Here is a 268,268-nt window from a genome sequence, read left to right on the forward strand (position 1 = left end):
CATATAAGTTAAAAGACAAATAGTGATTCAATTTTTAAGAACCTAGGTAACACCTAGTGACATCTAAAGCATGGAGGTGTGCACTGACTGGAATAAAAGGATGGAAGATGACTTACCAGGCAAAAATACTAACCAGAAGAGATCCGGGGCAGCTATACTAACATCAGGTGGAAAAAACTAAGATACGAAGCATCTATAGGATGGAAAATGGAAAGAGTCACTCTGTAATGAAGGGCTTGATCACAAACAGAGGTGACAGTCCTTAACATGCGTTGCTCTAGATGTATTAAGCAAAAATTGAGACTACAGGAAGAAATCATTAAACCTACTTCAGGGATCCACTGTTGGTGAGCGTCAACAGGTACAGCCACTTTAGAAAACATTTCCCAGCATTGCCTAAGGTTGTGACAGGAATTCCACGCCTAGAAACTGTCCCAAGAGAAACTCCCACATGTACAAAAACACATACAAGAATGTTTACAGCAACAAAAATGTGGGAAGGACCCGAAGATCCATTGGCGGAGGAGGGAATGGATAAAATGTGATACAGACCCACATTGAAATATTGACAGTCAAAAGAACTGCAGCGCCCGGCCGGGTGTGGCTCAGCGGTTGAGCGTTGACCTAGGATCCAGGGGGTCGGGGTTAAATTCCCAGTCAGGGCACATGCCCGGGTTGGGGCTCCATCCCCAGTCGGGGGCGTGCAGGAGGCAGCCGATCAATGACTCTCTCATCATTGATGCTTCTCTCTCTCTCCCCCTCTCCTTTCCTCTCTGAAATCAATAAAGACATATTAAAACAAAACAAAACACTGCAGCAACATACAATAGGGAGGCTCACAAAAATGTATGATTAAATATAACCCTCAGCATGTTAACCTTTTCATAAGGTTAAAAATAACATTAAGAAACTCTTAAAAAATGTGTAGATACAAGAAAAGTATATTAAAAGAAAACAAGGGCATATAAAATTCAAGAAGATGGTTACCTTGGGTAGGAGAACAGAGAATGGAATGGGTGGGGGAAGGGGGAGGCATACGGTTGACTGGGTTAGTGTCAAAGCCCTAGCTTTTGTGGCGGTGGGTCTGAAGGTGTTCACACTACCAAAAACAATCCGCTAAATACTTAAATACAAATGGAAATTTAAAAAAAACACCCCAGACTAAACTATAATTAAAATACTAGTTACTTCACACCAATCGGGATGGATACTATTAAAAGAAAAAATGAACAAAAAATTAACGTGTTGGAGAGGATGTGGAGAGATTGAAAGCCTTGTGCACTGCTGCTGGGAAAGTAAAATGGTGCAGCCGCTATGGCAACAGCATAGCAGTAGCTCCTTTAAAAATTAAACAGAGCCCTGGCCCGTTTGGCTCAGTGGTTAGAGCGTCGGCCTGCGGACTGAAGGGTCCTGGGTTCGATTCCGGCCAAGGGCATGTACCTCAGTTGCAGGCTCGATGCCCGGCCCAGGTCGGGGCGAGTGTGGGAGGCAACCCATCAATGTGTCTTTCTCACATCGATGTTTCTCTCTCTCTCCCTTCCGCTCTCTCTGAAAAGCAATGGAAAAAATACCCTCAGGTGAGCGTTAAAAAAAAAAAAATTAAACACAGAATGACCATATGGTGCAGCAAATCTACGTCCCAGCTTACACCCAGCGAGGTCGCCAGGGGGCAGCCGTTCCCCGTGTTCAGAGCAGCGCTGCTCACAACAGTTAAAGACAGAAGGAACCCAAGAGTCACTGACGAGTGAGTGGAGGAACCAAATGTGGCAAATTAATACACACAGTGGAATATCATGCAGCCTTCAAAAGGGAAGGAAATTCTGACACGTTACAATACGGACGAAACTTGAGGACTTTATGCTACGTGAAATAAGCCAGAAGCACTGTGTGTGTTGTGTCTACAAAAGGACAAACACTGTATGACTCCTTACCTGAGGCTACCGAGTCAAACTCACAAACAGAAAGAACGGTGGCTGTGAGGGCCCGGGGAGGGGCCCCCAGGAGTTAATGGGCATAAAAACATTCTGGAGGCTGGCTGCGCTCTAATGTGGACGAACTTAACACCGCCGAACTGCGCATCTAAAAATAATTAAGGTGGTAAATTTTGTGCATTTTACTACAATTTAAAAAAATGAGATACAAATACATACAGAGCTGCATCAAGGGAAATTTTAGCCTATTCACAGATTACCTGCTCACAAAGGGAAAACAGTACCTTCAGAGGGAAATGATCCAGAAACCATCCCTTTAACCCAGTGACCAAAATCAGTGTGACATCTGTACCACATGCCTGGTGAGCTGCAGTCAGCACACATCAGTTCTAGACTGTTTGCTAAAGTTGTTCGACCGGAACCCGAGCGCGCAAGAACAATTACACGAACCCAAATCCAGGCCGTTTTCATAACATAACTGGCCTGCACTTGCCAAGAGTCCATTTCATAAAGAACAAGAAACCAGTAAGGTGTCTTCTGTTCTCAATTAAAAGAGGCTAAAGAGATGTGACCATCAAATGTGTGTTGTGTCTACAAAGAAATAGAATGTGGCAAATGTTACAGTTTTGGTGACCCTGATGAAGGGCAAAGCAGGTACTTACTTTAGAATTCTTTCAGCTTTTCTTTACGTTTGAAAATTCAAGCCTCAAAGCTTGGGGTGGTGGAGGAGGTAAAGCTGAGAACTAATGAGCTAAGCACCCAACCCAAAGGGTTAGAAAACCACGGAATAAACCCAAAGGGAGTATAAGTTCAGGGGAAACAGGGCAAGAGCAGGAATTAAAGAAACACAAGGAGCTAACAAGGAAGAGGAGTGACATCACAAAGCTGGCATGTGGAAGAGACTGACAAACTTCTGCCAGGACTGACAGGATAAAAAGGAGAGGAAGCACAAACGAGTATCAGGTATAAATAAAGGGACACACTTTGGATACAGTCCAGACTATAAACGTAAGGCAATTCTACACACAATTTTGTGCCAATACATTTGAAACCATAAGTAAAATGAGAAAATGTGAAAATATTTTTTCTTGAAAATTCAAGAATGGAAACATGAGCAATCTATTATTAATAAACATCTAGAGTTAAAATCTACCCACCATGCCCAAAATGCCAGGCACAGTTGGTTTTAAGTGTTTTACCAAATGTTTTAGAAATGCAACATTCCAGTCTTATACAAAAGCAGACAAAGGCAGCAGAGGAAGCAAAAGCTCAAGCCACCCGTTAGGAACCTGGATGCCCAAATCCCCCCAAATATCAGAAGACCAAATCCAGCAACATACTGAAAAATATATATTCCAGGAATGCAAGGATGTTTTAATGTAAGAAACTGTCAAGATATCTCACCACACAGACACGCACACAGGTCACATTTACAGTCAGAGAAAACCACGTGGCTGGCTCGGATTGCCAAGAGGGCTCCTTGGCACATATAGAGAGAGAGTGGGGCGAGAGAAGGTTTCCAATTGTTTGTATGGAAAATAATACAATTAATAAATAGTAATAATGCAAGAATTAACTCGTGCACTCACAACTGTAAACCTGCGTTTGCCAGTGTTACATATGAGTGGCTGGATCACAAGGCAAGAAAGTGAGCCGGGCTGCAGGAGAAAAGCCCTGGTGGAAATGACCTGGCTGGAGAGGTTGGTCCTAAAGGGATAGAGGTGCAGAGTCTGAAGGGCCACAAATCTCAAGCCTGACTTCAGGAGAGGTCAGGACTACCAGGTGACCAATCCTGTCCACAGCATTTGGCAGGGGAAGGGGGCTCTAAGAACACTCAGTTCATTCTTGGAGATCTATTCACAGGTTCGGATTCCACGACTGAGGTGGGACTTAGAGGTGGGATTCAGCTTCAGAGAATGACAAAAGGGAGAAGCATAAGGACTCTACCTCCATCAGGATTCTGAGCTACAATTCCAGGAGCTAAACAGCTAAAAAGAGATGGAGAAGTAGAGATGAAATGGTTTCAGGGGGAAAAAAAGGCTATTAGGTAAGTCACAGAATAGCTGAGAGCTGGAAGAAAACTTAAGGCCAAGCTTACAGACACAATGGCAAAAAATCACACAGTGGGCCACAGTCAAAGGAGTACTTAGAGGAAAATGTATAGTCCTAAATATATTAAAAAACAAGATTGAAATGAAATAAATTACATTAGCAAAACATACAACTCAGAAGCTAGAAATGAGAAAATAAACCCAAAGAAACTGGAAAAGGCCAATAAAGCAGACAGACATTTTGCAAAGCTGGTCAAAGAAAATATACAGAAACCAGGACAGGCGCTTGGTGGTTTGACTTACTCACTCCTTGTTCCTTTTTCTGGTGTAAGAACCTCTCTATTCCACAGGAAACACGTCATATGGATCAGGGGTGGCTCATCTTGCCTCCCTGCAACCCCTAACCCCCTACTCAGCCCTGGCCACGGCGACTGCTCAGGAGAGGGCAAGTGACCAAGCAATTGGTCTCCCCTAAAAAACATGAATCCTGATGAACTCTGTCTGTAAGGACTGAGTGGAAGCGGAGCTTCCTGCAGAAAACACTTGTAGGGAGCAGAGACAACCTGAGAAACAAATGAGGAGCAAGCCCTGACGGAATCATGCCAGTCCTGGGTCAGCTCTGTCTAAAGCTCTGCTCACAGAGCTCAGGCCAATGAGTTTGCTTCTGGTAATTCAAATGAAATTTTTGTCATAAGAAAGTCCCAAATGCAAATTACCACACATGACTTTTAACCCCAAAACCTTAAATATACATGAAATAATATACATGAAATTATTCTTAAAAAAAAAGTTACCAAAATTCACTCAAGGACAAAAAACTTAAGTAGATAAAATGCCACAAAAAACACTAAAAGGCAAAGATCCACCCCTAAAAAAAGGCACCAAGCACAGATGTTTTTATAAGTAAATTTTACCAAATAAATTTCTACAAATTCAAACCTGAAAAAGACTAAATGTTTCCAAATCCATTCCACATGCTAGCATAATTCTGCTATCAAAATGGGATAGGAAGATCAGATCATTACAACAAAAAATGAGCCCTGGCTGGTGTGGCTCAGTTGGTTGGGGATCATACTGTGCACTGAAAGGTCACCGGTTAGATTCCTTGTCAGGGCACATACCCAGGTTGCAGGCTTGATCCCTGGTAGGGGGAGTACAGAAGGCAGACAATCAATTGATGTTTCCCTCAATCCCCCACCTTCCTTCCTCTCTCTAAAAATCAATTAAAGAAAAAAGTGAAATTTGCCCAGAGAAAGATATAAAAATCCCAACTAAACAAACAAATACTATAAAACTAAGCAGGGTTTACATCAGAATGAGAGAATGGTTCCACCTTAGGAAACCTATTAGTGAAAATCAGTACAATAAAACAAAATCTTTTATCTCAATAGATGTAGAAATTTTATCATGATGTTCTGAGTAAAGGAAAAACCCCTCAGTAAGCTAGAACAGGATTCCTTCAGCCTAATGAAGGTTACCTACCAGACACCTAAAGCAAGAATCGTATTTCTTGATAAAACATGAGAACCACTCCCGCACTGAGAGGAACAAATAAGGGTGTCATTCAGCAGGATAGTGGAGGTCCTGGCCTCTCTAATTCAAGAAAAGAACTGAGCATAAAGGACCAGATGAATCTGCCTCTAGCAGATTTGACTCTTTAGTGAAGAGAATCATCTGAAGAGCTAATTAGAATTAGAGAAGCCAATGAGATCAATTAGGTGAGCCTACAGAGATGGACAGTTTTCCTAGACACCAGTGACAGTTAGAAACGTAATTTCAGCCCTGGCTGGTCTGGCTCAGTGGTTAGAGTATCAACTCCACGGACTGAGAGTCCTGGGTTTGATTCGGGCCAAGAGACACAGCCAATCGATGTGTCTCTCACATGGTTGTTTCTCTCTCTTCCGCTCTCTCTGAAAAGCAATAGAAAAAATATCCTCAGGTAAGGATTAAAAAGAAATGTAATTTCAAAAGACCCACTCATAACAATTCTTAAGATTCCTGAGACTAAACTGAACTGGAAACATCAGAGACCCTACGGAAACAATACTTTACAAAAGGACAAACATAACCTCATTTTTGGATACGGAGACTCAAAAGCGTTGATAGCAATTTCTCTCCCAAACTCTGAGAATTAAATCCACACCAAAGAAAATCTCAGAACTTTTAAACAAAAATTGACAAGTCCATTCTAAAGTTCTTACGTAAGAAAAAGATCTGAAATTTCCAAGCAACAGTGGGACAGGGGTAAGGGAGCTGTAACAATCATGCTATAAAATGTGGTATGTGCACACAGATAAATAGGATTAGAAATTCCAAAGAGATCCATGTATATGCAGGAATGTAGTTTATTACTTAAAAAAATTTTTTTTAATTGGTTTTTAGAGAGAGAAAGGGAGAGGGGGAGAGAGAGAAACATTGATTGGGTTGCCTCCCAAACACACCCTAACCAGGAATCAAACTGCAGCCTGGACAGGTGCCCTGACTGGGAATCGAACCAGTGAGCTTTCAGTACACAGGGCGATGCCCAACTGAGCCACATTGGCCACGGTGAATATAGTTTATTTTAAAAGATATTTTAAATCAATAAAGAAAGAATGACCCATTTAAAACATGTGGCCACACCTTTAGGAATAAAGTTAGCTATCTCCCATAAAAAATAAACTTCAAACAGGTTAAAAATAGATACACACACATATATCTCTACCTCATCTGAAGTTTACTTTTTGTATGTATATATACATTTTTAAATGTGTATATACACATACATGCAAGTATACACATATATGTATACATTTAACACTCTACTAAGCAACATAATAGAAAGTGAGTGAGGGGAGCAGATAAATGAGGAAAGGTTGAATTTCCATTGGATTACAACGGGAAGTAAAAAGACAGGAAGATCTATGAGGACGTTTGTAGGGTTGGTAACGGGAGGTGCGAGTTCTCACCAATAGCCTACCACTTTTTGATGAAGTACAGCTGCAGTGACTAGCAGGGGAGAGGGGAATGGGTACACAAGAAATTTTGAAATACGCCCCAGAGTAGATCTGCTAGGCAGTGCTGAGGGTCGTTCTGAGGACTGTAGTTATAAATTCAAGATTAAAAAAGTGAGCCAGTTGGAGGTTCTAATAGTTACAGGCACAGAGGTGAATGGTTGGGCTGGCTGGGGTTAGGTTTTCATGGCTGAATGCAATGGAAGCAGACGAGAGTGGAGGGTGTGGGCCGTGGAATCCGCGTTGCAGGAGGAAAGTGAAGGCAGGAGAACCATGGTGAGAAGGCGCTGGGGCCGGAGGACAGAGGTAATGAGTTTCTGCAGAGGAGCTGGCTGAGCAGTAAGCGAGAAAACCAGAGGCAGGGGCTGCACAGGTATCTGAATTCAAAAGGTGCTGCAATTTCTATTGATATCAGGGGTCCAGGGAGTAGACATGTAGGCAGCAGGCCTGGAACAGAAGACAAGAGCATTAGTGATGGGGATACCAAGGAACTGAAGGGCCACAGTGCTGAACAGTCCCATCCATGGGATATAGAAAACAATGACGAAGCAGAGGTAAAAGACTCTAAGCCAGAAGATAAACTCTTCAATGTCTGAGCAGAGACCAGAAGGTCAATGCCAGCAATGAGGAGGGAGAGTATATAGCCAGAGGTAAAAAAAGATAAATGTGATGATGTGGTTTACAAGAGGGCTGAGGAGTGATAGTGTAAGTTGCCACAAGGGTCCAGCAACCAGGGGAGGTACACAGCAGCAGGGAGATGGGCACTCCTGCAGTCATGGGTGACCAGAAAGGCAGGGAAAACAGCTTATGAGGCACTATGAAATTCATCCTGAATGTTTCTTAGAGGCAACTGGGTACTAGGTCCTATGGCTGTGATCCTGAATGCCTGAATCAGTATGGATTGCAAGCAGGCAATAAAATGGGACTGTTTCCAGTTATAAAATACATGCAAGGAGGGACAGCACAGGGCCTGCCACTTACTAAGTGCCCAATGAGAGAGAGAGAACCTAGGAAAGACTCTAGTCATTCCATATTTTCTGCCCATTCAGCCTACCTGCCCATGAGGCCTCTACTAGGAAGCAATTTTTAATTTCACCACAGGTCCCTCCTCCCTCCAGAGAGCCACTCAGACACCAGCACAAGTCATCACCCACCAGGGGTTTAATTCTCCTAGGTCAGTTCAGAGAGGAGTCCTGCCTTGTCCCGATCCAGGGATGGGGTGGTGGGGTGGGGGGAATGGGAGATCTGCAGAGCACCCTTGGAATGTCCAAGGTCAGAGGAACGAAGGACTAGTCTCTGTGCAAGAGGAGAAGCGGGTCCTCGGGCCTCAGGCTGCCTCCTCCTCTTCGCTCTCCTCCTCGCTCTCGTGATACTGTCTACGGTTGGTGTTAACAAAGAGGTCAGAATCATCTTCAGAGCTGTACTCTTCTCCTGATGACTGTGGCTCAGCTGGGAGTTCTGGCTGAGTCTGTCTTCATGGGGGAAAAGGACAGTTAGCCCACTGCCTTCTGGGAAAGCCAGATCTGCAATCAAGGAGCCCCACAAAGAGGAGGACCCTATGACTAGGCAGTCAGGGCTCAGCAAGTCAGACAGGGGCAGAGTCAGAGCAAACAGCAGTAAAACTTGGCCAAGGAAAACAGGCTAAAGACAAACCCCCAATGCTACCCTCAAAAGTTCACCAGAGTGACTGGTTTTAATAATAATGATTCTACTACCAACAAGCAATGGATCCACATTGCATACCAGATACTAAACTAAGCAATTTTATAAGCAGTAGCTCCTTTAATCCTCACAGGCTCTCATTTTATAGGTGAGGAAATTTAGGCTTAAGAGATTAAGTAACCTGCTTAAAGCACCTCATTTATAAGGGGAAAAGCCAGGATTTTAACCCATACCATTTAGCTTCCAATCCATATGCACAACCACATACTTTGGAGCTCTCACCAGGGAGAAGGGAAGGCTCTATTTCCCCATCAAGGCACAAAAGCCTGAACCCCTTTTTTCTGTCTTCCCTACCCTAAGGCTTGAACCTTACCTGTTCCTGTTATGTTTCTCAGCCACTTCAGAGAAGGCCTCAGGCCTATATCAAGGGAAAAAACAGGGTCAGAAAAAACATAAAAATCTCTCAGCATAAAAGCTGTTTTCAGCTGTTCCAGCTTGGGATACCATGATCTTTCCTCCCCCAATTTCACAGCTAGGAAGTCAATCCCCCCAGAAATCAGGCAGCCAGTGGCCAAGGGGACCACCTACCACTGTCCATCCTTCTGCAGAGAGCGCACATGGTCTTTGCAGAGCACAAAGGAGATCTCAGCCTTCACCTTTTCTCCCTCTTCAATAGGGTCGACAATGAGAAAGTCCCCTGTACGTGGATAGGAGAAAAGACACAGTCAGTTCAGCTTTCCATCACAGGAAATGGTTCTATCTCCTAGACAGCTGCCTCTCTCACCTCTCTTGATCCAGATGTTCTTGCGGTATTTGGAGGGCATGCTCACCAGGAAGCGCTGCCCCTGGGCTGTCTCCACTTCATGCAGATTGTTCCCTGGGGTCCTGAGTACCTGGTCCAGGAGACCAAGAACCAGTTGGCCTCATCAGCCAGCTCAAAGATCCACTGAGCTGCGCTGTACTATCCTCCCACACCAGGAGCACAAAAGGAGTGCAGGGGTTGGGGGAAGAGCAGCTTGTGCCTAATGCTACTTACCCTCACGATCTGCTGCTGGTCAGAAGGTACCATATGTTCCCCCAGCACCTCCTTCACCACATGCTTCCTCTTGGTGGCCTGAGACATGCTGGGTCCTTTCCCAGGGTGGCGAGGGACGCAGAAGCTGCCAGCCTCTCCTCCTGAGTTTCTTGGATGGCAGGCTCAGAATCCAGGACTGTTTTGAAGATGGGGAGGGACCTTTTACTGAGGAGTGACACAGTATCCTGGTTAAGAACGTGGGCTCTCAAATCTAATTGCCTGGACTGAAATCCTAACTTGACTATTTCTTGTGAATGAAAAAAGAGGTTCTATGGAAAATGACCTCACAGGGTAATCTGATCATAAATTCCTAAATGGGTAGGTCATGCTGAGTGGTCATGCCCCAAGCCTATAACTTTTTTTTTTTTAAACAAACAAACTTTTATTTATGGATTGATTTTAGAGAGAAAGGAAGGGAGAAAGAGAAAAAAAAAAAGTATATTTGATGTTCCACTTAATTGTGCGTTCATTAGTTGCCTCTTGTATGTGCCTGACTGGAGATAAAACCGGCAACCTTGGTGTAGCAGGACGATGCTATAACCAACGGAGCTACCGGGCCAGAGCCCAGGTCTAGAACTTCTTTAGTGAAAGGTTTTTATGGCATGACCAACCTCAAGAGAGCATATCATCTCATAACTATCCTGTAACCCACTCCCTGCCTTGCTTTCTCCCACCCTCATGTAATCTTCCTTAGCTCCCTTCTCAATTTCAAATTCATAAAAGGAGCTGCAAAACTGTTAATCTCTGGAATGTTTAAGATCTTGCTCCTTGGTATATGTTGTAAGTTTGGATCAAATAAGCTCATAAAACTTTTCCACAGGTTTGGACATTCCTGCATTGACAACCCTTACTGTTCAATTCTCTAGGCCTCTGAGAAAATAATAGCTAACCAAGAACATCGTTATTAGGATGAGATGATGTAAGCAAAGCACTTAGCACAGTGTATGTCACATAAAAATAACTCACGTTACCATAAATACTGGCATAATCATAAAAACTAAATAAGTCATTCCAGCAATCATGCAGAAAGAAGAGATAAACTAAACTGTTCTCTTCCTCAATATGCTTGTACATCCCAGTGTAGCACAGCAGCACAACACAGATGCTCAATCTCTCAACACACTACAAGCAGAGACCAGTTAGGAGAGCACCGCAATAGTCCGAACCGGGAACAAGTTCATTATGAAGGGCGACGTAAGCCGGGTTGGTCTGGATTGTGACTTGGGTTCTGAGATGACAAGGACTGGCACCACCAAGACTGGTGGTTTCCAAAGGAAAACAATGAAGTGCTACCTCTAGTTGTCGTTCCCTGCCGTCCTCCCCTATTCCGGAGGACAGGCGCTCAGAGAGAGAGAGATCCACACCTACCTTCTGGCCCTGTTCTCCCACGGGTGCTGCCAGAGGGACCCTGTTCTCCAGGCTGGACGCTGGGAGCGGCTCGTACACGGCTCACTTCGCAGCTGAGCCAATGAAAACACAGAAAAATGAACCTGCCGGCGGTCACGACGGTGGTTTGCTTGGCCTCAGCACTTAAGCACCCCCGGCTCCTGCCCTGCTCCTGAAAGCCCGACTCAGGTCGGCCAGAGTCGGACCCTTCCGAAAGTCGTACTTCCGGCACTCTGCCGTAAGCCTCCTGCCACCCTCCTGCCACCCTCCTCCCTCCTTGTCCGTCCCTCTAACTCTTCCTACTGGCAAGTGGGCCAAGGCTAGGTTCTTGAGTTCCGGATGCCGTGCAGCGGGAAAATGAAGTTTCTCCACCGAGGCCCCTGCTCCCTGAGACCGGAAATGCTGACCGAGAAGCGAGACCGTACCAGGCAGGCCGGCTTCCCGCGAATCGACCGAAAAGTAGCGCCTACTAAGGTTGCTGTCGAGGTCCAGAGCGCCTCATCTCTATGGCTCTAAGCGGCTAGAAGTGCCAAAGTTAATTTTGTTAGGCGGCTCTCGAGGCGACCCGGAAGCGGAAGTGGAAGAAAGTTCTAGCGGGTTGAGGTATCGGCGGGAGCAGCCGGGCGGCGGGAGGAGCCGTTACGGGAGCTGGAGCTGCCGGTGAGCGCCAGCCGCGGAGCAGGGCCCGGTCTTGAAAACAGAGGAGGTGCACGGAGGAGGGGAGGAGAGGGGTCGCAAGCGCTGCGGCCTGCCAGAGGATGCGCTCTCGGAGAGGGCTTGGCGGCAGGACGCGGCGCGTGGGTGCGGCGGCGCGTGGATGGGGCGGGGCGCGGCGGCGCGCGTTGGGGGCGGGGCTGGCGGGCGCGGCCGGAGCCCAGGCGTGGATCCGGCAGGGCTGGGAGCAGGTGTGCGCGCTCCGGCCTGCGCCTGGGAGCAGCCTGTAGGCCGGGTGGGGCAGGGGGACCCTTTGTTTGCTTTTCATGCCAGGTAGCCTTTCCAGGCAGAGTCAGTGCCTTCATTTCCCAGCCAAGGTCACAGAGGGTGTGACACCTTCAGGGCGAGTCCTGGCTGCTGACTGGGAATTTTCCCACTGCCCCGCGTGAGCCACCTGATATGGCAGGATAGTCTTTCCTCTAGGGCAGAACCAAAAGCCATTTCTCGCAGGGAGTGGAAGCGATTTCTCTCTCCCTAATAGTGGGGAAGATTCGTTTTGAACCTCAGTTTTCTTATCCGTAAAATGAGGGGAATCAAGTATAATGGCTGGTTTCGCTTTCTCTCAATATGAGATTTGGGCCAGTGGGCCTTTGGGAGTTTCCGGGTTTTCAGTCCTAACCTACCTTTTCTTGGGATTCCCAGATTAATTCTGATCAAGATGACAACCTCTCAAAAACACCGAGACTTCGTGGCAGAGCCCATGGGGGAAAAGCCAGTGGGGAGCCTGGCCGGGATTGGTGAAGTCCTGGGCAAGAAGCTGGAAGAAAGGGGCTTTGACAAGGTGTGGGGAGGCTGCATGCAGCTGGGGAGAGCTGGGGGTGAAAGGCTACGGCATTGCCTGGCAGTTTGGGAGTGAGGAAAGTGAGTTTACCTCCTGGGGGTGGACAGTGGTGTATAACCTGAGGAGAGAACCAGAGCCTGCCCTTCCTCCTAGGCTCATGTGCTTTGAATGTCATGTAGGTGGCCTTACTGTTTTTAGCTTCATAGGTCACTGAGCAGCTTGCCCTTTATTTGCCTGTTTTCCAGGCCTACGTGGTCCTTGGTCAGTTTCTGGTGCTAAAGAAAGATGAAGACCTCTTCCGGGAATGGCTAAAGGACACATGTGGCGCCAATGCCAAGCAGTCCCGGGACTGCTTCGGATGCCTTCGAGAATGGTGCGATGCCTTCTTGTGATGCTCTCTGAGGGGCCCCCAATCCCTAACACCAGCCTTGAGTCCCCAGAGTTTGCAGCTGAATGGGGGCTACTCTCTTGTCCTCTACAAAGGAAACGATTGCTGTCTACTCACCTTGATGTCCTCCAGGGTCTTTGGGGGAGTCCTCTCCCCTCACCATTTCAACTTTTTTGAAATTTTCACTCTTGCATGCATCTCCCTTCTCCTTCCCTTGCCAGTTTTAGGTCAATAATTATTAGCTTTTCTGAATGGATTTCTGGCCCCTTCCCTCACCCCCACTCTCACCTCTGGTCTGTGTTATGCCATTTGGCTTCTCTTTTGGCAGAACAGTCACTGTCCATATAAAACTTTTTAAATCAATAAAGTCAGTGGCCTTCAGGACTGGGCTTTGTGTTTTGAAAAGCAGATGCCCTGGGAGTCACCTCTTTCCCAGGGGCTGATCAGGTCTGCCACATTCCTTATCAGTGCAGATCGAAACTGGCAGCTTCCTCCTCACTCTGGAGGACGGCCACCTTAGTCACCCAAGCCTCAGACAGGTGCCTTGGAGTGTCTCAGTCCCTTGTAATGTGGGGGAGAGTGTGGGTTGATCCCTTCCTGGGATCCAGATGGGCTGTGGTGTTCCAGATGTCTGTTGAGTCAGTAGCTGGGCTAGACAGCACCTGGTGGAAAAGTCAGTGGGAGTCAGAGGTACCAGGAAGAGGGAGACCCAATGTGGGTAAAAGTTCACGCGCTAATCATCATGTCTTCTAGCCTTTGGGAGGAATGGGCTCTTGCCATCTGTCCTGCTGTCTTACGGATGCAGAAAGAGCATGAGTGTCACAGCAGGGAGGGTGTGAGTGAGTTGCACTTTTATCTAGTACACTTTCATCCAGTTCTTGGTTGAACACTTAGTGAGCCAGGCCCACAGCTAAGATGTTTGCAAACACTCTTCTTCCACAATAATAAGTAATTGCTTTCTCTTTTATAGGTGAGGTAGCCAAGGGACCAGAGAGACTAAGTAATATGCTCATGGACTTCCTGATAGGAAGTACCTGGACTATCCCTCGACACCTTGGAAGTCCACGTACCTGAGAGCCCTGTGTTCCTTGGTAGTGTTACGCAGGCTCTCTGAGCCTCAGTTTCCTCACTTGGAAAATGAGGTTGTTGTAATAATCATACAAAACACTAGCTGTGTAGCACCCAGCCCTGGTTTTTAGTAGAGCAAGAGGAACTACTTGCCTACAGAATTTTTCTCAGAGTGTTACTGTCAGGTTCTTGAGTCTCAATGTCATAGAAATGAGCACTGAACTCAGTACAAGATAGAGTTTATTGAAAGGAGCTTGTGCACAAGGGAGTTGATCAGAAAAGAGCAGTGGAGCGCCCCCAGGAGTTCTTGTGGACGACTAATATAGGGGCCTTGGGGTAGGGTTAGGGCTTGGGAATGAGGATGAGGCCAGTTGTCCCAAGATTGTCACCTGGCAGCAGCTGATTCCAAGGTAGTCAAAAGATGTTTTCTGTGGTCAGTGGGCCACTCAAAGGGCCTGTCAGATAATGCTTATGCAGACATTCTAGTTACCATTTAATTGACAAAACTATTTTGCAGAATACGATGCTAAGAAATGATGTCGCAAGATGCTACTAACCGCGCTGTGTCCCAGCCTGTGTTGAAGGCTTGTGATGTGTGGTGATAGCTGGGTCGAAGAAGTGCAATATTCAAACAAAAGCTATGAGTCTTTAAGCCCAGTGTATAAAGACATACTCTGAGTTATAGCTTAGTGGCACAACTGGAAAAAGAAAGGAAGGATGTTATCATACATTCTTTCCTTTAAGGATGTGGTTAGGTTAATTTCAACTACGGAATTTTACTGAAAACAAGGGGTAATAGGCCTTTAAGATGAGTTCTTTCGGTCACAATGGAGTCCAGGTGTTACCCCTGTGTTGTCAAGAGGGCTTACAGTCTGGTCAGGAGAGACTGACTGATAATAAATACAAAGATGGGGTAATATGAGAAGATTTTCGTGATCTCGGGATAGGGAAAAATTAAAAAGTTGATAAATTCAAGTTCATTAATAGAGGCTCTGTTCATCTAAAGATACCATAAACAGTGATGGGCAAGACTAACACAGAGTGGGAAAGGACATTTGCAACACTAACGACAAAGGGCTGTGTCCAGAGCACATACCAAACTGCAGTGAGGAAAACAGGTGACGCAGAAAGCTGGGTAAGAGACGCAAGGGGGCCCTGAACGATACCCAGGTGGATAAACCAGGGAAAAGGTGCTTAGAAGTCAGACGTTACCAGGTGCCGAAGAGGAAATGGAACAGCAGGAACTGACATCCGGAGAGGAATATAAAGTGGTATGCACACGGGGAAACCAGTGGGTGTTTTTAGTAAAACCGAAGACCCACCCTGTCACCCAGCAATTCCACTCCCCCAGCTATGACTGAGGACTCGCAGGCCTGCTCCTGCACCTACATGAGCCTCGACAGCAGGTTGGTTTGTAACAGCCCCCAGCTGGAACAGCTAGTGGCTGTCAGTACCAGTGAACATGAACTTGCTGGTACAAGGGGAGAATCTCAATACTAAGCAAACGAAACATCAAGTAGTATGATTCTATTCTTATTAATTCTTGCTTGAGGATCTCTACAGAGGCAGTAAAACTAGAAAAAGGCTTATCACAAAAGTCAACAGTGATTGCCTTTCGGGTGGGAAGTAGGTGTGATGAGTGGGACAGCGTGGGGGTGGGAGTGGCAGTTTCCATATCTTGACCTGTGGTGATACAGGCAGTGACTAATTATTTGTTCAAGTGAACAGATATGTTCTGTGTACTTCTCTGAATGTTAGCTCCACTTCAGAACAGTAGAAAAGGGAATCAAGACCAGGAATAGAGCACCTATGCGAGTAGTTGGAAACTAAGGTCGGTAGGGGTGAAGGTTCAGTGCAGGGCTGGCTCTGGGGAGTGTGAGTGTCCTTTGAAAGGACACCGGGTGTTTGTGTTACAGGCCACTTCTTGGGAGGGTGCAGTCTGAAAGCCAGACTGAGGTGGTAATGTGGGCTGTCCCAGGAGTTTCAGCCATACTATGTTTCTGATTTTTTCCTGGATGGGGCCAGAGTCACTTGACCCTTGTGCGGTGATGCTGTCACACAGGCCTGGTGTGCTTTGCAGGGAGGTGCCTGGCAGGGCCACAGCCTCCCCCACCTCAGCCCTGACTGCCAGAATCCAGTGGGCATGATGAGGTGGTGGAGACTGGTTCTCCCTCCATGACGCCCTTCCCAGAGGTCCTGGCCATGCTGGTTGCCAGTTTTGCTGCCTGTGGCTCTGGCACTAGGGCCCCAGCAGAACTCTGGGGTGTGCTGCTTGCTCTGCTCCTGTTTCCTCTTCCCTGCCTCGCCCACAGGCTTTGTCTCTGAAGGGGTTGGACCTGCTTTCTCACCTCTCCCTTGGGACTCGGGCAGTACCTGTGACAGGTTGGAAAGGCCCAAACACTTTTTCTGGGCCCCTTATTGCATCTGACACAGCTGCTTGGATTGATCCTGAAGCAGCAGGAGACAAAGTGCATCTAGAATGTATGTTGTGACAATGTGGCCTTTCAGAGATCCAGCTCCAACTCATCCAGCTTGACAAAGGGCCCCAGGCCTGGGGTGTTGGAGAAAACAGACCTAGATAGGGATGAATAGAGATCAGGTTATCTAAATGTCAGCCCACATTGCCCAACAGGACATGCTTTGTTGGCGGCCATGGGTGGGCCTGGAAATCAGCAAATACTGATTCAGTGTCATTGTCCCCGTCACCCCTGCTGCCACTGCACCCAGCCAGGGCTTGGGGTGAACCCAAACCATGCACTCCGGGGTCCTGAAAGAGTCCTGCTGCCCCTAGAAAGGAAGTAGGGAGAGGCTACAGGATGAACCCAAGCCCAAGACATCTGCCCTCGTGGCAGCCCAGATAGTATGAAAGGCTCACAGTATGTGCTCGTGACTGTCAACTCACCTTCCACATTGCCCGCTCCCTGCAGGGACCCAGGGCTCTCTCTACTGTTACTCCTGACCTTGACTGGTGGTAGCCTGGAAGAGCCAGCTGGGCCCAGTTCTGATCTCAGTTCCTCTTTTATCTGCTGTGTGACCTGAAACAAGGTGCCTTGCTGCTCTGAGCCTTTCACCTCAGCTGAGCAGGATGGTGAAGTTTCAACCAGCTAATGAATGTAAAGCCCCTGCTCTTAGGAGAGCTCCTTCTCAGAGGGGAGCTAATCACTGTTGGCTACAACTTTCCTTGCCAGAAAGTCTCCAGAATGTGGTCCGACAGGGAAAGGGGAGCAGAGCCCTGGGGGAGAGAATAAAGATTAAGGGTTCAATGAAGAGGGTTGGGGAGACAACATGAAGGCCTGATCCCAGGGTGACGGGAATGGCAAGGGCCCACCCTGGTCAGTGAGACCCATTGGCCAGGAGCAAGAGAGTGGTGCCATGGGCAACCCAGGTTGGGATGTCTAGGCCACAGCAAAACTGGAGGCTCTGCCCTATGGCCAGTTGGGGTTGGCCAACACCAAACTCACACCTGGCTTAGGCCTCCTGGAAGCCAGAGTGGTCCAGACTGGGTGGAGTCCAGGCTAAAGCCTGGGTTCCAGGTGAGACCCAGCCCTGGGAAATTCTCCCAGGTACCTCACCTCCAGGGATACTGCCCTGCACAGCAGACCTCATATTCTGGTGGAGCAGTCCAGGACTCACATACTAGGATGCTGGCACATGGCACCACCCCAGGCCCTACCACTGACCCTTCCCTTTTGACACCCCCCCCCCCCCCCATTTCTTCCTTGCAAAAAGAGGACATATTTACTGCCTCTGCAGGGCTGTTATGATGAGAACATATGTTGAGTCCCTGGCACAAGACCTGGCACACAGCAAGAACCCAGTAGTTGTTAATTTCCCTTCTGTTAGGGGGATTTACCAATGGAGAAATGTACGAGGCTTGTTGAGGATTAGAAACAGATTTATTGAAAACCACCTGGGTGAGGCTCCGTGAGCAGTCACCACCCCCGAGGGGGTAGAAACTGGTTTTTGTTAGGGCTTAGGTGGATGGGAGAGGGAGGGGGGAGCTGGGTAAGGGATCAATCTTGTTCTTTCTGTTGTTCCTACAGTCAGGTACAGGTGTTCTCACTGGTCATTTGTGGTTTGGCAAGGACTTGTGGTCACTTTGTGGTTTGTAAGTTGCCAAGTTCCCGCTTCTATGACTGCTCGTACCAAGACGGGAATTTTGGACTTGGGTTGCAAGGGACATACCTTCCCCCATCCCTCTTTTCACCAAGACACTGCTTCTAGCTATATGACCTTAGACAAGTGTCCTCACCTCTCTGATTAACTTTCTTCATCTGCAAAGTAAGGATGGTGCTTACTACTTTGCAGTGCTCTTGAGAATCCATCATTGGGTGAAAGGCCTGGTAATTGTTAGGTTGGGGTGGAAAAGACTCATCAGCATCAGCATCTAGGAGTGACGGGTAAGGTAGGGGCACGTGAGCTGGGGACCAGGCCTTGACTAGTTTCCCGGGGAGTTGTTGGAGGTACGTGTCACATGGCTGAACTCCAAGTGACGAGAGCAGACCTGGGAGAGCCCGAGGAGGCTCCTGGCCCCTTGGGGCTGCCTCTCCTCCCTCTCCCTGTGTTGCTCTCTTGGGCCTTTAACTCTCCCCCTTCCTGGCTTCCCTCAGGTCAGGTTCCTGCCTGGCTTTGGCCTCCTCATCAAGCCGGCCTGGAGCCAGCCAGCTCTCCCACAAACTGGGCTCTGTCCCTTTAAAACAGATGCCTGAGCCCACAACAAACTTGTGACAGTTCCTTGGAATCCCAGGATTGTTTTCACACCTGGGCTGAGAGGGTGGGGCAGCAGCTGGACTGGGCAGTGACCGCACTCCAGCCCCGGGACATGCTGGGTGCTTCCTCGTTCATCACAGTACAGTTGACCCTCGAACAGTGCGGCATTAGGACCACCTCCAGTTGAAAATCCACCTATAACTATAACTGAGTCTCCCAAACTAATAGCTCACTATTGACAGGAACCCAACAACATAAACAGTCCATTAACATATTTTGTATGTTATGTGTATTATGTACAGTATTCTTACTCTAAAGTAAGCTTGAGAAAAGATGTTAAGAAAATCATAAGAGAAAATACATTTACAGTATTTATTGAAAAATATCCACGCATAAGGGGACGCATGCAGTTCAAACCCATGTAATTCAAGGGTCAACTGTAATAACTACCATTTACTAAGCATCAGCTGTTTGTCACATACTATAAACCACTCCTTCTTCCAAGCCCCAATTGAGACCCTTGACCCTAAGCACTGACCGGATGTTAGTGTCCTAAGGGCAAAAATCCTGCTTCACTCCAGTGACATGATTAAAAGTACAGACTGTACTGCCCAGCTCAGCGGTTGCGCATCGACCTAGGATCCAGGAGATCACAGTTCGAACCCCGATCAGGGCACATGCCGGGGTTGCGGGCTTGATCCCCAGTAGGGGGCATGCAAGAGGCGGCCGATCAATGACTCTCATCATTGATGTTTCTCTCTCTCTCTCTCTTCCTTCCTCTCTCTGAAATCAATAAAGATGTATTAAAAAAACACAAAAACAAAAACTAACCAGCATTGAAATAAACATGGGAGAAGTCTGGATTTTGGTGGGATCCTTCCTCTCTGTTATATCAATCAGTAGTCTGTACTTTTTAAAAAAAATATGTCTTTATTGATTTCAGAGAGAGGAAGGGAGAGGGGGAGAGAAAGAAACATCAACGATCCTAGGTCAATGCTCAACTACTGAGCCACAGCCAGCCGGGCAATGCTGGTTGTTTTTTTAATTGTTTTTATTTATTTTAATCCTTACCCAAGGATATTTTTTCCATTGCTTTTCAGAGAGAGAGAGAGAGAGAGAGAGAGATGTCAACGTGAGAGAGACACATTGATCGGTTGCCTCTCCCCTGCAACTGAGGTATGTGCCCTTGGTGGGAATAGAACCCAGGACCTCTCAGTTGGTGGGCCGACGCTCTAACCACTGAGAACACTGGCCGGGCTTCAATGCTGTTTTTTATCTATTATCAGATTATTCCCCCCAAAAGTTATAGCGTCCTGTTTTGCTAGTACCTCCAGGACCCCCCCTGCTTCCCTGTGGGTGACCCAGTCTTGGGACATTAATAGAATAATCTTAGGAGATAATAGTTGTCCTCTTTCTTCAGATGAGGATACTGGGGCTCTCAGAGCTTGAGGGACTTGTCAGAAGTCACCCAGGAAGTGGCAGACCTGGTACGACACACACCCCTCCTGGCCAATTCTCATCCTTTGGTCTCAGTCTGGTTCAAAAGGAAAGATCTGACTTAGACCGCTTGGGCTCAAAAGCCAGCATTACCATTTACTATTTACCAGCTGCAGTCCTTGGGCAAAGCAGTTGTCCCCTGTGTCCTGCTTCCTCCGTTAAGTGGAAATGTAGAATCCCACTTCATCCTGGTTGTGAGGGTTAAACAGTGCCCAGCTTACCTGCTACGCATTAACAGTGCCAGGCCTCTTCTAAGCACTTTACCTACAGAATCCTCACAGCACCCCATTTTACAGAGGAGGAAACTGAGGCAGTGAGTGGTTAAGTAACTTCTCCAAGGTTACAGGTAGTAAGTGGTGGTGATAGCAAGAACTTGCTCATAGCAACTGTTGGTATTTCATACTGGATGGCCCTCCGTGAACTGCCCCGATGGTGGCACTTGTTGCTGGGGTCTGCCACTGCCCTTTACCTCACAGGACAGGTGTGTCCTGGAGGGCAAGGCAAGCATCGGGCACACAGACGTGCTGAAGCCTGCCTGCTGCGCCCCTCGGTGCTGGGAAGCGGGGGCCCGGCCAGACTGCCCAGCCCCCGCGACCCCTCCCCCTCCCCAGCAGGCCACAGGGCGCGCGGCAGGGCGGGCGGGGGCGGCGGGGCGCGGCCTGGGAGCCGGAGCCCGTAAAAGCAGCGCGGCCGCCGTGGCCAGGCACTGATGACTATGGCGCACCCCAACTTCCCGCTGGCGCTGGGCCTGGCCCTGCTCGCGTTCTGTCTCCTGGCGCTGCCCCGCGACGCCGGGGCCCGGCCACCGGAGACCCTGGTGGGAGGACGGCGGGAGCTGCACCCCAGCGACCCCCAGGTGCAGAAGGCGGCGCAGGCGGCCGTGGCCAGCTACAACATGGGCAGCAACAGCCTCTACTACTTCCGAGACACGCGCATCCTCAGGGCGCAGAGCCAGGTGCGGCGGCGCGGGGCGCGGGGCGCGGGGGGCGGGCCGCCAGGAGTGATCGGGGTGTTTTAACAAATCGAACTAATGCCCGAAATTCACAATGAACAAAATATCTAAATTTCAAATAGGATCTAACCCTCACCTTGCACAGCTGCCTCACTAGCCTCACACTAGTCGCTGCCCTGCCCGGTTAATTGGGGAGGGAGGTGGGGAGATGAGGCAGTGGGCTTCAGGCGCCCTGGGCTCAGCCTCCTGCCTGGCCCAGGCCTCTGCCCCTCCCCCTCGGCGATTCTCCCCAGAATGGGCCTGTCCCAGGTCTGAATCCCAAGTCCAGTGTGGTGCCCAGGGGAAGGGGATGGGAGATGGGAGGCTGTGAGGAGAGGTGAGGGGTCTGGGTCAGGGGTAGTGTCCCAGCTCCCCTGACCTGCCCCTGCTCTCTGTCCCAGATGGTGGCTGGCATTAAGTACTACCTGACCGTGGAGATGGGGAGCACAGCCTGCAGGAAGAATGCAGTAACTGGAGACCGCATGGACCTCACCACCTGCCCCCTGGCCGCAGGAGCACAGGAGGAGGTAATAGCCCTGCACCTACACACACCCCATCCTGTCCCCCACACCCGAGGGCCTTGGGTTGTCCACCTTGAACTGGTCTGGCTGGCCAGACTGATGTCAGGCTGAACACAGCCCTACCTTCTGGGTGACTCAGTGCCAGGTCAGGGTGGGGTGCAGAGAAGAGACTGGGGCTTCCCCCTGGAGTGACAGTGTTGGCTAGAAAGATCTGGGATCTAGTCTTCTTGTCTGTTGGGCCAGTGACTACCCCTTGTTGTGGGCCAGCGCTGACTGTTGGGAGGAGGCAGGCCTGGGCCCAGGCTCACCCCTCCTTCCCACTCTGTCTGCAGAAGCTGCGCTGCGACTTTGAGATCCTAGTGGTTCCCTGGGAGAACTCCTCCAGCCTTCTGAAGCACCACTGCGTGCCTGTGTAGTAGACCCCTGCAGCAGACCCCTGCGGCCCCGGAGTGGGAGGGTGTGGGCTGATTGGTAGAGGGTGCTTCGGGTCCATGGACCATATCCATTGCAATAAATTGCTAACACTGCTTCTTGCATCCGTCTCTTCTAAGTGTTTCACTCCTTCCTCTCTCCTGTCCTCCACTCCCACTCCTGGCAGCTCCCCCCCCCCCCCCAGCTGAGCTGCTGTCCCAGCCCAGACAGCTCTGAGGTGTACAGGGTTAGCCCCAAATCTGGAGTCCTCCAAATACCCCAGCATCACAAATGTAAAAGAACAAAACTTTAGATTCTCAATATTCTCAGAGTTAAGGGATGGGAGACAAAGTCACAGGAGAGGGATGGTGCCCCAGAGAGGAAAGGATAGGAGTCAGTGAATACTCTGAGGAGCACCTGAGCACTCCTCCTTCCCCCTGGATGATTCAGGGTGGCATGCTCAGGGTGACATGTGGAAGTGGGAGGCCAGCCAGCAGGGCCCCAGGACTCTGAGCTCCCAGCCTATGGGATTTCTCTACCCACATATGGCCCAGAGATGGCAGAGCCCCTGCAGGTCAAGAGACCAGGAAGGCTGGGACAGTGACTCTCAAGTACACAGTGTGGGCCACACACCAGAGGGACCTCCCAGTGCTTTGCCCCTGGCAGGATCCTGGGAAGGGGCTGGACAAGGAGCTTTAAGGGGCTGAGGTCAAATATGCTGCCTCCAGGAGGGATGAGGGGCAGATACGGTTTAAATTAAACAGAGTTGTGACGCTTTATGAACACCTGAATTTGTAGATACAATTCATACTCACCACACACACACATCCAGAACTCCTTCACACACCAGACACACACAGAGAAACCCTAAGCACACAGTCTGATGTTCCCAGACACCACACATATCCAGAAAACCACAACCTAGCATCCCAGATGCACAGACACAAACATGCAGAAGCACCCCCACCCAGAAACAACCTGGAGATGTATACATGGATCCCCAAACACGCAACCCAAGACCCACATGCTCTACCCAGAGCTGTCCAACACCCATACCTGGGACAGGATGGGCAGTTACTGCATCCCTTGGAAGCACTGGGTATGGGTACCATCAGGCCCAGGCAGGCAGAATGCAGTGGCTACGGAGAGTGCCCCTCCAGGCAAGGGCTCATACCCTGCTGGGCCTGCCTGGTCCCCTGCTGCCCAATGCTGGGATCTAATGAGGACCAGTCCCAGCTCCCAGGCCTTGCCCTCTGCCTTAGAGGTAGGGACTGGGAGATGTAAAGTCTGTGTGAATTCCACCTGGAAGGCTGAGGAGCTGAGGGGCTGGGTTTAAGAGGAGTTAAGGATGCTGGAAAAACTTCCAGTCCTGCTTCCAAGTCTGTCACTTGAGGCAGCTCAGATAGCCCGGGGGCATGTGACGGGCCTGCTGCTTAGAAGGGCTCCCCTATGTCACTAAGCAGGAGCTTCCAGCCTGGGGCCAGCACATGTAGGTGGCAGGAAATGCTTGTTGAATGAATGTGTGAGGTGGTGGAGTAAGGCCTGGAGATGTCTGCCAGGTGGCATCTCCAAATCCCAGATGGCATGTTCTTTGCACAGCCTCTTCCTGGGCCCTGGGTCAGCCAGGCTGGGGAGGGGAGGTGCTGTTTCTGTCCTGGGGCCTTGAGGCTTCACCACTATCATATCCAGCTTAGAGGCACAGGGTTGGTTGACAAAATTGTGCTCAACTCAGTGCTAGGTTTCTAACACCCAGTGCAGGCCCAGGCACTTGGGGACCTCTGGGTTCATGAGATCCTCACAATGGATGCTGAAGGTGCTGGTAGGCCTGGATTCCTGAGCTCTGAGCCCTTGTTTCTGGAGCCTACTGGTCCCCCATGCCCTGACAACAGAGGGCTACTCCAGCTTGCTCTCTCTCTATCCTGAGTCCCGGGTCAGGAAGGCCTTCCTCCTCGAAACAGAATGCCTGCCCACTCTCCCTTCAGCCCTGAGCCTGGCCCACTTTCCAGGGCACCCCTCTGGCTGCTGCTAATGCACTCCTGGGCCGAGCTACCATGCTGGGCCCTGGTGGGGCTGGAGGGGACCACGAACAGCACCTTTCACGTGCAACACACACACACACACACACACTAGGGTGTGCACACACATGCATACACACAAGTTCTCCTGCCCTGTGCCTCGGCCCAGCCAATGAGGACACAGAGCCTGCTGGAGTTTTAAAACTCTGTTTGGGCCCAGCTCTGTAGGCCTCCACAATCATTCCAGCAGGTCTGGGGACTTGTCCCGACCCACCCCGGTGAGCAGCTGGCCAGAGGCTGAAGTCCGCATCGGCGGTCCCTGTCCAGGGATCACTTCCTGTAGTCTTCTTCTCCAGCCTGCAGTGTATGACAGGGGGGTGGCTGGGCTGTCAGCCTCTGCCTCTCCAATGCTGATGGGACTGTTACTTGGGGCCACTGCTGGGCGTAGACCCCCTGCCACGCCTTCCAGCATCCCCCCATCCCACCCCCTCCCTTCTGGTCCTGCCTGTTCACCTCAAACGCCGCGTCCACAATCTCATCAGTGACCGATGCCTGGGAGCGGAACTTCTGTTGATAATGCTCCACCCCGGCAGCGAGCTGCAGGAAATGGAACAGGAGCTTCTGCTGACTGGGGGGGGGGGGGAACAGAGGTGAATACAGGCTGGCTGGGCCTTCTGGGCCCCCAGAGCCCCACAGATGGCTATTCTTTTTCTTTTTTTTTTTTATGTTTTCTTCATTGATTTCAGAGAGAGGAAGGGAGAGGGAGAGACAGAAACATCAATGATGAGAGAGTCATTGATCGGCTGCCTCCTGCGCGCCCCCTACTGGGGATGGAGCCTGCAACCCGGGCCTGTGCCCTGACTGGGAATCGAACTGTGACCTCCTGGTTCATGGGTCAACACTTAACCACTGAGCAACACCAGCTGGGCCCAGATGGCTATTCTTGCTTGCCTCCCCCCACCCCCACCCTCACATCACCCTAGACCTCTATTTCCAGCCACAGCCACAACTTTTCTGAGTGTGGCCTTGCCCCCACCCAAGTCCACCTGTACCACAGAGGGTATTAATTGTGTACCCTCCCAACCCTCCCAACCCTCCATCCCTCCATCCCTCCACCATCTGCCTGCCCCTCGCGCGACCCCGCACCTCTCCATGCACCCACTCACCACCTACCCATTCATCTTCCCTTCCACCTAGCCACCCACTCGCCACCCGGTCACCCACCTGTTCACTCACTCACCTATCCTGTCCACCCACTCTTCCCTGGACCCCCACCCCGCCCCTTCACCATACTGTGTAGTCAGTCGTCCACCTAAACCCCCACCACGCACACACCCGCCTACCCATTCATTAACGCCTTCACCGCCCGCCTGCCTTACCATCACATCAAATAACACTGAAGTCAACTACACTGCAAGGTGCTCAGGGAACATGGAAACGAACAAGAAACAGCCCCTGCCCTCAAGAAGCACAGCCTGTGGCAGAGCCAGGAAAGCAAACCAAGTGTGTTTACACTGTGGCACGTGTAAACACGGCACCGAGGGCTCCAGTAGGGGGATCGGGAAGGGCTTCTGAGGAAGTAGCCCTCAGCTGAGTTTGAAAGATACCAGCGTTTGCCCGGCTCAGGTAGCCCCCCCCCCCCGTTCCCTGTTGGGGAACAGCAAGGTGTAAGCTGAGGGCTGGGGAGGGCCCTGGGGAAGGACGCTTTAGGGAATGGAGAGATTGGAGGTGGACACACCCGGGAAAGGTCAAAGAAAGTCACTCAGGCCTTATCCTCAGGGAGGCGGGAGCCCTTGAAGGGTTTCAAAATCAGAGGAGGCTCCTGGCTGGTTTTGCTCAGTGGTTAGAGCATTGGCCCAAGGACTGAAGGGTCCCAGGTTTGATTCCAGCCAAGGAAAGTATGGCAGAGGCACCAAGGGCCCAGCCTAGGCTGATGGCCAAGGGGTTGGAGCGTGGGGGTGGGCGGGAGGGCCAGGTGGCGAAGTAGCAAGACTGGAACTCAGCCCTCCCAGCTCTTGGCCACTTCAGCCTGGCACTGGCAGCCAGAGAGCATTCCAAGGAGAGAGGACAGTGTAGGCAAAGGCCCAGAGGTGAAGTATGTTCTCTGCTTGGGAAACTGTGGGTGAAGCAAGGATGTGAGGGGGTGGTACCGGCTGCAATGACTCGAGCGAGGTTGGCAAAGGCTTGATCACGGAAGGCTTTTGGGACTTGGGCTCTGTTGCGAGGTGAGGAGAGCCTGGAAGGTGCCAGTAGTCAGGTGGCCTTGTCTGCTGCTTTGGAGTGAGTCTGGATGAGGTGGGCTAAGGCCCAGTTTTCAGAGAGGGGGCTCTCTGGGAGCCAGGCCGGAGAGCCAGGCAGCAGGAGTCTGTGCCCAGGTTCCCCTGCCTGGAGCACATCCCTGAGTCCCTAGCTGTCCTGCCCACCTGACTTCAAGTCAGCAGAAACGGGGTACTGACCATCAGCTCGACCCAAGCTGCTCCCTGATCCACCCTCCTCACCCTCCACTTGGCTGAAGCCCGCCCACTCTCCATGGCCCTGCACAACTAGGTGGGGCCCTCACGCCCAGGCGCTAGTCTGTGTCCCCTTCTCTGTGTCCCTGGAGACCTCACAGGGCCTGGCCCGGAGCCAGGGTCAGAGATGCTTCCTCAGTAAGAAGATGAACGGAATCGTTGCTCCTTCAGGACCTCTCTGCTGTCTCTGCCCTTAGCCCTTGGTCTCAGAGGGGCTCTCGTGGCCCTTCAGGTGCTGCTGGTGGGATTCTCCTGGTGGCACAAGCTAACTCTTTTTTTTAAAATATTTTTTAAAAATTGATTTTTAGAGAGAGAGAGGGAAAGAGCGATAGAAACATCGATGAGAGAAGAACATCAATCAGCTGCCTTCTACATGGCCCCCACTAGGGATAAAGCTCGCAACCCGGGCATGTGCCCTGACCGGTAATCAAACCAGCAACATCTCAGTGAATGGGTCAATGTGCAACCACTGAGCAACACTGGCTGGGCAGCACAAGCTAACTCTTGCTGAGCAGAAGCCACTCCTGTTTTCCACATCTGACCCACAGGCTCTACATAGGCCTTGGTGCTCCAACCCCCTTCTGCAGAGGTGGGCAGTGTACTTTCCCTGCCAGCCCAGCAGTCAGGCCCCCAGAACTCTCCCCTTAGACCCAAGGCCTCCCCTCCCTTTGGGTCTCCTTACTTCTCAGTCATGGTCCCAAATTTTTTCTCAATGAAGAGCTTCTGCTTAGTGTGTTCACTTATCACCTCTTCAGGCTCTGGTGTAGAGAAAGAAGGGGGAAGTCAAGGGGATCCCTGGACTGAAGGGAGCAGAGAAAACCCCACATGTCATGGAGATTTTCAAACAGGGACTAACAAGATTTGCCCAGGATACCCTCAAAGAGATTGCTTCTCCAGGCCTGGAGTGTGTAGCAATTTTGTTTGACTCAGGCCTGTCCAATCGGAACAGCCTATCCTTTTGGCTGCAGTAATTGGTTTGGAAATAGGCAGGTGATCAATTGAAGCAAAAGAGACTAATTTCTGGACTTCGTTGGAACTCCTGGGAGAAGAGGACCTCTCTACTGGGATGCTAGAGATGGCTAAACTATGAGCATCTAAGATTGGACTTGCGGGTGGCCATTTTCCCACCACAAGGGAGGAGCCTCCCTAAGCATAAAACCACGCAGCGGCCTACAGAGCAGAGATGGAAGGAGACCAAATCCTGACGGTCATTCAAGTCCTGGACCCAGCCATTCCTGAAAGCCCCTGAACTCTCAGTTTGCTAAGTCATTGAGCCGATTAATTGTTCTTTTTGCTTAAGCTCTTTTGCATTAAGTGTCTGTCCCTGATGGAGAGGGCAGGTGAAGGGCCAGGTGACCCCCAAGGGCCCTTATTCCTCTCATGTCAATGGTCCTAAGACTGGGATTCTGGAGCTCAGACTCTAAAGTTCTGAAGACCTTTCAGCAGAAAGTAAAGGAACTGGCTCAAATCCATTACCCAAAAAGTCAGGTGTGTAAATATGAATGTGTACAGGAAACTTCATTTTTGTAGTCTCTCAATCCACTTTGAGCGACGCTGTTCAAGTGTGTATCTTTGACAAAACCCTCAGCGGAAACCATCAGACAGCATGTAAAACCATTGCTATGAAGTTATTAACAGAAACGAGTGTTTGGTGAACCATAATTTGGCTAATTAGTATTTCGCCAACGAATCTTTCAAGAATTGACTCTCAGTTTAACTGACTTTTGGAGGATTGTCTTAGCGCTCTTTGGACCAAAGTTCTAAGCTTTGAAAGTTCTCAGATCCTAAACCTCTAAGCCGAGCCTGGGACTCCCGTGCACCGTGGAGGGGGGGAAGGCCCGCACCTTCTTTGGAGAGCTCGGTCAGCGACTCGGCCAGCATCGTCTCCTGCACCTCGGCGGCCCTCTGCGGAGAGGCGCCCGGCTGATCCCGCTGCTCTGGAGCAGCCCCCTTCCCTCCAGCCTCCCCTGCCTCCAGCCTCCTCCCCTTCCCGGCCTCCGGCTCCGCCCGCCTGCCCCACCCCCTCGGTACCTCCTCCATCACTTTCTCCTGGCTTCTGAGCAGTGCCATCTCGAAGTTGTCCACCAGGACGGCAATCACCAGGCTGAAGGTGGGGAAGCAGTGGGGTGCTGAGGGGGTGGCTGTGGGAGGGGCCAGCACCCTCCTCTGGGTTCAACAGGCTGCCCAGTGGAAAAGGCTGGGAGGGGGAGGGGTGTGAGGGGGAGGGGGGAGGGGAGTGGGGGAGGGGAGTGAGGGGGAGGGAGTGGGGGAGGGGGAGGGGTGTGAGGGGGAGGGGGGGGAGGCGCGGGGCTCCCCTCACTTGAGGAAGATGAAGTACTGGATCACGATGTAAACCATGAGGATGGGGATGATGTACCAGGCGCCTGGGGGGAGCCGCGAACACCGCCGCCAGCATCAGCAGCCCCGCCTTGGAGATGGGGTACCCGGCCCGCGGGGTCTGCCCGCCCCGCCCCGCCCCGCCCCGCCCGGGGCCTGCCCCACCCTGGGCCAGGCTGTCCATGTAGATTAGGGACCAGTCGTCCAGCGTGAGCAGGGTGAAGAGCGTGAAGATCGTGCTGTAGATGCTCTGGAAGCGCTTGGGGTCCGAGTGGCGGAAGAGCGCCCGCAGCACCACGGAGAAGAGGACTGGCTGTTCAGGCCAACAAGCTCCCGCGCCGCGCCCCGCCCCGCCGCCCCGCGCCCCGCCGCCCCGCCGCCCCGCCGCCCCGCGCCCCGGGCCCCGGCCCAGGATACAGAGGCAGGTGAACATGAGGATCAGGATGGCGGTGATGGACGGCATGGACCGCACCAGGGTCCCGGTCACTTCCTGGAGGCTGGTCAGGAAGCTGTGGGCACAGTTGACAGGGTGGTTGGGGGGGGGGTCTGTGCCCAGGAGCCAGGGCTGACACAGCGGGGGAGGCCCCTGACTTGCTAGCGACTTGGAAGCATCCCAGCCCCTCTCTGGAAAATGAAGAGAATGATCCAGCAGGAGGCTGCCTGGCGTCTGCAGCCTCCCTCCCCATCCCCGCAACAGGTCACAACACATTCCTTGGGAATCCAGGCCTGTGTCCCCTTGGAGCCCCCACGCCAGGGTGGGCAGCTGCAGCCCAGCTGACCTGAGCCTCCGCAGGATCCGAATGGCCCTCAGGGCCCGCAGGCTCTTGAAGACCTTGAAGATCCGGAAGACTCTTTGGCTGTAGACGGTGTGCTTGAAGGAGCGGGAGTTGAGCTGCACCAGCACGAACTCCAGCACGGCCGTGGCCATGATGAAGAAGTCTGCGGGCGCAGGGCACCGGAGTGTCACAGCTCCTGCCCAGGACCCTGGCCCACACCCGCAGCTCTCCCAATGCCAATGTCCCCTGCCCCCGTCCCCCTTTTGTCCGCAGCTTTCCCTAGGTAGTGCAGTGACTCCCATCCCCACACACCCAGATTGTTCCAGGAGTCACAAAAATAGTTGAGGCCCATAGTAAAGATCTTGAGCATAGCTTCCACCACGTAGATGCAGAGGAAAACGGAGTCGAAGGCCACGAAGAACCACTCTGCAAGGACACCAGGGGCTTGCTAAGGTCCATCTCCAGGCACTCTGGCCCTTCTGGCCTCCTCCTTCTGGCACCTTACACACAGCTATTTAGGGAGAGCCTGGCTCTGCCCAAATAGCTGTGTCTGTTAACTGCTCTGTGCCTCAGTTTTCTTGTCTGTAAAATGGCGATAGCCTGCCCGATGGTTTTTATGCACATGAAAGGCATTTAACAGTAAGATGCTTAAGGTGGAGCCTGAACCAGTGAGCACAAATAAAACATCAGCCATTCCTGTTCTTTCCTCAGCTTATGTTTTTTCCTTCACCCTGCTACCCAGGGCTTTAGGGGCCACCTTCTCAGGTTTTCCACTCTCACCCCTCCAGGGTCTCCTCAATCTCCTGGCCCTTCTGGCCTGTCTGGATTCCCGCGGGGTCCCAGCAAAGCAGCGTATTCGGAGCAGACCCGCCTCCTAGTGGCTGTAGCCACAAACAGCACACCCTGTACTTCAGCGGGCCGTCTCCGGCGGCCTGGCCGACCCCGGCGCTGGCTCTGAGCCTCATCTCTAACACTGGGCCATGTCGTCCACTTCCCAGGGCTGAGGGTCAAATAAGCTAAGTTGTATAAATCACTTGGCACTGGGTCAGGCCGACAGGAGCCCTGAAGCAACATCAATTGCCTTCTCAACATGAACGGGGCTCCCCGGCTCTTACCACCCCGGACCTCGACTTCAGCGAAGGTCTGGACCACAAGCATGATGATGTTGAGGCAGACGACGAGGAAGATGAAGGCGTCAAAGATCAGGGACTCAGTCAGGATCCTGAGCATTTCCCGGAGGCCATCAAAGAGGTGGCATAATTTTCCCCACAACATACTGCAGACGTTCATGCTGTGGACCTTCTTGTGGGCCCGCGGGGGTCTGTTGGCTACAAGAGGGCCAGAAGGTCAAGTCTGTGTGGGACGGGGCTTGGGGATCCCAGGCCTCCTGTCAGGCTGGGGTGGAGTTCATCCTCATGCCTGCCTGCCATTCATTCACTAAGGCGCCTCTGTATTAGTCCTGTGTTGGTATTGGGGCCACAGGCCCGGCTCCTCCCATGAAAGATGCCAGCCTGTTTGGGATTTGGGGTCTACTGGAGCATACCTTGAGGGTTCATGCTCCTACATCTCCTTCCTTTCTTTGCTAGCATGGCAACTTACATGTGGAAATCCTGATCCTCCACACCGTCCTATCCTCTGGTAAACTCTCCCTCTCCTTTTAAGATTCTGCAGAAACATCTCTTGGCTGCTTTCTCTACCCCCATCCATTAGACATTCCCCACTCTCTGCTTGTTCATGGGGCTGTTGCCATGTTTGTGAGCTACTAGGGGCCAAGTTTGGGGGGCTGTGCATTAGCAGCCAAGGTCCCTCCCTGCCCTCAAACAGCCCTCATTCAGGCACTGCTCAAGAAGCTCACAGCTTAGTGTGGAAAATATGGACAAATAGAATCCACAGCCTGGCTGGTGTGGCCCAGTGGCTGAGCATCACCCCATGAACCAAGAGGTCATGGGTTTAATTCCCGATCAGGGCACATGCCTGGGTTGCGGGCTTGATCCCCAGTAGGGGACATGCAAGAGACAGCCAATCGACGATTCTCTCTCGTCGATGTTTTTATCTCTCTATCCCTCTCCCTTCCTCTCTTACTAAAAATCAATCAAAACATATTTTTAAAAAATAAAATAAAAATATTCAAAATTTAGAAAAGAATCCACAAATGTTCTGACATGGAGGATAGGCCTCCATCACTGCACTGTCTGGGATTGGTCGCTTGTGACCACCCCCAGCGTTGGAGCCCCTTGAGGGCTGGTCTTCCCTGTGCTGCCAGGGCCCAAGTTGTCCAGGTTCCCATATTAGATAAGGGGAAATGTTCGAAAAGTGAACGTGCGAATGAATAAAGCAGTGACTGAGTGAACAACTGACAGCCTAAAGAGGGGCCCAGTTCTAGAAAGGAAAGATTGGGTGGTGAACAGGTGAGTGAACAGCCACTGAGAAGTACCTGTGGGTGAGGGTCAAGCCTCATGATCTGTGCAAGGTTGGTGCAGGCCTGAGTTAGAGCTGCAATCTGGGCTGGGCAGCAGGAGCTGGAGGGGGGCGTGGGGTGGGCAAAGACTCACTTTTGTATCTCTCAAACTGCTCATCGTCAGCCCAGCTTTCGGAGGTTTTAGAGTAGTTGTCCTGAGGGTGGACGTCGCTGGAGCTCTCGGCCAAAGGGTGAACTGTAGCGCGCGACCGAGTCAAGATGGAGTCCCTGCTCCGTCTGTGTGCCATGCTAGGCTGCATGGCTGCTGCATGAGAAAGGGCACAGCTGGCTCTGACCACACCGTGGGGCCTGCGTGGGCCAGAGACTCGGGAGAGACCTGAGGTGGGTGATCGTGACGCCGTGCACCGCGGTGGTGCTCTCTGTGGCGGCCATGGTGGCCGCGCGGTGCTCACTGGGGTAGCGAGGTGTGCCATGGTGGGAGGACCCCCCGTGGAAGTGGTGGGAAGAGCTCTCTCCATGATGAAGAGGCCTTCTGGGTTGGTGGGCTTGATGATGATGGTGCCTGCTGTGGTCTTAAGCATCAGAGTGATGGGGCCCCCCACGCTCACGGGCCCCACTGTCAGGGTAGGACTCTGTGGCAGTAAGGCTTACCTTTGTGCTGGAGCCCACCATGGTATGGTGGTGAGACTCATCATGGTGGTGGGACCCCCCAAGGGGTAGGACTCACCACAGGGGTAGGACTCACCACAGGGGTAGGACTCACCATGGTGGGGCCCCTGATGGTGCCGAAGCCTATAGTGATGTCTCCTGCTACCACGGTGGTGCTCGTCATAAACAAAATCCTCATCATTGGAGTGGTGGGAGAGGGCAGTGTCACGGGAAGCAGCCAGGCCAAGGGACCTGGAGTGGTGGGCCCCACCATGATGGGAGGAGTGGCGATGGTGGGAGGAATGGTGGGAGACGGTACTCTCAGGGAAGTCTTGGAGCTCACCAGGGTGGTGAGATCCACCATGATGATGGGACACACCATGGTGATGGAACTTGTGATGGTGATGGACTCCACTGTGACCTGATCTGGAGTGTGGGGTTGATAAGCTGGGGGGAGAGGATACAGCCAAGTCACTGGTATCTGCCTCATTTTGAGCCTTTTCTGCCATCGCACGTTGATCCATGACTATGCTGGGAACCCTGGGACAAGAAGAGCTCAAGACATAGGCCCAGCAGGCCCCTGCCTGATTGCCCTTCTCACCTAAGCTGTGGCCGGGCCTCCAGGAAAGCCTGGCTCTTTCCTCGGAATTCTCCCTTCTATGATGTCACGAGCAGGCTGCCTCTCAGACCTCATTCTCAAATGCCTCCTATTGGGCTATAGTTCAGAATCAAAGATCATCGTGTGCGACCCCTTCACTGTAAAATTAGGGAACCAAGGTCAAGAGGAGGGAAGAGAATGGCCCAAAGCGACCCATCAGGTCAACACAAAGCTGGACAAGAGCACAGAAATCTTCTATGACAGAGATAACTCTAGTGGCTTTGCCCTTCCCATGGGTCCACTGCTTGGGGAAGAGGCTGACCAAATCTACAGGACGGGCCATCTTATCTAGCCAGGACTCCTCCACTGACTGCCTCCTGACAGGCATTTACATGGCACGTGAATATCTTCTTGTTCTGTGAGCATTTTTAAGAAGCCATCCTCATGCCCTAGCCAGTTTGGCTCAGTGGTTCGAGTGTCGGCCTGTGGACTGAAGGGTTCCAGGTTTGATTCTGGCCAAGGGCACGTACCAATCAATGTGTTTCTCTCACATTGATGTTTCTTTCTCTCTCTCTCTCTCTCTCTCTCTCTCTCTCTCTCTCTCTCTCCCCCCTCTCTCCCTCTCTCTCCCCATTCTGCTCTCTTCGTAAAGTGATGGAAAAAATATCCTAAGGTGAAGATTAAAAAAACGAAAACAAAAAAAAGAACCAATCATCCACAGACCTCTCTCCTAGACCATCATGTCATCAAGCTCCCAGTTGTGTTCTTTCCAAGTCTCTGCAAATGGACGCCCCATCAGATATTGCTCACGAATTCATATCAATCTGCACCACAGGCCTTTTTTCCTTCTGCACCAAGTGGACAGCACATGTACTGCCCAATGTTCTGCCCCCTGGGAGGATTCTCCTTTCCTTCACCAGTCTTTCAGGGCCCCCTGGAATGGGGCTGTCCACTCTGGCTGGCGCTGGCTTGGTGCGCAAAGCCTTCCATAAATCAGACCTTTCTTATTCCCTCTTCCCCTTGAAGCTGCTGAGTATAAGCTAAGGGAGAGGAGGTGAAGCCATAGAAACAAATACCATGGAACTCCTAGCACCTGCTTGTGCGGTTCGTTTGTGCCTTCTGGATCTGCTTGGGCCCAGCATCGCATACACCACTCCGGTTTCTGGTGAGAGGCAACTGTGCAAATCCAATTTCATGATTCTGTGGCTCAGACAACACTTGGTTCATGAAGAACATCTGGGTCTGACAATGGCTTGGCATTCCGTAAATCGGGTATTCGTCTTTACCAAGGTCCAGTAACAAGCCAGAAGCTGCTTTTTAGAACATAGAATTGTTGGCAGACGCTAGCAAGGAAAATACTCCAAGGGTCATAGCTATGATACGCCTATTGGGACTTGCCAGAGGCACCACATGGCATCTTTGGCTGACACCTAAGTCAGGCACGTGGATCTACCAGGCATAATGCCCAAGTGGTAGGGCAGCTTGTATCATAGCCTGGACTTCTGAAGAGCCTTTTCTTAGGTCCAGACCTAACACTGTCAGATTTATAGGTTACTCAGTAAATGAATCAAAAAGCCTTTGATGCTAATTGGGTACCCTGTCCAAAGGTGATATATGTTGGCTCCAAAATCCAAGACACTGCTCCTTTTTCTTTATGGTGTATGGTGTAGGGGACAGCATCTTGTCTCTCACATTGGAAGATACGTGACATTTCCCAGAGGTCTGGTCCCCTAGAAACTTTCCTGATGTGGCAGGCCCTTGAACTTCCACAGGGTTCACCTCAGACTCTGACATATGTATGCCCGAGGCACCTAAGATGCCTGCTGTTTCCTGTTCATGGAGTCCAGTTAGCATAATGGCATCTATTGAATGTATCAGCATAGTGTTCTCTGTGTTGTCAAGACTATCACAGTCTCTCTAGACCTTGCAGTTTGCAGGACAATGGCAGAACCCAGGGGCAAGACAGTAAAGGTGTGCTGTTATCCCTGCCATATAAATGCAAACTGAGTGTAATTTACTATACTCTGGGGAATATAAGAGAAAGCATGAGTTCAACAGCCACACACCAGTTGCTGGGGTTTATATTGATTTTCTCCGATAAAGGTATGAAACCTAGAATTGTGGCTGTAAGGAAAGAGGGGAAGGTAATGTGACAGAGTGAATATATACATAGCCCCAGCCCTCCCCCCACCTTTTATCCACAATGCCCCATTGAAACATGACTTTGCAGAATCTATGTCCCCACTTTTCAAATCTGGACTGGCTTGTGACTTGCTTTGGCCAATCAAAGTGGCAGAAGTGATGGGGTGTCTCTTGAAAGACTGGAGAGAACCTGCCCGTTTTCCCTCGCTCTCTTGGGACACACACTTGGCCAATGAGAACAAGCCCAGGCTTATCTGCTAAAAATAAGAGACCATATTGAGCACAGCCAAGTCATCTTGCTGAGGCTGTCTTAGACTAGCCAGCCCCCAACCACCCTGCCAGCTGATCAAGTACCATGAGTGAGCTCAGCAGAGAGAGATCAATCAAGCTCAGTCCAGATCAGTGGAACCACCAAGATGAACTATAATCTAGTGAGAAACAGTAAGTTTTTTAAAGCCATTATGTTTTGGGGCAGTTTGTTACACAGCCCATAGCTAACTGGTACAGGCAGCATGGGAAAAGGGACATTTGAATTGGGTTTTGAGGGATGGGTAGGAACTCTCCAGGTGGCGCAGAAGAATAAAAGCATTGTGGGCAAAGAATGGAGGTGTGAATGGGCCCGGCACCTTCAGGCAGTGATATGCTGGTGTTTAGCACCCATCTCTCCATGTGTAGTTCTGATGTGTTGGTTGATTTTTTACACACACACACACACACACACACACACACACACACACACATATTTTTTAAAATATGTTTTTGTTGATTTCAGAGAGAGGAAGGAAGAGAGAGAAACATCAATGATGAGAGTCATCGATCGGCGGCTTCTACATGTCCCCTACTAGGGATCAAGCCCAAAACCCAGGTATGTGGCCTGACGGGGGATCAAACCATGGTCTCCTGCATTATAGGTCGATGCCCAACCACTGAGCCACACCAGCCGGGGAATATTTTTGGTTTTGTTAATGAGTAACAAACTTTTCTCATGAAGGGCCAAATGTTTTAGTACTAAATGTTTTCGGCTCTGGGGGCCATACAGTCTCCACAGCAACTGCTCAACTCTGCTATTGTTGTGTAAAATGCCTCAGAACAATAAGCATATGAATGAGTGTGGCTGTGTTCCAATAAATCTTTATTTGCAAAAACAAGTGGAGGGTCAGATTTGGCTTGCAGTTTGTAAATCCCTCGTCTACATGAACAACAAAACAATAAACCAATCTCTGATTTATAGTGTTTGTTGATTTGTACTATAACTACTCCCACCGTGGCTGATTTCATGCTACCAATGGAAGGTCACTGAACAGTGGATGAAATGTGCCTAAGTAGCACACAATTCTATAGGATTTCTACCAGACACATACAATAGTTACAGATACCCTTAAGAGCATAAGTAATTGTAAAATCACTCAGCCTGTGTGGCTCAGTGGTTGAGCATCAACCTATGGTCCAGGAGACTGTGGTTCAATTCTGGGTAAGGGCACATGCCGGGGGTGCAGGCTCCATCCCCAGCAGGGGGCGTGCAGAAGGCAGCCGATCAATGACTCATCACTGATGTTTCTCTCTTTCCCTCTCCCTTCTTCTGTGAAATCAATAAAAATGTTAAAAAAAAAACAATAGTAAAATCTAGTGAACTAATTAGAAAGTTAATGAATTGTACTTACTACCTTTGCTATTAATATAATTAATTTAATGGCAAGTATATAAGTTAATTTAATAATGTAACTTTTAATTTTTCATATAATTTGTGTTCAACAATGAGCTGGTAAAATTCAGCTTTCAAGAGAATGGTGCATAGTACAGTGTGGCTGGAACCGATGGGGGCTGGGGGACAATGGAAGGTATAGCTGAAAGGTTTCTGGGGGGTCAGGCTAGACTGGGCCCTGTGGGCCTGGTAAGGGAGAGTGGTGTTTCAAACAGAGGAGTGATAGGCTCAGATGGCTTCAAGGTCACTTTGTACATGGAGAGGAGATTGCATTTGCTGCAGGAGCCTGAGTCAGGTAGGTCAGTTAGGGGGCTGTTGATGTAACCAGTAGAGAAACTCTGATGATTTGACTAAGGCAAATGTTGTGGGGAGAGGTAGTAGATGCCAGTTATTCAGGAGTCAGAATGTACAGGATATGGCGACAGGTAGGTGGTGCCAGGGAAAGGGTGAAGGAGACATTGAAGAGACACCAAGAATTGTGGCTTGAGTATCTGTTTGAATGGGGGTGCCAGTCCCTGAAACTGAGAGCCCTTGACCAGCTGGTTTGGGCAGAAGATGAGATGTTTGGTTTTGAACTTAGTACATTTGATGAGTCTGGGGAACACCAGGGAGGGAGCTCTGGGCTGGAGACACAGTTGGGATAGAGGACTCAGGATCTTGCCTCTGTGGCTCCAGTTCATGGGAGTGTCCTCACTCCTGTCTCTGGCCTACTCTAGGCCACCTCTGGAAGCCACATCTCCTCTCTGGGACTCAGTCTTCCCACTTGTAATGGGGTATTAGGCTCTGACTCCTGTGTCCTGACAGTCTTGTGAAAACCTCATGAGATTGGGGTGGGGGTGGAGGAGGCTGTTCCTGTCCTGTCCTTTGCCTACTGGAGCATGCCAGGGAACTCTTGGGGAAGAGATGGCTGGCTGCCTGGGGTCCTCGGTTTCCCGCAATCCTACTGGTTTACAGGAGCTAATCTCAAGTCTGATTGAGAGAGGGGCTGCCACGCTCACCTCCCCCCCATCGCATCCCTTTTCCCCTCCATCCCCATGTCTGGACAGCCAGCCCCTTCTCCTCCAGTGCTCCCGCCCCCTAGTCCCCTTTCCACTCCACTAGTACCTCCTGGGAAGCTGCCCAATTGTGTTGGCAGATCACCAGCTTGCTCTCTCCATGCCCTGCCTTCCTTACCTCTGCCCTTCCTCCCGCTCTCAGGGGGCTTATCTAAGAAGGCTTTTTAATAATGAGGCCACAGGGGTTGCTGGGTGTGTGAGTCGGTGCAACAATGTATTCCAGTGCTGGAAACCGGGGCTTGGGAGCCCAAGCACTCTGGTTTCTGTCCTAGCTCAGCTTCTCCCAGCTGGGTGAGCCTGGGCATGTCACCTTTTTTGTATTTCAGTTTCCCTTTCTGTGGAAGAGGCACAAGAATAACACCCATCTCACCAGGTTGCTGTAAAAATCAAGTAAATTATAATACATAAAGCACAGAGAAAAGCGCACAGCACGTAGCAAGCACTCAATGAATATTAACTAGTTTCATCGCTCTCATTAATGTGCCTTCTCCCAGCAGCATTTACTTTATTAAAGGCCTTTCTCCTGTGGACTCGGCCCTGGGCATGTCATACAACCTGTTGGCCAACCACTGCAATCTCCATTGCCCAACAGGTCAGTGACTGTCTCTGTGAAAAATAAAGAGGAGCTGCTAGCAGTATCTTGGTTTCTTCGCTTGACATTCGTTTGGGGGAAGGCCCTGGGTATCCATCCGCCTAGCCCTGGACATGTGAATCTTATTCAGATGGCCCTGTGGTAGCACTTAGGAGCACAGGCTCTGAAGTTACACTCTCGGATCAAATTCTAGTGGCTACCTTCTAGCTGCGTGACCCTGAGTGTCACATAGCTTCTCTAAGTCTCAGTTCCCTCACCCAGAAAATGGTACCTATCTCTTAATACATATAAATCCCTTAACCAGTGGCTGGCACATAGCAGCCCACGTTAGCTATGTGCACTAGTCCAGATATGTCAATGTAGCTGTACAATGTAAAGAAAAAAAGGAAGTAACAGAAAAAAATTCCTGATTCTCTGCTAGTTTTAAGAAAGGTTTCATTTGAAGGTGCTGGATGCCTTGCTGTGCTAAAGGACATTAGTGGCAGGGAATGATCCTCATTGTGGGAAGGAAGGACAGTGAGTCAAAAAAGGGAGGTAAAATTCTGAGTTCAGCACCTCCTTACCTGGAATGACCCTCCTGACCTCAGCTCTGCCGGAGGAGCTGCTGCTCTGTTCCAACCCCCTGCAGTCCTTCCTTTCTGTTTTCCTCTGCTCCAGTTTCAATGTCTCCCATGAGCTCCATGAGGAGAAAGGCTCTAGCTGCCATGTTCACCTGTGTCCCCGTTACAGAGATGATGCTCAATAAATGTTGCTGAAATGAATAAAAATGATTTAGATTTTCTCAAAGGAAATGAGTGGGGCTGAGGTGGCTCAGTCAGTCAAGAGCGAGCAGCTGGAAAGAGCAGTGGAGGAACTTGATTGAGGCTGGGTCCTGATCCTCCCGGTGACCACAGCTATTCTTGGGCATCTCCCTCATCAAAGGTGGGGAATCTGGCTTTCAATGACTGACATATAATCTGCACATTTTAAAGATATTTTATTAAAAAAAGAAAAACCAAACAAATTAAAAGCCCAACCCAAGAACTCTTGGTTCTGGGAGTCTGGGAGCAGCTTAGGTCTGTGGTGAGGGTGGAACCTGGAAGACAGATGGTGTGGGGACCTCTGACCCCCGTGAGGAAGAGCAAGAGCTCTGGGAGGCTGGCAGGCAGAACTCTCTGCGGCCTGGCCTCATCCGCTTGGAAAAGACGGGTGGAGGGTTCAAACCCCAGAAAAAGGCAGGAGAGTCCTGGATAGGCCTCAAACCTCCAGTAAAAGTCACAACCCAGTTACGAAGGGGGAGGGGATGGCCCGGGGCTCGATCGGGCCTATCAGCACCCTCCTGGAAGGCGGGGCTCAACCCAACCAAGGTAGGCGGGCTCAGATAGGGTGATGCACCCCCAAGTACGGCGTGGGGCTTAAGTCCCTTGGAAGTAGGGGTCTTGATGAGGCAGGGCCTGGAGGTAGCCCCAAGGGCTGACGCCCAGGCCAGACTCCCGGAGCTCAGTAGCCCTGGGGTCCACGGGGCAGTGCCCGGATGGGCCGAGGCGGCGGGGGGTTGTCCAGGACCGGTTCGGGCCGGGCCCGCACACCGATCCGGCGCTTCTGCTTGCGCAGCAGGTAGTTGGAGTACTGTACCTCGGGCATGGCCAGCTTGAGGCAGGCCTCAGTGGCCGGGCCGGCGTCCCCGCTGGGCAGGTCGTAGCCCATGATGTCCACCTTGCGGCTGGGCTGCCACGGCTGCAGCTGCTTGGTGCGGATCTGCGCCGCGGGCCGCAGCACTGGCTCGTCGCCGAAGCAGCGGCGCAGCAGGCGCTCGCGGGCCTCGCGCAGCTCCCGCGCCTCGCGCTCCACGCACGCGCGGCCGGCCCGCGCCACGCGGCGCCAGAAGGTGGCGTTGAAGTGGTCGTAGAGGCCGGCGTCGAGCGCGTTCCAGGCGCGCGCGGCCCGCGCCAGCGCCGCGGGGATGGTGGCCAGGCGCGAGCTGGCGGCGCGCGCGTTCAGCTTGGCGTAGAGCACGTCGTCCAGGTCCCAGGCCAGCAGGCGCCGCAGCAGCACGAGCGACTCGTCGAAGTACTCGGCGATCATGACGAGCGAGAAGACCTCCTCCACCTGGCGGATGAGGCCCGCCAGGTAGGCGCCGTCGCGGCGCGGGCTGCGCTCGTTGTCGCCGCCCAGGTCGTAGGTGAGCGTGTTGTGCGCGAACATGGCGAAGTGCTCGCCCGCGCGGTAGTAGGCCTCGGGAGCGCGCAGGAAGGCCTCGAGCGACGCGTTGGGCACGCGCCGGAAGGCCGGGCAGTACTGGTTGTAGTAGCTGAAGAGGGACTCGAACATGGCCGCGGGCTCGCGCAGGATGGTGACGTAGACGGTGCCCGGCGGCATGAGGCGCTCCAGCTCCGCGCGGTCGAAGCGCAGGTGGCTGGCCAGCACGTGCGGCGGCCGCGTGGCCGGGTGCACGAAGTGCGCCGAGAAGTTGCGCGGGTAGCAGAACTGGTGCTCGCAGCTCGGGTGCGGCAGGGCCACCGTCAGGTTGTGGCGCTCGGCGAAGCGGAACAGGATGTTCTGCACCGTCGTGCTCGCGGTCTTATGCGTCTTCAGGAAGGCCACGGTCATGTGCTTGGGGCGCGGCGGCGAGTCCTGCAGCGGCGGGCAGCTCAGAGGGAACAGCTTGGGGTACCTGCAGGGTCCAGGGAGGGGTGCAGGGAGGAGGGTGTGAGAGGGTGTGACCCCAGCCCCTTCCCAAGGATGGTGGGTGGGCTACAGAGAGGCCCATTTTGGGCTTTACCCACGGAGCAGTAGAAGGGTGTGGCAGGTGGCCTCTAAGATGACCCGCGTGATCCCTGCTGGCCTCCTGGTATTCATGCTCTTGTGTATTTCTTTCCCCTTGAGAATGGGCGGGACTTATTGATGCCTCAGTCTAAGGCACAGAATAGGGCAGAAATGATGTCACTTGTGACATTATATTATGTAAAGGCTATGGCTTCTATCTCGGTGTCTTTCTCTAGGACAACTCATGCAGGGGGAAGAAGCTGCCATCCTGTGAGCCACCCTGTGGGGAGGCACTACATGGCAACAGTTCCCAAGGAAATGGGCCTTCAGTCCATCGCCCGGCTTGAGGAACTGAAGTCTGCGGACAACCACATGAGTGAGCTTGGAAAGGGAGCCCTTCCAATCAGACCTTCGGACAAGACTGCAACCCCATTCGAGACCTCGAGCCAGAGGTACCCAGCTAAGCCCCACCTGTATTGCAGACCCACAGAAGTGAGATGATAAATGTTTGATGTGCCCAGCTGCTAAGCTTTGAGGTAATTTGGTTTCACAGAAACATAACTAATAGAGGGGCAATGGCCTTTGGACATCACTGAGAAGTTCCTCTCTACAGATGTAGAAACTGAGCACCAGGAGAAAAATAATTTACATGAGTCTGGCAACCCAGATAAAGTCATCAAACCCTCTTCCTTTCATTTTCATTTTTTACCTTTTCACTGGCTCCTCACCTTGTGGGTAAGTGGCATGGGCTTTGAGGCAGCCCACTTGTCATGATTCTGCTAAGACCTCTGGAGCTTCATTCATTCAGCCAATTTTTTTAAAAGATCAGTTTATTGATTTTTAGAGAGAGTGGAAGGGAGAAGAGAAACATTGATGTGAGAGCACAACATAGATTGGCTGCCTCCTGCGCGCCCCCTACTGGGAATGGAGCCTCAAACCTGGTCATTTGCCCTGACTGGGAATTGAACCAACACCTTCTCCGTGTATGGGATGGCACCCAACAGGGCCACACTGGCCAGGGCTCAGCCAATATTTTTTGAGCATCTCTTATGTGCCAGGCACTGTTCTAGGCTCAAGAAATATGATAGTATAAAAAACAGGTAACAATCCTAGTCTTCATGAAGCTTTGATTTCTATGTCCTTGCTTCTGAATCAGGGTGTTTGGGAGTACAGATGACCTGTAAGATCTTTTTAGACTTTGAGTCACTCTCCTGTTTCTTTTCCACCATCCTAATCATAATGTAACAAGGGCAACTCTAAGCAGCTCTGAGAACACCATTGAGACTTCCTATCTGTGGATGATTTGGATTCAGGACAATGTCTACGAAGATGCCCTTTTAAAGACCAGCAAATCACCTCGCAATGGGGATTGGGCCCACTCACACCATTCTCCTGGGCAGACCATGTAGGAAATGGGGAAGTTGAGGCCCTGAGGGGTTCAGGGATTTGTTGGGTTCACACGTGAGCCAGGAGTTAGGGTCAGGGCTCCTATTAGTCGTCACATGGTATCCTGTGTCAGGGTGACTAGCTGGGTCACACATACCATCATTTCTATTTTACAGATGAGGAAACGGGCTCAGAGGAGTGAGAGGACTTGCCCAGCACAACAGAAGTGGTGAATTGTTTGCAGTCCTCTGATGACATTTGAAGGCTTGGGCTGGATTAGAGTCCCAGCTTAGTCACTGACTAACTCTATGGCTTTGAGCAAATCACTCCAATTTCAATGAAGATCAGTCCCTGCCCCGGGAAGTTGTGTGGATCTGAAGAGATGTATGGAAAACACTTTCAGGATAGAGGGAAGGAACAAAGTCCAGCAGAAGACAGACTCTTCTGGCAGGTCCAAGGAATGGGAAGCAGCACTCCCAGTCCTGGTGCCAACCAGGTGGTTGGCAGCCTGAGACGGCAACTCCCCTGGGCCCCGCCCCTCACCCAGGCCCCCCCCCCCCAGGCCCCAGCCCCTTACCAGCTGAGCTGTGCACCCTGGTGGATGAGGAGGCTGAGGGTACTGCATCCTAGCACCAACAGCAGGATTTTCCTGCGGCTCATCATCTTGGTGGCCTGCTGTAGGCGCTGGAGAATGGGTGGCATGATGGGGTCCCTGCCCCTGGACTGGCCAGGGTCTCACTATCCAGGACACCCGCTGCTGGCACTCATGGGGGCTCCTGGGGCTCTGGTAGCAGGGCCAGTGTTCCTGAGAGGCCTGGCAGGAGAAGGAGGCAAACAGGTTTGTAGCGGGCAGAGGAGATGGGCTCTGAGCCCCAGCAGACTGCTGCAAGGGAGAGCTCCCAAGAGTGGGGTGAGCAGAGAGGCCAGGGAAGATCAGATTCCTACCTCCCGTCACCCAGACCCTATCTCCACACTGCTCCAGATAACTAAGTCTTGGGTGGAATTACAGGCTCTGGGGTGTGGCCAGCCCTTCAGGCTATAGCCACTCCCTTCCTTAAGCCCCGTATCTGCTTCTCTACCTGCCCCTAATTCGTCTTTGTCCCACAGCTGTTTGTATCTGTCTCCCCAGTAGACTTGCCTTAGCACCAAGGGTTGGCTCAGAGCACAGAAGTCTCAACTCCAGGTTTCCCCTCCTCTAGGACTCCTTACCTGATGGCTTCAGCCAAGGGTTGGTTTTGATGCCCCAGAAACTGAGCCCCTCAGAAACGCTGACCAAGCCTTCACCTTCTCAAGTGTCTGACATAGGGAGAGGGTCAATACTGGAGGCTTACTATTTGTACTATACTATTGTATATTTAATCCTGTTTAATCACCTCAACCCTAACAGGTATTAGTCCCACTTTACAGACAAGGAAACAGGCTCTAAAATATGATGCCCCTTGTCTGGGTCACACAGCTGGTCTTAGCAGAATCTGGGGTCAGTAGCTCTTTCTGGCTCCGGAGCCTATCCCCTTAGACAGGCATGCTGCTTCCGCAGAGAACTGATTTTCCCAGCCTGCCCTGGACTCTGGCACTTCTGCACGCTTCTGAGCCCTGAGCCCTCCTACCTGGGCTCCTGCTCTGTGGGCCCAAGACCAATAAATCTATGAGGGAGAGAAAGGAAGGACTTGAAATCCTGGAACTCTATCTGGATTCCATCACCAGACACCTGAAACCCTGGCCACCCCATCAGCTTACTCTACAGGGAGAGACAGGTGCCTGGCCAAGGCTGGGATGGCAGCCTGGGAGTGGGGCAGGGGTGTGGGGAATGCAGAGGGGTTCCTGCTTGTTGCCCTGTTGAGAGTCTCCTGGAGAAGGTGGGCCTGCATCCTAGGTGAATGACAGCTGTAAGAAGCAGAAGGCCTGGTGTCCAGTCAGTCACCTGTCCCCACACATGAAGTTCTTGGCTCAAGGGCAGAGCAGCCCTTGGCAACTCCAGTGGAAAGTCAGCTTCAGTAGCAATGCCTGCCCTCTTGCTACTGTGGGGTCTCTACCCCAGGGGCCTCAGTCTCCAGGTTCTGGTTCAGCTTCTGCTTCATATACCCCCCTCTCCAAAAGGGAGGGGGAACCTGGAACCTTGTGGGCATGTGCACATGTGGGATACCTGGGTCCCAGGCAGGGTGAAGTAATATGAAAACTCTTGACCATCACCTTCCCTGGGGACCCTGGGCTTGGCTTCCAATTCTTCCTCTTCCCCCCACCCCAATGAATCCTGGATTACACTTAAACCTGTTTGGGTGGAAAGATGTTCTGGTTATGCCTTTCCTTCCTCTCCAGGCCCCTCCACCAGCTTACAGACAGACTTAATCTGCCTGGAGTGAAGGGTCCAACCACAGAGGACAACCAAGGACAGCAGAGAAAGTCCAATACCTCCCCTCCCCCCACCCCAGGCAGAGGAGGGCTGGCTCTGCCTGTGTGGCCAGTCTTCAGGAGGAAGTCAGCTAGTGGCTCTCTTGGGATGCAGGCCTTTTTCCCTTTGTCATTTATCCTACCTAAAGGACTTGGTGGCCAGACAGGAGTTTCCCAAAAGGGCAAAGTGGGGGGCCAACCTATCCCATCTTTGTTAAACTAGCTGGAACCACCTTATTTTTCAGAGGACTCTGGATGGACCAAAGATGCCAAGCCTGGAGGGAGCTACAGTGGAATTTTCCCTGGGAGATGCTTCAACCGGGCTACACAGAGAAGGACAATGGGCTGCTTGGTGGCCCCCTCCATCCCATTCCCCTTAGCCCCAGGGAGCCAGCCAGCCAGACCCCAGTGTGAGGCTCACTTGGGACAGGGCATCTTTAGCACAAGAATTCCCCAGGCACCAGTTTCTGCTTGGTCCCCATCAATAACAGGATACTCTTCGCCTTCAGATACAGCCTGGTCCATTTCTGAGCAGCCTTGGCTGTTCAAAAGTTCTTCCTGGGATAGCTAGGATCCTCAGCTTGGCCCCTTCCGCCCTGCATGGTAACTAGCACTGCCCTCCTGTACCACACAGACCATTTTTCTCCATGACAGACCTTTAGGTGTTTGAAATCAGTAACCCTGTCTCCTGTGGGTGGGCACTCGGCCAGGATAAATGCTCCAGGTCCCAAAAGAGTGTTGCTCGGACATCGGAGGCAGCCTCCTTTTCCTTGGCAAGTTCACTTCTTGGTGACTCTTTTGGAGATGGAGCCAGGGTACTGGCCCCCAGGAGGGGCTGAGTTTGTCTCTGGTGTCCAGGCTGGTGTGGGTGGATTTGCTGGGGCCAGGCCCCTCATATGCTTCAAACTATTTCCCAGCTTCCCCTGTGTGTTCTCCATGGAGAGTTTCCCTCAGCTATCCCAGACAGGTCAGTGTGCCCAGCCTCATCAGAATAGTGCTAATTATAGTCAGGACAATCTACCTCAGGCTGCTGCCCAGTTTAGCAAATTGCTTTCCCTTCTCCAGGGAACCAAAGAAGAAATGGAATAGCTAGCCAGAGCTCTGCAAACTGGCCTGGACGCCCACCCACTCGCAAATGAGCCCGCTTCTCTCCCCTCCAAGCTCTAGGGCTAACACTGGTGCATTTAGAAGGGGAGGGTGCCCGGGCCTGGACACCCGACCTGACGACCTGACCCCTGGCTGACCGGGAGGCTCCATCCTTCCTTGAGGGTGGCACAGTCCAGTGAACAGGGGAACTGCCCAGGGCCCTAGAGGGGAAGAGGCCAGAGGCTGAGGAGGCTGCAAATTAGTGTCCCAGGAGATCAAGTATCGTCCACCTCCCTCCGGCAGTCCCTTTTCCGCAGCCTGCACCGGGTCCCTTCAGCCCCCCTTCCCTACCACCCACCCCAACGCCATCCCTGCCTCTGAATTCCCCTCCCCGCCTCTCTCCATCGTTCCCGGCTCCCCCCTCCTCCCCCAGGGGTCTGTCACCGGGATCTGCTTGCCACAGGGGACAGGCCAGATTCGCCCCCTCACCCGGTGCTCTCCCGCTCCCCAGGAGGCAGGGCGCCCCCTCTGCGCTCTCCGGGCCCCGGGCCCCCCGGACGTCCTCCCTCCCAGCCTTCGCCCGGTGCTGGACTGGTCCCCCCGCCTCCCATCCCCAGGTTGGCTGCTGCAGTACTCACGCGCGAGCCCTGCCGCGGGCCCGGGGGCGGGTGGTCGCCGCTCCCTCCCGACCCTTCTCCTGGAGTCCTCCCCGGGTCCGAGGGCGCCGGGGCCCTGCGCACCCCGTGCCCGCCGCTCGCCTCGGCGCCTTGATGGGATCAGGTGGCGGCGGCCGCTGGGTTTCTCCGCTCTCGGCTCTGCCCGCTGCCCGCCCCCCATCACATACTGGAGGCGGGGCGGGGGCGGGGGCCCAGCGGCGGCGCAGGGGAGGGGGAGAGGGAGGGGAGGGGGAGAGGGAGGGGAGGGGAGGGGAGGGGGCAGCCCTGCCTCCGAGGCTGCCAGATGAACATTCTCTGGGTGGCATCCTCGGATGCGGGCCCCCCCCGGGCAGCCTTGCCGAGTCCGGACACCAGTGTGGCCAGCTCCTTGCCCGCAAGGTATCTGGATACTGTGGCTTTGCTGGATATTCCTGGGCCCCACTGGTCGTCCTTGGGCTGGTGGGTCCTGGGGGAGTTAGAGACAGGTACATTTACAAGCACCCACATGCTCCCTCCCTCCTCTCAGTCTCTTCTTTCCACCGCCAGTGAGAGCACAGCTCCAGCCCTGGGTCTGGCCCCATCTGCCCTCACACTCCTGGGCAATCCTTCCCCTTCAGCCCCTGAAGCAGCCCCTTGCTGCTAACCCATTCCCTCTGTCCACCAGGACCCCAGACCCACTCACTCCTGACCAGAGCCTTTGTGGGCCTGGGGCCCCTGCCCAGGCATTTTGCGTGGGCCTAGTTGCTTCCAGCTGTCTGATGGGGAGCTGTTCTGAGACTGCGGAGATGATATATGTAAAGGCTCTGTGTGAGCTCCTATGTGTGGGAGGTCTTGAGTTTTCTACTGTCGCCTTAGTTCTTAGTTCCTGCCACCTGGGAGCTGAGTAGCAGCACCTCCCAAAGTCACACCAGACACCGAAAGCCCCACATTTAGCTCTATGGCTCTCATGGAGCCCTGCTTTCTCCTGCCCTCTTGGCCTGGTGTGGCAGGGATCCTGGAGCTGAGGCAGCCACCCAAAGCCAGGACTGGAAGGGACTAGACTCTATTCTACACCCACAGAGGTAGGTATTGTGTGAGGGTCCTTGTTCAGGAGGAGAAGGGAATGGGGACACTCAGAGTCAGGAGAACTGCTTTCCCAGATTGGCTCCTCAGCCTTTCCCTCTGAACAATGGGGGTCCTACCCTGCTTGGGTCCCAGGGCTGTTAGGATAAAATGGGGCCCCACTTGGGCTGTCACCACCTTGGACCCATAGGCCCTTAGTTTATCCTGCCTCAGAGACCCCCATTCTCTTCCCCAGCACACACACGTGCCTTGGAGCCTCTGGCCTCAGATGACCTGCCATTGGCTCTCCAGTTACTGGGAGCAGCAAGACACTTCCTTTGTGTCAGGAATGGTTCTGCTTGAGTGGGCTGACAAGCTGGAGGGGAGAGCAGCACTGTTCTGTCCTTTCTGGGTTTGGCTTTTCCTCTGGGAGTGTCAGAAGACTGGGATGGTGGCAGTGATAGAAGTGGGAAGGGCCAAGGTTTGGGCAGGAGTGAAGAGAATTTCCTAGCCAGTCCTTTTTCCTGGCCCAGTCCTCTTCTCTGTCTCTCATAAACCTCACACCTTCCCTTCCCTGGACCTGGCACCCCATTCTTTTTTCACTGCTCCCAGCTATTTGTTGGAGGCAGCTGGTGAAATGGAGCATGCTAGAGATCTGACGGGTGTGGGAGAGTGGGGGAAATGGGACCCCTTCACTTGAGTTTCCTGGCTGTCCCAGCCCGCCGGGGCATGGGCAAATACACACACACACAGCGAGCCTGTCAGTGCAGAGCTAGACTAGCAGAGGGACCTCAGAGCTGGTGGCAGAGGTGGGGAGAGACACTGAATTGACTGGCCAGGACGGGGAGAGGTGGAAGCCGGGCAGGTAAGGGGTACCTGCCCATTTCTCCCTCAGGCGCACAGGCCGCTGGTGCGGGTAGGGGGCCAGGAGGCAGGGTTGGCCCCCGAGGAGCCTGGTGGGGATGAAGGAAGAAAAGGAGCTGAGTTTATTTTGGAGACTAAAAAAGATGCAAATCTTGTCGTTGGAAAGACCGCTCCATTTGCCCGCCCCCAGCAATCATTTATGGAGCGTCTCTTGAACGCCAGGCCCCTGCTCAGGTTTTGGGGGATTAGAGGTGGGAAGAAGGGACAAGAAAGACTTCAGAACAAATGGTGGACGTTTTAACGTGTTATATCGAAGGAAAGGAAAATGGGAGACATCTTAGCGGAGACGACATTCGAGCCGGCCTGGAGGGTGGAAAAAGGGGCTTTAAGCGTGGCTCTTCCCCAGGTCGGCAGCTGGAGCTCAGCCCGGGCCGGGCGGCTCCTCTCCCGGCTCCGATCCCCTTTCAGCGCATTCATCCACACCTGGGCCGGGGGCGGGCGGGCGGGCGGGCGGGCAGACGCGGCTTATCACAGGCATCGGCTGCAACTTTCTGCCTTTGGCGCCCGCGACGCGCGGCCGCTGGGGAATGAGTCCTTCGGGACTCCCTGGGAACGTAAGCGTCCGGGCCTCTCACGCTCGGTCAGGGAGTCGGAAGCCTGGCGTGCCGCGCGCGGGCCCGTCAGACGCTGAAAGCACGCCCTCCGGAGGGACCCACTTGCCCCGCAGCCCGGTCCCCAGCGCTCTCGGTGCAGTGGCCGGTCACCGTACTACAACTCCCAGAAGGCTGCGCGACGTGGCCTCCCAGGGACCATTGGAGAGCGACAGGGGGTGGGTCTCTACCGAAAAACCTTCCAACCCTGGAGGGGACGTGGCTGACCGCGCTGCCGGAAGTTCCGGGAAGTGGGCCCCGGCTCTGGCGCGAGCTTCCGGATTGGTCGCGCGCCTCGCTGCTGCTAAGATGGCGGCCGAGCATCCCGAGGCTGCCAAAGGAGAGTTGCAGCTGCCGCCGCCGCCACCTCTTGGGCACTATGGCGCCTGGGCTACCCAGGAGCTTCAGGCAAAACTGGCAGAGATTGGAGCTCCGATCCAAGGTGAGGAGCACTGGAGGTCAAGAGCCAGCAGCGCAGGTTTGCGGGCAAGCGGAGCCCGGTTACCCGGGAGACCCTGGGGCGGTGGCGGGCCGCTGGGGCCTGACCTGGGCCTACGGGCGCGACCTGGACCCGCTGGCTTGGTCTGCCGTACTCATTGGTCCTGTGCTTTGTTCAGCAGGGAGTCGTGAGGAGCTGGTGGAACGGCTGCAGAGCTACACCCGCCAGGTAAGAGTTGGCGGCGGGATGTCGGGATAGGCCGAGCATCTGGAGGAAGCCTTCATGACCTCTCAACTCGGTCTTCATTCTTTGTGTTCCTCCACACAGCTAGCGGGGGCTTTCCCTTTTTGCGTGTTATTGACTTTATCTACTTAGTTGCAACCGTTTCTATACACATATTGGCACTCCCCAGTGCCCAGCCTGAGCTCCGCAGACAGGCACTGGGTAAATTTTGTTGCATGAGTGGGAGCGAACGTCGTTTAGTGGAACTGCTGCTCTTGGACTGACCTAGAGTCCTTTCTGTTTTGCAGACTGGTATCGTACTGAATCGGCCGGTTCTGAGGGGTGACGATGGCGACAAAGCAGCTCCTCCTCCCATGTCAGCACAGGTAAAGAGGCTGTTCCACTTTATAAGTTCCTTTTTGCTTAGGGTATCCCCTTCTAAGATGTAGCAGACACGGGATGCAACTAGCAGATTGGGCAGGGAGGTACTGCAATGACAGAATTAGGAGCTCTTCAATTCTCCCCTGGTCCTGATCCTTGCCCCCTTCCTGTGTTCATGATGTTTTTCTGGGGAGAAAATCGATAGCTTTCCTTAGTTGGTGTCCCAAAGTTAACATCTTCTCTTAGTATTGCTAGAGTATTGTTTTACTATAAGAACTATGTGTCATTTGACTTTGAATCCCAGCACCTGCCAGATAGTAGATCCCCAGCAAATGTCTCCAGTAGATAAATGCTTCCTAGATGATGATCATATATTTTTCCACAGCTCTCTGGGATTCCCATGCCACCGCCACCCATGGGCCTCCCCCCTCTACAGCCTCCCCCACCCCCACCCCCACCTCCACCAGGCCTTGGCCTTGGCTTTCCTATGGCAGTTGGACCCCGCCCACCAAACTTGGGGCCCCCTCCTCCTCTCCGAGTGGGCGAGCCTGTGGCGTTGTCAGAGGAGGAGCGGCTGAAGCTGGCACAGCAGCAGGCGGCGTTGTTGATGCAGCAAGAGGAGCGCGCCAAGCAGGTAGGGCAGCTGGCAGCCTGGGCCTTGAAGGGGGAGTAGAGCTTCAGAGAGAGCTGGATTCTGGGGCCAAGCCTTCTGGGAAGGTCTGGACCAAAGACTAGAACTTAGGCCCTAGGCTGGAAGAGGACCCCAGGAAGCAGAGTAATGGCAGACTAGCCTGTGGGGTATTGGTGCTGGTATGAGCTTCTTTTCTTTTTTTAGCAGGGAGATCATTCACTGAAGGAACATGAGCTCTTGGAGCAACAGAAGCGGGTAATGCCCCTCATTTTAACCTTTGACCCCATGGTACACTTCCTTGGCGGTCACTTCTAGTTATTAGTGTCTAAAACAAGATGTGCCATTCAGGATTACCTCATCCTCAACTAAGTTTCAGTGTCCCCCAAATAATTTCATCTTTCTTGTAGCTGAAGAGTTGGTAAACTGTGGGCTGCAGCCTGCTTTTTTGGTATGGTTTGCAAGCTAAAAACGTTTTTTATCTTTTAAAAGTATTGTTAAAAAATAAAAAACGAAAATCCAAGAGTATACAAAAGAGCCCATACAATGGCCCATAAAGCCTAAAATATTTACTGTCTGGCCCATTAAGGAAAACATTTGCTGACCCCTTCTAGTCTTACATGATGTCATTTTAGGTACCTTGAAGAGGACTCTAGGCTAATTTAGTCATTTATATGGATTTGGACTGAATGTGATGGCTGTAAGTTAGGGAATGATACGTAAGACATTTGGCCCCACAGGTGCATTATGTCAGTTACCTAATGATTCACTCAGCAGTATTAGAAAATAGGTATTAACAGCACCAGATACGGAAATATTTATGAAATACTGTCTTTGCCCAGATTGTGCTAGATCTTGAAGGGTAGATATAAGGGAAGAATTCACTGTTTCTTAGAAAAGACTCTTTTGGGAAGAAAATTCTTGTTAAAAGTAGAAGTCAGTGTTTAAGCTAAATAGTAACCCATCCCTTTGCTAGGAACCCAGGCTTTTTCTTGGTATTATTTCCAGGGGGTTTCTTTCATGGTGAAAGGGGCTCCTCCATTTGGATCAGTATCCTGGAAGTGTGGGGGCTGTGGGGATGTCAGAACTCCAGTGGAACCAGCTTGTTCTCCTTGGGCCTATTACCTGGCTGAAAGAATGCATTTGCCAGGGGCTGCCTGCCCAGTGGATTTCCAAGCTGTGTCTCCACTTCCACTGCCCTCTTGTAGGCCGCTGTGTTACTGGAGCAAGAACGGCAGCAGGAGATCGCCAAGATGGGCACTCCAGTCCCTCGGCCCCCACAAGACATGGGCCAAATTGTTCGCACTCCTCTGGGTCCTCGAGGTAAGACCTTGGAAATGGCAGGGAAGGTGATGAGAATTTTATTTACTTAAGTACATATCATATTTAAAAAGTATAGGTATCAAAAGTCTGCAGTTCAGTGACTTTTCATAAACTGAACACACCCATATAGCCAGCACCTGGACCAAGAACCAAAACATTACCAGTACCCCAAAAGCCCTCCTGGCTCCCTTCCAGCTACCTCCTCCCCCTAAGGGTAACCATTACCCTGACTTTTAGCAAGGAAGGTAATTTTTAAAATGTTTTGTCTCTCTCTCTCTTTCTCTCTCTCTCTGTTTTGGTTTGGTTTGGTTGTTGTTTCTTTTGACATTGCATTTTTGGGTCTCTTTCTTAGTTGCTGCTCCGGTGGGCCCCACTCCCACTGTTTTGCCCATGGGGGCCCCTGTTCCCCGGCCTCGTGGTCCCCCACCACCCCCTGGAGATGAGAACAGAGAGGTGAGATTGGTGATATTTTCCTAGGGAAAGGAGAGTGGTTTAGAACGGAACTGTGTATGGATTTTTAGAGAAGGATTTTGAGAGAAGATGGGAGGACTTCTAGGGGTGGGTGTGAAGGGGCATAGGTAGTTCAGACATACTTAGGCAGGGCAGGAAGAGATTTCTGGAGCAGGGTTCTGTGTTTCAGTCTGAGAGATGCTGAGGCACGGTTGAATCCAGTTGGTGTTATCCACTCTTGCTGTTTACATCATGTGGCCAGCAGCCTTTCCAGTATAAGAGGTAGAAATTGTTGGTGAAGGGGCACTGAGATTACCCCCTCTGCCTGGGTTGTCTCTGGCAGATGGATGACCCCTCGGTGGGCCCCAAGATCCCCCAGGCTTTGGAAAAGATCCTGCAGCTGAAGGAGAGCCGCCAGGAAGAGATGAACTCTCAGCAGGGTGAGTGCACTGGCATGTCCTGAGCGCTGCAAGGGCAGAACCTGCAGAGGCTGAGACTGAGGCCAAGTCTGTGTTCCTCCCTCCCTTTCCCGAGGAGGGTTTGAGAGAGAAACTGGCTATTGGTAAAGAGGGGTTACAGTGAGCAAGTTGCAGGGCAGTGGCCCTGAGAGGATACTGATGGCCACCTTCCTCCCTTACAGAGGAAGAGGAAATGGAAACAGACACACGCTCATCCCTGGGCCAGTCAGCATCAGAGACTGAGGAGGACGCAGTGTCCATATCCAAAAAAGAGGTATGGGTGGAGCTGGGTCTGGAAGGAATGGCAGGAGCCGGGTTTGGGGTGCTAAAACAACTCCCAGTCTAAGTGTTCAGTAAGCAGTAGGTATTGTTTGTGCCAGTTTCCGTCCCCAGCATCGTGTAAACACTTTTTATTTGATTTCCATAAATCCTTTGACTTCTGAGGACAATGCATGTCTATATTTTAAAGCTAAAAAAACTGAGTTTCTGAGAAGTATAGTAATTTACCTAGAGACACACAACTTGAGAGGAGCAGAACTTTGGAGCCTGACTTCAAAGCCTCTGTTCTCAGCCTCCTGGGGAAATTGGGGGAGATTAGAGGTTGGGGGCAGGCATGGTGCTTGGATTCTCTGACCCAGTTGGTTTTACTTGTTTTGGCAGAAAAACCGGAAGCGTCGGAACCGAAAGAAGAAGAAAAAGCCCCAGCGGGTTCGGGGGGTGTCATCTGAGAGTGCTGGGGAAAAAGAGAAAGAGCCCGCCCGGTCCCGGGGCTCTGAGTCCCCAGCCGCTGATGTTGAAATTGAATATGTGACTGAAGAACCTGAAATTTACGAGCCCAACTTCATCTTCTTCAAGAGGATTTTTGAGGCTTTCAAGGTACAAGGAGCAGCCCTCTCAAGGGGCAGAGTTGAGCAGGGAAGAATGGCACAGATGGGAAGGGTGGGGTAAGGAGGACATCTCCCAGGGCCAGGCTCAGGCACTGGGGAGGGTCTGGGGCTGGGGCTCCCACATCGTCTGCCTCCTCAGCTCACCGATGATGTGAAGAAGGAGAAGGAGAAGGAGCCTGAGAAACTGGACAAGCTGGAGAACTCCACAGCCCCCAAGAAGAAGGGCTTTGAGGAGGAGCACAAGGACAGTGACGACGACAGCAGCGACGATGAGCTGGTGAGGCCTGCACCCTCCTGGTAGGGGGACGGACTCCAATGAGGGGCTGTGGTGAACTCGCAGAGGGAAACCCCTTTGGTGGCTGAAGGTCTGGGGTAAGCTGGGCAGTCTCGCTGGCACCGGAGTACTGCTCAAAAGAGAGTTGTTCTGTTCTAGGAAAAGAAGCCAGAAGCCCCCAAGCTGTCCAAGAAGAAGCTGCGCCGAATGAATCGCTTCACTGTGGCTGAACTTAAGCAGGTAAGACCGAGCTGACTCAGCAGGCCCTGGAGCCTCTACATCCCCACGGGGGCTTTTGCTTGGGGGAGGAGAGCTTTGAAGGAGGCCTGGGTGACTTGGGTATGGGTCCTTCGAGAAAGAAAGAAAAAGCTGTAGACCTGAGACGTTGGGGCTTTCTTTTTCTTTCTTTTTTAAAAATATCTTTATTGATTTCAGAGAGAGGAAGGGAGAGAGATAGAAACATTAGTGATGAAAGAGTCATCATTGATTGGCTGCCTCCTGCAGTCCCCCTCCTGGGGATGGAGCCTGCAACCTGGGCATGTGCCCTGACCGGGAGTCAAACCTTGATCTCTTGGATCGTAGGTTGATTCTCAACCACCGAACCATGAGGGCCATTGGAGCTTTCTTGAGGTGTGTTGTTGTTTTTCAGCTCGTGGCTCGGCCTGACGTTGTGGAGATGCATGATGTGACAGCACAGGACCCCAAGCTCTTGGTTCACCTCAAGGCCACTCGGAATTCCGTGCCTGTGCCACGCCACTGGTGTTTTAAGCGCAAGTATCTGCAGGGCAAACGAGGCATTGAGAAGCCCCCCTTTGAGCTGCCGGACTTTATCAAACGCACAGGCATCCAGGAGATGCGTGAGGCCCTGCAGGAGAAGGTAAGGGCCTGGCTATGGGGCTCAGATCTGTCCTGCGGGAGCCACGTCCTTAATAGCAGCTTGCTTCAGCACTGGGATGTGGTTCCCAAAACCCACCTTCTTGTTAATTTTCTGATTATCCGTTCTCCAGTTTAGAAGTCAGCACTGTATTACATAGACCCATAGCAGGAAGGGCAGTCCCCCATCTCCGTGGTCAGAGCTAGTTCTCCTGCCCTACCCTGAGACTTCTGGTTCTGAGTGGCTCCATTTCCCCCCTTGTCCCCTCGTCCCCTCTGCCTGCACTTGGCCAGCTATCTTTGATCTGCACACAATGCCTCCTTTCTCTGCAGGTTGCTTTTTGATTTTGTCTAGTTCTCTGTCTTCAGTGTGAGCCTGATACACTTTGTGGTTAAAAATTTGTGGTGGTTGTGTGACTTCTTAAATTTAAAGTTTTTAATTAAATACATTGAATAGGCAATAGCTTTATGTCCTGTAAAAATTCAGGAGGTAAAAAAGTACCAGGTGAAAATTCCACCTCCCAGTTAGACTCTAGTCCGCCAGTTTTCTCCAGAGGCAACTCATGAGATCAGTCTTTGGATGAGATGGCTTTAAAAAATGCTTATTGACAGGATAACTTCATATAATACATATACATTGTTCAACATAGATTTTGTAATTTGTGGGTTTTGAGCAGGAAGGATTTTGGTGCTTTTCTCAGAGAGATAAATGAGGCATCATGTTATCTTTTGGGAGTGTAGAGCCAGATGTATTGAGTTGAACTAAGTCCCTTTTACGGCATCTTGCCACTCTCCACAGGAGGAACAGAAGACTATGAAGTCGAAGATGCGAGAGAAGGTTCGGCCCAAGATGGGGAAGATCGACATCGACTACCAGAAACTGCATGACGCCTTCTTCAAGTGGCAGACCAAGCCAAAGCTGACCATCCACGGGGACCTGTACTATGAGGTTCAGGAGGTTTGGGAGAGGGGACCGGGGAGGCAAGGGCTAGGCCTTTGGTCATGGCTCTGTAACTCTTGTTCAGAAGGGCTTCTGAAGCCCCTCCCCTCAGCCTCAGAGTTGTCTGTTGACCCTCCTTGAACTGGATGGAGTTTGAAATCTTCAAACGAGGTGGCTTTTGGAGAGGGGCACCATATCTTTGAAGTGACATTTGTTTATGGTGGTGGTTTAGGGACAGGGGCAGATGCTTTTAGGAAACATTTAATGCTGGGGGTGGGAGAAAACTTTTTTTCCTGATCCTTAAAATATTAATGACTCTGATATCCTGGAATTTTTGAGATGGATCTTGGCAGTCATCTGGTGGAATGCCCTCATTTTAAAGATGAGAAAGCAGTTCCGGAATTTGCCCATGTTCTCACAGTGGGTTAAAGACAGGACTGTGGGAGTCTTGCTTTGCCCCCTCCTTCCTGGCCTTTATTCTTTAACCAGTCTAGCTGGGAAAGAAGCGATGAGAATCAGAGTGGGAACTGGGCAGCCCTCACTTGGGTTGTGTATCTGATGTGGATTAGGACTTCTCATCTTTGTTTTCACGTCCTCTAGCCATTGAGCTCCCGGTGTGTGTCTGGAGTTCACAATACAGCATGCTCTGTTTTTTCCTCAGGGGAAGGAGTTTGAGACACGACTGAAGGAGAAGAAGCCAGGAGATCTGTCTGATGAGCTAAGGATTTCCTTGGGGATGCCAGTAGGACCAGTGAGTGCCAGTTACCTGACGGGAAGCAGAGAAGAGGGTGGGAATTGGAGTGGAAGGGAGATTAAAGGATAGGGCTGGGCAGGTGGCATTTTGTTCTCTTTTTCCTACAGAATGCCCACAAAGTCCCTCCCCCGTGGCTGATTGCCATGCAGCGATATGGACCACCCCCATCGTACCCGAACTTGAAAATCCCTGGCCTGAATTCACCCATCCCTGAGGTGAGTGCTATCCTTTCTTTCATTCTTAGCTGCTTCTTGCTGTTAACTAGAGGAGGATTTTTTTCTCTCATTCTACCATGTGTATTTCTTTTTTTTTTTAAGAAAAAAAGTAATGGGTTTTGTTTTTTAAAAAACCTGATATGCTTATACTAAATAATCAGAATTGAGAAGTACAAAGATGAAAACAAATCACCCCCAATTTCACCACTCAGAAATACCTGGACTTAACATTCGGTGAATGTGTTTCCAGATATCTCTCTGGTTTACATAGGGATGGACACGTAGAAATAATTTTATGTCAGGAGTGGCATTAAATTTATTCTTATTTTTAAATAAAAAGCATTAAATTAAAAAATTAGCAGACAACAAAGTCATTGAAGTGAAAAAGAAATAATTGTTAAGCTTCAGAATTTCTTAAGAAATAGATTCTAAAAGCTTTCCAAAAGTTAGGGAAAAATCAGTAAGAGGTAGAAGTCATGTTTTTAAAGGACATGTTTCAGTTTCAGACAGTATGGATTCTGAGTGCTGAGGTTATTCACACTTTGACTCTCATCTCCCCATTCTATTGCCTCCAGAGTTTTGTTGCTGCTTACTTTTGCTTTTATAACATTTAATTCTTCTCTGAAATCATAATTTCCAGAGTTCCCAAGTGTTAGTTCTATACTTTGGAGTGTGACTTTTCCTAGGGCTTCAGTGTTTCTGTAGGAGCTTAGGTGTGGAATTGACTTGCGTTTCCTCTCTTGCAGAGCTGTTCCTTTGGGTACCATGCTGGTGGCTGGGGCAAACCCCCAGTAGATGAGACTGGGAAGCCACTCTATGGGGACGTGTTTGGAACCAATGCGGCTGAATTTCAGGTATGGCCGTGGCTGTCAACATTGGTCTTAATTAAGGTCGTGAAGTTTCGAGATGGCTGGCTTATAGCTTCACTATCATTGAGCTGGGTGTTGTGAGTTTGCAGTCTGAAGAAGGGCACTTGTGTTTTTCCGAGCGGCGATGCAGATACAAGCCCCCACTAGAATGTGAGCTCTCTGGGCGGAGGTTATGTTCATTCTGCCAGTGTCAGTTTCCCTCTCCAACAGCGTCATACATAATAGGTAGTAACCAGCCGTTGAATGAATGACTGATCTCTTTTAGACCAAGACTGAGGAAGAAGAGATTGATCGCACCCCTTGGGGGGAGCTGGAGCCGTCTGACGAAGAGTCTTCGGAAGAGGAGGAGGAGGAAGAAAGCGATGAAGACAAGCCAGACGAAACAGGCTTCATCACCCCCGCAGATAGGTGGGGAGGCAGGGCCTGCCTCTGAGCTGGGCTGTGTGTCTTCCGGGACTGTCTCTTTACTCCACGGCGTGTTCCTCTCTTCACAGCGGCCTCATCACTCCTGGAGGATTCTCGTCGGTGCCGGCTGGAATGGAGACCCCCGAACTCATTGAGCTGAGGAAGAAGAAGATTGAGGAGGCGATGGATGGGTGAGGGAACCAGGCAGGGCTGAGAGGGGAAGACCTTCTCTCCCCTTTAGCTTTTAGGTTGACTGCCTGACATTTGTCATCAACACCCCCGCGCCCCCCCCATACACACACACACAGAGTTATTGAACACCAGCTCTGTGCCAGGCACCGCTCTAGGCATGGGGACTCAGCAGTGAAAAGGTCATGCAAGATAAAGTCCAGAGAACAAGGTAATTTCCGATAGGACAGCGGATAGACGGTGAAGGAGAGGACTGGGTAACGGGATGTGGAGGGGTTGGGTGGTGCAAGGCCTTTGGGAAGGCCTTAGGAGGAGGGGGAGGAGGTGTGAGCTGAGAGCCGAGTGTTAGCAAAGAGCCAGCACGGGATTATCGGGGGCAGAAGGACCTGAGTGCAAACAGCGTGAAGGCCCTGGGCCGGCACAGGTTGCATAGTCGTGCATTTTGAAGCTCTGTTATTAGGCATATAAATGTGTGGGATTGTTAGGCCTTCTTGAAGAATTGACCCCTTTTTCATGAAATGGTCTCTTTTTTCTGTTCCTTGTTCCTTTTTTCCTACTTTTGGGATTAATTGAACATTTTTTATGATTCCATTTCATCTCCTTGTTTGACTTGGTAACTGTAAGTCTTTGTTTTATTATTTTAGTGGTTGCTTTAGGGTTTAGAATATCTGTTTTTGTCACGGTCTACCTTCAAGTGATGTTATACCACTTCCAGATGGTATTCGGAACCTTACAGAAGTGCGCTTGCATTTCCCCCGCCCCCGACTTTTGCACTGTCGTACATTTTACTTTTACATGTTAGAAACCTACGCTATGTGGTTATTAGTTTTGTTTCAATGGTCAGTTATCTTTTAGAGCGATTTGAATGATGAGGATCACATATTACCCTAGGTCATTACTATTTTCAGTGCTCTTTCCTTTCTTTGTGTGTGTCTAGGTTAATGTCTGCTGTCCCTTCCCTTCTGCTTGCAAGTCTTCCTTCGGCATTTCTTGCAGGTCTGCTGGTCATGAATTCTTTTTAGCTCTTGCAGTCTAAAAGTGTTTTTGTTTGGCCTTCCTTTTTGAAAGGTTTTAGTCAGGTACAGGATTCTAGAATGACTGTTTTTTCTTTCAAGTACTTTAAAGATGCGTCTTTTATTGTTTATGATGAGAAATCATCTTTTGTTCCTCTGCATGTGTTTCTATGACTGCTTTGAAGATTTTCTTGCTGTTTTGAACAACCTGATTATGCTGTGCAGTGTAGGGCAGTGTATTGTGTGGTTTACTTGTTGTTTCTTTGCTTGGAGTTTGTTAAGCATCTTGAATATGGATTTATCATTTTTATTAATTTTGGAAAAATTTTGGTCATTATTTCTCCAAATATTTTTTTTGTTCTCTCCCTTGGAAACTCCAAAATGTATCTTTTAAGGTTGTCCCACTGCTTATTGATGCTCTGTTCATTATTATTATTATTTAGTATTTTTTACTGATTTCAGGTAGAGGAAGGGAGAGGGAGAGAGATAGAAACATCAGTGAGAGTCATTGATTGGCTGCCTCTTGCACACCCCCTACTGGGGATCAGGCCCACAACCCAGGCATGTGCCGCAACCGGGAATCAAACTGGAGACCTCTCGGTGCATGGGCTGACGCTCAACCACTGAGCCACTCTGGCCGGGCGTGCTGTTCATTTTTAAAAATATCTCTTTTCTCTTTGTACTTCATTTTAGAAAATTTCTGTTCCTATGTTTTCTAATACTTTTTCTGCAGTTTCTAATCTGATTGTAATCACATCCAGTGTAGATTTTATCTCTAGCTGTGTGATTTGGATCTTTTTATATCTCCTGTGTCTCTTATTTACCTTTTGAACATGTGGAATGCAGTTATTATACTTTAATGTGCTTGCTTTCTAATGCCAACATCTGTGCCAGTTTTAGGTTGATTTAAATTGATTATTTTCCTCATTAAGGGTTGTATTTACCTGCTTCTTTGCATGCCTGTTAGTTTTTGATTGGATGCTATACTTTGTGGAATGTACCTTGTTAGGTATGGGATACATTTGTATTCCTGTAAATCTTCTTTAGCTTTGTTCAGGGATACAGTTAAGGTACTTTGAAACAGTTTGATTCTTTCAGGTCTTGCTTGTCAGATTTATTAGGCAGGACTGAAGCATTGCACAGTTCTCTCCACTACTGAGGCACAAGATGCTCTGGATACTTTACCCAGTGCCTCTTTAATCAGGAGGTTTTCCAGTCTGCCTAGTGGGACTAGGCACTATTTCCAGTCCTCAGTAAGTGGCAGGTACTGTTACCACTGATTCTTTCAGGTGGTTCTCTCCCTGGCCTGGGTGGTTTCCTCACATGCAGTACTCACCTGAGTACTTGAGGGGGACCCTCTGCAGGTCTCTTGAGTTCTCTAGTCTCTGGGCTGCTTTCTCTTCTCCAGTATGATGTACTATGATCTTTAGCTGCCTTGGTCTCCTTGTACTTTCAGCTTCATCCCTTCAACTCATGGAGTCCTGGCTTCTACATGGGTTACTCCTTGTTTTGTGGTCTGCAGACTCTGCATGCAGTAGGCTAGGCAATTGAAGGACTCACCTCATTTGTTACCTGTCTCTCTGGAATCAATGTCTTTTCATTGTCCCATGTCCAGTGAGTTTAAAACCACTATTATACTGCTTTCGGATAGTATTAAGTACCCTAAACTTGGTTCAGGAGATCCCTTAACTCAGTCGCTGTACTTTTTCCAGACTTCCGTGTTTCCTGGAATTAGCACCAACTTAGTTCTATCCTTTCATGGTTTCCATGACCTAGAGAGGCAGCTTGGGCATCATCTTCCCCCTGGGTGTCTTGGAATCTCTCCAGGGTGCTGGGTGGAGGTGCTGTCGGTGTTCCTTCAGGAGACCCGTTCATCTCTTCCATTTGGGGCTTGACCTGTTTGTTCTTTGCAGAAGTGAGACACCTCAGCTGTTCACTGTGTTGCCAGAGAAGAGAACAGCCACTGTTGGGGGAGCCATAATGGGATCGACCCACATCTATGACATGTCCACAGTGAGTACTTGGGGGACACTACTTTTGGGGGCTGGACAAGAGGTAGAAGTTAGGGCTTCTGAGCCTCTCTAGAGATGACAAGGCTCTGATCCGTTTTCTAGGTTATGAGCAGGAAGGGCCCGGCCCCTGAGCTGCAAGGTGTGGAAGTGGCCCTGGCACCTGAAGAGTTGGAGCTGGACCCCATGGCCATGACCCAGAAGTATGAGGAGCATGTACGGGAGCAGCAGGCACAAGTGGAGAAGGAAGACTTTAGTGACATGGTGGCTGAGCATGCTGCCAAACAGAAGGTAGGAGTTCATCCCAGAACCAGGGGCTGGGGCATGGGACTCCTTTTTCAGCGGAGTGGTGTCCTCTGGTGGTGAGAGTGAGGGAGGACTCAGTGCCTGCTGCCCCGAGCTTCCTGGGTGCTGGAAACCTTCAAAATGGTGGGCTGCCCTCCAGGATGATGAAACAGGCAGAGGGAGGGGAAGGAACGCGTCCAACGCTGAGAATCCAGTTTCAGTGCTGTTCCACAGGCGTATGTGTCTGTGTCAGGCTGTCCACCTTTGTTTGGGGGATCAGCAGGTTGTTGAACTTGTTGTAACCTGTTTCTCTTTCTTTCCTTTAGCAAAAGAAACGGAAAGCTCAGCCCCAGGACAGCCGTGGGGGCAGCAAGAAATACAAGGAGTTCAAATTTTAGGTCCCCTTCACACACCCAGCCTTCCTTTAGGCCCTCCGCTTGGATGCCTGGGCTTCACACATGGGTCCCCAAGAGCCAGCTCTCCCACATTCCCAAGGGCTTGTCATTTCATGTTCTTATTTTAGACCTGTTTTGTAAATAAAGCTGTTTCCCAAGGAAAGAGATGAATATGTAACGCTCCTGAGCTTCTTTTATCTCCTTTTAGTCCCCTCCTGCAAAAGGACTAAAGCAGCCTTTTTCTACACCTTCAGGGCTGCCCCAGTGACCAGGGGCATGCACCTGGATCCCGCGTTGCAGTTGAGACTGGTGGTGAAGCCCGAGGCAGAAATTGTGTTGCCACTGCCTGCCTTTGAAGGAAGGCTCTGGGGGAAATACCTGAAGGTCTGGTTTGACCTTACTACTTTGTCCTTAGGGGCTAAAAATAGCCAGCTTAGCACCCTGGCTGGGCTGAGGAAGTTCAGTGGGGTTGGGAAGTAGGCCAGGTCAGGCCTTTCTAACAGACCTTATGGTCAGAAGAGTCAGTCCTTAGGCCGCAGTGAATACAGCTCAATCTAGATGGTCCTGAGTCTGTGATCCCATGGGCGGTTTCAATCAACCAGTTTCCAGGTTTTGGTTGGGGTGTGTGTGGGGGGGTACTTTCTCCAAGTTCTAGTTCCCTATCCCCAGAAGTCTTCCTGACAGGCTACACCAGGTTGTACAGCTGGGTTAAAAGGTATTTATTTGCCCGGCGCTGGGGAGATGTCTCCTGCTGCTGCACCACCGTGCGGTGTAAGTGCACCAACCGAGGTGCCAGCGGCAGGCGGCTTCAAGATGGTTTCTGGAGTGGGAAGTGTGGGAGATCTCACGGAGGACGTGCCAGTTGAGCTGGGCTTTGGGAGGAATAGGATTTTAGATATTGCCTAAGTGATGAAGTAGAAAAAACATTCCAAGAGGAAGAAATTGAGGGCAGGGATGGCGGGGGAGGGGAGGCGGCTTGGGCCTCGGTAATGGTTCTTTGGGGGGAAGGGGCTGTAGGGACAGAAAAGAAGGGTGGGTTCCAGGTGGGCCGGGGCTTGGCTTTATAATTCACCCACGCCAAGGGCCTTTTGGACTCTAGGTCCCTGAGCTCTTCCTTCCTGCACTGGCGAGAAGTAGGGGCGGAAACTTGGCGGACCTTGGGCCCCCGGCCGCTGGGTCTCCAGGGCTCCCTTCGCTGGGCTTGGTGACGAAACCCCGGGCCAGGTCCGCGGGGAAAGCCGCTGGGACGCGCGGCGGGTTCTTCCCGGGCTGCGCAGACCCGAGGGGCCTGAGGCGCGCTCCCGAGGCTGGCTCCTCGGGCCGGGGCCGCGCCCCGGAAAAGCGGGGTTTCCGCTGGCCAGGCCGCTGCGCCCGAAAGGACGACGGGGGAGGGGAGGCCCAGGCCGGCAGGCTGGCCAGCACGCGCTCCGAATTTGAGGGGAGCGGCTGGCCGTGCGCGGGCGGGCCGCGGACCCCTCTCCCAGGCGGCGAGGGGCGCGCGCGCAGACCCCGGGTCCGGGAGCGCGAGCCCGACCCCGCCCCTCGCGCTGGGTGGGGCCGGCGCGAGCCAGGGCTCCCCGCCCCCGCCCCGGACACGCCCACTCTGTCTCGGCGGCGCGAGCCGCAACAGGCAGCGGCGGGCGAGCGCGAGGGCTGCGCGCCGGGAGGCCCCGCGCCTGCGTGCAGCCTCTCGCTCGCTCGCGCGCCCGGGCAGGCGGGCTGAGGAGACAAGTCCCCGCCGCTGCCGTCGCCGGGGGGAGAGCCTGGGCGTCCGCTTGGCGTCGCCTCGATTACCGTAACCCCCGCGCCCCTCAGCCCCGGCCGGGCCATGGCGGAACGCGGAGGGGCGGGCGGTGGTCCCGGAGGCGCCGGGGGCGGCAGCGGCCAGCGAGGATCTGGGGTCGCCCAGTCTCCGCAGCAGCAGCCGACGCCGCAGCAGCCGACGCCGCAGCAGCCGACGCCCCCCAAGCTGGCCCAGGCCACCTCGTCCACGGCCACCGCGGCAGCGGCTGCCTCCTCCTCGTCCTCGTCCACCTCCACCTCCATGGCCGTCGCGGTGGCCTCGGGCTCCGCGCCTCCCGGCGGCCCGGGGCCAGGCCGCCCCGCCGCCCCCGTGCAGATGAACCTGTACGCCACCTGGGAGGTGGACCGGAGCTCGTCCAGCTGCGTGCCCAGGTGAGAGGCGGGCGGGGGTCCGGGGCCGCCGGGCCAGGGCTGTGCGAGCCCCCCGCCGCCTTCCATTCCTGTGTCCCGTCGCCCAAGGGGGTGCCCCCTCCCTAGAACCCCCCCCCGCCCTCGGCTGTCCCGCTGCCGGGCCTGGCGGGTGCCTGGCCTCCCTAGACTCCTCCCGCGGGGACCCCGCCCTCTCCTGGCAGCCCCACCTTCCGTCTGGGGCCGGGACCACCCTCCTCCCCTCCCCAAGCGGGCCTGGATTTTCAGCCCTGGGCCTTCCTCTCGCGGATCCGACCGAATCTGGCCTTCCTGATGGCCGGTTTCCCCGCGTAGCTCAGACTCTTTTTCCATGCCTTGCCGGTGCCCGTGGGCTGTACATATATTACATAGATGTGGCATAGATCTCTTTTGATACTATTATTTCCCAATATACTCAGCATCTGCCAAGCTCGGCTGTCACCTGCTGTCAGGTAAAGGCCATATAAAGTAACCCTAGGGGCCTTTAGTCTTCAGCACACATGTTCACTTGAACTTCACATTGCACACATTCTGCCCCTGCTTCTGTGGTCTTGTAAAAGTCTTAGTGTGTCTTCAAGTGTTTTTTTCATCTCCTCCTTCCCCCTCCATTAACTGGTCACAAATTCTCCTAGCCCTGCAAGGCTACATAAAATTACTGCCTTGTTCCTAAATTCTACTCATTCCTGTTTGTTGGAACCCTGGGGACTTTCCTTCCCTTGGTAAAAGCTTGCTGGAGTTTGGGATGTTTTCTCTTTCTGTATTGGCAAGGCAGTCTTTCTATAGCTCTTTGGGGACAGTGTCCAGTGTCTTACAGTTTACCCCTTGAATAGACTCCGTGGTGCTGGTTTTGCCCATTAAGCCCAGAGAAGTGCCTGGAGGCTATCTTTTTGTCACCTCTGAGTTGCTTCTGCTGCTTTGGAGTCTTGGGCTCACTTTCTGCTGTGTTAGCCCAGCCTTGGGCAGATGGATGTGTAAGTGGGGGATAGGGAACATTGTCTGGTTCCACTCTCTATTTTTCTTTTTCCCCCTTTTATTTTGAATTATTTCCTGCATACAAAATTACATGTATGTATGTATATGTATATATGTATCCTAGATGCTATTAAAAAATGATAAGTACATCTTTATATTTGACTCAGCGTAAGAAATAGAGCATTACCAATTATGTTGAAGCCTTCAGGGTCCCCCCTCCTGACATCCTCTTCTTCCCCCACAAAGGTAAACATTATTCGGAATTGTGTGTTTATCATTTTCCTTGTCTTTTAAACTAGTTTCATCATATATATCTCTAAATAATATTTTAAAGTTTTTAATGTTTTTGAAGTTTATGTAAATGCTATCATGCTGTATGTGTTCTGTGACCTATTTTAGTGAGTTTTTTTTAAAACTTAACATTAGGTTTGTGAGACTCACCGTTTTATGGTAAATGTAGTTTAAATACTTTCACTAATGGATAGAATTTCATTACATGAATATGTCGTAATTCTTCTTTTGATGAACATTCAGGTTGTTTTCTGTTTGTTAACATAAACAGTCATGCTTAAATATTTTGTTCAGGACTCTTGGTGTTCCCCGCAGAAGTTTCTTTGTGTTGTCCTTATATGTAGGGGTTTTTGCAGGGCACATAGCTCTGGAACTTTTAAAGATAATGCTACTTTGTTTTCCATTTGCCTCACTCTACTCTTCAGGTCCTTTGTGTTTCAACATTCATTTTACTGACTTACACTTTCTCTGTCCTTCCTTTAGGGTAATCAGGAGCCACATTAGTTTAGTTTGCTTTGGCCAGCACTGTAGCACACTACCAAACTCAAGTGTTCCTCTCTTGGCCCTAAGCAGGTCTCTCTCTTTTTTTATAGGCCCATCTCTAGCTGAAGTATTTTAATCTGTGTCTTTCAAACATAAAAGCACTGCGCCCTTCCCACATGGACCTGGTGTGTTAGTACACGCTTGCCTGTTCTTCCTTCACATCTGTTGCTGTGTTTGGTGACATTTGGACGCTGCCTTTGCTACCTTGTTAGATTGGGAAGGAATGAGCTGACTGGAAAAAAGTTGCTGTGCAATGGGAGGTAGGGGTGTAAATAAAATCACTGATTGCTTTTGATTTTTGGTCTGCTCCATTTAGTCACTGAAAAGTCCATGTTTTAAGTTACTAGCCCAAGAAACAGCCAGGCATCCTGATGAAATCAGTAATTATTATGCTAACTTGGTGTGAGAGGCTTAGCCTGGCTTGTTTTCACCTACGGGGAGTGTGCAGTATGTCATTTCTACTGACCAGTCCTTGAGATTGTCAGCTGTGCTGCTCTGACTTTGTTTTTCAGCCGTCACCCTTGTGCCTCTTCTCTCCTTGTGGAACACTTGTGCTCTTTGGAGCATGCTGTTTTGTCTGCAGGATGGAAAATAACACCCTGTGGGGAGAGAATGGCTTGCTATTGGCCCTTCAAATCATTAGAGTCATCTGGTTAATTTGAAGTCTTCTTGGTGTACTTTTTCATGTTGTTTAGACTATATTGCCATTGTGCACTCTGTATATAGTCTAGGGTTAACATTCTGGTCTCGTGTAACTCAGTGAGACACAAACATGAAATATATACACTTAAGACGTGCAAACATGATTGTGGATCTGAGGTTAGCTATATATAAGAATTTAAAAAGATTAAAAAAAAATCTTTATTGATTTCAGAGAGAGGGAGAGAGAGAGAAACATCAATGATGAAAGTGTCATTGATCGGCTGCCTCCTGCACACCCCTGACTGGGGATTAAGCCTGCAATCCGGGCATGTGCCCTCACTGGGAATTGAACCATGATCTCCTGGATCCTAGGTCAACGCTCAACTGCTGAGCCACACCTGGCTGGGCTATATAAGAATTTTGTGGGATTCAGTCATGTGAAGTGTGATTCTCTACGTAGTACGGAGAAGAGAGTTGGAAATTTGAGTGTAAAGGTGGTCATGCTCCTTTTCTTGATCCCTATAGAAATATAATTTGCTTTTGAAAAAAAATCCCTTTCCTATATTAGATATTTAAATAAAAACGAGTATTGTAGTTGTTTTTCAGGTATGTATTCTGCTCTTATTTAACATCTACTAAACTCCCTCAGAACCTAAGTAATTTTAAAAACTTTTTATGAGGAACATACATGAAGTTAGCTTTAAAATAATTAAATTATTCTACGCATTGCAATTTTTACCAGCATTTTTTAAATAAAAAGATTAATATATGTTCATGATTAGAAACTTTAGCAGTCTAGGAAAATGGGAGATGTAAAGGAAAAGCCCTAGTCTTATATCTGTTCTTATTCCCTAGAGGTAATCACTGGGAAACACAGCTGGCTTGTATGATTCTGTTATGAGCAGGTAGGTCTATTATAGTTCTTTCATGAAATTCACAGCTTTTGAAGTTGGCATTGTTTTTCCTCCACAGTAAGAAGTACCTGTTGACTGTGGTCCATGGTATGTATACTGGTGTGGCACCATTGTAGGCACCATGTGGCATGTTGCTTGATGTTAAAGAAAGGGTTCTAAGAGTCTCTCATCAATCCCTTCTCTTCGGTCTTTGCATGATGTTTTCCCTGATGTTCTTTTCTGTTTTTGAATTGCTTAAGTAGGAGAGGCAGAAAAATTATTAAACTTCACAAGTCTATAACATTTCCTCAGTGGCATAAAACTGATTATTAGGAGACAAAAAGTGCTCTGTTGTATCACTCACAGACTGTATCACATTTGTCTTTGTACAAAGCATATTTGCATATCCTTATCTTAGGGAAGGAGTTCAGTAGTTATTAGTCACATTTCTCCTACCATTTTTTTTTTTAAGTGGATACTGAAGTTAAGCCTTATTGTACAAAAGTGTTAGAGCCAAAGGAGGTGGCATGACTTAGGTATGACTGGCCTGCAGAAGTGTTTCATGAAGGTACTTGGGGGCAGTTGTCCCTCTAACCACAAAAGCACTAGGCAAGCCAGGATATATTGCTGTGTGTTCTTATTGTATACTAGGGCAAACTCTTCCACACCTTAGATTTTTTCATGCATTAATTGGGAATACTTTTATTTACCATCCATTCTAAGATGTGGGTGGAAATAAATGTAATAGGACTTATATATCCACAGGAGAAAGTACTTAAATGATAGATATAAAGTAAATATAATTGACCAAATAAGAGAGACCTGGTGAAATTTCTGTTATTTCCCTAGCATTAAAAGTCTTTAAAGCATATTTGCACCTTAGAAGATTGGAATTTCACATTGTGAGTGTTGTAATAGGATATCCTCTCTGTCAGGGTAATATTATCCATTGTAACTGTGGAAGCTCAGATTCCTTAAAGCAGAAAGAGAATGACTTTCACAGAATCCGTTTTACATGTATTGATTTACAGGTCTTTTGGACACATTAGTGGTTATGTGATTTCTTTTTAAATTAGTTCTCCAATTTCTTAGCTGAGCCAGTAGGCCACTGCTGTTAACTTAGTGCTTGCCCCAGTGTGCATGAGGGAGGTGCAAATCAGAAAATGTGTGGGCTTTGTCTTTTCACTATTTCACCCCAGGAGGCCTTGTTCTGTTTTGGCCTGGACCTGAAGGCTCAGTGCGTCCTTTGAAATTTGGAGTCAGCTTGGCTTGCATCTGCGGCATCACATTCTGGGAGTACTTTGGGAACCCAGGGTAGATGTGGGAATGATTGCAAGAGCTAGTTGTTTTCCAGCCTGGGTTTGGGGTGGTATTAAAGGCTCTTGAGAAAAGACAGGGGTCCAAGTTGGTTTTAGATCATCCTTCAGAGGCTCATTGGGCTGGAATTGAGCAAGGTTGTTGGGTTCTAGATTGGTAGGAGAATACCCAGCAGAGCTCCTGAGGTTTTAGAAAGCCAAAATGTGTCAAGTGTTCCCCTCTTACTGCCACTCGCAGGCCAGTTGTCTGGTTAGAAGCCTGCTGAACCTGCATTCCCTTTTATCTTATTACAAACCAAAGAATAGGTGTAGTCACAGCTCAGGGAGCCACTTAGGCAGACCTGTAACTGGCTTCTGACTTGGGTGACAGTAAAGAAGGCTAGTAAATGATGATACATTGTTAGTTAGCTTATATATCTTCTAGAAAACCCTTCCTTCCTTAAAACATTCCATTTGATATTCGGTTATGCCTTAAGGTCATAAGCTGTCTTATCTTTAAAGCTGTGCTAATACCTTAGCCACTAGCTGCATGTGGCTATTAAATTCAAATTAATTAAAATGCAATACAATTTAAAATTCTCTTCCTTACTTGCATTAGCCACATTTTATGTTGCACTCTTCACATTTGGCTAATGGCTTCCATATTGGACAGGGCAGATCTAGAACATTTCCAGGACCAGAGAAAGTTTTAGGGAGAAAATTATCTCTAAGTATGGCACTTCTAGTATTAATATTTGTGGTTCCTTCTTATTTAACTAAATGGGATATTTCTGTCCTTTTCCAAATTATTTTATTTTATTTATTTATTTAAAACATACCTTTATTGATTTCAGAGAGAGGAAAGGAGGGGGGGAGAGACTTTCCCTGATGAGTGAGTCATTGATCAGCTGCAGCCCACAACCCGGGCCTGTGCCCTGACCGGCAACCGAACCCCGATCTCCTGGATCCTAGGTCAACGCTCAGCTGCTGAGCCACGCCCAGCCAGGCTTCAAATTATTTTAAAGTGCCTCTCTTCTTGCTATTTCAAGGACTCATTAGTTTTGTTAGTTTTTGCCCTTTCTTCTAGTCTGTCACTTCTGCCTGGAGGGAATTTGCATCCTGGTGCTTCCCTGCCATTTGTTTTCCATATTTTTAGGCCTTAATATCTGGTGAGAAAACCGCCCGGAAGCATTAACTCCAAAATGGTGTTTAGATGGTACGATTATGTGTGATGCTAATTTTTGTCCTTATATGTTATTTGGTGATTTCTAAACTTTCTACAATAAACATGTATTACAGAAAATACCAGTAAATGTTGGTTTAAAAATACTTATTTAAAAATACATGTTGACATTACTTGATTGTACACCTCAAAGGAGTGAACATTACGAATTTTGTATCATAATAAAGCTGTAAAAAAAGTACATATTGAATGGGTGAAGATATGGAGTACTAAAATTTCATTTCGCTCATTACCTTCCTTTCTTGGTTCTTGAGTTGCTTGTTCATTTTTATTGATAGCAAAAATGGTGACTGGAGAATGTTCCAGAACGTTGCTTCCTGGTGGTGGGTGGGTGATGAGGCCCCGGTGATAAGGTAGTATTGATAATGGCACATTTATGTATTTAATGTTTGTGTAGATTCTTTTTTAAGGTACACTAAAGACCAGAATATCTGAGTCTAGTTCTAGCTTCACCCGTTTTTCTGAGCCTAAATACTTTTCTTCTTTTCTCGGTGGGAGTCATGATCCTGTGAACTCCCAGAATATATGTCTCATTCGTCCTTTCAGCACTTGTAGTACTTTTATTCTGTAAACATAGACACTAGGTTATAGTCTATAGATTATTTTGGCAAAAAATTTTTAGAACCGTGATGTGCATTTTAGAAATCACACCGAGGAATTTACTCTGAACTACTTTTTTTTTTAGTGACCTGATACAGATAAAGGTAGATAAGAAAGGATAGATGTTTTAAAACTTGATTCTTACTACAATACCTATTCCTCTCTTTGGAGACTGCAAAACTTCTCTAAGTGACAGTCTGCATCTCAAAACCTTATTGTGAACAAGCTTCCCCCAGGTAACGTTTTGGATGTAACTGGCATATTAATTGTCCCTGAGGAAATTTAGACTGGTTATTGTGCTTCGATATAGGCAGGTGTTTTTTCTTTCCAAAGCATTTTGTGTGTTTGTGTCTGTCTGTCTGTCTTTGAATTTCTTTTTGTTCTTTTCATAGGCGAGATATTCTTTGTAGAAGGTTTTTTTTAATAGTTTAGAAAACACAGAAGGCTTAAGATGTCACTTGTCATTCATTTGATCCTTCGTGACTTAGGTTTTCCTGTCTGTTTGAAAACACGAAATGGCTTCACGATTTAGAGAGTAGCTTTTCCCTCCTGTTTCTCTGCTTTATGGTACCTTTTAAACACGTTGCACGGTACTGTTTTAATTCTACCCATCCTCTGCCATCCTGGCCTCCTCCCGGAAGGTAACCACTGGTAGCAGTTCAGAGTGATAGTTAAAAATGAAAATCAGATCATGTCACTCTCCTCTTCGTAATCTTCCCAGTTCATTCATTTAGCAATGTTTATAGACCAACTGGTATGTGTCACAAATCAAATCCTTGATTTCATAAAGTATACATTCTAGTGGGTGAAGATAAAAGACACTGTAAAATAACTTTTCATCATACTTTGAATAAAACCCCTTTCTATGACTTAGGAGATGCTTCCTGGTGTGACCCCTTTCTCTGTCTCTGCCCTCGTCTTTTACCTCTCTCCCCTGTGCTCAGTTAGCTCTGGGCAGGCTGGGCCTAGGCACTGTCACCTCTGCCTTCAGGCTTTTGCACTTGCTGTTCTCTCTACTTGGATACTCTGTCCCTAGGTCATTGTCTGGCTCGCTCCTGGGTATCATTAAAGTCATCATTCAATTGACCTGCTACCTTGAAAGCTGCCCTCATCTGCCCAGTCCATTCTGGGAGTTTATAAATCTTCACAACTAGTTATCATCATTTGTGGTGGTGTTTTTTTAATCCCCACCCGAGGATATTTTTTCCATTGCTTTCAGAGAGAGAGACACACACACATTGATTGGTTGCCTCCCGCACGCACTGGAGCTGAGTATGTGCCCTTGGCTGGAAATAAACTCGGGACCCTTCAGTTGGCAGGCTGACACTCTGACCACTGAGCCAAACCAACTACAGCAGTTATCATCATTTGAAATAATCCTGTTCATTTATGTAGTACTTTGTAGGTGCTTAATAAATACATTTGTTGAAAAACAGTTCCTGTTTATTTATAATGTTTGTTGAGTGAAAGTCTGTTATACACCATTTATTTAACAAATATTTATCGAGTATTTCTATGTGCCAAGCACTGCTCTAGGTGCTGGGGAAATGGCAGCAAACAGGTTCACAAAGTTTATTCTCTGCTAGTGCACATGCTAGTGGAGGGAGACAGGTAAATAACTAGATCTTTAATAAATAGGTAGTGAGTAGTGCCATGAAAAATAAGGCAGAGTAGGGAATTGAGAGTGTTGGAGGAAAGGCTGTTTTAGATAGGGTGGCCAGAGAAGGCCTCTGGTGAGGCAACATTTGGGCTGATGCCTGAATGACGTGAACCTGACTAATTGAGCACTTACTGTATTCTACAGTAACCTTCAGAGGCGGGTATTGAGATCCCTCTCCCAGAAAGGGAAATCAAGGTCCAGTGAAGTGAGGGCATTTTTGCAAGGCTACATTGCTCAGAGGTAGGTGGAGCAGGGATTTGTCTTCATGACTCATGATTGTCTGACACCAGAGCTATTTCTCTTTTTAAACTTGATGTCCCCCAAACCCTGTCTGGTTCTCATAGTTGACATAAAATATTTAATGCTTTATATGTTACCACGTTGGAATTACAGAATGCTGCTTTATCACCAAATTACAGACAGTGAGATGATTTATAGCATAGTGACTGTGGGTGTCAGTTCTGGAGCCAGTAGCCAGGATTTTAATCCTCACTCTGTTGTTTACCATTTGAGTGACGGGCAAATTATTTCACCTCTCTAATGCTTCAATGTTCTCATCTTTAAAATGGGCATAATGGCCTTAGCTGGCTTTTCTCAGTGGTCAGAGCATCAGCCTACAGACTGAAGGGTCCCAGGTTCAATTCTGGCCAAGGGCACATACCTTGGTTGCAGGCTCGATCCCCAGCCCTGGTCCGGGTGCAGGCAGGAGGCAACCAATCGATGTGTCTCTCTCACATGGATGTTTCTCTCTCTCTCTCTCTCTCCTTTCCACTCCCTCTGAAAAGCAGTGGAAAAAATATCCTCTGGTAAGGATTAAAAAAAAAAGGCATAATAATCGTCCCTGTCCCTCATTTATTATGCGGGTTAAATGAGATTAATACAGTTCGGTGCTTGTATGGCATATAGAAAATACTTAAAAATATTAGCTATTACTGTTATTACTGCTATCTTAATGCCGACGAGTCGAGCTTCTCTGTCTCCTGCACACCCTCCAAAATCTGCTTTCTTTCTAGAATTAGGGCAACTCTGTTGATACTCTGATTTCCTTAGCAGGACCATTACAAGGTCTTGAGTTCACTTTAGACACAGATCCTGCCAAACGCTAAGCTTAATAAACTAGAAAGCCAAAGCAAAATATTTTGGTTCTCTGAAGCAGTGGCTGAGTCGGAATCCTGTTTCTACATCCTGCTAGCGTATATGAACGGAAGACATGGTGCAGGCCCCGCCTGCAAACCACAACTTTGTTTTGAGCCTACTTGACTTGACAGCTTCCCTATTCTACCTGCTGACTTCTTTAGCTCTGCTTTGGCAGCCAGAAGAGTAACTAAACCGGTTTACAGCTAGTCATTTATCACCAATAAAAGCTGAGCCACTCCAAGGAAAATTAAGGGTTTAAATGGAGTTGATATTTTTCTCTTGTCTCCTTAAGCTTTCCTTTTTATGTCTCAAACTATAGAGAAACTGTACTCTTCTTTCACAGGAGAAACCTGATAATACATTTAAGGCTTATCGTAAAACATTTGGATCTTTGTATATATGTTAATTTTCTCCATTAATAAGCATCAAGACTTTATTTTCTCATTTTGGTTGGAAATCTGCAAACATATTTACATGTTTCTGGCTCTTCCTTAAGAACACATAAAGCAGATTAACCTCTTCTGAAGTGTGGTTCATCATGATGAGGGGGATCCTTCTGGTGAACATCAGCGCTTGAAATGAAGAGTGTAGACTGGTACCTGGTGTGTAACTGTTTTTAAACTCATGTTGGTTGTTTAGTTTGTTTTTGTCTTTGTTTCTCTGCATGGCTGTCAATATGCCTTCTTCCTGCTTTGTTGCTTTTAATAATACACCCTGGGCTGAAGAACTGGGTAATCAAATACGTGAAGAATGAATCGGCTCCGAAATCAAGGGACAGTAAACTGCAGCATAGGGAATACAGTCAGTAATATTGTAGTAAGTGTGTATGGCGCCAGCTGGGTACTTGAGCTATCAGGGGATCACTTTGTAAAGCATCCATTGTCTAAGCACTATGCAAGAACCACTGGGCTCTAAATAGAAAGCTAAGAGTAATGGGCAGTCTGGTCCAAGAACATGAGACTCACAGCTGGGGTGTTTCAGGAGTGAAGAAGAAACATTTTGCTTACTTCTTGGTTTAGGTTGCCCTCCAGAGAGGGAGGATTGCTAGTGAGTTTAGGGTCGGGGTTTAATCTTCTAAAGTCTTTAGGGAGTCAGAAGCCCTGTTGAAGATACGGTTAGAGATACAAGTCAAATTTTATGTTTGAGTTGGAGTATTATGGATTAGTAAATAAAGCCCTATAACCTTATAGCTAATTTTTTTGATTACCTCTGGGCAAGTCACTTTTCCTAATTTTAAAAGCGAGGATACCTTTTTTTTGGCCTTTTTGATTTGTTACGAAGAGAAACAAAACATTTGCAAGATGTTTGACCATCTGTACTCATCGAGTTCATTACCTTGACATCTTTGGGTAATGCCAGTGAGGCTGGGATCATGATGGTGTATTTGTAGACCTGTGGTGGGCCTGATTCATGTTAGTCATCTTTTACATTGTCTTCCCAGCTAGGTTTTCCTTTGGTATTTTCAGCTCCTACCCAATAGAATGTGGCAGTGTTATCTACCTTAAGTCTGTTGTTTAATAAAATTGCCTCATCAAAATGAAAAGATGTGGGAAGTGGCCTGCAGCATTCTGTCGTCCCGCCATGCACCGTGCTTGCTGCAGATGCAAGTGAATAAGCCACTCTGGAAACCGAGGTCCTCTGGGAGCGTAAAAGCTCCTGTGGCTATTAATGGTTTAATTGTATTTCCTCCCTGCCACCAAAGTGTGCAATAAATTGTTTATGCCCGTGTCTTTAATGGGGAGAATTGTTCATTAACTGTATGTAATATCATTTTCGCTTTGTTTTTATTACTTGTAGATAATCCCCTCTCTCTTTCCTTAAAAAACACACACACTTATAATAGGAATAATTATAACATCATTAAAAATTTATTTTTAAATCATCACTTGAGGACATGCTTAGAGAAAGAGAAACATCAGTGTGAGAAACATTGGTTGGTTGCCTTCCATATGGATCAAACCTGAAACCCAGGTATATGCCCTGACCAGGAATCGAACTGGCAACCTTTCAGTGAGTGCACAGGACTGTGCTCAGGCAACTGAACCACTCTGGCCGAGCCAGAATAGCTATAATATTATTAAACATTGCCCATTAATATTTATTTTTATTTTGTTTTGAGAGTACGTTTATTAAATCTGGGGACAGTGAAACAAGAAAGGGTTTAGGATTGAAGAAGCAGCAGGAGAGCCCAGGTGGGGCTGCTGTGACTCACTGAGAAGTCAGAGAAAAGGGGGCCTTGGAGACAGGTTCAGGGGGTTAGCCCAGGATGAGCTGCCACTGCCCACTGCTCTGTGGTTGCAAGTCTTGCGGGGACCCTTAGAGTTTAGGAGGTGCAGCCTGTGGGGGAAGAAGAGGGGAGGGGAAAGGCTGGGCGTACTTCTATGAGGGAGAGTGCGCTGCCCTTTAATCTTTCCCGTTGATTTTTCTTTCCATGGAGAAAAGGAAATCTCATTGGAGAAATAGAAGCTTGGGCTGGAAATGGGAAATGGTCTTCTAAACTAAGATTTAGCATAAGATTAGCTTGGTATGCTTTGGACTTATGCCAGGTGATATCTTTGTTTAGTTCTCAGGCAGCCTCACTGATAAATGGCATGTCTCAGTGTGGTGATGCGTCATCTGATTTGAATTGGTTTAAGAGAAAATTTTATAGAGAAATGACTGGGGTGATGCTCTATTTGAGTTTTGTTGTGTTTTGTTTGATGCCCATTCAAGTATTTCCCCCTATTCTTATATCTGGAGGAAAAATATCAGCAAGCTACTCTAATCTCTTTAAAACCATGAGCCCTAAATGCTTTGGCTCTAGAATTTGGTCTTTTATTTGGCTTCACCTCACCATGAGGGTTTGCATAAGTCTCTATAACTCTACCTAGTAGTAACTTCATTTGGTCAGCAGATACTTATTGAGCATACATCATATACCAGTGACCATTTTAGACACCGAGGAGAGAGCAGTCAACAAAACAGACAAAAATTCAGCTCTCCTGAGGGTTACCGTCCAGGGGCAGGTTGGGTAGCAAATGAATGAGCCAATGATAAGGTATGTCGGACAGGGAAAATTAAAGAGGGAAAAGGGAGTAAGCAGAGCAGGAAGTGTTACAGTTTAAATAAGGTGATCTAGAAGATCTCAGAAGGTGAGCAGCCCTTGTGGAGCATACATTTATGCAAGTCAGTAGAGGAAACAGCAAGTACTGGTAGATTCCGGGAATATCCAGGAGGCCAGGGACTGGAGCCAAATGAGCAAGACAGAGAGTAATGGGAGAGGAAATCAGAGAGGTAAATGGGACCAAATCTTGTAGGCCGTTGGAGCACTCTGGCTTTGACCTTGAGTGAGATGGGAAGCTATTGGGGGTTTCAGCCAGAGAAGAGGCATGATAATGACTTCTATATTAGAATACCCACTGGCTGCTGTGTGCAGACTAGCCTGTAGAGAAGGGCAGGAGTGGAAGCAGGGAGTCCAGTTAGGAGTATTATGATGATGTAGTGGGAGCTGATGTTGGCTTGGACCAGGGTAGCAGCGGTGGAGGAGACTTCAGATTCTGAGTATATTTTCAAGACTAAAGAATTTGCTTATGAATTAGATTTGGGGTATGATAGAAGTAAAGGATTCAAGGATGACTTCAAAGTTCCATTTAACTTCCTTTTGTCATTTTTGTGGGTTTCTTTTACCAAAATATTTATTATTGTCATCTCTTTATCTTAAGTGACCTTATGCGAGAAAGAGCTGTGTCACAAAACTCTTCAAAGCTCTTGAGGAATTTTGTTTCTCTTTTTGCTATTTGTAATTAGTTGGAAATAGATTTCCTTGGGAACTTACTGGATAATGATAATTTGTAGGCTGGCAACCGATTGTGTTAAAATCTAGATGAATTCTTTTTTATGCTGTGGGCCATGTTGAAACTATTGGAGTAGCTGAGTCTGAACATCCCTTGTTATTCTGCTGTCATCATTACTTGGTCTGGTATCTCCTCTGTGATCCTTATTTAATCGTTTTGGATGAGAGAGATCTATTGCAGAAGCCATTAACAACATAGCACATATCCTTTGTCACTAAGCCAGTGAAACTGAAAAGTAAAACACATCTGTTTTTTTGTTTTTCGTTTTAAATGACTGGTTTGCTACAGTAGACGGCCTGTCTGTGCTTCCTAGGAGCTGCTCTGTAAGGAGGAATCTTGCTGCAGAATGATCTAATTTGTGTAATCTTGAAGGTGGAGCTATTTTTGAAAGAGAACTGAAAAATAATGGAGCCCTTTGCTTGAGAGTGCCAGATTGGCTCCAACTGGAAAAGTGCTCGGTTAGGTTTCAGAGTTTAATTCATTTTCCCCTTGTTCTGCTCGCAGCGTCTAAATCAAGTTTATGATGGGCATAGAGGTGACTGCCCTTGAAAGGGACAGCTGGGGTTTTCTTTTCTTTTTTTCTTTCTTTTCTCTCTCTCTCTCTTTCATTCTTTCCCTCCTCCTCCTACATTTTAGATAAGTATATTACTTGTGATTCAGATAATGTGAGTAGCATAAAAGAACAGCTACTGAGTTCAGGAATTAGAATCTCTTGCAGTTCTTTTGTTGATAGGCTGATGGTTTGTAACTGCTTCTCGAGCACTCTCAGACTTTATGGCCCCCTTTCTATCCTGAAAAGAAATTCCCAGACAGTAAAACTTACCAACATGCCTACAACATCTGAATTGTAATATAAAGGAAAAATGAAGGGAGGGCTAATACTTATTTCTAAATGTAAATTCCCAGGAGACGTTTGGAAATGTTCACAGCACATTAGAAACTATAGCCCTCAGGTGCTTGCAGGTACACATAGCTTATCTCCTCGAACATGACACCCATAAATAGAGACTGACACAGGTGTATTGCGTGGGTGACTCAGGTGATATGTGGCAATACCGCCCCTGTATGATTTTCTAGAATGGTGAATAAATCTTCATCAAGTTCTACACAAAACAAAATACAGCCTTTCCTCTATTTTCCAGTAGTTACATTCTTAGGAAATTCATTGTATATTAAATGGTGGAAAATGGAGTTTCAGTGTAAAGCTCTATTTCGTTCTAGGCTTAGATCATTATACCCTGGTTTTATTTACATAAATATGTGTCCAGCAGGACCAAAAGCAAATCCCCCCCCAAAGCCAGATTTATTATAAAGCTAATGAAGCTTAAGCTTCAAGGCCCTTCATGTATACAGGCTACTTTCATGGTCCTACACTTTTTTTTTTAAAGAATAGTTTTATTGATTTTTAGAGAGAAAGGAAGGCAAAGGAAGAGAGAGAGAGAGAAACATCAATGTGAGAGCAAAACACTGATCAACTGCACACCCCATACTGGGGTTGAGCCCACAACCCGGGCATGTGCCCTGACTGGGAATAGAACCAGCGACCATTTGGTACGCAGGACGCCCAACCAACTGAGCCACACCAGCTAGGGCCCTACACCTGATTTTTAAAGAAGACTTTTTATTGAAGTTTAATGCATGCTTAGAAAAGTACACATAGAATAAGTCAGTTGACGAATTTTTACAAACAACATATATACATAACTAGCACTCATATTAGGAAACAGAACATTACCAATAATACCCCAAAACATTGCCTTACCCTCTTCTAATCACTACTTCTCCCCTCAACAAAAAGTCACTAGTATCCTAATTCCTAATAGTGTTGGTTTTGCCTGCTTTTGTACTTCATGCAATGTACACTCTTGCATTTGACTTAATTTTTTAAAAAAATTTTTAAAATTGAGAGAGGAAGGGAGAGAAGGGTGGGGGAGAGAGATCGATTTGTTATTCTACCTATTTATGCATTTATTGGTTGATTTTTGTATGTGCTCTGACCGGGAATCAAACCTGTAACCTGGAGTATCCGACTGATGTTCTAACCAGCTGAGCTATCCAGCCGGGGAGCATCTAACTTCTTATGCTCAACCTGATGTTTGTGTGATTCATTCAACTGTTGCATGTAGTTGCAGTTCATACATTCTTGTATAGCATTCCATGTGTGACTGTATCACAATTTATTTAATCATTCTTCTGGTCATCTAGTTTGGGGCTATTATGAATAGTGCTATATGAACATTCTTGTGCATGTCTGTTGGTGGATGTAAGCACTCTCATGTATTTCATTTCATTTCTCTTGAGTTTATAAGCAGGAGTGGAATGGCAGGATCGGGGGTATAGGTATGTTCAGCTAAGCAATGGGTGAGAGTTCAGGTTGTGCCACATCTTCACCAACAGTTGGTATTCTTTGCCTTTTTCATTTTAGTCATTCTGGTTGGAGGTAAAATGGTTTCTCCAGTGGTTTTAATTTGCATTCCCTTATGATGTTGAGTACCTTTACATAAACTTATCAGCCACTTAGAATACCCTCTTTTATGAATTGTCTGTTCAGGTCATTGCCCATTTTTCTATTGAGTTTTCTGTGTTTCTTATTGGTTTGTAGGTTTTTTTCTTACAAATATCTTCTCTTACTCTGTGGGTTGCCTTTATACCCTTTTAATGGTGTCTTATGATGAACAGAAACTCTTAATCTTAATTTAGCCCAATTTTCTCCTTTATATTTAGTGCTTCTTATGTCCTGTTTAACAAATCTTAATCTATTTCAAGGTCATGAAGATGTTCTCTTATATTTTCTTCTAAAAGCTGTGTGGTTTTACTTTTCACATTTAGATCTGTATACAGGCTATCTGGAATTGATGTTTATATGTGCTGTGAGGGGTTAAGATAGATTTCCCCCATGTGGATATTCAATTAACCCTATACCATTTATTTAAAAGATCATTTTTTCCCCTTGCTCTGCATGCCATCTTGACAGTTTATCTTTTAGACTTTCTGTTCTGTACCATTGGTCAGCTTGTCAGTGTTTGCACTAATGTCCCCCGTCTCTGTTATCATATCTTTGTAACAGGCCTGTTCCCTGGTGGTCTAAGTCTTCAATCTTGTGCTGCTTTGTGATTGCCTTGACTAGACTTTGCTTTTTGTATTTAAAAAAAATTAGAATCAACTTTTCAACCTTCTTAAAATTTTTTTGAGAATTTTATTAGGATTGCATTGACTCTGGATTAATTTGGGGAGAATGAAAAATTTTTAAATAGTCTTTGATTTCATGGACACGATGTGTTTTTCCGTTTATTTAGATTTTTTTGAATTGATTTTGCACTTTTTAGTATAGAACTATTGTACATCTTTCTTTAGATGTATTCCTAAATATTTTATATTTTAAAGTCCTATACCTAATTTTGTAATTGTAATTTTGTATGCTTTTTCATATGGAGGACTCTTCAGCTTGTATGAGCTTTAGGCTCCACAAAACCTGGTTCTGCCCTGGGCGGAATGTTTTCACTTACAAGAATGTTGGAAATTACGTAGGAAGCTAGTCATTTCTTAATTGTGCAGGACTTAAAGGAATTGTATGTTGTAGAATGTCTGGCATTCTTGTATCTTTCCCCACTGAATGTCAGTGAAGTTCCTGATCATTGTGACAATCCAGAAAGCACCCTAGAGGCATTACTACCATTACTCTGTTGAGACTCACTGTTAAAGACATTTTGCCTTTATTACAGTTATTATAATCCATAAATGTAAGACTGTTCAAATGTCCTCAAGTGTGTTTGACTTTTGTTTTAGGAAGAGACCTAAAAAAGTAAGACAACAGTTTCACATGTTGCCATCTATAATCTAGACTTTAAAAATTAGCAAATCGTTAATCTTCACGGACTTCTGGTTGCACAGATATACTGGTAGAGTGGACTGAACACTGGACTTGGAGCCAGAAGAATTAAACCCTTCCTTTAACAAAAACTGTGATTTGGAGTTACCTTTGAGCTCTAATTTTCTCATCAGAATGGAACGAAATGAAAATTACTATCTAGCTGACTACTCAGGGTAGTTGGGAAGAACAGATGAGTCAATTTATAAATGCTTTATAAGTCTTAGAGTACTATAGAAATGCCATTGGTGTCAGTTCATGAATTTACTAACTGTTCTTTTGCCAGGACCGTAGGCAGAATTACCAAGATGAAGCCTCCTAAACAGTCTGGCTCTTCCCAGTTTGGGGTTCTTTGAGGTATAGAGATAACTTATTCATGGAAGGTGGCATCTGTTTTCTAAAAGCTTGTGTGTTTAAAGGAAGCCAACAAGAGTACTACTCTGTTGGGATTCCTGTCTTAATTCTGGTTTTCAAATGAAAGTAGACAAACTACTCACTTTCTGTTTCTTTCATCATTTTACGGCTTAGCATTGCTTTGAGGATTACCATAAAATCTAAGTTTATGTTCCTCATTGAAAGTTGCCGATCAGTGATTCTCATCATTGATGTTTCTCTCTCTCCCCCTCCTTGCCTCTCTCTGAAATTCAAAAAAAAAAAAAAAAAAAATTTTTAAAGGAGAAAGTTTCCATGTGCATATAGGTGATACATTATTATAATTAAATTCTCATTCATATTAATTCACTATAACCCTGGCCTCCCAGTCAATGGATTGAGAAATACCTGGTCTGTTACTGGATAAAAAGGTGATAGGATTTTGGAGTGTAAGTTGTGAGGGAAGAAGGACATACTATCTGTGCAGTATTAATAAAGAGTATGCTCGGTGCTCATAAGAAATTGAATTTCAGCCCGAGCCTCCATAGTGTTACCTCTAGAATGCAGATGCTTGCTCTTTTAAATTGCTTTTTGGTTTTATTTGAAGTTTCAGTGTTTGATTCTTTTATTTTTTAAGTAGTCCACTTTGCCCTAATAGTCCTGGTTGTTTTAATGGAGGATGCTATTTAGGAACTAAGATTTGCGAGTTTGTTGTACTCATTGCTGCAGGATGTCAGTGCTTCTAGGTGCTTTCAGCAGACTAAGCCAGGAAAAGTAAGTATGTATATACAGCACATACTACATACACTTTCATCTCTTTCTGCATCTGTTTCTGTAGATAAATCATATGGTTTTTAAACCATAAAAAAATCCATGCGTTCAAACTGATATTTTCAATTCCAGTATAATACCTCAGAGTTCTCTCCGGTCTTACCCCTTTCCATGTTTGTGAGTACCTTTTCTAAGAGTGAGAAACCTGGCTTTCCTTATCCTCAATATATTATTTGCTCAATTAATTTACTTATTTGCTTATTGTAAATGATTTCCCAACCACGTTGGCCTTCTCCTCTGTCTGCATATTGGCATCCCAGCCCAGCACCTAGCATAGTAGGTAGAAGCAGGAAAGCAGACAAATGGTAAGCTGCTTTACAGTGACCCCTAAGACAAGAGAGGTGAAAAGGGAAAAGCAGCCCAATTTATTCTGTAAAATATTAAATAGTACTTGTTCCAGTTACTTACTTTTGTGTAAAAAGCCACTCTAAAACTTAGTCACTTAAAATCTGGATAATGTTGTTCTGCACACAAACCTGCAATTTAGGCAGAGCTCCACAAGGATCCTCACTGCTCTGCTTAATGTTGGTTGGGTGGCTCAAAGGCTGGGGGCTGGAACTATCTGTAGGCTCTTTCACTCATATGTCTGGCAGCCAGGGCTGTGGCTGCCTGTAGGTGGCTTTTCCATGTGGCTCTTGGGCTTCCTCACATCATGGTGGCTGGATTCCAAGGGCAAGCACCATGAGAGCCAGGTGGAAACTACATCACCTTTTCTCACTTAGGCTGTAAAAGTCACACTGTCATTTCCACTGCATTCTATTCATTAGAAATCACTAAGCTCAGCCCATATTCAAGGGAAGGGGAATTTTTTCCTGCCTTTTCATGAGAAGACTGTCAAAGAAATTGTAGACATGTTTTAAAACTGGCATAGTACATATTTTAAATATTTTATTTTCTGAATGAATGGAAGATTTTTCCATTTGTACATTTGAATTTGTTTAGTACTTTTAATTCATGTTGTTTAAAAGTTTTAAAGTATATTTATGTATACTTTTATAGAGATACATAAAAAGGATTATACCATGTATATATGTATTGTTTAGTGAATTCTATTGTTACTCTGTTTTGCTTGCCTTATTTCCACTTTCCTCTCCACTTTCTCTTTTTGCACCACCCCCTACCAGGTGTATCTTTCTATATTTTTCTCCATTCTCAGATAATATGGAAATGTGTATTCATATACATACAGTGGATTGGGGATATTGTTTAAAAAATGGAATCATATTGAAACTGATGTTTACATCTTGCTTTTCTCACTGAACACCTTGTAGAAATCACAGTGAGTCAATAGATTTTGTTTTGTTTGGTTCATGTGTTTTTTAACCCTCACCCAAGGATATTTTTTTCATTGCTTTTCAGAGAGAGTGGATGGGGGGGGGGGAGCATCTGTGTGAGAGAGACACATGGATTGGTTGCTTCCTGCACACACCCTGACCGGACCAGGGATGAGCCTGCAACCAAAGTACATATGTGCCCTTGGCCAGAATTGAACCTAGGCCGACGCTCTAACCACTGAGCAAGACCGGCCAGGGCGTACTTTCTTCCTAATGGCTGCACGTAATCTGTTTTCTGATTTGGGTGTTTGATCATGAAGGGATAGGAGACTGGATGCAGGGAGTAGGTATGGAGAGGGAGAGGCTTTAAAGAAAAGGTAGGTGGATTGAGACAGAGAAAGGAGCACTTAGTAGACCAGATGTCATCTGAGGAGACGGAAGTTAGAAAAATGCGTGGGGAGGTGCATTGGTTGGTTTTGTCTGGGAAATGAACGTTTTTGCATACAGTGAAATTGCTTACCATGCAATTGAAGACACAGGACAGGTGCACAAGCCCAAGGTAGGACTGGTGTTGGAGCTGATAGACAAAGATATGAAATAGATGATCACTTGAGAGAGCTGTGTCTTGCCATGTGTGCTGTTTGTTAGTGTAGACCCAGAAAGTGACTGAGATTTCTTCCTTCCAGTCCAGGACCCTGTGTATTTACACTTGGTACAATTAAGTTCTGTTCTTGAAAAGCTGTCCATTTTTTTCAGAAGCTGAGTTTTTATTTTCATTTTATGTAATACAGGCTGAGAGAACTTTTTGCTAAATGTAGCAGTGTGAGTTTGCTAGTCATTTGGAGACACTTAAGACATTTAAAATTTGAACCAGAGCTACCTGATTGGAACTTCCTTGATCTGTCAAGTGAAACCAACATAGGCTACATCATGTGTAATTAGCATCATTGAATTCTCTTATGTTAGAGAGAGGACTTGTAGTACCCCTGAGTAATGGATGCACAATGAGTAGGACAGACTCATGATTCTACTGAGACTCTTAAGCCTGGATAACCACACTGATTCCATCAGGGTCATGAGGATGTTTGAAATGCTGATGGGCTCAAAGTCAGTAGTGGAAAATAGTAATGCCATCTCCTTTTTAGGAGCAAAACCCTAGCCCTCCCTTCTCCCCCCTCCCAGGAAAATTAAGGGAAATGCTTGTTATTTTCTGTTTTTAGATGAATTACTGAGACTCAAAGCTAGAGATAGCCCATGAGCTCTTTGTAAATGGTCCAGTTGAAATGATAAAAGGCCTTTTTTTAATTTTGATTGGGGAGGGGGAGTGAAAGGTGCTTCTATTATTGTTTTTCTAGTCTCTTTGGTTTTGGTTTTTTGTTTTTTTTTTTCAGATAACTTTGATAGACAATATCAAATGTCAATTATATGTAAAGTATGCTGGGAAAGCTACAAAGATTAATATGGTACAGGCCTGTCCTTAAAGAGCTCACTATCTTGTTGTAAACAGCTAACAGCAATACAAAGTTGACTGAAATCAGTAAGAAATAGAGGTACATGTTGAGGGTGGTATAGGAGAAAAGGGCATTAATTCCTTTGTAGAATCTGGCACTGGAACTGGAATTTTTTGTCTTCAACTTTTTGTTGTGGAAAATTTTTAAATATACAGAAATAGAGAAAAGGGGTGTTGAATCCCTATGAATTCATCACCAAGCTTCATTATCAGCTCAAGGTTGTGTCATCTGTTTCCCCACCCCCTCTCCCACTTTCACCCCCAGATTATTTCAGAGCAAATCCCAGACATCATAGGATTTCTTCTATAACAATTTCAATATGTATCTCCAAGAGATAGGGACACTTAAAAATATATATAACAACAATACCATTATCCCTCCTAGAATAATTAACAGTAAGTGCTTAATTTCTAATTTACAGTCAGTTGAGCTGGACTTCACAGAGAAGATTGTAATCGGTGGTGAAAAAGAGGAATGGAATTCAGGTTGAGGAACAGCATGTGCAAAGCAGAGAAATGTGCAAAAGTGAAAGATAATAAAAGTCTGATTCAGGGCTGTGTCAGTGAAAGTGGAAAGGAAATGGCAAGTATGAGTCATTGCAGGGGATACTCAATGGGATTTTCCAGTTGATACAGATGGCATGTGTATATTCCCTGGATTTCTGGTTAACAGTATTTGAGTAGTCATTTTGAGCCATTTAGAACAGGGTCACCAAACCAAGTCAGCATTTGTAACTAAAGCTTTATTGACACACAGCCACATCCATGGGTTCACATGTTGTCTATGGCTGCTTTCGCCCTACAGTGACAGAGTTGAGTACTTGCAACCAGAGACCCTGTGGCCTGCAAAGCCCCAAATATTTACTCGCTGGCCCTTTATAGAAAAGTTTGTTTCTCTACTAATTTCTCTTCCTGTTTGATTGCTGTTTGGTTGTTATTTTGTTTATTGTCTTTCTCACACTACCAGAGGTAAGGTCAGGTATCTTTGTGTCTTCTGTTCACTGCTCTGTCTCTAGTGCCTGGATCAGTGCCAGACACTTGTTAGGCACTCAGTAAAAAATTGTTGAATGAGTGAGTGCATTAGTCTTTTTGTTCCTTTTCTGCGTTAGACACTGGAGCTTCTTGGGGGGGTACAAGGATGGTGTATTTTTAGGTGACAGTGATGCTATTATGTAAATCTGTTATAATTTTCTAAACAAAGTTTAGAAAATTGTTTCATCAATACAGTGGAGTTTTAAGCAGCAATTAAAACTAGTAATTATAATAAGCAAACAAAAAACCAACAAACAAAGCACCAGTAATTATGAAGGCCACAGAAATGTGGGCACGTTTATGATGCGTCAAAATCTTATGCACACTGCCTCTCAAACATGAATGTGGACGAAGACAGAGGATACTGCAAAAACGAAGCCATTGTGTTAAGGCAGTGGGTTTTCCTCTCCAAAATTTTTTTAATAATACAGCCACACATCGGTGATAGTGTGTGTTTGGTTCCAGACCACTGCAGTAAAGTGAATATTGCAATAAAGCAAGTCACAGGGATGTTTTGTTTTCCCAGTCCATATAAAAGTTATGCTCGCACTTGCCCTGGCTGGTGTGCTCAGCGGTGAGAGCATTGGCCCACACACCGAAGGGTCACGGGTTCAATTCCTGGTCAAGGGCACCTACCTGGGTTGCAGGTTCAATTCCTAGCCTTGGTGGGGGCGCATATGGGAGACAACCAATTGATGTGTCTCTCACATCAGTGTTACTCTCACTTTCTCCCCCTCCCTCTCCCCCCCTTTCTCCCTCTCTCTAAAATCATTGGAAAAATATCCTCAGGTGAGGATTAACAACAGAAAAATACTTTATTACTAAAAAATGCTGACCATCATCTGAGCCTTCAGCAAGTTGTAATCTTTTTGCCAGTGGAGGGTCTTACCTTCAATTTGTAAAAAGCACAATATCTGCAAAGGGCTGTCAAGCAAAGCACAATAAAACGAGGTATGCCTCCATTGTTTTCTCATATTTTCAATAATAATTTCTCAAATACGTAATTTTTCCATGCTTTCCGCCCTCCCCATCTCCCATCTCTGCACCATGTCCAGAAATCTAACCTTCAGTGTGGATCTCTAGTAATGCAGTAATCAGAAACTAGAGCTTATATGGATTCTTGGCATTGGAAAGATTGGTGGGCATTATGGATCGATGTTTCACTTTGTCCCACGGTAAGCTGCTACAATATGCCTTCCAGCAGCAAATGAGCTTGTAAGCATCCTTAGTTAGAGCCTGATTTGGGCTTGTAAGTTTTCATTTGGACAAAAGCCCTTTTAGTTGAAGTGGAGCATGAACAGGCATGGTGGAAAGGACTGGTTTAGATGAGAGTGTCTCATATTTGCATTTTCTCAAAGCATTGTTCCTCCCTTCTTATTGGGAGATACATGTTCTGGTTAGCTTTTTCCATGGTGCCATAGAAAGGCAGCATTTCCTTATGGATTCAGGCATTTGGAGTAGTCCTTTGGTTTTCTTCCCATTTCACTTTCAGGCTGCCTTTAAAAACATGGATAAGTCTTTTCTTTGTACCTGTTTCTCCATGTGCAAAACTGTTGTTCTCTCATCTCCCAAAGATGTGGTGAGTTTGCAGTCCTTTTTATCTAAGTAGACTTGTGTTAGTTCTAGCAAAATACATTTCTAGGTTAATTATAGTTGGGTTTCCAGCCATTGCCTCTAGGCTTCATCTGAGTATCTTGTCGGGGGCAGCACCAAACAAAATACAGAAAGATCCCACAGTTTCAGAAGCTTACTCTTTAAGGGAATGTTACCTCCCAGGTGCAGCAGATGGGAAGATGATGAAGTACCTTCTCATTTAATTTAAAGTAAAACCCAGAGTCCTTCCAGTAGTCACAAGAGTCTATGTGATATGACTGCCTGCCCCCGCTTGCTAATCTGACCACCTCTCAATTCCTTGTAGGTCGCCCCATTCTAGCCATATGCACCTCTTGCTCTTTGTCCCAAATATTTTACTGTGTTCTCTTAACAACCAATGGCTTTTCTCTTTATACTCTATTGAAAGTTATTGCCCCCCTTTTTTTTTTTTAAAGTAATCTCTTTTCCTTAAGTTGAGTTGAACCTAACATTCTCCAGAGACAATTCCTGGTGTTAAGTGTGAAAACCGCCCTGTCAGAGCCTACTGTTTGCCATTAATAAATGATAAAGGATGTTGTCAGCCAGCATTAATACTCTGCTTATGAAATTGCAATTACTGAGGCTGCATTTTGTGAAGTTCTTACTATGTAAATGGCACAAGTAATTTGATAAGTTAGGACTCCAGAGAATTCCTTACATAGTAAGCCAACATTTCTTTTTCCTTCTCAGAGGGATACATATAACATTAAATTCCGTTTGTCTTGGTTGCCATACAATTTAAACTGAGCTGGTTTTCCTTCCTGTGCTGAGACACATTTATGAGAGTATAATTGATTTCTCTAATAGTGTGGAGATAGATAGAGGGGGTAGCCTTTTCTGCCTTAGCCTTGAAATAATCAAAAAGCTCTTATCACATGCCTTACTGCTTCATGATCCTTTGATAAACTACCAGAACTCTTACCAAATGCCTTTGGATTTTAATGGCATGTGTTTACTTCATAGCATATTCCACCAAATACTGAAAGTCTGATGCATATTTTCTGTGGTCCTTTTCTGTTGATTCTGTTCTCAAGTCTCTCTGTTAATCATGTTGCTTGTCTTTGGTTATAAACTTCCCCAGACAGGTGATCTGCTGATAGGTAAGTTGAACTCAGTTTCAGTAGCTTTTATAACCATATAGTAGAGGCTTTTAAAAAAGTTTTGAAATGTTTTTCTTTCCTACTATCCTTCCTTTTCTCTTTCTACTCCCAAATTTGCTCATCCATCTGTCCGTTCATCCGTCCGTCCATCAGTTTTTCTGTGTTTTCACCTGACACTTAGTGAACATTTTACTACGTGTTAGTTGTGGCACTTCCTTGGTCCTCTGCACTGTAGCCCTGGACTAGCATGTTTCTTTTCGTCTTCTTACTCTGTTTCCTTTCCATCCTCATATGGAACATTTTCTAATACTGATAACTGTCAGTTCTGATTAGTGAAGTTCATGATTCAGTAGATGATTCTCTTTTTTATTAACTTTAGAATTTCACTTGCCTTGTTTGTAAATGGGTCTGTTACAAAGGCTGTAAACAAACAGGACATAAATACAATTTTCTCTCTTTTCTTCCTTTCTCATTATTACTGTAATTGACTCATGGTAACTTCAGAAATGGAGAAACTGTCACTGTCACATAGATACAGTGTAACCCCTAGCCAGTGTTCTCAGTGGTTAGAGCATCAGCCTGCAGACTGAAGAGTACTGGGTTCAGTTCCAGCCAAGGACACGTACTTCAGTTGCAGGCTTGTGCCCTGGTCCAGCACATGCGGGAGGCAACCAATTGATGTCTCTCTCATATCGATGTTTCCCTCCCTCCCTCCCTCCGTCCCTCCCTCCCTCCGTCCCTCTCTCTCTCTCTCTTTCCCCCTTCCACTCTCTCTGAAAAGCAATGGAAAAAATATCCTCCGGTGAGTATTAAAAAAAAAAGAAAGAAAGAAAAGAAATACAATGTAAAAAACAACTTTGTTGAAATGTGATTTGCATACCATATACTCATATAAATTCAATCATCTAAAGTTTACAATCCATTGGGGTTTTTTTTGTTTTTTTAAAAAATATATCTTTATTGATTTCAGAGAGAGGAAAGGACAGGGAGAGAGAGAGAGAGAGATAGAAACATCAATGATGAGAGAGTCATTGATCGAGCCCGCAACCTGGGCATGTGCCCTGACCGGGAATCGAACCCCGATCGCCTGGATCCTGAGCCATGCCCGGCTGGGCTCCATTGGTTTTTAACATATTAACAGACGTATATACTTTTAAATTTTCTAATAACTACATTAAAAAAAGTAGAAACAGATGAAATTAATTTTAAATATATATTTTATTTACCTACTTTATCTAAAGTAAATGTAATCGATGTAAAAAATTTTTCCACTGCTGCAGGGTTTTTTTTTGTTTTTTTAAAAAAATATATCTTTATTGATTTCAGAGAGAGGAAAGGAGAGGAAGAGATAGAAACATCAGTGATGAGAGAGTCACTGATCAGCTGCAGCCCACAACCTGGGCATGTACCCTGACCGGGAATCGAACCCCGATCGCCTGGATCCTAGGTCGACGCTCAACCGCTGAGCCACGCCCAGCAGGGCCACTGCTGCAGTTTTTAAGTTTAAATTCATTAAAGTTAAATAAAAAATTGTAAGTATAGTCTCTCAGTTGCACCAGCCACATTTTAAGTGCTTAGTAACTACATGTGGTCAGTCGTTACCTGATTGGACCATGGAGCCCTAAAAGAACAGTCTTGTTGCAAGATACCACTGCCCCAGGCAATTGTGATATTTACTGACAGTGAAACTTTTCTGACTGTTTGGTGATGAAGCTGTTTTGGACTACAGATCACAATTATTTGGCTGATGTAGTTAAGAGCTCATGTGGGTGTGTGTTTTTTTACAATGGATCATGAGAGAGGACAGAAGATACAGAAAGAGCCTTTTCCAAAGTAACTTCGAAAGAATGGAAAAGTTGACAAAAAATTTCACTTGGTCTTGTAACTTTCCCATTTATATACATCCAATCTCAATATATGGACGCACTTAGTTGATATTTAGCACCTCTTTTTCTCTTAAATAACTGTAATTTTAGCTTTTGTATCTAGTTTGTCCCATGAAACTTTTTGGTGTTTTCAAGGAGCAAATAAAGGTATAGTGTTCTCTTTTTCTGGCCTTTTAATCTCTCTATTTTATTCATGCTCACCTTTTCCTACAGACTCTTGACTATGGACTTATGAGAAGTCAGAGTAATTTCAGGTGCCCAAAGATGTTAGTCGGAAATTAGTTACCATCATTTGAATATTTGGAGCTAATTGTATTGACTCTTACAGTCTGGCAGTCGTCAAAAAATTACACAGAGTTTAAACATTGCTCTTTATGTATAAAGAGAAATGAAAATGTGTCTACATAAAAACTTGTACATGATTGTTCACAGTAGCATTACTTATAATAGCTAAAAATTAGAGACAACAGGAGTGTCCATAAGTGATGGAAGGGTAAATAAAATGTGGTATATCCAAAAAGTAGAATACTATTTGGCAATAAAATAGAATGAACTACTGATTCATGCTACAACATAGATGAATTTTGAAAACATTATGCTAAGTGTAAGAAGCCAGACACATATTTTATGATTCTATTTAAGTGAGATATCCAGCCTCTGGCGTGGCTCAGTGGTTGAGCATCAACCTAAGATCTAGGAGATCATGGTTAGATTCCTGGTCACGGCATATGCACGGGTTTCAGGCTCGATCCCCAGCAGGGGGTGTGCAGGAGGCAGCTGATCAATGACTCTCTCTCATCATTGATGTTTCTACCCCTCTCTCTTCCTCTCTCTGAAATCAATAAAAATATATTTTAAAAATAAATGTCCAGAATAGGCAAACCCATAGAGGTGGAAGGCAGGTTAGTGGTTGCCTGGGACTTGTGGGATTGAGGGGAAATAGGGACTGACTGCTAGCCAGTGGATATGGGGTTTCTTTGGGAGATGATGAAAATGTTTAGAATGGATTGTGGTGGTGGTTGCACAGCTCTCAGTGTAGCAACAACAATTGAATTGTACACTAAAGTGGACGAATTGTATAGTGTGGGAATTACATCCTCAAGAAGTTGAGTGGCAGTAATTCTGACAGTTCTCAGTAAATGACGGCTTGCGTCCTCTCCACATGGGTTTTACTTTTTCTTTCTTTAGCTATTGCCCTTCCGATAAAAATAAAAATAAATAAATCTAAGAAAGCCTTCCTTTTCTCTGTAGCAATCTTCTTCAGTCCAAATTCCAATGCTTTCTTGACCAGTCCTACCAACCATGTTCAGCATCTTCATATGTCACTCATAGTATTATCCTTTTATAAGTTTATGGCTTATGAATCTCATTAGACAGTGAGACCCTGGAGAGAGAAAATATTCGGGGTTAATGGTTAATCAGAGGCAGTGCTTAAGTGCATTATACATACTGGTAGGGTTCCTGCCTCCACAGCTGGTAAGCAGCAAGGAAAGGATTTGAATGTAGGTCTGCTTGACTCGACGTCCGTGTCCTTAACAACACTACTGGTTTGTCATTTCGTAATCTCCACAGCCGAAGGCACAATGGTCCAGTCTGTAGGTTACACATTTGCCAATGAATTGTTGTGTATTCTGATGCCTAAGTTTTTTCCTGAAACACTTCAAGTGACAGAGGGAAATGTATCATTAGAGGTCTTGTATAACCCAAAGACAGCCTGCTACAAACACAAAATTTCTTTGAAATCCTATATTTAATTTTGAAAAAAATTAAATTCAGCATTTTACTCTTTATGTGTGTGTTCAAATATAAAATTTATTCCTCCCTACTCCCCTGACCCTGATTTCAAGTAAAACTGTTTTTGGGGTCCTGTTTATCTGGTGTGATACTGGTGCACTGAGATACATGTATACTACCTCCAGAAGCAAAGTTGTATAATCTACTTCCTAGTTTTAGATGCTATTCTATACACTACATATCCAGCACCTACTTTTCCTTTTAGCTCCAAACCATATATCCAAGTGCCTATTTGACATCTGCATTTTTTAACTTTATTTTTATTGTTGACACTGTTACAGATGTCCCCATTTCCACGCCCCCCTTCACCCACCTCCACCCAGGCCCCCCTCCACTGCCGACATCTGCATTAGGATGTTCAATGAGCATCACAAATTTAACATGACTAGAATAGAACTCTTGACTCTCCCCACAACTCCAGACCAATTTTTTCCTCCAGTTTCCCCTATCTCAGTAAATGGTACTGTCACCCACCTAGTTGCCTAAGCCAAACACCTAGAAATTATCCTAGATTCTTTTTTATACCTGCACATCTAATTCATTAGCAAGAGCTGTTGATTCTACTTTGAAGCTATCTTGAAACCGTTCCCATTTCTTATGTTATGTTTCTTTGCTTTCTTTATAGTCCAGGCTGTCAGCATCTGCATCATGCAGTAGCCACCCAGCTGGTCTGCTCCCACTCTCTCCCTTTACAGTTCTCTACCCAGCAACAGTGATCTTTGTGAAATGCAAATCTGGTTAATTTTACTCCCCTGCTTAATACCCTCCGGTAAAACCCAAACTTCTTATCGTGGCCCACAAAATTTTGTTGGGCTTGATTTCTGTCTGCCTCTCCAGCCTCATCTCTTACCTCCCTCACCTAGCTCACTGCATTTCTATCACACTGGCCTTTTTTCTGCTCCATGAGCAGGAGTTGTTCATTCTCACTTTAGGGCCTTTGCACTTGCAGTTCTCTGCCAGCAGTGCTTTGATTTCAGGTAGTTACTTGACTGTCCCCTGTATCATTCAGATCTCAGCTCAGGTAGGCCTTCCCAGGCTGCCGCATCTGACTTATTAGACATATGTGCCTTTAGTTATTTTCTTAATGTATTACTTTTAACTTTCTCTATTACATATCTTATCTAAAATTATCTTGTTTATTTTTGTCTGTCTCCCTTTCGGCACCTCCCCCCTCCAAAAGCCTGTGAGTCTTATAGAAGAGGGATTATACTTTCTTATTCCTTACTGTATCCTTGGTGCCCAAATGTTCCTGGCATACAGTAGTTCTTAATATGTTTGTTAAATAAGCATTTGCTTTACCCATGTGCATCAGGCCAATGTAAGGGTTGGAGTTGTGGTGAACTGAGAGTGTATGGACAGTTCTGAGTTAGAAAATGGAAGCAATCAGAAGCCGCTGGTGCCCTGCATGTTCATAGCAGATTTACTCATAATAACCCCAAACTGGAAACAACCCAAATATCCATCAACAGGTGAATGGATAAACAAAGGAACAGTATTTAGCCTTAAAAAGGAATGACATATTGATACATGATACATGGACGAACTTTGAAAACATGCTGAGTAAAAGGAAAACTTACCAGAGGAGCACATCCTTACTCCATGTATATGAAATTCTACAAAAGACAGATCTAATCTATAGAGAAAAAAGTGTTTAACTGGGGCCAGGCATGGGAGCGGATTGACTGGATGGGACACAAGAAAATCAGGTTTTAGGGTTATGAGAACTTTAGGGTGGTGTTTACATAGGTGTATAAACTTGTTAAAACTCACCAAAATGTACAATTAAGATGAGTCCACTTTATTACGTATAAACTATATCTCAGTAAAGTTGATGAAAAGTTTCTGGTGTCTTCCAGCAAGAGCACTTGTTTCTTCTGCCTTACTCACCTCCCGCTTCTTGGGCAGAAGACGTTAAATTTCAAGGTCCCCTCGCCACCTGCTGACTCATCCTAGACATGCTGGCATTCTTGTTCTGAATAAGTATCAACATCCTTTGGGTCTCCTATCCTTTCTCCCTAGTTGGCAAAGCATCTTTTTAATTGCAGTGCTATTGGTTATTTTCAGATGTGCTACTGGAACTTGGCTGGTTGGGCTTCAATATCAAAGAACAAGTACTTCACTAAAAGTATGGCTGCTCTACAATACAACAAAAAAAGAAAATGCAGTTCATGTAGCTTGATAGGAAGACATAAAAAGTGTACATTTTAAACTCTCAATTTTAGATATGATGATCTGTGTATTTTTATTATAATGTAGATATACCACTTCAGAAATCTAATGATCAACCTCTGCTCTGACGTTAATAGGCTTTAGTATCTATCAAGCAAGTTTTCATCTTTTGTTTTTTTTCTTCCTTTATAGAATTATCTAATTATTTCTTCCTTTATTAAGACTTTTTTATTCATAAGCAATCTATGAATACAATCTTATAAAACCTTTAAACCATATAGAGTATAATGTGAAAATTCCCCCAAAGCTCCTCTCACTTCTCTCGTCCTCCCCAGACTAAATCACTATTAAGAATTTGGCGTATGTTCTTCTGGATCTTGCCCTTAAAAGCAATATATGTACAGATCCACATAAATATTTCTACATAAGAAGAATCACTAAGAATTGTTCAACTTGCTCATTTCCCATAACAAGGTATCTTGGAGATTTTTCCACTTCTGTACTTTAAGGTCTCTCTCGTTCTTTTTAATGGCTGTATAGTATTCCATAGAATGGACAAAACACAGTTTATTTAATTCCACTAAATGAATTAGTTTATGTCTAATTTTCACTCTGTCAGTCAGAAAGTGAACTCAGAATAACGTAAGTAATTAGTGAGAGTTTTAAATTTTTTATTCAATTATGTAATTATTAATACTACATTTTAAAAAAGCTTATTGATGTGAGAGTACCTCTCTGATTCTGTAGTGTTGAAATGGCACTGAAAACCTTTGCAAAAGAAGGTTGAATATAAGTTCTCTGATTGTGGCCTTTGTTTATCATCGTATCTTCAGGGCTTTCTCTCCGGTATGATTACAAAGCCATAGCACTATAAGTAGTTAGAAAATTATCTTAGAGTTTTTACCTGGTTAGTTCAAAAGCATACATCTCTCAGGATTAGAACTAGAGCCATATAAGAAGCCAGCAGTTGGCTATAATGTTTGCTCTAGGTTAATATTTTCCCATTGAGCTGGCGTTAAGTGTATGTGAAAAATGTTTTCTCTCCCCCCTTATTTTTTTTTCTTTAAAAAAAAATATTATCTTTATTGATTTCAGAGAGAGGAAGGGAGAGGGGGAGAGAGAGAGGAAGGGAGAGGGGGAGAGAGAGAGGAAGGAAGAGGGGGAGGGAGAGAAACATCAATGATGAGAACGTCATTGATCGGCTGCCTCCTGCTCGCCCCCAACTGGGGATCAAGTCCATAACCCGGGCCTGTGCCCTGACGGCGAATCGAATCACAATCTCCTGGATCCTAGGTCGATGCTCAACCACTGAGCCACACCAGCCAGGTTCCCCCCTTATTTTTCAGTGTGAAATCCTGTCAATATACCTCATCGCTGTGAAACTTTGTCTTATCCTCCTCTCTTGATGACCAGCTGTTGCTAGTTTATTAGCACTCAGAATATCAATACACGGCCTATTTCTTCACATTTCCTTGTTCTGTGGATAGGAAGATCCACAAATGTGGAAAATTCTGATGTTTAAGCAGAATTAGAAAGTTACATTTTAAGCAGAGGGGTTTGAGTATCTCAGAAACTCTCATGACATAAGCGCATTTCCTCAGCTCTGCTTTTTGGCAAATAGTGGGGGTGGAGAGCAGGCTGACATTTGCTTTAGCCACCCAAGAAGGGCCAAACTGCCTTCTGGTTAGGTTTTGACTGAGTGCTTAGTTATGAAACAGCCTGAGGACACTGTTTTCTCTCACATTAAGTGACCTCATCGATAACCTCATCTTGCCTCCCTCCTTTCTTTTTTGGTTTCTGGTTTGCCTTTCTAGTGTATCACACACTATAGAGTGAAGGTGTTGCAGAGTTAGTAGAAATTACTGCATTTCTCTAGTGGTTTGTGTTGTCTTGGTTTTAAGCTTCCTTCCTCTTGGGACTATGTGAGACAATCTTTTGTGTCTGAGGATTTAAATTCTTGTTAACCTGTTAATTTATTGTGATTAAGATGAATTTTAAAAGAAAACCATTTCATCTATTCAAGAATTGCCTTGGCAAGAAGTTGAAAATACTAGAACCTTATTGCAAAGACATGTGTAGCTATTTGTTATGAATGAGTGTGCTCAGGTCCTGAAAGCATCTCTTACTGTTAGTGTACAGCAAGGTATCTTCAGTGGGAAAGAGACTGTACTTGAAGGCAATGCAGCAAAAGCTTCAGAGGGCAAAGGGTAAAGTGAAGGGGCAGAGTTAATAAGCCAGAGACCTGACTCACTGATTTTGTTCACTGACTAACCTTAAGGCAATTGACTTCTCTACCTCACATTGTTTCTTTGCCCTCAGTAGTTAGACATTAAGCTTATTGTGGATGCATGAGATTATGTTTATAAAAGGCTTCCAGTGTCTACCAAGAGGTTGTTTGTATATATGAAGTATTGTATATTATCTTTTTTAAGGGTGACAGCTGCCTTTCATTCATCTTACAGTATAGCTCATGGGACACAGGGCGTTTATTTTATAATGCAACAGATATTTGCTGAGCATCTGTTATGTACCAGGCGTTTTGTAGGTTTTGGGACTAGAGTGGTGGATGAGATAAAGTTCCCTGCCCTCATGGAAATTAGGGTTCAGTTGGGGAAACGTCTAAATGAGAGAACACAGAATACTGTGTCTAGTATGTTAGATAGTGATAAATGCTAAACAGAAAAAAAATACAGCAGAGAAAGAAGACAGGAAGTGACAGGGGAGGTAGTGTGGCTTAGTTATTGTAGTGGGTTCCTTATTATTTATTTATTCATTTACCACTCAGCCCCAGACCAGGGGCTGCAGCAGGCGCTGCTCTGTCACTGGGGGCAGTCCCACCTGTGTGTCACGTGCATCACGGTGCCCCATGGGTTTCGTTTTCAAAACTGCATAATATTTTATGCATTCAAAAACATTGTCCTGAGAAGGGTTCCCCTGGCTTCTCCAGACTGCCAAGAGACCCATGGCATAGAAAAGGTTCAGGGCCCTGCAGTGGAGGGTCATCCATCCAAGCATGTGAGATTGAAATATGTTTATTTCTCTTTTATGCTTGATGTGATAATAAGGTAGACTTCTCCATGTTGATTTTCATATTATACCTGGTAATTGTGGCTTTTCAGGTTTTCTTTAAGCAATTTGAAGCCATCATTCATTTTTGAGGCTAGTGTTGTAGGACAGTAGCTTTTCCATGTGTATTCTGCAGAGCCCTAGGGTACCCTGAAGCCTTCCTGGAGACCCAATGATCATTTTAAATTAGTGTCTAGATCTTTGTCATCCAGATTAGTCTAAACAAGTTAGTCAGATGCCTGGCCTTGAGGGAGGCAAAAGTAAAGAGAATAGATTGAGGGGTTGGTGCATATTATGGGACATAAACAGTGTAGATTGTTAACAGATGCAAAAGTGGGGAACCACTGACTTAACTCCTTAGGGATATGTCACTGAATCACTATATAGACCTTGTTCTGACATCTATTGCCTGTGTAAAAGTAACACTTTTTGAGCTTATTCATAACTCTTTCTTCCTCACCCTTCCCCAGTTTCTGTTTGTTTTCTTGAGCATCATGGCAGCTAGGAATATAGACTAAAAATAAACAAGAACATCCTTGCTCTTGATTTGGGGAGATACAGTTGAATATTCAACTATATATTAGGGTAGAGATAGGCCCAAGTTTTAGTGAGAACACAAAGTGGGACACCTTCCCCAAGCGGGAGTGGGGGGATGGTCCAAGAAGGCCTCCAGAGTCAGTGGCACCAGAAAAAGGCCATAGCCTTGCTTTGTTGCTCACTGCTGTTCCTTTGATCCCTTCTGACTGACAGTACTTTGGTTTAATGCAGGGCCAGGAGATGCTCTCTGGCCCACAACCTGCTTTTCTATAGTCTGCAAGCTGTACCTTTTCAAGTAGCTGAAAAAAATTAGAATATGATGTTTTGTGACTTTTGAAAATTATTTGAAGTACAGATTTCTGTGTCCATAAATTAAACTTTATTGGGACACAGTCACATTCATTCATGTATTGTCCATAGCTGTTTATTTTCTCCCTAAAATAGTACAGTTTAGTATTTGCAACAGAGATCATATGGCCCACACAGCCTCAGATACTTAGGCACTTTACAGAACAACTTTGTTGACTCTTGCTTTAGTACTTTTAATACCCTAGTGAAATGCAAGAGGCTGAAAAAAATGTTGGTAGTCAAAAGCAATGCATGAAATCCTGTTATCTTTTGTTGGCTGGTTGCAGGTCGTGCACAGGAAATGCTTGAGACTTCTCTTTTCCTACGTCCCACTAAAGCATAATGCACACACGCCTCAGTGCACAGTACCAGGCATTTACTTCACTCTTGATTTGTCTGTTTTGAATTTAGTTATGGGGATTTTATTTTTATTTTTTTAGAGAGATGGAGGAAGGGGGAGAGGGAGGGAGGGGAGGCAGAGGGGGGAGAGAGAGAGAGAGGGAGGGAAAGGAAAAGAAAGGGAGGGGGGGGAGGAAGGAAGGAAGGAGCCCCCCTCCCAAGTGGGCCTCAACCTCAACCATGGATTGAACCCACAGCCTCTTGGTGTACCAGACCACGCTCCAACCGAGACCCAGCCAGGGTGGGGATATTTTTAATATTTTTCAAAAACACATTGTCTATTTTGAATTTAGTTATGGGAACATTTTTAGTATTTCTCAAAAAGAGAATATCTGGTATGAGTCAAAATGGTTACGGATTGTGCTTGCCTAAAGGGTAGGAAATATGGGGTCCACTCCCAGCTGTGCTGTAAACTAGCCAAAGGACATCAGGAAAGTCCTTTCATTTCCCTGCAAGTCTCTCTGAAATAGATGAAAGGGTTGATGGTGAGTGAACGAGATAGTCTCTAGGAGCATTTCCGCTCAGTGAGGACGTTGCTGCATGGTGGAGGCAGCTTGCACTTTGGCATCAGACAGACCTGTGTGTGAATCCTGGTTCTGTCACTTCTACCCAGGAGACCTCGAGCAACTTATCTAAACTCTTTGTGCCTTAGTTAGCTCATCTGAAAGTGTAGCTATGGGAATAATCTTAAAAGAACAAAATGAGATCTTGTTCATAAAACTCCTGGCATTATGGGGGGACAAAACGTGACAGAAGGAGACTTGACTCAGGGCGGTGAACACACAATACAATGTACAGATGATGGATTATAGCATGACACACCTGAAGCCCTTATAATTTTATTAACCAATTTCACCCCAATAAACTCAATAAAAAAGTAAAACAAAAACAAAAACCCTCCTGGCGCTAATGTGTATTTAATCTAGTGTAACTATGATAAATATTATCAGTCTGTGAACTCTTGCTGTATATTATGAGACATTTTAAAAAGCAAAGAAGATCTCCCTGTAGTTTGTTTTAATGATTTATTAATAGCCCATCAGCTGTGACTTAGTACATTTGCATTTTTGCTGATAACTGGTTTCCTTAAAACACTGAGTTCTTTTAACCAAGAGTTTCCCTAACTGGTAAATCTTCTAGCTCATGTTTTAACTTGAATTGGCACATACATTGTATGCCTTGTAAACACATTCAATCATATTATCATTTTACCATGCTTAAAGCAAATGATACTATTTTTCCTCTTTATTAACTACTTTCTTTCCTTTTCATCTATTTTCAATAGTTGAGTTGTTTAAGGAATATTTTAATTATTCTTAGGAAGGTTAGTTTTGATGAGGAAACTTAAACCAAGGGGTTCTAATGTTTAGCATAATTTTGATTGTTTAAAGGTAACATAGTTCTAATATATTGAATACTAGTTATATGCTTTGTTTCAAGCAAACTCTATGAAATATTTGTGTTTATGATTTGCTTAATGAAAAAGAGATGGGCTTCCTTTGAATAGCCAGCTTTCCCAATAGAATCAACATAATTAATGTTTGAATTACTTACAACTATATGCGATTATATCAATGCATAGTAAGCTAGCCAAGTATTAGACTGTGTGGTTGGAGCCCGGGCTTTGGAGTCAGGTAATAGCTTTGCCCGTTCTTCAGCTCGTGTGGCCTTGCTTCCTCACGGGATAGTAATGCGCAGGTGGTCGCGAAGACGAATGGCATCACATGGCATACAGCAGGTGCTTTCATTGCATGCACTGTCACTGGGTGATTTTAGAGCTGTGTGCAAGATACTGCTGTGTTTGTTATGGACTGTACCTTCTCTCTCTCAAGCTTCATTCTTTGCTTCCTAATACAGACTTGGAGCATTACTGAGCTAGCGGTAGTCCCCGGAGTTCCGTGGCCTCTCTTCTCTGTACACACACCTGTGCTCTGTCTGCCTGGAGCCCCTTCTCACTCCTTCTCCGAGTTACTTACCCTTCAGGGCTCAGTTTGAGGCACATCTCCACGAAGCCTCCCCACCCCCTGCCCTGCGCTTCCAGACTCCTCCGCGTCCTCTCTGCCTCCACACTGCGTTGTAAGGAGCCGTTTACTTGCCGTCTGTCAGACCTGGGAGCCTCTTCAGGGCAAGGCGTTGGTGCTCAGATTTGGAAATACCGTATGGTGGTGGGCAGGACAGAATGTTCTCAGGGCCTGTACATCCCGGTGGGAAGGACAGATATTTCAATAGCCGCGAGTGTACACAGTGCTGCAACGGAGCAAAGACTGCAGTGGGTATAATAGGAGCTTTGGACCTTGTTTGGACACATCAAAGACGCCTTTCTCTACAGAAGTGATGTGTATTTAATTTGAAATCGGAATCATGTGTAGCAGTTATTTAGTGAAAATGAGAGAGTTCCAGGAGGGAAAAAGTGCTTGGGTGAAGAGACTTTGGGCAAGTTACTCAGCTTCTCTGGGCTTCGGTTCTCGTTGGTAAAGTGAGGATAGTGTAACTACCTCATAGTGTTGTTGTGAACATAAAGACTGTCTTCTGATTAATATTTCTGAAATGAAGCACCATAAGTTAGTTCATCCAGGCTAGTTTCCGGGTCCAAGTTTATTTATTGAATTGCTAAATGTGTGGATCCACTGACTGTACTTTTCCTTGTAACCTTGTCCTTTACCTTTCCTGAAGCCTTTCTCATGTTTTAACAAGAACAGTGTGTTGTGTTTTGTTTTGTTTGTTTGTTTTAATTATAGACATCCAACTCTGCCTTCCATTGCTGCATAAGCCTTATGATGCGCCAGACTTTTTAGGTCAACAAGTGTTAGCAGAATGTTTCTACCTTCAAGAAACAGAAAAGCCAACTTAATGACTTAAACACACACACACAGTATTTCCGATAACAAGAAGTCTGGAGATTGGGTGGTTCCAGTGCTGGTTAATTTAGTAGCTCAGGGGCCAAGTTCATTTTCTCTTCCAGCCCTTTCATCCTCAGTACATTGGCTTGTCCTGGCTGGTTCCCCATGTTCTCAGGTAGTCTGTTGTAATTTCAGGTGTCACAGATAGATACCAGAATATCCAACTGAAGAAGAGGGGCTGTTTTTCCCCCATGTCTCTCTATCGTGGCCATTTGGGCTGGAGGAAAAGAAATCAAAACCTAGGTAGGTTGATTTGCCAGCTTCCCACAGCTGGTTAGAGACAGCGGCAGTGGCCTGCTGGGGAAGGCACCAGCCCAGGAGTGAGAGTTGCTTGTTTGGGGCTTTACTTCCCTGACTCCTGGTATTCGGGGTGTTTCCTTGTTCTGAAACACATTTGTTAGTCATGACAGGTTTTCCAGCAGAGCACTGACTGGAAACAGATTCACAACTAGCAGATCAGGTAATCCCTGAACAAGTAAATCTCAGTGGAACCAGAAAACTGGGTCTTGCTGTCCTTAATTGGAGCCTGACTTAGAGTCAGATATTGAACTGAGAAAATAGTATTAGCCATTAGAAAAGAATCTAAATTACTGTCTGTCCATATTTAGAATTTCTTGCAATCATTCCCACTGTATGTAACACTGAAATCCTTTGTGGTTGTCTGCTTCTTTGCCCTGGCAACTTTAAATGCTTTTGACACCACTGGGAATTTTGAGAATTCTTAATTTAATCTGTGCTTGTCCAGGGTTGGGGACAGAGTTGAGGGAGAGCTCTGTCCTTTTGTATTGAAGATTGTGCTGTTTGTAGGAAGAGGCCTGTGCTTCTGGAACTCATGTTACCAAGTAGTGATTATTGGCATAATAAGTATTGTAGTCTAACTTTTATTTCTGGAGGCAGTAAAAAACCAGCCAAGCACAGAGATGAGGGGGAGGTGGCTGCAGAGGAGGGCCCAGTAGAGCAGCACTGTGCTGCAGGTGGCAGAGGGTTTTATCAAAGTGGGAATAAAGAGAAGCCCCAGTGTTCTGCTAATGACTCTAACTTCCTCTGTGTAGCTCTGTACCTGCCTCTCCCTGGACTTCCGGGAGGTTAGAACTAAACTGCTTTTCTCTTCTTCCCCATCCCAAACTTCATGGGTTATCTCTTTAATTGAACCGATTTTTACTCTCTTTACAACTTAGCTCTTGTCAGGCAGGGACTTGTCCTACCAAAGAGAGCAGGAAGGTCACTTCCCGGGCTTCCCCCCCCCCCCCCCGCTCCCTGTCTAGGCAATGTCTACAGCCCTTCCTCCCAGACACTCAGGTTGTTTAGACTCACAGGTCTCCCTGAAGGGAAGGAGGAGCGTTACACTCAACTTAGCAGGTTTTTCTGAACAACCGGTAAGTTTTGTAACCTTCCACTCAGTCACTGTTCATATTTCTTCCATGTACCTCCGTTTTCTGATTGGTAAAATGTGGATATAGCTGACTCTGGAGGAAGGTTGTGAAGGACTAATCAAAGAGGCTGGACTGCACCTAGGCTGGAGGAGGGCCGTCCTCCACAGACAGGCACGGCTGTCCCCACTCGTGCGTGCTGGCTGTGCAGAGCCGTCTGGGGTAGGAATTGAGTGGAGAAGTGAGACTGCATTTCTTCTCTCATGAGCTAAAGAATACTTGAGGTGATATGACATCCACAAAAAGATGAACATGGCAGTGTATGTTCAGTGTATAACTTCAGATAAATGACATGCAGATGTGATGGATAGAACCATCTAAGTATTTCAGACAGTGACTCAAGAAATACTTTTTCCATGGGACAGGGTGGACTGGGTCATTGGGGAGAAAAAGGAACATTTGTAATATTTTAAACAAAAATTTTAAAAAATTTAAAAAGCACTTTTTCCTTTGCAGGGACATCATAGTCCAGACTCAATCTGGTAAATGTGGATTGATGTCCTACACCTTTTACACTTTTACACTTCAATGGGTCTGTTACACTATAATAAATGTTTTTATTAGTTGAGGAAAATACTGTATATTTCAAAAAGTGAGACAAAAAGGGAATGTGTGACATTATGTATGTATATCTCCTGACACATGTGCACAATACCACCTGTAAGGTAGCCTTGACAACTAAAATAGAACCTGAATTTGTTAAAACCTCTAGATCTTACTACAGATTTATAGGGAATTCAAGGTATAGTGAAGTGGTATATATTTTGGGGGATATAGTCAGCAAATTCCAAACTGCAGATGCTTTATAGAAAAACAAATCAGTTTCTTCAGCAAATAAATGATAAGGGAAAAGGAGAGAGGGGAACCTGTAGGTAGACTTAAGAGGTGAATGAACCAGTAGTGATGTATGGATCTGATCAGAGGAAATGAAGAAAAAAATGCCAATCAATCTGGCAAATGTGGATACTAGTCCTTTGATGGTATTGAAACACTTACTGTTAAGTATTTTAAGTGTGAAAATGGTATTATGGGTATGTTTTAAAACAATATTATTTAGAGATATACATTGAACTGTTTACATATGAAGAGAAATGGTGTCTGATTTGCTTCAGAATAATCCAGGCAGGGGAGTGGGCAGGAGTATGGATGACAGGACTGGTTGTGCATTAAAAATTGTTGAAGCTGTGCCCTGGCTGGTGTGACTCTGGTTGGAGCATTGTCCCGTACACAAAAAGGTCGTGGGTTCAATTCCCAGTCATGGTACATATCCAGGTTTTGGGTTCGATCCTGTTTGGGATGCATATGGGAGGTAACCAATCGATGTTTCTCTCTTTCTCTCTCCCCCTCCCCCTTCCTTTCTCTAAAATCAATAAAAAGCCTGTCCTCTGGTGAGGATTAAAAACATTTTTTTGTTGTTGAAGCTGAGTGTTAGATAAACAAGTTTATTGTACTGTTCTACTATGTGTGTATTTGAAATTTTCCAAATATTAAGTTAAACTTTTTTATATTTAAAAAACACATAAAGATCAATGTCTCAACAGATGGGAATCAGTGGTTGCCTGGAGCCGGGGTAAAAGGTGGACAACTGCATGGGACATGTGGAACCTTTGGGTGTTGGAAATGTTCTGTATCTTGGTGGTGGTGGTGGTTACATGGGTGCTACATTGAACTCATCAAACTGTTCATTTAAAATGGGTGCATTTTATTCTATATAAATTACACTGTACTCAAGTTGATTTAAAAATTGATTTAAAAATATTAAGGGTTTTCACATGTTGTACACATGCTGTCAAATGGTAATTTCAGAGACTTGATCTACCTTGCACTGCCAGGCAGCAGGATTATCTGATTTGTGCTGCATCTCTGCTTTTTCTCCCACTTAAAATGAACTTTTATCATTCGCACTTTTTTTCCCCTCTGTATCATCATCATCTTCCTTGAAACCATAGAGTCAACTTGAGAGTTCATGTGTCTGTATCCAAATGGACATAAGCATTTTGGTGCTGGAAAAAAAATGATGCTGGGAGGGGCATTTAGCCGTGTCCAGTGATAACCCATTGAACAGTCATTTGCCTGCATTATAATAGTCAAGAACTAACTGTAAACCTGAGCTGAAAACAGTTCAATTAGTTCAATAATTCATAATTCAAACAATTCAGTAATTCAATTTTGAATCATTTTTTCATCCAGTCTACCAACCAACAAACCAGACAGGCAGTCAGCATTTATTAAGTACATTCTTTGACTAGCCACTGTGCTGAGTTCTGGGCTTATGAGGATGAATATGAGACAGTCCTACCCTTAAGGATATAACTGTCAAGGTGGAAGATAACCGTGTTTACCTATAATTTCAGCAGTATGAGCAATGAGCATGTTAAAGGTGGGTGCAAGGTACAGTGATGGCCACATTATACTCTGACACAGAGTCCTCCTTCCTTCCTGCTCGTCTGTTAAGTCAGATAAGTCAACTGACAAAATCTCAGGCAGTCTGGGAAAGGTCAGTTGGAAAAGAAGGAACATCCATACATTTTTTTATTTTTTCTTTAGATCTCAAGTGCAGAGTTGAATTTAATCATACTATTTAGTTCATTGCACATTATATTGACATTATGAGACCCCTCTCTTGTTTTTTTATTTCCCATTATTGTCATTTTCCATCTCTTCTACCATTCCCATCCCCCATTTCCATTAGCATTTTCTTTAACATGTTTAATAATTTATCCTTGGATAGGTTTATATCTTTATGTTTTTTGTAAGTTTATATGAATAATATTGCATTATAATTTTCAATCTGATCCTTTTTTATTTAAAGCTATATTTTTTATTTTTTTTGTTAATCCTCACCTGAGGATATTTTTCCCATTGATTTTAAGAGAGAGAGAGGAAGGGGGTGAGGGGGAGAGAGAGAGAGAGAAACATTGATATGAGAGAGAGACATCAGTTGGTTGCCTTCCACATGTGCCCTGACCAGGGCATGGATTGAACCTGCAACCCAGGTACATGCCCTTGACAGGGAAACAGACGTGAAACCCGTCAGTGCATGGGCCAGTGCTCTAACCACTGAGACACACCAGCCAGGACAACCACATTCTATTTATCTGTTTTCCTAGTGATGTACACCTCAATTGTTCTCCAGTTTCCTGCACCACAAACTGCTCTAATGAAGGTCCTCACACATATCTTCTTAGGGACGTGTCCAAGAGTTTCTCTAGCTAAATCCCAACAAGTGTTAGGTCAGAGTACATTCATACTTAATTTCACTAAGTATTGCATGATTGCTCCCTTTATATTCCCACCACAAAGTGCAGCACTTGGTACCTGACTCTCCAGCATTTGTCAATTTAGCAGATGTGTGTTATCTTGTTTTTTTTTGTTTGTTTTTCATTTTTCTTGCTGCACAAACCATTATTGTTTCCATTTGGTCCAATGCATGGGAGAGGGCTCCAGGGTGGTTAAAAGGATGCCTAGTAGTTTCAGGGAGAGGCTCAGGCCAAAGCCAGACACAAGGGGCATGCAGAGGGGCCCCTCAAAGGCCTCTGGGCTCCAAAGGCTCCTTCCTAGTGGTGCTTAAGGGTGAGCCTGTCGAAGAGATACTCGCCCAGCCCAGCCTGGGGGCCGGCCAGCCCGCAGAGGTGAGTCAGGTGTAGCCCATCTTCAGTTTTACCTGCTCATCCAGGGAGTCCCAGCGCTGAGGGTCTATGTGGGCAGAACACAGGGCACGCAGATCCAAAAGGCCTGGGTCACATTCTTCTCCATGACTATGGAGGCTTCCATGGTGTCCCGAGCGTCACCCCATTCATCCTGGGAAGGCTTCAGCACATCCTGGAAGAGAACATGGCCACCGCTCTGGTTTTGCATCTTTAAGAGATGCTGGGGGCCCTCAAGCATCTCCTCCAATTCATGAGAGAAGTGGCCCACCCCCTCCAGAACCACATCATTGAGGTGGAAATAGAAGCCCAGGGAGAGGTAGGCGTGGGAGGCCCACAGAGGCTGGTTGGTCAGGCCGTTGACTGCAGCCTCCACCTGAGTGGAATAATTCTGACGAATCTGGGAGCTCGTGGTTGTTTGGCAATAAGGAATTAAGATAAAAAAACAGTGTTGGCTGATCTACGAGGCTGAGGGTCGCTGAGGTGGTTCCGAAGGTGGCGACTGGAAAAGAGGTTGGAGGGTGATCAGAGGCTGGAAGAAGGGAAGTCCCTGGGTTGGTTCCATCCGAACACTGTTGAAGCCAGAGACAGATCCGGGACACCGCTGAGGGCACTGCCTATCTGGTTTTAATCCATATTTCTCTGATTACTAGTGAGGAGGAGGGTCTCTGTAGCCTGGTGAGTCTTTGGATTTTCCTTGTGTGAGTGACCTAGTTATATCCCTCCCCTGTTTTTCCCTGTGACGTTCCTACATGGTTCAGATATTAATCCTAAATCAGTCATAAGTGTTGCAGATGTCACCTTCTGGCATTCACCCATCTGTTAACTTTATTCATAGTGTCCTTTATTCAGCAGAAGTCCTTCGTTTCGATATCGTCATTTCTTCCACTTTTTTCAAGTAAAAGATGCGTACTTTTTGATACGTTGTTTAATAAGAAATATTTTCCCATTCGTAGGTCACTAAGAAATAATATATTTTCTTTTAGTTAGAAGAAACATTAGTTTTATGAGTGTCTCTTAAGCTTGTATCTCCAGCTTGATTTTTCCATTGATCTCTAAATTTGTATACCTGCTGCCTGCCAGATAGCTCCATCCGAATATCTAACAGGCTTCTCAGATTTAACCTTGCTAAAACAGATCTCTCTCTTTTATCCCTTACTCATCTAAGTAAATAGGCACCACCATCTACCCTGTTGCTTAAGCCAACAACCTTGGGGTCACCTTTGCTTCTTTCCTTTACCATGTTCTCCATATCCAACTTAGCAGCACGTCCTGTACATTCTAACTCCAGAATCTGTCTCAAACCTGTGCCTATCTTTTTATCTTCACCTGCCACTACCCTAAGCCAAGTCTCCATCATCTGTCTTCTGGACCCTGGCAGTGGCCTTCCCACTGGCCCCCCTTCTTTCACTCTAGCCTTCTTGGAATTGTTAGTAGCCAGAATAACCTTTTCCAAACACTATCCAGAGTGTGTTACTTCCCTGCTTAATAAAAACCTCTGAGCATTTCCAATCACAGTTTTAGCAGCCTCTACCTTTGCCTCAACCCAGCGGGACCTGTCCATGTGTACCTGTCTAACCTCTCTCTTATCCCCTCCCTTTTTCTGCTCCAGCCAATAGGTCTGTTTTTTGTTTCACAACGAACCTGTTTCTGCCTCAAGGCATTTGCTCCCTTACCTAGAAAGTTCCGCCCCTGGCTGTTTGCATAGCTGGTTCTTATCTTTCGGTTGTCAGCATTGTGTTACCACCTCAGTGTAGCCTTTCCTAACCACGAAGTGGGAATTAGTATCCTTGCCCAGTCCCCTTCTGTTATCTTATTTGTTGGTAGTCATTGTTACTCCTTGATGTCTTGTTGTTTGTTGTATTTGTTCATTGTGTCACTTACCTTGTCCCAGTTTTACAGCCAGCTTTATGGACTAGGGCACCGGGTCTGTCCCTTTCACGGTCCTGGTGTTTGCAGCCGTGCTGTAGTACACGGTGGCAGCTAGTAGACATATTTTGAATGAATGAGTGGGCTTCAGAGGCATTGGTCCCTTGGGGTCGGGAGAGTCAGTGCCCATATGCTGGCAGGTAGAGGAGAGGAAGGCAGCTGTCCTTTCAGAACGTGAGATTTGAATCTGGCTCTGCCACTTACTGGTTTTGGGACCTTGAGCAAGTCACTTATCTTTCCTAGGTGTGTTTTGTCACTTATAGAGTGGAGATAACAACACACACATTATTGTTTTTTTGTAAGGAATAAATGAGATAACTTACAAAAACACCTAGCAGACAGTGTGTGTCCTGCCTCTGGCTCAAAACTCTCTATCTGAAAGCTGCCTCCCTAATTCTGAAAGTTCATTACCTCCTCTGGCTCAGCTCGCGAACACCAAGCGTCTGATGTAAAAAACAGTATTTCTAACAGGTTTGGTTATGTTATGTAAATTTTAAGGTAATATTCAATTGCACAGATGAATAACCATTTTTACCCACTGCGGGAACGGGTGTAAACAACTAGCAGCCAGGGATGTCACTTAATGACAGTGCCAGTGGCACTCTGTGGTCTAAAGTGTTGTGCAGTGTTTGCCCTTCCTACTCATGTTGTGTGCTTCCATTTTTATCCCCTGCTCTTCGCTCCTCTCTGCATCCCTCGCCCTTCTTGCCTCTCCACTCCCTCCCTGACTTCACTAATAGCCACTGAAGGCCTCATTGTTGACTGATACGTGGGGCTAAGGATGTTACTAACCCCAGTACAGGTCCTCAGAACAGCTAGTAATGCTCATGGTTTATAATATAATATAGGTCAAGAGATGTCTTAGAAAGATTTCGCCTGCCAGCAGATTTGAGGCCTGGGAGCCACACAAAGTAGCCACTGAAGAAACAGATTTGCTTATATGTATTGTCCAGGCTCAGATATTTGGCAGACCTTTTTGTTAAATGCACCTTACAACAGTGCTTTCTTCCCTTTTTTCCATCATGAATTTAATGATTTACAAAAATGTCTACTGGAAAAAAACTGAATCAGTAAGAGTTATACCAGTGTTACTTGTCCTGGTTAAGTGTGATACTAGCAAGACATTTAATTTCCATCTTTTTCAGATGTCTACGATACATACTTCAGGTTTATTGTAATTTCTCAGCAGTAAGAAAAGCTAGCTTTTAACATATCCATAAAACATGCTTATTCCAGAAGTATATATAAATTGTTCCAGATCTGTCACCTCTGTCCTGGCCTGAAATCCCTACTCACTTAATTCCCCACACAGCCCCAGGCTCCTCTGTGATGCTCATCTGGATGTGGGGGGCTTAACTACTTATTTTAGGTACATACAGTGTTCTGCACCACAGCCTGCGCTGAAGGGCCTCTGCACACCGCTAGCTGCCCATCCTGACTTTGCTGAGTTCAGAGCAGCAAGGACTCCATGAAGGAGTTTCTTCAGCTTTGCCTGGCCTCCCTGTCTTCTGGATACCAAATGACATTATCGTGGCCCTTTCTGATTTGGATAAGCAAACATAGAAACAGATGGCAGATAACTGGTTCTGTCTGTCTGTGTCTAGTGCTCTTTTCTCCGCTAACCTGGCTGGGAAAGCCTTTCTAATTGTTTATAGTTAGGTATAGTGTTCCCACCTTGGGCACAGCCTGTGGATAGGGCAGTCCAGCTAGACTTCTCCCTGTACCCCCCCAACAGCCAGGCTGTCCTGGACTGATGGCGTCCCCTGCTGGCCCAGTAGAAACTGTCCCTGCATCCTCTCCCCCACCCCCAGGGGAATTCTCTCCTTGCCCTGTCTGGCTGCCCCCACAGCCCCAGGGCTCCTCTGTGATGCTCCTCTGGATGGGGGAGCCTGACTATTTATTTTAAGTACATACAGTGTTCTCTGGGGGGTGGCACAGGGTGGTTGGAATGATCTGCTGAATCATGAGTCCTGTACTCAGGAGATTTTGAGTGTTTTGGTGGTGGTGGGAGGAGGTAATCCTGCTTCACTCTCCCTCCCCCTCCCCCTCCCCAGGCTTCTCTGTTACTGAAAGCAAAAGCAGAGTTTTGAGAGTGAATTAGGGTTGGAGGGTTAAGTTTGAGGTCTCAGTGGTATGATTCTTTGTGTGTAAAACCCAGTTTCACTACAGTTTGATTATGAGGTAAAAAGCACAAATATTACAAGGTACAATTTACAAATGATCTGTATTCCAGAATCTAGTGTTCAAATCAGTCGTGTAGAATTTGAAACAGCACTAAAAATGAGGAGATCGAGAGAGAAGGAAGCCAGCCTGTCAGTGCATACTGACCCCGCAGTATATCTGAGTTGCTGGAATACTAGTAACTTATAAAGTAAAATTAAGGACAGTTTTACTGACCTTGATTCTAATGCTTAAGGCAAGCAGATTTAGTTGGGGAAGGCTGAGAAGATTAACAAAATCTGAAGATTCTGAAGGGAACTCCTTAGGTGTCTCTAAAGCTTTTGAAGCTGGCAACAATGAGTCTGTTCTCTTGTCTAATTGCACTTCCAAGTCTAGTGCTTGCTTTTATCTTAATAAGGATCATCCCTAAGCACTTTTAGCCATGACTAGGGGAAGTTTTTAGTTCAAAAGTATATAATGAAAAGAATGAGTGAGGAGAAGAAATAAGACACTTTTGAGGTAAGAGAGCAATAAATAAGAAATATGCCCAAAGAGGAGATAACAGTTATCTCGAGCATAAATACCTAAAATGCAAAACACAATAAATGTGTAAGTGAGCATCACAGAGGAGCCCTGGGGCTGTGGGGGCAGACTAGACATGGGTGGGATGACTGTGCCTGGCCTGGCAGGAAGGTTTGCTCAAGCGGTGGCTTATTGCTGCCCCCAGTAGGGGGACCTGCACACTGCCTCCTCCCTTACCCCTAACCCCTAGCCCCTGCCATAACTGACCTGTCAGCCTGTAAAACCACCATTGTCTTGATCTGAGGGGGTGGAAAGATTGACTCAGCATACCAGGGCTCCTGGCTCCCTTCTTCCACTTGGGCTTCCCTTTGCCAGGGTCAGGGGTCCTTTGGGGAAGCAGGTAGGGAGATTGGGGGGCAGGAAAGCTCAGTCGGCCATTTTGACGTGGGATACCTTTCTTCACCTCGGGGGGCCAGGCAGGGTGTGAGGGGCATCCTGAAGAGCCCCCATCTGCTACTGTGGCCATCTCAAAGCAGCTGTCCCTCTTCCTTCCAGAAACCTCTACTGCCTAGGCCCATACCTCTCCAGCTCCCCAGGGGCCCAGACTGGAAGGCTGGAGACTCAGGGTATGGCACTTGCTTGACTTAGTCCAAACTTAGGGGGTGGCCCAAGGTTAGGAGGGTAGATACAGGCTGCTGGGTTGTCTCGTGCCTTTGGGAGCTGTGTTGCTGGGGTCTTGACTTCTGCAACCCCAGAGACCCCACTTCCATCCTGGAAAAGCCAGTGGGCTGAAGAATCACCCTGCTCTCCTCGCCCCTAACTTGGCTTGGAGTAGCAGTGCTGGGGAAGAGAGCATTGTTAGGCTGGCAGCTCCAGCATATACAGCCCTTCTATGGAGGGTAGGGGGTAGAGTAGGCTAAAGTGGCAGCAGCCAGGTCTAGAGCTGGCCAAAGGCTCCTTTCCCTGGTGGAGGCCCAGGAAATGGGCTGGGGCTTGTTAAAGAGACAGCCCGTTCCCCTGCACAAATGGGGCAGGGGCAGGAGTGGTGGAATTGGTAAACATGAGGTGCCAGCTGAGGCAGTTGCTTCGAGGGCTGTCCTGAGTCTGAAGGTAGGATTCTGGCAAGAAGATTGTGTGAGGCGCATTTGCTTAGTGGAGAGGGTGGTCTGGACAGGAGGCATTCCTGCGATCAGTGGACTCCCCTGAGAAGCCCCTGGTGGCCCGGGCATCCTGCTCTGGTCTTGGAGACTCCTGAGCACTAGTGGAAGGGCAGAGAAGCATTTTGCACTATGGAGGAGCCAGAGGAAGGGGTGGCCCAGATGGCTGGGAGGGCTGAGAAGCACCGAGGAGAAATCCTTCTGCAGGCAAAGGCAGAGCCCCTAGCTCCATGGTTGAGGTCAGGCGCTGAGTCTGTCACCACCTGGGGCACTTGAGAGGTGAAACAAAAGGTAGGCAGGGGTAAAAGCACTGAGGACCACTCCTGTTGGTTCTAGGCTTGTGAAGCCCTTCCCAGTGCCTTATGTACAATTTTGTGTACAAATAGGCAACATTTGGCCAGAGGAGACCCCTTCAAACCCAGCCTGACCCAGTCACTGTCTTCCTAGAGGGGACCCAGTCGGTTCTGCCTCTTACTTCAGAGCATGCCTCTCTCTCTCTCTCTCTTTTTTAACCCTCACCAGAGGATATTTTTTCCATTGCTTTTCAGAGAGAGTGAAAGAGAAAGAGAGAAACATCAAGGTAAGAGAGACACGTCAATTGGTTGCCTCCTGCACATACTTAGGTTACAGGGCCCAGGGATCAAGCCTGCAACTGAGGTATGTGCTCTTGACTGGAATCAAACCCTGAAACCTTCAGTCTGAGAGCCGGCGCTCTAACCACTGAGCCAAGCTGGCTAGGGCCAGAGCATGTCTCTTGGTAGGGGGAAGATATATGTGGGGACATATTTCGGGTCTCTGGAGCATCCCTCACTTCTGAGGGCTCCCAGCCCCAGTCTCTCCCTTTGGGAATCTCTGGGGGATGGGGTTTGGGGCACGTCAGGTACCCCACCACCTCACCCCTCCCAGGAAGGGCCCCCGCCCTGCCCCCCCTCCACTCCCTTATCTGGCACTGCGAGCACAATCCCATTGATTGGTAACGATTTCTGCCTCTTTCTGCCTTTCTATTTCTCTGACTTTCTCTTCCCCTCCAGTTGTTTGTTTGCTGAGCTATCAATGAAAGACCCATGTAAATTTATTTGAGAGCTTTACAATAAAAGTGTGAAAACCGGAAGAAAAAAATTGTGATAAGCACCATGGTTTTCATTCTTCTGGTGTTGTGAGAGCCTATCATTATTTGATTTCATGCTCTTAACTTTTCCAGAGCTGATGCACTCTTTGGGAGAGAGTTGTATAATTTTAGAGTTTGACGGAACCTCGGTGATTATGTGGCTTAGTTTCCCAACTAATGTGATCGTCCCGAAAACTTCTTTAGAAGTTGTCTGTGTGGCCTTGGCCTGAATCCATTTATGGACTCTCCGAATTCTTAGGAAGTTCTTCTGTATGTTCAGCTGACATTTAACTCATGGGAATTTCCACCATCAATCCTGATTCAACCATTTTTAGCAACAAATGGCTCAATTTTTTCACTCTAACACAAAAAAATGCCCTTCAGGTTGGACCGCTCTCAGCCTCCTTGGTCTCTCCAGACAAGCTTTCTCTTAGCTTGTTGGTCTGTTTTTCTTAATGATTTGGGGAGTTTTTGTACAATAAAGAAAATAGCCCTATGTCTTTGATATAAATTGTAAAATTCCCCCCCCCCTTCTGTTATTTATCTTCAGGCTTTGTTTATAGTGGTGTTTGACCATGCAGATTGTTTTCTTGAAAACAGATATAGGTATAGATATATAGATATATGTTTTCCTATAATCCAGGTAGAATGTGTTCATCTCTTTAAGAATCAGCATCCTTTAAAAAAAAAGAAGGAAATAATTTCTGTCACATATAAACCTGATCTATCTATAATTCAGAGCTGTTAGTTTAAACAAAATCAAATAGAACTCCTGAAAAAAAGAGGGACAGGTTCAAGCAAGCTGCGGTCTAGCCCTGCTTACCCCGGCAGAGCAGCCCTGAGACGCGTGTTGATGTTGGTGGCGTCTGGGATTTTCACATGCTGCCCCCTTGCATGTTAGCCACCTTCACTGAACACCCCAGAGCCATGAGTGGTATTTGTATCTGGCATGCCATCACTGAGAAAAAATGAATCACAGACCCAAGTTTAGCCTGCACTGACTCCAGCTGTATGGCTCGACTAGAAATTGTATTATTTGCAGGTGGATCAGGTCCATCTGTTTAGTAAAGAGGCTATTTTTCTGATGCAGCATTTTAAACTGCAGTCAGGTAGTTCTGTTCATGAAAATGTCAAACAAAAAGAGAGATTTCCCTCCCAAGCAGTATTAGATTATGGTGTCGTCAAGAGTCTTGCAATTGAATTACCTTCATGTAATCAATCCCGCCTTATCAGTTAAGGTACTTGTAATGGACTGCTGGCTTCCAGACCTTGTGTGGATTATTTAAAACTCCTGCTGTCTGAAAGAGACATTACCTGTGGCTTGTCCACCTTGCTCAGGTGGTGCGTTCCTGAGTGGAACCCTCAAGAGGCTGGCTGGTGCTGGGAGAACATCCTGGAGCAGCTGTTGGGCACAAATAGCAGCACCCTGTAATGGTCGCCTTATAGTGGACCCTTCACTGTGTCCACCCAGTTAGACTGGGTTTGGTGGCCTCGGGTTCCTCGTTAGTGCAGTTTTGCTCTTCTTCGTGTGTGCCTGTCAGGTTGTACCACCAATCCAAGGGAAGGAACTAATGAGAAATTTAATTTGCCATGATTTAGTGTATAATACTCAGCTTGGGAAGCCATTTGCTATTGGAAACTTTTGTGGGAGGAAAGCATTTTAAAAAGTTTGAAAAGCGATGTGCAATTAATTTAGGATGAGTTGTGTAAAAAAATGCTTTGTCACAAATTTACAGTATCAAGTTCATTCTCATGCTTGCTGCGGGGGTCAGAGGTCAGAGCAGGCATCTCCCAGGCTACAGGAGGAAGATGGTGGTGGAGTCTTGTGTCACCTAGGAGGAAATTAAAAAGAAGCCAGTCTGCCAGGAGAAGACAAGCCGGATGCTGGCTGTGGCTGCTACTGCTGCTGCAAGTCGTCAATAACGGGCACCACCGACACACAGACACGCTCTCTATAGGAAAGTGTTGTCCAGCGAGCTGCAGACCTGCAACTGGATGGATGCAACCTTGAAAGAACTGACTAGTTTAGTAAAAGAAGTCTACCCAGAAGCTAGAAAGAACACACACTTTAATTTTGCAATTGTTTTTACAGATATTAAAAGACCTGGTAATCAAGTAAAGGAGATTGGCATCACCAGGAGAAAACAGAGTGACTGTGATTCTATGACCCTGCAGTTGCAGAAGTTTCAGATCAGAGATTATCTGTGTAAAGCCAAATCACCCCTCTGAATTGGGCATCACCTCCTTCTGGGTACATGAGGCCATATTAAATTTTATTGACTAGTTCTGGGGTTTATTTTTCATTCTGTTATGTAAAACAAATTTACACTTTTCCTCCTCTTGTTATTGCCATTAAGACTTTAAACTCTAAACAGATTGTAATGCATTTACTTAGGAGTTAAATTTGGCTGTGCTATAATATGAATATTAATAGAAAGCTCCTGTTTCAAATCCTGTAAAATATGAAGTGCTCTTAGCATTCTAAGTAAAACTGTTGTTAAATATATGTGTGCAATAAAAAAAAAAAAAACTTACAGTATCAACATGGCAACAATATTCAAAAATGCTTTTTAATTTTAGGAGGTTTGTAATCATAGAACTAGGAGTTAGAAATTCTTGAACTTTGATTCCTCTTTGCCTCTTACTGATAACTGGTTTCTTATCAAAGAGAGGGGAGACTAACAATATAATACCTGTTTGCTGAATGACCAGAGCAGGCATATGATATTGTGCAGTTTTAGTAGGGTAAGGTACAGCGGCAGGAGCCATTTCTATTACAAAAAGAAATTGTGTCATGTGAAGAAGAGAACAGGTATATTAGAGCAAGGGAAGTAAATCTTGGGTTTGATTTGGTGCGGATAAATATAGAAATCAGGTAACCAGCTTTCAGGGGCTTATGGTTGACTTTAGAGGCAAACCAATAGAGAGAACACATGACTTACAGGAAGGGGAAACAAAAACAGCCAAGCAGCTTGCTTTCCTGAATGAATCACGGGAAACCTGCTCCTGGTACCTTGATAAGACTTGAAAGAATCTGTCATTGGTTTCCTTTTAGACCAGGTAGAATTGTTTTTAAATCATCTTTTAGAAAGTTATATTTTGCTTTCTCAAGACTAGAAGTATATGGTATAATTGTGTAGGAAGACAACTGGATATGAGGAATATTCGTTTTTATGATCTCACAGGACGTATAGTGTAGTTTTTATGTTCTGTGACTGAGTGGTACACTTAAAGAGGAAAGATTTAAAAGTGCCTGAGGACAGGCAGGATTTTGGTGGGTGGAGAGAGGAAGTCAGGAAATCTCTCCTCAAAAAACAGTAATAGCCCTAGTTGGCTTGGTTCAGTAGTTAGAGAGTCAGCCCATGGACTGAAGGGTCCTGAGTTCGATTCCAGCCAAGGGCAGGTACCTTGGTTGCAGGCTTGATCCCCCACCCCTCCTCCACTCTGAAAAGCAATGTGCAGGAGGCAACCATTCAATATGTTTCTCTCTCTCTTCTACTCTCTCTGAAAAGCAATGGAAAAAATATCCTCAGTTGAGGATTAAAAAAAAAAAAATTTTTTTAAACAACAATAAATAACTGGACAGAGTTGTCAAAAACAACCATTTCAGGGCTTTGGAAATAGAACAAATGCAAACAACAAATTGAGAAGCATTTATCCATAAGAAACTGATGAAATTTATGTAAGAACAGTGGGAGTTTTTGATGTTCTGGCCTGGGACTACTCACTGTCCCCTCCCATTAGTGTAGTACTTCTCTCAGGGTGGACTGACCATGAAAACTAGCAACGCGGCTGCTAGAAGAAGCCCATGTCCATTGGCATTGTCAGTAAAAGTAGTAATCTCAGTGGCAATGGAAAAGGCAGTTCTCGTAGCCTAAATAGCTGTCCCAGTGAGGTCAAGCAACAGACTGGTGGACAGGCCAAAACTTAACAGAGATCCTGAAAATGACACTGACACAGAAAGGCTCGAAAAGCTCTCCACACATTCCTGACTGACTAGGAGCCTATGCACACATGTAGGTAAGACTGGAGAGGTCCCAAGCTATCCACATACCCCTAGTTGGCTGAGAAGTTGAATAAATGTACAGAGGTGATGCAAGAGGGTGCAGCAGAAAGTAAAAGTTGGGTCCGACCTGACCATTGTGTTCCATCACCTCTACACAGATCCATGGTCTAGCTGGCTCAAGATGTGTGAACGCAGTCTAACCAATTATTGGCTGATCACTAAACTGTGTAGACGTAGGAGCAGCCCTTAGATGTCAGGTTTAAAAATAAAAACAAGAATTAAAAAAAAAAAGCAACTGAGGAGAGACATGGCTGCACACCGTGGGGAGACAAATTCTGCAGATTTGGTCCAGGAACATTATTAACATGGAAAGATGTCCACTTAATCAATGAAAATTGTAAAATGTCCTCTTAATGTAAATTGTAAAATATGTCTGGTTAAAAAGAGAGAGAGAGTAGAAGCACGGAAGTATATGCTCAAAGGTTGGTGGACCCAGACTTTTTAACAATGATTCTCTGCAGAGTTTTATAGGGATGTTTTGTTCACTTTATATTTTCAAAATAAATTAGATATTTTTCTACAGTGTACCAGGAATACTTTGTAAGCACACACATAGAGGCACTTTTTAAAAAGTTACTCATAGCAGCCCTGGTGGCTCAGTTAGTTGGAGTGTTGTCCCAAAAGGTTCCTGGTCAGGGATCCCTGTTCAGGGAGCGTGTGGGAAGCAACTGATCAATGTTTCCCTCTCCCTCCCCCTCCCCCTCCCCCCTCCCCTCCCCTCCCCCTCCCCCTCCTTCTAAAAATCAATAAAAAAACATACCCTTCGGTGAGGATAAAAAGAAAGTTACTTATAGCATAATGTTAACTGTGATTTGGAATTGTGAGGTTTACTCCTTCAGGTACTCAGGCTATAAACAGCACTTTTACTTCCATTCCACCTCCTGCATTCCTCTTCTATTGTTTTCTGTTTGTTTTTTTGTTTTAAAAGTGTCTATTTAGTACATTATAAAAATCTTTGGGGCAAAACTGATCTTTTTTGTATTTATTCACTTCTCCCCATCCCATTTCTCTGTTCCTGTTATGCATTGCCCATGATAAGCCATCTGTAAATATTTATACTTTATTAGTCATATAAGTAGTAATTATTTCATCCAGCAGTTGGAATTTAATACTGTAATCTACAGTACAGTTACTCAATCCACATTCTTTCTCTCCCCCGAAAATAACCATTGCTGCTATCAAAACAAAACCCAAAACAAATAAGAGCTCTATTTCCCATGTCCTCCAGTTACTAAATATAGAACAGAGTTTTGGTGACTCCTAGGCAGGAAAAAGATTCCGTTTTCTAGGATCAGAATTCCAGTCTCTAGCTTCTTTAATTTTGAGACCTGGGCTATTTTTCTTTTTTATGTTGTATCCTTTTCATCAAAATAGAAAAAAAAAACGGTTGCAAGCCTTTTCAACCTTTGATTTATTACATGTGAAACAGAGACTGCTTGACTTAATAACTCTCCAAGGACAATCAAGGCTTTACCATTGAGATGTTAATATTCATTACTTTAAAACTTTTACTTATAATTGTTTTGTATATAGCACTGTGCTTTTTACAGATAAGATGTTATTTTAAAACCTGAAAAGTATATTTAATTGCAAATTATTCTCAGTTGAATTAGAGGAAGCTTCCAGTGAAGAAGGTAGATTGAGGTGGTTGCTCAGATCCTCCCGTAAGGACAATTAGAAAATCTGAACAAAATATAATAAACTATTAAAATCATCCAAAAACAGATAGATGCTGGAGGAGAGTTTACTCCTAAAATATGTAATTGGAAGGAGCAAGACTTGAAAGTTTGTGGCTTTTTTTTGCCAAAAGGTTTACTCCAGTGGATTGAAATGACAGTGGAAAACTGCAGCCTTATAGGTAAGAGGTGACAGATTAGAGAGGTCAGGGAGAGAAGCACAGCTGGAAATTTAAGAGGGAAATCCTGGAAGCAAGAAAGTACTACAGGAATGGTGAGGCCCAGCATCTGAGTAAAAACTCTGCCCAAGTCCTGGCTGATGTGGCTCAGGTGGTTGGAGCATTGTCCTGTACACCGAACGGTGGCAGGTTTGATTCCCTGTCAGGGCATGCATGGGAGACAGCCAATCAGTGTTTCTCTCTCTTTCCCCCCCCCTTCCTGTCTCTGGAATCAATTTAAAACAAAAACTCTGCCCAAATCCCTAGTTGACTGTTGTATCATTAATCAGGGTCCTGCAGACAACCAACCAATAGGATATACATATATGAGGAGATTTATTATAGAAATTGGCTCATGTGATTATGGAAGCTGAGAAGTTCGACGATTTGCAGTCTGCAAGTTGGAGAAACAGGAAAGCTGGTGGTGTAATTCAGTCTGAGTCCAAAGGCCTGAGAATTAGAGGGCTGGTGGTATAAATCCCAAACTGAGTCCAAGAGTGCTGATGTCCAGGGGCAGGAGAAGATATTTTAGCTCAAGCAGAGAGAGAGCAAACCCTTCCTCCACCTTTGTTTCTATTTAGACCCAGATGGGATTGGAAGATACCCACCCAAACTGGGGAGGGCCATCTGCTTTATTCAGTTCAATTTAAATGCTAATCTCTTTCAGAAACATTCTTACAGACACACCCAGAAATAATGTTTAACAGGCTATCTGGGCACCCCTAGCCCTGTCAAGTTGACACCTAAAATTAACCATCACAACTGTTAAAGTACAAATGTGCAGGGGAGACCCCCAGTGGGCCCAGCAAAACAAAAACAAAAATAAAACCAACCAACTAAACAAACAGGCAGAGGCAAGAGAGGTGTCCGTCCTTGAAAGACATACCTATACTATCTGAGAACTGCAACTTTGATGGTTTGTTGTTTTTTTTAACTGAGTGCATTTCTAAACTGCACAGTTCAGGCAATAGAAAGCTGAAGCCTTATTGGCTTCAGAAGACAGACCCGAGACTGGCAGAACAGCTGGAAAATTAGAGGGAAATCACAAAAACACAAAAATCACAGGGTGTGAGCCATGAAATCTGGGTATAAACTGTCCAAATCTTGGGCTGTCTGCCAAATTACACAGGTGCTGGGGACACCCCAGTGAGCCGGGCTAAAAAAGCAGTAGCTAGAAGCTGTAAGAACAGCAGATTTATCAGCTGCTGCATACCACAGGAGTGACAAATTTATAGTTTGCATCAAGGCAAGTTAACTGCCTACTAGAATAAAAAAAACAATAATCCTCAGGACACGGCAGAATCTACAGTTGCTACATCATCTTATCTGCAGTGTCTAGTTTTCAACCTACAATTGCTAGACATAGAAAGAAACGGAAAAGTGTAACGTAACTCATACTTAGGAAGAAAGGCAATCAATAGAAATTGGCTTTGATAGTCGAAGTGGGTGCAGATGTTGGATTTTACAGGCAAAGGCTTCAAAGGAACTACATACATATGATCAAAGAATTATAAGAAAATATGATCAGAGAATTAAAGGAAAAATAAGTGAACAGAGAGAAATTGCAACAATGCAATGGAAACTGAAAAAAATGGAAATTTTAGTGCTAAAATAAAACAGTAAAATAAAAACTCAGTAGATGTGCTCAATAGTTTTAGAATAACAGACAAAAGAATATAAACTTGAAAACGACAATAGAAATTACCTAATTTAAAAAGAGGGGGGAAAAGACTGAAGAAAAGTGAACAAAGCTTCAGAGACTTGCCCTGGCTGGTGGTTCAGTTGGTTGAGTGTCATCCTGTGCACCAAAAGGTTGTCGGTTCATTTCCTGGTCAGGGCGCATACCCAGGTTGCACGTTCAGACTCCAGTGGGGGTGTGAATGGGAAGCAGCTGATAAATGTTTCTCTCTCTCTCAAAATCAATAAAAACATACATATTTTTAAAAAGCCCCAGAGACTTGTAAGACAATATGAAGTAGTCTGACACAGCTGTCATTGAAGTCCCAGAAGGAGAAAAAGGGACAGAAAACAGCATTTGAAGAAATGAATATCCCCAGATTTGGTAGAAAACATTAATTTACAGATCCAGGAAGTTCAATAGACTCTAAGCAGAATGAACACAAAGAAAAACACTATTAGGCATATCATAGTCAAACTGCTGAAATGAAAGATAAAAGAGAATCTTGAAAACAGAAAAATGACACGTTACATACAAATGATCAATGTTACAAATATGGCTAACTTACCAGAAACAGTGGAGGTCAGAAGACACTGGAACAATATATTCAAATATTCAAAGAAAACAACTGTCAACCAAGAATTCAATATCCAGAGAAACTGTCTTTCAAAAATGAAGGATAAAGACATTTCCAGATAAACAAAAGCTGAGAGAATCCATCGCCAGCAGACTTACTCTAGAAGGAGTTTATGGAATTATGAAAAATGAGACCAGCTGGTAACTCCGATCTATAGGAAGAGATGAAGATGAGCACTAAAAGTGGTAAATACGTGGGTGAATGTAAAAGACTGTATTTTTTCTTCTCTAATTTCTTTAATAAACATGACTTTAAACATTATAACACTGTTGCTGGGATTATGATGTATTTGGCGATGTAGCAGGATAACAGCACTAAGATGGGGCAGGATAAACGGAAACTTACTGCTGTGAGGTTATTTTCCCGGGCATTACAGTCATTGTACAGATGAGGAAACAGGAGTAGGAAGGTGAAGCGCCTTTCCCGTGGTCATACAGCTAACGAAGGCTGTGGATGCGCGTGTGTGTGTGTGTCTCCTGGTTCTCAGGGCAAGCATTGCCCCAGAAGGGAAATTGCTGAGTCTGGATTTCACACGTGTTTGGCTTCACGTTCCTGGATCTGTGATGCCTGACAGTTTCCTAAGTGCCTGAGTTCCAGCTGATATGCCCACTAGCAGCATATGAGTTCCCATTGCGCCATATCTTCACTTACACTCAGTTTTGCCAATTTTGTGGGTGTAAAATGATATTTTGATTTCTGTTTGCATTTCCCTGATTCCTAATGAGGTTGAGCATATTTTTGTATATTTATTAGCCATTAGTGTTTCCTCTTCTGGAAACATGGAACATCTGTTCGTGTCTTTTACCTACTTTTCTACTGATTTGCCAATCTTTTTCTTACTGAATTATAGTTCTATATATTTTGGACTCTTTTTCAGTATTACGAGTTTCAAATATCTTTTCCAAGTTCACTATTTGTGTTTTAACTCTGTGCTGTCTCCTGATGAACAGAAATTCCTAATTTTAACATAATTGAATTTCTCAGTGTTTTCAGGGTCCTAGTTAAGAAATCCATTTTTACCTCAGAGTCAGAAAGATATTTCTCATATTTCTCCTAAAATCTTGCCTTTCCCAATTAAGTATTTAATCCACCTGGAGATTATTTTTGTATCTAGTGTGAGGTAGGATCCAAATTTATTATTTTTAATTTTGTAGTTTATTTTAATTCTGCCCTTTTTTTATATCAAGTTTCTGTGGAATTGTGGAATTGTGGAATTGTTTCTGGGTGCTCTGGTCTGTTCCAGTGATCTCTTTCTCAGTTCCTTCAATACCATACATGTTGGTTTTGGCTTGAAATAAACGGGCATCCAGGAGATTGATGGAATAATGTACCTCTCTGACATCTCAAGTACAAAAGTTAAGTAAAAGGGACGGATGCTCATTTCCTGAAGGAAGACACAGTTTGGACTGAGAACGGCATTCTGACATTCTTTAGACAAAGCAGTGCCTCCCCAACAGATTGTCAATCACTTTTCTCATAAGTTTCTTACATTTGACTGGATCTTCTTTAAATTTTTCTAGGTTGTTCAGCTTGACCCTGAAGAAGCTCGTCATGTTAAAAGAAATGGACAAAGATCTTAACTCAGTGGTCATTGCTGTGAAGCTACAGGTGAGTTGAGCAGGATTATTTGTTCAGGAGTCAAGGAAACTGGGTAACTTTTGCCCACTGTTGGGGCTTCAGAAATACTGATAGAGACCCTCTCCCTTCGTTGAGCAAAGGAAGAGCAACAGGAAAGACAGTTGAGCTCATGAGACTTCGTGAGTCCAATGCTGACTCTTTGTTAGAGCTCTCAGCTTCTTTAAACCTCAGTTTCTCTCTTCTTCTGAAGAATAAAAATGGCTCTTTCTACCCTGCCTAGCTAACAGGATTCATATGAAGGTAAAGTGATACAGATGCTCAGGTGCTTGGTAAATCAATCAGAAACTACTAGGGTGGCTCCTGTCAATTTCAGCGTTATTCCCAGGATTTCTAGGCCAAGCAGATGCATGGATTGAGGTTTTCTTTGGAGGTTTCCTATAGGGTAGAATAAATTTATAGATTATCATTTCAGAATTGGAAATTAAAATTTTACTAGGATGTTTTATATTCTGGGTAATCCCCACATTTAACTCCTTATACTTGATTCAGTATCTTGAAGGGACCCAAAATATTTTACATGCCTTCATATTCTAAGCATTCCTGAATTTCAGGAAAGAAGGGAGAAACTGAACTACAAAGAAGTTAAGGAATTTATCTGCTGCCAGCTAATTACCGAGTGGCAGAGTGGGGCTGGAAACTAGAGAGCAGGTAATTTATGTGGTCATTAAACACCATTACCAGAAGCTTCCTTAACTGATAAGTCCTCTCTAATGACTCCCTAGAGTTTTCTGAGATTCTGAAGTGCCTCGAGTCATTAAATAATTATTGAATTCTCAGTTTAAGAATGGTGTATTTATTGAATTCTTACACATTGAAAAATAGTGAACTGTGTGGTAACTCCTTACTAACCGGAACATTTTATTAACAAGACCAGCTATTATACAGCGATTTATTGTATACTAATGTTGGCTTCATTAACATCCACATCTGTAGCACTCATAGTATGTGCACCATACACTGAGGTCCTCAGCTCTGTTTCTGAGATAAAATTATCTTAATTTAGTCCTCAAAACTTAAAACATTTTAATTACTTCTTATGAATTCCTGTGTGTCCCACCTTATACTCTAGCTCCCTGTTCATCTCTGTGCATAATTCTTCCCAGTTCTGTGGAATGTCCCCAGATGGTACGGGGACAAAAGCAAGTGTGGGACGATTATGTGCAAGTGGGAACTTTCGGTATCTTTCCCTCCTTTCCTGATTTTGCTCCCCTTTCTAGGTCACAGGCAGTGTCCCAGTTGGGGGGGGGGGGGTGTTTCTTTTGTTGCTTTCTAGTGCAGACGCTGTTGGTATGGTTTTGAAAGTTCCCTGCTGCGCTTGCCATCCCCGCAGTTAAATGCCTCTGCCAAAAGAAATAACTTATTTTACTTCCTAATTAAACATTTAACATTCTTTAAAATTTAAAATTATACCAAAAAACTGCAAATATCCTGAGTTTTTTATTTCTTTATTTCAAGCAGCTGAAAGTAATTACAGATGTTACCACATTCATATATCCAGTCATTTATTCACTTATTCATTCATTTAAAAAATATTTATTAAGCATCTGTTCTATGCCAAGCGTTGTTCGAGTCATGGGATATAGCAGTGAACAAAACAGACCAAAATCCCTGCCTTTAAGGACCTTTGCATGCTGGTAGAGCAGTTCTCAAAATGAGTTTGCAGACCCTGGGCTCCCTAAACCCCTTTCAGGAGAGACTTGAGATCAGAGGCAGTCCTCATACTGGACGTTTTTTGCCTTTTCCCCTGTGGTGACATTTGCATTGAAGTGCGAGATGGTGAGTAAAGCAGCAGGTCCTCAGTGCTCGGCCAGGCAGTTGCCCCAGTTGGCGCTGGTAGTTACTGCATTGTTTACCATCCGACTCAAAGGAAGAGAAAAAAGGCCAGTTTTGCTTAAGAATGTCCTTGAACCCGCCGGGCGTGGCTCAGCAGTTGAGCGTAGGCCTAGGATCTGTGAGATCAGGGTTCGATTCCTGGTCAGGGCACATGCCTAGGTTGCAGGCTCGATCCTCAGTTGGGGGCGTGCAGGAGGCAGCTAATCAATGGCTGTCTCATCATTGATGTTTCTCTCTTTCTCCCTCTCCCTTCCTCTCTCTGAAATTAATAAAGATATATTTAAAAAAAAAAAAAAGTCCTTGAAGAAGTAGGAAGATAGTTAATTTACTATATCTCAACGTGCAGTCCGTGCCTTTTTAATATTGTATGTGAGGAAATGGGAAATCTGCACGAAGCACTTCTGCTTCATAGCGACAACAGCTCTTATTGGGGACAAGTGCCTGTGCAGCAAGTGATAAAGTCAAGTCACTGCTTTTTTTTGTGGAACACCATTTTTATGTTGAAAGAAGGGAGGCGTTACAAATGACAACTTATACGTGGTGGTCAGGGTAGGCCTCATGGAAGACTGAAGGAGGTGAGAAAGGAAGCCATGCAGATATCTGGAAGAAGAGCATTCCAGGCAGAGGGAAACGCCAAGACAAGGCCCCAAGGCCGGAATGTGTCTGGGAAGCTTGTCTGGCGGGATCGAGGGGGTGGAGGGGGAGGCCAGTGAGGCTGGAGAGGAGAGAGAACAGCAGAGATGAGGTTGAACAGGGAGGGGGAGGATGTGTGCAGATTATTGCCAGGCCTCTGGCTTTCGTTTTGTGTGAATTGGAGGGTTTTGAACAGGAAAGTGTTAGGACCTCTCTGGCTGTTGTGTGGTGAATAGACTGAAAGAGGGATCAGGAGGACCAGTAATAGGCTACGGCGGTGATTCTGGCAAGAAAGGAAGGTGGTGGCAGACTTTTGGGTTAAGCAACTGGTAGGGTGGAAATGCCACTGAGTGAGATGGGGAAGACTGTGGGTGGAACAGGGTTGGAGGGAAAGATTCAAAATTCAGGTTATCACAGTGTGTTCGAGAAGCCTGTTACACATCAGGAGGAGGTGCCCAATAGAGAGAGAGGTGAATGTGTGTTTAGAGCTCAGGGGAGAGAAATCATTTGGAGAGTTATCAACATATTTGAGACCATAAGATTAGATGAGATCATCGGGGGTGGAGTGAATATAAAGAAGAGAGCATGTCTAAGGATTGAGCCTCCAGGCACCCCAATATTAAGAAGTCGGGGAGAAGGATCTGCATCCAAGGAGCATTGAGAGGGTGAGAGGAAATCCAGATGAGTCTGGTGCCCTGGAAGCCAAATGAAGGAAGGTTGCTGGACGTAGAGAGTGATCGACTGTCAAAGCTGCAGGTAGGCCCAGGAAGACAAGGACAGATGGTCGGGTTCCTCCAAGTGGAGGTTAGCTGAGACCGTGTCAGGAGCAGTTTGGGCAGAATGGTGGTAGAGGAAGGCTAAGAGGAAATGAGAGACAACTTCAAGAGAGAAAAAATAGACAACTCTTGAGTTTGCTATAAAAGGAAGGTGAGGTAGGAGTGGTAGCCAGCAGGGCATGTGGGGACTAGAGAGGACTTGTTGTTGTTGTTGTTTAAATATATCTTTATTGACTTCAGAGAGAGGAAGGGAGAGGGAGAGAGAGAGAGAGACATCGATGAGAGAGCCATTGATCCGCTGCCTCCTGCACACCCCCCAACTGGGGATCGAGCCCGCAACCTGGGCATGTGCCCTGACCGGGAATCGAACCGCCATCTCCTGGATCCTAGGTCGATGCTTTATCACTGAGCCACGCCTGGCAGAGGACTTCTTTTTGAGAGAAATAACGGCATGTTGTTGCTAAGGGAGATGATTCAGAACAGAGAAGAAGGTTGCTTGTGTAGGCGAGGGAAGGGTGCTAGAGCAGCCTGCGTAGGTGAGAGGGGGTAAGATCGCAGGTGGGGCAGCCAACGGGCCACAGGGTTCATCTGTGTCCCGGGAGGGAGGGAGTGTGAGTACAAACGTGGTCAGGACCTAGGTGAATGGTGGGGGCTGTGGGAGCTCTCTTCCTGGTGTTTCAGGTTTCTCAGCAAAGTGGGGCTCAGGGTTATTGGCTTAGAGTGAGGAAGGGGTCAGGAGGTGCGGGAGGTTTGAGGAAAGGAAATCATCCAGTAGAGTGGAAAGTAGAAGGGCTTAGAGAGTGCGGGTGATTGCCCGGCAGCGGTGCAGGCCTACTCACCATTTGGGGCCATACGTTTAGTCAGAAGTTAGCCTGATTATATGATTCTCTCCAGGCATGTTCAGCTGGTGCGGTGGATTTAAACAGGGTTGTAATTGACCAAATGAGTACGGCAGAACAATAGCAGGCAAAGGAGGTAAGGGCAGGGACAAGGACCTGTTTATAAAGATTGACGATGGCATTTAAGCTGGGCAAGGAGGAAGGGAGGGACAGCGGGCATGAGGAAGTGGGTTTGAAGGATTATCATTGTTGACAAACTACAGAGAATGAGCTGAAAAGATGGGAGGTGCCAACCAGAGGGTGAGTGGGATGCATAAAACTGAGAGTAAGTATTGGATCTAATTATTGGTAACGATAAGGTCCCGAGTATGATCATGTGAGTGAGTAGCTAGGACAAGTGTGAGGACAAGGTCATTGGAAGAGGAACTGTGGGATTTAGAGGTCAGGGTGTTGGAAAGATCATACGTATATTGAAATAATAAAGCGTTATGGCTGGAGTAGTGTTGGGGAGAGGAACAGTGAGTGAAGAGCCAAAATCAATACATGAGCAGGAATGACTGGCAGTTCTGGGTGACAGCAGCAGCAAGGAATAGATGATAATACCAACTTATGACATCAATTTAAAGGGGGACTTTTTAGGGAGGTGGAAGGGAGAATGTTTTGTAGCTGGTGATGAGCAGCAAGAGGATGACTGTGCAACCTCCAGGCCCAGTGGTGCGTGGGTTGTGGGAGAGCAGCCACCATCTGAGAGGGCTCCCAGGAAGCAGGGTCTTCAGGGGTGATCAGGTTTTAGTTGTGGGGCTGTCCTGTGTATTGTGGGATGGTCAGCAGCAGCCTTGGCCTCTACTCACTAGAAATGTCACATATGCATCAGTTGTAACAACCAGAAATATATCTAAATAATGTCAGGTGTCTTCTGCCCCTGGCAGAAATATATATAAACCACATTTTGAATTATTCCCAGCATTTGTGACTTGCATATTACAAAGATTGCTTAAATCAAAAGCCTAAATAGCCTGGCCAGTGTGACTCAGTGATTGAGCATTGTATGATCCAGGAGATTGCTGTTTGATTGCCGGTCAGGGCACATACCCAGGTTGTGGGCTCCATCCCCAGTAGGGGGCGTGCAGGAGGCACCCGATCAGTGATGACTCTCTCATCATTGATGTTTCTCTCTCTCTCTCCCCATCTCCCTTCCTTTCTCTGAAATCAATAAACACATATTTTTTTTTAAAAAACCACACACACACAAAAACAAAAACAAAAAAACCTGAATAAACTCAGGTGAAAACTTTGTCAAGATTCTTGTTTGTAATAGAGGTTACTACAAAAAGCCTTTTCTAACAGATAAAGCAGAGTTTCCTTTCTTATTTTATTTCTTTTATTTTTTAAATATATCTTTATTGATTTCAGAGAGGAAAGGAGAGGGAGAGAGAGAGATAGAAACATCAATGGTGAGAGAGTCATTGATCGAGCCCGCAACCCAGGCATGTGCCCTGACTGGGAATTGAACCCCGATCACCTGGATCTTAGGTCAACGCTCAACCTCTGAGCCATGCCCGGCCGGGCTCCTTTCTTATTTTTAATTGGTATAATGCTGTTCTAGTTACAAAACATTGTGAAGTGCATTTAGGAGATTTTCCTTCTTGTATTAAACAAAATCTGCATTTTATTTTAAAAAATTAGAAATGGATAACAAACCTAAAAGTAAGAAATGAAATTTTTAAATTTCTAAAGGAAATAAAATAACAGAATATCTGCTCCAGTACAGCAGAATAACTCCACAACCTTGGAGTGGGCACGATTTCTCAGCTAGAACCCAGCATGCATTAAACATAGGAGAAAAAATAAAGTCAGCTAGATCAGAATTAAATACTTCATGAAAAGATTGAGAAAATGAGTAGGCAGACTGTTTGCAATGCATATATCTGATAATGTCATGTATAAGTTAAAAAGCTTACTACTTAACACAATAAGCAACCTGGGCAAAGAAGTTTGGTCAAGTATGTACTTCATAAACGGAAATTTACAAATGACCAATGAACTAATGAAAAGGTGCTCAATATTACTAGTCATCAGGGAAATTCAAATTGCAACCACAGTGATATTCCACTGCACGCACCCATTAGGATCCATGAATCAAGGACTGACCATGAGTGCTGGTGAAGATGTGGGGCAGCTGAAGCTTGCACACTGCTGGGGTGTGAGGTGGCACCGATGCTGTGGGGGCTCAGTCTGGCAATTTCTCATAAAGTTAAACAGACATCTGCCCTAAGACCCAGCAGTTCCTCTCTTAGGCGTTTGCCCAAGAAAAAGCAAAACACATGTCCCCACAGCCTTGTACAAGAACAGCAGCTTTAGCCATAATGGCCAAAAACTAGAAACCACGCAGATGTCAATGTTCAGCAACAGGAGAATGCATAAACAGTGTGTGGTACACATATCCATAAGCTAGAGTTCTGGCAGTAAAAAGGAATGAACGATTGATACACACAACGATCTGTACCGGCCTCAAATGCCTTATGATGGGCGGAAGAAGCCCTACCAGAATAGTGCATACTGATGGTTCCATATCTGTGGAATTTTAGAGCAGGCAAAACTAAGCTATGGTGAAGGAAGTGAGAGCAGTACCTTCCTCTGGGAGTGGTGCAAGATTGGGGAGATTCGGGGGGAATTTTTCCAGAGCAAAAGAAGTGTTCTACAGCTTAATACAGGTATGGGTTACACGGTATATGCATCTGTCCACTCATCAGTTTGTGCACCGGAGACCTGAGCACTTCACTGTATTTAAATCAGACCTCAATATAAAAAATAGTTTATAGAAATTTACTGGCATTCCTCAGACCCTCCTGTGTCTCTCTTTTTATAGTTTAGAAATAGTTTGGCCTAACTTTATTTTTTTTTTAGACCTAAAAACACTAGTTTCTAACCCAGTTGAAGTTGGAGGGGATAGGGGGTGGCTAAAAGGAATGGTTCCTGGAAAAATATTATATCTGAGCTGAGACCTGAAAGACAAGTTGGTTAGCTGTGTACAGAAGCCCGAAAGGGCATCTGAGAAGAAGAAGGAAAAGGCATGTGAAAAGGCCCAAAGACAGGACAGTGCTGCTGAAGTGTCGATTAGAGAGGGGGAGGTAGGCTGAAGTGAGTGTGGGGAGGTCCCTCCACACCCTGGGGGACTGGCACCAGCCTGCCTCTTCCTCTGGGGTGTTAGGAGAACTCTGATGCAATAACATTATTTTAATGTGGAAACCCTTTATGAATGTACAGCATAATACATGTAAAATATACCTATGGTGTTGCTTTGATTTTAATACAACAAAGACTGGTGAAATATTTGGACTGGTGAGAATGTAGAGTTTAAAAGTTGTTTGCAAGCATAGTATTTCTTTCAGTTCGATTTTTGGTGACACAGCTATGACATAGTGTTTTCTTGATTTCAGGGTTCAAAAAGGATTCTTCGTTCCAACGAGATCATCCTTCCAGCCAGTGGGCTGGTGGAAACAGAGCTCCAGTTAACCTTCTCCCTCCAGGTGAGAGTCTGCTCAGTCTTAGGTCACTAGTATGCCACACGCAGTCTAGTCCCCAAAGAGCCTCTAATCTGGAAGCTGTTTTATCCAAGAGCAGACATAGCCCCATAAATGAAAGTCACCCAATGAATTAGCCATAGTGGGGATGGATTAGTCACCTAGAGCTTCCACAGCTGGCCAGGAAGGCCAAAGCAGTCACTTAGCCACAGTGAGGGTACAGGACCTGGGTGGGCTGCCAAAAAATACACTGCATCCCATTCTTCTCCTTCCTCTCCGTGGATAAGGCTGTTAGCCCGCCCATCCTACCACATTCTGCCCCATCACCTCTCGGTGATCCACGGGACGTACCCATTTTGCCTCCATATTGTAATCTCCATCCATCCCCTTCTCCTCATGTCTGCCTCTCATCATAATCCTGTAGCCCAAATTGAATGCATGTGAGCACATGGCAAGGCAGGAGGCAGTTTTCTGAACATGTGCTTTGTGCCAGGCACCGCTCTAGGCATGGGGACTCAGCAGTGAAAAGGTCATGCAAGATAAAGTCCCGAGAACAAGGTAATTTCCGATAGGACAGCGGATAGACGGTGAAGGAGAGGACTGGGTAACGGGATGTGGAGGGGTTGGGTGGTGCAAGGCCTTTGGGAAGGCCTTAGGAGGAGGGGGAGGAGGTGTGAGCTGAGAGCCGAGTGTTAGCAAAGAGCCAGCACGGGATTATCGGGGGCAGAAGGACCTGAGTGCAAACAGCGTGAAGGCCCTGGGCCGGCACAGGTTGCATAGTCGTGCATTTTGAAGCTCTGTTATTAGGCATATAAATGTGTGGGATTGTTAGGCCTTCTTGAAGAATTGACCCCTTTTTCATGAAATGGTCTCTTTTTTCTGTTCCTTGTTCCTTTGGACCGCAGCTGCAGAGTGGAACCCGGGCACCGAGCAGAATCAGACCCTCAGCAGCAATTCAATGACACTTCCTTCACCTCCTAACTCCCCCGTGAACAGACGGGAGGCGGGGAAGCACAGAAAGACCGTGTTCCCTGCAGCAGGACCAGAACCCACCAGGACCCAGTTGCTCATTAACCGTGCTTGACTCTGTTTTGTTCTTGGCAGTACCCTCACTTCCTGAAGCGAGATGCCAACAAGCTGCAGATCATGTTGCAGCGGAGAAAACGCTACAAGAACCGGACTATCTTGGGCTATAAGACCCTGGCTGTGGGACTCATCAATATGGCAGAGGTGAGAGGAGCACAGTCTCCAGACTGTTGGCCTTTAAATCAGAGTCCGAGAGACCATGCCCAGCCACGGAAGCCCAGCGAGTGATTTTCCCAGCCTGCTGGCGGGGTGTTTTATTTTATAAGTTAAATCTTATATTGGGAATTGAGGATATACCTCTTTTTTCAAGTAGTTTCTCCCACACAAAAAGTTTTTTCTTTAACTTTTAAAAAAAAATTCAAACTTACAGAAAAGTAAGAATAGTATAAGAAATTCCCATATGCCCTTCACCCAGATTCTTCAGTGTTAACATATTACTGCATTTGCCTTACTTTTCATTCACACACTTTTTCTTTTCTAAGCCATTGAGAGTAAGTTGCGGACATGATACCCCATTGCACATTAATACTGAACTATGTTAATTTCCCAAATTATATGGACACCACACCTGCACTAAGATCAGAACAGTAACACTGATACAAGATTACCATCTAACCCGCAGTCCCCATTCGCATGGTGCTCAGTGCTTCAGTAATATCCATTCTGGGCTCAGGATTTAACCTAAGATTACGTGTTACATTTAGTTGTCTGTCTCTTTAGTCTTCTTCAACCTACAACAGTCCCTCAGATTTTCCTTGTCTTTCATGCCCTTGATATTTTTAAGAATATGGGCTGGTTACTTAATGGAATGCTCCTCATTTGGGTTTGTCTGATGCTTTCTAAAGATTAGGTTCAGCTGATGTATTTTTGGCAGAATTACCACAGAAGTAATGCTGTGTTCTCGTTGATTTGTCCCATTACTGGTGGGGTAACTTTTATCTTTTGATTAAAATGGTGTCTGCCAGGATTTCCAATATAAAGCTAGTAAATATTTTGTATTTACCAATGAAAAAAATATTTTCTAGGGAAATGTTTTGCAACTATGTAACAATCTTTTTCCTCATATTTTCACCAACTAGTTTGAGCATCTGTGATTCTTACCTGGATCAGTTACTACTTTGATGCTTGCGGACATGAGTTTCTAATCCCACCATTCCTCCTATGTTGTTAGTTGGCCCTCTGTTATAAAATAGAGCTTTCTCTTCTTCCCTGTTTATTCATGGATTCATTTATTTGAATCAGTTATGGACGTGTGGATAATCTGCTACTATCATTATTTACTTTGATGCTCAAATTATCTCAAACTTGGCCAGTGGGTGGGAGCCCCTTCTTGCTGGCTTCTGTATCCTGTCTCATTCTTCACATACTTCTTTACTTTCTGATGCAAAGTGTTAGGCTCATCTTCTATGTTTTCTGACCCAGTCTTGGAATGAACTGATTCTCTGTAGAGCCCTGGTTCCTATTAGTGGAATGTGGTATTTAGAGACCAAGATCTGGGTACTAGGAGTGCTCATTTTCCCAGCTGGGGTATCACCGCTCCTAGGGAGAACCAGGAAATACATGTGCACGTATCCATATGCACATTTGTATCCATCCACGTCGTGGCTATTTCCACATCTGTATTTACATGTCTGATCATGAGCTCACATTCCAGTCTGTTCCAACCCAGTACCTTAGGGCTAAGTCTAGCCTTTCCGTACTTCTGATTCCCTGCTCCAGCCGTAGGAAGCAGGCTCCCATGATCCTTGGTGTGTGCAGTTCCCCCCATGTCAGGTAGACCCCCTCAGCCCTGACAAAGGGGAAACAGAGGGGACCACACATCAGTTCTAAAACTCATTTCGGTACTTTAGTGCATTCAGTAGGGAAAATTGTCGCCTGATGAACAGAATGTGTGGGATAGTCCTTCCCACCTTCCTGTCCTCTTCAGGTTGGCATCAGCGTGAGGGACGGGGGCATGCAGGTGCGTGGAGCCACTTTCCTAACTGCGTCAAGCCCTTTCATTTTTTTCCTGCACTGTAGGTCCTTTTCTTCACCGTGAGGTGAGCACAGGTGACCACAGTCTGCAGGCCACCCCACCCACCTAGAGAGCTAGTTTCTCTGCGAAGCTAAAATGTCCTAGGGATTGGCAGTCATTTTTAGTCTCAGGCCTTTGTTTTTATCTCTAAGCACATGGCCTGACCAGTGGCTGGCACTTCCCGAGACAGTTTTAAAGTAAGCCCTGGACAGCAACAGGATAGTAGCCATGGATTGGAAGGTAGTGAGGAAGGAGATGTACTAGCAGAATGCCCTTCCTGTTGGCTTGCCTATCCTCTTGGGTTTGTGGAAACAGAGAGCTCTGTGGGCCTCTGTGCAGTAAGACGTCTCCACGGCCGCTCTGTGATCTTAGGTGATGCAGCACCCAAACGAAGGCGCTCTGGTGCTGGGCCTACACAGCAACGTGAAGGACGTCTCTGTGCCTGTGGCAGAGATAAAAATCTACTCCCTGTCCAGCCAGCCCATTGACCATGAAGGAATCAAATCCAAGCTGTCCGGTAAGACGTTTGTAGTGTCTGGAGGTCCTGCAGGTCAAGAAGGAGCCCATCACCTGATGTCCATGTGGGAAAATTGAATGAGATAGTGCCTAAAATGTCCCTAGGAAGGAGAAGTTTCGAGATCCCTGAAAATCTAACGTGGTCTACCATGGCCGTGGCTCTCCTCCACCCTTGCCGTGTTTCCACTGGGGAGAGCCATGGTTTCGGCCAGTCTCGTGGGCCAGACCTTCCCATTGCAAGGTCATCTTACTGAGGTGTCTATTTCCAGATCGTTCTCCTGATATTGACAATTACTCTGAGGAAGAGGAGGAGAGTTTCTCATCAGAACAGGAAGGCAGTGATGACCCGCTGCACGGGCAGGTAACTCCACAGCCCTCACATAAAGTGTCTGAGAAGCAAGGCCAGACCTCCTGTGACTTCCCAGCCTCATTCTGCCCCCTCCCCACCTAGGACCTGTTCTATGAAGATGAGGATCTACGGAAAGTGAAGAAGACCCGGAGGAAACTCACCTCAGCCTCCGCCATCACAAGGGTGAGGCTCTAAGGTCTGGGGAATGTGTGAGCTGAGACTTCCAGTTTGGGGCGGTGGAGGTGGGAGTGGTCTGCTCAAGGTTTTAAAGCCTGCACATGACCATCCTCTCGAGGTCTGGTACACCCTGTGTACCTTGTCTTCCACTGCCACCTAATTAAGAACCAGAGCTGTAAAGAACTAGCGTTACTGATATGTTCTTCAGGTTGTCTTAGGATAGAACAAGGTTGAGAACCATTGTTTGAGACCTTGGAGCAGGTAATGCTTCCTCAAGGAACAGAGCACCTCAGACACCCACCTCCCCTCTCCAGGGGATGACTTCACATTATGTACTGTCCACTTCATGAAAAAAAGCCAGTCCTCTCTAGGAGAATCTGGTTTTTAGTAATTTATCAGATTTACCCAAAAACAATAGGCTAGTGCTTGGGACTGTGGGTTTGATAGGTTTAATTGCATTAGATACGGTCCCTGCATTAATGTGTTCATAGTCTTGGAGACAAATGCCTTTGGATTGGATGTGTCCTGCATAAGATTTCCTCAGGAGTCCCTACTTGGGGTGAAATTAGAGTCCTGAGACACTTTACAGCTGGATTTCTAGGTTAACTTCGACTGATTCTGGAGTTCATGTGCTCAAATGGGAGATGCAGGAGTGTTGGGAGTTTTTCAGAAGAGAATTTCATTCTCATTTTCCTCCAGAGTCTTCCTGACTCTCCATAGTGCAGAGCCAGTCGAGGGGCCCCAAGAGGAGAGGTTCCCTCTCCTTCAGGAGTAACATAACTGGGGCCAGACCTTCCAGCTGTGTTATTGTATTAGAGCCTGCCATTCCACCATGAGACCATGCTGTCACCTCCAATCCTGAGGTTCCACTGGGCTTCAGTGTGAGTCCTCAAGACTGTGGCCTTGGTTCCCCCACTGAATAATGATTAGAAAGGGCAAGAACTGTCTCCTCCTCGGGTGTCTGATCCTTGATTGGCTCTCCGAAGTAGCCTGGGTAGGGCATGTCACCAGAGCCATTGCCCTCTGAGAGAGGGGAGAGGTTAGGGGAACGCTCCTTGTTGTAGTTCCTTGTGCTGGGTTTTTCCTTTTCCTGCTCTGTAACCATAGAGGCCCCATTTTCACCCCACAGGGTGCCCCCCAGAGCTTTAGAAACCACCTCTTCCTGTGGTCTCATAGCTTTCCGCCCTCACAAGGCTCCTATTCCCCCGTTCAGTGCTTCTGTTAATACTGTCCCCTCTCCCAAAGGCTTTGTTATTAGCTACAGGCCTTTCCAATCAGATTTCCAGAGACTTAGTAATTATTCTTTAGTTTCTGTCTCCTTCTGTGCATGTTTTATCTCCCCCGACCAAGAATATTTATTCTAGACACGAATCGACCTGCTGTTCTCTGAATACGTCTTATGCTTCTGTCACTGTGACCTTGTGTTTTACCTGCTGTGAATGACCTTTCCACCTTTGGAAGCCCTGCCCTTTCTTGAAGGCAGAGCTCAGTCTTTCTTGCAAGTTGGTCTTTTCCATCCTCAAACAGTGACTCTTGTCATCTAGGGAGGAAGTACTTCTGGCCACAAGGTAGGCATTGTGCCCACAGTTGGAGACATAAAGATAAGGAAGGGCCAGTCCATGGCATCCAGGAGCTCACAGTGTCTAGTGATGCAAACACATCTGAACAGCACAGTGGTACGAGTGCTAGAAGATAGAGCTTTGTGTAAGGGATAGAGGTGGCCTAAGGGGACCATGACTGACTCTGAGCAGGAGTTTCTAGAGAGCTTCGGAGCTTCGGGGCTAAGGTGATGAGAAGTGGGTTTCTAAGGATAAACAGAACTTTGCCAAGTGGGTCTGGGGGAGTTTTCAGTAAAAGGTAGAAGATACTAGTAGAGAGGCCCCAAGGTGCACAGCTACGTGCAGCTCTTCACAGGATTGTAAGCAGTCAGTTTCCACTTAAACATGGGGTTGAGGGGTTGACTGGTGAGATGAGACTGGAGACAGGCAGAACTAGCCCTCAGGCAGACACTGGTCTGACAGTCTCTGTTCTCTAGGTGGTATGGGCCCACTAAGATTCTAGGTTGGAGAGTAACATGGTTAGATCTGCATTTGGAATGGTCACTGGATTTGAAGGGGCAGACTGGACAATGGCTGGACATGGGTGGGTAGGATGTGCCAGCTGAAGGCCGATGCCGTGATCCCAGGGCGAGGAGAGAGGCCTGGACGAAAGCGGTGGTGTTACAGGTGGAGAGAGTTAAGGAACATAGTGCTGTGGGCAGAAAGGAAAGGGGAGAGCCTCCAGGTTTAGACGTGGGCGATTGGGCAGATGGTGACGACGTCAGTAACCAGGACGGGACTAAGACGCTGAGTTCCATGTTGGAAATGCTGAGTTTGAGGCGATGTGTACATGCAGGTGGAGTCAGCAGTCAGCACCGGGGATCTGAGGGACGGGAAAGTAACGAGCTGCAGGTGCATGTGTAGATCTTACCAGGGTAAGCGTGGTGCAGGGGCCTGGGGACCCAGGAGACCCCCTCCTTGCTCCTCTGCCCCCAGCACCAGGAACCCGTGCTGGACACTGGGGTTAGTCACGCGTGTGCCTGTCTTCCCTCACAGGTTTTAAGTGCCAGAAGGTAGAAACTGGCTTTTCCCACCTGTGTGTCCTCCCACAGACCCTCACAAAAGTGGGCTCTCGATCCCTCTGTGGACTTGAACTGATCACTGTCCACATGTGGGTGGGTGTGAGAACTGTTGTGCAATTTGTCCCTACAGCAACCTAACATCAAACAGAAGTTTGTGGCCCTCCTGAAGCGGTTTAAAGTTTCAGATGAGGTATGACCCCTTACTCTCAAGGTCAATGGTGAGTAGATTTCCCTGAGTTGCACCTCATTCCTGGGGTGCACCCTTTGTTGTCACTGTGAGTCAAGATTCCGGGACCCCCAAGCGAGAAAGTAGCTAAAGAAGGGCTTTAGGCTACTTTACAAGAGAAAGAAAGGCTTCACATGTAGCCCCCGAGGCCTCTCAGTATTTGGAGAATGGGGTGGCAGACTTACACCTGCCATTGCTTAATACCCAACCTGTGGTATGAGGGATCCAAAACAAATCCAGTTGTCATTGTAGGGTCCCTTTTCCTCCCATTCCAAGGGGGACATGAGCAACACCCCGTGAGGTGCGAGTGTCCTCAGTGCTCAAACTTGAGTAACCAAGAATTGGCCATTAATAGAGGAGCTGTCTCTCCTTGGGCTCTGGCTGGCCTGGTGACGGTTGTCACTGGGTGACCGACTTCTGGGTTTTGTTGTGCCGAGAGAAAAGCACTTCCACTTTTCTTCCTGACACAAGGTCCATAGCATGGAGTGTTAAGAGGCACTGAAGGGGGAAGGTGGCCTCCTTGCAGCCCTGCTCTCAGGGTTGGATCACAGCAGGGCCATCAAGACTACCCCGATGAGTGTGAAGCTGTTGCATGTCCCTTAATGGGGACTAGTTAGGGAAGTCAGAGGTACCTGTCTAGGAGAAAGGAGTTGCACGTCTACCATAATTGTTAATAGGGGTTACCCCAAACTCAAAGATTTTTTTCCCCTCTTTAGGTGGGCTTTGGGCTAGAACATGTGTCCCGGGAGCAGATCCGCGAGGTAGAGGAGGACTTGGATGAACTGTATGACAGTCTGGAGATGTACAACCCCAGTGACAGTGGCCCTGAAATGGAGGAGACCGAGAGCATCCTTAGCACTCCAAAGCCGAAGCTCAAGTGAGGCCCAACCTCTCCTTCCTAGATCCCTCCCTCACTTCCCCCATTACCAGGAAATCTTGGTTCTTCATTCTTGTTGAACCTCCAGCTATCTAGATAAAGATCATTCTTTTTGCCTCTAACTGATGAAAGTCCTGATAGGACTCTCCTTCAGTCCAGGTCCCTACTTGTCCAGCCTCTGCTGTGTCCTTCCTCACCAGTTGTCCTTGAAGCCAGGTCATTGATCTTTCTTGACCACCAGCTCTCCTAGCTCCCCAGGAGCAGCTGTTCTGGGCCCTAGTGGCCACTGACCCTGGCTGTGCTTCCTCCCTGCAGGCCCTTCTTTGAGGGGATGTCGCAGTCCAGCTCACAGACGGAGATTGGCAGCCTCAACAGCAAGGGCAGCCTCGGCAAGGACACCACCAGCCCTGTGAGCAAGACCAATGGCTGTGGGTTAGGGGAGAGGGGCCTGGGAAGTGTTGGAGCTTAACATTCTGGGCCCTCCGCTCCTGGCTCATTTTGTGACCTCAGAAGAGCAATCTCGTCTTGTTTCCACCTCGGTCCTCATCTCAGTCCTACTGGGAACAGTTCTCTGAGAGCATTACTGTGGCTGGTTGGGTGTTGTTTTTGGTCTGATCCCACCATGGCTTGGAGCCTTCCCTCCCAGAGCACACAGTGCCTCATGGCCTCTCTCCCTCAGTATCCGTCACGTGGTTGCTGGGAGTATGGCATCCAGCTAGTGGTAAGCAACTTGGTATCCAGGCTGGGGAAAGAACAGGTGCAAAGGGGGCAGGAAGCCCACAGGTCTGTTCAGGAAACACTGAACATATGTAGGTTTATTCATAGAGGGGCAGTGCCCTCAAATAATTTAGAATTTAGTGGGCAGGTTTCCGTTCTGCATGGTGAGCAAGAGGAGAAAGGAGCTGACTGCCATAGCACCCAGAAGGCCGACGTCACCCTGGACCTGCTCTCACCTTGCTTGGGAAGGTCTTCCCAGCAGGAACGCGGGCTGATGCTGTACCTTCCTCAGGCCCTGGGAAGCTCTTCTTCCCCTCATTTATGACTAAAGGCAAGAAGACGTGCATGAGTTTTAAAAGCGCAATGTCTTAAAGAGACTGAATCCTTTAAGTCCTCCTATTCTTGCCGCTTTAAGAGAGCGAATACAAAATTCATCCTGCAAATAGGTATTATTTGTTGGGAAGTAGTATGAAGCATGTGAGGTGCCCCATCCCCTGAAAAGCGCTGTCTGTGGAAGGGCTGCCACCTGTCCCAAATGTCTGCAAACCATCAGGCAGCTGTTGGGGCAGCTGGTGGGCTGCCTTACTGCCTGCTGCCACCAGGTGGGGCTGTCTTCCACCTAATCCCTCTTCTTGGTGAATTCAGAGCAGGCACTGGCCAGCCCTAGAACGGTGACACCAGGTGGCACTAGTGAGGAAATGGTGCAGCAGGCACCAAGAATCTGGTCCCAGAAAAACCTGGGACCTGCCACTTGCAGACCCTGTGCCCTCTGCAACTCTCCAGCCCAGGCTCATGTGATCTGGAGCTGAGGAGGCTTCACTTTACTATTTATGTTTAGGATGTGACTGCTCTTTCTCCCGGGGCTGTGGAGTGGCCCTGCTGAATCACCACTGCCCCTGTGAACAGATCCTTGGCTGCTAGAGCCATCTTAAATATAAATATAAGGGATGACTGTTCTAGAGAGAAACCTGGGACCTGCCGAGTGAAGCGCATTTCAGTGTCCTAAGAATGCGGAATGTGGCCCTGCTATAACAAAATGCAATTAAATGATTAACTGAGGCAGTAGCCTGAAGCACTAGCATAGCACCTGACAGGGCAACTGCTCAGTCAATGCTAGAGATTGTTGGTATACAGTCAGTGAGAGAACTCTTATGCTAATGAAGGAGTTTCTGGTTTGATACAATTTGTGTATAGGCTTTGCTTTAGTCATTATGTGGCTTACAAAATTTAGAGAGAAAAACCTCTTTAACACTGAGCCTCAGGTGCCTTATTTGTAAGGAAAAGGTGTTGGCATAGGAGCCTAGTTTGCTCAAAAGTCAATTGAGTATCAGTCTTTACACTGTAATGGCCTAAGGGTCCTTCTTTAGGCAAAACATTTATCTGGGGCAGGGTAGGACTGGGTTGAGAGCATACATCTGGAGTCAGACTTCTTGAGTTTGAATCCTGACTTCATTAGTCCACTAACTGTACTTGGGCAGTTACCACACTTCATTCCTCGTCAGTATAGCTGTGTAAAGCACTTGCCTTACAAGGCAGTGTGAACATAAAATAAGAGGATGCAGATAAAACCTCTAGCATGGTGTTTGGTTGATGGACGGATTGAAATACTGCAACTGATAGGCTCTAGATGTCTTTTTAGTGAGTCCTTCAAATTCTGGTTTCCTTGGCCAGATTTCAAACTCTCTTTGCTGATTCTGTGAAATTTCTATTTTGAAGAACCCCATATGTCTTGGTGTGGGTGTGGAACTTTGGAATTCTTTCGTGTGAAAGGCACTTTGGGAAAGAGCTACAGAATGAGGCTGTACTCTTACACAGAAAACTTCTGAATGTATTAAGAAAAAATACTGAGATTGTGATCCGTAGGCAGGCCTGCATGTGCTGCCCCTCTTATCCTCACTCCCTGATTTCCTAGCATTGTGATTCATTTATTTTTCTTAATCTTTCCTTTTGTTCCCCAAACTTTAGAGGATTTAGTTTATCACAAAAACCAGAAGGAATTTCTGCCAATACAAATTATTACAGTTGTTAAGTTTTCCGAAGACTTGAGCACACAGAAGCAACATCATTTGGCCCTGTAAGCTGATAGCAATAGGTCCTGACAGTGCTGCAGGCAGGACGGCCAAGAGATGCAGACCTCCAGCCAAGACTGCTGCTGCTAAAAACTGCTATTTCCATGGCATTGTAAATAATGGTGGTAGAGACTAGTACTTCATGAAAATGATAGCCCAAAATGTTTCCCCATACTCCCCCCAACACACACAGGAGCCTGTGCACCCTCTGCAGCAGCCAGCATCGCTCCACGGGCATCGTGCTTCAGACTCCAGTGCCACATAATTAGACAGGCATGGCTACTGCACTGCCGGTGTCCCAGGCTCCAGAGGTGAGAAAAGCCCTTAGTATTTATAGGAGCAGGAATAGAAACTTGAAGAGTTGGAGTTTTCTCCTACTGGGGTTGTCAGGAGCATCCAGAAAAGTCAGTAAATAGCCAGCATGTTCCCTCCAACCCTAAACCAAGTTAAAGATCTTGTCAGGTGTGGCAGCTTTGCCATGGAAACAGCTGTAGCTGTCATAGGGCTTGACTGTAGGGCGTGCTACTTTAAAACCTTCTAGCAGAATGGTATTATTGCCCCACCATTTGTCACACTGAGACCCAAAATTGAGTGAAATCCTCTTCAGGCTTAAGTCTGGCCAGGACTTCGCCAGGATTCTGCTCTGTTAACATTGGTTGTTACATAATATGTAAACGACCCAGCTGTGCAGTCTGGATGCAGTGATTGCGTGTGGCTCTGAGCCAGACCATCTCGACATCTGGGGTCACAGGGTCTGCTTAAAGTATGCTCCATTTGTCTTGCAGATGGCTTAGAGCAGTGGTTCTCAACCAGGGATGATTTTTTATCTCCCAAGGGACATTTGGCAATGACTGCAGACATTTTTGGTTGTCACTACAAGAGGCAGGGTAGGGATAAGGCACTGCTACTGGGATCTCGTGGGCAGAGGCCAGGGGTGCTGCTAAACAGCTGTAGCACACAGGACAGCCCCGCCTTAGGGAGGGATCTGCCACCTATGTCAGCAGTGCCGAGATGAGGAAAACCTGGCTCAGAGCGAGACTCGGGCACCTACTTCTTCTTATCCTCACCCGAGGATATGTTTGAATTTATTTATTTACTTATTTATTTACTTATTTATTTCAGAGAGAGAGAAACATCGATCGGGCCCTGACTGGGGATCGAACCCACGACCCTTTTGGTGCCCGGGACCACACTCCAACTGGCTGAGCCACCTGGCCAGGGCACAGGGGCCTACATTTGTGATCTTTATTCATTAGATGACCAAGTGACTCCTTGAGCCTATTAGTCTGATATTTCTTAATACTCTTTAATTAGTCAGAGGAAGAACTTTGAGTACTTAAGAGCAAGTGGGATATCTTTGATGTTTTCTGACTTCCTGGTTCCCAACAGAACCAAAGAGATTCACTGAAGCCAATACCTTTTCTCTGGAGCATTTGAGAGCTTGCTCCCCAGCACTGTCGTCAGTTTGGCTCAAATAAACTCTTGTAACAGGTGTTTTTTTAAAAAAATACCTTTTCTCTAAGTCCTATAACTCTTAACTGCTCATGACTTTGACATTGGTATTCGCACAACCAGAAGCAATATTAGCAAAGATGAAAATTCTGGCTGTATATCTGTATTTGCAAAATAAATCTTTAATATTTATGAGAAATGCTGATAAGAGTTAGGGGCAAAAGGAGAATTAGCTCACACCTAAATGGCTTAACATTGGGTTTCTTTTTGCTTGGTATATTATTTGAGGTTTTTCTAGATGTTTGTACCAAGCAAAAAGCATTTGGCTACTATGGATGTCTTTAGTCTCAATATCAAAGATCTGAACTATAAGATCCTCCTCCCCAGCAATTTCTGACAAGCAGAAGAAGCCCCAAATGAACCTTCTGGATGAGGGGCTTTACTGAGTCCAGGGCAAGACTATGGCTCCCATAACAAAGCCCTCTAAATTCTGAGCTTCTCTTCCCTAGCGACGTCTTGTGAGAGTCAGGCACTCTGGGTTTCCTGTCTCACTGTGTTACTGATTTAATGGTTATAAAAATAACTGCCCCCTCTGAGGTTTAGTTTTCACTAAAATAATCTCCTTATAAGATGAAAATGCCAAAGGTTGCATTAGGTCTTCAGATTAAGTGAAATATTTTAAGTTTCTTAGGTACCTAGAAAACGAGCTAACGGTAATGTTTAGATTGGTGATGACTATTGTAATTTCTACAGATGGAATTGGCTGCTCTAGAAAAAGTCAAATCTGCTTGGATTAAAAATCAAGATGACAGCTTGACTGAAACAGACACTCTGGTATGTGTGGCTCAATCTCCCATTTCAGCTGTTTAAAATCATTTTTTTATCTTTAGAAATAAAGGCAAAAAGACCCCTAGGACCACTGTGGAAATTTTGTCTGAATTTGGACTTGCGGATATCCTGTGCTCTTTCTCCTGAAAGCCTTACCCATGGCGTGTACCCTACCCCGGGGAACAGGTTATTCCCCAACTAGCAAACCAGAAATGCCCCCATTCTGCCCTTTAATTATAGCTGGTCAAATGCTAATTTGGGTAATTTCTCACTGTCACCCTCATTTACTTCTGAGAGATGATCACCAGTATCTTCCCCTAAAAAAAACCTCTTCCTCCCATGTTGTTCTTACTATGGCCAGCCAGCCACATTAAATCTCTAAGGAATTCTCGTCAACTCCTTGCTCTGAGAGATGCTAGAGCTGCCCAGGAGAGCAGGCCAAACCATAGTGGAATGGAATGAACTGGCTGGGGAGCACAATTTAATTAAACACTGAGTTCCACACACATATGCTGGGTCACTGTGTGTGGTAAGCACTGAAGATGCAAACATGAGAACATGTCTCTGCCTTCGAGATACAACCCTGCAGGAGGAAGGCCAACCCGTGCACACCCCATGTAGAGATCTGGGAGGGACAGAGTGACTCCGCCTGGGGGAGGACACCTGAGCCTGGCCTCACAGGATCAGCTGCAGTTCATGCAGGGGGACTGGAGGCTAGACATGGTGGGAGGGAGCAGAGAACTGGACCAAATACCACCTGGGGCTGTGCTATGCATCAGCCTCACAGTGAGACCTGGTAGCTGAGGGGAGGCCAAGGAAGAATTACTTTAGGCTTATGTTTCCTATAGTAAGTGATGCTTCATTAAAGACCGTGGTGTGTGAAGCATCAGGCTTAATTGAAAATTAATTTAAAACCCTCTCCACGACTTGCACTGTGTGCTCGCCAGTAATCCGAATACCCAGCTTTCTCTCTCCACTGTGCCCACACTGCACAGTGGTCGTTTCAGGGTGAAATTTAACCATGTTATGTCCTGATTAAAACTCTCTCTTTCCCACCTAGAGAAGCTAGACCCTCAGTTCAGGATTGTGTGTTAACAGATAGTTCGTAGATGTAGAGGACAGACTGAGTGGCAAGACTGTCCAGCACGGTCGGCGCACTCAGTCATACAGTGACAGTGTTCGCGCTGAGTGAGGCAGGAGCTTTAGAAAGAGGGATGACTGACTCGCCTCAGGGTGTGATGGGCCCTCGCAGGACCCCGCGAGGCTCCTGGTGGTGCTGAGTGAGCGGTAACCCTCGCTGCTTCCTTTACTCCATGGTAGGAGATCACTGACCAGGACATGTTTGGAGAGGGGAGCACGAGTCTGGTTGTGCCAGAGAAAGTCAAAACTCCCATGAAGTCCAGCAAAACAGATCTCCAAGGCTCTGCCTCACCCAGGTACTCAGGGTGGGAAGAAACTGAAACGGGGGGTAGAATGAAGGAAGCCAAACAGATGGTACGACACTGCAGCCATACTTAGCAGAGGCTTGCGGCCTGGGGAAGAGGGCTGGCAATGGCTTGGGGTCAGAGGGGCTGTCTCACCACCTCCTTTTCACATGTCTGGCAGCAAAGTGGAAGGAGGGCATACTCCTCGGCAGAAGAGGAGCACGCCCCTGAAGGAGCGGCAGCTCTCCAAGCCCCTGAGTGAGAGGACCAACAGCTCCGACAGTGAGCGGTCCCCTGACCTGGGCCACAGCACACAGGTACCCTCTGAGCATCCCTGGACCGTGGTGGTTGTTTCGTTGTCTTCCTGGGCAATTAGCTGAGAGGAAAGGAGGACTGCTTTGAAATGCTCTAAATAAAAGTCTTGAAAACAGACCTACACAGGGAAGTCTGGCATACACTAATGGGGAACTGGCTTCAGGGGCTGTTTCCAGGGAGCAAGGGAGCAAGAAATGCCAGCATTGACCAGCCTGCCACCAGCCCTGGTAGCAGTTCCACCCTTCTGGTTTGTCCTTCCTCCTCTGCCTCCATCAGACATTAGAGTGGAGATTGTGTGGTGACTCGGGTTCCAGAAGACGGCAGCCATCAGAATCTCACATCACCACCAACGTGCACTCTGATACCTTTAGTCCTGCAGTGGGTCCATTATTCTGATTTCAAGCTGGCAAATCAACAGTAGTCAAACATTTTGATTAACAAGCCTCAGAGGGTGGGCTGGGACAGTAGTGTACAAGACACTGGGCCTTAGGCACAGAGTTTCCTTTTGAAGGCTGGTGGTACTGTGGGTTGGGGAAGGACTTTCTCTAAACTCACACCTCATGCAGCTACTGTTCTGGAGTTAACAGCAAGCCTGTTCATTTTCCCGATAAATATTGAAAGTTATGTCAGTGTGGCTTCCTGACTTTGATGCTGTTACCCAGCTGGAAATGAACCGGAGACTAGAATAGCCCAGTGCCTGGGGCGCCGTGTTGTGCTTCTGGTTAATCACTGGTCCTGAGATGCCTCTTGCCCTGTGGCAGCAGGCTCCCTGCCCCGCGCTCGTTGCCACTCTCATTAGTTCTCTCCCCAGTGCCCTGGTTTTTGCTCCTGTGAGCACCTGCTCGCCGTGCTCTCTCCCATCTCCTCCTGATCCTTCCATGCTGCCTGCCCTGCCTGCCTCACTACCTGTCGTGGGACGCCTGCTGTGTCTCCAGCTTTGTCCGCCCTCCCGTCAGGCGGCTGCCATGGCTCTGTCCCCGTGTGCTTGTGTGTCCTCTGAGGACTCTGCTATCCTTGTCTTATTCCTTTCCCTTTTGGTCTGGCTGGTGGGGTATGGGGTCTCCTCCACAACATCCTCATACCTCCAAATACCCCTGCTTCTGGAATTCCCTACTCACTAGCCCACCAGCACCACTCTCAAGCTCCCTGGGGACTGCCTCACACACACTCTTGTCCCTGCAGATTCCAAGAAAGGTGGTATATGACCAGCTGAATCAGATCCTGGTGTCGGATGCAGCCCTCCCAGAAAATGTCATCCTTGTGAACACCACTGATTGGCAAGGCCAGGTAAAGCACTGAGGACTGGGGCTGGGAGGAAAGGACCATGGGGCTGGAGGCAGAGACGCCCGGGGTGTGACTTGAGAGCAGGGCGTGGACAAATAGGGAATAGCCCCCGTACCTCAGGCCCCTCCTACCCTGAACTAAGCCCACAGCTCCAGGCTGCAGTCCCATTTCTGTCATTTTCCAGCCTATGGAACCTTAAGTCACTAATTTCTAGCACCTGTTTTTTCACCTGTAAAAAAGCAACAGTATCACCTGTCCTACCTTCTTCCAGGGGGTTGTGTGTGGCAGAGAGCATCACAGAAGGAAGGTACCTTGAGGAATCAAAGTGCTGTCAAAGCCAGTGGTTGCCCATAGTTTCCATGAAAGCAGTTCAGAAGGGACATAGCGACACCCCCAACCCGCCTACTCCCATTCAATGCTGTCACCCAGTTAGACCCAGTGCCTGAATCCCACTTCCTCAGTGGTTTGAAGGACAGAGAACAGGAACTTGCAGCTTGATCTGGGCCCTCCTGGCTCCTGTGGGGCAGCAGCATCTCTGCCCTGTGGCCTTACCAGTGTCCCTGCCCCTTTCTTCCCACCCCCAGTATGTGGCGGAGCTGCTCCAGGACCAGCGGAAGCCCGTTGTGTGCACCTGCTCCACCGTGGAGGTCCAGGCAGTGCTGGCTGCCCTGCTCACCCGTATCCAGCGCTAGTAAGGGTTGAGCTCCTCTCCTGCCTTTTGGGGTTCCTCTGATCTCATCCTCCCACCCTGACTTCCAAGTGGCCTCGTCAGACCAAGAGTCCACGATGCATGGTCAGGCAGTGGCAGGTCATGGTGCGCTGATGTCCCTACTGGCCCCAGAGGATCAGGGCGTGAAAACTGTCATTCTCCTGCCCTCCCTGCCTCCCCACCTGGACGCCTGCCTTCACCTGCCTTGGCATCTCCTTAAACCCAGGTTGAAGCAGCCAGAGAGAACCCATGGATTTATAGGCCCCGTACTCCGCTCTCTAACTGTACCATGCTCCTTGGCGTTCGGTCAGAGCTTCCCCTCCCAGCACCTCCCGTGGGCCGAGTCCCTGTGGGGGAGGGAGACTGCGGGCGTCTGGCATCTGGGTTCATGCCCACTGCTGACCCAGGGGCACCGTCGAGCTGCCTCCATGTTAGCCTCAGCCAACTCCATCTTCCTTCTAGACAGTGACCTGTCCATTCTCTCTGACCTGGACATCTCCCTAATTTCAGAAGCACTGGCTTAGTGCTTCTCTCTGTATATTTTATTTGTTGGTTTATTTGTCCCTGTGGGTTGTTGAGATCAAGTCAAGTCTGAGCTTGGAGCCTTCCTCTGAGCAGGCTGCTGGCAGACCTCTGGAAAGTGGTGGTGACTGTCCCCTTGCTCCCCAGCTGCAACTGCAACTCCTCCATGCCAAGGCCGGTGAAGGTGGCAGCACTGGGCAGCCAGACATACCTGAGCTGCATCCTCCGCTTCTTTGTCAAGTCGCTGGCCAGCAAGACCTCTGACTGGCTTGGCTACATGCGCTTCCTCATCATTCCCCTCGGTAAGGAGGGCATCCTGCTCCTGAGGTGGGGTGGGGGGTTGGGTCCACAGAAGGGGCAGTTGGGGATCGCAGGCCAGGCCCGCATCCTGTCCCCTAACCAGCTCACCTTCTCTGGTCTCCACCTACCAGGTTCTCACCCCGTGGCCAAATACTTGGGCTCAGTCGACAGTAGGTATAGCAGCACCTTCCTTGATTCTGGCTGGAGAGACCTGTTCAGTCGCTCGGAGCCCCCAGTGTCAGGTAACGACTCTTGTAAGAGACTGAGTCAGAATTCTGCCTGGTTCAGGGAGGGCTGGTTGTGCTGAAGGCAGCCAACGAGCATGCTTCTTCCCCTGTGGCTCTAACTTTCCCAGCCGCTTCTCATGTTCATCTTTTCAGTTTTATTAAGAGGAGGCCATTAGTGCAGCCCTTCCACCCTGGATGATTTCCACTCTTCCATTTGCTCTGCTTCTGTACATCTAGAAATAAGGAGGGCCGTGGGGTGCTGGGGAGGACTTGCCTGGTTGTACGGATCAGATATAAGCAGAGAATGACTCCTGAGCAGTCTGTTGACACATGAGTAACACCACCCAGCCATGTCATCCTGAAATTCAGAGTAAGGTGTCAGGGGTTGGAGCAAGCCGGAGCTCCATGAGGCTGAGGTAGCAGATGCTTCCTCAGACCTTGAAGGAAGTGATGAGGACAGATCAGGGAAGAGAGGGGTTCCTCTGGGTTGAGAGGTTGGTATGAGCAAAGATGAAGGCAGGAGTGTGGTGAGCCTGGGAAAGAGCAAGACCATGAGGGGCGGCACGCAGAGATTAGAAGGGAGAGGACAGTGCTTTGGTCCATGGTGCCATAGAGTCAAAACCACCAGATCTGTGGAACCCTTTCCCTGCCTCCGCTCCCAGGCCTTTCTGTGGATCTCAGAGAGGAGGCTCTCTAAGCCAGTGTCAGGTTTGCTGGCTAAAGTCAGTTGGTGTTATCTCCTGGCTTTTCTGCAGAGCAACTGGACGTGGTGGGGCGGGTGATGCAGTACGTCAACGGGGCAGGCGTGACACACCAGCTTCCCGTGGCTGAAGCCATGCTGACCTGCAGGCATAAGTTGTAAGTTTCACTTCAGGGGATTTCTTAGAGGTGAGGTGGGTGAGGTCAGTCTTGAATCTTCTTTGCTTTTTCACGTTTTCTTTCCTACCCCGTTTCCCTGTGTAGGAGCCCAGGAAAATGAGAGACAGTGTTTTTACTGCTTCCCATCCAGGCCCACCCTCCTTTGCCCTGGGTCACCGCACCCATCTGGGCACCCTCAGTACAGAGAAGCCCATCCCAGGGACTGAGACTCAGAAGTGGGAGAGAGGGTCCAGTGTGCAGAATTGGTGCTTTTGCCTCCATTTTGTGGCTCCTCGTGCCAACCTGAAACCTGATGGAAACATGTCATGTAGTTGTGTCTGGATCCCTTAAAGCTGCAATAAGATATGAAAAGTGCATGTCCTCAGCTCTCCATGCAGTCTCACCCACTAACTAAAGCTCTCCTCTGTCTCCCAACAGCCCTGATGAAGACTCATATCAGAAGTTTATCCCCTTCATTGGCGTGAGTACTGACTCTCCTCCCCTCTCCTCTCTCCTCTGTGCCACATCCACCCTCCCGGCCTGCCCCCTCCCCCCCTGACACGCACACATGGAAGACTCATCTAGACAGTGGTTCTCATCCGGAGGCGACTCTCCCCCGGGACATCTGGCAATGTCTGGAGTCATTTTGGGTTGTCACAGCTGGGAGTGGGGGTGCTACTGGCATCTATCTAGTGGGTAGAGGCCAGGATGCTGCTAACATCCCACAGGGCGCAGGACAGCCCCCCAGCAAGGAATGATGTGGCCCGAAATGTTAGCAGGGCCAAGGTGGAGAAATGCTGGGCTGGCCATGTACTGAGCTCCTCCTTTCTGTGTCCTGTCCGGAATCATGACCATCCCCAGATCATCGCTGGTATCTTGTTTATTACACCATGCCCTGAACCTGTTGCCTTGGCCTATGGAGTGTTGTCCAGAGCATAGTGTCTACAGGCCCTGGGAAAAGAAAGCCGCCTCAGAAGGAATGATAGGTGATGTTCTGAAGAGAAGTCTGAGAAATCGGTTGTTTCCATCTTTAGGATCAGATAGACCACTGAGAATAAGGGTCTCTTCTTTCCCCTCCTATGTAGTCAAGGGAGCATCTCTATACTAGTGGATTTTGAAAAAAAGGGAACACCTCATGGATGTCTTTGGTGTCAGGTGGTACTGATCTTTGGTTCATTTGGTGGTAGCTGGGCCACAAGACAGAGACCTACCAAGAGAGGGAGCCCCGAGGGGACAGAGCTGACCTGCCAGGGCCAAACCATACCACAGAAGCATGGCTGAAACTCAGATTTCCCTGTGTGAGATGATCAAGTTTCCTTTCCAGGTCAGCTTATATATTTTTGTATAGTCTCTTTGAGGGCCCTCCTCGCCTCTGGGCGAAGGGGCAGGTAAGGGGCCAGCTCCCACTGTCCCTCTTCTCTGCTTGGCCCAGATTCTGGATGTCTTCAGTGGTCTTGAGAGATGCCTTAGCCTGGGGAAATTCTCTAGCCCCTTCTTGTGCCTTACTGTCTGGCTAGTCCAGTCATTCCCCATTTAGCCACTGGGGCTGCTCCCACAGCCGTGTTGGAGGCCTCAGATCGTGGCCTGTAGCCTGGGTGGCAGTCTGACTCACATCTTCATGGAACTATGGATCACTGCCCACTCTGGCCTCACAGCCAAGAAAGAGATGTAAAAAATCTAAAATTCAAACAAACAAAAGAGGTGGCAGCTTCATGCCATGCCAGGGAAGCAAGAGGAGTATCCAGGAAGCTCAGTGTCGATGTGTTACTTTCTGGGATCTAAGGATGCGTAGAGAATTCTAAGAATGGCAGCATTGTATTCTGAGCAGCAGCCTCAAGGGGACCATCTGCACATGATCTCCACTTCACGCCAGTCCCCAGAGCCCACCTTCTGTGGCCTCTCAACTCTGCTGAGCCTCTGCCAGGTGCTGGGCCCTCAGCCTACTGGACTTCTGTCTTTTGATGTCACAGCTGTGAAATTCAGTCTGTCTCTAGCTGTGCCTTTTTATGGCCACTGGAGGGCACCCTCTATCCTTCCCAGAATACACTCTGCGACATCTAAAATTATTTGGGAAGCTGGAATGTATGCTGTTACCTTAGTGGGGTGAAGCTGGGACCCCTCCTCGCTGGTATTCCTCCAGATACCAGGAAGTCTGGAACGGAGGGAGCAGGTATCAGTATGGCTGCACTCTCCCTTGGCTTGGAGCACAGGCTGGCGTGCAGGACTCCCCCCCACACTCCTGTCTCCCCTGCTTTCTCAGGGCGGCTCTTCATCTTTCTCTGGTGAGAGGAGATGACCTCTTACCCACATGACCCTTCTCAGGTGAAGAGTACAGAAGGGGTTCCTGCTTTCGAGGTGCACTTGCCTGTGGCCCCAGAGAGGAGCCATGAGGTCTCCTGAGCCCCCACCTCATTCTTTGGGGCCAACTGTCTTCACATCTCTCAGAGTTCTGGGCCGCTCTGGACTCCCAGAGATTTTTAAAGCCTACAGTCAAATAATGTGTTGTAATGGCTTTTGCTCCCAACCATCTGCTTCCAGTTGAGTCAGCATATGTGCACCTTTGGTGAGAGGACCTAGTTAACTGTCTCTTCTTTCCTCCCAGGTGGTGAAGGTGGGTCTTGTTGAAGACTCTCCTTCTGCTACAGGTGAGCCTGGGGCCCCTTTGCTTCTTTGGAGTGAGGGTGGTGCCTCTTCTCTATCCAGCAGGCTGGAGATAAAGACCTTGGGTGTCCTAGCTCAGGTCAGAGTCTGAGCAGGAGCATCGTGGGTACCCTTCTCCCTGGTGAAGCGGTGGCGGGGGGTAGTGGGCAAGTATCTAAGGCCCAGAGGAGAGCAGGCTGCCACTGAGACAGGGACAGGGACACCTCAACTCCTTACCACCAGCTGGTCAGGGGTGACTTCCTCTGGCAAACTGTGTTTGTCATCTGACAGGCGATGGGGACGACTCACCTGTGGTCAGCCTTACTGTGCCCTCCACATCCCCACCCTCCAGCTCAGGCCTCAGTCGAGATGCCACGGCCACTCCACCTTCCTCCCCATCCATGAGCAGTGCTCTCGCCGTTGTGGGGTAAGGCTCTCACTGTACCCGTCTTTCCTGATGTACCCTCTGTCAGGGTCCAGGACTTCCCTTCTGGCTGCGCATCATTGAACACTGACAGCACACTGGGCTTAGAAGGTAGTGTGGTGAGAACACTGGCGTTAGAATTCAGAGACTTGGGTCACTGGTTGGGCAAGTCATCACACAGCTCCAGCTGCCCTGTCTGTCTCGCAGAGTGTCAGTGTTGAATGAGAGGCTCTTTGTTGCCTGTAAAGCGCTGTGTGCACATCTTGTCTTGGTTCTGCCCAGCGTGGTAGAAAGAGTGTGGGCGTGGGCATCAGATACACCTGGGTCTGGGCTGTGGTTCTGTTATAGTCAGCGACACTTGTTAAAGTGCAGTAAGGGAGGTTTTATTTAAAGTGGGGGCTATCTCAATAGGTACAGGGACCACTGTGATGGATTTTGCAGTGGGGGGGAGAGATGGGGCTCATCTCCAAATACAGCATAAACATGAGGATTTATAGCCCAGGAGCAATGTGGGGTCAGTGAATGGAAGATACTGAGAGGAAGCCTCAGGGGTGGGGAATTCTGGCTACACTAACCTAACAGGATTCTTAATCAAGACAGGTCGAGGTATCAGACACTTCTTGCGCCAGGGGTGGGGGGTGCAGAACCTGACCAGATAGCCAGGGTGATCAGATGTGGACGGTGGGGGATTCTTGCTAGCTGATCTAGCAAGGTTTTTGCTACAACTGGATTTTATAAGGAAGTACACAGAGAAGGGCCTAGAGAAGATTCAGGAGCCTGATTAAGTTGGGTCAACCAGAGAATCTTTGTCCCTTGGACAAGTTACTAAGCTTCATTTCTTACTCTGAGAGGAGAGGTAAAGTAGTGAGGTCACAGGACATGAGGCATGAATAAGCATGTGTGCCAGTGCCTGGTGCGGGGGAAGTGCCGCTCTCGTTCACGCATCCATCTGCCCATCAGCGCAGTGGAGCTGTCACCGTGAATGAGACAGGCGGTACCCTCCTGCAGCTCAGGTTCCTGGGCCCCACAAGGTCAAAGCAACACAGAAATTCAAACTGTATAGATTGCAGAAGGTGCTGTAGAAAGTGGTGGGATGGTTATGAAGGGGAGGGAATTTCTTTAGGATCCAGAGTTTATAGCCCATGGTCAGGGAGGCCTCTCTGCAGGCAGCTGTCCCACTGAGGCCTGGGAGCAGCGGAGCAGGCACCCTGTCGGGTCATGGAGGGTTGAGGAACCGGCCCTGACATAGGAGAAGAGCTGGCCTGGGTCAGGAACAGAAAGGAGCTTCTGCTGCTCCTCCCTCCATTTCCCTTCCTTCTGCCTTCGCCTCTTTCTGTTCCCTCTGATGACCATCCTTGTAGCATCAGAGAGGGGAGGCCTGGCTGGCGGCTTTTCCAGAGCCACCAGTGACGGTGGGGATCTGAAGAGTGTGAAGTGCTCTTGGGTGGCGAAAAGCCTGCCTCAGAGTTCGAATCCCACCCCACCCTCTCCCCCTTTTTTCATTTCCCTCCGTGAAGGGCCAGTGCTGGAAAAGGAGGGAACCCCACATGTGGCCCCATTGAACTCAGGTTCCGGGGGGGCCTGGGAGACCTGGGGACCAGCCTCCATCTCGACCTCCTTTCCCAGAACCGCTGAAACCAGGCAGAAAGAAATGTCAGATGACTTTTGTAGCCTATGTTCCTATTGTGTCTGACGCCTCCTTTCAAGGAAATGTCAGCTTTCTCCTTGGAGCTAAAATTATCCCTGAGGTACCATAAGTGAGAGAGCCGCAGGTCAGCACCCACCAGCTCTCCCGGAGCCACTCCAGCTGTGCTGCCACCTCTGCCCACTTAATTTCTGACCCCCGGGCCAAGCTTGGCCAGGCCCTGCTTGCTGTCCGTGTGTACATGCATGTGGGGGCCTGTGTGCATGTGTGTGTGCATGCACACACTTTGTTCCTTCATAGAGCTTCCTGCCTGCTTTCCTCATCCCCATGACTTCTTTTTTTTGCTTCCCCCACTCACAGTGATCCAAGTCTTCACTATTTCCTGGCTTTGTCCAGATCAGCCTGACTCTCACTCCCAAGTGAACCACTTCTCTGAGACTAGAGGGAACCTGGAGCCGCTGATTTGGCCACCTCCTCTTACCCTTCCCACAGCCTGGTGGTCCCCACTCTGCCCCCACACACCTGGCCATGTAGCTGGGAACTGAGGGCAGAGCCTACTCTCCTTTATTGTTCCCCTTCTCTAGGAGCCCCAACAGTCCATATGGGGACGTGATTGGCCTCCAGGTGGACTACTGGCTGGGCCACCCTGGGGAGCGGAGGAGGGAAGGCGACAAGAGAGATGCCAGCTCCAAGAACACCCTCAAGAGCGTCTTCCGCTCAGTGCAGGTTTCCCGCTTGCCCCATGGTGGGGAGGCCCAGCTTTCTGGCACCATGGCAATGACTGTCGTCACCAAAGAAAAGAACAAGAAAGGCAAGTGACATCTGAGGCCAGAGACCATCAGGGCCACCAGACCTACCCGTCTCCTCTCTCAGGGTCTGGGACAGAATCTGCCTCTGAGAGACCTTGGATGAGGGTGAAGCAGTGCAATTCTCACGTGGTCCATGCAGCCTGGGGTCCCCAGGGGCCCTGCCTCTTCTCTGGACAGAGGAATGGTGCCCAGGGAGTCATTGGTCCCTGTCTGCTGAGCATCAGCACCCCTGGGACCGAGGCATTTAGTGCCGCCATAAGGAAGGGAGCCTTTTGGCCACTGTCCTCAAGAATAGACTCTGTGACAGAGAGGGACACCTCCATGCCACAGCCCCAGGGTCCCCATGGCCCCATGGAGCAGCGCATTCACACCCCACCCTGGAGGCCACTCAAGCCTTCGTGAGCTTAAGGGCATAGTTGTTTTTTAAGAGTTAAGGGGAGCCCTGGCCCAGTGGCTCGGTTGGCTGGAGTGTCGTCCCATACACGAAAGGGTTGCGGGTTCAGTTCGTGGTCAGAGCACATACCTAGATTGCAGGTTCAGTCCCTAGCTGAGTCCTGTACGGGAGGCAATTGATTGATGTTTCTGTCTCTCCCTCCCCCCTCCCCCTTCCCCCTCCCCCTTCCCCCCTTCCTCCCTCCCTCTCTCTCTTTCTCTAAAATCAATAAAAGCAGCCCTGGCCAGTGTGGCTCGGTTGGTTGGGTGTCATCCTGTGAACCAGTAGGTTTCGGGCTCGGTCCCCAGTGGGAGCATACAGGAGGCAGCCGATCGATGTTTCTCTCATTGATCTCTCTCTCTCTCTCTCTCTCTCCCCCCCTCTCTAAAATCAATAAAAACTATTTAAAAAATAAAATAAAGTCAATAAAAACATATCGTTGGGTGAGGAAAAAATAGACTTAAGGGGAATACAGCCCATTTCAGATGAGAGGGGTGGCTTAAGGCACCAGAGGAAGAGTTGGGGTGGCCCTGGGTCCTGTGCTGTGGGAGACTAAGGCAGGAACCCCCACAACCAGGCCAGTGCTGGGGCAGCACTTGCTGCTGTCAATTGGGGTTGTAAACCTGCAGATCTGGCTGTGACTCTAGGGCCCTCATAGCACCCACCTCCCCAGCTGTGGGGAAGGAGGCTTCCTTTATCTGCTGGGTGCTCCCTGTTCTCCCAAAGCAGCTGGGCCACTTTCTGTTCATACCTCTGTTCCAGAGATCCCTGAGGAGCAGCAGGGGCTGTGCCAAAACCTGCAGCTGCACCCTGAGACTGGCCTGGGTGGGCTGTCAGCCCAGCAGTCCTGTTCTTGCCTCTTCCCAAGCAAGAGTGGAACAAGGACCCCATCCCAGGCAGAGCTAGTTCCCAGGCCGCGCTGGTGCAAACACTGCTGCATAGCCTCCCTCCCTGCCCAGCCTGCGGTGCCCCCCAGGCTGCCTAGAACATTCAAGCTGGAAGTGACTTCAGAGACCATCTGGCCCAGTTCCTCACTAAACATGAAGATCTCGAGGCCTGGGGGTGGGGAGAGACCCAGGCTGTGACAGGGCAGGGACTCCAAGATCCATAAATCACCTCCCTTTCCTCAGGAAGAGGGGACAGTGGAGTGGGGGAGGTGAGGATGGGCTGTTTTACCAGGGGCTGTGACAGCCGTGTTCCTGCTTGCTTTCCAGTTCCCACCATCTTCCTGAGCAAGAAGCCTCGAGAAAAGGAGGTGGATTCTAAGAGCCAAGTCATCGAAGGCATCAGCCGCCTCATCTGCTCTGCCAAGCAGCAGCAGACCATGCTGAGAGGTGGGCACAGTGGGACCGGGGGGGGGGGGGGCACAAGGGACCATGGGGCAGGGAGGCGATGCCGCCCAGGGAGCCTGGGAAGATGGTCTTAGCAGTCCTGGTCACACCCTTCCCCTGTCACCCCCAGTATCCATCGATGGCGTTGAGTGGAGTGACATCAAGTTTTTCCAGCTGGCAGCCCAGTGGCCCACCCATGTCAAGCACTTTCCAGTGGGACTGTTCAGTGGCAGCAAGACCACCTGAGGGCACTGTCTCTTGGCCACTCCCTTCTGGCACTACCACCTGTCTCACCGCCTGTGGGCAGGGGGAGGCCAGCAGGCCCAGGCTCAGCACCCCCTTTTCTGGCCCTGGGGCCTGCATCTCCCTTGCCATCCTGCCATCCTGAAGGACAATGCTACTGGGGTCCCTGCCCTGTTCCCCTCTGCTCAGGTCCATCCCTGGGTAGACCACTCTCTCCTCTCCACTCCTCCCCTGCTGGCCTGAGGCATTCCCTGGAATTAAGTCCTCTTGGCCTGCCTTCCCCAGACTTCCAACCTCTTTCTCCCAGTGGCACCAGTTCCTTTCCTGGAAATAGGAAACCTGGAATCCTGGCCCAAAGCAGGGAGTCCAGCCCTCCTCCCATTTTCTACAGCCCAGCTGCCAGTTGCTGCTCAGCCTGAGCCCACGGGACCCCTCCCCTCAGTCGCAGGGGCAGCTCCCACCCCTTCCTCTCCCCAGGACAGTTTCTGTGGCGGCGCTGTATATCTCTGTGACAGAGAGGCCTTCCTGGTCTCCCCCACACACATGTCCTCACCACCCCCAGGTTCCCTGTAGATTTGGCCTGTGTCCTGAGCATTTCTTTGGTTTGCTGCACGGCCAGTCTCTTGGTAGTTCATGCAGTGCACCTGGGCACCAGTCCCTGTCCGTGCCCCGAGGCTCCTGTGTTGTTTCTCCCTCTGCCTCCCACCCCCTTCACCCAGCACAACTCTGCCTCTTCCTGAAACTCTGGACTCTGCAGAGCTGGGAGACAGCCCCCCACCAGTGTATTGTCTGTGGCCCCCAAGCCCTTTATTTCCTGTTCCCCCCCATGCCCATTTGTCTCCCTTTCCCTGGTCTGCTGTTCTCCACCTCAACTCCTGGGCCCCTGGTCATCCTCCCAGCCCCAGGTCCCTTCAGCAGGCTCCATTCCTTCCCTCACCAGGGCTTCAGGGTCTGAGCCCCTCCTCCGCCTCTACCATCAGCCTTCTCAAAAGAGGCTGAGCACAGTGGGTTGGGGTCCCAGCTGCAGCCCTACGTCCCCCACCAGCACCTCCAGAACTTTACCATTGCCCTCTCACCCCTTCCAGAAGTTTGCACAGAACTTCATTTTGAAAACTCCCTCTCATTCTCCAGGCCTCCCCCAAGCTCCTCCAGCCCTCACCCATGGCTCAGCCCCACTGTCCAAAGCATCTCCAGGCTGTGCCGCTCTCCCTGCCAGAGAGGGCGGAGTGGGAGGGTCTGGGTGGATGCTGGATTTTTCATTCAATAAACCGGTGGTTTCTTACCAACTAGCGAGCCTTGGATTTCTTTGCCTCTCACTGTGGCAGCATCTGTCCAACCCCCACCCTTCTGCACAACACAGCCAACTCGGCTCAAAAACCACTGGGAGCTGGCTTTGGGAAGAAGCAAATCCCATTGTCTTAATCGTAAAAACAGAGGCATGAAAGTGTCTTGCCAGTAGGGGGCGAGCAGGGGTCCGAAACACCACCATTCCCATTCCAAATCCCCTCTTTCCCTTGGTACTACCATCGTTTTTGGAAGTTGGTGAAGTCTGAGGCCAAAGGGCTCTCTGTACCTGCAGGTGGAGGGGGTCAGGCAGGTTCCATCACTGAGGCTTTCCTGCCACCCTTAACCTTAAAGATGGCAAACAGCCCTAGCATCTGCTCTCTGACACCTGCTTCGTCCGCTCCCAGGACAGGCATGTATGCCAAGCCGGCCCCTGTGACCAAGTGCCCAGATGGGGGACTTGGCTTTCTCACCCTGTAGGACAGCCACAGGGGTGGGCAGCCAAGTGGGGCAGGCAGTCACTGGCTCCCTGAGCCCCTTTGGCCAGGTAACAGGGAGGCTCTGGGACCCAGGGGTGTGGCCCTTTGCAGACTCTTACCCTGGAAAATGGAACAAATCCTGCCTCCCAAGGGGGACAGTCCAGTGTGGTCTGTGCAACTGTCCCAGAATGCAGCCTGCACATTAGTTACCAGCGAGGTGTACAATCTGGCCCATGAGAGGAGCACCTCAGATGTGGCTAAGGTGACTAGAGAAAACATGAGTGCTCCTCAGGGCAGAGTGGAGGTGCCCACCGGTGCCCACAGGAGGCCTTCCCAGGAGTGGGCAGTGGTGGCCACAGGCAGGGCAGGGGCTTAGGTACCTGGGAGCCAGTGGGAGTCCCAGGCTGGAGGGGTGTGGGGCAGGCGGAGTTGGGTGCCAGCTCCTCACCCTCTCAGGTTCCAGCTCAGAACTGAGAAGAGGGTGATGGGGAGACGAGAGTAAGGAGGCAGGAACTTCTGCAGCCTCCCTGCACCCGCCTCCAGGGCTTCACCCGCAGCCTGTGCCCCTCCCCCTCCCCTGCTCCCGCCTTCCCAGGGCTTCGCTGCTGCACTTGGCCCCAACCCCTGCACCAGCCCTCCCCTCTCTCTGCGGCTCTTTCATGAACACACAGTAATAGCTCCCATGTTCAAAACAACTTCCCTGATTCTTTTTTTTCTTATAAAAACAGGTATTTATTTCTCACAGTTCTAAAGGCTGGAAGTCTGAGATCAGGGTGCCAGCATACCGGGTTCTGATGACAGCTCTCCCCCGGTCACAGATAACCGTTTCCTGTGTCTTCACGACAGAAACCACTCCCCTGATTCTTTTTTTTTAATCCTCACCTGAGGATATGTTTCTATTGATTTTAGAGAGAGAGGAAGGGAGAGGGAGCGAGAGAAACATCGACCAGCTGCCTCCTGTTCGCACCCAGATCAGGGATCAAACACCTGGGGATGTGTTGTCCTGACTGGGAATCGAACCACTGCCTTTTTGGTGTATGGGGTGAAGCTCCAACCAGCCCAGCCACCCCAGCCAGGGCCGCTTCCCTGATCCTTGATCCCCTTCGGCGGCCGCACCAGGTCTCCTCCCCTTAGAGTGAAATCCTTCAGAAGAGCTTGTTCACTCACTCTCCCTGCCTCCATGTCCTCCCACTCCAGGCTGTTTCCTTGACAAGCCCATCAAAAGTTTTCCCACCAAGGTCACCGATGACCGGGGCTGCCAAATCCAAGCGTCTGTTTTCTTGTCTGACCACCAGGAGCATTTGATGTGCATACTCCCTGCCAGAATCGCTTTCCCCTTGGCCTGTGGCGGGCACTGCCCTCCTCCCACTGGACTGGCTGCTCTTTCTTGGCCTCCCTTTGTCCTGCTCGGCTACCCAGCCTTGAAACACCCAGGCTCCCCCTCTGGCCTCCCGTCTCCGCTCACTCGGCCCTGTGGTGTGAACGGCTCCCTGTGCACAGACTTCCCCTTCATTCTTCAGTTGCTGAGGCGGGAAACTTTGGAATCACCTTGGCTCTTCTTTCTCACACCCAACATCCAGTCCACCAGCAAGTCCTGTAGGCTTGTCCTCCAAGGCAGAGTCGGAACCCAGCAGCTCCTCACTTTCTCTGCTGCTGTCGCCTCTCGTCTGGATACTGCAACAGGTTCCTTATTCCCTCTGCTTCTGCTGACTCTTCCTGTCGTCTATTCTCCACACAAGAGCCAGAGAGAGCCTTTTAAAATGTTAGATTGTGTTGAGTTACTGGTTCAAACAGTCCAACAGCTTCCCATCCCCCTAAGAATATAATCCAAAGCCACATCATAACCTGCCAGGCCTCCCTGATCTGACCTTCGGAGGGCTGTGTGATTCCTTCTCACTCTCCCCCTCGCTCACCGGCCTCCTCTACATTCCTCAGACACACCCGGTGCATTCGGTACATTGGGCCTCAGGGCCTCTGCATGGGCCATCCCCCCTGCCTGCCCATTCTGCTCCTAGCCCAGGGTCCATGTGGCTTACTCCCTCCAAGTCTTGGCTGAAAAGTCACCTCGGGGAGGCCTTCCCTGTTCAACCCTCCAAACTTCCTTTTCTCTTATTCTTCATTTTTCTTATTAGCACTTCTCACTCCTTGGCATTAATTATTTTTGTTTGTCTCCTCCTTACTAGAATGTAAGCTCTAAGAAAACAGGAACTCTGCCCCCCCAGGGTACCCCTGGGCTCATTACAGGCACACAATGCATGTCTGTGACAGAGAATGAAGAGCCCTGTCCTGTTGCAACAGGGCCCTACGCCAGACTTGCTGCTCAGACACCGTGAGGCCTCAGCCCTAAGGACGCCCGAGGTTTCTCACAGGCCCTGGAGGAAGAAGACAGGCTGAGCAAAGAGGAAGAGGCCATGTAGGAAGGTTTGCAGGCCCCAGACGGGGCGGCTCAGGCAGGAGGTTCACACCTGAGACGGCTTGCCCACCCAGGTGCTGGGAGTGGAGGCTGGACCCGAGCAGAACTGCCCACGAGCCACAGCTGACCCTTCAATAAGATCCTTCCTCCTTGCACACGGGCCTAAACATGCTGTTTGGTCCCCTTTAAATGTTCCTACTGCCCCACACTTATCCTCTTGGCCTACTCACCTCCTCAGAGGGCTTTCCAGACCACCCTGCCCAAAACTGTCACCTGCCATAAGTGTCTTTGTAGCACATTAGAATGGGAGTCCCAGGAGGGCAGGACTCCTGCTGACTTACCCGTTGCTCCGTATCCAGCACCCATCTCTCTGGCATCTGGCAAATGCTCAGCGAGCTAAAGGGATGAGTCAGGGGTTCGGTTGCTTGTCCAAGGCACACAGAGCGGCAGAGAGGGAGTCAGGTTTCTAACCCAGGTCATCGGACTCCAGGCGATCACTCAAAGTCCTACGCAGATCCCAACTGCCCAGCCATCCATATGTCCCGCATCTATTAGGTTCCTACTGTGGGCCAGCTCCTGTCCTAGGCATGACGGTACCAGGATGGACATGGGATTGGGTCCTTACCTGTATGGAACCCTGAGGCTAGCAGGGGAGACAGACAAATAGAGACAATTGCCACACAGCATGACAGGTTGCATGGCAACCCACTGGAGGGGCATCTAACCCAGCCTGGGGAGGGATGTCCGAGAAGATGTTGCAAAGGAAATGACAACAGAAGATGCCCAACCCGATGGATGTTCTGGGTACAGCAACAACTAGAGCTAAGAGAGTCTGGCCCATCCTGAGACCCGCAGGTGGTTCATGTGGCTGAAAAGCAATGCGGATGGTACAGGACAGAGGAAGCGGCTGGGACGCGGAGGAGCCTTAGAGCTGTGATTATTACTGCTCTGTGCCGCAGGGTAGACCGTGCATGTTATCCTGAGGTCAGTGGGGAGCCAAGAAAGGGTTTTAGGCAGAAAGGCGGTGGACTGTAGAAAGGTCACCTGCTACAACACGTGGAAGGAAACGAGCCTGGAGACCAGAAGAGTTGGAAGGGAGTTACAGCAACTTAGAAAAGCTGTGGCCAAGGCAAAGGCTAAGGCAAGGGTAGAAGAGCTGGGGAAATGGAGGCCTGAGCTTTATTTAAAAGATGGAATCAACAAGTTAGTTAGGGGAACAGGATAAAAGAGAGAGTCGAGGATCGGGGCTGGCCATGGGTGAACGAGCAGATGATAGAACATCCCTGGGGGAGATCTGGGTGGGAGGAGGGAGGTTTGGGGTGAGGAGGGTGTGCTATTCATAGGTGGGTGTTGAATATATAGGCCTGGGTGGAGCTCAGGGGAGTGATCTGGGCTGATGGAGAGTTGGGCTCCCTCGGCATGTGGGAGAGCTGACCTTCGGCTCCCTCCATCCTGACCACGTAGGGCACCTTCGTCCAGCACCAAACATCTTAGTGTTATAGTCGGACTTGCTTTCTCTTTGCAGCCCCATGTGTTGCTCTCTTTCACTCCGAATGTGTTTTCTCTCCACCATAAGCAGAGCTTGCCTTATGTGCCATATTTTTTCTTCCCACTGTCCATTCACATGCACAGGATCTGTTCAGTAGTGAGCTTGAACAGATGGTGACAATAAATATCTACTAGGAATGGTGTCTTTTAGGTACAAAGCATAACGTTAAGATCTGAACTCTGCTATTTAATCCTTTATCTTGAGAACCCAACAAGGTAGGTACTAGGAACCTCATTCCACAGAGGAGGAAACAGGTAAAGTTAATAACACGTGTAAATTTGCACAGCTGGCAGGTGGAGAAACATGCCTTTGAATTTAGCTCAGTCTAACCCCAAAGCCTGTGTGCCCTCCTACTGAGCAGGACGTGGACCCTTCTAGGCTGGTTGGGAGGGCACAGGAGGTGACCTACAGATTTGCTGTGTGGCTGCCAGGAGAGGAGCCAGGAACCTCTCAGGGGAGCTCTGAGCAGACTCAATTCTTGTTTCAGTGGCAGAAAAAACTGACAACCAGAGGTGTTCACAATGCCATGGGCCCCTCAGAAAGTGGTGAGATGTGCTTACGTGGGGACACATGATCTTTAAGAAGCCTCCAATCTTGAGCCTTTATGGGTGACCGAGTGGATGTTTCAGGGTGGGGATGATACACTTAGTAAAGTGCCCCCTGGCCACTTCAAAGAAAAGGAGTGAAGCTAGCCAAGGGGAAAAGAATCATTTAAGAAATCAGACTTCAGTGGGGTGAGTGCTCCTGAGGACCCAAGGGAAAGGGTGGGAGCAGAGGGAAGGATTTGCAGGGAGAAAACAATATTAAAAGCAGCAAGAACAATGTCCCCAGACCTGGGACCAGCGCGGGTAAGCCCATGAGCTGTGTGGAAAATGGCATAAGGAGCTGAATCACCGCTGAGCATGGGCTCCTTCCTTTCCTCTCCCTTAACTCTGCATGCATCAGCAGCTTGGCGTGAGCCCAGCAGCTCTGGGGGGAAGGGGTGTGCAGAACAGTGGAGGAAGTAACAGTCCCTTCCTGTGGGAGACTCGCTGTAGAATCCTCAGAGACAAGATAAAAAGCCGAGTGGCTGGGAAGGTTTGAGCACATGCAAGGTCAAGCACCGAAAGCAAGACCAGAGTCTGAGAACCGGCAGGGCAGGAGGGGGGAGCAGGGCAGCTGCCCAAAGAGCATCTCAGAGAAACCACAAAGCCTGCGGGGAGTTGGCAGAAAAGCCAGAAAAAGAACCCAGCAAAAGTCACAAAAGAAGATTGGAAAATGCTCTTTCCATCCACCTGGAAAAAGATGATTAAAAAAAAAAAAAAGTGCTCCTTTATTAGATGGAAAAAATACACTAGGGAAGAAAGCAGGGGTCGTGGATATGTTTGTGCTCGGCATGTGTGGCCTGCACCTGCGCATGCCTGTGAACCCACTCGTGTCCAGTGCCTCTGGGGAAACTGCCTGAGGCCGTGTGCAACTGTGCTTTTGTGTAGGTGTGAAGAAGCAACTTGCCCTCGATCCTCTTGACCTCTACTCCATGCAGTCGGTGTTGTCTCTTACACACTGGTACAAAATGACCTGGACTCTAGATTAGGGAAGGACACAGTGGCCACTGGGAGCCTGAGCTCCCCGGGAACAGCAGGCTCTCTCACTCATGCAGCTGCCTTCCCCTCTCTGGGCCTCAGTTTCCTTACTTGTAAAATAACCTAGGGGCTTTCCACCTAGGGTGCACATCGTGGGCACCACTGAAGTTTTAAAATAAGAGATGGCCAGAGCCTGGCACCACCAAATCCCAGTCTCTAGAAGGAGAGCCTACTAACAGTTTCTTCACGAGATTCTGAAACCCAGCCTCATGAAGAACCACAAAGGTGCCTGGGCTCCAGATTCTGTTTCCTCCCTGTGAGCTTGCAGGCAAGTTGGGAGCGCAGTTGCGGCTGACGGGGCCTCCGCACAGAGGCAGGCTCATCGGCCACAACCAGAGCGCCTCTGGGAGACAGACAGACTCCAGTCGCAGAAGACTCCTGTCTTCGGGGCCCTGGAGAAAAACTGACCAAATGAAACTGACAGGGATAAACACAAGCTCTGCACTGATGCAAACAACATAATTGACACAGAAACTGGTAACAGCAGGTGCTTCTGGGCAGGGGAGCTGCGTGGCTGAGGACAGTGTCAGGAGGGAAGAACATTTCATCGTTACTGTATCTTCCTTCTGTATTTTGCATCATATGACTGTATTAGCTATCTTTAAAAATCACTGGGGGAAAAACCATTGGCAGAAGCACAGGACTAGGGAGAAGAACCTATCTGGATATAACTGGGACACACATAATCTAGCGTTTTAGCTGACAATCTTGCCCTCAGAACAGTGTGGTGGCTGTCAAAGCCTGACTTGCGACTTCACAGTGGACAGGTGGCATGTTCATTAAGAAGCGACCATCCTTCTGTGATCTGTGTTCACTCCCCGCTGGATCCCTGGGCCCTGGACTGAGCACCATGTTCTAAGCAGTGTCTGGACAGGCACACTAAACTACACTCAGAAAAGAACTCAGGATGGAGAAGGGGCAGGAGTGGGTGAAGAACATTGCAGTCCCTGAATATCTTCATTGGTAAAAGGGAACAGACTGTTCTTCCTGAAGACAGAGCCTCTGCTTGGTGTGGGGAGCACTGCAGAAAGGTGCTTTTGTGGCTATCTAAGGAAAAGCTTTCTAGTCTTTAGTCTCACAGAAGGTAGTAAGCTCCCTGTCACAGGAAGTACTTAAACTAGGAGCACCTGGCCAGCTCTCTGTCAGAGATGATGCTAAGGAGATTCTCTCATCCATAGAATGCTGAAGCTGGCTGAATCTCAGTCTGAGCCCACCCTGACTCGTGAGAAACACCCAGGTCCCTGGTACCAGCATTAGGCCTTGCTTTGCAGCTTTTGTCCTTTGGGGTGGTTGTGCTGCTGTCGCTCGCTAATGACATCGACCCAGGGCAGTGCCAGGGTAGCCACCACCCCAAGGCTGCAGAGCACCAGACCAAAACCTGGGCCTGGCAGGGACCTGGCAAGGCCAACAGGTGCACACTTACTGAGTGCTGCTATGTGGCTGGCCAGGGGCTACTCCGGGAGTGAACATGACAGGCAGGACTGGGCCTACATTCTAGGGAGGGGACAGGAAACTGACAAGAGGACTGTTAGAAGGGATAAATGCTATAGAGATAATTAAATGCATGCATGAGATGGACTGGAGGGCTGCTCTACATGGGGGGGGAGAAATCAAGCAAGGGCTCTCTGAAAAGGTGACATTTCATCTGAGCCCCGAATGACGTCATCGCCTTGTCCTGATTGTCCTGCCAGCAGCATCTGTTGTGGTCACACACGGGCACACGAGTTCATTTTGGCAGACAGCTGCCCTCTGCCACCCTGCGCTCCCTTACAGCCAGAAGCCTCCATCCCTTCCCCCCAGGAGGCAGCCTTAAGTTGTCTGAATCCTACAGGATAGTGAACAGCTCCACAGGAGTCGGGTGGGGCACAACCCGTCTCTGGAGACAAATGAGCCCGAGGTGGGTCAGATCTGAGAGATGCGATAACAGCAGCGCCCGCTTCGTCGGGTCTTTGCGAGTATTCAGTGAGTTAACCCGCTGAAGGCATCAAAGCAGCTGACACGCGGCTTAGAAAGCGGCAATTCCCTCAATATCAATAAATGCCCAGAGCCTCGCCGTGGGCTCCGGGCCGGCCCCTTGTGCCTCAGGGTCTCTCGCCGTCCTCTCTGGCCGCGGCATGGGCGCGTTCAGGTTCAGTCTCCGCAGCCTGTCCACGCTCCTGCGGCCTCCACGCAGCTCACCGGCGAGAAATACGAGGCCGCAGGTGCGCGGAGGCGGCTGGTGGGAACCCGCGCCCCGGGCCAGCGCCCTCCCCGTGGCCACGCCCCCACCTCGGTGGCCACGCCCCCGCCCTCCCACCCCTTGCCTGGAGCAAGCCGGGCTCCGCGCTCCTTTAAGGCAGCGAGCGGGCAGAGAAGAGCGTGTTTCGCCCCCTCCGACGCCGCTGAGGTAGCGGCTTCACCTTTAAGGCGGCGCGGAGACTGTTGGGAAGGGCGGCGGGATGGAGGCGGTGGGACTCCTTCACGGCAGTCGGTCCCAGTGAAACGGGGCGGGAGCCGGAGCCGGAGCCGGAGCCGAAGCCGGAGCCGGAGCCGGAGCGGGAGCCGGGGGCCCGAGCGGGAGGCGGGCCCAAGCAGGAGGAGAAGGTCCGCGAGAGCCGATTGGGCCGAGGCCGGGGCTCTGGGTCGGCCTAGGGGAGGGGTCGTCGCGGGCGCGGCCTGGGCTAGGGCCGGGCCCACCCTCGCGGAGGGGGCGCGGCCTTGGGCCTTGTCAGGGGAGGTGTTCGCCGGGCGTAGCGCCGGCCTATGGGGAGGGTCGTCGTGGGCGGGGCCTAGGGTGACGGAGAACCCGAGATCCCAGCTCTTTTAGGGAAGGTCTCCTAGGGTCGGGCTGACCGAGCCGAGGGGCACTGTGGCCCGGCCTGCCTGTTAGGGATGGGGCTGCCTGAGGGGCTGGGGCCGGATCTCCCGGAGAGGCCGGGTGCTCCCGCCTGGGAGTGAGCCCCCACGACTCTCGTAGGACCGCCCTCCGGTGCCCTGACCTGGCTAAGAGAGGCCCCCGAGAAAGCCCCGAGTTGGGCCGCCTAAGCCGGCCTGAGCCGGTGGTGTGGGCCGAATCTGGGTCCAGCCTCACCGGCCTCACCGCATTGCGTCTCCCGGGCCCAGCAGAGCCAGGCGCGCCCCCTGTAGGCCGAGCGCAGGACTGCCGGCTAGAGGAGGGGGCACCCCGGGGACCCAGGTACCGGGGGACGGGAGGTGTTTACCTAATCCGGGGCTGACAGCGCTGCGGCCCCAGGCCCGGCACCCGCCTGCCCGCCCCCTCGCCTTCACAGGTGGCAAGGCCATGGCCACGATGGTGCTTCCGCGAGAGGAGAAGCTGAGCCAGGATGAGATCGTGCTGGGCACCAAAGCCGTCATCCAAGGGCTGGAGACCCTGCGCGGGGAGCATCGTGCCCTTCTCGCTCCCTTGGTCGCTCCTGAAGCCGGCGAGGCTGAGCCAGGCTCACAGGAACGCTGTGTCCTCCTACGCCGCTCCCTGGAGGCCATCGAGCTGGGACTGGGGGAGGCCCAGGTAGGTCTGTCTGGAGTGCTGAGGTGGGAGGTCACAGAAGAGAGGGTTGGAACCTTCCAGAGGAATTCTGGCAATGTAGGAGCAGAATCTGAACAGGGAACCATCCCTCCCCTGGAGCTCCATGGAAGGGCCCCAGGAAATGTCCGTTGAAGAAATGAATGGGCTTTGGAGACCCCAGTGGGACCTTGCCCCAGGAGAAGCCTGATCATTGTTTAGCCCCCACACAGAACCTTGTTCCTAGCCTCTCTGCTAGGTAGCAAATTCAGAAAGGCATAGAAAAACAGAAAGTCCTTAAGACCCCCCCTCCCAAATTAATTCTTCTATATATTCATTAACAGGTAAGTTACCAAAACCTACTATGTGCCAGGCAGTATGTTAGGTGCCAGGGATGCAGACAAGATTCCTGCCCTAGACCACTAGGAAGACAGAAACACACGTACATTTGTTATACACTGTGATAAGTTCTCCAAAGAAAAGAACAAGATCTTGTAATAGCTTTAAGTGGGAAGTCTTTATCTATTGGTCAGGCAGGACTTCTGAGGAAATGACACTTAAACCAAGACCTGAAGGAAGAAATGAACTAGTCTCCAGAAAAGGGAGGAGGGTAAGGTTGCATGTGCCAAGGTCCTGAGGTGGGAAAGATCTTGCAGAGAACATACCTATGTGACTGGAGCTTCATGGAGAAGGAGAGAGTGACTGAAGAGGCCTATGGGGAAGGCAGGAGTCGGATCACACTGTGCTTATTACTTTGGGTCTTATTCTCAGGAAATTGGGAAGCCTTTGGAGGGCTTTAAGTAGTCAAGGGACACAGTATGACTTAGGTTTTAAAGTCTCCCTCGGGCTGAGATATGGAGAATGATCTATAGTGGGTCAAGGATGGAGGCAGGTAGGAGGTAGGAAGCCACTGCTGGAATTCAAATGAGAATGGTGGCTTGGACTGAAGGAGTGGCCATGAGGGTGGAGAGAAGGGGACCAGCTATAGATGTTCTGGAGGTGGGTGCAGGAGGACCTGGGAGTGGTGTGAGAGAGAGGACGGGGTAACTCCCAGGTTTGTGGTTAGAGCAGGTTAAGGGGATGAGAGCCTGCATGATTAGGGGTTCTGTTTTGGCCTCTTAGGTTGGGCTGCCAGGACAATATGCGGATGGAGGAGGGGTTAGGCTCCAGGGAAAAGAGTCTTGGCCCCCTCAGATCTTGGCTGAGACACTGGCTGGCTCTATGAATCCTGAGCAGGTGGTATCCTCTTGTCTTTAAAATAGGGATCATGCCATCTGCTATATATACTTCCAGGCTGTTTAGGGAAATTTTTTAAAAAGTTAGTGGTTGTGAAAACACTTGTCATTTAGGTGTTCGCTAATCGACTAGGAAGCGCAGGGTCCCAGACTGCCTGGCCCTCTGGAGGGACAGTGTGTCTGTCATCTGCTCCTTGGCCAGTTGGCTGCCAGGTGCAGAGGTGAACACACAGGGGGCCCCCTCCCCGTGTGTGCAGGCATTGGCACAGGTGGCAACAGGATGGCATGGAGGGATAAAGGGCCCTGCTTTCCTGGCACTGGGGCATAATAGAGAAGAGGCTTCTCTGCAGAAATGACCCTGATCGTGAAGGATGGAGAAAGGGTAGAGCTTATGCAAGACCCTGAGGCAGGAAGAGCCTGGAAGCTCAGGAAAGGAGTCATAGAGGTTGCGAAGAGGATAGGCTGAGGTCAGGCTTCTCAGTCTCTACCTGCCCTGTGGCTCCCGAGCCCTTCTGCTGGGACATGCACCCCATCCCTCCCTGGGAGCTGCAGAAGGGCAGGGGCTAACCTGGACCCTTGGCAGAAGTCAGGTTGGGGTCTTCAGTCATCCATCAAGGTTCTTTGGGAAAGTGTCAGCCCTGGGGCAGGGGGCAGTGGTTTAGTGGCTGTGGCTGCTGAGGTTTGAGTACAACACCCAGGAGAAACAAAGGAAGAAAATGGCTATCTTGGGGAAAGCACAGCACCCCAACTTGTCCTCTTCATGATTAGCCCAATGAGGTGGGAGCTGGACCACCAATGCAGAGGACTGGCCAGAGGTCCAGGAAAAGGAATAGACTTTCTTAGAGTCCAGCAAAACCGGCCTAGGAGCCCAGGGCTTCTAACCCCAGAAGGAAGGAGTTGGGGATCCCCAAGCCTCCTGGATTCAGGTCTTGGACTATGGTTTGTTTGGGGCCTTGGGAGAAAACTCCCTTGATGAGAGGAGAATTTCAAGTCCCTCAGCCCTGCAGCTTCTCACAGGCAGGGCCAGGCCTAGCCCTTCACTGGACCCCAATTCCCCAGGAGGTCCAGGCTGCGGGTGGACAGGGCTCTGACCCACATACTGCTGGCTGCCACAGGTGATCCTGGCGCTGTCAAGCCACCTGGGGGCCGTAGAGTCGGAGAAGCAGAAGTTGCGGGCTCAGGTGCGGCGCCTGGTACAGGAGAACCAGTGGCTGCGAGAGGAGCTGGCAGGGACGCAGCAGAAGCTGCAGCGCAGCGAGCAGGCTGTGGCCCAGCTCGAGGAGGAAAAGCAGCATTTGCTGTTCATGAGCCAGATCCGAAAGCTAGATGAGGACACCTCCCCCAACGTGAGTCCTACCGCAGCCACTGAAAGGCCAGCAGGCAGGGGGGCCGGGAGGGGGCAGAATGGAACACCCTCAGCTCCCACCCAGCCCCTGACACTTGGGCTACCGCGCACTTTCTTCCCTGATGCTCATCCTGTCTTCCTGCCCAGGAGGAGAAGGGGGAGGTCCCCAAAGACTCTCTGGATGACCTGTTCCCCAACGAGGAGGAGCAGAGCCCAGGTGCGCAGGGACAGCTGGTTCTGGGAGTGGGGCAGAGAGGGCTGAACAAATTCTTGATCCTTGGGACCCAGAGGTCGCTAGAAATGGGGAATCAAGTGGATGCCATGTTCTTTCCTGCCTCATTTCTGATCCTCACATCCCAGCATGTTAGAGCTTAAAGGGCAGGTGTTCCATGTTGCTTCTCTCTTCTCCCCAAGCTCTGTGAGAAGCAGGCACTACAGTTCAGAGCTTTGGAGCAGCCAGGCCTGGGTTCAAGTCCTGCTGTGCCACTAATTGCTCTGCGACCACTGGTAGAGTTGTTTTCTCTCTGAGCCTTTGTGAGAGTTAAAGGAGGGCACATGTGCAGTGCTGAGCCCTGGGCCAGTGCTCGCCTCATTGATAGTGCCGAGTGCACATCAGAGCCTGCCTTCTGCAGCAGAGGAGGCTGAGGTTCTGAGGTCTGGTAGTTATCTCTAGGACACAGCTTGAAATACTGCAACTGGGACATTACCCATTCTTTCTGGGGGTGACTAGACCCACTCTACAGATAGGGATTCTGAGGCAAAATAGTAACTTGCCCGGTGCCACATGTCAGGTGAGTTAAAGTCATGTGTGGCATATCCAGGCCAGCCCAGGGGGACAGTTAGGTACATCTGAGCTCCTGCCCTTGGCCTTGCAGCCCCCAGCCCTGGAGGAGGGGATGTGGCAGCCCAGCATGGGGGCTATGAAATCCCAGCCCGGCTCCGCACTCTGCACAACCTGGTGATCCAGTATGCCTCACAGGGCCGCTATGAGGTGGCCGTGCCACTCTGCAAGCAGGCACTCGAAGACCTGGAGAAGACGTCAGGCCATGACCACCCCGACGTGGCCACCATGCTGAACATCCTGGCGCTGGTCTATCGGTGAGGCTTCCCTGGCCACAGGCATCCATGGCAGTCTCTGCACGCTTCCTGAAGGCTCCAGCCCTGGCTCACAAACCCTCGGTGCCTACCATGGGCCAGGACTTGGGCTTCTCCCAGCAGTTGGGCAGCAGAAAGAGGAGCTTGTGCCCAGAGGGGGCTGAGCCCACAGGGTGCCTGGGCCTGCATGGGCCTGGGCTACAGATGTGAGTAAGCCTCAGTCTAGTGGAGGAGAAAGGCTTGGAAATAACCCAGAAAAAGGCAGCACATGAGGACTCCCGGAGCACCAGGGAGTCGGCACAACTTCTCTAGGCACCGTGGCTTGAGTAGGGTCTTTGGTGAAAGGTGAGTCCTCCCAGAACTTGAGAGGATTGGAAACGGTTTCCCTGGCAGAAAGGGTGCAAAGACACTGGGGAATACAGAGCACGGTGCATTGGGCATAGGCGGTAGGGGTGGGATCTCGGGGAGTCTGCCTCGTACCCCAGCACTGTATGGCCTAGTGAGTTGTGAGTGAATTACCCAAAGTCCCCTGAGCTCCTGGAGGGCAGGGGCTGACCAGGTCTTCCCTTGCACTGGATTATAATCATGCCCACTCAGTAAATACAGGAGTGACCAAGGAATCTCAGACCACTAAAGGAAGGGCCTGGGATGGAGGATACCATCACCATACTTCTACCTACCCCCAGGGACCAGAACAAGTACAAAGAGGCTGCTCATCTGCTCAACGATGCCTTGGCCATTCGTGAGAAGACACTGGGCAAGGACCACCCCGCTGTGAGTGAGGCTGGGTGGAGGGGGGGCTGCCACTGCTCTCTGCAGCTCCCAGGCCCCAGAGCCCTGCCCAGCAGGGCCCTGGGTCACTGAGCCTCCGTTCATTCTCCAACTCCCCAGGTGGCTGCAACACTAAACAACCTGGCAGTTCTGTACGGCAAGCGGGGCAAGTACAAGGAGGCTGAGCCTCTGTGCAAGCGGGCACTGGAGATCCGGGAGAAGGTGGGAGCAGGCAGGGGTGGGCAGGCCAGGCAGGGGGCCTAGGCCGGCACTGAGCCCAGCTACTGGCTCCCGCTCCCATCCAGGTCCTGGGAAAATTTCATCCAGATGTGGCCAAGCAGCTGAGCAACCTGGCGCTGCTGTGCCAGAACCAGGGCAAAGCTGAGGAGGTAGAATACTACTACCGCCGGGCACTGGAGATCTATGCCACACGCCTCGGGCCTGATGATCCCAATGTGGCCAAGACCAAGAACAACCTGGTACCCTGGACTAGGAGGGGCTGCAGCAAAGAGGGAGGGAAGAAGCGGGGTGGGGGGGGAGGGAAAGGCTCAGCTCCCTGCATCCTGCTTTCCCTCTGGCCCTCCAGGCCTCCTGCTACCTGAAGCAGGGCAAGTACCAGGATGCAGAGACCCTGTACAAGGAGATCCTCACTCGTGCTCATGAAAAGGAGTTTGGCTCTGTCAATGGTGAGTCTATGGCTGCCATGTGCCCCCACCTCACACAGCGCAGGCTCACTCAGCCATCAACCCCCACAGCAGCCAGGCACGCCCTGGTGCCTGGAGTCTGATTGGTCCCCAGCACTCGTGTGCACACGTGAGCATGTACACACACCTCCTGCGCCCTGCCTGTGCCATGCACAGCTTTTGCATACCCCATGCCTTTGGCCCAGTCTTCCCCCATTCTCTATTGGGCAACTTCTGCTTACCATGAAGGCCCAGCCCAAATGTCATCTCCTCCAAGAAGCTACCTCTGGCCCCTGATGGTCAGTCATTTCCTGCTCTGGGATCCTTCAACCTGGTCCATCATTCAGGCTCAGACATGTCTTAGGTTGTGGGCCTGAGATGTCTAAGGATCTGCTCCCCCAAGCCCCTCAAGCACAAGCCTGTGCCACAGTCATCTGTTCATTCATTCAAGAAAGCCCAACCCTGGTCCTTCCTGGCTACCCCCCCCAGACCCCAGTTCTATGTTCAGCTCAACCAGGAGAGGCCTATGTGGGAGGCTGGTGACAGCCCCTTTCTCTCCCCAGGGGACAACAAGCCCATCTGGATGCATGCAGAGGAGCGGGAGGAGAGCAAGGTAGCAAGCACTGTGGGGCAGGGCTGGGGTGGGTGTCCAGGGAAGGAGGGTGAAGCTGGGGTGTGTAGAGGGGAGGGCCTTCTCTTCCCACCTCCCCTGACTGTTCTTTCCCCCAGGATAAGCGCCAGGATAGCACCGCCTATGGGGAATATGGCAGCTGGTACAAGGCCTGTAAAGTAGACAGGTGAGGACGGCGGGGCTGGTGGTAGAGTAGGTAGCAGAGAAACAGTATCCTGGGTGGGGGCTGTGGCTGGGCTGCACAATTCATACTGCTAACCCCCAGGACCACACCTCTTCTCTCTCAGCTTGTCTTTTAAGGCCTGGCTCACAGGCCACCTATCCAAAATGGCTTTCTGTACTGGGGAAGCTTGATGATTTCATTCTTGGGTCTCCCAGCTTTTTTTTTTCTTTAATTTTTATTTATTGATTTTTAGAGAAATGGAAGGGAGAAGGAGGGAGGGAGGGAGGGAGGGAGGGAGGGAGGGAGGGAGGGAGGGAGGGAGGGAGGGGAGGAGAGAGAAACATCAATTTGTTTCACTTCTTTATGCATTCATTGGTTGATTTGTGTATGTGCCCTGACTGGGGATTGAATCAACCTTGGCATATCAGGACGACACTCTAACCAACTGAGCTACCCAGCCAGGGCTTGGGTCTCCTAGCTTTTACTCCTAGTGGCAATATCCCACTTAGGGTCCTGGGGCCAGGTCCCCAGCCCTGGGGTGATTCCAAGAAAGGAGAGTGCAGCTGGGCCTCCTAGCACAGGGCTTGACACCTAGGAGGGGTGCAATCCTGGTTGGCTGAATGGTTTCTTACAGCCCAGTATGGGCTGTATGCCAGGATAGGCCCTGGTTCCTGGAGAACACAGAATTTGAGACTGTGCTGCTGTCCTGTCCACAGCCCTACAGTCAACACTACCCTGCGCAGCTTGGGGGCCCTGTACCGGCGCCAGGGCAAGCTAGAAGCTGCACATACACTGGAAGACTGTGCCAGCCGCAGCCGCAAGCAGGTGGGGCGACAGGCATGAGGGCTGGGGCAGGGACCTGGTTGGTCCTGTGTTTTCCAGTCAGAACTTGTTGCTCCACCTAATGTGCCCTCTACTTCCTTAGGGCCTGGACCCTGCAAGCCAGACCAAGGTGGTGGAATTGCTGAAAGATGGCAGTGGTGGGCGGGGAGACCGCCGTGGCAGCCGAGATGTGGCCGGGGGTGCTGGGGCTCGGTCTGAGTCTGACCTTGAGGAGGCAGGGCCTGCAGCTGAGTGGAGCGGGGTGAGTCTAGGGGTTGGGGCGGGCCAGGAGGCTGTGTAGCCAGCATGACAGAGACAAACCTGTCCACCCCACAGGATGGCAGTGGCTCCTTACGGCGCAGCGGCTCCTTTGGGAAGCTCCGAGATGCTCTGAGGCGCAGCAGTGAGATGCTGGTGAAGAAGCTGCAGGGTGGTGGCCCCCAGGAACCCCCTAACCCCAGGTCAGCCTCTGCCCCAATAAGCCTACCACCCAGGGTGAGCCTCAGGAACCCACCCAATGACCTCAAATGAGCTCCTGACCCAGGGTGAACGCCCTCATCTCTGTCCAGCTTCACCACCCACCAAATCTGTTGTTCCCCTCTCATCACCCTCCCTCCCAACCCCAACCTGACCCCCTTTTCCATCCTCCCCCATACCACCATGGGCACATCCTGCCTTCGTTTCCCTCAGGATGAAGCGGGCCAGTTCTCTCAACTTCCTCAACAAGAGTGTGGAAGAGCAAGCCCAGGTATGGTGGGTGGAGGCCCAGGCCCCAGGGCTGGAAGCTTGCATGTCCTGTGTACCTGTGGAGTTTCTCAAGCATGTCTTCATCCAGCAGCATTTCCTGTCTCTGTCCCAGGCCTGGCTTTGGGCTGGACACTGGGGAGACAAATTAGGGAAACCCAGCCCCTGCCTGGGTGGATATGCAAGTGGCCAGTGCTTACACAGTCACTATGGAGGTGGGCAGGAGTGTCAAGTACTGGGGCGGGGCATGAGTGGGGCTTAGAGATTCTTGCTGGCCACACCCCTTCCCCTTGGGGCCAAGTAAGCCGACTGGCAGCAGCAGGAGGCTAAGCCACCTGCCCCCTCTGCCCACAGCCTGGAGGCACAGGCCTCTCTGACAGCCGCACCCTCAGCTCCAGCTCCATGGACCTCTCCCGAAGAAGCTCCCTGGTGGGCTAATACTGAAGGGGCAGACCGGTCGCCAGAGCCTCCCCCTGGGGCACTGCCCCCACCCCCAGCCCTGCGCATGGGCCTGCTGCTTGTCTTGCCTGTGTCTCCCAAGAACTCCTGTCTTTTCTGTTCAATCTCAGGGTAACCTCCTCCCTAGTCATCTCAGCCTGAGCCCTGGAGGCTGGGCCTGCCGGCTCCAGCTCTACCCCTTATTTATTCCTTCCAGCAGGGCCCCCTCTTCCCTAGGTTCAGGGCCAGTGAGAGAAGCTGGCTGGGGTCTTCCAGGTAGACTCAGTTGCCCACCATCCCCTGACCCTGGAGCCAAGAACACTAAGCACCTGCCCTCCTGTCAGCACCCCTGTCTTCCCCCGGCCGTTGCTTCTGTATATAGAGAAATAAGTTATTGGCCGCGCCCCTCCCCTCAGTCCATGGTACTGCCTGGGCCTCCCCTCACCCCGTCCTTCTCTAGTGGTACCGCCCAGGCCTTAATCACCCCCATTCCGCGCGGTGGTATCTCCCAGGCTCCACAACACATCTCGGGGATCTCTCCTTGGGTTCCCTGGGCCTTGTCGCGCTCCTCCTGTACTCTTAGGGGTGCGTCCTGCCCCGCCATTGCCCCATGCCCCAGGATGGAGAACCCTCCCTTTACCCGTCCCCTCACCGCTGGGCTCTGCCCTGCATCCCGGCCTTATGCACTGCCCCTCCTGTCCGACCCCGCCCAGGCACAGCCTGTCGAGCCATCCAGCCACGCCTCCCACGCCTGCAGCTTCTCTCGAGGGACAGTGATGTCTCCACTGTGGCAGGAGCTGCCCCAGTTGTGGGGTGAGGTGGTTGCTCTCTATTTTCAAATGTTGCTGTAGAAATAAAGATGGTTTGAATCTGAGCCAGGCTTGTTTTGGGGCTGAGGCCCAGGGCTCCCAGCGTCTAGGTTTGGGGTGGGTCGGGAAAGGCTGCGAATGAATGGGGGGGGGGGGGGGGAGGTTGCTCACGTCTAATCCCTCGCCCAGATATTCTGCTCCTATCCCGTAATTGTTTGGGGGCCCCTAGGTTCGGGATCTAACAGTTTTCATCTCTGAGGTTTTAGAGACTGCGGGCTTTGATTGAGCTCTGCCCCTTACTAACCTGTGAGACCTTGAGCGAGTTACCAAAACTCGATTTTCCTATCTATAAAATGTGGATGACGACATCTTCCTCTGGGGCCTGTGGCTGTGAGTTGGGAACGCCAGCACCCGAAGAACCCTGGATAAATAAACTTTTACTGACACAACTCCGGGAGGCGGGAGGGTAGGGATAACTGCCTCTGTGAAAAGTCAACCCCAGCCCTAAATAGCGCTTCCTACTCGGGACGCCATGAGGCTCCCGCGCGCCTGGCCCTCAAGCCCAGGTGTGTCTAGAGTGAACTACAAGCCCCAAAAAGCAATGCGTGGTGGTGATGGGGAGAGGCTAGAAGGCTCGGCTCCTCGGCTTACGCCTGCGCAGCGGGGGGTGTTGGACAATCTATGGAGACTACAAGTTCCGAGAAGCAACGCGGCGAGGTCCCAGTCGGGACCGTTTGCGGCTGCGCGTCGCGGGCGGGGCCTCTGGGGCGGAGCGGCCACCATCTTGGAACGGGAGGCGGAGCAGAGCCGACTGGGAGCGACCGAGCGGGCCGCCGCTGCCGCCATGAACCCCGAATAGTGAGTGAGCCCCGCCCGCGCCGTCCGGCGTAGCCTCGATCCCGAATACAGGGCTGTATGCTTACCGAGGTTGTCCGGCCCGGGTCAGGACTGCGCGGCGCCCCCACATCCGGGTCCCTCTTCCGCTGACCTCCCCCCCTCACATCCGGGTCCTGCCCCTCCCCTGGGGGCCCCAGGACCCCTGCTCCACACCCCGAGTTCTTGCAGCCGGGGGCACCACTTGGAGCCGGAGGGACTGGCCCTACCAGGCCGTATGGGTCAGTTGAACCCGCAGCCCTGGCCTCTCCAGGCCTCAGTTTCCCCACCTGGTTGAAAGTGGCGATCTGGGTGCTGACAACGGTCTCAGCGTTATGGGTACCTCACCAGATGGTTCTTGGCCTCGGTCCAGACTCGGGCCCTTTAGGTCGCGTCGGAAATCCTTCTGCTCGTCCTATTCTCCCGGAATCCGGTTCCTGGGGCTCGCCCAGGGGCTGGTTAGACGCGGGAGGCCTCGAGGCGCTGCCGCAGGTCCTCCCGCTGCTGCTTTCCCCCTGCCTGAGTCTAGCTGCCCTGCCGCTCCAGCGACCGGCCCCTTCCCGCCCTCTCCGTATCTTTGCGCAGCCCTCAGCGCCACCGTCACACCCCTTCCCTTGGCTGTCACACTGTTGGTGAAGTTTAGATGAATGTAGCATTCGCTTCCCCCACTTCCAGTGGGATTCTTTTCCTCAGCCTCTCCTTCTGGTCACTCCCCCTAGGGGTAGGTGGCCCACATCTCTGTCCCAGACTTCTCATTGACTGTTTTCCCCAAGTGTCAGTTATCTTCTTCCTCCTCTGCCACTTCCTTTTTCTCCTCCAGATCCAGCCTCAGGTTTCCTTGGGGAAGGGTGAGGTTCTGAGCTGGATTATAAGGGGGATTAGAGAATGGAACCGTCAGGCTCTCGCTGAGACTTTGGAGTTAAACCTGGTTTCCAGTCTTAAAGTTAACAGCTATGTAACTTAGGGCAAGTCACTTCCCTTCTCCGAACTCTGGTTTCCTCATTTTTTGGGAATAGCAACCCACTTCACTGGACTTAAGTGAGAGGAAGCGCTTGGAATACGTAGCACAGGGCTGGGCACAAGTAGGAACTCAGTAATTTTAACTGCTGTCTATTATTATTGCGACCTCTTCTTAGAGGCTTCATACCACACTCTTTACATAGTCACTTAACAAGCTCTAGGCTGGGCTCTGGCTTCCATTTCTGGGGCCTCCCCTGCCAAGACAGGTACATAGTACAGGCAGGTTCCCTAAATAGTCCCTACTGGACTCCAGACTAAGGAGTCTGTCAGGAATCAGGGTAGGATACCCAGCTCTGTCACCTAACTTTTTGTGATCTCAGCAAGTCATGTCCCTCTTTGTGCCTCAGTTTCCTTCTCGGTAAAGTGGGAATTCATACTCAGGCCTTTGGGCCATCTGTGTTATAGGGGGTGATCTGCTCTCCCCCTCCCAGGACTTGTGGGTCACCTTAGTACTCTGAACTGAGGCATGCCTCAGTGTGGGAGACTGCTACAGCTATGACTCCAAGGTGATGGCAGTGGGCTCCCTACCTTCCCTCACACCTTCCCGTCCTTTCTCTCTAGTGACTACCTGTTTAAGCTGCTTTTGATTGGTGACTCGGGCGTGGGCAAGTCATGCCTGCTCCTGCGGTTTGCTGTGAGTAAGAAGTCTCCCATACATTCATCTGGGTTTCTGGCTGGTGGCCGGAGGGAGAAGGGGCAACCCAGAGCACAGTAGTTGCAAGACCTGGGGGACCAAGGATGAAGTTGCAGGACCTGCCAGCAATATAACTGACTGAACAAGGGCACATGGCTGGCAAATTGGGTGCAGTTAGGAACTTTGCTGGGGCAGGAAACTTGAGGGAGGTTTTCCAGTTGGGCCTCTGGTCTGTTCGCTCAGGCCATCTCACTGGCCCCCGATCTTCCAGGATGACACATACACAGAGAGCTACATCAGCACCATCGGGGTGGACTTCAAGATCCGAACCATTGAGCTGGATGGCAAAACCATCAAACTTCAGATCGTGAGTGTTGCTCTTCCCAAAGTCCCTGATGCAGAGACATCCACCATGGAAGGGGAGGGGCTCTGGGCATGTAGCCCAGGGCTGACCTGCCCTTCTCTCATGCTGTCTTATAGTGGGACACAGCTGGTCAGGAGCGGTTCCGGACCATCACTTCCAGCTACTACCGGGGGGCTCATGGCATCATTGTGGTGTACGACGTCACTGACCAGGTACTCCTGGGCTCACCTTCCCCAGCTCTGCTTTCTCAGCCTCAGGTCTTTGACTCTGGCTTCTTTTTACCCTTCCCATCCTCTCTTCCTGATGTGGCATGGAAAGAAGACTGGACTTGGACTCATTTCACCAAGAGGGAAATAGTGCAGAAACAGATCTTCCCAAGGCCCTGCTGCAGGGTCTTGGCAGAGCCAGGCCTCGTCCTTCCCCTCCAAACCTGCCACCTTATTTTAGCCCTTCCAGGCACCTATGTTTTGAAAAGGTTTAGTCAGTTGATTGGTTGCTGTGCTGGACCATGGCTTCCTGTGTGAAGACACTAGAGAAGCAATTAGAGAGCCTTAGGCAAGGAAGTGAGGGAGCCCTGCACTCTGGGCCCAGTGTGAGCAGAGGTCTGGGAGCCCGTGTCTGTTGTGGCAGCATTAGTCACATGTCTTTGGCAGCAATGTGATGTTAACAACCAGAAATAGTCCCAGCATACCTTACAGTTGACAGAACCTGTCACAGTCTTTTGATGTTGTAACAGTCTAGAGGTCTGCATTGTGTTCCCATTTCACAGGTGAGATGGGTCAGAGTAGTGAAGAGACCAGCTCAGAGTCCTGCATCTGGTCACGTGGCAGACAGAAAGCCTACGTCTACTGATTCTACCTACTTTGTTCTTTCTGCCAAACCTTGTTGCTTAGTGGGGACCAGGTTCTGGGGACATGGAGATGCTTCCTTCAGCTTCAGGCCAGGAGGAGTCCCTGTCTGAGGGGCAGCTGGGCTCTTCGGCTCACCAGGGACTTGTGGTGGTACCTCCTGGACAAGCTGTGGGTGAACTGTGCTCCACTCAGACAAAGGTCACCAAGGACCTCTGAATGCCAAATACTGTGACCTCATTCCAGTTCTCGCCCAGATTGACCTCTCGTGGCTTTTAACTCTGTTCTCTTTCCTATCCTTAAAAAGTTGACTATCTGTAGCTCTCCCAGCTCCTGGTGCATTAGATTCTCTTTTCAGTGGCTTTTTACTGGTTCATCCTGTACTGTTCCCATAACCCCATAGTTTGTGCTTCCTGACCTTGCCCCAAGCCCCCTCCTGACTCTCCCTGCACAGTTTTGGCCACTTTGTGGTTTGGCTGCTGTCTGATATTCTGTGATACCTACTTCTAAATAGCTCTCACTGTAGATCTGTGTCCTGCGTCCCGTCGGTACTTTTTGTCTGCATTCTTATCTTCACAGCATTACCCAGTGGACTAAGGAGTGGGGTCCCCATTTTCCTGGGGAGAAAAGACGCTTGAAGAGGTGTTAAGTAACTTGCCCATGGTCTCACAGCCAGGAAAGGCAAAGCCAGTGTTTGAATCCAGGGTTCTTTGCTTTCAAGCACACCTTTCCTGCTCCCAGACAGCCTCTCCTGACCTCCAGACCATCTACGGAACTCAGTGTATCCAGCTCTGGCCTCACCACCTCTCCCTGAACTAGCTCTTGGATCCCTGTTAGCCTGACCAGAAAACTCTTCCCTCCCCCAACCAGGGTCCGAGGTCCCCTCTGTCGTCCCCATCGTCTCTCTCAAATCTGTCTCTCCCTAATAATAGCAGTGATGGGATAATAGCTCCTTCTAATTAAGCGCTTGTTATGACTCAGGCCTACATTCATTATCTCATGCTCACCACAACCCCACTGGGAGGTACTGTTTTATAGAAGTGAGGAAACTGAGGCTCAGGTCAGGTGACATATCTAGGGTCACACAATCAATAGCAGAGCCTGGGCTTCACCCATGATGGTCTCACTGGACCCTGTGCTCTTCCCTGCCTCAATCCCTGGCTCAGGGCACAGCCTGTCTTCCCTGGATTATTCCAGCCACCTCCCAGTTGGTCTCCATCTTTTTGCCGCTCTGATCTGGCCTCTATACTGCTTCCAGGACTATCGTCGCAGAACACAGGTGTGCTCCTGACACTCCTTCCTAAGAAAACCACTGCTGGCTCCTAGTAGTCAAAGGCACAGCCAGGCTAAACCCCTCCACTCACTGGCCTTCCTCCTCGCCCTCTCCTTCCCTGCTCAGGGCCTGTCCCAGCAACATTCAGCTTCTCCCCACTTTCCAAAGACATCATGCCCCTCTCATTCTGTGATCTAGCATATGTCGTCTCCTCCCCTTGCATCTTTCCCCACCCCTTCACTTGCTTTCATGCAAGGCCAGCTTGTCCCTGCAGGTGTAGGTCAGCTGAGCCTCCCAGGCAGAAGTGGTCCTGGAGTGCCACAGCTCCTGCCTCTGTCCCTGCAGCGCTCATTACCCTGTCTTGCCATCGTGTGTGTCCTGGTCTAGTCCTCCCTCTCCCGAGTACTTTAGGGAAGGGCCCAGTTATCATTCCCTTCTTTGTCCCCAATGCCCAACACAGGGCCCAGCCTGGGACATGGCAGGAGGTGTAAGTTTGAACCCTGGTGATATCTATCCCCAGGCCTCTGGCCCCTATGAGGGGAAAGTGGCTCCAGCTCTAGCACAACCTGAGAGTTCTGTCCTTTCCCACATGCCAGGGGTGGGGGGTGGGGAATGGCAAGTTGCCAGGAGAACTCAGTAAGGAGGCTGTTGGTGCCAGAAGTAGGAGGAATGTTAGACTCTGTTTCCAGGATACCTGTCTCCCTCATAGGCCAGGGTCTCCGCTGCGAGGACCCTTCACCTGCCAATGGGCTCTAAGACTTCAAACCTTAAAGGGACTCTAAGGCCACTGTGAAAATTTTATTTCTGCTAACCTGTTGCCCTCTGTCTCTGTCTCTTCTGGTCTCTCTTCTGATGTCATTTGCTCCCCACATGTGGTTGAACCTTTTTTTTGTCTCACAGGGAGGCGAGCAGCTGCAGGCCTTTAGGCCTAGGCTGTTTAGGTGTTATGGCTGTCAGCAGACAGCTAGGGCTGGGCTGGGGCTGGCTTTGGGGGTCTCAGATGGAGGAAGGCAGGGAGGAGAGCTAAGCCTGGAGGGAAGTGCTTCCTGTGGGTCCCTGAGACCAGGGTTCCTGTTCCTCTCAGGACCCAGGGCCGCCCCTTCCCTTCAAAGCCCTTGCTCTCCAAGCCTAGGATAGGCGTGGGAGTTGAGAGCAAAGTAACTTTTGACCCTGGCTGTTCTAGGAGTCCTATGCCAACGTGAAGCAGTGGCTACAGGAGATCGACCGCTATGCCAGTGAGAGTGTCAATAAGCTCCTGGTGGGCAACAAGAGCGACCTCACCACCAAGAAAGTGGTGGATAACACCACCGCCAAGGTGAGCAGGGCTGGGCTGGGCCTCCCAGGGTGCGCTGGCATTGACTGCCTCTCACCCCTTGCTTCCCTCTTCTCTCCTCTCCCCTTGGCAGGAGTTTGCAGACTCTCTGGGCATCCCCTTCCTGGAGACCAGTGCCAAGAACGCTACCAATGTTGAGCAGGCGTTCATGACCATGGCTGCTGAAATCAAAAAGCGAATGGGGCCTGGGGCTGCCACGGGGGGTGAGCGGCCCAACCTCAAGATCGACAGCACCCCTGTGAAGCCAGCTAGTAGCGGCTGTTGCTAGAAGGGGCACATGGGGTGGGACAGGAGGGGCACCTTCTCCAGATGATGCCCTAGAGGGGGCAGAAGGTGCCTCCCCCTCCCAGGGCATTTGAGTCTGCGGCTTTGCGGTGTCCTGGGCTCCTCATCTCCCTCTGGCCCATCTGCCTGCCACCCTGAGCCTTGGTTCTGCCAGGGCCCCCAAGGGAGGACACCAGGGCCTGTGGCTGGGGTGGGGGTGGGGGCTTGCTGTGCTGCTGCCTCTAGGTAACTTTAAAAGACCCTACCATACATTTTTCTTTGGGATGAGGGCTTCGTCTGTCTCCCTCCCCCACCTCCCATGGATGCTGCAGTGGGTTTCTCCCCTTCCCCTTCTTTTCTCCTCCACCCATCCCTTCCCCAAGAGCTGAGGGCCTCCCTGGCCTCTACTGCCCCAGCTGAAGTCAGTGCCTGGGGCCAAGAATAGGACCGGGGGAGCAGACCTCAGGACGGGCATGGGGGCTGCAGGGCCCCAACAGCCCACCCTTTCCCCTCCTCCCTACCTCTCCTCCCGCCCCTCCCACACTCACAGCTCCAACTGTCCAGCCGCAGTGAGGTCTGAGCACATCTAGGGCAGGTGGGCGGGCAGCCGAGCTGGGCCTGTGTCTTACGCCTAGAGGGAGCCTGCTCTTGCCACCCCCTGCCCTGCAAGTGCCAGGCCCATGTGCTGCCTGCCCACCGTGCCCCTTTGTCCCCAAGGCAGGCGGAGGTGGAAGGCTCACAGTGCCAGAGGCCAGGCACCAGCCTTAACCCTCACTCTGCCAGCCCTCCTCCGTTTCTCTGAGGCAGCGCATCCGGCTTTTTCTCCCCCTTCCTTGGAGTTTACCAGGGCAGATCCTCATCCTCTGTTGCTACTTCTCCTCTGGGGAAGGTGGTTGCAACCCAGGGTTGGGGGCCTCTCTGCTCACCCCCTCCCACCCAGGATCCTAGCCCCTGGCCCCCTGACATAGCTTCTTCCTGCAAAAAAAAACCACACCTTTGGTCTCTACCTGAGAAGCCATGCCCCTTGTGCTGTCTCTCTCGCCTGTCCCACCTGTGCCCTGCCTTCCAGCTTGTATTTAAACCTCTGGGTTGCCCCTTGGGGTGCCCCCCACACCCCCAGGTTCCCCTCTGGTGTCATGTCAGGCATTTTGCAAGGAAAAGCCACTTGGGGAAAAGAAAGAAAGGACAAAAAAATAAATTTCCACTGGCCCTCCGGTGAGCTGAGGGTTTTTGCAAGGAAGTTGTGGTGGCTGAGTGTGGTCTGTGATGGGAGCCGCCTGGAGGTGGGGGATGGAACTGGAGCCCTGGGCTTGATGGACTGCACTGGGGTCTTGGCTTGGGCTGTGTCCAAGGGTTGCTGTTCAAAGTCCTTGACCCACTTCCCGAAGCCTGGAGAGCTGCGTGCTTGTGCTTCTGTGGTCTCCCCAGGGCCCCCAACACGGTTCCAGCAGTGAAGGAGGCAGGCAGGCGGCCATCAGCGAGTACCTGGTGCACCAACACCTGCCCAGGCACACAGCCAGGATGTGAAGTTGGGCAACAGCTGGGGGCCCCAGACATCTTGCCCCATTGGGCCTGGCCCACATACCTTCGAGGCCTCTGGTTCACACCCTCTGGTTTCACTGGCTTCAAGCCAGGTGTTTCTGCCCCTTCGGACAGTGACAAGTGTACAGTGACAAGTGCTTCACACTTAAGACCTCTTAGTATAGCCTCCCGACTGTGGGTGAGACCCGAGGGTGAGAGCAGGGGTGTGTGCTGATCCGAGGGGACCTAGTGTGGTTGTGGCTGTGGTGGGTTCCTGTGTGCCACGGTGGGCGGACGGAGGGGCGGAAGAGGCAGAGATGGGCGTCCCTGCCTACGTGTCCCTGAGGTTGGGTGGGTGGTGGCACCCGGGCCAGGTCTGACAGGCGGCCGGGCTCACCGAGACCCAGCCCCGCCCGAGGCCGCTGGCACGCGGCCCCGCCCCCGGCTCCGCCCCGCCGGCTTCGCGGGCTGGAGAGGGAGCCGCGGGCGAGGGATCGCAGGATGAGCGATCGGGGCCCGGGCAGTCGGCAGCGGACACGCCGCCTGAGCCCACCGGCCTGCGCCCCGCGGCCCCGCGGCCCCGGCCCCGGCCACGCCGCCAGCGTCCCCCGAGCCCTGCGGGCCATGCCCGGCCGGCCCTAAGCGCGGGCCGGGGGGGCGTCCCCTTGCGCCCGGGCCCCGCGCTGGCGCCCCCCGGGCCGCCGCCTGGGGCGGGGGCCATGGCGTTCACCTTCGCCGCGTTCTGCTACATGCTCACCCTGGTGCTGTGCGCCTCCCTCATCTTCTTTGTCATCTGGCACGTAAGGCCGGGCAGGGGCTGGGGCTGGGGGCTGGGTGGGGGCATGGGGCGCACGGAGCGGAAGGGGCCCCGGAGGATGGATGGTCTCAGGGCCCGGGGAAACTTGGAGACTCCTCTCCGCTCTCCCCTATCGTCTGGCTTCTGTTGGCCCCCATTAACACCCCCACCGTCGGCTTCCTTCGCAGGGAGGCCCCCCTTCCTCCACCACCCCCGCCTCTCTGTGGGTATGTCAGTCAGTCCCTGACCCCCTTCTCTTGCCCAAGCAGCCTTGGGATGTGGGGTGGAATTCTGGGGTTCTTGCTTCTTTATGCTCCTACCCCCCCACCACCATCCAGTTGCCCCCGTTTCCGTCCAGCAGTTTGTCTGTCTGCTCGCCCCCCCTTTGTGGGTTTTTCCAGCCAGAGTGATGGAGCTGGTTGCTATGGCAACTGCATCTGTTTACAGGACCCACAGATCGCAGAGCCCATTAACCCTTTCCCTTCCAACCCCCTCCCTGACCCAGCAGTGATTGGCTCTAAGCAGCCCCAGAGACCTGCCCCCCCCCCACCAGCTCACCTTGGGTTTCCCTACCCCTCCTGTGAGGGCTTCCCCCCACCAGGTTTCCTCCCCACTTTCCAGCTTCCCTCCTCTTCCCGCCCCCGCTTTCCCCTTTGTCTGGTGTTCTGTTCGATTCTCTCTGGCCCAGCCTCACACCTGGCCCTTGAGAATCTCCACTTCTCACTCCTTTACCCTCATTGCCCTCCTTAGAGAGGGTCCCTCTCCCCCTCTCTGGGGCCCTCTCAGTGGTGCCCCTGCCTGGCTCCCTTCCTCTCAATACCGAACTATCAGTCAGCCTTCAGCTCACTGGGGCCTTCAGCCCCCCTCACTGCCCTCTCTCCACCTCTGTCCCTCCTCGGCCCCCACTTGATCCCCTCCCACAGCTGACCCACCGCAGCCCGGGCCCACTCAAGTCGGCATCCTCTGCTGGCACTTCTAGTACACGCCTCCCCGATCTCTTCCCCCTCTGGGGGTCCCTTTACCTCCTTCAAGTCCTTCCCTGTTCCCCCTTCCTTCGTTCTTCTCACTTCCTCCCCATTGTCTCACCTGATTCTTTCCTGGTCTCCCCACTTTCTCTCTCCTTGCTTTTCCTGGGACCTGCTGCCTGCCTGCTCGGTGGTCCTCCCCGGCTCTTGACCAGTCTCTCCTTTGCCATCCCCTGCGGCCCCTGCTGCCTGTCTCTTACATCAGAACTCCATGGACTCAGACTGTCTCTCCTGTGTGAGGAGTGAGCCCCCCAGGCACCTTCACACACACTCCATCTCCAGCCCTCCCTCTCCCCGGCTTTGTCTTTCTCTCTCTCTGGGTCTCTCTGTTGCTTCATCTTTCCCCTCCCCCTTTCTCTGTTCTCTTTCCCTCCCTCCATTCCCCCTGGATCCATCTTGATCTCTCTGAGTCTCCTATTTCATCTGAGCCTTTGACCGTCCTATGGGGTAGGAGCAGGGGAGGGCTGGGGTCCTGAGGACTGGAAGGAACTGAGGCTGGGCACACAGAGCTAACCAGCTCCTGGGAGAAAGGCTCCTGGAATTCAAGAAACCCCTTGTGGGCCCCTCCCTATCCAGAGGCCTCCCACAGTCCCTATGTGAGGGGGGTCCCTGTCCTTAGTGGGTCCTCAGAGAAGTCCTCCATCCAACTAACTTGCATCCATGCTTCCTGAGAACCAGTTCTGGGCAGCTTTGGGGAGGCCAAGGGTAGTAAGATTCAGGCTTTGCCCTGTGGGGCTCCCAAGCTTGGAGAAAGGGCCCAAGCTTTCTCCACAAATATTTATTGAGCACCTACTATGTGTCAGACGTTGTATTGGCTCAGCTATCTAGCTGGGTGATCTTAGCAAGTCCCTCATTCTGAGTTTTGTTTCCTGGTTGGTAAAATGGGCTTGTAGTGTGTACGTTACAGTGCCCAGAGCAGGGCCTGCTCAAGGCGTAGGGTAGGGACAGGAGGTGTGGTCCTCAATCCAAATTGGTAAGAACTAGAACCTTCCAGGGCAGGACCCCAGACCTACCCTACACCCTGAGCCCAGGCCCAACTGGTCGCTAGGCAACCCTGATGGTGAGTGACGCGTGTCAGCTGTCACCCTGGGGGATTGTTTGTTCCAGGAGGCTGAGTCAGCGCCAGGCAGCCTAGGGGGTGGGAGGCGAGACACCCGCCTCCTGCTGGTGGTGCCAGCTCTGGGGCAGACAGACAGCACCCTTCCACTCCCTGCTGGACCCTGTTGCTGTGTCTGGCAGGCAGGTGGCTGCCCAGAGTCAATAGGGAGTTGGGGGTGCTGCTCCAGATGGTCCCATCTCCCTCCAGGAAGTCCATGTTCTCTCCCTCCCAACCATCTGGGGTCGGCTGCTAGGGCATGGCAAGGCTGCTGCTGAGGGGAAGGGACCCCAGAAGGCTCCTCTGCCAGCCTTCATCCCATGCCAGTTCCCCCAGGTCTGTCCCCTCAAACACCTGCTCCCCCCAAGTTCGCCATCCCAGTGAGGATACTGCCCCACCAGGTGCGCTAACACCCAAAAGCACCTTGGGCCCCTCTGCCTCCACTCCCTTGCTATTCAAGCCCTCTGGAGCCTGGCTTCTAAATAGCTCTGGAATCCATCCACACCTCTACATCCCCACTGCCACTCTCTTCACTCAGATCACCATCAAGGAAACACTCTTAACAGTCTCTTCATTGGTCTGAGTATGATAAAGTGGTTAAGGATTTTAACTCTAGAGTCTGAGTTAGAACCCTAGCTTGCCACCAACTAACTGTGTGGCCTTGGACTAGTCACTTAACTCTGTCTCAAGTTTCCTCATTTGTAAAACAGAAATGATAATACCTACATCAGGTTGTTGCAGGCATCAAATGAATTCAAAGACAGAAAGCCTGCTGGCATAGAGGAAGCATCATGTAGGTCTTGGCTGGAACTCCTAGCCAGTTTGTAATTCCTGCTCCATCAATTCTGCACCAACCTGACCACCCCACTCTGCTGCATCATACTCCTCAATGGCGCCCCATTACTTTCATGTTAAAGTCCAATCATCGGGCCCAGCCTCGCAAGGCACATGTGTGGCTCTACCGACCTCTCCAGCCCATCTTTCACTATTTTATTTCTTCCCATTCGCCTCACACTTTCATTCTAGCCCTGTGGAATCTGTAGCTTCCTGAATATTCTCTCAGCCCTCTGCCTTTGAACCTGCTGTTCCTGCTGAGACACTCCCTCCCATTTGTTCACCAAACACCTATTCAGTTCAGCTGGAACCCCACATCACCCCCTTACTGGGTCAGGCACCCACTTTAGGCTCTCCCTGTGCCCTGCAGCCCTGATCACCCTGGAATGTAGTCACAGTTCTCCCAAGCTCGGGGTTCTGCCCAGGCAGGGGCTGTGTCCCAGGCCTCTGGGCGTTTTGGATGGAGGCATCGCGGACATGGCCTGTATTGGGCATCACTAGGGCTCATTCCAGACTATTGTGTGACTTTGAGCCAGGCCCTGCCCCCCCCCCAGGCCTCAGTTTCTCCACCTTTGCAGCAAGCTCCATCTGGTATGGCCCCATGTATGAATTACTGACCCACAGAAGGATGGGTGGGGGACCATAAGTAGCTGCTCCAACCTTGACAGGCACACACCCCTCCCCTAGATCATAGCCTTTGACGAGCTGAGGACCGACTTCAAGAACCCCATCGACCAGGGGAACCCAGCGCGGGCAGTAAGTGATACATGTGCTGTGCCGAGGTGTGTCCGTCCGTCTGTCTTTCCATCTGTTGTGGGCTAAGGGGGGATGGGAAGACGGGGGGGTGTGGTGGGGGGAAGTGGACCAGCTGCCTTGCCCCTTCCTCTCTCTGTTCCCACCCCCAGAAAACACCTGGCGCGGGCTCAGGGCTCGGGTTGCTCCTGGTGGGGCAGCCGTTGCCAGGCTCTGTGCTGTTGCCGTGGTGACGCGGGTGAAGGTCCCTCCATGGTGACGGTTGCCATGGGGATGGTGCGGCTGCTTCCCTGCCAGCCGAACCTACAGAGACTGCTCTGGGGCCCTCTGGCGGCCATGCGCAGGGCGTCGCAGAAGCAGGGGAGGGTGGAAGGCCATCCCGACGCCTGCGCCTCCACCGCCCCTGTCCCCATCGCGGCTTTTTCCTCCCCCTACAGCGCGAGCGTTTAAAAAACATCGAACGTATCTGCTGCCTCCTGAGGAAGGTCAGTGTCAGGGTTGGGGCAGGAAGCTCCTAGCCCAACTCAGCCCCGCTTTCTGTGACCCTCCTCTGCAGCCTATTTGATCTGCCCTGCTACCTGGGAGGGAGTGGGCGGCTAGAGGCCCTTTCAGTTCCCAGAGGTCATGGCGGGCGGGCAGTTTCCAAAGCCCAGCTCCCCTCCATGCCCTTGAAGCTTGGGTTTGTCCTGGCACCTGGCCACTGACCTCTTACCCTCACTCTCCAGCTGGTGGTCCCAGAATATTCCATCCACGGCCTCTTCTGTCTGATGTTTCTGTGTGCAGCAGAGTGGGTGACCCTGGGCCTCAACATTCCCCTCCTCTTCTACCACCTCTGGAGGTGAGGGAAGCAGCTGCCTCAGGGAGGCTGAGATGGGGAGCAGGGGCAGGAGGGGGTGGGAGCCTGGATGGCGGGCACTCAGGCCCCTCCCTCGCCCCAGGTACTTCCATCGCCCTGCGGATGGCTCTGAGGTCATGTATGATGCAGTCTCCATCATGAACGCTGACATCCTCAACTACTGCCAGAAGGAGTCCTGGTGCAAACTCGCCTTCTACCTGCTCTCCTTCTTCTATTACCTGTACAGGTGAGGCCCTGCCCACAGCAGTCAGAAGTCAGGGAGGGATGCTCCAGGCACCATGCCTTCAATCCCAGGAATGGTTGGGCTCTAAGTTCCTGCCCTTTGCCCTTGAGGACTGAGAGCAACCCAGGGTGTGACAGGGTAGGCAGCCAGTTGCTGGGCCCGCTCAGGACTCGGCTTACTGCCTTGTCTTCCCACAGTATGGTTTATACACTGGTGAGTTTCTAAGGGGGCAGCCGGCCAGGGAGCGAGCCCAGAACGGACCGGACGCCTGTGCACCCCCAGCCCTGCTCCTCGGCCACAGAGGCCTCCGCCCTGGGGAGGGAAGGGGCACTGGTGCCCCCAGCCTCCTCTTCACCCCCCCAAACTGCTGCTGCGGGGACCTCCCGCCTTCAGAGCCCAATCCCCTTGGACTAGGGCTGGGCAGAGCTCTACATAGGGCAGGAGCTCCTCTGCCAGCCTGTGGGCATGGCAGACAGTCCTGGAAAGGGTAGAACCTCCGGCCTTGTCCATTTCAGGGGGGACCTTGGGCCCTGCCAAGGGGCAGGGCTTGACCCTGGAAGTTCTGGGCCACCTCCCTTGATCCCACTCTGAGGCTCCCCCTGCAGGTGGGGGGGTACCCACACCCAGAATGAGCAGGCTCAGCAGGGGGGCAGTCCCACCCTTAGTCTGCCCTCTCCCCTCCCCCAGACTCCTTCCTGTCCCCACTTGCTCCAACCCCAGCCCACCCTGTCTCTTGGACCTATTTTCTATGTTGCCTGGAGGAGTCCAGCACCCCCTCCCCGGCCATTTGTGACAAATAAGAATAAACTACTGCAAACACATGGGCCCCAATTCTGTTCCTGAAAGGCTTGAAGAGATGGTGCAAAGGGACTATATAAGGGACAGCCCTGAGCTAAACCTCCAGCACAGCTAGGTTCACCCCAGATAGATCAGAGGCCTTTGAGGTCTCCTTGGCAGCTGCCCCCTTCCATTGTCACTTTCCCAGACACAGACAAATAGCTGTCTTCTGGACAGTCCCAAACCTGTTCCCCGGGACACTGCAGAGGCCCAGAGGTACCAGCAACTCCCCCTCAGGCCCCAGAAACAAGGGTCAAACAAAATCAAAGAAATCAAATCTTCAATGTATGGAAAAGTCAGTGCCAGCAGGGGCCAGGGGTCACCGGACCAGGTGGAAGGTCAGCCAGTATATGATGAGGGGCTGGAAGGCTGCAGCTCCCAGAGTCAGGTAGAGCTGGAGACGCTGCCGAGCGGCCGGAGCCCCCATGCCATCAGGGCCCAGGGCTGCTGTTCGCAAAGAACGTGCCTGGAAGAAAGCAGAGCTGAAGCTGAGTGGAAGAGGGGGTGGGGGGAGGACTCATCCCCAGCTCTGACCTGGGGAAGAGGGGCAGAGGCAGCCTAGACTCACAATGAAGTACATGAGTGCAGACGAAGTCCAGGCGAGTGCCACGTAGTAGCCATCACTGCCGAAGAGCAGCCCTGTGAGCACACTGAGGATCATCCTGCAGGGCCGGGAATGAGGAGAAGGCTGGAGACCCCCCCAAGGCTCCAGGCCTGAGACTGACCCCACCAGCCAGGGCCCAGAGCCCAGCATAGACTCCACCCACCACCACTCAGGACCTTTTACCCCTAGTTTGCCCCCACAGGGACCTAGACTCAGAATGAATCTGGAAGGCCCGAGACTCAGGTCAGGACCTAGATCTGAGGCCTCCTTCACCACCCGAGCTCGAGGTCCTTCTCCCCTGTGTTCCCAGGGTAACTGACTACATTCCCAACCTCCTGAACACTACTACACAGTTCCTGAAGAGACTGCTGGAAACAGCTGGGTCCTCTATAATAGAGGAGAGAGAGGCCGAGAGAGGGGCAGAGACACGTGCAGGGTCACTATTCCAGGATATGGCTATGCAGGCCAGGAACCCAGGGCCACAGAGCCCTCCCAAGGCCAGCCTCCCACCTGGCTCCCAGGTGCTCACCCGACATATTTGTAGCCGCTGTAGGCCAGCAGGTGGAAGGTGCTCAGGTCACTACGCACGGTGGCCAGGTAGACGCCCAGGAGCAGGGCTAGCACCTCCAGCACGACCCACACCAGTGCTGTGCTTGCACACAAACCCAGCACCTCTGGGGAGAACCTGTGGCCATGTGGGGGTGGGGCGGGGGAAATTGAGAACCAGCCATCCTGTGGCAGGGGTGAGACTGGGCTGGGAGTGGGTTTGGAACCTGGCACAGATCCTCTAGGATGCTGTGGAGAAGAACAGGAATGGGGAAGAGGTTGGCACTGACCTTTTCTGAATGCCCAGTGCCATCCCAGCCAGCAACACATAGGTGATGAAGGCCATTGCTGCCAAGAGCCAGAGAGATGCCATCAGCCTGGTTTCTTCAACCAGAGCCCCTCCCCAGCTAGGCATGCCAGGCCACTGACACCCCTATCTCCCCCTCATATTTCCTTCCCTGCATATCCCAACCTGGCCAACCTTCACATTCAGCCCCTCAATGCCCTGCCTGGAATGCCTTTCCCAGCTCAGCCCACTCCCCCTATGTAAATGCCAGCTGGTCTTTTTCTCAGGATCACCAAGCCACCTGCTACCCTGTCCCTGGCTAGGAAACTCACCAAAGTTTCCTGCTGCATCTCAGAAACTACATCACTGGTCAAGGCTATTGCTCATCCTAGGCCCACAAGCAGGGGCCAAACTGATCTTAGGAAAGACTATAGGGCCTAAGTGCAGGTTGGGTGGACTACCCAGGCTGTTCCTGGAGTCCAGGCCCTGAAGATCACCTCGCTGCAGCCAGAAATTCTGTCTGGGCATTGGTGCTAGCTACAGCTCTGGCCACCCTGCCAATGCAGAGCGCTTCACGTTTAACTGTTTTCACAAAAGCTCAGAGCCAGTGGGAGCTGGGCTTTCAGAGCTTTAACTCATCAGTCCTGTCCTCTAATCCCTTGAAGCACGGGAACTGATGTGCCCACCAGAGGGCAGTGTCTGGAGTCAAGAAACCAGCTCCACCACCTGTAAGTTGGTGACTTCAAAGATACTCAAATCTGAGCCTTGGCTTCTTCACCATGTAAAATGAGAATGGAGTTCCCAACTTACTCAGTGGTCCTGAGAGGGAAATGGAACGAAGGATGGAAGAAAAACCCATGTCCCTCCTGGGGCACCTGGGCTGGCTAGCTGCCCTCCCGGCAGCTCCTCTGAGGGCTGGCCTGGGCACTCACAGAACAGAGAGGAGTCAGCCACAGCAAAGTGTGGGCAGCCTGACTGTGCCATGTGAACGGGCAGTTTGGGAACTCAGAAGGGAAGGGATGTTTTAGCAGGCCTCGGGGGACAAGTACCAATGGTGATAACAGCTACTATTTACTGCACACTTCCTATGGGCCAGGTGCTGTGCTGAGTGCACGTCACCTCACGGCGTCTCCATAACAATCTTTTGCAGTAGGCACTGCTGTTATTTCTGTTTTACAGAAGAGCGAAAGCCAGCCTGAGGCCCCACAGCTAGAAGGTTCAGGGCCAGGTCTAAATCCAAGGCTCCAGGCTGGGAGGGACACAGTCCAAGTCAGGAGGGAAGAAGGTGTCAGAAGGTGTACCCTGAGGTCACTGAAGGCACACCAAGGAAGCTCCTTACTGGCCACCCTGCTGTCTACCTGGTGTCTAGTGACCACCACACACAAGCACCAAGAGCAGATGCTGAATCAACACATGAACCTCTCCTCATTGGTATCTCAAGTCCCTCCACATCCCTCAGCCCGGTCAAAGACTCACTGGGAATATAGAGGTCAGGGGCGTTGAGGTCTTGTCGCGGGGGCAGAGGGACATCACGATTGTACTGTACTTCCCAATTCTGGCAACGGCATTGGCAGCCAGGTCAGGAGGAAAACACAAGAAGAGAGGAAAGAAGGGGGTTGAGGTTGGAGGCCAGACTCTGGGACAGGATGAGAGGGGCAAGGGGGCCTGCCAGCTCACCTGGTGTGTGTAGGGGAAGACCAGTAGCCCTAGCTTCTTGGCCACATAGGTTGTGTCCACTGCGAAAAAATACTTGAGTTTGTTGACAGACACAAAACGGTGCAGCTAGAGGGGAGAGAGGAGAGGAGAGGAGGCTGTGGGCAAACTGCACCCCGAATCTCTGGGTGCTCTTCTGTGTGCTCCTTCCCTCAGGGCTGCTGTGAGGATTAGGTAGGATCCCTTGATGCCCCAGCCCTGGCCAGAAATCCTGCCACCCTTGCCCTGGGGGAGGGCCATACCTCCTTGTGCACCATGTCCTTCCCTTGGGATGCGATGGAACTGCCATAGGCCATAGCCACGTTGGCCACTGGGTCCCCAAGCAAGTGGTTGACATTGAAGGCCACGTCGACTCCTGGGGCTGGGTATCCCCCTGGCTGGCTGGAGTAACCACCGCTTGTGTCATCGAAGAGGGGAGGGGGATCCGGACCTGCCCGAGCCCTGTGCTTGGAGCCTGTGGGTTTGTAGGTACCAGAGTAGGTGACAGGAATACTAAGCATGAGCCCGAACCACCGTCCCTTCCCCAGGGGTCCTGTTAGACAAGTGCTAGATGTGGGCAAAGAGCGAGCTGAGGCAGTGCCTGGAAGTGGCTGCCCACCTGGGGGTTCCTGGGGGCCTTCTCAAGGGAAGTGATCTCTGAACTGAGCCTTGGAGAGAGAGAAGTTTGCTAGGTGGAGAAGACAACTGCAAGGCCACCCTCAAATGAACAAAGGTGGGAAAGACGACGGCTGGGTACCGGAAGACCCTGGGCAGTGGTCAGGGACCCTACCAGGGTCACGGCAGGGAAAGGAAGCTCTGGGGGCGGGCCCCGTTCGTGCCCCGGTCGGGCACGGGGATGCCAGCTGTGCTGTCACTGCCCGATCTCAGCACTGGGCCGAGAGGGCGAAGTCCGGGACACGTTGTCGAGTCGCGCTGGGCAGGAAGCCTAATGACACCCGCCACCCTGGGCAGCGGCCACGGACGCCCCTTTCCCTCAGGGCGAGCGGGCCGCGCCGCCGACCCTCCTCAGGTGGGCCGGGCCGCGCCCCGCCCGCCCCACGCACCGTGAGCTCCGTAGCCTGAGTGATAGGCCATGGCCGCGACGCTCGCTCTCCCGGAGGGCCCGCTGCGCCGCCTCGCGGGTGCGAATGCTAATGAGGCAGCTGCTCCGCTCTCTGGGCACCGACGGAGGTTACAGAGTAGCCGGACACGTCCCCGGGCTGTGCGACCGCAGCCGCCATGTCTGTAGCGTCATCCTGAGCCGCCTGCCATTGGCTCTTCGGTGGCGTCGGCTCGTCCCTTCCCTCTCCCAATTGGCTACTGCCAGTCCGTCGCCGAAGCGGATTCGGCAGCAGTCAACTTCCGGGAGGGGTGACGAGAGGAGCAATTCGAGGCTCTCTCGGATTGGATAGTGGACTTGCGGCTTCGGCTGGAGCAGCCAATAGATGAGTTAACGTAGAAGGGTGCCGAGAATTACTTCCGCGCCTGCGCAGTGGGCACTTGATGCTAGTCTTGCCACGACTACACCGGGCGGGCACCAGGCGTAGACAGGCTGCGGCTGGGGTCCGGGAAGGAAGCCTCACTCCCGGCACGTACTCCAGGAGGGAGTGGGGCGGTGGGGCTATGACCAACCCCCGCCCCGCCGCTCTCAATGCTCGCGTTCCTCCCCTGTGCCCCACACTCCCCCAAGTCCTGGCGTGGAGCCCAGGCTGCCTGGGAGGTGTTGGTAGGAGGCCGGGCCGGCCAGTGACAGCACAGCCTAGCGAGCCCCGGGACGCTGACTCCTCCCGCCTCCCACCCCTTTTTTCCACAGGGTGCTGTCCGTCGTCCGGTGCTGAAATGATCTACTGCCACTGACGCCATCCTGCAGACCCCGGGAGCCTGTTGCTGGAAGGTCCTGGGCCCTCGATCCACACAAACACCATTACACATATTGAAAAAAACTGAGGTCCAGAATCTCTGAGGTCCCAGAGGTTAGATGGTATAGTTGGGACAAGATCCTGACCAGGCCTGTCCCGTGGTCCAGCTGATTTGGGGGTAGAGATGTGCTGATCCACCTCGTGAAGCTGCAGTTGAAACACTTGAGTCATCACCGGCCCTGCGGTCATCTCGAAGTGAGACCCCCAAGCCTCATTCGTGATCCCGGGGGGCCACTTTCTCTCCACCCAGTTCCTGACCACGCTCACTCTCCCCGGAGACAGTCTTCAGGGGCCAATCTTCTCACAGACTTTCAGCCACCGCTTTCTAGAGAGCAAGATCAGGTCCTCTGTGACCTCCCTCTAGTTAGCTACCCAGTGTCCAGTTACACCAGGTGACCTTCCTGCTCTCCCAACTCAACCCACGTGGTCCAGTCTCACTGCCTTTGCCTCAAAGTCCCCTCCACCTGGGATGCCCTCCCCCTCACATCCACTTGTGCAAAGCTCGCCACCCTTTAAGAGTCTGTCCAACTTGTGCCTCTCAGAGAGACAAAGGGAACAGAGGCCTAACCTGGCTTGGGGTGGAGGCTGAAGGTCAAGTTCTAGGGTCCCTCTGGGTGCACCAGTTTGCCATGGACGCAACTTCCACAAGGACAGGGCCAGTGTCATTCTCCACTCCTACCCTTGTCCTCACAGTGCCAAGACACCTAATAAACATCTGTGCCAATAAATAAATAACAAATGGATCAAGCCCTGGGCCAGTCCTTTCCTCTCTCTACCATTTCAGTTAGCTCATCTTTAAATGGGTAGGGGTATTGAACTGAATGGCCTTTGAGTTGCCCTTTTGGGGGAAAAATCGCAAAACAAAACCCACCAGCATTGCAGCTCTCTATGTCCCACCCACTGTCTAGCTTGGGGGCTAGACCCAGATCCAGGGACAGGTGTGAAGGTCTGAGGCCCCTGAGGGCCAGGGAACAGCACTGGGGCCATGGGTACGGGGGAGGAGTACTCCCATGCAGGACAGGCCCCATCCCCCTATACCGAAGACGAATGTTTGTGCATTGATTGAATCTAGCACCTTTCCATCTCCATTGCTCAGCTGGGAAAACTGAGGTTGTGGATGGCGAGTGCCCACCCAAGGTCAAACAGCCTAGGGCCCTGGGTCTCCTGGCCGCCAGTCTGCCCGCTCTAAGTGGAATCCACAGCCTCCGTCCAGCTAATGAGGCTCTTCGCGTCTGTCTCGGCTGTAACTGCCTCTCCTAGGAGCGAGGCTGCCCGGGTGGGGCCTGGGTGGACCCGGCCTGGGCCTGCGCCTCGGCAGTGCCCACCCACCTTCGAGATTTTCCTTCCTCGCTTTTCAGCGGGGGAAGCGCAGGCCCCAGGGAGCAGCAGACTCGCCCAAGGTCGCAGGCGCAAGCGCGGCGGGGGGGACCCGGGCGTCGGCCCACCCGGCCCGGGCTTCGCGGCTGGGGCAGCGCCCGCGGTACCAGGCTCGGCCGGCGGCGCCGCGGGGGCCGCGGGGGCCGCGGGGGCGGGGTCAGCGGAGGGCGGGGCGCCGGGCCCCGAGGCCGCCTTCGCCGCCGCCGCGCTCCGCGAGCCGGGCGCACTCGGTCCGCGGCGCCGAGCGGAGCGGAAGCCCTGCGGGGCCGTGCGCAGCCCTCCGCGCTCGCCTATCATGCCCGGGGCCCGGGCCCGGGCCGCCCCAGCAGCCAGGACACCATGCCCGAGGGCGGCGGGGGCGACGGCGGGGAGGTGCCCGCGCTCATCTCGGACGGCGAGCCGCTGCGGGAGGAGGTACCGGCTCTGAGCGGTGGGGGCCGGAGCCGGGTCGGAGCGGGGGACGGGGGCGAGGGAACGGGCGAATCCCCGGGCCCGGGCTGAGGCGGGAAGCCCTGGAGCCCCTGCGGCCAATGACGTCATTGGGGCAGCCTGCGTCCTGCGAGGGGTCCGGGGGCCTAGGGACCCGCGTGGGTGCAGGGGTGCGGCAGCTGGGAAGGGATGTGGGGGGCGATCCCCGGCCTCTGCGTCCCCTGTTCCAGCTTCTCCCTTCTGTGACGTCAGCGCCTGGCCCCTCCAGCCCCAGTCCCGCAGCACTGCCCTCACCCCCAGGGGCCAGGGGTCAGGCCCCCAGCAGTCCTGGCCGCTCACGAGGTGCCAGGTGGAGCCTGCAATGCAGCAGCAATAGCAGGGACTTGGGGGGGGGGGGGTAGTGGAGGGAGGAGGGGAGAGAGGGAGGGAGGAGCCCTTTGGTACCCCTGCACCTCACCCAGCTGCGAGGCCCTAGGGCCCATCCTGCTGGCTGGGACCCCTAGGATGGCCCCCCTTCAGCTCTAGCTAGGTAGAGATCTGCAGGGGCGTGGGCCTAGTGTGGGTGTTGGGGTGATAAGTGGTGAGTGGGTCTGTGTGTGTGTTTGGGTGAATGCAGTGTGCCTGTAGGTGTGTGAACACTGGTACATACTCCCACACCTCGGGTGGGACACATGGGCCCTCCGGTCAGATGAGGGTCTGATGGGTCCCTTGGCTTGGGTAAAGTGGTCATGTGTGAGTGCATGCGAGTGTGTCTTGTCGTGGGTGGGTCTCTCCTGTCCAGACTGTAGGGTGTGGGTGTCAGACTGCAGTAGGGGTGGGGGTGGAGAATGTACACTGTGGTCAGGTGAGGGTCTCACGTGTCCCTGGGCTTCAGTGAATGTGTAATATGCATGTGCATGTGTGTGTCCCATGGCGGGCGTGGGTGTGTGCACGCGCATGTGCACCTGCGATCCATGTTATGGTGTGGGGATAGGGGGCTGTGCCCTGGGCACAGGCGAGGGCCTGGCGTGACTTGGATGAGCAGGCAGTGTACACGCCTGCGGTGAGGGGGCCTGTGACGACTGTGGGGAGGGGTGGGGGAGTGGCTGTGTGCATCTGACTGGCCCCGCAGGTCAGGGTGGCGGTGTGCACCTGTGCTGGGTGATGGAGGGGGAGGGCAGGCCCCTGGGCTGGGATGGGGGTGGTGCCTTTCCTCCTGGGTCTCTCAGGCCTGGTGGGTCTGGGGTGGGGGAGGTGGCCCACTAACCCCACCTTTGCTGTTTCCACCAGACCATCTCTCCCCCCCTTCCCCCCCTCCTACTTCCTCCCCTTTTCTCTCTCCATAGGCTCTTGGGGGATGAGTGGATGACAGGCTGGCATCCCTGCCAGGGAGGGTGGGCCAAACCCTCTGGGCCAGGCAGGCAGTGGACCCTGCTGCCCAGCAGCTGTGTCGCGCTCCCTCCTTCAGCACAGATGGGGAGTGGAGGCCGGCATTCCATCTGCTCCCCCCAGACTCACACCTCCCCCGTTCCCAGCTCTTCCTCTTTCTCACTTCCTTAAAAAACTCTCCCAAGTCTCCTGCTGTCCCTAGTGGAACCGAGGGACAGGAGGGAGTCTCAGGGTGACAGTAATAATATTTATTCTCATGGCCAGACCCTGTGCTGAGATCTTCACACATATGATCTTGTTGAATCCTCTCAACAACCCCAGTTTACAGATGAGGAAACTGAGGTCCAGAGAGGATGAGGGACCTGCCCAAGTCATACAGTAAGTGGTGGAGCCAGCACTGGATCCTGGGCAGTCGGGCTCCAGTGCCTATGCTCTTTACCCTTAGGACCCCTGCCACCCTGGCCTCCCGCACCACGAGGTCCAGGTTGAGGCCCAGAGAGGGCAGGGATATGACCAAGACCACACAGCAAGCCTGGGGCAGAGCTGGGACCAGAACTCAGTCTTCTCAATGGCCAGTTAGGGGGCTCTTCCTTCGCTTGGCAGAAATGGGTCTGTGCCCATGACTGAGAAATGACAGGGCACAGGGGACAGACTCAGGGCAGATAGGCCTAGGTTTGAATCCTGCAGCTCTGCTGTGAGTTGGCTAGAAGGGTGAGGCCGGAGAGTTATTCACCCTCTCAGAGCTCAGTTTCCTCATGTGTGGGGTGGCGAGCGCAGCGCCACCTCCTTCACTGGCTGAAGCGCAGTGGCCGGCACGGGTGACAGCCGGTCCTGATGTGCCTCCCTCTCCGCCCGCCCTGCAGCAGCGGCCCCTGAAACAGTCGCTGGGGAGCTCCCTGTGCCACGAGTCCCACTGGAAGTGCCTGCTCCTGACGCTGCTCATCCACTCCTGCGGCGCCGTGGTGGCCTGGTGCCGCCTGGCCACAGTGCCGCGGCTGGTCCTGGGGCCCGAGGCGGCCCTGGCGCGCGGCGCCGGCGCCCCGCCGCCCACCTACCCGGCCAGCCCCTGCTCGGATGGCTACCTGTACATCCCGCTGGCCTTCGTCTCCCTGCTCTACCTCCTCTACCTGGCCGAGTGCTGGCACTGCCACATGCGCTCCCGCCAGGCGCCGCGCACCGACGCGGGCACCGTGCTCGCGCTGATCCGCCGGCTGCAGCAGGCGCCGCCCTGCGTCTGGTGGAAGGCCACCAGCTACCACTACGTGCGGCGCACCCGCCAGATCACGCGCTACCGGAACGGCGACGCCTACACCACCACGCAGGTGTACCACGAGAGGGCCGACAGCCGCACGGCGCGCGGCGAGTTCGACTACTCCGCCCACGGCGTCCGCGACGTGTCCAAGGAGCTCGTGGGCCTGGCCGACCACGCGGCCACGCGGCTGCGCTTCACCAAGTGCTTCAGCTTCGGCAGCGCCGAGGCCGAGGCCTCGTACCTGACGCAGCGCGCGCGCTTCTTCGGCGCCAACGAGGGCCTGGACGACTACCTGGAGGCGCGCGAGGGCATGCACCTCAAGGACGTGGACTTCCGCGACTCGCTGCTGGTCTTCGCCGACCCGCGCCGCCCGCCCTGGTACGCCCGCGCCTGGGTCTTCTGGCTCGTGTCGGCCGCCACGCTGTCCTGGCCGCTGCGCGTGGTGGCCGCGCGCGGCACGGCGACCGTGCACTACCAGGTGGAGAAGCTGTTCGGCGCCAGCTCGCCCCCGCCCGGCGCCGTGCCCAGCGCGCCCCCGCTCTCCCGCGTGGCCACGGTGGACTTCACCGAGCTCGAGTGGCACATCTGCTCCAACCGGCAGCTGGTGCCCAGCTACTCCGAGGCGGTGGTCATGGGCGCCGGCTCGGGCGCCTACCTCCGCGGCTGCCAGCGCTGCCGCCGCTCGGTCAGCAGCAACTCGCTGCCGCCCGGCCGGCCCAGCGGGCCCCGCCTGCCCTTCAGCCGCAGCCGCCTCTCCCTGGGCGCCGGGGGCCGGGCCACACCCGGGGTCTTCCGGAGCCTGAGCGGGGGGCCGCTGGGGCGCCGTGGGGAGGACACGGAGCCCCTGGAGAGCCCGCCGTGCTACGAGGACGCCCTTTACTTCCCGGTGCTCATTGTCCACGGGGACAGCGGCTGCCAGGGGGACGGGCAGGGCGCCCTCTGAGGCCCACGCGGCCCCCCTCCCTCCACTCCGCCAAGGGCTGGGACGCCTGAGTGTCCCAAACAGGAGGGAACGCGGACCAGCGCACCCGCGGGCTGGTGGAGTCTTTAAACAGACCAAGGTGCAGCGACCCGTCACCTGGGGGCAAGTGGACACCGCGGAGGTTGAGTCTGTGAACCGCCCCAGCGTGGCTCCGGCCACCACCACCGTTTCACCCCCTGCATTGGCAGATGACCTGTCTCGGAGCCTCTCAGGCTGGGCAGGGGAGGAAGTTTCCAGAAAGCCTCCTGTGGGTCTTCCCTGCGCCGCTGAGGCCACACTGGGAGCCCTGGAGCAACCCAGAGCACAAATTGGTGGCTTGGGGCCAGGCCCCGCTGGGCTAACCTCCGCAAAGCTGAGAGCTGGTTATGGCCGCACCACGGCCTTGGCCCCGCTACCCACCCAAAGCCCCCATCCTGCCCCCTGACAGCGCCCTCTGCCCTCTGGCCTCTGCTTGGGCCAGTCCCTGGTCAGACTGCAGCTTGGCCCCTCTGCTGGGAGCCTGGTTCTTGGAGCACAGCCTTGCCCCACCCTCCCCCCCACTGTTTCCCCGGAGTACCCCTCGCCCCGCATCCAGCATACCCTGAAGCCCAAGGCTCCTCCTCAGGGCCCACCTTGATCCCACATCCCCTGGGCCCCGTTCCTGCCTCCCTGAAGTCCACGGCGGCCTCTGTCAGCCACGCACACACCCGCTGGACTTCGGCCTCATCGGTCCCTGGACTTCTCTGCTCTTCATTTTCCTGGTGATCCACAGGGCCCAGGGCCACAGGGCATCCGAGGGGCCTCAGCCTGACAGCCTCCTGGACGATGCCCTTGCTCTGCCCTGGGGGCCTCTGCTTCCCTGATCAGAGGGGCCTGGCCCCGGGGACACCATCCCTCCCCCAGGGAGGAAAGCATAGTCCCTTCCCTTCCAACTGGGGCTTCCACCCCTCTCAGGGGCTGGTGGGGGAGGGAGGAGGCAGTGAAGATGCAGATAAAATAAAAAAGATAAAATGCAAGGGTCCTCTCGTGTGTATTCCGGAGTGGTGGGTCCAAGGCCACCGGTACCAGCACAGTGGGCCTGCCTGGGTTCTGGGACGGGTGCAGGGTTGAGCTCCAGTGTCCCAGGAGCAAGGTAGCTGAGTGGGAACCGCCCTGCCCAGCCTGGGGCTGCTGAGACAGGTTTGAGCGGCTCTGAGCAGCGGACGCCAATCAGTGGGTACCCGGGTCACTCCTAAGGTGTCCAGTGGTCCCTCTTGCAGTCCAGTGGGGGTTTCCACTTGCTGCTGGCTGTGCTGAGGACTAAGGGAGTGGTGACTGGTCCCCCAAGTGGGGAGAAAGAGCTATGGCCTGCGGCGAGAGTTCAGTTCCCTGGGGGAGTGGGTGCTGAGCGGGTTGGCGGAGGCAAAGCGGGAAGCAGCCAGCTTTGGGGTTGGGAGCTGAAGACAGAAAGGGCTGAGGAAGAGCCTCAGCCACGGATGGAGCCAGAGTGGTCCCTGGAAGCGGCATCTTCACAGGTACAGCTGTGCAGGGTGTTCACGGAGCAAGGGCCCCAGGCCGGGGGACACGTGTGGATGGAATCCCCCTGTGGGCCACTCAAGCCCTGGCGTGGCACCGCACCGCCTGGATAAAGGGCACCCTTTTCTAACCCGTGCAAAGGCTCCGTAAGAGCTAGGGGTGGCCCTGGAAGGGTGCTGAGAATGGGAGGGGTTCTCCCAGGCACAGGCAAGGCAGAGGGTGTTCTGGGCAGTGGGAGCCGCCTGCACAAAGGCCTGGGTGCAGGCCCCGAAGCGAGGAGTGACCAAGAGGTAGAAGCAGAGAGCCGTGGAAGGGTTGGCTGAGGCCTTCGATACCAGGCCCCCAAGTTTGTCCTTAAACTGGGGCAAACTGGAACCACGACGATGGTGGAGCAGGGAAGTGATAAGGTCAGGGCTGCATGTCAGGATTTTAGGCAAAAGTCCAGCTGCCCACTGGCCACATGGGGACGATGGGGTTAGAGGCTGAGCCTTCCCTGTGCGTCAGCTCACTGCCTCACTTCTTTGGGAGTGAAGTCAATTTTTTGTAAAGAAGCAACTTAGATGGAAAATTCTGTGGTGCCCAAGCATTCGAGGAGGCTGAATGGGCAGGACCAATGTACTGTCTCCAGCTCCTCCACATGGGGGAGATTTCCCTCTTCCTTTGTCCTGCTCTCCCACTACAGCCACCTACCCACTATCCATTCTCTCCTCCTCAAAAACTGAACCCCGGCTTTCTTCAGACGGCGGTGAGCCCAGCTGAAGGCAACATTTCTAGCTTCCGCTGCCCATATAGTGTGGCTTTGTGACTTAATTTTAGGATATGAGATACAAGCAGAACCTGTTGCAAGAGATTTCTAAGACTTCTCCTTGAAATACAAACAATATTGGTAAAGGCTGATCCTGTCCTCTTGCTTCGTCTTGCATTCAGTGTGGAATGCAGATGTGATAGTTGGAACTCCAGCAGCTATCTTGGATCAGGAGGTGACCTTGAGAATTCTAGTCAAGTGCTGAGGATAGCAGAACATAACAATGTACCCCAAAACTTAGTGGCTTAAAAAATTAATAGTCATTATTGTCTTTCTTTGTTTCTGTGGGTCTAGAATTCAGACACAGCAAATAGGGATGGCCTCTGTCTGCTCCAGGATGTCTAGAGCCTCTGCTGAAAGACTGGACAGTCAGGGGTAGAATCATCTTAAGGCTCCTTCACCCACATGTCTGACAGTTGATGCTGGCTGAGGACTGAGGGCCTACCTAGGGCTATGGGCTGGAACACTCAATGGGCCTCTCCATAGGCTTGAGCTTCCTCATGTCATGGTGGCTAAGTTCCAAGGACAAGTGTACCAACAGGGTGGAGGCTGTATTGCCCTTTATGATCTAGCCTCAGAAGTCACAGGCATCACTTCTGCTCCTTTCCATTAGTCAAGGTTATTATGAAGTTCCACACAGTTTCAAGGAAAGGGGACATAAGACCTCACCTCTTACAATGTCAACATCACATTGTAAGATTAGCATGTGCGATAGGAGATACATTAGTGGCCATCCTCAAAAAAGCAGTCACTGAGCCAAATGCCTTTCCTAACTGACCGATATCTACAGAGTGGTCTGCAAAATGAATGCCAACCTTTTATGATGCTGTTTTGAGGGAGAAAGGTGGTAGTGTGTCAGATATGGGCCTACTGAGGGCAGAATGACCTGCTCCGGTCATTTTTTGGAGCCTTCTGACCTGTGGTAGATTAAATAGGGCCCCAAATTCTTTGCAGCTCCTCCTTTCAAGCAGTGGAATCTATTTCCCCACTCTTTAAATCTGGGCTGGCCTCGAGACTTGCTTCGACCAACAGAATGTGGTAGAAGTGAGGCTGTGCAACTGCTGGGGTTGGGCCCCAGAAGCCATGCGGCTCCCCCTTGCGCTCTCGTGGAGCCCCAAGGCCACCATGCTGTGAAGATGTCCAGCCTAGCCTCCTGACAGGTAGGAGGCCACACACGGGAGACCTGAGGCCCCCAGCAGGAGGCAGCATCAGCTTCCACGTATGAGAGTGAGGCCATTTGGACTTGCCACAGATGACCGTGGCCGCAGGAGCGACCCCAGGTGTAACTAGCAGACAAACCACCACGTTGATTCCAACACAAATTGCAGACCCACAGAATGGCGAGAAAGAAGAAATCCTTGTTTTACACTAAGTTTTGGGGTGATTTGTCATGTACATAATGCACATCTGATACAAGACCCCAGAGCCCCTTCCACCTAGCGATGGAGGCTCACTGGGCCTGAGGCTGCTCTACGCCTGCCCCGAGGAGGAATTTCTGTCTAGAACGTCAGCTGAGACAGAAGTGGGCTAGTTTTCAGTAACCCACGGTCATACTCCAAAGGTCAGATGTGTTTTCCTTCTCTTTGGCTGCTGTTTTAAAAACTTATAGCCCCAGCAGGTTTTGCTCAGTGGTTAGAGCATCAGGCCTCGGCTGAAGGGTCTCAGTGGGATTCCCGTCAAGGGCAGGCACCCCAGTTGCAGGCGCAACCCCCCAGCCCTGACGGGCACGTGCAGGAGGCAGCCAGTCGATGTCTCTCTCTCACATCAATGTCTCTCTCCCTTCCACTCTCTCTGAAAAGTAATGGAAAAAACATCCTGGGGTAAAGATTAAAAAAAAATTTATAAAACGAAACTAGTCAAAATAAAAATACGAACTTTCAGTAGAAGTGTTTCCGTTTATGTGTTATAAAAGCACAATATGTTCCAAAAGACAGTAACAATATATTATAAAAGACTGCAATAGTATAAAGACTAGTATTTTAATAAAGATCAAGTTCCGCCAGGCCAGTGTTGCTCAGCGGCTGAGCACCATCCTATAACCCAGGAGATCGCGGTTCGATTCCCGGTCAGGGCACAGGCCCGGGCTGCGGGCTCCATCCCCTGTGGGGGGCGTGCAGGAGGCAGCTGATCGATGACTCTCATCATTGATGTTACTATCGCTCTCTCCCTCTCCCTTCCTTTCTCTGCAATCAATAAAAATATATTTAAAACAAACAAACAAAAAAGATCAAGTTCGAACCTCTAAAAAACCTTATAAACCAATATATAATCATTTACAAATTCAGACAGTATGGACATTGATGGAGCTAGGAGCTGGGCGCCCCTCTTGCGCTGCTTGCTGCGGGAAAGTGAGGGCGGGGAGTGCTGGGTCTGCCGGGGTGAAGGGGGCAACGCTGGGAGTTTCTGGCTTCACCTCATCTATTTTCCAAGCTCTCTTATCTGGTTACTTTTGTATCCTTGATCCCTTGTGGAGTTGCTGATACATAGTAGTGTCTCAATAAATACTGGGTAAATGAGTGAACTGATTATTATTTTAGTGGGCAGGGCGTTCCGGTGGCCTCCACTCTACCCTTTCCCTGTAAGAGCCCTTGTTCCCATGGGGACATGGGGCTCTGTGTGTGTTAAAAGCGCCCTAGGTGAAGCACACAGGAACCAGGCAAATAGCCCTGGGCAGGTGCTGGGTGAGCAAGTCCTGCAGTAGAGCACCTACGAGGGCAGAAAACAAAATCTGCTTTTTTATTATTTGCTTATTAGTGAGAGAAACTGCCACTTAAAAGTTGCCTGCTGTCCGGCCGGAGTGGTTTAGTTGGTTGAGCGTCATCCTGTGCACCAAAAGGTTGCCAGTTCAGTTCCTGGTCAGGGCACATGCCTGGGTTGCAGGTTCAATCCCTGGTCGGGCATGTACAAAGGGCAACCAATTGATGTTTCTCTCTCTGTCTGTCTCTGTCTCTGTCTCTGTCTCTCCCCCCTCCCTCTCCCCCCCCTTCCTCTCTCCCCCTTCCTCTAAGCTTGTCCTTCAGTGAGGATTAAAATAAAAGTTGCTTCCCACTTTAAAGCCAGCTGGTGGGTCTGTAATCGGGAGCTGTCCCCTCCTCCTCAACTGACAAAATTGCAGGCATATGGCCCAAGAAAAGCCAGATGGATGCTCCTTCCTTAGAATGTAAGTTTTAGGCAAAGTCTCAAAGATTCTGAGAATGGCTGCGGACAAGTGCCTGGCAGTGGCTGATCCCTGCGGTCCAGAGTCCCTGCCCCGCCTCTCCAGCCACCGCAGCTCCCGCTCGTTCTGGGCCTGACTTTCCGCCCACACTCACGCCGCAGTCGCAACATCCCCCCGAAGGTTCCCTTTTATTTTGCCCGCCATCAAAGGATCCTGACCCGCTGGGGTTAAGGTGCCCCTAGGAGAGCATTTGAGACCTCCTCTCCTCTCAGGGTTTAAAGTGATTAAATGGCCAGATGGCTGGAGATTGAGATCAGATGGCAGGAAAGAACCTCAAGGGTCCCCAAGAGAGGGTGGCCGTGGGGGGAGAGGGCTGTCTAGACGCAAATTCAGCACCAGGGCCTAGATGGCTCCTCGGTGAACGCCAAAGCTGGAAACGCGCCCTGACTCAGCCCCTCGCTCCAGTGGCTGACAGTTGTGGCGGCACAGTCCCCCTTCAGCCACAGGGCCATGTGACTGGAATGACAGTTGTGTGATAATCAGCAAGGGCAGCTGTCCCAGCTGTTTGGACTGCAGCACAAAGGGGCTGGGAACTTTCAAATGGCAGTTTCTCTCCCTAATAAACAAGCCAACAATAAAAAGTAGATTTTATCGTCTGTCCTTACTGGGCTCCCTAATCTGATTTTGCACAGCACCCACAGGCTCATTTTGATTTCAGTTTCCACCCTGTCATCAGCTGCCACGGGACCAACCTAGTGATGAAATAGAGAAGGGGGAGGGGAAGGGCTAGAGGTGCCACCAATCCCGCACCTTCTTCCCAGTCCTCCTAGTGTCCTCTGTCAGGACCCTGGTGTCTAACAAGAACCTTTGATGTCAGGCCCCCCTACCCTGCGGCAAACTCACAGGGACACCGTGAAATATAAACCTTTGAGAGAAACAGAGATGCTGGACATCTGTCAGACAACTGGCAAACTCCCAGCTGGAGGCACTTTGCTATTTCAACATTGGATGGCACCATCTTCCTTTGGATGATAATATCTTTGTGAAACTAGGTTTTTGGCAGCTGCCACGATAAAAAGTAAGTACTACAAGGAAAGTCGATGTGGAACAGGAATGAAGGTGGCGATGTCTAATCTGATTTCAAGTTTTGAGAAGTTCCCTGCGACCCAGGTCCATGCCCTTGACTGGGAATCAAACCCGAGACCCTTGGGTCCACAGGCCTACACTCTAACCACTGAGCCAAACTGGCCAGGGCTGGACCTAACATGCATTTATTTATTTGTTTGTTTGTTTGTTTGTTTGTTTATTTATTTTTAATTCTCACCCAAGGATATTTTTTCCATTGCTTTCCCAGAGAGAGTGGAAGGGGGGTGGAGAGAGGGAGAGAAACATCGATGCGAGAGAGATACATCGATTGGTTGCCTCCAGCACTCGCCCCAACAGGGCTGAGCATGCGACTGAGGTACATGCCCTTGGCCAGAATCGAACCAAACTGTCTAGGGCCTAACTATTTATTAAATGGAACTGTTTGTTATTCTGGGGGGCCACAAGGGCCATGAAAAAATCAGTGAGACACTTAGGATGTTTGGGAACCTCTACCCTAGGGACCTGGTGGGTTAGGCACATCGGTTTCCGCCGGTTGAGCTTTTCCACGATCCGTTTCTGGAGTCTGTCTCAGGGCTCCCCAGAGCCAGCAAAAGCAGACAGTATTTCTTGGGCAGGTTCATGCAGCCACCGGGAAGGTCCTCACTGGCTTCAGGCAGGAAACCTGGACTTTCCTTGCAGAGCCCTGCCCCCTTTTCCACAGGCTGTGGTGGCTGGACTGGGAACACGGCGCACTCATTTCTCAGATGAGGAGACAAACTGTGGTAGGGAACCTGCCTAAGGCTGCAGCCCTCAGGCGGTGGAACCAGAATCAAAGCAAGGCTGTCTGCTCTTAATTGCGGCTGGTTGGCCTCCTGGTGAGAAAGCCCTGAGTTGCAGGAGAACGTGGCCACTGCCAGGTTCCCGAAAGCTGCACCGGGCCTGGGCCCCTCGTCTGGATCCCACGAGGTCATAGGCAATGAATGCCTCACTGACCAGCGTCATCCACCAGAACCACCACTGACTGTCCTTGGGTGGGGAAGGCTTCACATGTCCCCCCCAAAACACAGTGTGATCAGCCTGGGAGTCTACATCTTGCAGACTCAACCCTAAAAGTGAGTTTCCTGGGAGTGGTGACAAGAGAAAAACTGAGATGTCCTAAATTAAATGACAGCAGGTAGGGGAATGAGAAAGAGATGGAGAACGTGTGTTGAAACTTTGAATCAACTTCCAGGTGGTGTTTCAGCCTTTACCTGGAGAGGATAGCGACCTCCACACCCACTGCATCCTGCTCATGCACAAGCCTTCTGGACTGTTGCCCACAGCCAACCCAGGAGCTTCAGACACTTCTTTCTTTTCCCAGAACTGTCCCCATGTCACCTCTCCAACCCCACATCTCTACAGCTAATGCAAATTCTTTCAAAATGACTTAGATCTTTCTTCTCCAAGCTCACTGCATAGAAGAACCCCGTCAATCCCAGGACTGTGGACAGACACGTTGCCTTCCCCACCTTGCCCGCTGCTGGTGGTTCAGGCTGCATGTCCCAGGACCCGGTCATTTCTCTGGCCAGCATGTGGCTCAGTAAACCCTTTCTTTCAGAAAAGCTTTCGGCCTCGGAGGGTTTTTGTTAACAGTGGGCATTTTCTGATCAGAGACATGGCTATCACTATGGACTGGCTGTGCTCTAGGGGTGAAGATCACAGAATCTACCTGGGTTCAGACCTCCACTTACTAACTAGAGCACAAGTGGCCTAAATAGAGGCACCTGTCAGTCAAATAGAGCAGGTGGCCTAAAGCAAGGCACTCAGGCAAGTGTCTTCAGCTTTCTCACCTGCAAATTGTAATAAGAATAGCACTTACTTCATGGGAGTTGTTATGGATCTTAAATAGGTTAAGACATGTAAAGCCCTTAGAATAGGACTAGGCATATAATAAGTGTTGCAAGCATTCACTAATACTTTCATTATTATTTGGCATCAAACCCAACCCCCATTCATAGCAGCCAGGGCACCAGAGCTGGAATCTGAGTTGGAAAGCCTCCCCCAGGCCTGAGTTTGCCAGGAGGTGGCTCCACCCAGGGCTTAATGCAGGTAGTGCAGGGTGCCTAGTTGGGTGCTAGTACCTAACTGAGCTCAGTAGGTGTTCTGCCCCCCTCAACCTTAGCTACCACCATTTGTCTCAATAATGTTTGAAAAGCATTTTATTGAGCTCCTGGAGCTGAACTCAAGTGCCTTGGACTCCTGGAACCCCAGTCTAGTGTGAGAGTGAGCAGATGAATATTTTCAAATATTGTGATGAGCACTGATTTAGAGATCTGCCCTGAGATCAATCCTGCTCCCAAAACTGTGACCCTCAGCTCCCACATGAGAGCCTCAGAGCCCAAACTCACTCCATCCCACCAAACACATAACACGAGGGGTGTCCACACTTTAAAGTTCGGGTAAGGAAGGATCCAGCCCTACCAATTTTGGGCGCCCAGGTCAGAGACTGTATTTTCGCCCCTGGGAAACAGAATTCGTGGGGAAGGTACAGCAAGAGTCCCGCCAGCCTCTGTAAAGACTGGCAGGGGCCATCTCAGCTCACAGAGTGGCTTCAGGACCGGTGAGAAGTCCCTTTGAGGTCTTCCAAACACGACGCGGGACACCTGCAAGCGGATGTGCTGTTTTGCTGGGAGGAGGAGAGGGCGCGGGAGTTGGCAGATATTTAAGTAACACATTTAATAAATTAAGTAACTATTTATTGAGCACTACTGTACTTTGGGAGAGGGGCCTGACCGAGGCTTCCCCCTGGCTGCAAGCCGCGGTGTGGAAGGCAGGTGGCACCAAAGGCCCATTCATCCACGCCGCCCGCTGGGCTTCGGGCGCTGCCTCCGAGCTCCCTCCAGAGGATCCGCAACCTCGACGCACGGAAACCATGGGAGGGAGGAGAGAGGGCACCTGGGCTGGTTCAGGGGCAACCTGATCCTGGACGAGGGGTCCGAGCCTAAGGTGGTGAGAGACTTCGAGGGCGCCGAGCCCGGAGCGGGCGGGGCTTGAGCCCCGAGGAGGTGGTGCCTAAAGGTGGGCGGGGCTATGCAGAAGCAGGAGGAGGAGCCTGGGGGAGGAGGTCGGGTTTCCGTTCTCTGAGCGGGCGGTACTTGTGCGCAAAGCCCCGAACGAGGGGCGCTCTGGGCGGGCGGGACTTGAGGGACCGCCAGGGTTGGGTGCGCGGGCCCGGGGCGCTGTGAAAGTGGGCCGTTCGCGCGGAGTGAAGGGAAGGTGTTAGCCGCACGTGGGCGGGCCTCTCCCCCGCGTGAGGCGGACCTGGGGCTCCGCCCCTACGATTTGTGTCGCTCGGCGAGGGGGCGGGGCTAGCAGCGGGGGCGGAGTTTGCAGAGGCTTTTGAAGGGAACGCGTGTCAACTCCTGGAGGGCAGAGTTTGCGTCGCTGCGACGGTAACTGGCTCTGCGGGATTCCCGGCGCTCGCGGACCGAGCCCCCGGCTCTGGGAAGGGGCGGAGTCTTAGTTCTGTGATGCGGCCGGGGGAGGAGAAAGTGTACACCTCCTGGAGGAGGGAATAGTGACTCCTAGTCTGCGCTGAGGAGGCGGGGCTTATGCCCCTGGGGGCGGGGCCGTTGGTGCTGCCTCGGCCTGGGCGGAGCTAACGGGGGCGGGGCGACAGTTCCGAACCTCTGAGCTGGCAGGGGGCGAGGCTTAAGGCTTGGTGGGCGGGGCCCGTGGAAAGCTCCCGAGGGACGCTGGACAGCAGTCAGTGGGCGTGGCCCGTAGCTTCCCTGGACCCCTCTGACAGGGCGGGGGTCTGGGTGCAGGCCGGGGTCGCGCCCGGAGGAGGCGGGGCCTGAGTCAGTGGGAGGAGCCTGAGGTCCAGGTCCGGGCCTGGGCGGAGTCCCGGCTTAGCGAAGCTGGGGCGCGGCCCGGGAGGCCGTGTGTTTAGGCCCGCACGCAGCTCCCCATCTGGTGCTCATTACGGGATGACAAAGAGCCGGCTCTGGGCCCCCTTCCCCACTCCCATCTCCTCCCTCCGACTGCAGTGTATTTAACTCCTTCCTGCCCTCGAGGCGCTCTGGATCCCCAGCCCAGGGCCACAGGACGGACCTCCAGCCCTTCCCGTCCCGGCAGTCTTCTTCACCCCGAAGGCTGAGCCTGCATCTCCTTCCCAGGCCCAGGCCTTTGGGCCACCCCGTCACCCCCACTCCCACTCAGCAAAGCTCTCCTGCGGCGTCCCCGAGGTTAAAACTTGGGCAGGATCTGGTGGGGCTTCTGGTTTGAGTTAGGGAAACGTGAGTGGGGGCGTGGGCGGTGCGTAGCGTTCCCTCCGCCCCTGCCGCGCCCCCCGCCCCCAGGTTGGTCCCCAGCTCTGGCCTCTAGTCTCAGTCCCTTGAGGCCTAGGCCGGCCTCCCAGCCCAGGCCAGTCCCTGAGAACCGGACGGTGGGCATAGGGCACCTGGTAGGAAAGAGGACTCTGGGCCACCTCTCCTCGCCTGCCCGGGTGGTCGTGGTGGTTCTGCTTGTCGTAATTAGAGGCCCCTTAGAGGCTGCAACTGAAAAATTACAGAGGCGGTGGGAACCGGCGCTTCCCCAGCCCAGGCTCCGCCTCGCCCTGTCCCCAAGGCTTTTCCCAGGCTGCGCTGCTTGACCACCCCCTCCCCCAGGAGCAGTCTTAACCATCGCCTTGAGCAGCCTGAACCTTCGCTCAGGCTGAGGTCTCCTGAGTTCTTTCTGCACCACCCACACGAGAAGGGCTAAGTATGGCCCAAGACGGGAAGGTCTTGCTCAGGAGGCTGCTCAGGGAGCTGGATGTGGGTTCTCCCCTCGGTTAGTGCTCTCCCCAGCCTCGCCTGCTAGGCTCCCACCTCCTTCCTAGAGCAGGGAGGGAGTGCCTCCGGAGTGCCTCCAGAGGGGTGGCAGCACCCTTGAGTGACCCTGAGCCCCAGCCACCAACTGCTGGGCAGCCTGCAGGGATGGGAAGGAAAGTACCAGGAGAAAGTCAGAGGCTTCCACTAGACCCTCTTCACTCCCAGGATCACCGGGCCCAAGAATTACCTTTGACCCTTAAACCCCAGTTTGGCTCCAGTTCAGCAAAAGCTCTCATTCCAGAACCCTCCCCCCTGATTCAGAACAAATATGGAATTCTCCATCCCAAACCTCCCACTCCTGGGCTTTCTGTGTTACCTTGGGCAAGGCTCTGCCCTCTCTGGGTTCCTATTTCCCTGAGACTCTCTGAAGCATATCTTCCCTTAAGGGGTCTTACCTTATTTCCTTGGGGGCCCAGACAAGCTGAAGGAAGATCCCCTCCTTTCTCTGAATCCTCCCAGATCCTCCCCTCAGGCACCAATGGGGGGCTGGAAGCTTTGGATGAGGTTGGCACTGGTTTATTGGAGAAGACCCCAGCACCCACCCCCTGAGGTCCTCGGGGCCTTGGCACATCTCCTCTGTTATAAGTGCCAGGCCAGGGAGCTGAGTTTTCGTGAGTCAAGTCTAGTGGTTGACTGAGAGAGGAGTCTCGCTGTGCCCTGGGGAGCAGGAAGCCCTCTGTCCATCTGGGCAGCCCCCATAGGTCACTGGTGTAGCCTGGGCCATGTGTCCAATGCATGCCCCTTCCCCCCACCCCATAGAGTGGGGTGCTGTGGCCCATCACACGCTGGTTCTGCAGGTCTGCACCCCTGTGAGGCTGCCCCGGTGGGCCATGGGTTCCGTTGGGCCCTTGTTCCCAGCGTGGGTGACCCAGCGATAGCAGTCCGTAATGCGCTTGTTGGATGCGTACGGGCCACAGCGGGTGCAGTACACAATGCCCAGTGCGAGTAGGACCACCAAGAAGACACATGTTGGCACTAGGAGTGCCACTAGCAGCCATCGGTCATCCCTCCGGCTTCGGCCTGCAGAACTGGCCTCCCCCAGGGCTGTGGGGGCTTCTGTGGGGGCTGCTGAGGGCAGCCATGGGGTCAGCTTGGGATCAGAGGCACCTTCACTTGGGACCTGTGGGGCTTTGGAATAGGTGTGTGTAGGGCTGGTGGGAACAGTCTGATTAGAGGGGCCCTGAGGGGGCAGGGGAGTGTGAAGGACTGGGGTCTGGGGTGCAGCAGGCACAGGGACTTGACGGGCAGGGGGCACAGGTGACCTGGAGGTAGTGGTCAGAGATGGCTGGACAGTTGAGGTTATGGGAAGGTGGGTGGTCTGGGCTTTGAGGACCGGGATATCTTGGGTCACAGGGGGATGGTGAGCACTGGAGGTGGTGACCAGGGGGATGTGGTTAGCTGGAATTCGAGGCCAGTGAGTGGTGGCCTGGGGATCAGCCACCTGGGTGTCTGAAAACATGGGGGACTGGTGGTCAGTGGACAGTTCAGGGTATTTGGTTGAGATAACTGGGGGCTGGTGGGCGGGGGGCCGTGCTGGGCGAGTGGCCGAGATAATGGGAGGTTGGTGGACAGAGGGAATGTCTGGATAGTTGGCTGAGATTATGGGGAACTGGTGGTCAGGGGGGAAAGCTGGGTGCATGACAGGGATCCTGGGGGGCTGAGGGGCAGGGGCCAGGGGTGGGTGTGTGGCAGAAATAATAGAAGGTTGGTGGGCAGAAGGCAGTGTGGGGCGTGTGGCAGAGACCACCACAGGCCGGGTGATGGAGAGCACTGAAGAGTGATAGGGATCCCTGGGGGCACTGAGTGGGGGTGGCCAGGTAGGGTCCAGGTAGGGCATCTGTGGCTCTCCGTCCTCTGGGAAGCTAGGTCTATAGGCCAGGCCAAAGCCAGGAGGCTGCGTGGCCTCCATCCATGGTATCCCAGGCGTCTCTGTCCAGCCATCATCGAAGTCGTCCCAGACCTCGCCTCTGACCTCTTCGTCCAACCCGACATCCAGCAGCTCGCCCCCGAGGTCGTGGGAGGCCTGAGCACCCAGGTCCCCAGCAGGGCTGCAACTGATGCCGTCAGCCTCAAGCTCGTGGCCCTCGCTGCAGTAGCACTCGAAACCCCCGACATAGTTGACACACATCTGCTGGCACACGCCCGCAATCTGGCATTCATCCGTGTCCACGCAGTGGTGAGGCTCATCCTCGGCCGGTCGGAAGCCCAGGCGACAGTGGCAGCTGTAGCCCTGTGGCCCACCAGGCTCACACTGCTGCTCACACGGGGCATGGGCACAGGGGTCCTCGCAGCTGCGCCCATCGGCTGCCAGCCGGAAGCCTTCAGAGCAGCGACAGGACACGCGACCATCCACCTCCTCCACACACTCGTGTTCACAGCCCCCATTGTCTGGGTTGCAGCCGCTGGTACCTGGGCACAAGGGCCCAGCCCGAGACCAGCTCACGCCACCCTCGGGCTGCTTCACGCACAGCAGGGAGGCTTCCCTGCCAGCCTGGCACGGCACAGCAGCCACGGAGCCGAAGGGCAGCCACTCAAACTCCGTGGAGACCAGGTGAAAGGGTGTGGTATAGACGGCTGGGCCAGCCTGGCCAGCCTCCTCCCGCAACGCTGGGCAGGAGCCCTCAAAGCCGAACTGGCACAGGTAGCCATCGACGGCCAGCGTGCAGGAGCCCTCCAGCCAGCGGTGCTCGCCGTTCGCCTCCAGGGCCGCACAGCGCTGGGCCGGGCAGGGCGCGCCCGTGGCTGGCTGGGCCCAGTTGGTGAAGGCCGTGTCCTGGTCTCCCGTGGTCCACGTGAAGCCCCGCAGTGGGCGCTGCGGCTGGCATTGCCGGGCCTGCCGCTGCAGCCCGATCCACAGCAGCCGGCTGGCTGGGCCGGATCCCACCAGGCTGTCCAGGCGCTGGGCCTCCTCGGGGGTTCTCGGCGTGGCCAGGTCGCCCCCCAGCTCTCTGCAGGCCCGCCAGGCTTCCAGGAAGGTGCAGCGCCGCGGGAAGAGCGCGTAGCAGCTGTCGGGGCTGCAGGCAGCACGGGGCTCTATGGCCCAGGGGGCCTGGCCCAGCGTGGGCACCGCAGCGGCCCAGGCCAGCAGCAGGCGCAGCAGCATCGCGACGCCCCCCGACTGGCCCGGGCCGGGTCCGCCGCGGCTCTTGACAGGGGGAGGGACTGGGGCCTCTGGGTGGGCGGGCCGGGGGCGGGCCCCGCCGGACCCAGGCCTTGTAAGGAGTGGGATGGGGCCGCCGCCAGCTCCCTGCTCCCACTCCCCCGGGGCTGCCAGAGCAGGAAGCAGTCGGGCGGGGGACCGGGGCAGGGGGTGCTGGGGTGGGGGGAGGCGAGCAGGCGTGCTGAGGGGCTGGGAGTCACAGCGGGGGGACCCACCTGCCTGAAGAGGCTGGGCGGCCCTCAGAAAACTCCAGCGCACTCTGGGGCTCTTGGTGGGGTGAGGTCACTTCCCAGAGACCGACAGTGACCCAGATCTGGACACACCAATCTCATCACACCCGTGAACAGTCTCTCAGGCCAGCAGCTTGCCATATATGTGGAGACATGCTCTGACTCATGCCGTTCACATCACACACGTGTGTAAACCCCGCCCCCCACACCAGAGGTCTGTCCATGGACAGTCTGTCCCAGGCTTGCACGTGCTCTGCCACGCTACCCCCTAGGTGACACCCGGGAGCCCCTGGGTCCCCAGGCACAGGAACCTCTTCTTTTAATTTTTGTTTGTTGGTTTTGGAGAGAAGAAGGGGGAGAGAGAAACATCGATTTGTCGCCCCACTTTTTCACGCACTCATTGGTTGATTCTTGTACGTGCCCTGAGGGGAGATCAAACCCACAACCTTGGTCTGGACGACACTCCGACTGAGCTGCGCGTCCAGGGCCAGGCCCAGACATCTTCAACCCCCCATTTATATACTAAGCTCAGCCTCAACCCCCCCTCACCCCAAGCTTCTTGGCTGCAGCTGGACTGGGGGCGTGTGGGGAAGGAGGAGGGGCAGGGGGCTGCTCTCCCTTCACCTCTGCTCAGCCTGAGGCCCTGGGAACCTGGGCTTAGAGGGAAAGGAGGCCACCCCCTAACAGGAAATGCTTCTCTGGGCTCCTGCCGCAGGAGGGCAGGGAGCAGGGGGAGGGGCCCGGGCAGGGGTGGGCTGCACTGGGGTGAGCAGGGCTAGCTGCAAGGGAACTGGTTAGAGGCCGTGTATGGGCATGGGGCACACAATGACACACATGTGTGTCGTGACGCAGGCATCACATATGTGGAGCCTTCAGGGTCTACTGTGTAGGCCTGGTCAGGGTCCTCTTCCTACCCTCTTGGAGGTCTCTGGAGCATGGAGCCCGTGGTCCAGGACAGTCCCTGGGAACCTGGTTGTCAGATTAACCCATACACACCCACTGCACTGTTGGTAGAAGTTTGAGCTGGGAGTGGGGACATGAAGGAGAGGTTCTGCCCCTCCATGTGCTGCCATGGTCCAGCTTTCCACTCTTCCACTGATCTGCTGTGTGCCTGTGAGGAAGTCACTGACCCTCTCTGGGTCTCCATTTTTATCTACATAATGGGGGTAATGTGTCAGGGCCTTTCTGCTCAGCAGGGCTATTGTATCACAGAGTTCAGTGTTTGCAAATGTGCTTTGTCAGCTGCAAAACATGAGGCAAATGTTCCTTAGTCTTCCCAGTAAATCTGGGTGGAGATGGGGCCCAGGGCGTTGCTCACCACCTTACAGTGCCAGGGCTGGTCCTGCAGACACAGCCAGTCCCCTTGAGGACCAGGGCTTTGGAAGTGCTTGCTGTATGCCCAGAAGGTGGTTCTGTCAAGGTCTACATCTGTGGAGCACATAGAATATCAACCCCCTTCCCGTGAGAGGGAAGTCAATATGGGCAGTTCAGCCTTCCACTGGCTCAGGCCCAGAGCCTTGAGATCACCCTGACTCCTCTTTCTCCCACACCCCATGTCCAGGCTCTCAGCAGGTCCCGTCCACTACACCTTCAAAACACGTCAGAATCTGACTTTCTCACCACCTTCTTTGATATCCACCCCGGCTCCTGCCACGAGTCTTTCATCTAGATTTTTTCAAAGGCCTCTCCTTGGGCCTCTCTTTTACTCTCTCCATCCAGCCAGAGGGTTCCTTTTAAAACCTAAGTCAGGTCCACTCAAATCCAGTGACTGCCCTGCTGGGTCCCCATTTCATTCAGAGGAAAGGTCAAAGTCCTCAGCACAGCCACCGGGCCTGAGTGATCTGCCCCAAACCTCTCATCCCAACCCCTCCCTGCTCACTCCCCCCTCTCTAGCCCTCTGGCCTCCCGGCTGTTCCAGAAACCCCCCAGGTTCATTTCTTCCCCAGTGCCTTTGCCTTGGCTGTTCCCCACCTGGAACTCTTCCTGCGGTGTTTGAAAGCTCTGCCTTCTCACTCCCTTCAGTTCAAGTGGCAGAGTCCTCGAGCGCCGTCCCCTCCCCCACCCCAGGGCCCCCTGGCCCCCAGCCCTGTTCCATTTTTCTCCTTTGCCCCTATCGCCATCTGAATCAGTGTATATTTACTTGTTGGCCTGAATCCCTCAATAGTCAGGGTTTCTCAACATTGGTACTATTGCTCTCCAGGGTTGGGTAATTATTTTTTATAATGTGCTTTGTAGGGTGTTTAGCATCATTCCTGGCTTCTACCTAGTAGCATCCCTCTGGTGGGGCAATCAGAAATGTCTCCAGACATTGTCAACTGTCATTTCTCCTGCGGGCAACACTGCCTACAGTGGAGAACTCCTGCCCTAGGAGACTGTGAGCTCCATGAGGGCAGGGCCACTATCTTGTTCCCTGTTGTATCCCCTGAGCCTGGAAAGCTACTGGCCCATAGATGCTGCTAATAGGGGTTTGTTGAATGAATGAATGAATGAATGAATGAATGAATGAATGGATGAGACTCAGCTAAGTAAGGAATCTGGCTCCGAGCAACACATGGGGGAAGCTGGGATTCTGCTTGGAGCCAAAGCTCATTTCCTCCCCACACTCACCCAGCCCTCCCCAGAAGTCAGACCATCCTAGAATTGGGAGGTCCCTGGAAATCAGCAAGCCTTCTGCAGATGGAGAAACTGAGGCCCAGGAAGTCTCTGAGTCGGTAGCAGGGCTGGGACTCAAGCCTTCTGACTCTTCTTTTTGTTATTAATCTTTACCCGAGGATATTTTTTCCATTGATTTTGAGAGAGAGAGAGAAAGAGAGAGAAACATCGAAGTGAGAGAGACACATCAATTGGTTGCCTCCCACACATGCCCCGGCTGGGCTGTGGATGGAACCTGCAACCCAGGTACGTGCCCTTGACGGGGAATTGAACCCGTGACCCTTTGGCGCAGGACCCGGCAGCCTCCGGACTCCTTTTCTAGTTCCCCTGCTGCAGCGCCCCAGGAGGCACTGAGCGCAGTCTGAGAGCTGGGCATGCCGCTGTCGAGGAATGAAGCTGGGGGGAAGGCACGGCCCAGACAGAGGGACTGGTGGCAGAGCTCAGATGCCCGGAGAATACGAAGGGCTCCACCGGGACTGAGGGCCATCTAGAGGGGCAGCGAGGAGTGGCGAGGCTGGCCAAAAGGCTGGCCTCTATTGTGAGGGCTCAACAGAAGATCCCTGCGGCTGGTGGGTGGTGGGTGGAGAGGGGACCGGAGGCCAGGGACCAGCTAGGAGGTTGCTGCAATAGTCTGGGAGAAGGGAGGGAGCTGGCTGGAGAGCTGGGCAGCAGGGCCGGCCAGGCTGGGGGAGGCAGCCTCTGGAGGCTCCTCAGGGGCGGGCCAGAGCCTGGTCCAAGGGTGTGGCAGGCCCAGTCATGATTCGGGCAATGGCCAGTGCAGGGGCGTTTGAGGGGAGGCTGCAGGCCTTCTGGCTAGTGGGTGTATCAGGTCAGAGGTCAGGACTCCAGCCTCACTGGGGGTGAGGGGTTGGGGGTCAGGCAAGGGAAGCAGGGGGAGGAGGTGGTCAAAGGCCAAATTCCAGATGGTCTGACTGGGCCTACTTGCAAGTGGAGGGATGCTTGAGCCAAGAGGGGAGCAGTGGTGAGGAGGAGTGGGGAACACCTAACCCCAACAAGCGTAAGGGCTGGAGAAGTAGAATAGTAGTCTTGGAGACATATCTGGGTGCCCGGCTTGAGTGCCTGGCACTCACCTGCCCCGTCCAGGTTGGGAGAGGTGAGGTTCGAGCAGTCTAAGAACTTCCTGCCCTGGTCAGGATGGGGGATGCAGGGGCACAGCATTAGGGATCTGGGGGAGAGGGTAGAGAGGGGCTGGTCGAGGTCTTCCTCCTCCTGTTGGCCCTGGTCAGCCTGACTCATTTCGGCTCCCCCGCTGCACAGAGAAGATGCTAATTGATGCGATCGATGCTTGCAGGATGGGTAGATGGATATATGGATGGACTGGATGCATGGAAGCGTGGTTAAGTAGAGAATGGGTGGGTAGCTGGGTGGACAGGCGGATGGGTAGACAGGCGGACAGATGGAAGGGCAGTTAGCTAAGAGAATCGGCAATGGGCGGGTGGGCGGTAGGGAGCTGATTAGCTGGACGGATGGAGGAATGAGTAAGTGGATGGGCAGGTAGACGCTAAGTGGATGGTGTGGGTGAGATGTTCAGGTGCGTGGCTGGGTGCAGGGGTTCAGACAGAAGCCTTAGTTCATAAGTAGCTGCCACCATGATGGACGGCAATCTCAGAACGGGACTGTGGTTCTGCAGGAGTGAAGCCCAGGTGGGCGGCACAGCTCGGCTGCCACCGGCAGGGATCATGTGCGATGCTCACCACACGGCCCGTTTCTCTGTTGGGGCCTGAGGCCAGTGTGTCTCCCTGGCTGGCGCGGGGACAGCTCAGGATGCTAGGCTCAGCTCACATAGGGGTCAAGAGTCTGGGGCTCCTGCTCTGATCATGGCCCTCATGGGCGGAGCTCACCTCAAGGGGGCGTGAAAACAGAAGCCCACTTCCCCAGAAGGAGCCTTGTCTCCGGCTACTGGGACGAGCCAGGCGGTGGCTCTGGATGCCGTGTGTGGGCCCATGGGGTGGGGTGAAGGCAGCCTGTGGAGGGGCTGGCCTGAAGAGGGCCCAGTGGAAAAGCAGGATGGGGGGGTCTAGTGTGATTAGGGGGCGCCCCCTGGGCAGGCGTCCTGGAGGGCTTGGCACGCGCGCTGCTGAGCCAGCGCATTGCTGTGTGTACAAATCACCTCCTTTCCTCCTTTTTCTTTTGTCTCGATCCCCCCACCTCCTTCCATTTCTAAATTCTTCCCAAACCACCCCAGCCTTCGGGCTGTCAAGAGTAAGGGCCTATGGGTGGGCGGGAGGCGTCTTTTGGGTGGGAGCTGCGGGAGAGAAGGTGGGAGAGATCCCAGGGCAGGAGTGCGGAGGGATGGGACTCTGGGAGGGAGGGAAGCAATTTCGGACTCCTCCCCCTCCCTTCCCCCCCTCCCCACATCCTGGGGCCGCACCCTGTGTGCTTCTGGATGGGAGATCCCCGTGGGAAGGGGGTGGTGCGAGGACTGGACAGGGCGGGAAGAGACAGGCTTGGGGAAGGTGGGGCCCAGGAAGAAGGGGTGCTATCCAGGCGTGGCCCCTGGGGTAAAGGATTCTGACAGCTGGAAGAGGTTGGGGGGTGTTTGCCATGGAGGGAAGCTGTGTGTGTGCCCAGCATCCATGCATGACTGTGTGTGCGCACAAGCACGCGCTCGCAGGCCCAGCATGGCCGTGGTATGCACAGCTGGGTGATGCGTGTGTCCCCACCGGCCCACACCTGTGCCCACAGCTGTGCGGGAGAAGCATGGCTGCTCCCAGATTGCCCAACCTGCGCCCAGCTGGGGGCCCCCTCCCTCCCCTGGCAGATGCCTGACCTGAACATCTGGCCACAGCTGCCCATAAGGAAGGGAGTCCTGGAGCCGCCATCCAAGCTAGAAGGGTCCAGCCCTCCCCCTCAGCCTACAGGGCCCAGAGAGGACAGGGCTTTCGCCAGGTCACATGGCAGATGGAGGCAGAGCAGGGGCTGCCCCTGAATGTGGGGACTCTAGGCCAGGACAGATGCTTTCCTGGTCCTCACTGTTCCCATCTTCCCTCCGGAGTCCTTTGGTTATAAGGCTGCGTGGAGAGGCCTTGAGGCTGGCCCGGCCCTGGCCTTGCTATGTGCTTCAGGGAAGTCCCAGCTGCACCTTCTGGGGCCATAGCTTCCTCATCTGTGAGAGGGGGACCTATGGGAGTGGACTCTGTGGTCCCTGCAGAGGCCTGTCACCTAGGGTGACCAACTCATCTCAGTTTGCTGAGGACCTTCCTGGTCTCAGCACTGCAAGTCCCTGGGAAGCCCCCCATCCCCAGGCAAACGAGGACCGTCTGTCGCCCTGTTGCCAGGGACGTTTCTCTTTCCACCAGGTCCTTCCCACTGTACCCCAGTCTCAGCCCACACCCCTGGAACTCCCCCCTTCGCTTCCTGTCCAGTGCCCTCTTTCTCTTGCACCCTCGCTGTACCCAGGGGCTGACTGCAGAGCCCCTTCCTCCCTGTTCCTCTCCCTTCCCCCTCTGTGTCAGGCGTCTCCAGCTCTCCAGTCTGTCTCTGTGTCTCCTCTCCTGTCCCCAGGGCTGTCACCTTATTGGTTTCTAGAGTCTGTCTCTGTTCTCTGCCCACTTCCGTGCCTCCCCTCTCCATCTGGTGTCCTGCCCACTCTGTCTCCCCGATCCTACGCCAGGGTCTCTGGCTCACCACCTTCCCTGGGTGGTCCAGGCCTCCCTCCTCTCCCCTGGCATGCACCCCTGGAGCTGGCTGGGGTGGGAGCCAGGTCTGGGGGCTGTGACCGGCAGGGAAGGGGAACCCAAGCAGACATGATATTTATGTTAGGACTTCAAAGTGGAGCAGAGCCTGAGGCAGGGATGGTGGGGGCTGGCGGGGGTGGGAGGCAGGGGGAGGGTGGCAGGCAAAAGCCAGACGTAGGTCAGCTCCGGCCCCTCCCCGGGGAAGGTCTCCTTGGTGACACATACCTCCCGCATGGGACACTGAGCCCCAGAGTAGGGACAGAACGGGCTATTTTGGTGCAGAGTTCCAAGAAAGGCACTTCCTGTGCCCTGGTTCTACCCCCAGCCCTGTCCTTTCTTTCTGTCACTCTGCAGGAGCAGGGAGGTTCTCTGAGCATCAGCCAGGCCTGGGAGGCAGGGGCTCAGGGGGGGCAGGAGCAGAGGGCTCCACCTCAGCAGGAAAACATCCCTGGTGCTGGGTCAGCCCTGCATGCTCAGCTCACAGGCAGAAGCCTCTCCTGGCAGTGCAGTGAGGGTCGGTAACCCCCGTGGCCTGACAGGGCCAGGCAGGTCCAGCCCCTCAGGGCTCTGGGGTCCACTTGGGCTGAGAGCCTAAGGGACCAAGTGGCCATGAAGGTCACCCCACCCCTGCCCCCACCCTTGGCCTAACCCCTGGTAAAGACACCCAGCTGCTGAGACTGGGAAGGCGTGGGGTCAGGGGCCCAGGCCCCAAAGGGAGGGGCCAATTGTCTCATCCTCGGGCTCTGCTCTGTGTCCTAAGTCCTTCCCAGGAGCCATGCCCAGCAGACACCCCTTCAGGCTGGGCTGCCCCTCAGGAAGCCCCTCTCCTAGACTAGAGGCTTGCTCTGGACCCAAGACCCTCTGGTCTGAAGGGACCCTCTGGACCCAAGACCCTCTTGCTCTGGCCCCCAAAGCCCCAGCTCCTGGGCCAGTCCCCCACCCCCTACTCCAGATCCTCCCTAGGCCCTTCCGGTGAATCACTCAGGCTGGAATCTGATGAGCTCAGGCCTCCCCACCCAGGCTGCCGATCCTGGCTCCTGCCTGGTCGCTGGGGTCGACACCCCCCCACAGGGGTCTTTCCAGCAGCCCACAGACCTCACCAGAGTCCCCCACGGGGCAGGGTGGCTAAGTGGTGGCAGGGATAGGCCAGGGCTGGGAGTGAGATTAGTCAGAAGGGTTTGGGTCTTCTGCACGATCAAAAGCATAAAAAGTATGTGTGTCTTTGTGTTTGTGTGTGTCTCTGAGTTTGTGTGTGTGTCTCTGAGTTTGTGTGTGTGTCTCCGAGTTGGTGTGTGTCTCTGAGTTGGTGTGTGTCTCCGAGTTTGTGTGTGTGTCTCTGAGTTGGTGTGTGTCTCTGAGTTTGTGTGTGTGTCTGAGTTGGTGTGTGTCTCTGAGTTTGTGTGTGTCTCTGAGTTGGTGTGTGTCTCCGAGTTTGTGTGTGTGTCTCTGAGTTGGTGTGTGTCTCTGAGTTGGTGTGTGTCTCTGAGTTGGTGTGTGTCTCTGAGTTTGTGTGTGTGTCTGAGTTGGTGTGTGTCTCTGAGTTGGTGTGTGTCTCTGAGTTTGTGTGTGTCTCTGAGTTGGTGTGTGTCTCTGAGTTTGTGTGTGTGTCTCTGAGCTGGTGTGTGTCTGAGTTTGTGTGTGTCTTTGAGTCTGTGTGTGTGTGTGTCTCTGAGTTCGCGTCTGTGTGCCTGTCTGTGTCTGTGTGTCGTTTCCTGTGCCTGGCAGAGTGGGAAGGAGGACGCCCGTGCGCCATGTCTGAGCAGGAACCTGGGTGTGTCAGCGGCAGTCCTGCATGGATAGGTGTGTGTCACGAGGTTTCTGTGTAGCAGGTCACCACATGTCTCAGCGAGTCTGTCCTGTGTCAGGGAGTCATATCCTCAGCTGCAGAGGGAATATCTGAGGGAGTATCTGAGTTTGCAGATCCAGGGATGTTTGTGGGTTGGAGGAGGGGCCTGTGTGTGTCACTGTGTCCCATCCCGCAGGGCATGAATTGTTAACAGTGTCAGGGTGTTCCTAACACTTTCCGTGTTCCTGTTAAGGTTGGAGGTGCCCCGTGTTCCCGTACCTGACTGTGGCAGGCAGGGTGTCACACACTCTGCAGACGTGAGTCCTGGTGTTTGTGTGTTAAATTGTGGGCGCAAATATGGGCCACACCACCGTGGCAGGGTGTTGAGCGCTCTGTGTTGAGGCAGGTCAGGGCGTGGTTGTGGGTCTCGTGACTGATTCCTGCCCACCTCTCCTCGAGTCCCCTCTCAGGCCAGCCCACACCCCTGGACTCCGGGGCCAGCCTGGGAAAGCCCTGGGCAGTAGGTGGCCCCTTCCTCAGCATGTTCCCGACCTCTGGTCTCAGGTCCCCATTTACAGGACGGTCCCCGGGCCCCACGGCAGGCTGCTTCCTTCCTGGCACCAGGCTGGGCGTGGGTCCTCTGAGTGTCCTGGGTCCCTGGGTGGCCTCAGGTGAGAAGGGGACGCGGCCTGCGACTGGGAAGAGGGCGCGCTCGCCGCCTGGCGGCAGCTGCGGAGAAGGCACTGCCCACGCCCAGGAACTCGGAGGGACCGCCGGCGAGCCTCCCGAGTGGGAGCCGGTCCCTCGGCAAGGCGTCACCAAGGGCCAGTTCCGGGCCAGGCATTGTCCTAGGCCCCCCAGATTTAGCGGGAGCCAGGACAACTTGCCTGTGGCCTTCTAGTGGGGCAGATGGACAACAAACAAACACACATGGACCCATGGTGACTCGAGAGGTGACAAGGACAGCACTGCCGAGTGAGACGACTTGGAGCTCCTCTGGATCCCCGCGTCAGGGCCCGGGCAAGGCGGGCGCCTCTCGGAGCCCCGACTCCCTCTTCCAGAGGCCACAGGTGGGCGGCTGGGGTGGGGGCTGTGCAGAGCCCAAGCACAGTGGCCCTGGCACTGCCCACATCGCATCCGTTTCCCTCTGGCTGGGGTGGGGTGCTTGGTGCTTGGTCCAGACACTTGAGATTGTTGCTGAGCTGACGAGCACAGTCCTGTTCTGGAGGACTGCGGGATGAGGTGTCCCAGCCCTGTGCCCTGGAACAAGCCACTTTCCCTGAGCAAGCGTTTCCCCGCCTGTAAAATGGAGATAAGGAGACCAACCTTAGACCAGCCTGTGATCACCTTCCTCGCTTGTATCATGACCTTGTTGACGCTGACTTACCCGGCCTGGGTGCCTGACTAATCCGACTCTCTTGCGAAGATAAGACTCAGGCACCAGGCAGGGCTGGCAGTGCTTGGCTGAGCTGCTGGTGGGGGGGTGGTGCTGAATTCCCAGTGCCAGGAATTAGGACTCCTGGGGGGAAGGGGTGAGAGCGGCTTGCAGAGGGCCCCAGGCAGGGGCCCAGAAGCCTCAGCCAGTCCTCGTTTCTGTGGGACCTGCTCCATATCCAGCCCTGGGGTTCTGAGTACCCCCTGCAGCCAGTCCAGGTCCTTCCTCTTGGACGGAACTTGCAACGTCCTGCGTTTGGTTCCTAGAACCCAGCCTTCCCTTAGCCTCCCAGCTTCCCACTTCACCGCCCTCGCTCTTAGTTACCAAACTCCAGCCAGTGAACAGTATTTATTGAGCGACTGTGGAGTGCCCAGCGCTGTGCAAGGGACTGGGAGTGGGATGGGGTGAGGGGACATACAAAAGCCCGAAGGGGAGGCTCCCTAACCAGCGAGAGGCTGGGGGTGGGGGTGGGGGTGGGAGTGGGAAGGGAAGCGCTGCGGTGGCCCACTGAGAAACGGGAGCCCTGCACCTGGGCTGCACCTGGTTTGTCTGAGATCCCAGCGTCCAGGATTCCCACCTTCCAGTTGTCATGTCCGTCTGACATGTGGGCAGATGTTCCCTAGTAAGCAGTGCCTGAGGGAAGGCTTCTGAGGCTAGCCGGGGTCCTCCTTCCACCAGAGGACAGCCCCTTCCAGGCAGTGGTCTCAGTGAGGCTGGCCCTGTCCAGACCCGACGCTGAGGGAGCTGAGGGCCGGCAGCCTCGGCCCCTGCTGTCCCCTGGTTGCCTAGTGGCTGGCTGCCAGAGCGCAAAGCCCGTGACTACTTATGCTGCTGAGACCCCGGAGTCCCCTGGCCCCTTCATGTCACCCACTCCATTGCTTCCCAGGCCACACGCACCCCCTCCTTGTGGTCATTGCTGGCATTTTCTTTGCTCAGATTTGCTGCCTGCTCTGCTGGGCCTTGAGGGTTAATTTACTGGTGGCTTAGAAGGGCTACAGGTGTAGTTGGAACCTGATGCCCCGGTTTGAGTGGGGGACCCCTAATGGCCTGCTGTGTGATATCTTAGGAGTCAGTGGGTAATAAGCATGGCCTCCCATAATGCTCTGGTGAGGTACAGAGTTAAGTGCAGAGAAAATGGTTTCCAAACTCCCCCTCAGCCTCTGTTTAGGAAGCCTGTCCCCCTTCCAATTTCCCTGGGATGCCAAAGGGCTTGGGAGGATGCCCCATCTTGGAGAAAGACTGGAACTTGGGTGCTCCTCTGGATGGACCTGACCTCCGGGATCTCCACGGGATTGGGATTGGCAAGCGCAGCGAACCGCACTGGGAGGGGGGGCGGGGGAAGCAATGCTAACATCTCACCTCCTTTCCCCCTTCCCCATAGTCTGAGTCCTGCTCTGCAGCAAACCCATCCATTTTGACCCCTGGAAGGTTTCAGGGAGAAGATAGGATGGCAGCGCCCCCCTTTACGGTGAGGGCACTGAAGTTTGGAGGCACTACTCTTCCAGGTGGTCTGGAGCAGGACTGGCCCTGAGCCCCTGCTGTCTCCTTGAATCCTCTGACACCAGGAGTAGGTGGAGACTTTTGGGGCCAGGAAGCCCCCAGCTTGGAGGGGCCGCCTGGGCAGTGGCTCCTCCCCGGCTGCCAGAGGCTGAGCACACTGGCACTGCAGGCTGGCCAGCCTCCAGCAGGGGCAGAAGCACAAAAGGCAAAGGCCTTGGGCCCTTGGTCTTGGGTCTCCCAAGCCCCCTCAACTTGACTCCAATGCCCAGATGCAGCCAGTCCAGGCACTGCCCCAACAGGTTGTCATGTAGATAAATAGACAGAGGGGGAGGCAGACACAAGAGTGGGGGGGGGGGGAGGCTAAGGAGGCTGTGGCCTTGGTCAGTGGGGCTGACGGGCCTTTCCAGCAGGCTCAGAGTTTTCTGCCCCAAATGACCCTTCTGGCCACCCCCAGCTACTCCTCTGCGGCCTGGCTTCCCTCAGCCTCTGGCCCATCTGGCTGAGCAGGGCCTCCTCTGGTCCGGCTCTCATCCGGTGCGGCAGTTGTCGCAGACTCTGCCTTGCTGCCCCGGGGACTGGCTTTGGCTCTGATGTCCCCTTCTCCTGGGCCCCCTTCCTCCTCCTCCCTGCCCCCTGCCTCTGGCTCCCTGCAGCTCCCCTCTGCTGCACCCCCAAGCAAGGCGCCCTGTGCCTCAGGCCGCTCTGCGTGGCGGCGGTAGACAAGGTAGCCGGTTGCGGGAAGCCTGTGGGCCAGGGCTCCGGGCTGCAGGCGGTGGTAGCCTTGCTCCTTGTACAGGAAGAGGCCGAAAGCGTCGGGCTGGGTCACTCGGAACTTGGTGGCACAGAGCTGGTTCAGGGTGGCAACCGAGGCCCCTGGGGGCACGGCCAGGGTCTTGGAGGTGCAGCCACTGCTGGGGTCCTGGTAGGCTACTCGGAGGAGGTGCTGTGCGGGGGGAGAAGCGAAACCAAGGACTCAGCCCTGCCTGGTATGCACCTGGCTGCAAAGCTTGAGGTTCCAGTTTGGGTTCTGCCGAGACAGGGGCAGGTAGTATCATTCCAGGGGCAGAACCAACTGGAAAAAGCTTTTTGGATAAGTTGAGGTCCAAGGGGGGCTCTGAGAAAGGGAGAGGTGTGCTTGGGCAAGGGGGTCACACCGCAGACTGGAGGGAGGGCCCCAGCGGGCCTACAGCCTGACCATCACACTCAGACGGAGCTAACTCTGTGCCCTGAGCACTTGTCCTGCTTAAACTCATTTAATCCTCATATAGGTCCCAGGAGGTAGATAATATTATCCCATTTTATAGATGAGAAAATTGAGGCTCAAACTAGTTACCTAACTTGCCCAAGCTCCCACAGCCAGAAAGTAGCAGAGCCAGGATCTGGCTACAGTCTGGTTCCACGCTTCTTAACCAAGTCTAGGAAGGGTGGAGAGGAGGGTGAAGGGCAGCGGTGGTGTCTGGTCTGCAAACACCAGGCCTGAGCCCAGATGGGAGGGTGAGGGAGCATGGGTGGGAAGCCTGAGTCCAGGGGTAGGCAGAGCCCCAGCTGGGGGCTGGAAGCCAGGACTGGGGGCTTGAGCCTGCCACCTGTGTCCCTTTCCCTCTCCATGTCATGTCTCAGTTTCCTCATCTGTGAAACGGGGGTAATGATCGCTCTATTTCTGTGAAGATTCAGGACTGAGCCCCAGAGCACTGAGCACAGTGCCGCACATGGACCATACTCTCTCTAGAAAGGCTGGCTTTGATGTTTGTTCTGCATGGGGTTCTGTTTCTATTACAGGGTGACAAAGGACCAGCCCTTCCCCTGCTGGGTCTCAGTTTGGGCCGGATGATGTGGAGGCCCTGTTACCTGGAAGCTGTGGGCGGCAGGCAGGCGGCGCTGCTCCCAGAGGCTGAGGGAGCGCTGCAGCTCCTGTGAGGGGCTCAGGGGGAGGGTGTGGGCCTGGCCCAGGCTGCTCAGCAGTGCTAGGCTGGCAGAGAGGCTGGTCAGGTAGTAGCCGCCTGGGACACAGGGGAAGAAAGCATCTCAGGATGGGGGTGGGTGACATGTCCCCTCTCCCCTTCTCTGCTTACTCAGGTCATGCAGTGCTAAGGTGCTCTAGCCCCACCCAGACAGGGAAGTGGCATGTGTGTGGGGTCCTTCACCCTCTCCAGTGAGCAGAGTGGGCTCCAGCAGCTCTGACATGTACTCGGCCTCCAGCAGCAGCTCAGGAAGATCGCATTGGGCCAGGACCAGGCTCAGCAGTGGGAGGAACTCGTCGGCTCCCGCGCCCTCACCTGTGGCGACAGTGGAGAGGGAAGCTTCAGGCTCCTCTGGGCCCCACAGTCAGAGTCCACTCCAGTGACCCCCTCCTCCACCTGCCAGGCCTTGGGCAATGTGGTCTCTGTGGCAACCACAAGCAGGGGCTGGGGAGAGGATGCTTTACATCCAGGCCTCAGTTAGACCATCTGTAAGATGGGAGGGCTGGATCCATCTTTTCCCCTAGAATCTGCCTGGGGGCCTGCCTCTGACAGCAAGGAGCCAGTGGGAGGTGGCAGGCGGGGCGTACCCAGGTGGGTCCTCAGAGCTGTGTAGAGCAGCTTGCAGGCCTGCAGGAGACGCTTGACCTGGGCACTGGGTGAGTAGGCGCGGAGCAGCTGCAGCAGCTTCTGGCGCACCTGCTCCATCTCCACCGGGGAGGGCAGGCTCAAGTGGGACCCAAAGGCTTCTGGGCCCTGAGCCCGGGCCAGGCGGAAGCCTTCGGCCAGGCGGCCCAGAGAGCCATCAGCGGAAAGCCGGCGCTGCAGTCGGGCCACCAGGATGGGCCGGAGAGGCTTGAGCACTGAGCGATGCAGTGACTTCTCCAGGACACGTTCTGTGGAACAGAGGCAGGCAAGGGGTCAGGAGAACCAGCGCGGGGTAGGGGACAGAGTCTTAAGGAGAAGGGGCACAGTCCGAGAGGGACAGGATGAAGAGAAGGAATCTTGGTGAGACAGGAGAGTGGTAGGCGAAACTCACTTGAAGGGTCATGAGATGCGGGCTGGCTCGGGAAGAGGAGGAGAGTGGAGTGGGTAAGAGTTGAAATTATGGAGAGACAGGGCTGAACCAGCAAAGGCCTGGGCTGGAGTCTCACCCAATCTATCCGGTGGCAGCAGCTTCTCAGGTCCCAGCTCTGCGCTCAGCATGACCCGGGCCCTGCTCAGTGCCTCCCGGATACCCTGCAGCTCCTGGGGCTCTGGGCCAGCCCGCACCTGGGTCAGTAGGTCCTGGACCAGCTGGCCCACAGCTGTGTGGCGGTCCTGCATCAATGTCGCAGCTGCCCGGCCCACCTGCCGCTCAGGTGCCAGCAGAGAGCAGAAGGCAGCGCTCATGGACCTAAGCAAAGGCCTCCTGCGACTCTTGAGCCTCAGGCGGGGTGAGGTTGCTGGACTCCCCTGAAACCCCTGCATCCCCTCCTCCTCAGAGCTGCTGGGGGAGCCACAGTCCACCTCCTGCAGGGAGGGCAGGGGAGGGAGGCTGGAGGTGGTACCGGGTACACGGTACCCCACTGAGCTCTCCCTCCGCAGCAGCTGGTGGCAAGGGGGCAACCTTTCTGTCTGGCTGGGGGCTGGCCCTGGCAGCACCGGGACAGGGGGTGGCGGCACAGCAGGTGGAGACAGGGGGCTGGAGGTCTCTGTGGATACACGCACTTTGAAACTCCTCTTGAATTTCTCCCGCTTGGTGGGACCCAGATCCCCTGGGAACAGGGGGTTGAAGAAGCACAGGGCGGCTCCGGTGCCCTGGTCCAGCTCTTGTGGGGATCGGGGCTTCAGCCGGGGCAGCAGCGGGCCTTCAGGGGGGCCTGGCTGAGCCTTGGTGTTGAGGGAGGAGCTCCAGAACTCTAGAGAAGAGAAACCAACGGGGACCTCAAGGGAGTCAGGGAGTGTGCCCAATGGAGAGCATGACACAGGCTCAGGCTGTGCGCCTGAGTGCCTTCTCTTCCCCCCTTGGCCTCAGTTTGTTCATCCGTGCAATGGGCAGCAGGGGAGCCCTTACCAATGCCCAAATGAGAGATGGCTTCCAGCTCCTTGTGGGTGGCTGCCTGGCAGATGGCTCTGGGGAGCTGGAGCTGGAGAAGAAGGACGTCCCTGAGGCCAGAGAGGGGGCATAAAGTCGGAAGTGAGGGATGCTTGCAGCTGGAGGGGCGGGGAGGACCACGTGTCCCGCGGACACCTGACACCAGGCACCTCGGGCAGGCTCACCGGGTGTGGCAGTAGGCACAGATGAGCTGGACTAGGTCTGGGAAGACGAGCTCAGAACTCTCCAAGGAGATGCCTGAGAGAGGGGAAGTGAGGCTGTTTGTGGAATACCCCTGCGCCCAGCCTCTGCTTCCAGCCCCTTCCCTCCGGGCCAGTCCCGCTCACCCCCAGGGCTCTCCTGGATGTAATGGCTGGAGACGAAGGAAGGGCCGCTGGCCTCGGGCAGCCGCACGCACAGAACTTGGCACTGGCGGGTGTTAGATTTCCGCACCAGGAATGTCTGAGAATGGATGGGTCGGAGGCTCAGGACCTTCGTGTCCTGCCCCCCTCCATCCCACCCTCCACCAGGCCAGTCTCTGGGGGTAGGGGGCAAGACTCACCCCCGGGGGCTCGGTCCTCAGCATGTGCAGCGCAGCTGCAGCGTTGGCCCGCAGCTGCAGCCACACGGGCCGCGTGAGCAGCAGGCGCTCCCGCAGGCTCACAGCGCGCTGGGGCCGCTGGGGCCCACCTGCCTGCCCCCCACCGGCATTGGGCACGTCATACAGCGGGTCCTGGGCTGGCCTGGAGGCGGGCACCAGACCTGAGCAGGAGGCCAGGGGCTGGAACCCTTGCCCAACCCTTTCCTCCTCCTCTGCCCTGGGACAGACACGCTCTGCAGTCCCTCCCTGCCCCACTGGGCTGCCCTTCCAACTTCACTAACTTTTCTCTCTCCAGGTGCCCAGGCGCCGAGGAGTCTGAAAGGCTGGGGGTTCCGAGAGGGTCTGCTCCTGGCTCCCCAGGGGCTTCCATGGCGGGGAGCTCCTCCGGTTACTTCTGGGACTCAGGAAGACAATCCAGCCCCCAAGGCAAGAGCATTCCCGGTGGTGAGTAACACTTCCTGAGGGCGGTGCGCCCTGTCACACCCCGCCAGTTAACTCTTCTGTGTCCACTCACTCAGCCTGGGCAGTGCACACTTCCCGTTCTGGGCCCAGCCTTGGTGGACAGGGATCCTTTCCATGTAAGTGCCATTCCAGGGCCTCAGCTGTGGGGCTGACGCCTCCACACAGAGCTCCCTGCAGCAGGCTCCTCAGACCATGGTTGGGAAGGAAGGGGTTAAGCAGGGCCCATCTCCCCACAGGCTCAAGCCTCGCCCTTGGGGCACCTTTTTTGTCCGTGGTCAATTGCTCAACCTTCTGCCTTGGGGTCAGCCTTGTGTGAGTGCCTCCTACTGGCCACAGATGACTCATTCCTGAGCCTAATGGGTTTTGGGATTTCAGGTTGCCATGGAGAAAGGATGCCCTGTCTCCATGGAAACTAACCTCTTTGCTTAACTGAGGTTCTGGGGGTGGTTCTGACACTCAGCACTAAACGGGAGTCTGGCTGTGAGGTGTTGGCACATGGCACTGCTGCCGGCTGCCTCCCACACGCACACCCTGCCAGCCTGCCTTGCCAATCTGCCAAGTGATGGGCAGGTGCAGACATGACCAGTCTCCAAGCCCGCAGCACCCAGCTCCCTTCCCCTACTCAGGCCACGTGTTCTGCCTGTGCCACATGTTGCTTCAGACTTCCTCACCAGCACCAGGCAGTCCAGGGCCTAGCCCTCAGCGTCTGGGGGTGGCTGTAGGAGAGCCCCACCTTTTCCCCAGTCTATAACCCAAGTCAGAGTGGATAGGCTCCTGCTGGGTAGTGAGAGGTACCAGGGACCCCAGAAAAGACTGCCTATCTCAGGCATGCCCCATGGGGCCCTGATTGCCTTGCAAGGTAAATCAGACACACGTGGGTCACACCAGAGACCCAGGAAATGTTTTAATTCCAGTGCCCACAATGTGGGAGGCAGGCACCAAGGACTGCCTAAAGAAGACCTGAGAAGCCTGCCTTCTCACCATGGCAACAGCCAGGACAGGCCCCCGAAATATCATTTCTGGCTCAGAGTTCCTATGAAGTGGGCCCAACTCACTGGCTCAGTGACTAGGGAGCCAGGTCCAAGGTCAGCAGGAAGGACGTGCTTTGGCTTAAGATGAGGCAGGTCTTCTTGGTCAGGGAGGGACCGAGGGGGCTGAGCTTCGGCAGGGGAAGGTAGGGGCCTGGCTGAGGATGAAGGACAGTCTTGCCTGGGTTGGACAGCTCCGGGCCACAGCTGTACATGCCCCGAGGAGGGGCAGATGAGGGGGTCCAAACCAGTGATGCCTGGAGGGGAGGGCTGGGCAGCAGCACTGGAGAACAGGCTGGAAAGACCCTGAGGGGCTTGTCAGTCTGCCTCTCTACAGCAGGAAAATGCAAATCCTGGGTTTGGTGTGTGTTGCTCCGACGGCCCATTGGCTGTGAATTGCAGGGTCATGGTCCTGGGGTATGTGGAAAGGGGAAAATCATTGCAGGTGAGAGGAAGCTGAAATAAGAGGGAGGCAGCTACTTCATCTTGGGACCTAAGAGGAATGTCCTTGATCTGGCCCTCAGTTATGGGCCCCCCAGATGCTGGTGCTTAGTATTCCAGCCCTCCCTGACCAATTCTGGTGGGGAGCTCTGTCCCTTAGTCCCAACAACTTAGAGCTTCCCCACCCCCACCTGGCTCCTGCTCCCAAACTCCAACAGTGCCCTCAAACCCACACTGTCTGAACTCTCAGGCCACTGACCCTACACAGCCATTGCCTCTCTGGGCTCCTTTCTGGAGGCTAGGGTGGGGGAGGAGGTGGTGGGAGGTGGGAACCCCCTGTGGCTCTTACCATCTGATTTTCTCTTCTGAGGGGACACAGCTGCCCTAGCCTGGTGGGAGAGAAGAAAAACCCCCCTGAGAGCCCGCCTCGGGCTTGGCAAGTCCCCTCCACATCTGCCTCTCTGGGGTAGGGGCTGCTGGGCCCGTGCTGCACCGGGTTGGGATGTGTGGGGAGCATAAGGCACTTTCTAGACAAAGCTCTGCTGTGACATCTTGTCAGAGGCCTGGGGCCCACCTGCTTTCCCTCCTTCCTCTTTCCCTTTCCCCCACTCCATCAAAACCTGCCCTGGAACCAGAAAGAGGCTGACAGACTACAAGTTCCCTCCTCCAGGGCAGCCTTGGGCAAAAGGAGGCATGTGAGCTGGCAGCAATGCTGGGAACCTCGGAAAGCCTGGGGCGGAGCCTGCAGAGGCAGAGCTGGTGTCTGGGTGGGGCCTGCACTGCCAGTCCCCTCTCCGAGACCCACCTTTTTGATAGCTGTCCAGTCCTCCAGGATGTCGATCTCCTGCAGCATGTACACGATGTAAGGGCCTGCAACTGGGTCAAGGAAGCAGAAAGCCCAGAAGAGGGGCAGGTGATGGCCTGGGCCCGGAGCTCTAACACTCAGGAGAGGTAGTGCTAAGGACACAGGCTCCACCTACCTCTTGGCCCCCAGGTTCTCTGGGTGTGTGTGGGGGGGCTATGGCCTACCTCACTGAGTCCTCCAAGGGCGATGAGGGTGGTGGCAGGGGCACTGAGTCTAACCACTACCTCACCTGCCTTGGCTCCTGCTCACCTCCTCTCTCAGGTCAGTAGGCTGAGATCCACCCACCTACTCAGGGACCTTGCTCCTTCTCTTCCTTGTCCCCCATCGGCCCCTTTCCCCATCCACACACAGACTGGTCTCTCCTTTGGTCTCATACACCCCTCTGGGGACCATCCACTCTGCCATCCCATATTCTGTACCTGATGTCTCCAAGCCCTCCCCTCCCACTCACTCCTCAAGCAGGCAATCCAGATTCCTCCCTCCCTCCCTTCCTTCCTGAACTGGATTCCTATTGCCATGAGACTCTGGTTACTGCAGGAATTCGGGGAACAGGGGTGGGGAGCAGGGGTGAGAAGTCAGTTCAGCTCTGCGCTGGGCTATGCCAGAGTAATAAAGGCACAGCAGGCCCTGGACTGCTGGGGCTCATGCCTAAGGTGGGGCAGAGGCAACTACTCCCATGCAGGATGCGGGTGTCCCGGTTTAGGCCACAGGGATACAGACGAGAGAGAAGCCACAGCTTTGGGGGAAGACCAGGAGAGACTTCACAGAGGAGATAGCGTCTGAGATGAGAACTGACAGGCACAGGCAGACAGGAGGCACTCCAAGAGAGTGGAAAGTGAGCAAAGGCACAGGGGTGGGAAGGCCTGGGACACTGTGGGAGAGCCAGAGGGTCTCAGAGGGGACTTCTCTTCAGGAAGTTATAGGAGGTCACTGAACAGATGTTTCTATTTTTCCACGGTCCACACAACCCAGGAGAGACCCACAGCCCCACAAAAAACTCCTGACAGCTGGACTTGCCTGGACACAGCCACATGAAGCCAAATGACCATACATGTGCCTTGTCTGACTCTCTTCCGTATCCTTCCCCCTCCCCCAGCTCTGGAGCTGACCCTGCCATCCTGCTCCGCTCAGGCCCTGCGGGTGGAAGGATACCAGAAACGAGGGGTGCCTTCTTCCTCTTGCTGGGCGGCAGGGAGTCCCAGGTCTTTGAGCTGCCTCTGGCGTGTAGTTTGTCATCCCACCACTCTGTGTCCCCAGACCCAGAGTCAGGATCATGGTGCTGGACCTCCCAGGATACCCCCACCCTTATAGCCTGCTCTTCCCCATCAACCACCTCCCAGGACAGCAGAGAGAGCACTGGGCTTGTGGGATGGAAGCTGAGTTCAGGTCCCAGCTGCACAGATATACAACCTGGGAACTAGGTCACTGCACATCTGTGGGCCTCAGTTTCTTCATTTGCTTAGTGGACAGTGGGATGATGATGATTCCTGCCTCCCCAGAGCCTCCCCAGGCACTATGGACATGGGGGGGACTGTAGCTATTATATATGTGAGAGAGTCAGAATGCCATCTCCTACTCTGGAAAGAGAGCAGGGGCAAAGGAGAACAGGGGGACCCACTCTTCCTGAATCCCCACTGTGTGCCAGGCATGGGGCCAGGCCCTTTCCATGCCTGGTTTCATTTGGCCCCCACAGCCACCCCTCTTACTATCCCCTTGAGCAGTCAGGGATGCTAAGGTCCAGGCAGGAGGTGGGCACTGACAGAGCCGGGTCTGAGCCAGGGTGCTCGGGGCTGGCTCCTTGCCTCACCGGAGCTGATATCCAGGCTCTGGCGGTCCTCCTCCAGCCTCTGGATCCGCTCCTGCAGCTCCCCCTGCAGGGTGTCGTAGAGCAGCAGCTTCTCACTCTGGAAGAGGAGGGAGCAGCTCAGCCAGGAGGGACAGGTGGGTCACCTCAGCCCTCCTCCCCTGGCGCCCATCAGTCACCTCCAGGTGCTGTTTAGCCCCCTGCAGCTCACACTCGTACTTATTCCTGATCACATCCAGACAGAAGCCCTTGTAGATCCCTGCAGAGGGAAGGAGGGGGATGCGAGGCCCAGCTCGGCCAGGGACCCCAGTATCCCAGAAGTGGTGCTGGGAGCATGGGCGGGGCAGGGCAGGGCAAGGATGAGAGAGGAAGGGACCATGGGCTGGTAAGGGAACAGAGAAAGGGACTGGGGGGCACCCTAGCCCACAGACCTGCCACCTGAATGCGAATCTTGAGGCTCCGCTGCAGTCCGCCTAGGGGCTCTGTGTACTCAGGCGCTCTCTCAGCCCCCACTTCCTCTAGCCGCACCCGCAGCTGACTCAGTCGTTCCCTGAACAACCTGGGAGGTAAAATGTGCTCATCTGTCAGACACACATGGGGGACCAATCCACAGCGCACCCTGCATGAGGCCCTCGCTCACTCTTGGCTTCAGCCCCCTGGGCCTAGCACCAGGTCCCAGGTCCGCAGCTGCCCCAGGTGCCTGATGACCCCGCCCCAGGTGCCCCACGCTCACTTCTCCTTTAGCTCAGAGAACTGCTTCTCCAGGTCCAGCATCTCATTGATGCACTCGCTGCGGCGCCGTTCGTAGTCCTCGTCATCCATCTCTGGGACAAGAGGCCAGTCAGGCTGGCTGAGGAGTGGGCCAGCAGAGAGTGTGTGTGTGTGTGTGTGTGTGTGTGTGTGTGTCAGGGCTGGCTGAGGAGCGGGCAAGCACTGTGTGTGTGTGTGTGTGTGTGTGTGTGTGTGTGTGTGTCCATGTGTGCCTCACCTGAGCTCTCCTCCTCCGACTCGGTCTGGCTGCCACTTCTTTCCTCCTCACTCTCTTCTTCCTCTCCATTCATCTCAGCAGCTGAATCGCCCTCTGCTTCCATCTCTTCTGTGTCTTTGCTTGAAGGCTGGAGCGGCATCTGGGCTCTGGAAGGAGGAATGGAGCCATCACTCACCACCACCCACAGCTCCAAGCAGGAAAGTGGTCCCTTGGAAGTCAAACGAAGCCTGACCGCAGCTGGGGACAGCTGGGGAAGTGACTGGACTCGCCACACCCTGAGCATATGCTGGGTAGAGAAGGTGCATGTGGCCCTGTATGTACATCTCCCAGAAGCCATGGAGATGCTCACGCCCTTGGACATTGTTGGTGATCAGAATCCTGGGAATACTGGCCAACGTGATGATCCATAGATGGGAAAGGCCAAGAGTGAGCTCCTCACTGTCTACAGGACTGGGCTGAAACTTCTGACTGGGGCTTTGAAGGCCCTGCACCTACTAGATTTGAACTAATGGTCCAGCTCCTGCACCCCACCATCTAATGGTCAATTCTTGAATATATCAGATGCTTTTTTCTTCCCCTTACCTGCCTCATGCTGTTCCTTCTGCCTATAATGTCCTCCATGTCTCTTCCTGAGAACACTCCACAGCCTCGTCTTCTCACTGTGCCCTGGGTCCAGTCCCATCTCCTGCTTTCTCTGGGACTTCACGTGAGCAGTGCTCCCTTCCCTCTTCTGTATTTTCAACGCTCCCTCCTTTCCATGAAACTTTAGATGCTCAGGTATTCCCCCCATTTAGGAAAAGCGGAAACACAAAACCTCCTCTATTCCATGTAACTGCTCCCCATCTTCCGCCTCACAGCTATACCTTCCAAGGCCTGTGCACACTTCTACTCTTTCACCTCCTTTCTGTATGATCACTCTCAGCTGAAACTAATCCTGTAGTTAACTGACAACCTCCTTGTGCCTAATGCCAATATTTTTCAATGCTTACCATAGTTGCCTTCTCAGCAACACTAAACACTGTTAAGCACTCCTTTTATTCACTCACCTAATATTTATTGAAATTCTAATATATGCTAGGTACCATCAGACACTCTGGTAGGTGCTGGGCACAACTGTGGCAGATAGTCTCTGACCTCAAGCTGTTTACAAGTTCCTGGGAGAAACAGGCAAAGGAACAGACCATTAGTGTGGTGTGAAAAGAGTTGAGAGTGGGGCATATGGGAGAGGCACCTAACCGGGACTTGGAGTTGCTGCAGCATGAGGGCTTGCAGACGAAGATGGGCCAGACAGGTGAGCTGATCTGGTTGAGGAAGGGAACATTCCAAGAGGAGTAGCATGTGCAAGGACCCCGAAATGAGAGAAGGGGCGGGGTTGGAGGCACATGGGTCTAAGCCTCAGAGAGAAATCCGGGTTGCAGAAATCTGGTCAATGGCATACAGCAAGGTCTTCAGAGCCTGGGAGAGCATGCAACCAGCAACGCAGAATGTGTGGAGTGAGAAGACATCCAAGATAGAACTCTCAGGGCCCAGCCGGGTGTGGCTCAGTGGTGGAGCATTGACCTAGGATCCAGGAGATTGGCAGTTTGATTCCTGGTCAGGGCACATGCCCAGGTTGTGGGCTCGATCCCCAGTCGGAGGCGTGCAGGAGGCAGCCGATCAATGACAGCTCTCTCATCATTGATGTTTCTATCTCTCTCTCTCCCTCTCCCTTCCTTTCTCTGAAATCAATATATATTAAAAAAAAAAAAAAAGATGGAACTCTCAGGGTCACCAAAGGGGCAGAGGATGAGATCCCTGCAAAGGAGAAAGAAATTACCAAGAGGTGGAGGAGGAAAACTCAGTCATGGAGAGAATTTCAGAAGGAAGGAGAGGTAACAGTGCCAAATGCTGCTGCCAAGATATCACCTAAGAGAAAGACTAAATAGGCCTCTCAACAGATAATCTCTCTGCCTCCTGGGGGTTCTATTTCACTGCGATGTTCTTCCAACTTCTCTGGGCACTGTTTTGTAGTCCTTTAGATTGGAGTAGACCCCACTCCCTCCAGGAAACCTTATTTGCTTACCTTTCCTCTCTATTTGCCCATCTCATGTCTGTCTCCCCAACCAGACCCCAAGCCTCACCAGAGCAGGGCTGCACATGCACCTTACTCACCTAGCACAGTACCGACTCACTTGATGATTGCAGGGTTCGAAAATACAAATTAAACAAAGCAAACTTTTGCGAGGCAGGGGATGGCTTTGACTCTTGGTAGCCCCAGGCCCCTGTAGTGATAGCAAACCCAAAGTGTTCTGTTAACCTCCTTGACAGCAATTCGAGTTTTGTAAAATAACTGGACTGGAGGAGAGTTCCTGAATGATTTCACAAATAACCTGAAGCTGATGTGAAAACCTAGGTTCTCCAAACCAGCCTCATCGTTCCCCTTATCAAGCCTCAGTTCCAACAGTTTCCAAATTTTGCAATTCCTCTTTACTGTTAAATATATTTACTTGATAGGATGGAATGTAATGGGGACCAAAATGGGCGTAGGAAGGGATGGGGGTCGTTCCTCCGGGTGCCTCTTATTCTACTGAATGAGCTCAATTAAATCACAACCTCCTCTCCTTACCCCGGGTGGGAAGAGTGAATAATCACTGCTACTCTGAGTACTGTAGATTGCTGGGGTAAGGGATGGAAAAGCAAACTGTAAGGCACTGTGTACATGCAAGTTATCTTTTCAGAAAGTGAGCATCTCGAAGGCAGGCCTCCACGGTCCCCCTCCGCGGAGGGGCCTCCCACCCTGCCCCACCCCAGTACGCGCCGGCGCGGGCAGGGGAATCACTGGCTCTTCCGCGGGCAGCTTGGGGCCCGCGGGCCCGCACGCGTCCGGCTCGTTAAGTCTCCGCTTCGGCCCTGGAGATTGCGCGGGCTCCGACCGACTAGCTGGACAGACCGAACCGGGCGCCATGGGTGGCGTTACGCACCGCAGGGAGTGGAGCCTCCGGCGTGAAGTCCGACACGCTCTGACAGGTGCCCGGTGCCCGCAGCTGCGGGTTCTCGCAGCCCCCGCCCGGCTCCCGGAAGCGCTGCCCCTATCCCTCTTTACAGGGAGGCGGGGCCTGTCCGCGCTTCCGTATTCGTCATCAAGAAGCGCCCGTTTGGAAGCTCACGATTGGACGGCTGGGAAGAGGCATGCTGGGATACCGCTGGCTGGCTTCCATAGCAACCGGTCGGAATTCACACTGGCCGTCAACCTGCTGAAAAAACTCTTGCGGTTTCTTGCTTTACCGCTGGTGACCCTCGGTCCGCGGTCACCTTCCTCCAACCCCCCGCGGCGTGAAAGGGGAGAACCCGTGACCCCTCCGCCTGCCCGGTTCAGGAGAGAAATGGAGCCGGCTGTAGTTGTGAACACTCATTTATTTACACATTGTCATCGGCAGGCAAATAACCCAGCCCAGCCTATTCGAGGGTACAGAACCTGAAGACCATTCCCTTCTCCAGAACTCCCGAGGCCTGGGAGAACCAGGGAGTTTAGGCTTCAGCTCAAAAGCTAAGAACTAAATTCAAAGTCTTTATCTGATTTCTTCCAAAAAGCCCATTTTGTTAAGTACTCAGACTCCTCAGCTCTGCCCCCATTCATACTTTTTGCTCTCCTACTGCCTACCCACCCAAGATTGTTAATAACAGCAATAACAACAATAATACAGTAATAATATTAATAATACTTCACATTTGTACGAAGCTTACAGAATGTTTTCACATATAGCATCTCATCTGAGCCTCCCAACAGTTCTGTGAGGTAGATATTCTCACCTCCCTTTTTAAAGACGGGGTAACTGAGGCTCAGAGAGGGAACAGGATTTGCTCAAGGCCACACAGCTAGTTAGTGGTAAAGCTAGGACTTGATCCCAGCACCCCATGTTCAAGTCCAGTGTTCCAACACCACAGCTACCACTGTAAAGTGGAGTGATATTTCTTACCCCCGTCAGGCCTGAGGGTTGGCCTAAGGAGAGAGGAGGCTGAGACTTCTCAGACTAGGGCAGGGAAGGACTCAGCAATGTCGGGGGGAGTCCGGGTACTTGGCCTTCAACTCCTGTTTGAACTGGCGGTAAAGAATCTTATTGTGCTGATTTTCGGCTTCTTTTTGGGGATGGAACTTCAGGGCTTCTTTGAAGCCCTTATGAACCAGGAAACCTTCGTTCAGCACCTCAAAATCAAATCCTGCCACGTGCAGCTCACAGGCCTGTGGGGGGAGAGACAGGTCAGCAAAGTTTGATGACATTCCTGGGGCCAAGACTGACATCCCTAAAACTGACTCCAGTATCCCCACTCCTCTAGCGGCATCCTGGATCTTCCACAACATCCAGCTACTACTGAACTATGCTCCTGTCACAATGCTCCCTTTCCATACAGGGCCACTCATAGCTCCCTGACCCCACCACCCTCCCAGCCCCATTTCCCTGCCGTCTCCCTTATAGGTACCTGGCTGATGCGATTGAAACCGTACTGCCGAAAGCGCTCGTCGAAGGTGGGAACCTTGCCTCCAGCCACGTAGAATGGCTCCCAGGGGTCCTGCCAAGGCACCACGTAGGCAGGCCTCAGCAAGGTCTCTTCAGGGAGGTTGACCCAGCGGGAGTAGTTGGTGGGCGCCTGGCAGGGCGTGCACAACCCATAATAGAAGGGCCGCACCTCGCCCACCTGGTAGAGCTGCAGCAGTTCATTCTTATTTGTGGGCATGCGACGGGCTCGGCGGATCTCAAAGGCAGGCACCACCAGCGCCGTCCCTGCCCACTGCTTGCTCTGATCCAGCATTTCCCGCAGGCCTCTCCACAGTCCCTCGCTGGGCATCATGTCCACATCTATTACTAGGGCATAGTTGGCCCCCTCACGAGCCAGATTCCTCAGCAGGTTATTGGGGTAGGAGACGTTGGTACCCAGCGCGTAATTGATCCCGGGCTGGGCAACCCTGGTTAGCTTGTCAAAAACCTCCTGGCAGGACCGCAGCAGGGCGAACTCCCCCGGCTCTCGGGGATCGGGCACAGCGGCCTCGTAGCGCGAGGGGCACACAAGGTGCAAGGCGACTCTGGCACGCAAATCGGGGCAGTGGCTGCTCAGCGCATAGGTCAGCACCGTGGCCAGCTGCGCCTCCTCCCTGGTGGCGGCAAACACCGACACGGATAGCGGGCCCTCCCAGCGCTCCAACAGGCCAGACAGATGCAGCAGGTTGTCCACGCTGGCGTGCGTGGCCAGGATCACATCATTGGGGTCCATGGTGGTCTTCAGTAGGCCCCTATAGACGCGGTAGTCGCCGCTGGCGTCCAGGACGCCTCCGGAGGCCAGCGCGGCACGGAGCTGCGCCTTGACCTGGTCCACGGACCGCGGGGACGGGGGAAAGAACTCAAAATACTGGTCTTGCTCCTCCTGTCCGTGCAGCCCGGACAGCAGCGACAGGTAGAGTAGCTGCAGCATCGCCACCAGCATTAGCGCGGCCAGCAGCAGCTGGTAGAAGGCGCACCGGATGGCGTAGGACATCTGCATGGTTCTCGGGGCTCGGGGCGCGCAGCAGGGACCACCGGGCCACAGCCTGGCCAGCCTCCGCAAGCCCGGATTTACCGCAGCCTGCCGAGCGCAGCCGAAGCGAGCCGAGGCGAGCCGAGCCCCGCGCACAGCCCCTCCCGCCGCACGGGCCTCAGGGCTGGCCAGGGCGCCCCCTGCACGCTTGGAGGAGCTACTGCACCCGCGCCCGCGCGGCGCGCTTTGCAAACGCTGCATGTGCCCGCGGCCGCACCGCGGGGATCCCAGCGATCGCACCCGCTCCCTCCCGGTCAGCGCGCGACCCTCCTCGACCAAGCGCGTCCCGAAACCTTGGCGCGCTCGCCCCGGACTCGGGGATGGGAAACCGAGGCAGAGCTCAGCTGCGGCTTGGTGAAGGATGGTCCGGGTTCTTGGCTGCGGCGGGAGGAAAGGAACACACACGAAAAACCCCTTTTTTTCTGCTGTCCCTCCCTACGGTAGATCCTTCAAGAGCCGCACCGAAAAATAGGTGGGGGGGGCTCAGAGGGCGCGGAGGAGATAAGAGATAAGGCAATTTGGAAAAGAGCGCTTTTACGTGGGACGAGGTGGCCGAGTGGTTAAGGCGATGGACTGCTAATCCATTGTGCTTTGCACGCGTGGGTTCGAATCCCATCCTCGTCGGTCGCCTTTTACAAGGAGATAACGCTTTCTTTTCTACATCGCCCCGGACCGGAGCGCCACCGTGTTCACCACGCATCTCCTCTCCCTGCAGGCGCTGCATACTCTGTACCTAAACCTTCCGGACAGCAGTTGGAGGTGCACTTTCCTTTTCCTTACACCGAGGGCCCAGGGTTCGGTGGCACTTTGAAGACCAGAACCGGAATTCTGGCCAAGGCCAAATAGGGGCCAATATATTAATCAGAGAAGCACTCCCGGAAGCGCCCCCTCCCTACTAAAGTAGTGGAACTTAAGGGTGGTGGTGGTGGTTAGGGTGGCGTTTGATCATTTAAATTACTACTCCATTCAGCCCAATGATTTTCCTCCCTGCAGCAATTCTCTCAGGAGGAAGACCTTGTATCCACACACCTCCTTCCTGAAGACAGACACACACACACATACACACACACAAGCAGGAGGTCTTGAATATTCCAACACCAGCCTTATGCAGAAGGTGCTTAATGAGTGTGGAATAACTGATCCTTGGATTCTTTAGAAGAGGAGAGGTTGTGGGGAAGGGCAGGTACTTTGACTCATAGATCCATTATAGGTAATAACTATTCGAGCGCTGTCAATCTTGGGAAGGTGCTCTGGGACAGACTGGGGAGGGCCAGGAGGGCAGGGGTAAGGTGTTCTCACTACTACACAGGTGAGAACCAAGGTTGTTGAGTTGAAGAGTGACCAGGAGACCTATATTCCACAGCCCCCAGCAGTAACACCTACTGAGCTGCTCAGACCAGGAACTGATAGGCAGCAGGATGTGGCCTTGCAGGAGACACAGGTATGGTCCTTGCAGGTGTTCATTGGTGACCCGTGCCAGAGGAGAAAGGTCCACACAGGTCCTTTCAGCACAGACCTTGCAAACTGGAGGCTCAGAAGCCAGATGTGGTGTCATTTGGGTTTTCTTTGACCTGCTCAGTGTTTAAAAGGACCATTTGAATTACATTAGTTGTTAACTTTGGTGAATCAGGAGATTTCATATAAAATCCACATTTCCAACTTTTGTTTTAACTCCTGGAAAATCTGGCAATGCCAGGCCTGCATTCCCTCAGGGTGACAAATGGCCAGAGCATGAGTGATTCCCCCTTTGCAAACAGTCTTCTCTTTGCAGAAGTTTCAACCCTACACTTTGCCTGTACACCCCTATGAGCATTTGTGTTTCATCTACGGCACTCATACAATACCTATTTTCTACCTCAATTTGCTGGGGCACAACACTCAATTTTCTGCCCACAACACCCTTCTCTCACCCGCTGCAGTGCTAGCCACACAGCAGGCATCCATTCATGTTTGTTGAATGAGTAAATCAGAGGCTTCTGAAGTGTTCTCAGGGGTTCTAGTCTAAGGGGTGGACTGAAAAACAGTGCCTGGGCTTGGCAGGCGTCAAGGAAAGCTACATGGAAGGGGCCGGAGAAAGGCCCAGAGCCTCTGTTCTGGGCAGAGAGGCCTGGCCAGGGTGAGGGGCTGGCTGTGATAGAGTGGGACCTGAGACATTCAAAGAGCAGAGCTAAAAACCAATAATAAGGGGTCTGCTTCCTGCACACCTTGCCCTATGCAGCTCAGGGAATGTTCGCAGAAGGCAGGAAGGCAAGTGGGCAGCAAGGCTGGTGCCTAAAATGGCAAAAAAAAACCCACCCTGCTTTTCTCTGGGCTGCGCAGGGCAGTGCAGTGTGTGGTGAAGCAGGCCTCTCCTCTGTCCCTCTAGTCTAGAGAATCAGCTGACTGTGTAAATCTCCATTTCTGAGGAGGGGAAGCCTGGAGTGGCAGCGGAGACCCATGGAAGGGAAGAGGAGAGTCGTCCATGCAGCCAGGTGCTCTGCCTAGAAGTACAGGGCTCCCTGCAGGCCAATACCCCTAGCCATCACAGGGATGCCCACAAATCCCTGCCCCTCTCAGGCCCTCAGTCCTCCCATCTGCCAAATGGGTTCAGTCATCCCCTCCCCATCTAGCTCATTGAGGCCAATAGAGCTGAAAGTACTTTGGAAAGAAAGACTCGGTGACTTCACTATACAAATGAAGATTGTTATTGGACCCAGGGGCAGGGGCAGAGAGAAACAGCAGAAAGGTGGAGTAAGTGCTCAGGGCTCTGCCTTGAGCCCCTGGAGGAAGACAAGCAGGAATGGGGCAGGGAGAACAGCACCTACAGGGAGGAGGGAGGTGGGGCTGGGTCCCAGCTCTGCCAGGAATTGGCCACTTACCCCTGGACTCAGTTTCCTCACCCATACAAGGGGGAAGCACAGTCCCTGCCTGGCTCCCTCCAGGGTCCTCAGTGCGGCCTTCCGAGAGCAGGTGTGGGAGAGCTTTGCGGACTGGAAAGCGCCGTGTGCACACCCCGGCTAACTACAGACCTGGGACTCGGCCTAGCTGGGCTCTGGGAGTAGAGGGGGTAAATGTTGCCAACAAAAACACTGAGGCCCAGGGGGTCCCGCAAGCACCCTCAGATCCATAACACCTGCTCTCCCTCCCTGCTCCCTCAACTTCCCTGGCGCCCTCTGTCCTGGGGCCTGAGAGACTTGACTGTGGGGTCCCTGAGGCCTGGGGAGAGGAAGAGTTCCTGCCATGGGCTGGCCCACACTCCCACTCTGAACCTGAGGCTGGGGCCACACCAACCAGACCCTCGGCAGAGCCCCGCTGTGGCCTCAGGCCCCTCGGACAGCAGGTCTCTTCCTTGTGATTAACAAGTAAATGCACCAGGGCCCTGACCCTCGGCCCTCCTTCCGATTGCCACCCTTTCAATGAGGTCTTGTGTGCTTCTGGATAGTCCACCTCTGTGTGTCGCCTCCATCCTGGGTGAGGGCTGAAATGACCAGTGGTGAATTCTTCCTCGCAGCACCCCAAGTGGCTACCAGCCCGGGAAGGAGACAGCACCCGCCTCCTCCTGGCACCCCCAGACTCAGGGGCCCCAGCCCCACAGAGGCTTGAGCCTGGCTCGCCATTCCTGTGCGCTGGGTCTCAGCTCCGGCTCCGAAGGGGCAGTGAGAGGAGAGCTGCTGGAGAGCCCGACACGGAGCCTTCAGAGCAGCGCCTTGAAGAGGAAGGAGAGGGAGGCTCCACAGGACAGCCCCAGGGCCAGGAAGAAGGTCATGAGGGCGCCGGCCACCTCCCTCTCGTGTGGCAGCACCTGCCTAGAACACACAGGGTTAGGAGCTCTTAGAAAATGCCTGGCCAAACCTGGACCCAGCCCCGGTGGCCCCTGCCCTCCCTACAAGACGCCTGAGTTCTAGTCTGGGCTGACCCAACCTCTGGGCCACGGCGATTAGGCCCTTCTCTCTGGATTTGTTTCCTAATCGGTGAAATGAGGACCCTGGACAAGGACATCTCTGGGTCCCCTGGGGTCCAGTATTATAGGATTCTAGATTCAACTGCTTCCCTCTCAATAAATTGCCCCCAAACTGCCTGTCCCTGTCACCTCTCTGGATTCTCAACCCCACTGTTCCTATAGTAAATAACCCATGAACCCTGCTTCTGAGCAAAACTTTAGCTCTGCTTCAACTGGGAATTTGGGGAGTAGCTAGGCCCTAAGAAATGACATTCTAACCCGTTTCTTTCACAGACGGGGAAACTGAGGGCTGGAAAGGAGGCCCCAGAACCAGTGCCTGGGCGACTTCACTAGGCAGGAACTTCCCCAGGAGAGTCACCTTCTCCCAGCTCCTGCAGCGAAGGCCTGACCCAAAGGGTGGCGCCAGTGAGGCCTGGAGACAGCTGGAGCCGGGCTGGCCAGAGCGGAAAGAGCCCTCCCTTGCAGGCTGTCCCCCCTCAAAGAACTAACCCACCTCCCCACTCGCAGGCCCTCCAGGCTGTCCCCAGACCTGGGCGCCAGGCACATGGTGAGGGACACCAGGTAGCCGTTGGAAACAGCGAAGAGCAGCATGAAGGTGATGAAGTAGGCGTCCTGCGGGAAGATGGTGGGCAGCCGGGACCGCTGGGGCACGTGGCACAGCATGAAGAGCGGAATGAACAGGGCGCGCAGGCAGACCAGCAGGGGCAGCAGCCGGCTGTCCTGGTCCGGCTGCGGCAGAAGCTGGGGTCAGCGCGGGCCCTGGGAGCAGGGTCTCTACCGCAGGGGACCCCCCTCACTTTCCCTGAGCTACCCTGCATGAGCCAGTGAGGACCCAGCTCTTGGGCCTCTGCAGAGTAAGGGACTGGGCCAAGGCCACCCAGCAAGCAAGGACCAGCCTTCAGCTCGTGGTCTCTCCATGGCAGGACTGGTAGAGGCCTTAGGCAGCATCTTTGGTTTTCAAACTCAGTTCCTCCAAACACCCCTGGGGGTTCCACAGACCCCTCTGGGGCAGATGGGGTTGCTGAACAGGATTGGAAGCTGGGGATCCAGGCCCCCTCCTGCTTGGATCAGAGCAGCTCCTCTTTTATCAACTTTATTTGTTATGTCTCCTTGAAAGATTTCACTTAATGAAGCAGCACATTGGCTCAGAGCAATCCAAACACTAGGAATTTTGTGTCCCCGCACATGGTGTAAGAACCTCTTCGCAACAGTCTCAGCACCAAGGGCTGGGCTCTGGGCTGGATGCTGAGGACACAGGTCAATTGGACATAGTTTCTGCTTTCAAGGAGCTCACAGTCCAAGCCTGGGTTGTGTACCTCTTGGGGTGAGGTGCTCACTGCCACCTGGCAGGTTGTCCCCTTGCCAGGCCCAGACCGGTTAGACTGTGGGAAATCACTTTTCTGTGCTCTTTCACCCCCTGTGATCCCCAGCTGCTTCCTAAAACCATCAGATCACCCCGCCCAGATGCTCACCCACAGGAAGTAAGAGGTCAGGCTCCGTCCCAGCCAGTCCATGATGTTGAAGAGGAGGAAGCAGCAGATGGGGTTGAAGAACTGACCTGGGAGGGAGAGAGGCTTGCCCTGGTCCCAACTCCCCTCTTCCTTCCCTCCCCTTCACTCCCCTGCCTGGCCCTCTGCTGCTTCCCAGCACTCACTCCACTTCCCAGGACTGGTGGAGCTGGTCACCATGGCTGTGATGGCAGGGAAGACAGACAGGGTGACTGTGAAGACCAACACAAGGCACAGCGCCGTCAGCCAGATCTGGGAGCCGGAGGCAGGGGTGTGAGCAGTGGGGGCAGACCTGGGGCCTAACACTCAGCCCCGACCCTCCTGCCCGAGCCCTGGTGCGGGAGCAGGACACCTGGGGCCTGGCTCAGCTGTGTCCCCAACCCACTATGACCTGTCACCTTGGGGTGGACAAGGTGAGTACTAAGGCCCATTCCATTCTGAGTCTCTGGGTATGGTGGTTGGGGGTTATATCCAAGCCAAACCTTTCGGAAGACAATGAACACGGAAGGTTTTCCTGGCTTCTGGGGTTCCTCTGGCTCCAGCTCTGACTCCTTCTCAGGGTCAAGATTCAGAGTCAGGGCTGTCTTCTGGGGGCTGTTGGGAATCCCATTCTTCTCACCTGGGGCAAGAGGGGAGGGCAGGGTCATATTTGTGACCCTTACCTGTGGCAGGGAGATTCCCAGCAATTAAAACAGTGACCCTCCTTCAGCCCAGGGTGCAGGCAAAGAGAATTAACAATGGAAATATGCTCAGCTACTATTTATTAAGCACATACACGTGCCAGGCAGATTAAGCGCCTTGAATGGATTATTATCTCACTGCCATTGCTCTACAAATAAGGAAACGGAGGCTCAGAGGGGTTAAGTGATTTGGCTAAGGTCACACAGCTTGGATGTTGTGAAGCCAGAATTCGAACTTGGATGCATTTGGATCCAGAACTTGCATGTCTGAGTTCTACTGCCTCCCCATTTTATAGACGAGGAATCCAAGGCCCAAAAGGCAAAGGGATGACTTTAACCCCCTGACTTCATTTGTGATTTTCTTTCTGCCTCTCATACGAGGCTACTACTAGGGGCGAGGGCTGTAGTTGGGGACAGAGAAGAAATCTTTCCCTGTGGAGGTGGATCTAGCTTCCTCTGGGTCTCTACCTTCCCAGCAGGGTCCAGGGCTCACCAGACTGGAGGAGCTCAGCTTTGGTCTCCAGCTCCTGACCTTGTGCCAGCGACGGTTTCTTGGCCAGATAGTAGCGAGCGAGCTCCTGCAGAAGGAAAGCGTTGGTCCTGCCTTGCTTGGTTGAGGTATCTGGATCTCTCCACACCCTGTTGGCTTAGAGGCTGGGGTCCCTCAGTGGCTGACTCCTTTGGGGATCAGGACTGGGGCCAGGTCCCCTCTACCTCCCCTGGCATATCTTGGGGCCTCAGACTCAGGGCAGGTCTGTATCTGAGATGCTCTGAAGTGCAGCCTTGAGCTCCAGGCCAGGCTCACCATGTGGGGCAGACTCAGGTAACACACGATGGACACGAAGATGCCCACACAGGGCGTGATGAAGTACCCCAAGGCGGAGGTCTGCGCATCCACGCCACCTGTGCGGAAACTTCAGCTGCAGCAGTAGATGGCTCGGCCCACATCCCATTATGACCCTCTCAGACTCATCTCCCGGTCTCTTCCACTCCTCTCACTGACAAACTCAGGAATCTTGCGCAGGGCCCCAGGCCAGCCCTTCACTTCTCTCACTCTTCCCTACATGCCATTTTTTGTGTGCACTTACTATGTGCTTACTATTATTGCATGCTCCTTACAGTCTGAGGATGGAGCTTAACCATTTTGGTGGGGAAACTGACACAGGTTAGGTGCCGTGTCCAATGCCTCTGGCTAAGGAGCAGCCGAACTGGGATTTGAACACAAGTCTATCTGAATCCCAAACCTGTTCCTCCTTCCCTTAACCTCACCTACCACATACCAGTGTTGGCCTCAGGAATCCTGCCCCTGGCTCCAAGTTAACCCAATCCTCACCCAGTCACTCTCTCACTGTAGAAGCCAAGAGCCCTGTTCCCTACCCTAAACCCAATCCCCAGCTCCCATCACCCCCTCACCTCTGTCTCCACCTAGAACCCAAGGCATCTCACTCCTGGCTCACTCTCCCTACCCCCCAGAATCACAGAAGCCACCCTTCCCCTCCAGCCACCCAAGTCTACTCACTGGCCATGGACATGAGCATGGCAAGAGCAGCAAAGATTCCAGCCAGGCCCTGGCCGCTGAGGAAGAGGGTGCTGTAGGTGGAAGGCATGGTGCCCAGCTGCCCAAAGAGACTGCCCTGCAGAACTGCACAGAAGGCTGTAGAGGGACAAGAATGGGGGCTGTCACTCAACTAGGCAGGTCTCAGGGGCTCCCTGGAGGAGGTGTCGGCAGGATGCACAGCAGACTCTGGATGAGGTTGGCAGGCATAAGACTCCTGCCACTCTGGTGTAACAACCCTCATTCACTCCTCTTCTGAGGTGCATCCATAGACCTGCAGGCCTAGGGGCCCAGAGGCCAGTTCTTAAGTCACTGTAGGGCCTGTCACAAGTGACTTTTCCCCTCCCTCTGGGTCTCAGTTTCTCATCAGGAATATGGATGTTGCTGCTGCTGTCTTCCCTTTTTGGATACATTGGGCCCTTTCAGTTATAAAAAAGAGGGTGGGCTGAAGTCCCGGGTGGGCTGGGCTGGGCAGGGAAGTGGGCAGGGGCAGGGGTGCTCACAGTTGATGAACCAGACAGAGGCCATGGTGATGGAGAAGAAGGGTCCAGGTCTCATGTCCACCTTGACCAACATCGCCGTCAGGGCAAAGAGCAGTAGGATGACCAGCAGGCTGCCCAGAATCCGCACTGTCTCAGGGATGCTGCTCAAAGGGGGGGGGCAGAGTGGGCATCAGCTGGGCCCGGGCCGGGCAGAGGGAGATGGGCAAGAGGTTCAGCCCAGGGCTGAACAGTGGGGATGGGGGAGCTGCAGGGGGCATGGAGGAAGGATGGGAGGTCTTCCCTGGGCTCAGAGGGAGCTGCCTCAACAGAAGTAGGGCACGGACAACAGGGGATGGCCTGGGAGGCAGCCCAAGGGCGGGCGTCTCACCACTGGTACAGGAAGGAGTTGAGGAGTGTGAAGAGCAGCAGGGGCAGCTGGGACAGCAGCGTCACCCAGTTGTTGAAGTTGAAAGTGTCCGCAGGGCCAGTGTGGTTGGTGCCCAAGGTCCTGGCAGTGCTGTTGGCCCCCGCCAGCCGCCCCTGAAAGTACTGCCAGGGTTCCAGAAGAGAGAGGACAGAGTCACCCTTAGGAATCCCCCAGCCTCCCCAGTGCACCTTACCCCCCTTGGGATGACTCGGTTAATTTCTGTGGGGACTGTCTGTTTGTCCTTGTACTGTTTCCAGCACCTGGCACAGTTGGAGCTCAGTGAATGTGCATTGAATTGAATGGCTGAAGTCTGGAACAGAGGCCATGCCGTAAGAACCCCCAACTTGGGCCTGCTCCATCTCCAGATCACCCCTCCTCTGCAGTGCCCTGGTTCCAGCCCCACCCCCACTCCTGCAGCAGCTTCCAGGTTCCTGAGTATTTATTGAGCTACAGTAAGCCAGGCTCTGGCCTAGGTTCTCTCTGGAACACACACCCTGCTTAACTCCCCCTTCCCAATGCCCATGCCTACAGGGCAAAGCCTATTTGGGGCCCTTCAGAACCAGACCCTGCCTCCTTTCTGTGCCCCATCTCCTGCTTTGTTCCCCTAAGCTCCAGGCATCCCTTTCTCTGAATGAGCTGGCATTCCCCTGAAAGGCTTCCATCTCCTCTGCAAGGCTCTCTCCACTTCCTGCCACCTTCTCAAATGCTTCAGTACCCTTCTCCCAAGTTACAAATCACCTGTTCTCTGAAGCAGAAGGAATTGTTCCCTCCCCTGGGGACCCACAGGACTCTGCTCCAAGCCCGGCATGCCACGGTCATGTTACTTTATTAATAGCTCTTTGGCACCCATCTTGCTTTCCAGACCAGGGTCTGATTCAGTTTTGGGTCTCCAGGGCCCAGCACCGAGCCAGGCACCGAGCACCTGGAAAGTTGCTGTCCCGAATATCTATGAATAACTCAGTCCCAAAGAGAACATTTCTGCCTTCCCTCGAAAGAACTCCGTGAGGCTGGAGCCTTCCTCCATTACGTTTCCTCCTGCACCCCCAGCGCCAAGACCGGGCCTGGCCCACACTAACTAGTGCACATTAACAACGGGGCCTAGGTGCACAACAGCTATTTGTCGGACAAGGGAATGTAATTCCTGTTTTGAAGAAAACCAAAGGCTTGGGAGTGTGACTAGCCCAGGAGTAATGACATGCGGGGGGGGGGGGGGGGGGGGAGGTGCCACAGGACTCCCTGAGCTGGTGGCCTTGCCCCTCTAGGATGGGGCATCCCTGAGAGAGGCACCTCCCCTCTCAGAGGCTGCACGTTTCGGGGGACACTTGGGCATAATGAGGACTAAAGCGGCGTGGTAGGGAAAGCGCCTGGAGGGACAGCGGGTGGCCGTGGCCGTGGGGCTGTCACTCCAGCCGGGAGTCTCACCGGGATGGCCGTGATGAAGAAGTTCCAGGGAAGGAGAGTGCCCAGGCCAAGGATAAAGAAGCTGATCCCGACAAGGTGGTAGCTGTGGGGACCATGCAGAAGGTCACCCCGAGGACGCAGCTCCTCCACTCCTTCCTCCCCTCGGGAGAGCGGCCTACAGCCCCCATCGCGCGGCCCGGGCAGCGGCGGGAGGCGGCTGATGGGAATTGTAGTTCTATCCGGTCTTCTTTGCGCCTTAGAGCAACCAAAAGAAGGCCACCCGGGTTTCCGTGCGCACCCCACCCGGTCCCCAACTTGCCTGTCCTGCGGGGTGGCTCCTCGCGCCATGGCCGCCCAGCGGGATGCGCCTGGGTGGGAGAGAGGTGGGGTGCCGCACCTGCACCTGCACCTGCACCTGCGCCTGCACCTGCGCCTGCGCCTGCGCCTGCGCCGGCCGAGGACCCGGGCACCCGGGACGCTGGTTCTTGCCGGCGGTGGGCAGAGGGGGGGGTCGGGTCTCCCCGAAAGCGGAGGGCAGAGGCTCGAGTGGGGGAAGGGAGTCGCTGGCCCGTTTCCCAAGGTCTAACCCTCCGCTGGCTCGGGCCTCAGCCCCGCCCCTCTCAGCCCCCCGGGTCAAGGGCTGCGCGCGTGGTCCTCGAACGGCGGCGCGTTCCCGGAGCGCCCGGCGGCGCGCGCCGCCCGCTGGGCTTCCAGGCGCCTGGGCCGGGAGGGTGCCCGCGCCGCCTCCCCGCTCCGCGGGCGCCTGTCGCGTTCCCTGCGGGCCGGGCAAGGGGCGGCCCACCCCTCCCCTGGCCGAGAGCCCGGGAGCTGACCTGGCGCGGTCTCCGCGCTCCGCCTCCGCCGAGGGGCTGCGGGAGCCGCGCCCGCGCCCCCTACCGTGGGAGCGGCGGTCGAGGCTGTAACCCGAGAGGGGCCTGCGCCGGGAAGCCCCAGGCGCCGTGGGTCGCCGGCGGCCCTGGCTGGCTGCGCCGAGCTGGGTGCTTCCGGAGGCCGAGGCCAGGGCCGGGTGCGGTGCCGGCCGGGGCGGGGGGGCAGACGCGCCCTTCCACTGCCGCGCGGGCCTGGGCCCCGGTGGCGCGCCCAAGCGCGCTTCCCGCCGGCCCTGGGGCTGAGCTGGGCCCCCCGAGCAGCGAGGGGTTCGGCAGAGGCTCGGAGGAAGGGGTGGCCCGCTGGTGGGCCCCGGCTCCTGCCTCAGACTCGCCTCGTGCCCTTCCGCCACTGCAGCTAAAAAAAGGAAAAATTAAAAAAAAAATCACGTTCGGCGGTCCCAGGTCACATCACATCAAACTTACTCACGTGCACCCACCTCCCTCTTGTCCCGTGAAAAACTCTGAAAGACTGCAGGCCGCAGTGATTTTGAAATTACCTTGGCCTAGCGCGTGCAGCTGCGGGTGGGCTTGTTTCCTCCGCAACCACCGCGCATGCAGAGGATGCGGAACTGAGAGGCTCTAAATCAGACTGTTTTCCTGATGCAATTGTAGGGCCACCCCCAGGTTACTGGTGTGTCTCTTCTCCAGCCGGCCGCGTCCGCGGGCACAGGCCGTGCCTGCGGGGTTCAGGGTTTGACCTGCAGACACCGGCGCCGCAGCCGGTGCGTGGCCGGAGCTTGCAAATGCCCGTGAAGGACCCGGTCGCGGCGACACGCGGGCCTGGGGAGAGCAGCGCCGGCTTTGCATCGCCCTGGAAGAGGGGGCTCCCTTTCCACTCCGCCTTCAAGCCTTCGCAGTATCAAGGGGGCGAGTCTCCATTCAGGGCTAACATGTTTCTAACACCCGTAAATCTCTCCCTGTCTAACAAAGAGCCGGCCTCAGGGCCTCTGCTGACAGTTTTATCTACACAGAAATGAGTAACTTATGTTTCTTCTCGCTCCTTTTACAGCTGCTTTATTTTTAGGGCTATATTCATGCTAGTTTTCTATATATGGTGATGATATGCACTACTCTTTGCAAAGTAAAATTATGTGTAGTTTAATAGATGAACTTATACATTTATTTAAATTAAATACAATTTATAATTAAAATTTAAGACACTAGAGTTAAATACAAATTAATTAATATAAATTTATTAAAGCAACTTTTCAGAATTTATTTACATTTAAAATCAATTTGTTTATAAACTTAATATAAGTTAAAATTATTTATGAAAAACAGGTCATTTAAAGAAAATTAGGGAAATGGCAGTGCAGGTGGGGCACAGCAGTGACACAAGTTTCCAAGGAAGCACGTGAGGCCCTGAGGCTGGGGGAAGGCAGCGTTCCTTGAGACTGCGTGCAAAGAGGACTGAGGGCATTTCAGGGAGAGAACAGCCTGTACCAAGACCAGGGACGTGAGAATGTTGACACATTCCGGGACATAGAAATAGGTCCCTTTGGCAGGCTCCATGGAAGGACAGGGCAGAGGCTCAGCAACAGCCGGGCTGGTTATGACAGGCCCAAGGGCTGAGAAAGGAGTTTGGATTCCATTTTAAAGGAGAGGTTCTCAGTTCAATCAGACTCAGTCACCCTTGTAATAACAAATATTTTGTTACTATCCTGCAATGAGATTAATAGATAATAAAACCTACCTATACACAAAAAAATTAATGTCAATATAAAATCCTGACTGTACTACACAGGATCAAGAAAAGTATTTAGTAGTAAGTGAGGTGTGTTTGCGTGTGCACGCCCGGGCACAGCGAGGCAGTCTTGCAGAACCTCAGTGACTGCAACAGATGCAATCGCACACATGGTACAGGCTCAAACACCACTCGTCGCTAATGGAGATGTGATTTTCTGAAATGGTGACCAAGTCTTGTCAAAGTTCCAAACAAAACAGAGTGCAGCTGCCCCTCTCCACAGATGCAGTGTATATTTAAACTTTACAAATAATACATTGTGTCCATGTGTAAAACCGGGTTAGGCTCTAGGCTCATAAAATTACCAACATGGTTTTTAAAACTATAATAATAGCCTGGCTGGTGTTGCTCAGTGGTTGAGCAGGGACCCATGAACCAGTAGGTCACAGGTTCAATTCCCAGTCCAGGCACATGCCCGGGTTTTGGGCTTGATCCCCAGTAAGGGGGGGGGGGGCAGGAGGCAGCAGATCAATGATTCTCTCTCATCTTTGATGTTTCTCTCCCTCTCCCTTCCTCTCTGAAATCAATAAAAACATATTAAATATAAATGATATTTTATTTTTAGCACAGTTTTAAATTCCCAGCATAGCTGAGCAAAGTACACAGAGTTCCACACACTCTCCCTCCCACCTCATTATGGTTTCCCTTATGACAGTTACATGCTGCATGACTTTTTTTGCTTTAACCACAAACCACATACGGGAGAGTTTCTATGAACCAGGGTTTCTTGACCTTAGCACTGTTGAGATTGTGTCAGATAATTCTTTGTTGTGGGGTTGCCCTGTGCCTGGTAGGATGTTTAGCAGCATCCTAGACCACACCCACCAAATTCCAGTAGCACCTTCTCCAGGTGTGATAAACAACGTTTCCACAGATTGCCAAATGGCCCCAGGGGGCAAATTTGCCCCTGGCTGAGAACCGCTGTCCTGGGGCACTTGTTCTCAGCTTCGTCAGAGCCAACACCCTCTTTTTATAACACATTTTGTAACACCACTTTGATAATCTAAAAGAGAGTCATAAGTAAGACAACCCTTCCACACAATGTAGAAACAATACGCCCTAAGTGTAATGCAAAGGAAAACGAAATGAATTTTCAATAGGTAAATCTTTGGGAGCAACTACTCTAAAATAAAGTTTGATGCTTGTATTTCTAATAAATATGCTTAGATTTAAGAGGACTAAGAGGAGCAGAAGGTAATTCAAGAAGAACAGGGAGCCCGGCCAGGCGTGGCTCAGCGGTTGAGCTTTAGCCTGGGATCCAGGCGATCTGGTCAGGTCACATGCCCGGGTTGCAGGCTCGATCAATGACTCTCTCATCATTGATGTTTCTATCTCTCTCTCTCCCTCTCCTTTCCTCTCTCTGAAATCAATAAAGATATATTTTTTTAAAAAAAGAATAGGGAAATGAAAGCACCACCGTGCAGGGGCAGGGGCAGGGCTACAGCAAGGACAGGTAACAAGAGACCAGTCTCATTTGTGATAAGAGAAAGGGGAAAATAATCTTCATTGAAATCTATATATCATGCCAAAATAAATTAGAGACTGCTGAAGTAGAACAATAAGAAGATATGATACTTTTGTAAATGACCTGAGGTTTATTTATGAGTTTACTGTTAAAATAACTCCTGATGTAATCATGTGGGATTGGGATAGTACTGAAATGTGCCACAAAACATCTCCTGTTTCAAAATCTCACTTCATGTGAAGGCACAGTGTGAGTCCCTAGCACTCAACAAGTTGGGGATCATAATATCTTTTGGTAGAAAAAGAGGAGTGTAGAGTGGATTGGAAAGAACAAGCAGTAATATGATATTGTGGTTGGTTGGGTATATTTCTGGGAGAATTATCTGAGTAAGATTTTTTTAAAAATCTAGGTAATGCTAAAATAAGTAAATAATTACAATATGCAATTTTTATATTGTATATTTCTTATGGGGGTGGGAAGAGAGTAACCAAAGAACTTATATTCATATATGCATAACCCATGGACACAGACAATAACATGGTGAAGGCCTGGGGCAGGGGTGGGTGTGGGGTAGAGGGGTCAATGGGGAAAAAGGGGGACATCTGTAATACTTTGAACAATAAAGATAAATTTAAAAAATAGAACTACAAAAATAAATAAATACTTTTAAATATGACTTTATTAATACGAAGTTGTTTTAAAACAACCTTTATTAATTAAATGCAGAGATCCCTGCATTTCACTTATTGCCACTAATTAATAATGTTTTGTTCTAAGTCTTAATTTCTTAATGCATATATAGATTTATTAATACATATTTACAATCGGTTTTGTTGCTTTTGTAGTATCCACACTAGTGCAATGAGAATCTTTGAAATAAGCACATTGTTGGAAATGCTACCATATGTTATTTAGTTCTTTCCAAAGTAGAGATGAACGTCATAATAAGGAGATTGATTAAATCATGTCGGGGGCTCAAACATAGTTTTAAATCCAAATAGCTCTCCCTGTCAATTTTGGCTAACATTCCTGATCTGCTTTAGATGGATTCAATACTCAAACTAGACAGTAAGTTCAAACTTATTCTTAAATCTGGTCATTGTGTCTGTGTCACTTAAAATAGTCTCCAAATAGAGAATCTTAAGGTTTGATTATATCAAACTGCTACAAAAATGGAAACTGGAACATCCCTACAAGAAAGGTTATTTTAATTTTATTATTATTATTTATATTATTTTTCACTTTCAGTTGACATTCAGTATTATTTTATAGTGGTTTCAGGTGTACAGCATAGTGGTTAGACAATTATATAATTTACAAAGTACCTCTCCCCCCCCCCACCGATAATTCTAGTGCCCACCTTGCAACACACATGTTATTACACCATCACTGACTATCTTCCCTATGCTGTACTTTACATCCCTGGTATTTTGGAATTACCAGCTTGTACTTCTTAATGCAAGAAGGGTTATTTTTAAATCTCATGATAACTTCCTTCATTTTAGTTGGATTTTTCTCTTTTTCCAGCAGATTAAGTTTTCAAATGCATCTAAAGCTACATGACATCATTTTGCAATATCTCAATTATGATGTTTATTTCCTTGATTGAATAATTCCCTAGCGATACCAAAGAGTAGAGAAAACATTTTTAAAGAATTCCTTTGGAGAGCCATTTTACTTCCAAGGGTAAGATTAAAAAAAAAAAAAGAAAAAAAAGACTGATACTCGAGGAGTACTGGTCAGGAGTTTTGTGGAATATCCCCCAAATCGGGTTTCTCTGTTTTCACTGTGACTAGCCTGGTACTATGGGGCGGTAAGGCGCCCCTGTCGTCACGTACCTGGGAGTGCCCGATGTTAACGCGACCCCACTTGCTCAAGACCTTGGTACCAGGCGCGTCCGCGGTGCAGCCGCGGCTCCCAGTTCCCACGCTCTGCGCGCAGCCGGCGGCCGGGCAGGAGGTGGGCGTGGCCAAGCGCTACCTGGGGGCGGGGCTACAGGGGCGGGGCCACAGGTATACTTGGAATTCTTCTGTGACGCAGGTCTACCTCTTCTCCCCCATTTACTTAATCAGTACGGCCGCAGGTATACAGGTATATCATACTTTGGGTTCTAATCCGTACCAAGCTTTTCTTTGCTGCTCAGATGGCCCCAGCATTGGCCACTGCGGTTCTTTCAGGGGCGCCCCCTGTCCTTTGGACGTGCCCCCATCCTTTCGTCTTGAGTGCTGCCTGGCTCTCCCGCCTTGCAAAATGCCTCCAGGCTCCTCTGGTGTTTTCCCTCCCCAGGCCCAGCGTCGGCCATTCCCCCAAGGAGCCCTGTTGCTTTTATTGGAAAATGGTATTTAGAAACCGAGATCTGGGCACTGAGAGCAAATGTGACCTTTTAAAAATGAAAACCGGATTAAGGCAACTTCCTGCCTGTGCTTTTGGATGGTTGCCCGGGGTGCCCAGCCGGCCCCTCCCCGCAGCTCAGCACGCCCCAGCCGCGCCACCCCTTCCCTTCTATCAACACCAGCGTGAGCGCTTTATCCCCTGAATCACTCTGACTCCCCATGAAAAGTTTTTTTCCTGAGAGAGGTCCTGCCTACCTAGCTCCCACTGCCCAGTTCTCAAAGCTAATCAGGCACCCCCGTCACAGGACCCAGTATTTTTCCTTCTGTGGCAGAGACTGCTTGCTAGCCACCAAAATCCATTCTCTTCTTTGGCAATAAAAGACCTGTAAGGGGCACGTGACACCATCTATGCCTCGATTCCCAGCCTTGGAGTTGGGGTTGGCCATGAGCTAAGTTCTCTCAAGTAGAATTTAGTGGAAAGTGACATGTGCCACTGTCTGGACTGGCCCACAGAAACGTCCGTGTTTGCCCTCCAGGCCGCGTCCCATCCGGAGGGCTGGAATGGTCACACCCAGAGGCTCAGGGAAGCCTTGTGCGGACGGTGGCAGGCCTGATGTCAGCCGGGTACTGGAACTGCAGTGCTCCCCACCACCTGGACCTGCCACCCTAAACACTTACATGTGAGAGAGTCAGACACTTCTGGGCCTGTTTGCTTCAGCAGCTTAGCTGCCTGAAAAACACCTTCCAGTTCTGGTCAGATGTGGCCAGTGGTACGTGGCAAAAAGGCTGGAGACATGGAGGAAGAGCCTCTAGTCTGAATGCAAGACCAGGCTAGTGCTGAGCATCTCCAACTACAGCCTGCAGAGACGTGGAATCAAATCTCCAAGCCCACAAATGTGATGCAAGGCTGAGCTTGCAAGGAGGAAAGGGAAGTCTCCAAGTTGCAGAAGCGGAGACGGACCTGAGTGCCAGAGAAAGCAGCCTGTGAGCCGGGAGCTCGGCAGTCCAGGGGCCTGGTAAGGGTTAGCATCTGGCGTGTTGTCATTGTTGTTGCTTTTCTTTTAGAGACTTAAAATGTTATTTGTTGAGCACTTACTATGTGCCATTCACTATTCCAAGCTCAATCATGGATCCACTCAATCATCGATCACAACCTTATGAATGAAGTGCCATTGTCCCAGTTTTACTAATGAGGAAACTGACACACAGAGAAGTGAAATGACTAGTCTGTGATCTCACGGGTGGAAAGGGGCAGAGCCAGGACTCACACCCAGCTTGTCTTATTTCTTCTTTCCAATCTTTATGCCTTTTATTTCTTCTTCTTGCCTTATTGCAGTGGCTAGAACTTATGGTACTATGTTGAATAAAAGTGGTGAGACCTGACATTGTTGCCTGCTCCCAGCCTTAGAAGACATTCAGTCTTTCCCTATTAGTATAAGGTTAGCTGCAGGGTTTGTGTCAATGCTCTTTATCCAGTTGAGGGAGTTTTCCTCTATTCTTATTTCTTGAAAGGTTTTTGTTTGTTTGTTTTATCATGAATGGGTGTTAAATTTTGTCAAGTGCTTTTTCTGTATCAACTGACATGATCTTGTGATTTTTTTCTTTAGCCTGTGTTATAGGCTGAATTGCGTCTTCCTCCCCCTCAAATTAATATGTTGAAGTCCTAACCCCTGGTGCTTCAGGATGTAAGTGTATTTGGAGACAAGGTCTTTAAAGAGGTAAGTAAATCAAAATGAGGTCATTAGGGTGGGCCCATATGATGGGCATCCTTATGAGAAAAGGAGACTAGGATGTAGACACACAGGGAAGGAAGAGAACATGATGATGCAGAGAGAACACAGCCATCTACAAGCCAAGGAGAGAGGCCCTCAGAAGGAACCATCCGATGACACCTTGACTTCAGACTTCTGGCCTCCAGAACGGTGAGAAATGAGCTTCTGTTGTTTATGGCACCCAGGCTGTGGTGCTTTGTGGTATCAAATGCTCTTCAGAGGACAAGGCATGTTCCCTTGCTTCTTGACCGTGGGTGAGATCAAACATCTGGTGATATGACATCAGGTGGCCACGCAAGCTGAGATGCTGAGTTCTGACCGGCCCACCGAGCCACAGGCAGGGCATGCACAGCCGGGCTCCGTCATCAGGTGAAAGCGGTGCATGTGAGAGGGAGACCAGGCCCACGCACATGGAGGCAGGGGACGCACATTCTCACTGTCCCTGCACAGCCTCGTCTTCCTCAGCCCACACGCGTGGCCTGTTGGGGGAGTTCCAAGCCCGGTGCGTGGAAGGCTCTGCGTGACATGCTGGCACCAGGGGAGTGGACGGCTTCACCTAATCATAGCAGGTAAGCATCGCTGCCCACGCCCGGTGTCCCCGAGGGACAGTGGGAAGGGAAATCCTCCCAGAGGTCAGGAATCTGAGGGGCACATTTAGTCCACTTTGTTTCAAAGGAAGAGATGGTTTCACTGTGGCTCTACCCCAGGGCGACGGGTAACAATTTAGCTGGTATGAAAAGTAGTGTTACCTTAGTCATTAAATGCATGGACTTGAGCCATCTGCTGCCTGAGTTCAAATCCTGGCCTTGCTACTCACTGTGCACGTGGCCATTCACCACTTATTACTGTCTGCACCTCTTCTTGCAAATAAGTTAATAAAGGCACCTAACCCTTAGAGTTGTGCTGATAATTGAATTAATATAGGTAAAGTCCTTAGGTTAGTGCTGGAACATAGTAAGAACTAGGCCAGTTATCCTGCTATGATTAGACAATGACGATGGTGATGGTGGTGGTGGTGGTGGTGAGTGATAGAGATTTGGGAGAGATAAGCTTCAGAATTCATAACCAAAAGACCTGGCAGAATCACTAATGGTTCAAACCCTTCAGGACTGACAATTTGAGTCACCCCACTAGGGAAGGAGCCCCAGTCAGCCATGGTGCAGGCCGAGGGCAGAGAGAATGTGGGGCGGGTTGTGGGGAACTGTAGTTAGAGTTGTGATACCAACCAGAGCCTTAGGCCGCTTGGGGGAATGAACAGTCCAATAGGTAGCTTATGTTTTTTCCTGCCCTATTGTGTGACCAGTTTCTCTCCCCGCTCTCCTTTCCCCCTTCTTTTATATCGGGTGGTAGTTCTCAACCAGGGCTAATTTTTGACTGACAGGAGACATTTGACAATGTTTGAAGACATTTTTGATTGTCACGGCTTGGGGAGGTGCAACTGGCATCTAGTGGGTGGAGACCAGGGAGGCCGCCAAACATCCCACATGCCCAGAGAAGTCCCCCAACAGGGAATTATCTGGCCCAAATGTCAACAGTATCAAGGTGGGGATGCCTGATAGAGGGTGTGTTGATGGTGGCTCATATTTTAGTCTATAAACTACAGGACATCAGGATGGAATTGGGACCCAACCGAAGAAAGATGAACAGCACCCAGAAATGGGGGTGACGGCAGACGGCAGGCTGAGCTACCCCTGTGCCTTGTGAGGAGGAAGAGCGAGCTTCCACATGTGTGCACGGGTCCGGGAGGGTTACATGGGGGGGTGGCCTGCCTGTAGCTCAGGCTCGCTTGTCGCTCATGCTCTGGGTGTCGTTTTCATCCTGCCCGCCCGGGGCACCGTGTCGCAGCGCTTGAGAGGCAGCTGCCAGGCACGGCGGGCCCTGGAGCCAGCAGACCTGATGCCGGCTTCCTGTCACAGGTGCCAGGCCAGGATTCCCAGGACCGGCACTCGCTGGCCCTTCCCAGGGCTCAAGGTGGTGTAATTCCAGAGCCGGCAGCTGGGACTGGGTTCTCCGCCGGCTCAGCAGGTCCCGGGGGGCGGCAGCGGTGGCGGGGTGGTCGTGGTAGGGATGGTGTGTGGGCAATTCTGCAGGGGTGTGTTTTTAAATATATATATGTTTTTATTGATTTTAGAGAGAGGAAGGGAGAGTGAGACAGAAACATCAATGATGAGAGAGTCATTGATCGGCGGCCTCCTGCGCGCCCCCTGCTGGGGACTGAGCCTGAAACCCGGGCACATGCCCTGACCCGCAGTCTCCTGGTTCATGGGTCGGCGCTCAGCCACTGAGCGTGGCGGCTGGGCATGCAGGGGTGTTTTGAATGTGGTTTCTGAAAGCCCAATCGAGAACCCATGCCTCTGGTCCTTCCAATTATTCTATAAACATGAAATCTCTACAGGAATCCCTCGATACTTTAAAATAGCAAGAGTAGCTATGCATTGGAACCCTGACTGACCACAAATCATATCCATAATCTAGAAAGGGGGCTTTTCCTACTTATCAATAAGTAAAATAAATAACGAAGCAAAAGACTTGCCAAGATGACGGCCTATAAACATGCAAAGATGCTCGACAGCCTGGGCATCCAGGGCAACGGGAAGGATAACCCCAAGATACCCTTCCACAGCCGCCAGACTGACAGTCTTGACAATACCAAGTGTTGGTGGGTTAAAAAGCAGCCCTCACACGGTGCGGCAGGAACATGAATTGAACCACTTAGGGAACAATGTGGAGTTACTACTGAAATAGGACTTTTATGCCCCTAAGCAGCCCTGAAGCAGCACCTCCCAACCTTTCTTACACGTGACACACATAGAAAACCACAAAATGTTCCCAGCACATTGAGGACCATGAGGAGGTGGCCCACAGGGAGAGATGGCAGGTCAGGGGGCCTGGCCTGGGCACGCCCCGAGGGCTGAGCTCTCCTAGCACACCCGTCTGCGTGTGTGCCCTTGAAGACGTGGGCAAGAATCGCCAGAGCAGCAACGCCCAGCATGGCAGGGAACTGGAAACTACCCAGGTGTCTGGCAACAGTGGGATTTATCAGCCACGTGCGGGACATTCACACAACAGAGGCCACACAGTGAAAATGAAGGAAGTACAGCCACACGGGACACCGATGAGCCCTGGTCGTCACCGACCGACTGCCTCGCAGCTCCCATCGGCCTCCCTGCCCGCTCTGTGCCGCGGGAGCTGGACCCTGCGAGCGTCCTTCCTGGCGCCTTAGGCCTCCCAGGGACAGACCCCGCTGGACACCGCAGGAGGGAAGGGCTTGTCCTCCTGGCGCTGGTGCTTTTCCTTCCTTCTACCCCAATGCAGCCTGCAGAGTCTTCCCAGGCGTGAGTGGCAGCGCCCCGCAGCTGGATGTCCCCCCCCCCTGGCTGGGGGCCCCTCGGGGAACTCCTCTGCCACTCAGCAGACCCCCCCAGCGAGGTCAGGAGTTCAGCCTTGGTTGGGGGGCTCTTTCCAGTTACTCCGTCCTCGTATGTGTTCCTCAGCCCTAGAGGTAGTAGCTGCTTCATACATGGGCTAGTCCCATCTACTTTAAGTTCTCTACTAACCCTCTTAGTAGTTAAGCCCTGTTTACTTATGAAGAATTCTCTATATTAAAATTTTTCTATATAAATTACTGGTGTGGTTTCTATCTCCTGAATGATACCCCCCCAATATATTGAACTTTTAAAAAGCAAGTTGTAGGAAAATACGTACAGTGTATTTGTAACTATATAAAATTCAGAAGCAGGCAGAACTAGGCCATATATTGTTGAAGGATACACACATACATAATAAACTATAAAGAAAAGCAAGAGGATGAATGAGAAAAACTCAGAGTAGTGGCTGAGTCGAGTGGGAGGTGAAATGATTGGAAAATGACAGAGGGAGACTCAAAGGTATTGCTAATGTTTAATTTCTTAACTTGGGTTGTGAGTAGACAGGAATCCAGTTTATTATGATTCTTTAAATTGCTCGCATTGCTGTATTTGTATATGATTTATTTTGTAATAAAAACCTCTAAGAGGTAATAGAATTCTAAGAGCAACTTTATGTTAATAAATCAAAAAACTTACATGAAATGGACAAATTTATAAAATTTATAATTTAGAAAACTGAGTACAAGGAGAAATAGAAAACTTGAATAGTCTTATATTAAAGAAACTGAATCAGTGATTTAAAATATTCTCACAAAGAACAGACTTAGCCCAAATGATATTGCGGAAGCAGATTATCCCTATCTGAAGCTCTTCTAAAACACAATAATAGAGATTGTTTGTTCTCTAACTCATTTTATAATTCTGTTATAAAATGACCTCAATACCAACACTAGCCAAGAACAGTATAAGAAAGAAGAGAATTGGAAGCCAGCGTCACTCATGAACATAAATGCAAAAATTTTAAACAAAATATTAATAAACTGGATAGTGATGATTAAAAACAAAAAATCCTTGGATCAGCGGCCTAGAGATCTGCACTCTGTCCACGGCCACTGAAACTTTCGGAAAAACCCTTCACCTCTCTGAGCCTTACCTTCTCATTTGCGAAATGGGAATACTTGAAATAGGTGCTGTCCTGTTTATCTCGAGAGACTCTGAAGATGACCAAAGGAGAACATGGGTTTGGGAGCGAGGGGTGAAGCACTGTTCACACAGTCATGAGTCCTGGTGGCAATTCTGCCCCTTACGGTTGTGGGATGTTAGGCAAACAGCAACTTCTGTCAGCTTGTTTTTCTCACCTGTAAAATGGCAGTAGCAATCATCATCATCATCACCATCATCATCATCATCATCATCCCGCGTGGCAGGGGTGCTGTGAGGATGAAATGAGGTGACACCTCGGGAACACTCACTAAACATCAACTGTTGTTTATCAGGGTCCTGATGTGAAGTCTGTTGAGATATTTTGTGCTCTTCCCCCCCGCAAACACCAGAGGGCGACACAGACGAAGGGACGCCAGCCGCAAGCGGCCTGACGCAGCGCCATCACCGGCCACGCGGTGGCGCCTTAAGCCCATGATGTCTGCTTTTCCGCTGAGTTTGGGGAGCACAGAGCGCTAACGAAGTGAGAGGGGAGATGGGGGTAAAGGGGGACCCTGGGAGGCAAGGAGCCCTGAACCAAAGGCGTGAGGATTCCTGGACCGAGGAGCTCTTGGGTTCCCGGGAAACAAAAAGGCCTTGGAGTCCTTTTGAGTATGAGGGCGCCCCCTTCCGCTTAGCGCGGGCTCCGCACCCCCTTACCCAGCGCAGCCTCGGCCCGGGGACGCCAGAAAGGCGGAGCGCGCTCCCGCTCTCTGCAGCTCATTCATCCGCAGTCGTGCGGCCCGTTGCCATGGACACCTGATGCAGGCGGTGGGGAGGGAGGCCCCGCGTGACGTCGGCGCTGTTCGCAGTCGGTCTCGGGTGGCCTCCCAGTTCTTGCCTATTTTGGAAGAGAGCCGCAGCCCTTCTGCTGATGCGCGCGCGCTGGCGCCTTTTAAAGGCAA

General features: G+C 51.2%; 17 protein-coding genes, 1 long non-coding RNA gene, 2 other non-coding genes and 2 pseudogenes across 26 annotated transcripts; 12 read left to right on the forward strand and 10 right to left on the reverse strand.

The window, feature by feature from the left end:
* Positions 1-8,114: 8,114 nt before the first annotated feature.
* EIF1AD (eukaryotic translation initiation factor 1A domain containing) lies at positions 8,115-11,291 on the reverse strand. 2 transcript variants are annotated; one of them, XM_016208381.2, is made up of 6 exons: positions 11,081-11,291; positions 9,674-9,848; positions 9,422-9,530; positions 9,226-9,334; positions 9,011-9,055; positions 8,115-8,447 (listed from the first exon to the last, which is right to left on the reverse strand). In XM_016208381.2, the coding sequence occupies exons 2-6, from the start codon at positions 9,758-9,760 to the stop codon at positions 8,303-8,305; spliced, it is 495 nt and encodes a 164-aa protein (XP_016063867.1). In that variant the 5' UTR covers positions 9,761-9,848; positions 11,081-11,291; the 3' UTR covers positions 8,115-8,302. The 2 variants fall into 2 exon arrangements, with proteins under 2 accessions (XP_016063867.1, XP_016063868.1); XM_016208382.2 differs by having other exon boundaries at positions 9,674-9,877.
* A 394-nt stretch (positions 11,292-11,685) lies between these two features.
* Positions 11,686-13,362, forward strand: BANF1 (barrier to autointegration nuclear assembly factor 1). Of its 2 annotated transcripts, none has more exons than XM_016208385.2 (3): positions 11,686-11,758; positions 12,455-12,593; positions 12,839-13,362. In XM_016208385.2, the coding sequence occupies exons 2-3, from the start codon at positions 12,471-12,473 to the stop codon at positions 12,983-12,985; spliced, it is 270 nt and encodes an 89-aa protein (XP_016063871.1). In that variant the 5' UTR covers positions 11,686-11,758; positions 12,455-12,470; the 3' UTR covers positions 12,986-13,362. The 2 variants fall into 2 exon arrangements, with proteins under 2 accessions (XP_016063871.1, XP_087678552.1); XM_087822426.1 differs by lacking the exon at positions 11,686-11,758 and adding an exon at positions 11,822-11,899.
* A 1,226-nt stretch (positions 13,363-14,588) lies between these two features.
* On the forward strand, positions 14,589-14,749 carry LOC148092109 (small Cajal body-specific RNA 1). Its single transcript, XR_015715335.1, has one exon.
* A 6,212-nt stretch (positions 14,750-20,961) lies between these two features.
* On the forward strand, positions 20,962-22,210 carry CST6 (cystatin E/M). The gene is made up of 3 exons (XM_016208275.2): positions 20,962-21,211; positions 21,649-21,774; positions 22,101-22,210. The coding sequence occupies exons 1-3, from the start codon at positions 20,966-20,968 to the stop codon at positions 22,182-22,184; spliced, it is 456 nt and encodes a 151-aa protein (XP_016063761.2). The 5' UTR covers positions 20,962-20,965; the 3' UTR covers positions 22,185-22,210.
* Positions 22,211-24,524: 2,314 nt separating this feature from the next.
* CATSPER1 (cation channel sperm associated 1) lies at positions 24,525-33,393 on the reverse strand. The gene is made up of 14 exons (XM_087822305.1): positions 33,360-33,393; positions 32,964-33,310; positions 32,370-32,868; positions 30,933-31,145; positions 30,130-30,243; positions 29,821-29,980; positions 29,459-29,550; positions 29,207-29,350; positions 29,025-29,088; positions 28,736-28,808; positions 28,549-28,609; positions 27,387-27,462; positions 24,708-24,822; positions 24,525-24,551 (listed from the first exon to the last, which is right to left on the reverse strand). Exons 1-14 carry the CDS (start codon positions 33,391-33,393, stop codon positions 24,525-24,527), a joined length of 2,019 nt encoding a protein of 672 aa, XP_087678431.1.
* Positions 33,394-39,930: 6,537 nt separating this feature from the next.
* GAL3ST3 (galactose-3-O-sulfotransferase 3) lies at positions 39,931-47,238 on the reverse strand. The gene is made up of 3 exons (XM_087822004.1): positions 47,217-47,238; positions 43,682-43,918; positions 39,931-41,626 (listed from the first exon to the last, which is right to left on the reverse strand). The coding sequence occupies exons 2-3, from the start codon at positions 43,804-43,806 to the stop codon at positions 40,453-40,455; spliced, it is 1,299 nt and encodes a 432-aa protein (XP_087678130.1). The 5' UTR covers positions 43,807-43,918; positions 47,217-47,238; the 3' UTR covers positions 39,931-40,452.
* LOC148092110 (uncharacterized) lies at positions 41,084-43,581 on the forward strand. The gene is made up of 3 exons (XR_015715297.1): positions 41,084-41,134; positions 41,955-42,254; positions 43,281-43,581. It is a non-coding gene; the product is annotated as an uncharacterized LOC148092110 (long non-coding RNA).
* A 2,845-nt stretch (positions 47,239-50,083) lies between the features above and the next one.
* On the forward strand, positions 50,084-62,974 carry SF3B2 (splicing factor 3b subunit 2). 2 transcript variants are annotated; one of them, XM_087822005.1, is made up of 22 exons: positions 50,084-50,231; positions 50,407-50,456; positions 50,759-50,836; positions 51,217-51,465; positions 51,667-51,717; positions 52,668-52,782; positions 53,135-53,235; positions 53,576-53,672; positions 53,873-53,964; positions 54,351-54,566; positions 54,717-54,854; positions 55,011-55,091; positions 55,501-55,728; positions 56,524-56,673; positions 57,326-57,415; positions 57,526-57,633; positions 58,380-58,487; positions 58,768-58,910; positions 58,997-59,098; positions 62,023-62,122; positions 62,224-62,409; positions 62,730-62,974. In XM_087822005.1, the coding sequence occupies exons 1-22, from the start codon at positions 50,099-50,101 to the stop codon at positions 62,799-62,801; spliced, it is 2,688 nt and encodes an 895-aa protein (XP_087678131.1). In that variant the 5' UTR covers positions 50,084-50,098; the 3' UTR covers positions 62,802-62,974. The 2 variants fall into 2 exon arrangements, with proteins under 2 accessions (XP_087678131.1, XP_087678132.1); XM_087822006.1 differs by having other exon boundaries at positions 50,410-50,456.
* A 1,637-nt stretch (positions 62,975-64,611) lies between these two features.
* Positions 64,612-159,678, forward strand: PACS1 (phosphofurin acidic cluster sorting protein 1). The gene is made up of 24 exons (XM_087822007.1): positions 64,612-64,973; positions 124,564-124,651; positions 132,203-132,292; positions 133,391-133,516; positions 135,759-135,903; positions 136,172-136,263; positions 136,354-136,434; positions 139,179-139,238; positions 139,991-140,151; positions 140,467-140,560; positions 145,143-145,223; positions 146,538-146,653; positions 146,823-146,958; positions 148,139-148,243; positions 148,825-148,931; positions 149,619-149,773; positions 149,903-150,013; positions 150,754-150,856; positions 151,295-151,337; positions 153,459-153,501; positions 153,788-153,923; positions 156,150-156,376; positions 158,022-158,141; positions 158,269-159,678. Exons 1-24 carry the CDS (start codon positions 64,627-64,629, stop codon positions 158,382-158,384), a joined length of 2,883 nt encoding a protein of 960 aa, XP_087678133.1. The 5' UTR covers positions 64,612-64,626; the 3' UTR covers positions 158,385-159,678.
* LOC107533537 (ferritin light chain pseudogene) lies at positions 107,803-112,793 on the reverse strand (annotated as a pseudogene).
* On the forward strand, positions 114,582-118,264 carry LOC148092111 (histone deacetylase complex subunit SAP18 pseudogene; annotated as a pseudogene).
* Positions 159,679-168,444: 8,766 nt separating the features above from the next.
* On the forward strand, positions 168,445-178,028 carry KLC2 (kinesin light chain 2). The gene is made up of 16 exons (XM_016208374.2): positions 168,445-168,903; positions 168,998-169,236; positions 171,581-171,811; positions 171,958-172,027; positions 172,686-172,908; positions 173,592-173,679; positions 173,797-173,898; positions 173,982-174,155; positions 174,263-174,362; positions 174,923-174,972; positions 175,089-175,156; positions 175,870-175,978; positions 176,079-176,237; positions 176,312-176,436; positions 176,666-176,723; positions 177,074-178,028. The coding sequence occupies exons 2-16, from the start codon at positions 169,009-169,011 to the stop codon at positions 177,155-177,157; spliced, it is 1,869 nt and encodes a 622-aa protein (XP_016063860.2). The 5' UTR covers positions 168,445-168,903; positions 168,998-169,008; the 3' UTR covers positions 177,158-178,028.
* A 712-nt stretch (positions 178,029-178,740) lies between these two features.
* RAB1B (RAB1B, member RAS oncogene family) lies at positions 178,741-185,815 on the forward strand. The gene is made up of 6 exons (XM_016208376.2): positions 178,741-178,824; positions 180,421-180,493; positions 180,765-180,860; positions 180,974-181,069; positions 184,162-184,293; positions 184,385-185,815. The coding sequence occupies exons 1-6, from the start codon at positions 178,811-178,813 to the stop codon at positions 184,577-184,579; spliced, it is 606 nt and encodes a 201-aa protein (XP_016063862.2). The 5' UTR covers positions 178,741-178,810; the 3' UTR covers positions 184,580-185,815.
* Positions 185,816-186,783: 968 nt separating this feature from the next.
* On the forward strand, positions 186,784-197,535 carry CNIH2 (cornichon family AMPA receptor auxiliary protein 2). 2 transcript variants are annotated; one of them, XM_087822010.1, is made up of 6 exons: positions 186,784-186,896; positions 190,535-190,603; positions 191,038-191,085; positions 191,326-191,438; positions 191,539-191,682; positions 197,458-197,535. In XM_087822010.1, the coding sequence occupies exons 1-6, from the start codon at positions 186,816-186,818 to the stop codon at positions 197,480-197,482; spliced, it is 480 nt and encodes a 159-aa protein (XP_087678136.1). In that variant the 5' UTR covers positions 186,784-186,815; the 3' UTR covers positions 197,483-197,535. The 2 variants fall into 2 exon arrangements, with proteins under 2 accessions (XP_087678136.1, XP_087678135.1); XM_087822009.1 differs by lacking the exon at positions 197,458-197,535 and adding an exon at positions 191,877-192,503.
* YIF1A (Yip1 interacting factor homolog A, membrane trafficking protein) lies at positions 192,649-196,897 on the reverse strand. Of its 2 annotated transcripts, XM_016208372.2 has the most exons (8): positions 196,709-196,897; positions 195,908-196,119; positions 195,630-195,734; positions 195,429-195,507; positions 193,957-194,014; positions 193,650-193,805; positions 193,085-193,178; positions 192,649-192,982 (listed from the first exon to the last, which is right to left on the reverse strand). In XM_016208372.2, exons 1-8 carry the CDS (start codon positions 196,737-196,739, stop codon positions 192,836-192,838), a joined length of 882 nt encoding a protein of 293 aa, XP_016063858.1. In that variant the 5' UTR covers positions 196,740-196,897; the 3' UTR covers positions 192,649-192,835. The 2 variants fall into 2 exon arrangements, with proteins under 2 accessions (XP_016063858.1, XP_016063859.1); XM_016208373.2 differs by lacking the exon at positions 193,650-193,805.
* Positions 197,536-199,279: 1,744 nt separating the features above from the next.
* On the forward strand, positions 199,280-203,167 carry TMEM151A (transmembrane protein 151A). Its single transcript, XM_087822008.1, has 2 exons — positions 199,280-199,354; positions 201,601-203,167. Exons 1-2 carry the CDS (start codon positions 199,280-199,282, stop codon positions 202,930-202,932), a joined length of 1,407 nt encoding a protein of 468 aa, XP_087678134.1. The 3' UTR covers positions 202,933-203,167.
* Positions 203,168-214,873: 11,706 nt separating this feature from the next.
* Positions 214,874-217,469, reverse strand: CD248 (CD248 molecule). Its single transcript, XM_016208306.2, has one exon. The coding sequence runs from the start codon at positions 217,467-217,469 to the stop codon at positions 215,145-215,147; it is 2,325 nt and encodes a 774-aa protein (XP_016063792.2). The 3' UTR covers positions 214,874-215,144.
* Positions 217,470-228,500: 11,031 nt separating this feature from the next.
* On the reverse strand, positions 228,501-233,960 carry RIN1 (Ras and Rab interactor 1). Of its 2 annotated transcripts, none has more exons than XM_087822011.1 (10): positions 233,745-233,960; positions 233,425-233,605; positions 233,210-233,324; positions 233,048-233,120; positions 232,842-232,933; positions 231,957-232,686; positions 231,376-231,512; positions 230,972-231,103; positions 230,676-230,827; positions 228,501-229,770 (listed from the first exon to the last, which is right to left on the reverse strand). In XM_087822011.1, the coding sequence occupies exons 1-10, from the start codon at positions 233,831-233,833 to the stop codon at positions 229,282-229,284; spliced, it is 2,190 nt and encodes a 729-aa protein (XP_087678137.1). In that variant the 5' UTR covers positions 233,834-233,960; the 3' UTR covers positions 228,501-229,281. The 2 variants fall into 2 exon arrangements, with proteins under 2 accessions (XP_087678137.1, XP_016063853.2); XM_016208367.2 differs by having other exon boundaries at positions 231,376-231,681; positions 231,940-232,686.
* An 855-nt stretch (positions 233,961-234,815) lies between these two features.
* On the reverse strand, positions 234,816-242,084 carry BRMS1 (BRMS1 transcriptional repressor and anoikis regulator). The gene is made up of 10 exons (XM_016208368.2): positions 242,012-242,084; positions 239,052-239,197; positions 238,797-238,887; positions 238,495-238,622; positions 238,243-238,322; positions 238,067-238,163; positions 237,412-237,504; positions 236,200-236,264; positions 235,744-235,783; positions 234,816-235,365 (listed from the first exon to the last, which is right to left on the reverse strand). Exons 2-10 carry the CDS (start codon positions 239,188-239,190, stop codon positions 235,358-235,360), a joined length of 741 nt encoding a protein of 246 aa, XP_016063854.1. The 5' UTR covers positions 239,191-239,197; positions 242,012-242,084; the 3' UTR covers positions 234,816-235,357.
* Positions 242,085-242,426: 342 nt separating this feature from the next.
* Positions 242,427-244,652, reverse strand: B4GAT1 (beta-1,4-glucuronyltransferase 1). The gene is made up of 2 exons (XM_016208305.2): positions 243,510-244,652; positions 242,427-243,270 (listed from the first exon to the last, which is right to left on the reverse strand). Exons 1-2 carry the CDS (start codon positions 244,563-244,565, stop codon positions 243,079-243,081), a joined length of 1,248 nt encoding a protein of 415 aa, XP_016063791.1. The 5' UTR covers positions 244,566-244,652; the 3' UTR covers positions 242,427-243,078.
* A 488-nt stretch (positions 244,653-245,140) lies between these two features.
* On the forward strand, positions 245,141-245,222 carry TRNAS-GCU (transfer RNA serine (anticodon GCU)). The gene has a single exon. It is a non-coding gene; the product is annotated as a tRNA-Ser (tRNA).
* A 2,965-nt stretch (positions 245,223-248,187) lies between these two features.
* On the reverse strand, positions 248,188-254,972 carry SLC29A2 (solute carrier family 29 member 2). Its single transcript, XM_016208364.2, has 11 exons — positions 254,613-254,972; positions 253,152-253,312; positions 252,785-252,924; positions 252,246-252,380; positions 251,532-251,629; positions 251,220-251,304; positions 250,529-250,665; positions 250,193-250,298; positions 250,011-250,096; positions 249,068-249,267; positions 248,188-248,383 (listed from the first exon to the last, which is right to left on the reverse strand). The coding sequence occupies exons 1-11, from the start codon at positions 254,937-254,939 to the stop codon at positions 248,272-248,274; spliced, it is 1,587 nt and encodes a 528-aa protein (XP_016063850.2). The 5' UTR covers positions 254,940-254,972; the 3' UTR covers positions 248,188-248,271.
* Between the last annotated feature and the right edge of the window lie 13,296 nt (positions 254,973-268,268).

Source organism: Miniopterus natalensis, chromosome 11, assembly GCF_054644295.1.
Source record: "Miniopterus natalensis isolate mMinNat1 chromosome 11, mMinNat1.hap1, whole genome shotgun sequence".
Taxonomy (NCBI): Eukaryota; Metazoa; Chordata; class Mammalia; order Chiroptera; family Miniopteridae; genus Miniopterus; species Miniopterus natalensis.

What these genes read in the sequence shown, in the direction of transcription:
- B4GAT1 (XM_016208305.2), bottom strand. Translation starts at nt 244,565, where the DNA reads ATGCAGATGTCCTACGCCATCCGGTGCGCCTTCTACCAGCTGCTGCTG. An exon ending in GTTTCAATCGCATCAGCCAG is followed by an intron (nt 243,271 to 243,509) that starts GTACCTATAAGG and finishes CTCCCCCCACAG; the next exon opens with GCCTGTGAGCTGCACGTGGC.
- RIN1 (XM_016208367.2), bottom strand. Translation starts at nt 233,833, where the DNA reads ATGGAAGCCCCTGGGGAGCCAGGAGCAGACCCTCTCGGAACCCCCAGC. An exon ending in GGGCACCTGGAGAGAGAAAA is followed by an intron (nt 233,606 to 233,744) that starts GTTAGTGAAGTT and finishes GCCCGCCTCCAG; the next exon opens with GCCAGCCCAGGACCCGCTGT. An exon ending in AGCTCTGAGGACCCACCTGG is followed by an intron (nt 231,104 to 231,375) that starts GTACGCCCCGCC and finishes CTGTCGCCACAG; the next exon opens with GTGAGGGCGCGGGAGCCGAC.
- CNIH2 (XM_087822009.1), top strand. Translation starts at nt 186,816, where the DNA reads ATGGCGTTCACCTTCGCCGCGTTCTGCTACATGCTCACCCTGGTGCTG. An exon ending in TCTGCTGCCTCCTGAGGAAG is followed by an intron (nt 191,086 to 191,325) that starts GTCAGTGTCAGG and finishes CTCACTCTCCAG; the next exon opens with CTGGTGGTCCCAGAATATTC. An exon ending in TTCTTCTATTACCTGTACAG is followed by an intron (nt 191,683 to 191,876) that starts GTGAGGCCCTGC and finishes GTCTTCCCACAG; the next exon opens with TATGGTTTATACACTGGTGA.
- YIF1A (XM_016208372.2), bottom strand. Translation starts at nt 196,739, where the DNA reads ATGGCCTATCACTCAGGCTACGGAGCTCACG. An exon ending in GCACTGGGCATTCAGAAAAG is followed by an intron (nt 193,806 to 193,956) that starts GTCAGTGCCAAC and finishes ACATGGCCACAG; the next exon opens with GTTCTCCCCAGAGGTGCTGG. An exon ending in CTGCACTCATGTACTTCATT is followed by an intron (nt 192,983 to 193,084) that starts GTGAGTCTAGGC and finishes GCTTTCTTCCAG; the next exon opens with GCACGTTCTTTGCGAACAGC.
- BANF1 (XM_016208385.2), top strand. Translation starts at nt 12,471, where the DNA reads ATGACAACCTCTCAAAAACACCGAGACTTCGTGGCAGAGCCCATGGGG. An exon ending in AAGAAAGGGGCTTTGACAAG is followed by an intron (nt 12,594 to 12,838) that starts GTGTGGGGAGGC and finishes CCTGTTTTCCAG; the next exon opens with GCCTACGTGGTCCTTGGTCA.
- TMEM151A (XM_087822008.1), top strand. Translation starts at nt 199,280, where the DNA reads ATGCCCGAGGGCGGCGGGGGCGACGGCGGGGAGGTGCCCGCGCTCATC. An exon ending in GCGAGCCGCTGCGGGAGGAG is followed by an intron (nt 199,355 to 201,600) that starts GTACCGGCTCTG and finishes CCCGCCCTGCAG; the next exon opens with CAGCGGCCCCTGAAACAGTC.
- CST6 (XM_016208275.2), top strand. Translation starts at nt 20,966, where the DNA reads ATGACTATGGCGCACCCCAACTTCCCGCTGGCGCTGGGCCTGGCCCTG. An exon ending in TCCTCAGGGCGCAGAGCCAG is followed by an intron (nt 21,212 to 21,648) that starts GTGCGGCGGCGC and finishes TCTCTGTCCCAG; the next exon opens with ATGGTGGCTGGCATTAAGTA. An exon ending in CCGCAGGAGCACAGGAGGAG is followed by an intron (nt 21,775 to 22,100) that starts GTAATAGCCCTG and finishes CTCTGTCTGCAG; the next exon opens with AAGCTGCGCTGCGACTTTGA.
- BRMS1 (XM_016208368.2), bottom strand. Translation starts at nt 239,190, where the DNA reads ATGCCGCTCCAGCCTTCAAGCAAAGACACAGAAGAGATGGAAGCAGAG. An exon ending in GTCGGAGGAGGAGAGCTCAG is followed by an intron (nt 238,888 to 239,051) that starts GTGAGGCACACA and finishes CTCTTGTCCCAG; the next exon opens with AGATGGATGACGAGGACTAC. An exon ending in GAGCCTGGATATCAGCTCCG is followed by an intron (nt 237,505 to 238,066) that starts GTGAGGCAAGGA and finishes CTGGGGACACAG; the next exon opens with AGTGGTGGGATGACAAACTA.
- SF3B2 (XM_087822005.1), top strand. Translation starts at nt 50,099, where the DNA reads ATGGCGGCCGAGCATCCCGAGGCTGCCAAAGGAGAGTTGCAGCTGCCG. An exon ending in CTCCTCCCATGTCAGCACAG is followed by an intron (nt 50,837 to 51,216) that starts GTAAAGAGGCTG and finishes ATTTTTCCACAG; the next exon opens with CTCTCTGGGATTCCCATGCC. An exon ending in CACTCCTCTGGGTCCTCGAG is followed by an intron (nt 52,783 to 53,134) that starts GTAAGACCTTGG and finishes TCTCTTTCTTAG; the next exon opens with TTGCTGCTCCGGTGGGCCCC.
- GAL3ST3 (XM_087822004.1), bottom strand. Translation starts at nt 43,806, where the DNA reads ATGCCACCCATTCTCCAGCGCCTACAGCAGGCCACCAAGATGATGAGC. An exon ending in CAGGGTGCACAGCTCAGCTG is followed by an intron (nt 41,627 to 43,681) that starts GTAAGGGGCTGG and finishes TGGACCCTGCAG; the next exon opens with GTACCCCAAGCTGTTCCCTC.
- CATSPER1 (XM_087822305.1), bottom strand. Translation starts at nt 33,393, where the DNA reads ATGGCAGAAAAGGCTCAAAATGAGGCAGATACCA. An exon ending in CGGATCCTGCGGAGGCTCAG is followed by an intron (nt 29,551 to 29,820) that starts GTCAGCTGGGCT and finishes CTGTGCCCACAG; the next exon opens with CTTCCTGACCAGCCTCCAGG. An exon ending in TTGTGGACGCGGCGTTTGAG is followed by an intron (nt 24,552 to 24,707) that starts GTGAACAGGCAG and finishes CATACACTGCAG; the next exon opens with GCTGGAGAAGAAGACTACAG.
- CD248 (XM_016208306.2), bottom strand. Translation starts at nt 217,469, where the DNA reads ATGCTGCTGCGCCTGCTGCTGGCCTGGGCCGCTGCGGTGCCCACGCTG.
- KLC2 (XM_016208374.2), top strand. Translation starts at nt 169,009, where the DNA reads ATGGCCACGATGGTGCTTCCGCGAGAGGAGAAGCTGAGCCAGGATGAG. An exon ending in CACTGGAGATCCGGGAGAAG is followed by an intron (nt 173,899 to 173,981) that starts GTGGGAGCAGGC and finishes GCTCCCATCCAG; the next exon opens with GTCCTGGGAAAATTTCATCC. An exon ending in CTGCAGCTGAGTGGAGCGGG is followed by an intron (nt 176,238 to 176,311) that starts GTGAGTCTAGGG and finishes TCCACCCCACAG; the next exon opens with GATGGCAGTGGCTCCTTACG.
- RAB1B (XM_016208376.2), top strand. An exon ending in AAACCATCAAACTTCAGATC is followed by an intron (nt 180,861 to 180,973) that starts GTGAGTGTTGCT and finishes GCTGTCTTATAG; the next exon opens with TGGGACACAGCTGGTCAGGA. An exon ending in TGGATAACACCACCGCCAAG is followed by an intron (nt 184,294 to 184,384) that starts GTGAGCAGGGCT and finishes TCCCCTTGGCAG; the next exon opens with GAGTTTGCAGACTCTCTGGG.
- EIF1AD (XM_016208381.2), bottom strand. Translation starts at nt 9,760, where the DNA reads ATGTCTCAGGCCACCAAGAGGAAGCATGTGGTGAAGGAGGTGCTGGGG. An exon ending in ACCAGCAGCAGATCGTGAGG is followed by an intron (nt 9,531 to 9,673) that starts GTAAGTAGCATT and finishes CTCCTGGACCAG; the next exon opens with GTACTCAGGACCCCAGGGAA. An exon ending in GAGAAACATAACAGGAACAG is followed by an intron (nt 8,448 to 9,010) that starts GTAAGGTTCAAG and finishes TCCCCCATGAAG; the next exon opens with ACAGACTCAGCCAGAACTCC.
- PACS1 (XM_087822007.1), top strand. Translation starts at nt 64,627, where the DNA reads ATGGCGGAACGCGGAGGGGCGGGCGGTGGTCCCGGAGGCGCCGGGGGC. An exon ending in AGTGCTCTCGCCGTTGTGGG is followed by an intron (nt 153,924 to 156,149) that starts GTAAGGCTCTCA and finishes CCCCTTCTCTAG; the next exon opens with GAGCCCCAACAGTCCATATG. An exon ending in GCAGCAGACCATGCTGAGAG is followed by an intron (nt 158,142 to 158,268) that starts GTGGGCACAGTG and finishes TGTCACCCCCAG; the next exon opens with TATCCATCGATGGCGTTGAG.
- SLC29A2 (XM_016208364.2), bottom strand. Translation starts at nt 254,939, where the DNA reads ATGGCGCGAGGAGCCACCCCGCAGGACAGGCAAGTTGGGGACCGGGTG. An exon ending in ACCTGAGTCTGCCCCACATG is followed by an intron (nt 251,305 to 251,531) that starts GTGAGCCTGGCC and finishes TTCCTTCTGCAG; the next exon opens with GAGCTCGCTCGCTACTATCT. An exon ending in TGACCTCTTACTTCCTGTGG is followed by an intron (nt 249,268 to 250,010) that starts GTGAGCATCTGG and finishes CTTCTGCCGCAG; the next exon opens with CCGGACCAGGACAGCCGGCT.